At 35.5% G+C, this 241288-nt stretch overlaps 6 protein-coding genes across 19 annotated transcripts; 4 read left to right on the top strand and 2 right to left on the bottom strand.

The window, feature by feature from the left end:
- The first annotated feature begins 1470 nt into the window (after window positions 1-1470).
- LOC123529280 (endoplasmic reticulum membrane-associated RNA degradation protein-like) lies at window positions 1471-33731 on the top strand. Of its 6 annotated transcripts, none has more exons than XM_045309579.2 (19): window positions 1471-1530; window positions 2553-2750; window positions 3133-3287; window positions 5548-5649; window positions 6408-6500; window positions 6934-7031; window positions 7353-7471; window positions 9459-9573; window positions 10239-10341; window positions 13248-13277; window positions 13691-13759; window positions 15186-15353; window positions 16856-16942; window positions 20562-20632; window positions 21421-21546; window positions 23014-23107; window positions 23926-24107; window positions 30195-30302; window positions 33022-33723. In XM_045309579.2, exons 2-19 carry the CDS (start codon window positions 2555-2557, stop codon window positions 33182-33184), a joined length of 2079 nt encoding a protein of 692 aa, XP_045165514.2. In that variant the 5' UTR covers window positions 1471-1530; window positions 2553-2554; the 3' UTR covers window positions 33185-33723. The 6 variants fall into 6 exon arrangements, with proteins under 6 accessions (XP_045165514.2, XP_053374235.1, XP_045165524.2 ...); XM_045309589.2 differs by having other exon boundaries at window positions 1483-1861; window positions 15216-15353; XM_045309565.2 differs by having other exon boundaries at window positions 1483-1861; window positions 2525-2750.
- A 16432-nt stretch (window positions 33732-50163) lies between these two features.
- On the top strand, window positions 50164-104295 carry LOC123564080 (uncharacterized). The gene is made up of 17 exons (XM_045357377.2): window positions 50164-51429; window positions 62678-62763; window positions 64286-64470; window positions 71631-71768; window positions 78078-78219; window positions 78857-79005; window positions 81865-81946; window positions 82869-83011; window positions 92979-93220; window positions 94092-95156; window positions 97192-97277; window positions 97635-97807; window positions 100185-100322; window positions 101070-101211; window positions 101531-101670; window positions 102161-102242; window positions 103699-104295. Exons 1-17 carry the CDS (start codon window positions 50386-50388, stop codon window positions 104159-104161), a joined length of 4500 nt encoding a protein of 1499 aa, XP_045213312.2. The 5' UTR covers window positions 50164-50385; the 3' UTR covers window positions 104162-104295.
- Window positions 104296-104687: 392 nt separating this feature from the next.
- LOC123529320 (saccharopine dehydrogenase-like oxidoreductase) lies at window positions 104688-126657 on the bottom strand. The gene is made up of 11 exons (XM_053518188.1): window positions 126353-126657; window positions 123051-123157; window positions 122733-122813; window positions 119549-119678; window positions 118902-118951; window positions 118593-118723; window positions 115359-115473; window positions 112896-113015; window positions 110867-110923; window positions 109931-110136; window positions 104688-108492 (listed from the first exon to the last, which is right to left on the bottom strand). The coding sequence occupies exons 1-11, from the start codon at window positions 126528-126530 to the stop codon at window positions 108384-108386; spliced, it is 1284 nt and encodes a 427-aa protein (XP_053374163.1). The 5' UTR covers window positions 126531-126657; the 3' UTR covers window positions 104688-108383.
- A 154-nt stretch (window positions 126658-126811) lies between these two features.
- LOC123529325 (DNA-directed RNA polymerase II subunit RPB9-like) lies at window positions 126812-145959 on the top strand. The gene is made up of 5 exons (XM_045309621.2): window positions 126812-126969; window positions 131111-131165; window positions 131491-131564; window positions 135417-135543; window positions 145054-145959. Exons 1-5 carry the CDS (start codon window positions 126905-126907, stop codon window positions 145114-145116), a joined length of 384 nt encoding a protein of 127 aa, XP_045165556.1. The 5' UTR covers window positions 126812-126904; the 3' UTR covers window positions 145117-145959.
- A 1876-nt stretch (window positions 145960-147835) lies between these two features.
- LOC123564089 (ribosome-binding protein 1-like) lies at window positions 147836-207209 on the bottom strand. 9 transcript variants are annotated; one of them, XM_053518108.1, is made up of 27 exons: window positions 207050-207209; window positions 205969-206765; window positions 205277-205410; window positions 199871-199943; window positions 199353-199471; window positions 195738-195916; window positions 191604-191778; window positions 190886-191110; window positions 180467-180571; window positions 179844-179858; window positions 176600-176754; window positions 175783-175894; window positions 174118-174213; window positions 170923-171012; window positions 170248-170337; window positions 169376-169555; window positions 168971-169063; window positions 168419-168478; window positions 167577-167642; window positions 162248-162331; window positions 161647-161727; window positions 160568-160741; window positions 159553-159597; window positions 156674-156751; window positions 156397-156414; window positions 155529-155545; window positions 147836-154172 (listed from the first exon to the last, which is right to left on the bottom strand). In XM_053518108.1, exons 2-26 carry the CDS (start codon window positions 206615-206617, stop codon window positions 155531-155533), a joined length of 3111 nt encoding a protein of 1036 aa, XP_053374083.1. In that variant the 5' UTR covers window positions 206618-206765; window positions 207050-207209; the 3' UTR covers window positions 147836-154172; window positions 155529-155530. The 9 variants fall into 9 exon arrangements, with proteins under 9 accessions (XP_053374083.1, XP_045213325.2, XP_053374099.1 ...); XM_045357390.2 differs by lacking the exon at window positions 155529-155545; XM_053518124.1 differs by lacking the exons at window positions 155529-155545; window positions 156397-156414; window positions 156674-156751 and adding an exon at window positions 159381-159397.
- A 218-nt stretch (window positions 207210-207427) lies between these two features.
- LOC123529344 (enolase-phosphatase E1-like) lies at window positions 207428-223006 on the top strand. The gene is made up of 7 exons (XM_045309658.2): window positions 207428-207638; window positions 212544-212645; window positions 214080-214276; window positions 214765-214897; window positions 215381-215516; window positions 217686-217855; window positions 219739-223006. The coding sequence occupies exons 1-7, from the start codon at window positions 207528-207530 to the stop codon at window positions 219892-219894; spliced, it is 1005 nt and encodes a 334-aa protein (XP_045165593.1). The 5' UTR covers window positions 207428-207527; the 3' UTR covers window positions 219895-223006.
- Window positions 223007-241288: the final 18282 nt, after the last annotated feature.

Genomic DNA, 241288 nt, shown 5'->3' with positions numbered 1-241288 from the left:
CTACAGACAGTTTTAAAACTTGCCTTTTGGTGTAGATTGCTAAAACATCCCATTAAATATCAAATGCAAATGTAAAACTAAAAATCTTATTGAAACAATAAGAAACACTCCGTTTTTTCAATACTTTCATACTAAAGGGGGATATTTACAAATTTTGTAAAAACAATAAGATATACATTTCTATTAAGGAACTATGGTAACTCTATTTAAAACTTATAAATACTTTCAGCAGCATCAAAATCCAACAAAAGTGTACAAAGTCGTTTTTTTTTAAAAAAAAAAAGAAGCTATATGAACAGAAGAACTTATCCTGCCATATCAGAGGCAAATCTGCTAAATCTGTACTGTAGGCCTAGAGAACTAAATTTTATTAGGCAGTTTCAATCCATCTTTTAGCTATTGGCGTGGAATAAAAACATGCACAAATTTTAATAAGTCAGAAATCTGTGTTTTCAATTAAAACTGTAAAATTCAAATCTAGAAATGCGCAGTGAAAATTCTGACATTTTCTATACTGGGATTTGTCAACAAACAGACACATTTTCAAAAAAGTTAAAACACACAGAACTTCACTAGATGAGATATGTTGATAAAATAACAGATGTATTGAGAAAATTCTCATTAGATATTTTGTGATGTTAGTAAGGTAATGTGTGGTCAGTCCTACAAATTTCAGTGAACTCTTATGCACAGCATCTGTCATCCATACCTCACTACACCACAGGGATACAACAGTTAGGCACAAAATACATATGTTACTGATCAACATTAAGTACAAACGCATCCTATTACAAGGACAGCTTTAGGATGTTGCACTGCATTTCATATATCTATGATATAATATAATATATTTGATCAAGTCAAGTTAGTGACCACCTTAATCACTTGACCACGAAGGCCCACAGATACACTGCCAGAGCAAATAAACTGTAAACTTTGGGTAGTCAGTGCACCATTAATGGGAAATTCAAAATGACTGACTGTTTATGTTGAAGGGAACCTATTACATGTATGTGGAAAATAATGTTAAAGCTATGCATTAGATACAAAATACAAGAATCTTTATTTTTTTGTCGGATACAGTACAACAAAAAACATTAGCTCATGAGCTATTTCCTGACAAACAAAGAAAACAGAAATTAACAAAAATAAAGTGGCTGAAAAAGAAAGATAAGCGAAAGTTTAGGCATATTAAAACATAAATTACATTCCAGTGGTTAAGAATGGCATGGTTATATGATTAAAAAGAAACTTACATACATATCACACATAAGCACAAACCTATAAAAAAATATGTACATAAGTAAAAGGGAAATGACATACATATAATACACTACATAGTGAGTTTATTTAGTCTATTCATCTCTTTCTGGTCTTGAGAACACAATCAAAAACAAGGAAGCTTTTTGAGAACATTTATTACCTTTACACCTCGCAAAAAAACTGATCACTACAGAACACACATTCTCACAACAAAATTTGTGTTGGCGTTATTTACTTTTACACCGTAATGATGTAAACAGAAAGAAAGTAAAACCATGGTTCTCTCTCTCTCTCTCTGTTATCAGGCGTAGCTGTGATAAATTTATATTCTTGATCTACGACTTTGTTATGTAGCTAACATACAGCTAATTTTTAACCGTTGACATCGTCATCCTCGTTGAGAAGGTGTTATTTACTATAGTTAAAGAGGTTGTCGGACAGTACCAGTAAACGGACAACTTGTTTGGAATACAAACTGTCAAACAGCATACTATTGCATTGTTATTCATGTAGACAAGAATAAACATGATGGTACTCATGGTTGATAGAACATATTTAAAGAGCTGAAATTTGTAGTTTGAACATTAATCACATACAGGTATGGTCAGATTGTTTTATATTTTTGAGACAGGCAATCTTACTGTCAAAACTTCGAAGGACCAAAATAATGGAGAATAAATCACAGTACACAGTCATGTAAAGTTATAGGTTTTATGTCTTGCGCATATTGCCGTGTAGATGCGGTAAACGTTTATCGTGTACATTACATACATTGGTTTAAATCACCAGAAAATTCGTAATTTTGGAAAATATTTGATAATTTTTACATAAATCAATGAGAATTTGAATCTCCTTTTGACACATGTAAGTTTCATTTGAATTAATCTCGTATTTAAAATAAAGAAGTCGAAAACCACATAAACAAAAATGTTGCAGGCTTGGTTTGATTGAGCCTGTTCATGAGCAGTAGTGGAAGTGCAATTAAGCTACTGTCCACGCCCTCTAGCCCTGGGTTGAGCAGAACTCAACATTTACACGTAAGTACAAGAATGTAATTTAGAGACATCCACAGATGTATTCATACGGCAGTGCACATGGAACCTTCAATGGTGCACAGAGTGCACTTCCATGAAAATCAGCGTATTGTCAAATCGGCAGCGATGACAATTTCTTTGGAAATTTCCTCCACTGTTTTGGTCTTTCGAGTGTTTGACACAAGTGGAAATATTGCCCATAAGAAAAATAACTCAATATTTCCCAGGATCGTGTCAAATTTGTTGCACTAACAGGTATGGGAGCATGTGAAATTACCAGTGCCATGGACTTGTTACTACCATGTCAGTTGAAGCTCTCAAAACCACAAACATGTTTGTCACCATATGTCCATAAGCTGATTGTTGAAGACACATACAGTTATGAGAGGGATCCATATGTCTTGGACAAGAATAGACTGTTGGATTTTGAATACATCTGCAGCAAATTGCCAGGTGAAAATGAACTTGCAAAGTTGCTTTAGAGACTGTCCAGATATCTTAACTAAACTTTTCTCTTGCTCAATAATTTTCAACAGACAATAAGATATAGTAAAATTTTAAACAAAAGCTAACCTGCTCGGTTTTCAACAAGTAGATCTATGATATCCCTTTGCACCATTTTAGTGGTGTTCTGTTTACTTAAAGCATTAGATCAAAGAATGTTTATAAGAAAGGCATTTAAGTGTATGTATTCATGATTCATTGTTTTAAAGGCATTTAAGTGTAAGTAATCATGACACATTGTTTTAATTGAATCCCATATATATCTATAACATATTTGAAGATTTATTTATACTCAGAATGTAACATTCTTTTTCATCTTACACTTAAATAGATGAAGGGTCACAAGATGACCTTGCCAGTTATTTCCAGGGATGTGTTACTGCACTGGCACCAATGCTTCACAGTGCTGAAGACATCCTAGGAAATGAGAAGACAACTCTGGTACAGAAATATTGCCCACTACTGGACTGGACAGGCCAGACTGATGTGAGTGGCATTATAAACAGTTTATTCATAGAAATGGGAGGACTATGTATTGTTTGATGTCAAATTTTGTACAGATTATCATAGATACTTGAGACATTTTGGCGTTCCAGGTATTTCAGTTTTGAATATGAAAAACTGTACAAATGGTCTATTGAAATAATGTGTTATTCTCGTATGTACCAAAGACTTGATGAAAATACTTTTTGATAACTTGAAGGACCTGTTGATAAACTTCTTTGTTTACCTGGAATTCTCTTACTTTCTACATTTAACTTGATTGCAAGGAAAACTTTTTACAACATTTAACTTAAAAGCAAGGAAATGTGAGGATTCACCTGAAAATGACTACAGGTATCTAGGTACAATAGTGAAATTTTGATCTTTACATATTTATAAGATATGATATTTTTATTAAGGTTAAGTTCTATAAGTATTGAAGATTTATTTAATTTTAACAAACAGTGAAACCTACGGTCCTCCTTTATAAACCTGTCCATATTGACACAAAACATTAAATGCAAATGCATCTTTCATCTATTTTTATCTCACAAAACTAGCTTGTAATGTTCAATGTATTACACTTTATTCCATTGAATCATGCAAGACTAACATCCAATCATAGTTCATTTTGTTACAAAAATATTCAGTTCTGAACATTGACAAGCAGTTGTTTTGTACTGTTGCTAAGTGACATGAAAATCGATATTCCTTTTGCACTTCTATGATAGTAATTAAGCAAAAAAATCTCTTAGGCTTACGTAAGTTCAATTCCCTGTATCTTTTTGGGATCTGGGATGCGGCATCAGTGTTGATTTCCTAATTGTCTATTTTTCTCTTTGGAGTATTTAGAAATAAATAATGTGGATTAGTTTGAATACTTAATCTTATTTGTAAATAGGAGGGAATAAATAAAATCAACTTATACTGTAACACACAGTTCTTTTTAGCTCATCTGATTTTTTGAAAAAAAATGATGAGTTATTGTCATCACTTGAGCGGTTGTCGGCGTCGGCGTCGGCGTCTGCGTCGGCGTTGCCTGGTTAAGTTTTATGTTTAGGTCAGCTTTTCTCCTAAACTATCAAAGCTATTGCTTTGAAACTTGGAATACTTGTTCACTATCATAAGCTGACCCTGTATAGCAAGAAACGTAACTCCATCTTGCTTTTTGCAAGATTTATGGCCCCTTTTGTACTTAGAAAATATCAGATTTCTTGGTTAAGTTTTATGTTTAGGTCAACTTTTCTCCTAAACTATCAAAGCTTTTGCTTTGAAACTTGGAATACTTGTTCACCATCATAAGCTGACCCTGTACATCAAGAAACATAACTCCATCTTGCTTTTTGCAAGAATTATTGCCCCTTTTGGACTTAGAAAATCAGTTTTCTTGGTTAAGTTTTACGTTTAGGTCAGCTTTTATCCTAAACTATCAAAGCTATTCCTTTAAAACTTGCAACACTTGTTCACCATCATAAGCTGACCCTGTACAGCAAGAAACATAACTCCATCCTGCTTTTTGCAAGATTTATGGCCCCTTTTGGACTTAGAAAATATCAGATTTCTTGGTTAAGTTTTATGTTTAGGTCAACTTTTTCTCTTAAACTATCAAAGCTATTGCTTTAAAACTTGCAACTCTTGTTCACCATCATAAGCTGACCCTGTACAGCAAGCAACATAACTCCATCCTGCTTTTTGCAATAATTATTGCCCCTTTTGGACTTAGAAAAATCATTTTCTTGGTTGAATATTATGTTTAAGTCAACTTTTCTCATAAACTATCAAAGGTATTGCTTTAAAACTTGCAACAGTTTTTCACCATCATAAGTGGACACTACATCAAGAAACATAACTCTATCCTGCTTTTTGCAAGAGTGATGGCCCTTTTTAGACTTAGAAAATCATGGGTAGGACAATATTTCTATTATACAAAAAAAATCAGATGAGCGTCAGCACCCGCAAGGCGGTGCTCTTGTTTAGATGTTGTGTCCTTCAATGCTTAACTAAGCACACATCTGGCACGAGCAAGGATTCAATTATGACCAGATAGTCTGCCATCAGAAAAACCCTTGGACTAGGTTGATTGATTTTCTTCATTAAAAATCCTCGCCAGTTACTTCAAGTAAGATTGAAGTGAATTGAGAGCCAAAAAATGTAAAGAAAAAAAATACATGTAAAATATTTTCTTCAAACTTCATTTTTCATTAAAACATTTGATTGGTGTTTTACATACATTTAAGATATGTATAACTGTATGCTATTGCAGCAACTTCTGGAGCTGTGGGAGATGATGAAAGCCCAAGATGATACAGATGATGTTACAGTTATACTTGTAGCTACAACCATTCTAGAGAGATCTCTTGGTAATGTATGTACACCAAATAAATCATCTGACAAATGAGCCGTGCCATGGGAAAACCAACATAGTGGGTGTGCGACCAGCATGGATCCAGACCAGCCTGCGCATCCGCGCAGTCTGGTCAGGCTCCATGCTGTTCGCTTTTAAAGCCTATTGGAATTGGAGAAACTGTTAGCGAACAGCATGGATCCTGACCAGACTGCACGGATGCGCAGGCTGGTCTGGATCCATGCTGGTCGCACACCCACTATGTTGGTTTTCCCATGGCGCGGCTCATATTTTCTTTTTAGAGAGTCATTTGAGATAGTTTTCTCTTTATAATGTCAAATTGAGAGACAGGCACAGTTTCACGAATATTTTTGAGTGCTCTATATTGAGGCAATCTAAACATTAGATAATTAATCACTTTGGCTGGCTCATCAGGGCTGGAATTAGTTTGTTTTGGAAGCTATCCAGCTACTAGGTTGTATTAAGTTCTTGTTTCAAAGACATGCAACCTGTTTATGAACAAGTGAACAAGTGAAGTGATGGTTAAAACTCAAACATGAGATTATGCTTACATTTGTTTGTGCCAGCGAACTTTCTCTTTCTTGAGAGTTATATGTACATAAAACAAATTCATGTAATACATGTATAAATAAATCTTGAAAATTTTGAAATCTGTATACTGTAAGATACAAATTTTATGAATGAAAACAAAAAAACACACACAACACTTAACTTGGACGAATAGAAATTTTATTTATTATGTTTCTTTTGCTTTTTAGGTTTATCTTTTAGAAGGCCCTGAACCTTGTCCATCCATGTTGAAAGATTTGCTGGTCTCAACACATCTGAATAATATACTTGGCTGTCATGTGGTATGTTAAATTTTTTTGGTTTAAGATTCTAGTATATCTGTGTTGATTTGATAAATCCCATACATAAATAAATGAGCTGCGCCATGAGAAAACCAACATAGTGGCTTTGCGACCAGCATGGATCCAGACCAGCCTGCGCATCCGTGCAGTCTGGTCAGGATCAATGCTGTTGGCTAACAGTTTCTCTAATTGCAATAGACTTTGAAAGCGAACAGCATGAATCCTGACCAGACTGCGCGGATGTGCAGGCTGGTCTGGATCCATGCTGGTTGCAAAGCCACTATGTTGGTTTTCTCATGGCGCGGCTCAAATGCATTTTTTAGTGCTTCCAAATGTAATCAATGCTTCAAGTGTGTTCGTTCTTTCACTAGCCCTGTTTAGGTTTTGTAAAAAATGATTTCCCTCAAAACTGTTTTCTTACTTAACCTTTCAGATACAGGTGTTGCGTATTGTGATAGGTCCTCCAACATCATTGAACATCAGGAATGTGGTCTGGCATGGATTTCCATTTCCGGGTGAAATACCTAGAAGGTTTGATATATTAAATTATTTACAGCTTCATACATGTATTTAACATTTTAATGCTTCCTTAAAATGAATTGAGACACATGCTTGCTCCTATAATTTCACAGATTTTTTATTGCAGAGAATAAGCTGGACCTATTTTCAATATATTTTATCCAATTTTGCAGTAATATCATATCATTATGTTTGATGGTTAAATGCACGTACGACAGATTTTCTATCCCATTGTGTTGTAATTTTTCTACCAATTGAGCAGACATTTTCTGATTTAGAAAAAATAATTTAAAGGACCTCTATAATATACCTGTACTTAATTTTATTTATCAGATGTATATGGTTTATAATGCTGCTGGTACCAAGCATTGGTCAGATTCTGAAGAACAAGAAGGTTACGGGTTTAAAATGCAGGGAACCAGTGTCCTTTCCAAGTACAGCACTGATTTCAGGTACTGTGGGAGTATCTTTTTGAAAACTGTAGGATATCAATATGAAAGTTTAGAAGCAGAGGCTTTTGCATTTTTAGCTCGTCTGATTTTTGAGTCTTCACTTGATCATTGGTGTTGGTTAAAATTTTTGTTTTGGTCAACCTTTTCTTAAAAACTATAAGAGCTACAGCTTTGGAACTTTGCACACTTATTTATCATCATTCGATGACTATGTAGGTTAAAAACCATAGCTCTGATGAGAATTCTTTTAGAATTATGGCCCTTTTTGTACTTAGAAAAAATTTATTTTCTTGGTTGAAATTTTTGTTTAGGTCCACTTTTTCTCAAACACTAGAAGAGCTGCAGCTATGAAACTTTGCACACTTCTTAAGCTTCATTTTATTAGTAAATAGACCAAGAACCATAACTCTAACCTGCATTTTGTCAGAATTATGACCCATATTATACTTAGAAAATTTGAAGTTCATGGTTAAATTTTTTGTTTAGGTCCACTTTACTTGAATACTGTTAGAACACTAGCTTTAAAACTTTGCAGTCTTGTTTATCATTATAGGTGAGTACGTATGCTAAGAGCCGTAAGTCTATTGACTTATGCATTTATTTGTGAATAATGGCCTTTTATATACTTTTTATTTAGGTCCACTTTTTTTGAATTCTATAAGAGCTATCGCTTTGAAACTTTGTAAACTTATTTATTATCATTAGTTTAGTAAGTAGATTAAGAACCATAACTCTCTCTTGCATTTCATCAGAATTATGGGCCTTTTTTTAACATCTATAGAAAGTCAGTATTTTTTGGTTGTTTTTGTTTAAGTTCACTTTTCTTGATTACTTACTACAGTTTTGAAACTTCATATTTTTTTTTGCATCAATTAATATTAGTAAGAAGGCCAAGAACTAGAACTCTTGACTGGCATATTGTTCAGCAATGGCACTCAAAGGTGGTACTTTTGTTTTTAGTATACTGGTTGGGAACCATTTTCCGGACACATTTTCATATTTCGGCTCCATTATTCCCTAAAAAAGATATTTGACACAAATGAAGCCCATACTGCACATACTTCAGGTCCTTCCACATCCGATGTTGTAATCAGCATTGCGCTGTGACGTAAAATATGGGTTCCATGGGGCCTCAAATGGGGTCACTAAAATGAGTTATTTTTCCCGTCAAGTAAACCAGTTTCCGGACAAATATTTTGACGGTGTTTTGTTGTTAATTTGATATCAAAATAAGTAATTAAACTATTTCTACACACTTCTTTATCATTCAACTCTTCAAAATTACACATGAAACATAACCCGACTTTCAATAGCAGCTATGAAAGCAAACCGAGGTTGACCATAAAAAACTCGAATTTCGTCTTATACGAATTCTTGCTAATTCCAATAGATATAGAATAAAATTAGTGCAAAAATCGACAGCCCTGCATCTTGCGTAACTTTTAGCGTGAAATTAAAAGTAGAACATGTTATCAGCAGACAATCATTATGTAGTTTGAATATTCCTTCCCCACTTGATACCTCGGCATGTGTGAACTACTGTGCATGCGCAATGCTATCTTCATGCCCCGTTAAGACAGAAAGTTGTTTTGTAAACGCATATGAGTTATCATCAAAAATCCAAACATTACATAGCCTTATAAAATAGTGGTTTGTTGTAGACATAAAGACTAAACATCTATATGATCTAGAGGAAACAATTCCATGAATAACAACGAAATAAAGCGAATATTACACGTGTCCGGAAACTGGTCCTGTCCCGAAAATGGTTCCCAACCAGTACTATAATGTCAGTAAACTTGTGTTTTTATAATAATGGTCCTAGGTCTAGGATCTGTTAACAGGACTTTATGAAAACACATGTTTGTTGCTAAGAATTATATGGTACTTGTATACATACATCTGTTTTATAGTGAATGAAATAAATTACTTTTCTACAGCCATTAATTGACTGTTGTAGAGTCATTATTGCATTTCTCTCTTACAGATACAAAGTTGTTCATGGATGAGGATTGGCCAGAAGTTATTGTACAAACTGAGTTCGTCTCCTGGAAAACAGAATATTTCTGGAAAAAAGTGAAACAGTATTATTTAAAACAAAGGTAAAGAAAAGATCAGTTTTATTCCTGTATACTAGGTTTTCTTATAGCCCAGGCAAAGAAAAATCTAGGGAAAAAGACCACATTGCAACAAGGTCATACCTGTAAATGAAGCTAATTGGAATTTATTTAGGGTATTTCTCTGTTTGTAAATGATAATACATGTATCAGTTTTAAAATGGTTATTTCAAACAGTTTCAAAAGAGGGACAATAAACTGGATGGAAAAAGCAATTCTAACTTGTGGTTTACGAAGAATAAAAATTGTTTTGCTGTGTTTTCTGTAATTTGTTTCTTAATGCTTTGTTCATGGGCCATAGGCTAAAGGTCATTACAAATAAAGAATGTACATGTATACATACGCTACTGTATGGATGATATTTGTGTGAACTTAGTGTTTATATGTTTGCTGGTATTTGGTATACCTTTTTGGTGTTGTTAACCTTGAGCCTGCTGACAGCAAGTGATTCTGCCTTTGCAGCCAGTGCAGACCAAGATCAGCCTGCACATCTGTGCAGGCTGATCATGGTCTGCACTGTTCGTTATTCAGTCAGTAAATTTTTAGTGAACACCCCTTCAAATAATAAATGGTATTGCCCAAATTGAATAATGGACCAGTCCATTTTAGAAATTAAGCAGGTTAAGGGTTAAAACAAGGAATATTTCCAGGTATGGTTACTGTGCAGCTCTCCTGCTGTTTTACCTGGAACAAGGTTTGAGGCATGTGTTTGCTACAGTAAATAAATGTGAGAACAGAGTCCTTACTGCAGAGGTAACACAACTCTTCTAACAACATATAGTTTTTTGCATTAGCAGGTTTAAATATAATGTAATAAAGATAGTTTTGTTGTATGATTAAGGTAGTATCTAATTTTATTTATAGTTGTCACTGTATTTTCATATGGGTATCTGGTTCAGAAGAGTGCTGGTCATTCTAGGTGATGGAGGATAGTTGACATTGGTGTAGATGTTCTAATGTTCCTAAAGCCTTTGTTTGATTTGATTGTATAACACATGCAAAGTATTCAAGAGGGTCTCATTGCTAAGACATCTCATTGTAAAAGGTTCATTGATTTGTACCTTGGTCTTACCATTAGGCTAACATCCACTCACTTGGTGCATTCCACCCACTTAGTGCACTGCTGTGCTATTATACTGCTATTTGTTCCTTTGTGTGTCCGTATCTTTCTCGTGGTCTATATATTTTACTTTGTTCATGTATATAAGGTGTAAAGTTAATCATGTACACATCCATACAATCACTGATATGGGGGTTTTGTTTGAGGGGGTAGGTTCTTTCTTCAAACGTAGTTTTTCTTAATGAATATTTGTCCTTGCAAATTTGTTTTGTCTAGCCTTGTGCTTTGAAAATACTCACAAAAAGTAAAAATGCAACATCCATTCTTTAGGACAGTCTAAGCATGACTTGTGTTACATGAGCTGTGTTGTAATTCATTTCCCTAGCACCTTAGAAACTCATATTAATTACATTTCGATATACAGAAATTCGATCATCAGTAAGGAATGACATACCAAATATCCCCAAAAGTCTTGATACTGTTAAATGATTAAAATAAATTGACCAAGAGTTTAAGTTTGATAAGTTTGAAGTTTTTACCTTGCAAAACACTTTTATGTGATGTAGATGCGATTACAAACATTTACGTGTAATGTCACACGAGGTTTTCCATATTGAAGTATTATTATTACATCTGGTGACTCCACCATTTCATAACAACTGAATGTCAATTGGTCTTATGGCATACCACTGCTTCAGCAAAATATATTTGAAAAATGCCTGTTCTGGCCATGGATAAAGTCTGATAACGATTTTAATAACAAAAGCTGCCCAAAAGCCTTGCGCTCGACTATTCAACAACTTCTAAGTTTAACAAGGACCATGACTGGTCAAGACTTACAAAACCATATATATGTTACTTCCCGAGGTTTGATGACCGGAAGCACTATGTGAAATTTTAATCAAATGTATGTAGTTTCTGAAATAGTCTTGTTTTTTAGGTACATGCTAAACTTTTACCAAATACTCTAGGTTGAAATTAAATCACATTTTGTATTAAACTCAGTCAAGATTATTTTTATTTCAAAAGGTTAGATGACACAAAAGCCTTATGTAAAGTTTTAATCCAAAACATATATTGGTTGCTAAGATATGAACTTACATGCAAAACTTATCCAAGGTGAGGATGTCAACAAAGGCGACACCAACACCAGAGTGAACAGAATAGCTCTCACTATTCTTCAGATGCACTGGAATTTTGAAAAGTTTGGCAATTTATATGTATATATCAATGTACATCAAATATTTACACACTGTATTTTTCAAAAAAAAAATGAAATATTTGCCAGAAAGTGATATTGCGTGTTTACTTTTTTGAGTGTATATATCGATTCAGTATTCCATTTTTGGGCAATTTGACAATATGTGTCTCAAAAGTTAGTACAAATAAACCGATATTTTACGCACTCTTATTGTAGTAACAATAAAATGAAAATAAGGAAATGAAATGCAGCGAAGTATTATGTATATGTATTGGCTCTACAATTTCTTGAAATTCTCAGAGTTACTTATTCTATATGTATCAAAGTGTTTTGTGAAAGTCTCGGTTTTAGTGTTCTCAGACCTCAATAGAAAGTGATGCTGCAATAATAAAAACAAAAAAATTACTTTACACAATAAATTTTAGTACAGTTAATGTTTTAAGACTACGTGAGTATATCCACACACTTTACTGAATGTTACGTTGATGGCAAAAATGATATGCAGCATGTCCAGTTAAAATTGTTCATTTTGAGTGTAACTCCTTTTGGGGCCTCTTGAATTATATATGAAGTTTCAAAGAAAATGTTATATGCACTTGATACTATAGAGAATAAACAGTCATTTCTTAATTACATTTTAATACCAATGTACCGTAAATTTTAACATATTGGATACGTCTCATCATCATGTAAATGCCGTCTGACGGAGAACCCCCAATTTAGGGCCTCTTAGTCTTTAATTTCACTTGAAAATTACATTTATACCTCAAATTATATTATATAATTGAATCTTTCCACTCTATTATATATCTAAGTCAGATTTACCTTAACCTGTAATTTAAACAACATTTTACTTTCATTATTATTTATTATCACGTGCACCCCTTTTGGGGCCTCATGAAAACTTGAATAGGGATATTTGAGCCTGGTATCCACCCTGGCTGAATTTCATATGCCCCAACGAACATTTTGATGTATGAGACCATATTGTACTAAAAAATGCCTACGGATTTTTTTCTTGGGGCTTTCGCCAACTGTCTATATATGTATGCACTAAGTTTTGTACCTTAAACAGTTACTGTCTAGGGATTGTATAATTCATGGCAGCACCATATTCAGTATTACTTAAGTAATTTATGATAAATTTTGTCATAATTTCCTGAAAGTCCTGTCATATTTAGAGCTACAGGCATATATCAGTTTTGCATTTTATATATAGTTTATTACACAATTTGTGTTCAAGGATGATTCTGTTTCTGCTTACTGGGGATGAACATAATACTGGTAACCTTGCTATGTTTTGTTATTTCTCTTACAGAAATGTCAGATGATTGAAAACCTATCACATCTGGTATTTTGCAAAAATGTAAAATGATTGATATGTATTGTTTATTTCAGGCAACTACTTTGTATACCACATTTGATGAGGTTAGTAATTTAGTATGAAAATTTATTAATTTAGAGGTTAGTAATTTAGAAATGATTACCCTTGTTTCTGTGGAAAGAATTTTTCTTTTAAGCTTGTGCAGTAACATTTGTGTAATTTCAGAAATACTGACCACTTGTAAAGAAATGGTATTTTCAAGGTTTGAAGAATTGCAAAGACAAAGATATAGCATGTCATGAGTTTGACCATTTTTCATACCACATCCTTCACGTGTAGATTTGAGTCAAATGTTGTTGTGTTACAGGTTTCATGTTACATTTAGACACCTTGTATCTTTGTAGGGCTATGATTTTATCTATGAATAATTAGTAAAAGGCTAACCCCATTGTACATGTAAAGCTAGAAAATTGTCCTAAATTGTTCCAAGTCATCTGTGATTTATTTTCATTTTCAGATATTAAACAGCAGCCTGCCTGATAACTCTGAGAATAAACTGTGTCACTGTATATCTCCTCACATTATTGTAAGTTTTTGTCACACATATCTTGACAAGTTTTTTACCTAGAGTGATGAAACCTCATAGGAATAAAATTTTACCCTACCACTATGCATTTTTCAGGCCGATACCTGCTTACCTTGTAAACTTGGGGTTTATTCAATCATTAGATGTTTATATGGTCAATATAACTGACATACTACTTTTTCAAGTATTTGTTCTATAGACAGCATATATTGGGTCAAGAGCTAAAAGCTCAAACATTTTATGAGAACAGCCACAGTAAAAAAAAAAAAAAATAAAAAAAATAATTTACTGTATCCTAATACAGTCGATTCCACTTATTTGAATGCTGGTTATTGGAATATTCTGCTTATTTGGATACAAAGTTTAAGCACCAATCAATCCCTATATAATTTCAATTAAAGTTTTCCTGTATTTTGGATAGATTGAATCTGTGACTTGTTCCCTTTATATGAATAATCAATTTGCAGACTAATGCTTTCATTCCCCACACAGTGTAATAAACATGATCTGAGATGCCTTTTACAGTGATCCATTAGCTAATTATCTTTGCTCATTTGTATTCAAATATCCTAAATCCACTGTATACTTCAATATGGAATGGTATGGTGATGGTTTTTAAAGTCTTAATAGTGAATCAAACTTGACTTTGTGGCGTTTTCACATTTCTAGTTAGAAATTTAGACATATAACCATTTTAAAGCAGTTGTTTGTTGTAATTACTAGTATCAGATCTAAACCATTTGTTGTGGGAGGAATTTCATTTACCTCACATTATCTTGCATGGAAATGGAGTTAATTTGAGGTAGAGACTATGAGCATTTGAATTCATCTGAAGCATGGTTTTCCGAAAAGTTTATCCACCTCGGCAAACTCAGAGTGGATAAACTTTTCTCCAACTTTGCGGATAAACTTAAGAAAGACAGTAACCTAGTATTCTCAGTATGTGAATTATTTAGAAAGGAAATAAATATAGCTAGAGTCTGATATTTGCATGTTTGTTGAAACTTTTAAAATGACTCATTTTAAACATTTAAATATTTAAAAATGTTTGCTTACAGAAGCATGGAGAAAGGAAGTGTAGCTTTATAATTGTTCAGGCACAATTGTAGCAGAAGATGATACTTTTATATATTTGGTGAAAAATTACAAACCATTTAATGTAAAATCATTAAATTTCATGGGCATGAAATTTCGTGGTTTTGGTAAAAACAGCAATTTCATGGGGATATGAATTCGTGGATTTTAACTTTTGAACATAAAATGTATGGAAATTTTACTTTTTCGTTGGGATTAAATTTCGTAGATTGACTCAACCACGAAAATTAGTCCCCCATGAATATTAATAATTTCACAGTACATAGTCATAAATCTGAGTGGATGAAAGGAAGCTAGATATATGTTAATATAGAAAATGCATGATTTCAAGGAAATACTGTTAGATCATCTACAATATCAGAATGGTCCTCGAGTAAGAGATAGACTGAGTCATGGTGAAGCTTGCTGGAAGACATTTCCATGGCAACTAACAGAAAACCTAACAATGGTTGCTGTAGCTCTGTCTGCAAGGTTTACACCTGAAATCTCTTCCAATAAGGTAATTATAGTGTAGTGTTTGATTTATTTCCTAAATCATGTACAGTTATTATGAATGATTAATATTTGTATGTTGCTAGCTGGCTCATTTTTATATGCTTAGAAACATGAATGTATTTCCATTCATTAAAAGTACAGATTGTAAATTTAAAGTACACCGTACCTTGCTGTAACTCTGAGCCAGGACACTACTGCCTAACCTATTGAAGACATGTCGGCATAGTCACAATCTGTTTTGTGTTCTCTAACCACTTATAAGATGCACATTGTCCATGAACTTTGCATGACCACTATTCACAATAAAGTCATTGGACCAGAGGTTAAGGTCACTGAGGCTGTTGATACAAAAACAGTTTCCACTCTATATGTTGAGAATGCCTTGACCAGTGATTATCAAACTTGAAAGGCTCATTGCTCATGGGTATTGAATGATTTATGTTAATTTTAAGAGTATTGGTTAAAAGTCAAGTACAAAACCTTTTCCACTCAATACCTTGAGGACCCCTTTACATACGGTCCTGTTACTTGTTAGGCACATTGCCCATGGGCAGTGGATGACCCCAGTTGATTTTGAGGGGATATGGTCAATGGTCAGGGTCACACAGACTGTTGGGAATGACTTTATCTAAGACCCTCAAACATGCATATTTCTCATTGGTAGTAAATGACCCTTCAGATTTTGAAGTCAGTGGTTCTTACATGACTGTTATTTAAAAAAGACCAAGAATTTCAGACTGTTTTGACCTGTTGTATGCACTTTGCTTTGGGCATTTTTTACACCACACATTAGTACTTTAAGTACTTTACTTTTGTATAAAATGTTAATGTTTTTATGGCCCCGTCATCTACTGATGCGGGAGGCATATAGTGATTGTCCTGTCCGTCCGTTCGTTCGTCCGTACGAGGTTAACCAAATGGGACTGTTTCGTCTAGCATCAATACCCCTTACTAGAATGACTTGATACTAATGCAGATGTAACCTGTGACCATTCCTCATCTTCAGACATCACCTGACCTCAGTTTGACCTTGACCTTGACCTCATTTTGGACTTGGGTTGCTTTATATGGGCCATCTCTTGGTTAACCAAATGGGACCGTTTCGTCTAGCATCAATACCGCTTACAAGAATGAATTGATACTAATACAGATGTTACCTGTGACCATTCCTCATCTTCAAACATCACCTGACCTCAGTTTGACCTTGACCTTGACCTCATTTTGGACTTAGGTTGCTTTATAGTGGCCATCTCTTGGTTAACCAAATGGGACCGTTGTCTAGCATCAATACCGCTTACAAGAATGAATTGATACTAATACAGATGTAACCTGTGACCATTCCTCATCTTCAAACATCACCTGACCTCAGTTTGACCTTGACCTCGTTTTGGACTTAGGTTCATTTGTATCGACAAGGATGCCACCGGGGGCATCAATCGTTTATTGAACGCAACTCCTTGTTTTTTTTTTCTTCTTTTGATGAAAAATGCTTGTATAAATCCTCAGGTACTTAAAGGAACAGTGAGCAAAGTGTTGAGAGATATATCGGAATACACGGTACAGTTCCATAGGATTGCTGTACTGAAGAGAAATGTAAGTCACAGAAAGTTTTATGTCAGGTCAAAAGCTTATACCTACTGTAATTATGTTTTATTATCCCTTAGCCTGCTGGCAGCAAGTGATTCCGCCTTTGTGACCAGTGCAGACCAAGATCAGCCTGCACATCCGTGCAGTCTGATCATGGTCTGCGCAGTTCGCCATTCAGATAGTAAGCACTCCTTTTAACAGTTAATGGCACTGTACAGATTGAAAGATGGACAAGTTCATTATAGAAATTTAGCAGGGTAAGGGTTTATGCATAAATGTAACAGACTGAAAATATTTCAGCCATGAATTTTTAAAGTGAATTAAATTCGGGACCTCTCAGTCTGATCATGGTCTGCGCTGTTCGCCATTCAGATAGTAAGCACTCCTTTTAACAGTTAATGGCACTGTACAGATTGAAAGATGGACAAGTTCATTATAGAAATTTAGCAGGGTAAGGGTTTATGCATAAATGTAACAGACTGAAAATATTTCAGCCATGAATTTTTAAAGTGAATTAAATTCGGGACCTCTCAGACTTAAGGTGGACACTCTACCATGTCACTATAAACACTAGCTCAATATTAAGGAAGTATAAGTACATCCTTACACTCTACCTTACTACATACACCCCCTCCATTTTAGAATTCATCCTAGAAATGCAGGAGTTTGAACATCCGTGAGACGTTCCAAGGTATCCATTGATATGTACTCTTGAGTTATTTACGTTGGACGCCAATGTTACAGACTGAAAATGTTTCAGCCCTGATCGTGAATCAAACTCAGGACCTCTCGTCACTATAAAAGCTAGCTTAATAGCAAGGAAGAATGCACTCTTATACTCTACTCTACTACATAAATAACAACTGCTTTTGGGACCATTAGCATTGAAGTAATGGCCCCTTGGTATTTTTAGTATCTAACAGTGAGGTTATAATGGGGAGAGTGTGTGTGTGTGGGGGGGGGGGGTGTATTTCAAATTTAATGTTTGACATTGACAAAGACCATTTACTTACACTTACAGATAACATGCATTTTTTCCATGACAACAACATTTTTAGCTCGACTATACGAAGTATAAGGAGAGCTATCCTACTTGCCCCGGCTTCGGCGTCTTTCCGCGTCCCCACCTTGGTTAAAGTTTTGGTGCACTTTCTCTTTTTTCAACTTATCTCTGTAATTACTTGATGGATTTGATTCAAACTTGAAATACTTATTCCTCATCATCATCCACATCATCTGACATAAGGGCCATAACTCTGGCACCAATATTTCATGAATTATCCCCCCTTTTCACTTAGATTTTCAGGTTAAAGTTTTGATGCACTTTCACTCTATCTCTGTTATTACTGAATGGATTTGATTCAAACTTAAAATAGTTGTTCAACATCATCACCCACATCATATGACACAAGGTGCATAACTCTGGCACCATGAATTATTCCCCCTTTTTACTTAGAATTTCAGGTTAAAGTTTTGGTGCACTTTCACTCTACCTCTGTTATTACTGAATGGATTTGATTCAAACTTAAAATAGTTGTTCAGCATCATCACCCACATCATATGACACAAGATGCATAACTCTGGCACCATTTTTTCATGAATTATTCCCCCTTTTTACTTAGAATTTCAGGTTAAAGTTTTGGTGCACTTTCACTCTACCTCTGTTATTACTGAATGGATTTGATTCAAACTTAAAATAGTTGTTCAGCATCATTACCCACATCATATGACACAAGGTGCATAACTCTGGCACCATTTTTTCATGAATTATTCCCCCTTTTTACTTAGAATTTCAGGTTAAAGTTTTGGTGCACTTTCACTCTACCTCTGTTATTACTGAACGGATTTGATTCAAACTTAAAATAGTTGTTCAACATCATCACCCGCATCATATGACACAAGATGCATAACTCTGGCACAATTTTTCATGAATTATTCCCCTTTTTACTTAGAATTTCAGGTTAAAGTTTTGGTGCACTTTCACTCTATCTCTGTTATTACTGAATGGATCTGATTCAAACTTAAACAATTGTTCAACATCATTACCCTTATCATATGATGCAAGGTGCATAACTCTGGCACCAATCTTTTATTAATTATTCCCCCTTTTTACTTAGAATTTTAGGTTAAAGTTTTGATGCACTTTCACTCTGTCTTTGTTATAACTGAATGGATTTGATTCAAACTTAAAACAGTTGTTCAACATCATCACCCACACTATATGACACAAGCTGCATAACTCTGGCACCAATAATTAATGAATTATGCCCCTTTTTGCTTAGGATATACTTATATAGTGTTTTGATACATTTTATCTTTACTTCTCTTATTACTTTAAGTTGATATTTTTGACATAGACTCAGGCTATTGTGCAATATCTTCATCCACAATTGGAGTCATTAAACACTCCAGTGATAGCTCTAGTTTCCTCAGATATGCCCAGCTTCATTATCCAGCATCGAAATAGTCGAGCACGCTGTCTCCTGTGACAACTCTTGTTATCATGCTTATCAACTTTTCTAACTCCACACTTGTTTGTTTTGTTTTTTGTTATCTCTGCAATATACTGCCCATTGTCATTCTGTGAAAAGTGGACACAGTGTTTAATAATTAATATGTTTATAAGAAACATGATAAGAAAAACCTGTAACACACATATCCTAAAGTCACAAAACCAGTAAATCCCTAGTGACAGTAGTACACTTAGAATGTATGCATTTGATGTAATTTGTAGTATTGTATACTTATTTTTCATCTGTGTTTAGTTCCAGAGGAACATCTATCAATACTTTCCATGTTAACATGTAAACTTCTAACAGGTGTGTGTCATCCATAATGGCAGCATATTAATGGGTGTCATGGCGTTAGAAAGGATCTTAAGGATTAAAGTTGATAATTTTCAATTTTAGTCCCACACAAGCAAATTATATACCATTTTATATGTCAAAATGAATATGCAGCAAAACGGTTAATTGCTTTGCATGAAGGTATATGCACTTGTACTTTCTAGGGTTAATATTGCACCTCTTGAGTTACACAATATCTCACTTGTACAACTTTACATAATTATTTCTTAATAAAAATCTTACAACCAACTAATGAACAAAGTGGTTTAATCCTGCAAGCTAGCATGTCTTGCAGCATATCTGCATACATCTGTTTGCATAGTGGCATACACCTATTTGCATAGTGGCATAAACCTTTTTGCATAGTGGCATACACCTATTGAAGCACTTGCACTTCAGTGGTCCTAACTTTATTTTTAGATGAATATGTGACATGCACATTATAAACTTACGGGGACTGCTAAAGTGCATTCTACCCCACCTGTTTGCACTCATTTTGTGACTTATTCTTTCAGGGTTACCTTATTGTAACTGTTACAGTTAATTGCATTTATGTCAAATTGATATTGCTGTTAAACTCTATTTTTAAAAATTGTCATTTTATTCATTAATGTATGTCAATATTTGCCAGAGGTAACAACAAAAAACAAGTATGAAATTATAAAGGTTGTTTAGTATACTTTGGTATATTATATTGTTTGAAGTAAATCTTTATAGATAAAATACTGATCTGCTGTTTGAATAGTGGTGGTTTGTGAATTGATAAACATGTCTTTCAGTTAAGGAAGTGTTGTGTCAAGGCTGCTAAAATTGACAACTTAGTTGATTATACTCCTGATCTATCAGAAAGGTAAAGATGTCATTTCTCTCTAAGTTTTTCACCTTTTCTGGCTCTGTAACTGTAAAACTGCAAGAGACTTTCACCTGAAACCTGGTATATAGATATAGGGCATGGTAGAGAATATGCATGTCCTTTTATTGTTTTCAGAAAATATATTTCATGTTCCATATATGCAAAAATATTAAAGATATAACAAAAAGTAGTCCGGCAGTAACTGTAGCAGATTTTTTCATCGCATCTGGTAGTTGTAGATAGATGATGGACAGTATAAGCTTTCTGAAATAGAGGATATTACATGAGTATCTTTTCATATTGAATTTATTAAACAAGTTGAATAAAATAATAAAATGCGAGGCTCTGCTAGTTGGTTATAAGATCTGTATCATTGATAGCTATCCAATAAAAAATGTGAGGCTCTGCTGAGCATTTTATCAGTTTTATTCAACAAGTTTAATAAAGTCATTTTATCAATTTTATTCAACGAGTTTAATAAAGTCAGTGTGAAAAATCACAAATGTAATATTCTTTTTATCACATGTTACTGATGTTAGTATTTTTTTCTGTCGAAACATCAAAAATTCTACTTTCTTTAACTATATAAACAAGTCATTTTGACCAACGTCTCCTATACTATAAACGGCGTCGACGTCAAAGCTTTATTACACATTTATTCAATGTGTTTATTACACTCCCACGACGTCAAACATGTGATAAAGATATATTTTAAATGTTAACAAAGATTTGCTTAGAATGTACACACATTCTATCAAGAGCTTTGTGTTTTCACAATATTTCAGGGTTTACACGACAGATTATCCACTGCCCAGTATACATGATCAGCTCATTGATGACCTGCAGACAGTTTGTGGTGTAATGTCTGATCATTTGTCAGCCAATTCAGCCTTGCATAGTGTACAAGATTGGTAAATATAGTTACACCAAAAGTTGTTTTCGATGCATTTCTGTTTTATACATACATCAACATATTATGATCTTTCATAAAGATATTCAGACAAGACTTAGTTTAATTATTTTAACGTTATTTATATTATTATTATTTACCAGATTTTTATAGCACTCTTTTCAGCTATAAAAAAAATGTTCAAAAGCGCTGAAGGAGTGGTTGTATATTGTTTTACATTTGTTGGTTGCTTTGGTCAGTATATCTGTCACTTTGGTCTGTCAGTCAGTCCATAGAGTGAACAGTTTCCACCCAATAAATGAGAACCACCTGGCCTAGGACCTTCAGACTTTAGAACTTGATTAGGCTAATCAAGTAGACATTTCTTATAGTATTTTGGGTCAGTAAGTCAAAGGCAAAGGTCACAAGAGCTTAGACCTTGAAAACGGTTTCCACCCAATAACTTTAGAACCACTTGACCCAGGATCTTCAAATTCGATAGCATGAATGAACTCATCAAGTAAACAACCTCTATACTTTTTGGAGTTAATAGTTTAAAGGTCCAGATCACAGGGGCAGTAACCTTTAAATCGGTTTCTGCCTTATAACTTAAGAACCACTTGACCCAGAACCTTCAAAACCGGTAGGATGTTTGAGCTTACAAAGTAGATGACCTACATTGTGTTAGGGTTCAGTAGGTCAAAGGTCAAGGTCACAGGGGCATGAATCTTAAAAACAATTTCTGCCAAATAACTTGAGAACCACTTGACCTTGAACCTTCAAACTTGTTGGGGACCAAAGGTCAAGGTCACAGGGGCCTGTTTCTACTCAGTAACTTTTGACTTGGAACCTTTAAACTTAAAAGCATGATTGAGCATATGAAGATGACCCCCTGTTATGTAGGGGTCAATAGGTCAAACCGTCAAAGGTCACAGGGACCTGAACATCAAAAAAAAAAACCCACTTGATCTGGCACTTTCAAATTTGATAGTATGATTGGGCTTATGAAGTAGAAGACCCTATTATTTTTAGGGTCAGTAAGTCAAAGGTCAAGGTCACAAGGGCCTGAACCTTGAAAACAGTTTCCATTCAGTGACTTTAGAACCACTCCAAGTATCTTCAAACTTGATAGAATGATTGGTCTTATGAATTGTTTTTGTGGGTAGTAGGTCAAACCTATCATGGGACTGAAAATTGGACAAACCATCATATGTGGCATACATGTTTTACAAACAGCTCTTGTAGTTTTCTTGTCCTCATACCTCTCCCCCAACCTGTATGGCCTTTTTTAGTGGGTTTGTGTGGAATGGCAATAAGATTTACCTTTGTCCGAAAGTCTGTCAGGATGTCCATCAATCTGACAAAGTTTGTGTCACACATTTCTCAGAAAGCATTTGACCTAGAGTTTTGAAAACTTATAGGAATGTTATTCAACATAAGAACTTGTACATCCCTAATTTTGTAATATTCTGGCTACTTTCATTTTCAGTTTGACATACACAGCTTGCACAAGATTTAGTTCGTACATTGATGACTTGCTAAGAAGCAAAATCAACACCTTGTACAGAGAAAAGCAGTGTCAGGTAAGCAGATCAATGGATCCCTGGGCAGCGGGGTATGTTCTCTGTAATGATTTGATAAAAGACATTGTGTTTGAAATCATTTGTCCTCCATCTCTGATTCATGTGGGGTAGTTGGCAGTTACTTTTAGAGAACAGGTTTGTACTGGTACAGAATCCAGGAACACTGGTTAGGTTAACTGTCCACCATTACATAATTGAAATACTGTTGAAAAATGGCGTTAAACCCAAAAACAAACAAAGAAGTAACAGGTAATCTACTGTAATTTAATACAGATAATATAATACAAGTACAAAAATGTGTTCAGACACAATATTAGATCATTTGCTATTCCAACAGTCACAGTTAGTTGATGGTGTTTTTTGTATGTGTTTACGTTTGTTTATCCTTGCGTCCAGCAAACCAAATGAGTTAGCATGTTCTAAAGAATCTTTAAGATGAATTTGTTTTCTTATGTGTTTGTTGTATCTCACATTGTTATGTTATTTAAGTATTTTTATCACACATCATTATGCTGTTTTAATTATGTATTCTTCTTCCAAAATGACCTGGTCTGAAAGCCCACTGTCATTGTTCATCTCCCCCAGTAGATAAGTGATTGGTAGAGAGATTCTCCCACCAGACATATAGCTTGCAGTCTTATGTCCCAGTCTGGAATGTCCCAGTCTGGAATGCCCTGTATTTAAACTGGTCTAATTCCTTCTGATACAATATTGCTATGAAAATAGATGGTTTTGTAAAATTCTGTGTTGTAGAACAATATTTGCTTCAATTACCGCAATTAAGTTTCTAAATATACCTTTTCATATTGCTGTGTCAGGTGCCAGATACACAGTGTACAGACAGGGAAGGTGAGGTTCTTTCTGTACTGGAACACGTCACATCAGAATGTCATACTGTACTGAATAATCTACAAGACTTCGTAACTCTCAGGCAACAACAGCTACTTGATAAACAACTTAGATCACGGCAGAGGGAGAATTTTAAGAAATTTCTTACAAGGTAGGAAAATATTGATATATTGAAAACAAATGATTTGAGTTTCAAGGTACAGTATTTAGGCCATAATAAATTAATTCCTAGATTATTATCCAAGTTTTGTTTTAAAAAGGGGGCAGTTGTGGGGTGTGTGTAGAATTTTATTTTTTATTTTTAAAACAACTGTATGCAGGGGTTCCACTTGACCCGGGAGTAGGGATTTTGACTCTTGATATAAGCAAGAGTGCATGCAGACTCCTAGAATTTCAGCTGAAGGGTCCTTTTTATCAACATTAGATATATTACAGTTTAAGCTCACAAAATCAAGCCTTTTATTTTCAAAATGACAGATATTTACATATAAATTGAACCCCTCCCTTACAGAAGAAAAAGGCCTGCTGCGTACTCTTGCTGTGTACATACAGCGTATATGATGCGTACATGATGTGTACTAAAATCAAGGGCTTTAAATAGTACGCAGGATATACACCGCACATACACCGATAGTACGTTTGTAGTACACTTTTGACATGCAAATGAGCTCTGCCGCGTACTATTTGCTGCGTACATGCTGTGGACTACATAGTACACAGGATGTACGCTGGAGGAATTTAGTATGCGAGAAATAGTACACAGCATGTACGCGGCACATACACTTTTCACATGCAAATGAGCCTGCGGTGTACTACCCCTGCGGCGTACATGCTGTGTACTCTTGCGGTGTACATGCTGTGTACTACTGCGGCGTACATGCTGTGTACTCCTGCGGCGTACATGTGGTGTACTCCTGGCCAGAGTCCTGCGGCGTACATGCTGTGTACTCCTGCTGCATACATGCTGTGTACTCCTGTGGCGAAACTGCTGTGATAATGTAAATTCCTTACCCCACCAACTTTCGTATGGAAATGCTGATCATTTGGACAGAAAAAAAAACAGAAAAAAGATAAGTGACATGCATCAATAAGTATTTACCCTTACCAAAATAATGTAGATTGATGTTATCAAATAAATTAGTATGCTTTTCTTCATCCACTTTTCAATGAAATAAATCAATTTTTGTACCATGTAATTTGGTAAACATTTGAAGAAAATGGCGTAACTGCATCAAGGGGAAACAACTTTAATGCAACTAAATATAAGTGTTGTGATTTATTATAGACAATGTGTGCGTAGTATGTATTTATTTTGATTAAAATCCATCTGAGAACAATCTAGGACTGGAATTATATAAGCATTTATACACTTTTACGTCCGTAAAAAGTAGCGCACCAAAAAATTTTGGATTGATTTTTTCCAAAGGGGCGAGCGCAATTAGCCAAAAACATTATGAAAATATACGAGCGGCAAATCCGATGAACAACTTTTTAATTTGGTGAGGCCTTAATGAGTTAACATAATGAGCATTAAAGCCTTTATAAAACATGATAGAATGGTGTTTTGCTTAAGAGTATTCAAATAACAGTGAGAGCTATTAATTCTTCTCATTCGGGCACTGTTGAGGCATTATCTTGGTAATTATTTCATGTATTACAAAATGTAATGCAACAAAGTTCAAATAAGGCTTTTCAATTATCCAAGTTAGAAAGCTCCAGGATTAATTCAAAATGAAAAAGAATATATTTTTACACTGCTTGCAAGGTGCAGCTCAGAAATCACCAAGATGTAAGCTTCACAAATGAACATTGCAAATAGTTTGGCAAATTTTCATTGTTCAGAATACCAGTAATCTGAACTACTCTATGCTATTAAGATAAAAGTTACTCGGAAATCAAGTTCTTGCTTCCAAGAAAAAAAAAATGTACAAATCCTTCCTGCATGAAGTGTACTTCAGACTTTTACCTAAAAAAATTCAAAGTATAAACACCAAAAGAAAATGAACAAGTCCCTCCCGCGTATATGAAGTTTACTTCAGACTTTAACTTATAAAAAAAGACAAAGTATAAATGCCAAAAGAAATTGTACAAGTCTTTTCCGCGTATATGAAGTGTACTGCACAAATTTCAAAGTATCTGCGGTGTACATGCAGTGTACTATTTTCTTGTACAAGTCCCTCCTGCGTACATGCAGTGTACTCCTTAAATTTTCAGAGTCTGTGCTGCGTACTTGAAGTGTACTAGTGACCTCCTGCGTACATGCTGTGTACTCGTCGAAATAGTACGCGGCATGTACGCAGCATGCGGTGTATGTAAAATGTACTCCTCTGGCGTACTACTGTGTTCGCGGCATATACACAGCAAATACGCAGCATGTACGCCACAGAGGCTTGCTTCTGTAAGGGCTGAGTACAAGGCAAGGCAACCGACAGAATAAACTAAAAACAAACTTGTAGACTTTCTTTTTACTGTCATATTACAAGTAAGTTTTCAGTGATTCAACATTTAATTAGTAGCTGGATCGACCTGCATTTGTGATGAACCAACTATAGATCGACCAACAAACGGTTGCTTATAGTTGGTTTCGCCACGATCAATCGGCGCTTTATGATATAGACTGCCCGAAATAAAGTCATTGTGTAGGTCCAGTAATGAGTCAGCATAATTGCACACAAACCAGTCTTTGAAAAACCACTACGATTATATAAACCATAGTGAAAGTTGTTATTTTACAACTGTTACAATGCTCTTCAATTGGAGGAGCGCGAGTTTAATTTGCGACACGCTTTATCGTGTTTATTTTGCGGCTGCATTAAAACAAATAAACGGGACCCTTCCTCCACAGCTCGTACATTTTTGGTTCCTTTTTTTTTTTTTTGAGAGAGAGAAATAAAAAAGGTTGGGACGGCATAAAAAGGAGGGGGCGGACATCAAGAGCCAAAGTAGAGAAAACATAAGAAATATTTTGCTGCAAACAAGTGTATGTTCTGTAGCAGCTGTTGTGGCAATTTCGTTTTTGGAGAACTATGCTTTCTGCAGAGATAAAACAACAGAAAGTAGTTTTCCTTACAATTAATTATTATCAGGAAAATTGGTCCAGTTCTGTCCAGTATAAATCAATTTATAAGGCAATTGTAACACAACCCGATTCATTTTCCTTTTAAACAAAGAAGGCTGAAAATTGTGTGTTATTATACAACAATTCATTTTTCTGACGTCACAGTTATTACATCATAGCGTCAAATGGCATAGCGGCACGCTGGTAAAGCAACCAACATAAAACAGGCAATAATTTTATTACTCAAAATAAAAACCAATTATCTCATACAACACTCTTTATTCATCAAGAATATGCATTGATACTTACAACGATAGTTAAACATACGCATGATACATTTTGTAATAATTTAATTAAATTCAGTAAAAGTATATTGACAATATTGGGAGTTGATCGGCCGCTCATGACTCAACAAGGGTCTCACCGTGTAGAGTCTTTAAAAGCACTACAAAATCCGTCGACCGAGAGGAGAACAGACGCACCAACCCAAGGCTTGCAAAAACAACGCAACTGCGCAATCCATCGAACTTCGAATTGTGAATCCAACCCAGCCCGGGTGTCACCGGGATGCGGTCAAATGCACAACCCTAGCCAATGTAAAGCGAGGCAATATAACACAACGGACCACAAGGCAAAGCAATGCAAGACACTTTGTACTTTGTAACAGGTATCACTCAAACAACGCAAAGTAACGCAAGACACTTTGTACTTTGTAACAGGTGTCACTCAAAGGCAAAGCAACACAAGACACTTTGCACTTTATAACAGGTATCACTCAAATGCAAACACACAACAATTTCAATTGAACGTCGAGCTACCATTCCACCCATTTCGGGTTTCACCGAGAATGAGCGAAACCGCAACACAAGTCAATGAAAGGCAAGGCAAGGCAAGGCAAAGTGACACCACTGAGAGCAACGCAACATACGCAACACACGCAACACTAGGGATTGCCAAGTACTAGGGCAAAACCTTTTACTATCCAGTTAACACAAACTTGTAAACATATGATACCACAAAGTACGCAACTTGAATGCAAACATACAGACACCGTATCCGCTCACCTCACGGCCGACAGAATTTTACCGCTTACATATTATGAGCGACAATATCCATCAAGCCAGTATTATAAATAAACACCTTTTACTTATAGTATTATGACAAGATGAAGAAAAACTAATATTAAGGTCTATCAAATGTCACAGTTAAAAAGCCAGTGTCCTACATAATAATTGTTACCACAAATAATAGCAGAATTTTCTTAGTGATATCCAACTGTGAGCACAAAGTTTTTAAGTTCACATGAAATAATATTTACGACAGTCAATACTTCCTATAATTATTTTCCTGTCCTTGAATTCCATGTCAATACGACACATTTAACTTAAAAAGTGAAACTTATTCTAATAATTTTATTACTTCACTATTGTCTTCTTGTACATTTAGTTTATATATTTTAATACTAGAAATACGTATATTAATATCAATCAACTATCCCGTGCCTTTTTAAAGAAGTATAAAATCTTTCAAATTATACTGGAGAGTCTTATACAAATATAGTCACGCCCATGCTAAACCGTTTTCTTAAATAACAAAATTTATATATACTGCATCAAAATGTCTCAGTTTTTTCTTCATAACACGGTATGAACATCTCACATTTGGAAGTCCTTGGTCACGTAACAAGATGACATCTAGCCCCGTCATACATTTTGATGGCTGGATGTGTTATCTCCTGCAGTGTTATTGCTCTCCGGTATATCACCCTCATCAATTTACTTTGGCACAGTTTAACCCTGCAATTGTAAGTAAAAAGACGGCAGTACCTAACAACTCAGTCGTCAAGACCGGGTGGACAATAACAATTAACTTAAACTAGAACATCAACGTTAGCTATTGTTAAATAGATGGACTTTATGCAAATTTCCTTTACAACTTTGAACCAATTTCATAAAACATTCCACAGATGATGTAAGATCAACATAAATAGATCAGTAAAGTGTATATAAAATACTGACAAAGTATTCTAGCAAGTTGTTAAAACTACAATACTAGCCCGAAATTAAAGATGCAAAACTCTATGTTTCGAAAGTTTCCTATAAATACAGGGTGTGGCGGGCGGGTAGTTTTGACGTTACCGACGGTGTAGCTAGCAAAATGTGAGAGAACTGCACGAGATATTGGTATTTATATTATATCGACTGGGTACCAGTATCAATAGGAACCAGTTCAGATCAGCCAAGTGTAACAATATCGATGACACGTTTATCTACGAAAACAGACGACAATTTAATAAACTAGCAGACGGTAATTAACGAGCAACAATTTGAGAAAAAATAAATTAAATTATTTTAATTCTAAAATAATTTCCATTATTTAATAGTTGTCATCAAGGATGCTCTTTAAAATCCTTGGTAATGTGTTAGAATAGAAATAATACATCTCATTTAGTGGTTTGCTCTTGAATAAAATAATTGTTGTTCAGATGCGTATTATTATATCACTCGGGCTGTGCCCTCATGATATAATTCCTTCGCATCTGATCTCCAATGGTTTTATTCAGCGACAAATCACAATATGAAATATATTTTTTCTTAACTATTTATTAGTTTGCAGTAATATGTATGTAATAAATGGACGTCTGTTGCATTATCATTCTGATGCCACTTCAAAAGAAAGATATTTGAAATATTGATTATGTACATTTAACCTTTTGGAGACAAATTGATGTTAACCTTAATTTTTTATTGACATTGGGTATTTAAACATTCTCTGCTCTAGTTCTTTAACCACATCTAAGTAGGCAGCTGTCTGCTTGTGAAAAGCCTTTTCCAGGGCTGTAAGTAGGCGGCTGTCTGCTTGTGAAAAGCCTTTTCCAGGGCTGTAAGTAGGCGGCTGTCTGCTTGTGAAAAGCCTTTTCCAGGGCTGTAAGTAGGCAGCTGTCTGTAAGTAGGCGGCTGTCTGCTTGTGAAAAGCCTCTACCACGGCTGTAAATAGTAACTTTTCTCTATTCATAAAATGTAATGCTGAACAAAGCAAATTACAGGTACTGCAGTATACATATATTTCAAAAAAGAAATAATACCAAACATTTCAGTAAGTCTTTAAAAAGAAAGGGAAAACATTAAAACTGACATTTTTTCACACTTTATCTCTTCAGCTGACTAATTTTATTTTCAGTTTTCCAGCCTTTGTGACCATCACCAATATGTGCAACTATATGTGTTGTTGGCAGTTGTATCATCTTGACACATTAAATCATCAGAATTGTTACAATCAAAAGATAAGGTGACTGACATATTTTTTATATATTTAAACTAGTTCTGCATACTTGAAACATTTTTTTTCTCTATAATGTAGAATTTGATTAAACCTTGATTTTTTTAAACTTCAGAGGATATACTAAGAAAAAGATGGGGTTGTATGCTCATTGCTTGCTAGTCTGGTTTTAGAAATTTGGACTTCATGTACGTTTTTACCTCACATGTCACAAAGTGACAGTGTGAGCTTTTGTGATCGCGCAGCGTCCGTCGTGCGTGCGTCTGTCCGTGCGTGCGTCCGTGCATAAACTTTTGCTTGTGACCACTCTAGAAGTCACATTTTTCGTGGGATCTTTATGAAAATTGGTCAGAATGTTCAGCTTGATGATATCTAGGTCAAGTTCGAAACTGGGTCAACTGCGGTCAAAAACTAGGTCAGTAGGTCTAAAAATAGAAAAACCTTGTGACCTCTCTAGAGGCCATATTTTTCAATGGATCTTCATGAAAGTTAGAATGTTCACCTTGATGATATCTAGGTCAAGTTCGAAACTGGGTCACGTGCCATCAAAAACTAGGTCAGTAGGTCAAATAATAGAAAAACCTTGTGACCTCTCTAGAGGCCATATTTTTCATGGGATCTGTATGAAAGTTGGTCTGAATGTTCATCTTGATGATATCTAGGTCAAGTTCGAAGCTGGGTAACGTGCTGTCCAAAACTAGGTCAGTAGGTCTAAAAATAGAAAAACCTTGTGACCTCTCTAGAGGCCATATTTTTCAATGGATCTTCATGAAAATTTGTCAGAATGTTCATCTTGATGATATCTAGATCAAGTTCGAAACTGGGTCACATGCTTCGAAAACTAGGTTATTAGGTCTAAAAATAGAAAAACCTTGTGACCTCCCTAGAGGCCATATTTTTCAATGGATCTTCATGAAAATTGGTCAGAATGTTCATCTTGATGATATCTAGGCCATGTTCGAAAGTGGGTCACGTGAAGTCAAAAACTAGGTCAGTAGGTCTAAAAATAGAAAAACCTTGTGACCTCCCTAGAGGCCATATTTTTCAATGGATCTTCATGAAATGGGCCGAATGTTCATCTTGATGATATCTAGGCCATGTTCGAAAGTGGGTCACGTGCAGTCGAAAACTAGGTCAGTAGGTCTAAAAATAGAAAAACCTTGTGACCTCCCTAGAGGCCATATTTTTCAATGGATCTTCATGAAAATTGGTCAGAATGTTCATCTTGATGATATCTAGGCCATGTTTGAAAGTGGGTCATGTGTGGTCAAGAACTAGGTCAGTAGGTGTAAAAATAGAAAAACCTTGTGACCTCCCTAGAGGCCATATTTTTAAATGGATATTCATGAAAATTAGTCAGAATGTTCATCTTGATGATATCTAGGTCAAGTTTGAAACTGGGTCACGTGCTTTCAAAAACTAGGTCAGTAGGTCTAAAAATAGAAAAACTTTGTGACCTCTCTAGAGGCCATATTTTTCAATGGATCTTCATGAAAATTAGTCAGAATGTACACCTTGGTGATATCTAGGTCAGCTTTGAAAATGGGTCACGTGCGGTCCAAAACTAGGTCATTAGGTCTAAAAATAGAAAAACCTTGTGACCTCTCTAGAGGCCATATTTTTCCATGGATTTTCATGAAAGTTGGTCTGAATGTTCACTTTGATGATATCTAGGTCAAGTTCGAAAGTGGGTCACATGCAGTCAAAAACTAGGTCAGTAGGTCTAAAAATAGAAAAACCTTGTGACCTCTCTAGAGGCCTTATTTTTCAATGGATCTTCATGAAAAGTAGTCAGAATGTTCACCTTGATGATATCTTGGTCAAGTTCGAAAGTGGATGATGTGTGGTCAAAAACTAGGTCATTAGGTCTAAAAATAGAAAAACCTTGTGACCTCTCTAGAGGCCATATTTTTCAATGGATCTTCATGAAACGTGGTCAGAATTTTTATCTCGATATCTAGGTCAAGTTCAAAACTGGGTCACGTGAGCTCAGATACTAGGTCACTATGTCAAATAATAGAAAAAAGCGACGTCATACTCAGTTCAAAACTGGGTCATGTGGGGACAGGTGAGCGATTCAGGACCATCATGGTCCTCTTGTTATAATAAGAGTCCATTGTGATGACATTTTCATGAACAAGAAATTTTCTTCATTGTAGATGTTAACACTTACACTGCTAAATTTCTATAATGAACTTGTCAATCTTCCAATTTGGACAGTACCATTAACTGTTAAAGGTGGTGCTTACCAAAAAGATACTGACTGAATAGCAAACAGTGCAGATCTTCATTAGACAGCACAGATGTGCAGACTGATCATGACCTATATTGGTCGCAATGGCAGAATCAATCGTGTCCAGCATGATAAAGGGTTAACGCAACTTCTCACAATAAAAGGATTAGATATCATTCTTATAACAGTGACAATGACTTTGCATAGACACCTGCATTAGGATATCTTGAACAAATTTCTGTTTCTGGTACTGCTTCACTTTAAATTGGTAACAAACTCAACAGTACTGCTCATAATAATAATTTAACTAGTAGCAGAGCTTGTCCAAGTTTTTGCTAAATGCTTAATTATCATTCATAACTGACCTACATATTATCAATATTTGCAATGTCCTTACATGGGAAGTTTGTTGACTTTTTGTTGTAAAGTAGATGGAGTTTATGTCTAAGGACTTTCTTACATCTCTTTTAAGTCTGATATTTATTTCATTTTCAGGTTTTGGAAGAGGAGTTTACAGTTCTGTGAAAACCTGAGAACATGTTCCCAGCCAGACAAGAACAAGTGGACAGATGGATTGGACCTTATATCTCAGTACACAAAATCATTACACAGTAATGTTGTGACACAGTTAATGTGTACACATGAGAACAAGACATGATGAGTTTTTCTAGAGCCATTTACCAGAGGATTATTTTTTAGTTAACTTGAGTTTGTGCTCATAGTGAGCTTTTAGGGTCACTGGATGTCAGTTGACTGACCATCCATCATCCTCAGTTTAAAAAAACTACCTAGCCATTGTCATCCAGACTTCGCAGGAATGTATTATGGTAGTCCCTTTTCAGATTTTTATCAAAACTAGGTCATCCATGCAAAATTCTTCATGGCAACCAAATTATGACAACTTTAGAAATCTCAGGTACCACTGACCCTTGTCATAGTCAAAAGTGGTCAAATAGTTTATGTGTCATTGATTTCAAGTCACTTTCTCCGCACCAATGTGGGATTGAGGCTTGCACGGGCGATGACATGTTGCCCGTATGCATCTAAAAAAAAAAAAGAGGCAAATTGAAGTTTGCCATTATGCATGAACATTTTGACATCCAGACGTTGTGAGCAAAAGGTGAAAACAATTTGTAAAAACCATTAAAAAGACATGAAACAAAAATGTTTTTGTTTTATATGTAAAATCCAAATTGAATGTTGCATTATTATTCTGGTGCCACTTAATTAAGGCACATTTTTCAATGACTAAATTTTATAAAGTCAAGATCAAATATTATCAGTTTTACTTAAAATATCTGATAGACCAATTTGCACAAGAATAGTGTATTCGCTTAGAGCCATATTTTGGGTCCCGTGCGATTGGAAAAAAAATTAATGGTGACATATACCAGACTGTTCCATAAAGTCTGAAGTTCATTCTAAGCCATGTCGCCAGTCTGAATTCTGCGACTGGAGTTATGACGTCATCAAAATGGCGGCCATTTTGAAAATTAAATCTATCATTATCTTCAAATGAAGATAGTTGTTTGTTTCTGGTGCTGAAAGTGAAGTCTGTTGTAGTTTACATCGTACAGATACATAATTATTTAGCATTATGTAATTCTGAATAAAAGTTACGACATTTATACAATTTTAAAGACATACTTAAATAATATTATGCCTAAATTTCATTTTTGAATAAATGAACAATTTATATCTCATATCATTTATGGAATTATAAAATAAACATGTTTGCGAGTATAAAAGGTATTGTGTAAGGTTTAAATACATACTAATTAATGTGTAAGTAAACACAGTATGAATAATTATTACGCTACTAAAACTCTGGAAGTTTGTTTGAAACAAATAGTTGTTACTTTACTGACATATAATTGTAATTGCAGTTTACACAGTTAGTTTATATACTAAGTCAAGGTAAAGATGTTTAATGAGGATTTTCTAGATTTAGATCAATATGCAATGATGAAATATTTATGTAAAAGGTGAGCATAGTACATCTTTAAAGGGACGTGAAATAAAGGAAAAGCTTTATGCTGCAACGTAATTAAATGTAAATCGAAAATAGAAACCTGTTGATAATTATCTAATAGTAAATATCTTACATAACTGAAAAACTGTAATAATAGATTAGACAAACTTATAACAAAAACACCATCATGTCGCAGGGACTTGTACTCACGACCCTTCAAAAATTGTATATTTATAGTCTGTAATATAATGCTACATTTGGGCTTTTAACGTATCTTTCTGAATGAGTGAACTCTTCTTTCAAGTGACCTAATATTATGTCTTGCTATTTAACACAGCTGGACATAACTATAGAATAAAAGAGTATAACTATATATAATTCATCTTTCACATTTATAAGTTACTTTCAACTTTTCCTTTTCGTTGTTGCTGTTGTGACATTCATATATCTTGCTATTGACCCATTCAAATTGATGTGTCTACGCGAAACCCTTTAACCATGAAATATCACTGATCAGTAAAATATACACAGCATTCAGTGAAAACTGACATGATGTCTGTGGAGCATTTACAATCATTTTAGAAATGTTTAAGCTGCTGTATGAAACACATCAATAAATTTGTTTCTAACATTTTCTTGACAATGTTTTAACATCTGTTCGTTAATATCTTCTCTGTGTTGTCGTCTTGATGTGGTGAACATTTGTGTCAATTTTCTTCGAAATCCTTCAAGGGGTCCAAGAGTCACACAGCGGACACGAAATTGATTACGGATGGGCGGTCAGATGGACACCGGCGTCATAACATAATATGCCCCCTTCGGACAAATAAAAAGCCTGTTTGTTTTCTGTCAAGACAGGCAATTGCAAATATTAGTTGTTAAAACAGGCCAATGTTTTGTGGGTGAAAAATTACAAACAACAATCAAAAAGTCTTACAATATTTCAAATATGTCTAAATTTGGCAGTAGACTTAAAATATGCCAAGCTATTGTCGACGAAAACAAATAGTCATAACAATTCAGTTTTTGAACGGAAAGGTTAACAAACAAAAGCTTTCCTCTACAGCTAAATAATTTAGGGAAAAATGATACTCATCCCTCAGGTTGGTACTTACAGGACCAGTAACAGTTACTGCTGATAATCAAGATCTTATTGGTGAGTCCATACCTATTTCATTGCATGTTATCTACGTTGGTTGATTCTTGGTCCTCCCGCGGTAAGCAAGAATGCCAATTTGAACGTGTCAAGGACAGTCACATTCCCAACTCATCACAGAATCTTATGTGCTCGACCCTTACATGTACGCATACATCCACAAACCTACAGCAACTATTTGTGATGATAACTAATAACATTTACAGGAATCAGCCGGTGTATTATACATTAAACATCAAGAAGTATAGAACTAAAATACTTCTTACACGGGTTATGTATTTAAGTAGACTACTCTTAGCCCATTAGAATCAGATAGCTTATAATAATATAGGGCAACTGTTCTCTAATTAGGTTGCCTATATTCCAAGAAACTTTGTGAATAGTTGCCATATATTCTTTGCCATTGACAAAACGTGATTTCAAGAAAGACACTTTTGATAGCAAGAATTCTGTCTTAGAACTGTTAAGAAATTTCTCCAAAAATGTTATTAAATGTTTGCCAGCCCTTGCCAATTGATAAATTTATCACAGAACTTTCAAGAGTTCTCAGAATTCCAGACATTGGCAAACGTTTCATCATCCAGTCGTGATACACATCATGAAAAGTTTCCTTCTCGCAAATTATTTGCCACAAACTGGGCTAAAATGACTGACATGAAGGTAAAAATCCAAACTTAGTGGACTATGGAAAGTTTATTGTTTAAAGACTCCATTATAATTGTTCAATCAAATTTTGAGATCCTATGGAAACTATTAATCCTAACTTTTGAAAGGCTTCTATCAAAATAAAACATATCTATCGGGAAAGAAACGTTAGACGAAAGGTAGGAATTCTAATCATTGCATTTGATTAAGTGCGAATGCTTAAAGTCACTGTGGAGTTCAACGCGATACGGATGGTTGGCCAGCAAATTGGTACAGTGTTCATTTATAGCAGAGACATTAAGCACACATAAACAGCTACAACACTATTGGAATATGATGATATCAGTATATTTTGATGGTATAGCATATACCAAACAAACCTATCCAACAAGAAAATGATCTGTTGAAAAAATGCGGGTGGGGTAAGATATATTTTTATTATTTCACATTATTTGATTGTTTATATAGTTCAATATTGTTATTACATTGACAACAAATATTCTAGGATGGAAAACCAAAGATAATAAGATAAGTTTTGCTGTGTAACTTAAATAGATAATGAATTACGCAAAGTTATTTTTTCAAACCGCCATTTTGATGACGTCGTAGATCGGTCCAGTCGCGGAATTCGGACTGGCGACATGTCTTTTTGTGACCTTCAGACATGGTCTAACAGTTTGGTATTTGTTGCCATTAATCTTTTTTCTGATTGCACGGGATCCCCATTCTGAATACACTAAAGTAATGGAGTGGCTGAGTTTAGATACTTATATTATTGGAAAGGACTGAAATTACCCACATGATAGAGCTTTCCAGTTGAGTAGACAGTACCTAATTTTATATTATGTTTTAATACTTTTACTGGAATATGTCCAGTCGTTACATAGTGGACATAAGTGTGACCATGAGTAGTGAATAGTTTTGCAATCTTTTGTCTTTGCTACCTTAACTATAGTCACACTTATGTCCCTGTGTATTCTTTGACCCCATATGACTCAGTTTGAAAATTGGCATAGGAATCATCAAGATAAACATTCTGACCAAATTTCATAAAGATAGGGTCATAAATGTGGCATCTACAATATTAACAAGCTTTTCCTTTGATTTGAGTGGTGACCTAGTTTTTGAACCCACATGACCCAGTTTCGAACTTGGACTAGGAAACATCAAGATAAACATTCTGACCAAGTTTCATAAAAATAGGGTCATAAATTTGGCCTCAAAAATGTTAAACAAGCTTTTCCTTTGATTTGACTGGGTGACCTAGTTTTTGACCCCATATGACCCAGTTTAAAACCTGGTATAGGAATCATCAAGATAAACATTCTGACCAAGTTTCATGAAGATAGGGACATAAATGTTGCCTCTGGGTTGTTAACAAGCTTTTCCTTTGATTTGACCTGGTGAGCTAGATATTTACCCCACATGACTCATTTTCAAACTTGACCTAGAGATCATCAAGATAAACATTCTGTGCAAATTTATATCAATTCAAAGCATAAATGAAACCTCGATATGGCTGAAAGGGACAAAATAGAAAAATTTGCACCTTTCAGGGCAGTAACTCTAGATCCCATTGATTGAATCTAGCTGGGTTTTGAAAGGAACCAAGATGTTATTGACACTTAAGTTATTTGTAAGTGTGGTTAAAATCGAATTGAATAGCAAATTTTGGCTGTTTAAAGGGTCATAACTCCGGAACCTGCGATGGGATCTGGCCAGTTCTCGAAAGAAACCGAGATATTATGCCAATACAAGTTGTGTGCAAGTTTTATTAAAATTGATTGCAAAATGTGGTCTCTGTAGTGTTCACAAGAAATTACGGACAAAGGACGAAGGGTGATCACAAAAGCTGACCTTGTCATTTCGTGACAGGTGAGCTAAAAAGAGATATTATCTTTTTTTTACACCAAAAAATAAATTAATATTCTGGATTTCAAATTCGAAAAAAACAAATCTGACTTTCATAGAAGGCAAAAAAATTTTGGTTCCAATGCAAGAAGACTCCAAATCCGTCCTGGTCAGATTTAAATCCAGTCAGTAGTAATTCCACACATATTAAACTCAAACTGAATTTAGTATATCCAAAGAATATAATCCTCCCTTGAAAAATATTTTAAGTCCACAATCAACTATTGTTAAATGTCCAAACTAGTAATATTTTGTTATTAAAAAATACAGGAGAGTTTTTCATGATGGAATCTTCTTTAAAACCATAGAATATAATAACAGATTGACATTTTATGAAAACTTGGACAGGTTTTACAGTAAACAATTAGTCATCAATATATATATAAAAAAAAAAGTGAAGCATAATGGAGAATGACCTGTACATAACACTTTGGAACTGCCCACAAATCAGTCTATAATGGAGGTCTTAAAGACAGTTCTAGGAAGCATCAACACCTGTTAATAGTCTGTTTTATTAACCATGTGCAAAGAAAGACTTTTAGTCTTTCGTTGTTTCAGTTGTAAATAATTTTCCCATACAGCTGTGCCTGTACATTATTTTGCCGAAAGGGCAATGAATGCCTGAAAATAAGTTAATTAATCCCCCTCCATGACTGGTGGGCGGTATAGGAATGATCTTTGTCTGTCTGCAAGAATTTTGTCTGCTCCATATTACTTAAACCCCTTGAAGGATTTTCATCAAACTTGGGTCAAATGATCACCCCATCAACGATGTGCAGAACTCTTTGAGTTGGCCATGTCTGCTCAAGTTCAAGGTCACAACTCTAGGTCAAAGGTTTGAGCCTTCCATTTTGTGTGTGCTCTGTATCTCCTAAACCCCTTGAAGGATTTTCATGAAACTAGGGTCAAGTTATCACCTCATCAAGACGATGTGCAGAACTTATGAGTCAGTCATATTGGCTCAAGGTCATAGTTACAACTCGAGGTCAAAGGTTTGAGCCTTCTGTTTCATGTCCGTTCTGCATCTCCTAAACCCCTCGGGGATTTTTCATGAAATTTGGGTCAAATGATCACCTCATCAAGACATATCATATGGAGAGGCCTCTATTTTTCATTTTTGATATATTTAGGATGAAAACAGGGTTTTTTATCAGTCTGTATTTTTTATTTATTTATTTATTTTTATGCCCCGAAGGGAAGCATATTAGTTTTCAACTGTCCGTCCGTTCGTTAGTTTGTTCGTTAGTTAGTTCGTTCGTCCCAACGTTAACTTTTTGCATGAAGGCACTTTACTCGCGAACCACTGTACCCAGGACCTTCAAACTTCACATGCTGATAGTACTTATTGAGTACACCATCCCTACTGACTTTAGGGTCACCAGGTCAAAGGTCAAGGTCACAGGGACCAACGTTAACTTTTTGCATGAAGGCACTTTACTCGCGAACCACTTCACCCAGGACCTTCAAACTTCACATGCTGATAGTACTTATTGAGTACACCAACCCTACTGACTTTGGGGTTACCAAGTCAAAGGTCAAGGTCACAGGGGCCAACGTTAACTTTTTGCATGAAGGCACTTTACTTGCGAACCACTGCACCCAGGACCTTCAAACTTCACATGCTGATAGTACTTATTGAGTACACCACCCCTACTGACTTTGGGGTCACCAGGTCAAAGGTCAAGGTTACAGGAGCCAACGTTAACTTTTTGCATGAAGGCACTTTACTTGCGAACCACTTCACCCAGGACTTTCAAACTTTACATGCTGATAGTATTTTATGAGTACACCACCCCTACTGACTTTGGGGTCACCAGGTCAAAGGTCAAGGTCACAGGGGCCAATGTTAACTTTTTGCATGAAGGCACTTTACATGCGAACCTCCTCACCCAGGACCTTCAAACTTCACATGCTGATAGTACTTATTGAGTACACCGCCCCCACTGACTTTGGGGTCACCAGATCAAAGGTCAAGGTGCTGCAGGGGCATTTGTCACCATTAGTAACAGCTCTTATTTTTATTTACATTTAGGTCATAGCATAAAAGAACACATTACAATACATAAATATCAAAACTTCATAAAAAATATTTTCTAAAAAGAAATCATTCTTTACCATAAAATAGCACAGTATCACAATTAGCATACTTTTAATAAGATTATACCAAAATGTTATTACTAAAATATTTCATGTGTTATTAAAATGCTAGAGGCCTATGGATAACCCATTAAGCTTATTTCCAATGGGGTCCATTTTACACACACACAAAAATGACATGATTACTGGAGGGGTCAAGACTTGGGTGGAAAATGGAATTAATAAAAGTATGCTTAAATATAATATCACAGACGCATGTATTCCAACAGAGATTAGTAGTCCACAAAATCACTGTTACATCTGTTACTAGATTTTTAGCTTGACTATACAAAGTATAAGGAGAGCTATCCTACTTGACCCGGCGTCCGCGTCTTTCCATGTCCCCACCTTGGTTAAATTAAATGTAAAGAAATCAGAATAACATTTTAAAGAACTAATAAAGATACTGATATTGTAATTCATACATAAACAAGCATTTCTATAATAATTATAATTTGAAAATCTGATGTTTGAAATAAAACCTAAAATAAGCCAAAAGAATTTGACCTTAAAATTTACATTTTTTTTATACGCCCAAAGGGACGTATTATGTTATGGTGCCGGTGTCCATCTGTCCGTTAGCAATTTCGTGTCCGCTCTGTAACTCTTGAACCCCTTGAAGGATTTCAAAGAAACTTGACACAAATGTTCACTACACCAAGACGACTTGCAGAGCGCATGTTTTGGATGTGTCATTTTAAGGTCAAGGTCACACTTAAGGGTCAAAGGTCATATGAGTATGTTTCGTGTCCGCTCTGTAACTCTTGAACTGCGTGAAGGATTTCAAAGAAACTTGGCACAAATGTTCACCACACTGAGACGACATGCAGAGCACTTATTTCGGATGACTAGCTTCAAGGTCAAGGTCGCACTTAGGAGTGAAAGGTCATATGAGTGTGTTTCGTGTCCACTCTGTAACTTTTGAACTGCTTGAATGATTTAAAAGAAACTTGGCACAAATGTTCACCACACTGAGGCGACGTGCAGAGCGCATGTTTTGGATGACTCGCTTCAAGGTCAAGGTCATACTTAGGGGTCAAAGGTCATATATGACTTTGCTTTGTGTATATTGCTCTGCATTGCAGTGCTCTTGTTTTTATTTTGCAGATCCTTTTTTATTCTCTTACAATAATTTTTGTTTTTGAATTACTTCCCCTTTTTGTTACTATGAATAGCTTATTTTGAAACTATTTTATTATTGGCCATAGGGAAAAACCGAGACCACTTTTCTGTGGTACAACATGGATGGTACATCCAATTTTTAGATGTATTTTGACATAACTTTACCTGGTAAGAATTTTTTTGTGGGCTTAGAATTTTTTGTTTTTTGGAATTTCTTCTTTTTTTTGTTCCTGTCCTTTGGGCTTCAACAATCAAGTTCTTTAAATTTTGCTCCCATCCTCTGATGTAACCCTTTGGGCATATATTGCCCCGCTTGGCGGCACTCTTGTTTCAATTTATATCTGTAATTACTTGATGGATTTGATTCAAACTTGAAATAGTTATTCCTCATCATCACCCACATCATCTGACATAAGGGTCATAACTCTGGCACCAATATTTTATGATTTATCCCCCCTTTTCACTTAGATTTTAAGGTTAAAGTTTTGATGCACTTTCACTCTATCTCTGTTATTACTGAATGGATTTGATTCAAATTTAAAGTAGTTGTTTCTCATCATCACCCACATCATATGACAGAAGGTCCATAACTTTGGAACCAATTTTAAAATAGTTGTTCAACATCATCACTTACATCATATGACACAAGATGCATAACTCTGGCACAAATTTTTCATGAATTATTCCACCTTTTTTCTTAGAATTTGAGGTTAAAGTTTTGATGCACTTTCACTCTATCTCTGTTATTACTGAATGAATTTGATTCAAACTTAAAATAGTTGTTCAACATCATCACCCATACAATATGACACAAGGTGCATAACACTTGCAGGGTTTTTTTTCGGCCGTTTTTATAGCCGTTATTCGGCTATATTCCCAATGCCAAAAAGTATGTATTTTTCCCAAAATGAGTACAAAAATTTCCAATCTACATTCTGAAAAAAATTTCATCAAAATTGCACAAAAAATTGACCAAATTATGGACAATTTTGTAATGGAAGTATGTTAAAGAGGTTCTACAATGTGAAACAAGTGTATGAGAAAGTGCTTAAACACATCCTTACTATATCCTATGGGACTCAATATTTCCCAATTTGGAACATTTACACATCAAAATTCCCAATTTTAGGGGTATAGGCTATGTTCCCAAATTAGCCAGAAAAAAACCTGAGTCTTGCACCAATTTTTCATGAATTATTCCCCCCTTTTACTTAAAATTTCAGGTTAAAGTTTTGATGCACTTTGACTCTATCTCTGTTATTGCTGAATGGATTTGATTCAAACTTAAAATAATTGTTCAACATCATCACCCACATCATATGACACAAGGAGCATAAGTCTGGCACCAATTTTCATGAATTATGCCCCCTTTTACTTAGAATTAAAGGTTAATTTTGATGCATTTTCACTATATCTCAGTTATTATGAAATGCATTTGGTTCAAACTTGAAGTAGCTGTTCCACATCATCACCCACATCATATGACACAAGATGCATAATTCTTGCATCAATATTTAATGAATTATGCCCCCTTTTTGCTTAGACTATACTTATATAGTGTTTTGATACACTTTATCTTTATAGCTCTTGTAACTAAGCATTTTTGACACATTGGAGTTAAAATACACTCCAGTGACAGCTCCAGTTTCCTCAGATGTGCCCAGTTTCACTATCCAGCATCGATAGTCAAGTGCGCTGTTTCCTGAGACATCTCTTGTTAATTAGGTGCCCTTTGACCATAGATTAGGCCCCCATTTTTACTTAGAATCTTATGTTAATTTTGATGCATTTTCGCTATATCTCAGTTATTAGGAAATGGATTTAATTCAGACTTGAAGTAGTTGTTCCACATCATCACCCACATCGTATGACACAAGGTGCATAACTCCTGCACAAATATTGTATGAATTATGCCCCCTTTTTGCTTAGAATTATACTTACATGGTATTTTGATACACTTTATCTTTACCTCTCTTATTAATTAATATTTTTGACACAGACTCGAGCTATTGTGCAATATCTTCATCCACCATTGGAGTCATTAAACACTCCAGCGACAGCTCCAGTTTCCTCAGATGTGCCCAGTTTCACTATCCAGCATCGAAATAGTCGAGCGCGTTGTCTCCTGTGACAGCTCTTGTTAATTAGGTGCCCTTTGACCATAGGTTTGTACCTCTGAACATTTTTTATTACTTGATTTAATGTTACTAGGTAAGGAGTTCTAATCCTTTATACTGCTGCAATAAAATATCTGTTTATTTATACTATATAGTCTGGTGAATTTGGTCTCAGGTCCATTACTTGTGCCTGTGGCTCAAATGTGACTGATCACCTTTATCTGCTCAAAACCTTGGCAGTAGTGGAAATAGCAAGCATTTTAAATAAATAGCTATTCATAGCAATAGCTAGTACCGACTAACATAACTTAATTATCTGATGCTGTTTTATATTTTCTGATGGTGCCATCAATTCATCAGAGAACCGCGACGTTACATAAACATCTCTAAGCTGTTATTTTTAGCACAACTATATGAAGTATAGAGTTGTCCTACTCGACACGGCGTCCTACTGCGTTCACACTTAGCTTAAAGTTTTGATGCATTTTTTCTTAATCTCTGTAATTACTTGATGGATTTCTTTCAAACTTAAAATAGTTATTCCTCATCAACACCCACATCAAATGGCACAAGGGCCATAACTCTTGTGCCAATATTTCATGAATTATCCCCCCTTTTGACTTAGGATTTCAGGTTAAAGTTTTGGTGCACTTTCACTCTATCTCTGTTTTACTATATGGATTTGATTCAAATTTAAAGTAGTTGTTTCTCATCATCACCCACATCATATGACAGAAGGTCCATAACTTTGGAACCAATTTTCTATGAATTATGCCCCTTTTTACTTAGAATTTCAGTTTAAAGTTTTGGTGTACTTTCACTCTATCTCTTTTATTACTAAATGGATTTGATTCAAATTTAAAATAGTTGTTTCTCATCATAACTCACATCATATGACACAAGGTCCATAACTCTGGAATCAATTTTCCATGAGTTATGCCCCTTTTTACTTAGTATTTCAGGTTAAAGTTTTGTTGCACTTTCACTTTATATCTGTCATTACTAAATGGATTTTATTCACACTTAAAATAGTTGTTCCACATCACCAATCACATCATATGACACAAGGTCCATAACTGAGGCACCAATTTTTAGCTCACCTGAGCCAAAGGCTCATGGTGAGCTTTTGTGACCGCTCAATGTCTGTCGTGTGTCCTGTGTCCGTCAACATTTTCTAAAAAAATCTTCTTCTTCAAAACCACTGGGCAGATTTACACGGAACTTCACAGGAATGATCCTTGGGTGGTCCCCTTTCAAAATTGTTCAAAGAATTGAATTCCATACAGAACTCTTGTTGCTATGGCAACCGAAAGGAAAAAAAAAAATCTTCTTGTCCTTAACCACAAGGCGTAGAGCCTTGATATTTGGCATGTGACATCATATTATGGTCCTCTAGCCCCACCCCAGGGTCATAAGTTTTACTCTACCAAAATTGTTCAAATTATGCCCTTGGGGTGAGAGGAGGCCCTTCCCCAGGGGGGCTGAGGTCTCAATTTTTACATAGACCTACAGTCGACATCGTACTTGCGACCACCTCTATTAAACGATTTTTAGCTCACCTGTCACAAAGTGACAAGGTGAGCTTTTGTGATCGCGCGGTGTCCGTCGTCCGTCGTCCGTCCGTGCGTCCGTAAACTTTTGCTTGTGACCACTCTAGAGGTCACATTTTTCATGGGATCTTTATGAAAGTTGGTCAGAATGTTCATCTGATGATATCTAGGTCAAGTTCGAAACTGGGTCACGTGCCATCAAAAACTAGGTCAGTAGGTCTAAAAATAGAAAAACCTTGTGACCTCTCTAGAGGCCAATAATTTCATAAGATCTTCATGAAAATTGGTCAGAATGTTCACCTTGATGATATCTAGGTCAAGTTCGAAACTGGGTCACGTGGGTTCAAAAACTAGGTCAGTAGATCTAAAAATAGAAAAACCTTGTGACCTCTCTAGAGGCCATATTTTTCATGATATCTTTATGAATATTGGTCAGAATGTTTACCTTGATGATTACTAGGTCAAGTTCGAAACTGGGTCACGTAGGTCAAAAACTAGGTCATTAGGTCAAAAATAGAAAAACCTTGTGACCTCTCTAGAGGCCATATTTCTCAATGGATCTTCATGAAAATTGGTCAGAATGTTCACCTTGATGATATCTAGGTCAAGTTCGAAACTGGGTCACGTGGTTAAAAACTAGGTCAGTAGATCTAAAAATAGAAAAACCTTGTGACCCTCTCAGAGGCCATATTTTTCATGAGATCTTCATGAAAATTGGTCAGAATGTTCACCTTGATGATATCTAGGTCAAGTTCGAAACTGGTTCATGTGGGTCAAAAACTAGGCCAGTAGATCTAAAAATAGAAAAACCTTGTGACCTCTCTAGAGGCCATATTTCTCAATGGATCTTCATGAAAAATTGGTCAGAATGTTCACCTTGATGATATCTAGGTCAAGTTCGAAACTGGGTCACGTGGGCTTAAAAAACTAGGTCAGTAGATCTAAAAATAAAAAAACCTTGTGACCTCTCTAGAGGCCATATTTTTCATGAGATCTTCATGAATATTGGTCAGAATGTTCACCTTGATGATATCTAGGTCAAGTTCGAAACTGGTTCATGTGGGTCAAAAACTAGGTCAGTAGATCTAAAAATAGAAAACCTTGTGACCTCTCTAGAGGCCATATTTCTCAATGGATCTTCATGAAAATTGGTCAGAATGTTCATCTTGATGATGTCTAGGTCAAGTTCGAAACTGGGTCACGTGCGGTCAAAACTAGGTCAGTAGGTCTAAAAATAGGAAAACCTTGTGACCTCTCTAGAGGCGATATTTTTCAATGGATCTTCATGAAAATTGGTCAGGTGTTTACCTTGAAATATCTAAGTCAGTTCGAAACTGGGTCACGTGGTTAAAACTAGGTCAGTAGATCTAAAAATAGAAAAAACCTTTGACTCTCTTAGAGGCCATATTATTCATGAGATCTTCATGATTATTGGTCAGAAGTCACCTTGATAATATCTAAGTCAAGTTCGAAACTGGGTCACGTGGGGTTAAAACTAGGTCAGTAGGTCTAAAAATTAGAAAAAAACCTTGTGACCTCTCTAGAGCCATATTTCTCAACGGATCTTCATGAAATTGGTGAAATGTTCAGCTTGAATGATATCTAGATCAGGTTTGTAAACTGTTCATTGCGGTCAAAAACTAGGTCATAGGTCGAAAAATAGAAAAACCTTGTGACCTCTCTAAGGCCAATTTTTCAGGAGATCTTCATGAAAATTGGTGAGAATGTTCACCTTGATGATATCTAGGTCAGTTAAAAGGGTCACTGCCTTCAAAAACTAGGCCATTAGGTCAAATAATAGAAAAACCTTGTGACCTCTCTAGAGGCCATATTTTTCAATGGATCTCATGAAATTGATCAGATTGTTTATCTTGAGATATCTAGGTCACATGGCTCAAAACTAGGTCACTATGTCAAATAATAGAAATAATGACGTCATTACTCAGTTCAACACTGGGTCATGTGGGGATACGTGAGCGATTCAGGATCCATCATGGTCCTCTTGTTTGTTAACGACCAGTCAAAATCCCTTCGAACGTTTCAGTACATAAATCATTCCATTAAACGACTTTTAGTTCACCTGTCACAAAGTACAAGTGAGCTTTTGTGATCGACGGTGGTCCGTCATTCCGTCGTACGTGCCGTGCGTGCGTCCTCCGTAACTTTTGCTTGTGACACTCTAAGGTCACTTTTTCATGGGTACTTTATGAAGATTGGTCAGAATGTTCAACCTGATGAATCTAGGTTTAAGTTCAAAACTGGGTCATTGCCTTCAAAAACTAGGTCAAGTAGTCTAAAATAGATAACACCTTGTGACTTATCTAAAGGCCAAATATATTCACCAAGACTTCATGAAAATTGGTCAGAATGTTCACCTTGAGATATCAGGTCAAGTTCGAAACTGGGTCACGTGCCTTCAAATACTAGTCATAGGTCTTAAAATAAAAAACCCTTGTGACCCTCTCTAGAGGCGATATTTTCAATGGACTCATGAAAATTGGGCAAATGTTATTCTTGAAGATATCTAGTCAATGTCGAAACTGGTCATGTGCCTTCAAAAACTAGTCAGTAGGTCTAAAAATAGAAAAACCTGTGACCTTCTAAGGCCATATATTTCATGAATCTTCATGAAAATTGTCAGAATGTTCTTCTTGATGATAGCTAGGCCAGGTTCAAAAGTGGGTCACGTGCCTTCAAAAACTAGGTCAGTAGGTCAAATAATAGAAAAAAACCTTGTGACCTCTCTAGAGGCCATATTTTTTATGGGATCTGTATGAAATTTAGTCTGAATGTTCATCTTGATGATATCTAGGTCAAGTTTGAAAGTGGGTCACGTGCCTTCAAAAACTAGGTCAGTAGGTCAAATAATAGAAAAACCTTGTGACCTCTCTAACGGCCACATTTTTCATGGGATCTGTATGAAAATTGGTCTGAATGTTCATCTTGATGATATCTAGGTCAAGTTCGAAACAGGGTCATGTGCGGTCAAAAACTAGGTCAATAGATCTAAAAATAGAAAAACCTTGTGACCTCTCTAGAGGCCATACTTGTGAATGGATCTCCATAAAAATTGGTCAGAATGTTCACCTTGATGATATCTAGGTCAAGTTTGAAACTGGGTCACGTGCCTTAAAAAACTAGGTCAGTAGGTCAAATAATAAAAAAAGGTTGTGACCTCTCTAGAGGCCATACTTTTCATGGGATCTGTATGAAAGTTGGTCTGAATGTTCATCTTGATGATATCTAGGTCAAGTTTGAAACTTGGTCAACTGTGGTCAAAAACTAGGTCAGTAGGTCTAAAATTATTAAAATCTTTTGACCTCTCTAGAGGCCATATTTTTCAATGGATCTTCATGAAAATTGATCTGAATTTTCACCTTATGATATCTAGGTAAAGTTCAAAACAGGGTCACGTACTTTCGAAAACTAGGTCAGTAAGTCAAATAATAGAAAAACCTTGTGACCTCTCTTAGAGACCATATTTTTCAATGGATCTTCATGAAAATTGGTCAGAATTTTTATCTTGATAATATCTAGGTCAAGTTCAAAACTGGGTCACATGAGCTCTAAAACTAGTTCACTATGTCAAATAATAGAAAAAACGACGTCATGCTCAATACTGGGTCATGTGGGAAGAGGTGAGCGATTCAGGACCATCATGGTCCTCTTGTTTATTAAACGACTAGCGACCACATTAATGTAGTCCCGATAGGTAAATTATTCCACAAAAGTATCTATTAAGCGACCGGGTATCAAAATTCTACCGGGCATTTCTTCATCTATGTAATTAGCGAGTACGTTTTGCACGTGACTGAATGCAATTAACTTTTGTATCAGTTGAACTGACAAACAATGTAGCCATAAATTTCACGGTTTGTAGACTTGGAAAAGTGTTCGAGATGTTAAAACAGATTTTAAACCACACATATATGTTCATAATAAATACAGTTACATTAACAGTTAAAAATAACTTTTTTTTTCATCTGACTGAACTTCATTAAGAGACCACTTCTTAGCAGTCCCTTGTGTGGTCTCTTAATACAATGTTGACTGTACATAGGAAAAAAACTTTAAAAATCTTCTTGCCTGAAACTGCAAGGCCTAGGCTTTTGATATTAAGGGTGAAAAGAGGCCCTGCCCTGGGGCTACCAAGTTTAACATAGACTTATATAGGGAAAAAAATTAAAGATCTTCTTGTCTGAAAGTTCAAGGCCTAGGCCTTTGATATTTGGTATGTAGCATTGCCTGGTGGATCTCTAACAAGTTGTTTAAATTATGCCCCTGGGGTAAAAAGAGGCCCCGCCCTGGGGGTCACTTGTTATAATTATGAATTATATAGGAAAAATACTTCAAAAATTATCAGATCATATTTCCTGGACTGTTTAGTTATAATTACCTGATGACCCCAAGCGATTAGGTATCACTTTACTGTGACCTTGACCTACTTTCTTGTTTTTTAAGATACAGCCATGAAATTTGAATGACATGTACAGTTTGCACACCGATCTTAAAACTGACTTTCAGTTACGAATGTGACCTTCTGACCTACCTTATCAATATTTTAGCATCAGTTTGCCATATGAAACATGTGGCTCATATTACTCAGGTGAGTGATCCAGGGTCATCATGACCCTCTTGTTCATGAATAGTGCCATCTTTTACTTAAAATATTGGGTTAATTTTTATCAATGCATTTTCACTATATTTCTGTTATTACAGAAAGGATTTAATTCAAACTTAAAATAGTTGTCCAGCATCATCATTCACATCATATAACACAAGGACCATAACTGTAGCACCAGTACGTATTTCATGAACTATCTCCCCTTTTGACTTAGAATTTCAGGTTAAAATATCACTTTACTAACCCCCACGCATGGCCATTATATTATGTCAGGAATGTTTGCCATTACTATAAAAGAATAGAAAGAAAGTTATCACGCGGTCACAGAATGTCCTATTATTTGGACTATATTAAAGCACCACGGTGTCGATGATTCGGCGCACCGACTGGCGGTTTACGGCCGCAGTAGCAAAACACAATACAATTATTTCACTTTGCCACCGGTTATACTCCCGCCATATGTCAACTGGACCATAACAAAATATGATGATGGACTGTCAACAGTAGTTTCCCTCGAGTGGTTTCCTGTTTCATCCTGAATCATGAAGCGTAAATATTCACGAGTCTTTACTACGCACTAATACTACTTTCATCTCCACTTGTTGTATAACGATCGAGCTGGCAAGATGGCTGGCAATGTGTGCGGAATATCAATTATTTTTCTGATCACTTGGATAGTACTTGTACATGAGAGTGATGGACATCCGCAGTGCCTAGATTCTAGGCCTCCATTCAATGCCCATGCTAACTTGTTGTTCTGTAAAGATTATGAACAATTTGGCTGCTGCACACCACAGAACGATATGGAATTGAAGAACAAATTTCTGCGAATTGGGAATTTAATTCCTGCTAAAGAGAAGTCTTTGTGGAGAAAATGTTCGGATTATGCTAAAACATTCTTATGTCAGACATGTTCACCATACGCAGCTCACATTTTTGATTCCGAGAAGACTCAGACGAGTAATGCTTATAAGCCAAGAGCTTTTCCAGCATTGTGTGGGTCGTTCTGTTCGGAGTTTTATAAATCTTGTAAAGATTTAGTAAAATATTACATGGATGTTGCAGGAAGTGAATACATAGAAGAGAGGACCAGACTGAACATGAAAGTAAATCAAAATGAAACTGCATTTTGTTCAAATATATCAATAACTGACGTGGACTATTGTTTCCCAGAACTGTTATCAAATCCCATTCTTACTGGTAATATATCAATTGAAAAAGTGACAAAGGAAGGGTGTATTTGTGTGAAACCATATGACAAAGTTCAGTTCCGAAATCCAATATTTTTAAAGCACGTAAAAGATGGTTCAGACAGGTTATTTATAGGAGAACAACTTGGTCTTGTTCATATCATGTATATAAATGAAACTATTTTACCTGAACCCTTTCTAGATATACGAATGGACGTCAAAACAACCTCAAGAAAAGGTGATGAACGTGGAATGCTTGGAATGGAGTTTCATCCAGATTATACTTCTAATGGAAAATTATACATATATTATTCAACAGAACTGAATGGTACTGAAAAGTTGCAGGGAAAGGGAAATCACAAAATCAGGATTGAAGAGTTTATGGTAGATCCATTTAATCCAAACAAAGTGGATATATACGGATATAGCAGAGTTATTCTAGAAGTTTATCAACCATATTGGAATCATAATGGCGGAGAGGTAGGTTTTGTAGTGTGCACCGTGTAACTAAAAAAATTTCGAGGGGCTTTGCTGACAGATTGCGAAATGAATGATTAAAAAAATAATTTGTTAAAACAAAACAATTCATACGAAAAAAATCACAACATAGGCTGCATTTAAAAAGTCTTTGTTTGCTGTCTCCCGACACTACTTTTTAAAGTGGGGTTGGTAGGTAGACCCTACTTTTTAAAGTTGGGTAGGTAGGTAGGCAATTCTTTTTTTTTTTTTTTTTTTGGTGGTAGATTTTTACTTTTACCAGTAGATATATGATCGTTTCTTACAGAACATTTCTTCTGTAAAAATAAGGCAAATCTGTATAATGTATGTATAAAAGGATGAAATTAAATAATACAATTAAAACTTTCTTACTTATTATTTTGCTTACTTGAAATATATGTGGCACTTGTCATATCGCAGCTTAAAAAAAATAAATTGACCAGCATTGTCCAATAAAAACTTTTGGGGTGCAGCATTTTAAGCGGGTAGGTAGGGAGACGGCAAACAAACATGTTTTTAATTTTGGCCATACTCTTGTTTGTATGTACTTCATTCTGTATGTGTTTGTCCAGACTTTTGAATGCATTTTTAACATAACCTAGATTATGTTATATATTATTTCAATTTGCTCACAAGAAAAAACATAAATTTATTCACTTACCAAGTAATTCAGAAACAAGTAACAACAGTGATATAGGATTGGGCATAAATTTGTATTGCTGTCTAGTATTAAACAAAGAGCAGGGTTTCCTCTGGGTCATTTTCACTTTGTGCCAACAAATTCGCCAATCAGAAAAAGTTGCGCCTTTGGCTCCAAAGTTTGAGCCAATAGTCTATGAGAGGCAACATACCACTTTTGTTCGATATAATAATAATTACAGGCATTCATTAACAAACATGTATATAGTTATTAAAATTTATTTCAATCATATAGATACCAGTTAACTGCGTCAGCGATATCACAACATTTCATTGTTTTGAATCTGCTACAAACAGCATTAAGCAACGCATGCATAATTATCTAATCAGCTGGGTAATAAAACTTGTCAGTTCATCCAATAATATTATATTTTGACCACCTTAATGTCACTAGCTACTCAAAACACTCATCAGTCTTAAGTGTCATACAGGTTTCAGTTGCACAGTGTAAGAAATTTACGTCTGTGGGTAAGATTAGGTCGCTGATTTTTTTTTTCATTGTTTTTTTTTTTTTTGGACGCCATTGGCGACCGACAGCAGGAACCCTGAAAGAGGGATCATATTTCAAGAAAAAAATAAAGTAAATCTGTTACTGTTTCACATAATTATAATAAATTATTTTTATGCCCCCGAAGGGAGGCATATAGTTTTTGAACTGTCTGTCCGTCTGTCCGCAATTTTCGTGTCCGGTCCATATCTTTGTCATCCATGGATGGATTTTCAAATAACTTGGCATGAATGTGTACCACAGTAAGACGACGTGTCGCGCGCAAGACCCAGGTCCGTAGCTCAAAGGTCAAGGTCACACTTAGACGTTAAAGGTCATTTTTCATGATAGTGCATTCGTGTCCGGTCCATATCTTTGTCATCGATGGATCGATTTTCAAATAACTTGGCATGAATGTGTACCACAGTAAGACGACGTGTCGCACGCAAGACCCAGGTCCGTAGCTCAAAGGTCAAGGTCACACTTAGACGTTAAAGGTCATTTTTCATGATAGTGCATTCGTGTCCGGTCCATATCTTTGTCATCGATGGATGGATTTTCAAATAACTTGGCATGAATGTGTACCACAGTAAGACGACGTGTCATGCGCAAGACCCAGGTCCGTACCTCAAAGGTCAAGGTCCCACTTAGACGTTAAAGGTCATATTTCATGATAGTGCATTGATGGGCGTGTCCGGTCCATATCTTTGTCATTCATGCGTGGATTTTAAAATTATTTGGCATGAAGATGTACCACAGTAAGACGACGTGTCGCGCGCAAGACCCAGGTCCGTAGGTCAAAGGTCTTAAACTCAAACATCGGCCATAACTATCCATTCAAAGTGCCATCAGGGGCTTGTGTCATCCTATGGAGACAGCTCTTGTTTAATTATTAACTGTAATATTCTGAGGAAACTGCTATTAACAACTATACTATTTGTGTTTAGATAATATGATACTCGGTGCCAAAACTGTCATGGCAATTTATAAATCCTGTCTAGTGCTGATAGCGAAGATATTTGTTATGTATTTAAGATTAGAAATTAAAATCCAGTGAGTCAAGAAAACTGAACCGAAGCAGGCGGAATGAGATACCTCTGATTTAATATTGGCAAATCAGCAAAAATTTCTATTCAGTTCAGTCAATATGTCAATTTTAATACATATTTTGATAATACAAAAAAATCTGCATTTGCATCGTCCATATCCTAATATTTCTAGTCGCAAATTATTCATCTAGTTTACCGGATGTTTACAAATTGTATTGAAAGTAAACGACTTAAGAGTTAGGTCCATGTTTCGGAGAAAAAAGTTTGAACATCATCAAATCATAGAAAGAAAGCATTGTCATGATTGTTTTACATAAAAATTTAACAGCATATAAATTATTTATATTATTCTACAAAACCATTGTCAGTTTACTCATATATGTATTGAATTCCGGAAAGGGACTGCATGATTGGGCCACACTTCTGGACAGTTCAGCGCCCTTACAGAGGAAAAAGGCCTGCTGTGTACTCTTGCTGCGTACATGCTGTAGACTACATAGTACACAGGATGTACGCTGGAGGAATTTAGTAGGGGTGGGCGATATACCGCGGTAGACCGGTTATTGCGATTTTTTTTCCGACGATACGATATTGCAATATGATTTTCGAATACCGGTTATTTTATAAAATTAAGTAACACGAACGTAAACCAAGAAGATTCACAAAAAAAAATCCTTTTCTTGCCAGCACGATTCAACTTTGTTTTCATTTTTCTCCTTTCATTTCCGGTGCAGGTAGCAGACTGGTTTACAGCTATTTTACGGACCAAATTCCACATAATAAAACCAATAAGAAAATTTAGATAAATATAATTTCGTATTTGTCAGCGACTCATTAGTAATTTTTCTATCAACTAGAATTTATTATTCATACAACAGCTATACAACTTTCCTCGTTTATAATCGGTGAATTGAGCAACCTGTGTTATTTGATTGTATTCGTAAACTGAATGTAATGCCGCACAATAAACTAAATAATATTTTGACGCAGTCTACTTTCGCTTTTGAATATCCGGTAATCTAGTCAAAACTTTTATTTTTTTGTTTACTGGTATTTTTATTTATTGAGAACGTCGAGCAAACATTCGTGTTGTTGATACTAGTCATTTTACTCATTTTTAATTGAATAAATTAAAAAAAAACAGTATGATTCGTCATGTTTTTGTTCATTAAATAACTGGTACAATATATCGCAGTATATAGCAATATCCACATACAATATTTCAATATATCGCAATACCAATTTTCGTGGCAATACCCACCCCTAGAATTTAGTATGCGGAAAATAGTACGCAGCACATACACTTTTCACATGCAAATGAGCCTGCGGTGTACTACCCCTGCGGCATACATGCTGTGTACTCCTGGCCCGAGTCCTGCAGCGTACATGCTGTGTACTCCTGCTGCATACATGCTGTGTACTCTTGTGGCGAAACTGCTGTGATAATGTAAATTCCTTACCCCACCAACTTTCGTATGCAAATGCTGATCATTTGGACAGAAAAAAACAGAAAAAAGATAAGTGACATGCATCAATAAGTATTTACCCCTACCAAAATAATGTAGATTGATGTTATCAAATAAATTAGTATGCTTTTCTTCATCCACTTTTCAATGAAATAAATCAATTTTTGTAGCATGTAGTTTGGTAAACATTTGAAGAAAATGGCGTAGCTGCATCAAGGGGAAACAACTTTATTGCAACTAAATATAAGTGTAATGATTTATTATAGACGATGTGTGCGTAGTATGTATTTATTTTGATTAAAATCCATCTGAGAACAATCTATAGGACTGGAATTATATAAGCATTTATACACTTTACGTCCGTAAAAAGTAGCGCACCAAAAAATTTTGGATTGATTTTTTCCAATGGGGCGAGCGCAATTAGCCAAAAACGTTCTGAAAATATACGAGCGGCAAATCCGATGAACAACTTTTTAATTTGGTGAGGCCTTAATGAGTTAACATAATGAGCATTAAAGCCTTTATGAAACATGATAGAATGGTGTTTTGCTTAAGAGTATTCAAATAACAGTGAGAGCTATAATAATTCTTCTCATTGAGGCATTATCTTGGTAATTATTTCATGTATTACAAAATGTAATGCAACGAAGTTCAAATAAGGCTTTTCAATTATCCAAGTTAGAAAGCTCCAGGATTAATTCAGAATGAAAAAGAATATATTTTTACACTGTATGCAAGGTGCAGCTCAGAAATCACTAAGATGTAAGCTTCACAAATGAACATTGCAAATAGTTTGGCAAATTTTCATTGTTCAGAATACCGGTAATCTGAACTATTCTATGCTATTAAGATAAAAGTTACTCGAAAATCAAGTTCTTGCTTCCAAAAAAAAAAAAAAAATGTACAAATCCTTCCTGCATGAAGTGTACTTCAGACTTTTACCTAAAAAAATTCAAAGTATAAACACCAAAAGAAAATGAACAAGTCCCTCCCGCGTATATGAAGTTTACTTCAGACTTTAACTTATAAAAAAAAACACTAAGTATAAATGCCAGAAGAAATTGTATAAGTCTTTCCCGCGTATATGAAGTGTACTGCACAAATTTCAAAGTATCTGCGGTGTACATGCAGTGTACTATTTTCTTGTACAAGTCCCTCCTGCGTACATGCAGTGTACTCCTTAAATTTTCAGAGTCTGTGCTGCGTACTTGAAGTGTACTTAAGTGACCTCCTGCGTACATGCTGTGTACTCGTCGAAATAGTACGCGGCATGCGGTGTATGTAAAATGTACTCCTCTGGCATACTACTGTGTTTGCGGCATATACACAGCAAATACGCAGCATGTACGCCACACAGGCTTGCTTCTGTAAGGGCGTCTTTAAAAACTCACCATTTTTAAAGAGCTGTTACATGTCTTCGGTTTGATGCATTTGCAACAACGTACCAGTGTTTAAACTTACCAGAATTAAGTAAAACATCGTTTTTGACAATTGTTTACATTTATTTCTTTACAAATGGCATTCTTTTTTAAAGGGGGACAACTCCTTTAGAATATTTTAAGTATCCAACTCTATGGGACAGAACAATAAAAAATGTACTGGACAGATAAGTTGTTTGTCAAGATGCTGTTCGTTTACTAAAAACTTCTGTTGTTTTTTGATATACTGCTAAACATTAATTTTATCATCGGCTTCATCACAAGGTACATGTATGTAGTGCACTGCATGTTGTCTGCTGCGAGAAATGTTCTGCAGTGTTTGAATATGTTTCTCTTAAGAGATGTTGTTTATAAATTATATTACCGTTTTCAGATGCAGTTTTTGGATATGACATAATCTTCCATTTATTTTTTTGTCAACTGAAATTCGGGGATTTTTGCCTCTGTTTGGGGGAAAAAACATACTTTTTCAGCTGGGGACACTCCGTTTATCAGAGTCAGTTTATGAAGGAAAAAATCCCTGAATGACAGCTGCTGAATGAACCTAATTTTATCAACATGACATCCCTGTGGCCATCAGATCGTTAATCTCAATTCTTATTCTGTATCAAATATTAAAAAAACAAAGTGCTTTAAAAATTCAAGTAAGTAAATCAAGTTGAATGCAATAAAATTAACAAATGTACTGTATTTCCTCAACTTACATGTATCACCACCATCCCATAGGGGGGCTATTCTACTCGCCCCAGCGGCGGTGTCAGTGTGACCTTTCTTGGTTAAAGTTTTCCGGCAACCTTTATTTTTCTGTCATATCTTTGTTACTATTGCATATATCTTACTGTAACTTCACATAAACATTGTCCAGCATACAAACAAAGTATGTGCTGGGGCTGGGCCCATTATACATAAGGTCAAGGTCACCAAGGTGTTATACTTTGGTTATTTGTAAGGTTAAAGTTTTTCCGCAACCTTTGTTTTTCTGTCATATCTTTGTTACTATTGCTTATATCTTACTGTAAGTTCACATAAATATTGTCCAGCATACAAACAAAGTATGTGCAGGGGCTGGGCCCATTATACCCAAGGTCAAGGTCACCAAGGTGTTAGACTTTGGTTATTTAAGGTTAAAGTTTTTCGGCAACCTTTGTTTTTTGTCTAGACCGCTTGCGGATGCGAAGACATAGTTGTCCAAATGGCTGTTCGGTGTATGTGCGTCCGTCAGGATTTGTTTGTCCGGACCATAACTTTGACATGCATGGAGCAATCTTGTTTACATTTGGCGTAAATGTTAACCTCAGTGAGACGGAGTGTCTTGCGCAAACCCCAGGTCCCTATCTCAAAGGTCAAGGTCACAATTACAGGTCAAAGGTCAAATTCAAAAATGACTTTGTCCAGAGCATTTCTTCTTCATGCATGGAGGGATTTTGATGTAACTTGGCACAATTGTTTACCATCATGAGACAGAGTGTCATGCACAAGAACAAGGTCCCTAGATCTAAGGTCAAGGTCACACTTAGAGGTCAAAGGATACAAGAATGACAACTTTGTCCGGAGCATTTCTTCTTCATGCATGGAGGGATTTTGATGTCGCTTGGCACAAATGTTCACCACCATGAGGCGGAGTGTCCTGCCAAGAACCAGGTCCCTAGGTCTAAGATCACACATAGAGGTCAAAAGTCAGATATAAGAATGACTTTGTCTGGAGCATTTCTTTTTGATGCATAGAGGGATTTTGATGTAGTTTGGCACAGTTGTTTATCATCATGAGACAGAGTGTCATGCGCAAGATATTAGAATTACTTCCCTTTGTTGTTACTATAAATAGCTTATTATGTCTTCCCAAGGAGACATATTGTTTTTGCCCTGTCCGTCCTTCCGTCCGTCCGTCCGTACGTCACACTTCATTTCCGAGCAATAACTGGAGAACCATTTGACCTAGAACCTTCAAACTTCATAGGGTTGTAGGGCTGCCGGAGTAGACGACCCCTATTGTTTTTGGGGTCACTCCGTCAAAGGTCAAGGTCACAGGGGCCTGAACATTGAAAACCATTTCCGATCAATAACTAGAGAACCACTTGACCCAGAATGTTGAAACTTCATAGGATGATTGGTCATGAAGAGTAGATGACCCCTATTGATTTTGGGGTCACTCTGTCAAAGGTCAAGGTCACAGGGGCCTGAACATTGAAAACCATTTCCGATCAATAACTAGAGAACCACTTGACCCAGAATGTTGAAACTTCATAGGATGGTTGATCATGAAGAGTAGATGACCCCTATTGATTTTGGGGTATGGGCATCTAGTCTGTCATATCTTTGTTACTATTGCTTTTATCTTACTGTAACTTCACATAGACATTGTCCAGCATACAGACAAGGTATGTGCAGGGGCTGAGCCCATTATACCCAAAGTCAAGGTCACCAAGGTGTTATACTTGGGTAATCTTTTAAGGTTAAAGTTTTTGGGCAACCTTTGCTTTTCTGTCATATCTTTGTTACTATTGCTTGTATCTTACTGTAAGTTCACTTACACATTGTCCAGCATACAAACAAAGTATGTGCAGGGGCTGGGCCCATTATACCCAAGGTCAAGGACACAAAGTTGTTATACTTGGAATTATTTTCATGTTAAATTTTTTTGAAAGCTTTGTTTATACAGGGCTCCAGATAATTTTTTTGGCCTATGAGTATTTACTCATCATAATTCATGCGAATGAGTAAAATGGAAAAATCTGAAATTGACTACGAGTAATTTTACTCCTGAAAATTTTTAAATGAGAAAAAAACACAGAAATCAGTTTTATAACATATTTATTGGGTGTAACACCCGGGAACTTGTTTGCAGCTCAATTTCAATTCAGCAGTCAAGTTTTTGCTTCTTTTTCTCCGTTGGCTTGCTTTGGCTTCACACTCACTGCCAAATCCAATAGATTATTCAATATACAGTGAAACACCGCTCGCTCGAGCATCGATGACTCGAGCACCCGGGCTCGCTCGAGCAATTCATGTGGTCCCCGCCGATTTCCTTCTATTTTCTATGTGAAATTACCATGGCTGGGTCGAGCATCGATAACTCGATCGCTCGAGCATGACACCTGGTCCCTGTGTATTAATTTACTCTTTGTTGCTTATGGCAAACTCGAGCAGAGGTGTCAAATTTTTTCACACCTTCGGCGGTCAGAATGTATCGGTTAATTTAAAATTTTCGCTCGTCGTGAGAATTGCATGGTCTATTCCCCGACTATCTTAAATGTTTGTTTGTCGGTATATTTGATCTGATAATGAGATTAATTAATAATGAAAGGTTGAAGAAAAATTTTATTGATCAAAATTGTTATTAATTATTACTTTTTTCTGCGGGATCGAGAAGATAATTATGAGATTTTAATATTTTAATCAACAGTTGTTTGCATGCAAATAAAGGAAATAAGATAGCCTTTTCATAAAATTGAGATTGATAATTATCAGATCTTAATCTGGAGAAGAAAATTGCGAATTCGATTGCAGTATTTCAAATAAAAAAAAAAATTAGCTGTTTCTTCACATGTGCCATTTACGAGCTATCATAAATAACGTTTGTAATACGTTTTTTGAAAATGTCAAGAGTGTGTTATTATTACGCATCACCGTTTCCTCTGCAAATGGTATCGATGACAATTGGTAAATCAAACTTCAATTTTCTTCGTTTGGTCAATGTTTGGGTCGCTCGAAACCATGGATAACTCGAGCATTTTGCTCATCCCCTTGCGACCTCGAGTGAGCGGTGTTTCACTGTACCTTTAACAATGTTTTGGGAATCATTTTTTTTTGGTTTAAAGAATGCATAGCACGTTTGTTCACTTAATACATTCGTAGAAAGAGACATGTTGTTGTTTACTCCACACCAGAAGTTGATATTTTAAATCCACACCTTACCATCAATATTAATTCCCAACAATTTGATTTACCCACGCATTGAGTGTATAATATAGTTTAACCTTAGGTTTATAGAGTACCTTTCAATGCCTGTGTACGTTCAATGTGGCAGAATCGTGCTCTGTTATGTAAAGCATCCAGACGATTCAGATTTTGTTTACACTAATAAAGAGTAATTGCATGCGTTTTTGTATGTTTCATGTATGTTTTTTTACGCTAAAAAATTAGCAGACATGCGTATATGCATTATTTCAATGCGTAATTTATGTTAATACGCATCTTATATGGAGCCCTGTTTATAGACATATCTTTGGTACTTTAAAAAGTAATGACTTGAAATAAATATTTCTTTATAATCATCATCTGCATGTGTGGTTACAATCCCCATAACTCTTTAATTGTATTTTTGACAGAATTATGCCCCTTTCATACTTAATGTTTTTGGCAATCTTCGCTTTCGGCATATAACTTTAGTACAGTATAAGATAAAGACTTGAAACTGAAAATGTATCTTTATCATCATCATCTGCATGTGTGGTAACAATCCCCATAACTCTAATTTGTATTTTTGACCAAATTATGCCCCTTTCATACATGTACTTTAATTTTTTGACAAACTTCGTTTTCTGGACATAACTTTGGTACTATATAAGATAATGACTTGAAAGTAAAAATATATCTTTACCATCATCATCTGCATGTGTGGTAACAATCCCAATAACTCTAATTTGTGTTCTTGACAGAATTATGCCCCTTGGTGTATCTTCCTTTTAAAAGTACAGGTCTCTTATTGAGACAAATATTCATTTTACTGTCAAATCGCCTAATAGTGGAGCACACTGTCTTACGGACAGCTTTTGTTAATTAATTTGATTGCATGCGACCTTGTCAAAGTAACAAATGTGTTTATTAACTAGCAGCTGTGCTAATTCTCTGAAATTACTATTTGGGCTTGCTTTATGAAAAATTTAGTATTTCTGAAACATTTTGACACTAATCTTTACCTTTCACTCGGACTTTATCTTAAATTCTTTTTATATTATAATTCCCATGTATTAAATCTATTAAATGTTTAAATGAAAATTTAAGGTTTTGTAGTATCCTCAAGGACAACTGAATTATGTGATATTTACTTCTTAAGCCATAACATGACTTTATTTTAAAAATGTTTTGTTTAACCCAAGTTGGTTGAAGATGCAGCTGTCTAATTGAATTCCTGATGTCATGTTCAAATATGAATAAGAAAAATGAACAAATTATAGACAGCTACATAAACAATGAAAACCTTGTGTGCTATCTTCATATGCACTGCCTGTGTGAAAGCTTTTAAACACTACCATTGTATGAACAATGATACAACATCAAAAGCCATTAATTCTCTTTAGTGTGCTTAAATATCAAAGTGTAAAGATTTTTGCTCTCACAGAACTGTAGGTCAAACTGTTGTATTTAAAGACCAAAATGAAAACCTTTATATCTAATCATATATAAATGAAATATAATTTTACATTGAACAACATCCAACCTCATTGTTTCAGATTTTAGTATTATTAGATAGGAAATCCATTTTTCTGACAAGCCTTCAAATAGCGGAGTTTGCTGTCCTGGGACAGCTCTTGTATATCGTGTTAACTTTCAGATCCTGTTTAGAGATCTGATGTCATTTATATATGTCATGTTAATTGGAGATATTCATTATGTATGTCTGGTTAACTTTCAGATACTGTTTAGAGGTCTGATGTCATTTATATATGTCATGTTAATTGGAGATATTCATTATGTATGTCTGGTTAACTTTCAGATCCTGTTTAGAGGTCTGATGTCATTTGTATATGTCATGTTAATTGGAGATTTTCATTTATGTATGTCTGGTTAACTTTCAGATCCTGTTTAGATATGTCATTTATATATGTCTGGTTAACTTTCAAATCCTGTTTAGAGATGTCATTTATACATGTCCTGTTAACTGGAGATATTCATTTATGTATGTCTAGTTAACTTTCAGATCCTGTTTAGAGATGCCTGTTAACTGGAGATATTCATTTATGTATGTCTGGTTAACTTTCAGATCCTGTTTGGAGATGACACTTTTTTATGTCATGTTAACTGGCGATGATGTTGATGCATGTCATGTTAACTAGAGATAACTTGTATCTATATCTTGTTAACTTTTAGATCCTGTTTGGAGATGATGGGTATTTGTATCTTTTTGTTGGAGATGGAGGTTATTTAGGTGATCCACTGCAGTCTGGACAAGATCTGTAAGTTACATGTATTTTTTTTGTATTCTGAATACATTTGTATTATTATTCCCCCTTCATAGAAACAGGGACATATTGCTTTGCATGCATCTGTTATTGTATGTCTGTCTGTCAGTATAGCGAATGATTTCTGCTCAGCAACTAGAGAAACAGTTGACTCAGAATCCTCAAACTTGGTAGCATGATTGGGCTCATGAAGTAGATTCTTTTGGGGGTCAAAGTCAAGGTGATGGGCTTGTCAGCCTTTCAACCTTTGACCCAGAACCTTCAAACGTGATAGTGTGATTGGGCTTATGAAGTAGAAAACCCTTGCTTTTGGGGTTAGTATGTCAAAGGTCAAGGTCATGGGCCTGAACCTGAACCTTGAAGACTGTTTCTGCTCAGTAATTTGAGAACTATTTGACCCAGAACCTGCAAACTTGATATCTTGATGACCCATTTGTTTGGGGGTCAGTAAGTCTACTGTAAAAACTAGAATAATTTGTTTTTCGGCATATATTTTGGTATGGTGTCTGCTGTTCAAAATTTCAACAGAAAGTAGTGTAAGAATGATGCAAGTTGAATTTTTACATGCCATCTCTAAGAAGACCTGTTATAATGTTGGGATGTTCTGTTATGAATCAGGATTTTGAGATACATGATTTAATTGAGAATTTAGGTTCTGATGGAAAGTATGTAATTGTGTGCAGTCGACTCTCATGTATGTTTGGCTTGAAACTATAGATTTCAGCAATGATCGGAAAGTGGTAGATCATCTTTATCTGTTTTATCTTTTCTGATTAGTTTAGTTTATACTTATTAATTTTAGCTCGATTGTGATGAAAGCTTGGAGCTTAGGTGAATCACTCTACAGTTTGCCTCATGGAAAAACCAGCACTTGTGTCAAATTGAAAGGCTTGGTCCCGACCCTTTTGGGCCTAGGTTGAACGGTTGACACCTTAACCACTAGACCACTTCTCCCCTCTTCTTTACTTTTTGACTAGCCAGGCTACATGCACCACTGAAAATAAATGCAATGACCCTCATAGAGGCTACCACCCCTGAAGACTGTTACAGTCACTACCACCCCTGAAGACTGTTACAGTTACTACCACCCCTGAAGACTGTTACAGTGACCCATCTAGTCACTATCACCCCTGAAGATGGTTACACTGACCCATCTAGTCACTACTACCCCTGAAGACTCTTACAGTGATCCATCTAGTCACTATCACCCCTGAAGATGGTTACACTGACCCATCTAGTCACTACCACCCCTGCAGACTGTTACAGTGATCCTTCTAGTCACTGCCACTCCTGAAGATTGTTACTGTGATCCATCTAGTCACTTTCACCCCTGAAGACTGTTACAGTGATCCATCTAGTCACCACCTCCCCTGAAGACTGTTACAGTGATCCGACTGTGAAGACAGTAACAGTAATCTGTCTAATTACTACCACATCTGAAGACTGTAACAGTGATCAGTTTAGTTACTGTGACCACTGAAGACTGTTATAATAACTATGCTGAACTGTCTTACAGGTTTTCCATGTTAGGTAAGGTACTACGTATAGATGTAGATTACATAGATAAGAAAAGACAGAAGGAGTACAGTATACCCCAAGACAACCCGTTTGCAGATGGTGTGCATGGTCTGCCAGAAATTTATGCATATGGTGTGAGAAACATCTGGAGATGTGGCAAGGATCGGGGCGACCCTGTTACAAGTAAGGAAGTTGTTACTATGGCCTTTTAAAGAAGAGTGGGTATGCTATTTTGCTCATGCTGGTTTGCCACTGGGTCAGCTCATAGAAAAACATTGGAAACACCCTTTAATAAGGGTGTAACAATATATCGCAATTCACTGTATCGCGATACCTTAGCCTGGTGATACGCATATCGTATCATAGACCAGTTTCACTATACAAAAACGATACAGTGAAAAGTAAAAATATTGATTGAAAACTTTAATAAAATCAAAGTTGAAGGTAGTAACTAAACAAATGTATCATTTATAACAGTTTCTTTAACTTTAAAACAAAATTTCAAGTACTTTCCAAGTGTAGGAACTTTGTTTTTTCTTTTTCGTTTTGTCACATGAATGCTCAATGTGTATCACGATACCTACCATATCGTTGCATCTGTATCACAATATGTATTGTATCGTGTGACTAGTGTATTGTTACACCCCTACCCTTTAAGTTGTATTACTCACCTGATCATTATGAAATCTAATTGGCATGTTTGTCTTTATGAAATCTAGGACAAAGTAGAAAGTAGGTTGTCATTATATTTATTCAAGGTCAAACAGTGAAGATCAGGTAAGTGACCCTTGGCCCAATTATAACCCTCATATTTGTTATATTTTCATTATAATTTGCTGACACACAGTGAAGTTTAAAAAGGCATAGCATCGGTATAAAATAGACAGCTTGATTTTATTTAAACAGACAAATTGACAACTGTTTGTTCCTATTAATTTTAAGGCATGGGGACTGTCAAGAAAACAGTGATTGATTTTAGTGAGCGAATAGTGCAAGATACAGCATACTCTCAGATTGCAGAAACTTTACCAGTTCTTTAATTTAATTTAATTTTAACCATATTTTATTGCTTATATTTACATGCAAATAAGTACAAAAAATTACAACAAAACACAAGCAATTAAAAGGGTTGGGCAACAAGTTCTATCATCTTCCCAGCCTTTATTGTGCAAGATGTGCATCAGCCATGCACAGGATTCTTACCTGAATATTCTTTTAGTTGGAAGAGCAAGGGTAAAAACTCACAATCTGGTTTCATGGACGGATAGATTTACATTGGACCACTTTGTTCTCTGTAGGCTTATATTAATAAAGCTTCACCAATAGCCTTGTTCAAAAGAGCTGCCCTATTTTAGTTGTATGTTATTCTGTAGTGATCTGGGATAAAGAATGTACAAGCTACCACTTGACCTATGAAATGAGTACTTTCCTGGCAATAATGAGTTTTTCATACTGGGGTTAATTGCTAGATTCTTTGATCTCTGCCTCGCTTTCACTTTTGACTTTATTCCAGTAATGATTAAATATAATGATTTGTTTTACAGGTCAAACATTGCTGCCTTACCTTAAAGTGGTAATAGATATATTAATTGCTTTATTGCATTAACCCTTAGCCTGCTAAATTGCTAAAATGGACTGGTCCAGCATTCAATTTGGGCAACACCATTTATATTCGAAGGGGTGTTCACAGAAAATTTACTGACTGAATAGCGAACAGAGCAGACCATGATCAGCCTGCATGGATGTGCAGGCTGATCTTGGTCTGCACTGGTCACAAAGGCAGAATCACTTGCTGCCAGCAGGCTAAAGGTTAAGCCTTTGATATTCCTCTGTTGTAGAAGAATTAAACAGTAAAAATACTGTTTGTTTGATCAAAACTGAAATGCTGATTTTGCACCTAGCTGACTGTAGAGACAAGCCATTAGTGATATATAATCAGTGTAACCCTCAAAGACTGTGACCGGCAATTTTTTTAGGCTAGAGAACTCAACAGAGAACTATATACATGTTGTACTTAACAAAAAATTATGTCTTGATGAAAGATTTATCTGCACTTTTACACAATTATTTAACACTTAGGTCTGTTACTGTTAAGAGGGTTAGATTTTAAAAGATAAGTTGTATTACAGATGCGGATACTAAAATTATCGGAAATTAGAAGTTAATTGCCCAGCTGGCTGTTTCACTGGTATATCTAAATTAACCTCTACAGTACTTGTGTATGGTTCTGAAATACTGGGTAAATTGGTAAGAAATGGAATAAAAACTGTTCCAGAATTGTTATGAGTTTATATAGCCTATTTAATAAGTGACTTCATTGGTGGTATTTGAGCACATGAGATCTCAATACAAGCAAAGAGAAAGAAACACAGTCTCACTCCAAATTTTGTTTATCTTATAATATAGGGAAAAATGAATTGTAAAATGTATTGTATATAAGTTTATATTTTATTTTTAGCTCACCTGAACATAAGTGCTCAAGGTGAGGTATTGTGACCAGTCATTATCCAGCGTCCATCAACATTTGCCTTGTGAACACTCTAGAGGCCACAGTTTTGACCCAATCTTTATGAAATTTGGTCAGAATGTTTGTCTTGATGATCTCTAGGTTAAGTTCAAAACTGGGTCATGTGAGGTCAAAAACTAGGTCAAAGGAAAAGCTTGTAAATACTAGAGGCCACAGTTGTGACTCAACCTTTATGAAACTCAGTCAGAATGTTTGTCTTGATGATCTCTTGGTCAAGGTTGAATCTGGGTCATGTGGGGTCAAAAACTAGATCACTCGGTCAAATCAAAGGAAAAGCTTGTGAACACGCTAGAGGCCACAGTTGTGACTCAATCTTTATGAAACTTGGTCAGAATGTTTACCTTGTTGATCCCTAGGCTAATTTTGAAACTGTTTCATGTGGGGTCAAAAACTAGGTCAGTAGGTCAGTAGGCCAGATCAAAGGGAAATCTGGTTAACACTTGAGACCACAATTTAAGTTTGAAACTCATGAAAATTGGTCAGAATGTTTGTCTTGATGACCTCTAAGTCAGGTTCGAATCTGGGTCATGTGGGGTCAAAAACTAGGTCACTCTGTCAAATCAAAGGAACAGCTTGTGAACACTCTAGAGGCCACAGTTGTGACTCATCCTTTATAAAACTTGGTCAGAATGTTTGTCTTGACGACCTCTAGATCAAGTTTGAAACTGGGTCATGTGGGGTTAAAAACTAGGTCAGTAGGCCAGATCAAAGGAGTTTTGTTAACACTCTAGAGACCACAATTTAAGTTTGAAACTGATGAGAATTGATCAGAATATTTGTCTTGATGACCTCTAGGTCAAGTTCGAATCTGGGTCATGTTGGGTCAAAAACTATGTCACCCAGTCAAAGCAAAGGAAAAGCTTGTGAACACTCTCAAGGCCATAGTTTTGACTCAATCTTTACAAAACTTGGTCAGAATGTTTGTCTTGATGATTTCTAGGTCAAATTTGAAACAGGGTCATGTGGGGTTAAAAACTAGGCCGCTAGGCAAGATCAAAGGAAGATCATGTTAACACTCCAGAGTCCACAGTTTAAGTTTGAAACTCATGAGAATTGGTCAGAATGTTTGTCTTGATGACCTCTAGGTCAAGTTTGAATCTGGGTCTTGTTGGGTCAAAAACAAGGTCATCCAGTCAATTCAAGGAAAAGCTTGATAGCACTCTAGAGACCATGTTTATGACCATATCTTCATGAAATTAGGTCAAAATGTTTATCTTGATGATCTTTAGTCAAATTTTGAATCTGGGTTAAAAAAGCTAGGTTACCTGTTAAAATAGAAAAAAAAAACCTTGTGTATGCAATAGGGGCTGCATTTTTCATTTGAAATACATGGAATATTGTCAGAATGTTTGTCTGCATGAAATCTCAGATGAATTTTTATCTGGGTCACGTGGGGTTAAAAACTAGGTCACCAGGTCAAAGGAAAGAATAAGCTTGTTTACACTCTAGGGGCCACATTTTTATTCTATCTTCATAAAACTTGGTCAGAATATTTTTTATCACAAAGTCTTGGATGATTTTGAATGATGGGTCACGTGGGGCCAAAAACTAGGTCACTAGGTCAGATCAAAGGAAAAGCTTATATGCACTCTAGAGGCCACATTTTTTGCTCCAGTCTTCCCAAAACTTTGTCAGAATGTTTGTTTTTATGGAATCTTGGACAAGCACAACTCTGGATCATATTGGGTCAAAAACTAGGTCACTAGGTCAAATCAAAGAAAATACAGTCGAAACTCGGCATCTCAAACTCGCTTACCTCGAAATTCCGCTTAAGTCAAAGAAATTTTCAAGTCCCGTCGAATTTCCTTCTTATATATGTAATTCAACTCCGGTTAAGTCAAAATTAGACTTACCGAGACTCCGGATGTGTCGAAAGGGATTTTCAGTCCCGTCAGTAATATTCAAGTGCATTGTAAACTCGGTAAGTCGAAGTTAGAAAAATATGTAATAAAATTTCACACATGTCATTGTGAATGTGGTTGGTTTTTATGCCCCCGCAATTTTTGTGTCCGGTCCATATCTTTGTCATCGATGGATGGATTTTCAAATAACTTGGCATGAATGTGAACCCAAGTAAGACAACGTGCAGTGCGCAAGACCCAGGTCCGTAGCTCAAAGGTCAAGGTCACACATAGACGTTAAAGGATAGTGCATTGATGGGCGTGTCCGGTCCATGTCTTTGTCATCGATGGATGGATTTTCAAATAACTTGGCATGAATGTGTACCACAGTAAGACGACGTGCAGTGCGCAAGACCCAGGTTCGTAGCTCAAAGGTCAAGGTCACACTTAGACGTTAAAGGATAGTGCATTGATGGGCGTGTCCGGTCCATATCTTTGTCATCGATGGATGGATTTTCAAATAACTTGGCATGAATGTGTACCACAGTAAGACGACGTGTCATGCACAAGACCCAGGTTCGTAGCTCAAAGGTCAAGGTCACACTTAGACGTTAAAGATCATTTTTCATGATAGTACATTGATGGGCATGTCCGGTCCATATCTTTGTCATTCATGCATGGATTTTAAAATAACTATGCATGAATGTGTGACACAGTAAGACGATGTGTCGCGCGCAAGACCCAGCTCCGTAGGTCAAAGGTCCTAAGCTCTAACATCGGCCATAACTATTCATTCAAAGTGCCATCGGGGGCATGTGTCATCCTACAGAGACAGCTCTTGTTAACACATGTACATGTTTGTTGCCTAACCAGTAACGCGTGATGCCGACATTTCAAAGGCGCGGTGATTATCAAAGTGAGATGATGTCATACTTGTTTGCACGTGCCATTATGATTATTGTATGCTGTAAACATTAGATTTCATTTGTTTTTGAGACGTTCTGAAAATTACTTTTGATTTAAACTGATGAATTAATTAGTTTGAACAGTTGTGACTTTAATAAGGATTATTTATAGGTAATCGCGATTAGACTGTTTAAAAAATAACTTCTTGAGGGAAAGCATCATTCGTTCAAAATGTCAGATCGAAATGCTGTCAATCCTCCGGGAGAGGAACGTGGTACAGAAAGGAAACTTGACTCAAAAACATTTTTGTTCTTCGAAAAACTGATAAACACAAACTGTACGGAATCGTGCATGTACGCGTAAAGTACCAACAGTGCAGAGTATACACTGCATCAAGGAAACAGTTTTTATGTTATAAGGAACTTAAAAGTCCATTACAGGAAACAAGTGATTACAAGGAAGTTTCGCGCTTTGGATAGTAGGACTGATATATGTATCAATGACGTATACGTCCCTCCTCATAACTCGAATTTCGGTTATTTCAAAATAAAAAGCATTGTCCCTTGAAATTAGAGATACCGAGTTTCGACTGTACTTGTTTACACTCAAGAGGCCACATTTTTGGTCCAATCTTAATGAAAATTGGTCAGAATACTTGTCTCCATAAAATCACTAGGTCATGTTTACACTGTTATGGTGTGTTTCTCAGGTGAGTGACCTAGGACTATCTTGGCCCTCTTGCTTACAAATGTGTCTGTTGCATGATTTAGTCATTCATTCCAGTGTTGTGGATTGCTGCAAAAAAAGTGTCTTTCCTTTAAGTGTTCTAATCCTATTCCTAGTAAGTTGAAAGTGTTGATTTCTTCTAAATAAACAGATGACGATCTCTACGAATTTACTGCTTGTTTATTGTACCCCACACCCCACCCACCCACCCCGACAACAAAGTAACGGGGGGTATACTGGTTTCAGGTTGTCTGTCTGTCCGTAGACACAATCTTGTGTGCACCATCTCTCCTCATCCCCTTGACACAATTCAATGAAACTTCACACAAGTGATCAGTAACAAAGTGCTCAAGGTGAGCTGTTGTGATCACCTTATGTCCGTCTATATTGTATTGTCAATCATTTTACTGTTAATACACTAGAAGTCACAATTTTAGCCCAATCTTACTGAAACTTAGAATATTACTCTGAAGAAAATTTCAGGTGAGTTTGTTATTGGAATATCATGAGACAAAAATTAGGTCATAAGGTCAATCAATAGGAAAACTTTATTAACACTCGAGAGGCTACAGTTTCGACCCCATCTTTATGAAACTTTTTCAGAATATTTTTCACTACGAAATGTTGAGCAAGTTCAGAACTGGGTTACCTGAGGTCTTAAACTTGGTCACTAGGTCACATCATACAACAACCTTGTTAACACTCTAGAGGCAACATATTCTGTTTGACCTTCATAAAACTATGTCAGAATGTTTTTCTCTGTGAAGTCTTGGTCATATTTAAAACTGAATTTAAAAAACTAGTCTCTAGGTTAAATCATAAAAAAACTTTGTTAACACTAGAGGCCACATTTCCTTTTTGATCTTCGTAAAACTTTTTCAGATTAATTGTCTCTATGAAATCTAGAGTAAGTTTAAAATTGGGTAACATTAGGCCTGAAACTAGGCCACTAGGTCAAATCGTGAAAAGATATTTGCTTACACTCGGGAGAGGAGGCGATGTTTTCTATTTGAACGTCATAAATCTTTGTCAGAATATTTGTCATGTCAGGTTCAAAACCCTAGGTCTTAAACTAGGTTATTAGGTCAAATCATAAAAAACAGCTCACATTCTAGAGGCCATATTTTCCTCATAAGTGAAAGAGGTGTCAGAGTAGTTGAGAGTTAAATGCTATGTACTTGTATAAATACCGGATTGGAGGCAGGTTGAAGTCATTGGAAGTCTTATCCTGACATTTTGCAAGACAGAGAAATAGTTTATTTCACAATTTATACGCAATTTTCTCTTTAAATGGTCCTGAAATAACTGCCCAAGACTACAAGATATCCATGACATGATTTCAGAGCATGGTAAAGGTCGTATAGTGTGTGGTGATGTAGGTCAGGGAGCTGTAGAGGAGGTAGATCTCATTGAAAAGGGGGCCAATTATGGCTGGAATCTGAAAGAAGGGACAGCTGACTATTGTACAGATTGCAGAAGAGGTATGACACTTTGTAAAGAGTTCATTCTAGTGTAGTTTGATGTATCTCAGAACACAAAGATGTCCACATAGCACATTGTGTGGCAATACTTTACTTTGTCCCAGTACATAAATTCTACTGTTACACAAAGAGAGGAATTATTTAAAGATTTCTTTTGTTTCTTTGGTAATTGTGATTTTGTCTTTTTACATCACTGGAACCAAAGGTACAGGATGAGTTATAGTGATGGGGCTGTGTCTGTTTTCAGGCATTACCTTCTTACCTTCAAATGTCTTATCATGAGCCACTTAATTGATGATCACCAAACTTGGTCTGTAGCATCCTTGTAAGGTCCTAAGTTTTGTTCAAATGGTCCAACTTCACAATTTAAGTAGCTGCGAGAGCTAAATAAGAAAAACCCATTTAACACTACTTTCTGATGAATCGTTCAATGCAAATGATTACAGCTTGAGGAAAGGAACACTTTTTAGTGTTTGAATCTTCATGCTTACAGGCTATATATCCATTTGAATGAAAGGAGATAAAACATGAAACATCTTTATTTAAAAGAAAAATCATTATGCTCTGGCTTGTCAGTTTTTTGTATCGAAAGATTGCCAATGTTTTCAAATTTGAATAAGTGCATGTATGATGTCATTCTGAAGAGTACTGATCTGTGTCTCTGCTAATATGTTAAAATTTTGAACTTACGTTTTTGTGCTTTGATGCAAATATATTTTACCATTTGCAAAGAAAAAAACAACAGTGCGAATCCGTGAGAACCATGTTATAAAAATTACATGACCAAAATATTCAAAATAACTTGAATTCTCCATTATGTTAATTCAATACTGTCTCTTTTGTTAATGAACATAAATTATGTTACATTTTGAAATAGAAAATCATCCATTATAATGAAGTCTGCTGCAAACAAAGTGTCCATTGATTTGATATTTTTTTGTGATTTATAATTATTCAACCACAATCTACCTATTGCTTAATAAATGAGCTTCGTAAGGAGTGTCACTTCATTGCCAGTATTATAAAAGTTGGTTTTAAATTTTTATGTATACTAAAAGCAGTAGTAAGACATTATAGTGAATACACGGCAGCTACAATTTAATTCAGTTCCAGCCAGTGCTGACGATGTTGATTTTTTTTGTTTATTTATTTTTTTGTAAAAGTGAAGTCGTCCAAAATTTCAGTCATGTTAACTGAGCTTTCATAGATAAATGAATAAACATAAACTTAGATAAGAATGATACTTCTATAGTTCACTAAAGGGTGTTTCTATTTCATAATTATCTATTACATATTTGTAATTATTTTCCTATGAATCTACTTGTGCTGCATGTTGATTAAATATGATCAGTTAACATAAATATCGTAAAATGGACAAATGTTGATTCTGTCACGTCAGCAGTTGATGTTAGACACGTATAAGCTTGCATATTATCTGTCACATTTGTTAGTCAGTGTACAAGTTTGACATATAATGACAGGTGAAATGACATTAACTTAGTAGACCTTATAGTCATTTATGACATCTAGTTAATTACCTAATTAATAATTGTTGTATACACTGAATTTCAATAAGTAGGTCCATAAGCTCGGAAAAATATTGAAAAAATGCACAGTTTATGATGGTTGAAGGTAGGAGACATGGCTCTAGAAACTATCTCCAAAATTGTGTATGCATTTCAAGTTTGATTTTGTAGATATCAAGATTTTTGAAAGCATTGGTAAATATTAACTTTAAATTTTTAAGCCAAAATTTTCATTAAACTTGTTTACTGAAGTTCTTCTTTTTTGGAGATGATTTGATAATACGATGACTCATAACCACAAGTTCATTTAGCAATACATAGTTCTTTTGTGGAAGTCAGTCATAATAACGCATACTAAGAGCATAATAAAAAATTTTGAAATAAATTACATTTATTTGAACTTGGGCAATATTATGGCTCTGTTTTGTTATAATATATCAGAGGTGTGTCCAAATTTAAACAGTTTCAATAATTAGTATTATAAGATGTGTTGTACCCATTTCACTAACACTATGAAACTTTAACTTCTTCATAAGACAATTCAGATTTCCATATATACAACCAAAATGACTGTCGTATCCTGGAGTCATTAGTTTTTACGCCCTTAAGCAGTGTAACATGTATTTCATTAGTTATATAGATCAATTAAACAAATAAATAGTGTTGTGATAAATTATAGCATGTCTCCCTTTATTTTATTCCTATTTTGTGGGCAAAAACGTGTCAATATTTGTATTATTGCATACTGACCATTGAGGCATCCATATTTTTTAAGGCTCATGAGAAATGACACCTTTTGATTGGCTGGCTCTCTTAACCAAAACCACTTTTCTGGAGCCTGTATGGCCAAAATCATATTTGGCTGTTATAATTTATGTGAATGCAGTCGAGACCTGAAACTTAAAAGGACAATAAACAAGTTAATATTAATCTTTTTCAGTGACCTTTTTACTATTTCTTTGTAAAATGTGATTTTTTTATTCACTTTACATATTGTTAATAGCAGTGACTTCATTATCAAAACAGTGAGGACACAAAAATATATAACCCTTTCTCACAGCTCTAACTTTGGTACTTTCAGTGAAAACCTATTAGAAACATGACCTTCTTTATTTACAACAAGGTTTGACAAAAAGCAGCAAAACCATATTCAATTAAATTAATTTAATGTTTTCAAATGATACAAGGTGTATAGCCTACAGGAGAGTGAAAAATCTAAAATTTATTCAAAATTTCAGTCAAAGAACTGTCTTGTGACTTTGAAAAATAGCTGAGGGAAAGAGAAAACCAAGATCTGAATTCCTGACCAGTTGCTCCTGTAAGAATTAGGTTTTTAAAGGATTGGAGATTTTCGCATTATTAAAAAGACATAAAAATACACCAGAGTAAAAAGAAAAATAATATAATATTACTGTAAAACTGTTGAATGCATTAATGTTTTATTTGAGCAAAGTAAAATATTGTCTGCTTTGCAAACTAGTGTAATTTGGCATCATAAAAGGTCATTTATAACTATTTGACAGCAAAATAAATAAGGGCGTCAAAAACTGTGTCAAAACAGATGATGGAAGGATACCTAGTAATGAAAACTTGAGTGTACTGTAGTATTGTTACATAACATAACAGGGTTATTATGTCTCCCATGTGTTGTGAAAGAAACATATTGATTTAGTACTGTCAGTCTGTCTGTCCATCCATCTGTCACAAAGTTGTCCGTGCAGGGCCTCCTACACCACTAAATGGATTTTTTCCAGTCTTCACAAGAGTGATCATTGCCAGACATAGTTGTATAAATCATTGACATTTTCTGGTTTTTAGCTCACCTGTCACAAAGTGACAAGGTGAGCTTATGTGATCGCGCGGTGTTCGTCGTCCGTCCGTCCGTAAACTTTTGCTTGTGACCACTCTAGAGGTCACATTTTTTGTGGGATCTTTATGAAAATTGGTCAGAATGTTCATCTTGATGATATCTAAGTCAAATTCGAAACTGGGTCACGTGCCATCAAAAACTAGGTCAGTAGGTCTAAAAATAGAAAAACCTTGTGACCTCTCTAGAGGCCAAATATTTCACAAGACCTTCATGAATATTAGTCAGAATGTTCACCTTGATGATATCTAGGTCAAGTTCGAAACTGGGTCACATGCCATCAAAAACTAGGTCAGTAGGTCTAAAAATAGAAAAACCTTGTGACCTCTCTAGAGGCCATATATTTCACAAGATCTTCATGAAAATTGGTCAGAACGTTCACCTTGATGATATCTAGGTCAGGTTCGAAACTGGGTCACTTGCCTTCAAAAACTAGGTCAGTAGGTCAAATAATAGAAAAACCTTGTGACCTCTCTAAAGGCCATATTTTTCATGGGATCTGTATGAAAGTCGGTCTGAATGTTCATCTTGATGATATCTAGGTCAAGTTCGAAACTGGGTCACGTGCCTTAAAAAACTAGGTCAGTAGGTCTAAAAATAGAAAAACCTTGTGACCTCTCTAGAGGCCATATTTTTCATGAGATCTTCATAAAAAATTGGTCAGACTGTTCATCTTGATGATATCTAGGTCAGGTTCGAAAGTGGGTCGCGTGGCTTCAAAAACTAGGTCAGTAGGTCAAATAATAGAAAAACCTTGTGACCTCTCTAGAGGCCATATTTTTCATGGGATCTGTATGAAAGTTGATCTGAGTGTTCATCTTGATGATATCTAGGTCAAGTTCGAAACAGGGTCATGTGTGGTCAAAAACTAGGTCAGTAGGTCTAAAAATAGAAAAACGTGACCTCTCTAGAGGCCATACTTGTGAATGGATCTCCATAAAAATTGGTCAGAATGTTCATCTTGATGATATCTAGGTCAAGTTTGAAAGTAGGTCACGTGCCATCAAAAAGTGGGTCAGTAGGTCAAATTATGAAAAAACGTTGTGACCTCTTGAGAGGCCATATTTTTCATGTGATCTGTATGAAAGTCGGTCTGAATGTTGATCTTGATGATACATAGGTCAAGTTTGAAACTGGGTCAACTGCGATCAAAAACTAGGTCAGTAGGTCTTGAAATAGAAAAACCTTGTGACCTCTCTAGAGGCCATACCCTTGAATGGATCTTCATGAAAATTAGTCAGAATGTTCACCTTGATGATATCTAGGTCAAGTTTGAAATGGGTCACGTGCCTTAAAAACTAGGTCAGTAGGTCAAATAATAAAAAAACCTTGTGACCTCTCTAGAGGCCATACTTTTCATGGGATCTGTATGAAAGTTGGTCTGAATGTTCATCTTGATGATATCTAGGTCAAGTTTGAAATTGGGTCAACTGCGGTCAAAAACTAGGTCAGTAGGTCTAAAATAAGAAAAATCTTTTGACCTCTCTAGAGGCCATATTTTTCATGAGATCTTCATGAAAATTAGTGAGAATGTTCACCTTGATGATATCTAGGTAAAGTTCAAAACAGGGTCACGTACCTTCGAAAACTATGTCAATAGGTCAAATAATAGAAAAACCTTGTGACCTCTCTAGAGACCGTATTTTTCAATGGATCTTCATGAAAATTGGTCAGCATTTTTATCTTGATAATATCTATGTCAACGACGTCATACTCAAAACTGGGTCATGTGGGAAGAGGTGAGCGATTCAGGACCATCATGGTCCTCTTGTTTGGTTTTCAGTGGAGTTATGACCTTTGATTCATTATTTTTTTTGTGTGTTTTTGCTACTTCCCTTACATTGTGGGCAGATTATCACCAAACCTTACAGTAGTGATCAGTGCACCAGAGCTTAAATAGAAAAACCTTTAAGCAACTTCTTCTACAGTGTTACTCTACATAAAACAGTGATAAAACATGTAAAAATAATTTAGAACTGAGAATTTTCTTTGTTAACAAACAAATGTAATAAGTTAGTTTTAATTATACCCTAAGATACAAATATTTGGTCTGTAATGGAGTCATGTATGTCTGTCTATTGGTCAATTATGCATTTGTATCCACTCAGTACCTTCTTGACCACTGGGAAGATTTTCATAAAATTTTAATCAGGGACGTCATGCAGAGGGCACTAAGTCCAAGGTCAAGGTCACACTTGGAGATCAAATAGCTTAACTATGTGTCCACTCCATATCTTCTAAACCACTGGCACTTGGAAAATTTTCATTACACTATCATCAAATATTTATTACATCAATACTAGGTGCAGAGCACGCAACACAGGTCACTAGGTCTAAGGTGAAGGCCACTCTTCAAAGGTCAAAAAGCTGAATTGCATGTCTGCTCAGTATTTTTGAACTTGTTTGAAAACTTTCATAAAACTATTATCAAGTATTAACTGCATCAAGACGACTTGTAGAGTGCACAACCAAGGTCACTAGGTAAAAGATCAGGTTCACACTTGCAAGGCTTAAATTTGCGTACCCTTTGTCTTCTTAACTACTGGAAAGATTTTCATAAAACTAGCATGAATTATAAACCTCATCCAGAGGACATGCATAGTGCACAACTTGGGTCTCTAGATTTAAGGTAAAGGTCAAACTTAGAGGGCAAAGATTAAATAGCTCAAATTTGTGTCAGCTCCATATCTTCTCAACCATTGGAAGGATTTTTGTAAAATTAGCATCATTTGTTTACCGCATTAAGACGACATGCATGAGTGCACAACCCAGGTCACTGTGTCTAATGTCAATGTCACTCTTAAAATGCCAAATGTCATGGTCACAGCATTCTACTTGCCCTGTATCAGAGGGGACATCTGGGGGTATTGATTAACTTTAGTGATAACACTAGTTTTCTGTTGATATAAATTTCAGCCAATACCAAGGTGAATTTTACAGACCCAATAGCTGAGTACACACATAATGTGGGGAAGTCTGTGACTGGAGGACATTTTTACCGAGGCTGTGAGAGTCCAAACCTTAATGGTTTCTATATCTATGGAGACTTCATGTCAGGGTAATCTTTAATAATATATTTCAAAATATGGCTGATTTCTGTATTTACTGAATTTATGATTCAGTCATTGAGCGTTACATAACATTAATTACATTTTACATTGCACTGTTTTTGTATGGTAAACACAGATACATATATTGATATAACCAGCAGTTATTACTTCAACATACATGTAATTTGTTATATTTCTCTTACCAACATCAATCCCGGTAGTACACCTTCATCAAAGTGACAATATGTCAAAATATTGATTGCAGAAAATTTGTGTCTGTACTCCAACATAAATTCAATGAAATATGCAAAACCAGTGTAATGCTGCTGAGCAAACTTGTAAATTTGAGTAGATTTGGTGGTCAGTATCTCATTTATTTACCTGATAATTTCATCATTTTACCATTTTGTAAAATTATGTTAGCTTCATTAATTTTTATGAGAAAACATTCTGTTCTAAAATATATTATCTGGTCGTGCCTCACCCACCTTGGAATCATGGCAAGTTTTCCGTAATTTCTTTTATCAAACTGAAAAGTTGAACTATGGTGTTAAACCCAACAAAATCTGTAAAGGACATTTATATATCGCATTATATCTAAGCACTATTTGTTTCTGCAGTTCATTAGTACTGCCTTTATTTCAGGAAACTCTTCCGCCTCAAAGGACCTTCCAATCCTAAAAAGAAGAAATGGCACCACAAGGAACTGAACATGTGTGCCTCAGACTGGTGTGTACCGCCTCTGACTAATGATTACGCTACCAGTATCATCTCATTTGGAGAAGATGAATATGGTATGTACCTTAAAGAAGGGAAATAACCATGGTCTGCTAATTTGGCTTTAAATAATTGTGGATTATTTTTCATTTTAATAGATTTGTGTTTGAATGAAGATAAACTACATAATATAGTAGGTAAAGTAAATCAGTACAACATACAAATAGTCGATCTATGGACACAGTACTAGAAAGTGTCTTTGAAGGAGAAAGGTAACAGGAACAATACATCACTGTACATTTATGTAGTTGTGAGGTAAATATAACAAAAGTGATAGTAGATATACTTGCTTGACAGGAGTGCAGTAATTTGACAGTTGAAAATTGTTGTTTTTTTGCTTGTCAGAACCAAAGGTTCAAGGTCAGCTTTTGTGATGGAGCTGTGTCCGTCATCTGGCCTTAACTTTTTAGCTCACATAGTGCTTAATAAGGTGAGCTGATGTAGATGCACATTTTGTATCATCAACAATTTGACTTCTGACCCTTTAGAGGTTACAATTTTAGCCCAATCCTAATGAAACTTGGTCAGAGTATTACCCTCAATAAAATCTCCAACAAGTTTGTTACTGGGTCATCTGGGGGGTAAAAAATCTTGGTCTTTAGGTCACTTAATAGGAAAACCTTGTTGACACTCTAGAGGCCAGATTTTCTGCCTTATCTCCATAAAACCAGAATGTTTGGTTTTATGAAATCTAGGCCAAGTCCAAAACTGAGTTACCTGAGGTCAAAAACTAGGTCACTAGGTCAGATCATAGAAAACCGTGTTAACACTCCAGAAGCCATATCTTCCATTTGATCATAAATCTTTGTCAGAATTTTTGTCTGTAAAATCTAGGTCCATTTCAAAACTCTTTTACCGAAGGTCTTAAACTGAATCACTAGGTCAAATCATAGAAAAACATTGTTCACACACTTAGAGGCCACATTTACTACTTGTTGTTTTTTTTCATAAAACTTTGTCAGAATGTTTATCTCTTTGAAATTTATGTCAGGTTCAAAATTAGGTTACCTGAAATTTTAAACTAGGTCACCAGATTGAATCATAAAAATACCTTTTTAACACTAGATGCCACATTTTCTACTTGATCTTCATTAGAACTTTGCCAAAATGTTTGTTTCTATGAAATCTAGGTCAAGTTAGAAACTGAATTATCCAGGTGAAAAATCCTAGAAGAACATTGATAACACTCCAAAGGCCAAGTTTTCTAACTGATCTTTGTAAGACTTGAACATAATGTTTGTCTGTTCAAAATCTAGGACAAGTTTGTAACTATAGGGGGCCTTCGTGGCTGGGTGGTTAAAGTGGCTGACTTCCATTCACTTACCCCTCATTGATGTGGGTTCAGATTCACTGATTCTAGGGGCTCCCAGAGCTGAAAATGAAAAAAAAAAACATGGGACTATTTCTTTTCTTTTGAACTGCTTGATGGATCATCGTTAAATTTGGTCAGAAGCATGCTTGTAAGGTCCTCTATAAAGTTGTTCAAATGATTCCATTCTAAGGGCCACCAGAGCTGAAAATAGAAAAACCTTTAGATGATTTCTTATGAACTGCTTGATGGATCATCACCTAAATTGGACTTTAACATTCTTGTAAGGTCCTCCCAGTTTTATTCATACAGTTTTGCTTGATTGAATCTATTGACCACCAGGGCCGAAATAGAATAGCCCTTAAACAATCATCACTTCATTAAACTTAATATATAGCATTCTTGTAATGTCTTCTTGCTTTTTTTTTTTTTTTTTTTTTTTTTTTTTTCAAATTTTTCCACCAGGAACCACCAGAGCTAAAAACAGAATAATCTCTGAACAACTCCTTCTCATGAACCACTAGATGGATCACCATCAGACGTGGTCTGAAGCTCCCTTGTAGAGTCCTTTCGAAAATTTGTTGAAGTTGTTGGGACAGCATCCTTGAAAGATCCTCTCCAATGTTTTTCAAACAGTTCTCCTTAACTGAATTTAGTCGCTGCAAGAGCTGAAAATAGAAATAGAACTGAAAAACTTGTTCTCATAAACGTCTGCCTGGATCTTCTTCATACTTTGTCTGAAGCATCATTATAAGATTCTCCACCAAATTTGTTTAAGTGGGAGCAGTAAACTACTTTTAAGGACCATAAGAACTAAAAATACAAATACTTTTAAACAACTTCTTGTCATCAGACTTGATCTGTAGGATCTTTAATGGTCCGCGCCAAATTTTTTTTCAAATCGAGGGCCCTCGATCCCTTTCAGGGGCAACTAGAGCTAAAAATAAAAATACCTTTAAACAACTTCTACTCCTAAACCACTTGATGGATCTTATCCAACTTGGTCTGTAGCATCATCGTAAGGTTTTCTTCCAATTTTGCTAAAAGTTGGATGTTTGTTCCCTCTTAGGATCCACTAGATTTAAAATTACAAAAACATGTAAATGACTTCTTCCCATGAATCAATTGATGATTCTTTTTGTCTGTAAGGTCCTTCCCCAATTTTGTACAAAGTGGGGCACCAGGCCCTTTTTCAGGGCCACAAGAGCTAAAGATGAAAAATGATCGCAAATAACTTCTCAAAAACTGCTTGATGGAATCATCAGACCCAGTCTGTAGCACTGTTGACAGACTGATGGATGGACAGACAGACAGACAATCAGCCCCATCACATAATACATCTAGCTGACAATCATTAAGTTTCTTCCAATAATTATGCATTTTTTGGATGTAAAAGTAACATACAGAAAAGTCTTTAAACAACTTTTAATGAACTGCTGAAGGATGTTTGCCACTTGGTGAGAAGTAAAGTGAGATGGTCAAGGTCCTTTCAGGTTTTATTTTGGGCACTTGTGTTTTTGCTTAATGGTCAGAGATGAACTCCTGTTAACCTTGTTGTGTATTACAGGTGAAGTGTACATGTTATCAACCAGCTTTGCAAGCACAGCATCATTTGCCGGGACTGTTTACAAAATTGTTGATCCAATGAGGTAAGATATCAGATTAGAGAAAGATTGCTGAAAAGTCAAAACTATGTGTAGAAGGCATTAAACGTTTGTGGCACTAGTATCTCAAAAAATATTTACATAGAATCCTGAAACCTTTAGGAATATTAGTCAGCATGTGAAGTTTTTGTGTGGGATTTCACTCTGCAAGACCAGAGTTATTGTCCTTGACTTGGTAAAAGGTATGCGTAAAGGACTCAAGTTTGTGTTCCATGTACCTCTAAAAAGTATTTGACCTGAAGTCATGGAGCCATCAAGTAATATAATTATATAGAGCAGTGAACAACCCTTAATGATTTCCAGGTCACAGGTACTACTGGTACAAAAATGTTTCTTCTCAGTATGTTTAGAATGCTTTGACTATCTGCAAGCTTGGCAACACTGATTTGTGGATGATAACTTGATTTTGAGATCATTACAAAAAGTAGACCCTCTTGATTTTGATGCATCTTACTCAAAGATTATGGTTAATATCATGCTAAATGGTCAGCTGGATGTACATGTATTATGTGATGGTGCTGGTTGTCTGTCTGTCCGTCCATCCGTCCGTCTGTCTGTCAGTCACTTTAGTTACCTTTCGTGAAGTTCAAATTGCTTTGACCTGTGATCCTTGAACTTACTGTGAAATCATTAATATTCGTGGGGGACTAATTTTCATGGTTGAGTCAATCCACGATATTTTATCCCAACGAACAAGTATAATTCCCATTCATTTTATGTTCAAAAGTTGAAATCCACAAATTTATATCCCCACGAAATTGCTGTTTTGACCATGACCACGAAATTTAATGATTTTACAGTAATAGGCACATTGCTCTGGTGTATATTGCAATTATGTTTTCTGCATTTATTAAAGAGCTGTTTATTCATATTGAAAAACCTTAAAATCTTTCCATTTTATTCACAGGAGAGGACATCCAGAAGTTTGTAAATCTAAGAGGAATCCAACAAGTACTGGAACCAGTACAAAAACAAAGGGTACCACTACACCCACAGTAATAGCTGGTACCACTGTCAGTGATGCTGTGCCCCAGTATACTGGTTCCAGCGGTATGTTACTAACTTTACTGTTACTGGTGACAAAGTATGGAGGCATGCAGAGCTAGCTTGGCGTACAGGAATGTTGCATTGTAAAAATCCAGTTAATGTCTTGTTGTCATGGTGATAGTGTAAATAGTCACAGATGTTTGAACTAATAAGTTTACTAACAGTAGAATCTTTGTTCAAGTGTCCTGCAACACAAATGTGACAGTTTCTATGACATTTCAGTGTTCATTTACAGAATATTCTGTTATTATATAGTATTTCTATGGAGAGTAGGTCAGGAAAAGAACAGTTACTTTAAAATTTAACAAATGTGACACACTTAAACATAAAACAGGAAACTTAAATCAGCCTGAACTATTACCATCTTACAAAAATATTGTGGATGTTACCTAGTAACTGTTGCTTGTAATTATGCTTCCCTAACTAATTGGGTACATATAGCTGTTTGTCCAGTCATCTGTCCAACAGTCTGTTTGTAAATCTCTCACAAATATTTTCAGTTAAATTACCATAAATGTAAGAATGAAACAGTGTGCATAACACACCTTTTGTTCACATTGGTCCAAAGTCTTTCAGTGAGATCAAAGGCAGATGGGGATTATTTTAATTCTGCATTGTATCTTTTAAACTCCTAGAAAGATTTTTCCAATGACTCGCTACAACTGTTAACAATAAGGAATGAATGCAACTTTCAGTCATATCAGTTCATGGACTTACTGCGAGGTCAAAAGTTGAATAGGGATTATTTTATGTCTTCCATGTACATGTATCTGTTAACTCTGGAATGACTTTCAGATAACATGTCACAAATGTTGTTATCTGTAATGAAATGACATGCAAAACGTAACTTTCTTTTCTGTACTTCCAATTTCGGAATCACAAAATGCAATCTATAATATTTTTTGTCTGCTCTTTATCTCTTTACCCAATGGAATTTTTATTACTATATTTGCTTTAAGTTTGTAAATGCTTTATATAGTGGCAAGGGCAATTCTTACAATTGTTAGATGCATTAAAGAAGGCATGTACATGTTTTGCTTATTGTTAATTTATGTTTTATAGGCCAGTATATTGAACATGATAGTTGTTTCACAATAGAACATGTATATAGTATGTAGGTTCTTGCAGAAAACAGGACAGATCAACATTGAATACTGTGTATATTTTCATGTAAACTTGGACACAAGTTTGTAAACTTGAACACAAGTCAAGGTGCAGTTTAAATTGATTCAGATTTTGATTGGTGCCTAGGCTTTTCCTCAGTGAGCCCAGTTTTCTAGAGAACAGTTCAAGTATATATTTTCAGATTTAAAGGTGAATTGTAGTACAGTTTATATGCATGTGAAGGGTGTTTATATATATATATGTTTATATATATATGTATATATATATATTTTTTTTTTTTATTGTCAACAGGGAAAAAATGTATTTTCTACATATTTGTTGCTGTATGATTAAATTGGTGCAATTTATGATTTATCATATATTCCAGTGTTTTAAGTGCCATTAGACTACAGAATGTGGTTATGCTGTTAGCAGACAGTAATAGTTTTGTAGCACTTCCGTTTTACTTCAAAGAGTTATTTTTATACGCCCAAAGGGACGTATTATGTTATAACCCTGGTGTCTGTCCCTCCTTTCGTTAGCAATTTCGTGTCCGCTTTGTAACTCTTGAACCCCTTGAAGGATTTCAAAGAAACTTGACACAAATTGTCACCACACCAAGACAACATGCAGAGCACATGTTTTGGATGTCTCACTTCAAGGTCAAGGTCACACTTTGGGTCAAAGGTCATATCAGTTTGTTTTGTGTCTGCTCTGTAACTCTTGGACTGCTTGAAGGATTTCAAAGAAACTTGGCAGAAATGTTCACCACACCGAGATGACATGCAGAGCACTTGTTTTGGATGACTCGCTTCAAGGTCAAGGTCACACATAGGGGTCAAAGGTCATATATGACTGCTTTGTGTATATTGCTCTGCATTGCAGTGTTTTTGTTTTTATTTGGCAGATCCCTTTTTTGTTCACTTACAATAAAAAAAAAATTGAATTACTTCCCTTTTATGTTACTATAAATAGCTTATTTTGAAACTTTTTTATTATTGGCCGTAGGGAAAAACTGAGACCACTATTCTGTGGTACAACATGGATGGTACCTCCAATTGTAAAGTGTATTTTGACATACCTGTACCTGGTAAGGATTTTTTTTGTTGACTTAGAATATTTTTTTGTGGACTTAGGAGTTTCTTCCCTTTGTTGTTTCTGTCCTTTGGGCTTCAGCAGTCAAGTTCTTTAAATTTTGCTGCCATCCTCTGATGTAACCCTTCGGGCATATATTGCCACGCTTGGCGGAGCTCTTGTTAACTCTTATATTTGAAACATAACTTAAAAACTCCTGTTTTACGTGTTTTTCATTTGAATTGTAATACTGATTTCACTTTTCACACATCTGATGGAGTGTTTCATTTCATGTGTTTAAATAGTTTTATTTAGATATTTTAGGAGAGTGTAAAATGCTGTGGTATTGGAGAATATTACATTAACTTGCACATGTGTTCCTGCTATCCACAAGAAACTAGTATGCTTATGGTATGAGAGGGCTAGGCTTATGTTATTATATGATTTGGTGATTTACAGTGGTTATAACTAACATGTACTAAATTGATCTACTTATTCAAATAGTTTTGTCACAAATAATGCCTACAGTTTTCAGGTATGCTCTTGAGTCTTGAATAAGGAATCTGTGATCAATTGTATTACACCAGGTGGGCAATTCATGGTTCTGGCTTATGAACTACTTGATCGGTTTTTACAAACCTGTAGTAGTTTTGCATGAAACCCTGAAATATTTGTTTAATGATTCTACTCTGCCAGGCAAATAATTTCATCAAATCCAAAAATAAAAAAAAATCTTTAGTTAAACTACTTACTATTACTGAAAACTACCTTTGGTTACTTCTTTGGTCTAATTATTTGAAAAACGCTTGATTTATTTGCAGAATCATTTGCCTTTTTTGTTTTCCAGAATTCTCTTTATTTTTCTGTTTACAGAATACTTTCTATGATTAATGTGTGTTCCTTTTCCTGACTCACAGATTTGTTAATATTTTACATAATCATTATGATATTGTGCAAGTACAGGATTCTAACAAAATGTTCTATATTCTATAATTTTTTTTTTTACTTCCGTTTGGTAACCTGATGCTATTATAGCAGTTTCTATACTACCATTACAGCATCCCAAGAGACCACGACCAAGGGCCCGTCCACATCTCTCTCTCCTAGCATCCTTGATATTATCCAGCGCTGGCTTCGTTACTCAGCCATGTAAATAGGAGGGTTTCTTCTGACAGGACTTTCCTTATTAATCTTTGGATCTTTTCCTTTATAGCAATTTTTTTTTTCTTATAGTATTTTTTTAAAACTGAATTCTTTTTTTGCAAAATTTTAACATAAATGTGAAGTAATAGTGAGAAAAATTTCAGATTGGTTTTTCTTACTTAATACAACAGTAACAAAGTGTAAAATCTTTATTCACAGTAACCAGTTGTTTCTTTTTCACTTACCAAAGCATGTCATATTGTTGAACAAAATTGCTGCTTGCTTTTCTTTTGTGCATGAATATTGTTGTTACTTTTTAAGACTCTACAGTCTTAGTTTACTTTTATTGCTTCCTGGATGATATAGATTCTTTTAAATATTCTGTAAGATATGTATCAAACGTTTTTTGTTACTTTTGTATTTTTGATTTGTCCAAGTAACCTAAAAATAGCAAAGATAAAATTTGGCTTTAAATTTTGCTGTATTCAGCACATCGATAGCAAATACATAAAAAAGTCATTCTAATCACTTTTATCAGCTTTTTTTGTTAACAAATTTTCACCCTCCAATTTATATTACACTGTATATTTTTGCAGTTTTATAAGGTCAATTTTTCGTTATACTTTTATAGATTTAATTTATTTTTATCAAGAATACTCATTGTTGCAGTATATTAATGTATTTCCATCAAAGTGTGTGATCGCATGCACGTGTAGATTAGCATGACTGTGTACATGCATGTTTCTGCATTGTCAGCACTATGGTAACCAGTGCCATGTTTTTCTATATGAGCTTTTACAAGGTATGATGTGAAATCATCAGTAGAAGAAGAAAAATTTATTTTTGTAGTTTACATGTCAGGGTATAGAACTGCATTATAAAATACTACTCGGTTGTTCTGGGTCTAATCTGGCAGCATAATTTCTTCCGATTTTATGTTAATGAAGTTCTGTATGGTAAAACACAGTAACTCCTCTGAGTGATCTTAACTTTAAGAATCTTGTCAGTGACAGGTTTCCTGGAAAAACCTTCACATACTTAATTGATAATGAGTAATATTGAATTAAGAAGAGTTCTTGACATTGCACCACATTATTGAATGTTTTTTACTTGAGATTTCGGATTTGTGTGTTGTAATACATGTATAAGACATTTATAACTATATAAGTGTCTATGCTAATGAGAACAGCTGATGGCAAAACTACACTTCATTCTTATTACTGCTTTATACATAAATACATTAATTTTACATTAAAAAAAAACATTTATAACAATTTTACATTTATCCTCACATCTTACAAGTGATTTTAAAAGAACACATTAAGTTGGGAAAGTGTTTGTATTATCTAAGTGCCTTATATTTATGCAACTTGAATTTACTTGTTAAAGGCATTTTAAACATCTTTTCAATCTGATAGTTATTGGCTTGAGAACATTTACTGATAAGCTTTTGGCAAGTGGTTTTTCACATGTGAAACATACTTTGTCATTATGTATTGGCCTAAGTATTAGTATATACAATATATTTTTGTGGTATTAATTCTTTTCTTAATTTGCACTTTACACTTATAAAATCAAACTGTTCAGAATCTTTTTACTGTTCATATGAGTTGTAAATGCAGTGGTATATTTTATATTTCTTGAATTTATGTGTTCTCAATCCCAGACATACTTTAAATCAAAATGACTATTGTTTACAAAAACAGAAGTGTCTTTCTGATAAGTTGTTTTCAAAAGAAAGATGAAGTGAAATGTTTATCATCTGTAGGATGATACATCACATGCTGGCCTGAACCAGCTGTAACCTGTTATTTTGCTGAACTCGTGTATTATGTTGTTTTGAAGGTTATTTTGATACAGGTGGTTTTCATTATAATAATTGTTTCATTAAAAAAAGACATGGTTTGTTAAGATGAAAAATAAAACAATTTACAACATGTGCTCGTCTGTGTTATGTTGGCATGTTAAGTGCAATCCAGGTTAATACTGTATGATCTAATGAACCAGTTTCATCAATGTGTGCAGTATTCACACAGACTAGAGACATTAAAATGTGAAGTTTTCGACAATATGTTAGATGTTTCAGTTGAAATCTGCAAATATTATTAAAATAGTGCGATTTACACACCTGAAACGTGAAACTCAGAAAACAAAGTCCATTGTTCCACGGCTGAGGTTATAGAGATGTACTGGAGGTAAAGTCTCGAAGTTCAAACATCTGACTTGTTGCCTCTCAAGTCGAAGACTCGTGGCAAATTTATTTCGTTTGATCAGTGGTTTCTGAGTTTAAAATTTACCAACGGTAGGATTACTTGTTTTGGGAGACCAGTACAAACATGGGTTCTCATATGCAATGTCTGAAGCAAATAAAATTCAGATCGTCAACACCTAGTTGATGGCTGATTTCTTGTTGCAAAATTGGCCATGGATTCTCATTTACAGAAACAAACGTATAAGTACTAAATACCGTTAAAATTAATGTGTTCTCTGCTGATCGTTTACCCGAATGCCCAACCTTTATTCTTACCGCCAAGTTAGGCTAATGGTGAAGCGCCTGCTTGGAGTGCGCCGGGGAGATCGTGGGTTCGCTCCCTGGCCGCCTTGTACCAAAGAAGTGAAAAATGGTACAAGTAGACTGGTCAGCCCAATGTTAGTATAATTTGACTGGTTAAGGTATCCTGTCACTTGTCTACGGCGTGATATTCCAATAAGGCAACACTATACAGTTGGACATAGTGCTCACTGCTACAAGTAGACGACTGAAAAATTGTTGGAAAACACGTTAAATATGTAAATGATATATTAGTATTCATGAAGTGTAAGTAGTTTGACCTGTTTTTAGCTGCATTGAAAAAGTAGGGAAATGAAGTAAAAACTTCCGCACTTAAATACCGTAATACCGTAGTCAGTCGCTACCCTCCCTATATGTTGCTCATGTATCACAATGCAACATTGCGATATCATTCTGGCTGGCACGTTGCACGTAAACAAAAAAAAACTGAACTACCAGACCTTGCATGCATCTTGTTTGAACAGTTTTACGTTTAACATTGTTACATTCTCGAGCTGCTGCATATTGCGCAATATATATTAACGCATTACTAACGACAGTTAACTGGATAAGTGATGCACTTGTTGAAACCTCTGCTGCCAAGCCGAGAAAGAAACTTTACAGATAGAAATATGCGTATTGCTAATCTTCTGACCAAACCTCCGAGTGGTCAGATTCGAACACTTTAAAAAAACTAAGTAAGTATTTTTAATGGCCCATAGCAGTATTGACAATACTTGTCTGTCTACCGACTAGATAATCTTTATTTTCATACGAAAGAGCGAGGCATATGTGAACACCCGGGCGGCACCTACTTGAAAAGCAGGTCCGCTCTCTAAGTCAAAAAGTTTTCATCCGATCTACACCAAACTTGCTGACAATGTTTGTGGGCATGATATCTCGGCCAAGTTCGATAACCACCTAAACCGCCCCAAGCACTCTTGGATTATGGCCTTTGAATTACTCGAAAAACTGCGAATTTAGCCTTGTCTGTACTCTTAAGTCGAACAGTTTTCATCCGATCTTCACCAAACTTGGTGACAATGTTTTTTTGGCATAATACATACCTCGGCCAAGTTCGATTACCACCAATATTGCCCACCCAAGGCACTCTTGGATTATGGCCCTTGAATTACTCGAAATCTGCGAAATTAGCCTTGTCCATTCAAACAGTTTTGATCCAATTGTCAATTTCATCCCACATGGAACCTCACAAATACCTTGATTACTCTTTTTTTAGCCCACCATCATCAGATGGTGGGCTATTCAAATCACTTTGCGTCCGTGGTCCGTGTCCGTCCATCCGTCCGTCCATTAACAATTTCTCGTTATCGCATCTCCTCAGAAACTACTGGGGGGATTTTGACCAAACTTTGTCAGAATGATGTATTGGTACCCTAGTTGTGTCCCCCTGAAAATAAGACTGGTTTAACTATTTGTGAGTGAGTTATGGCCCTTTGTTTTTTTTTCTAATTTACATAGATTTATATAGGGAAAAACTTTGAAAATCTTCTTGTCCAAAACCACAGAGCTTAGAGCTTTGCTATTTGGTATGTAGCATTATCTAGTGGTCCTCTACCAAGATGATTCAAATTATTTCCCTGGGGTCAAATATGGCCCCGCCCCGGGGGTCACATGGTTTATATAGACTTATATAGGGAAAAATTTTGAAAAACCTCTTGTCCAAAACCACAGGGCCTAGGGCTTTGATATTTTGTATGTGACATCATCTAGTGGCCGTCTACTAAGATTGTTCAAATTATTCCCCTAGGGCCAAATATGGCAAAACCACAAAGCCTAGGGCTTTGATATTTGTAATGTAGCATCACTTAGCGGTTCTCTACCAAGTTTATTCAAATCATCCCCCTAGGGTCAAATATGGCCCCGCCCTGGGGGTCACATGGTTCATATAGACTTATATAGGGAAAAGCTTTTAAAATCTTCTTGTCAATAACCTACAACATTCAAATTTGGACCACATGTATAGTTTCGAGTGGCAATATAAACCTTGACATGAGTTGACCTTGATTTTGACCTAGTGACCTACTTTCACATTTCTGTAGCTACAGCCATCAAATTTGGACCACATGCATAGTTTTGTGTACCGAAAAAAACTTTGACCTTGACATTGACCTAGTGACCTACTTTCACATGTTTGAAGGTACAGGCTTCAAATTTGGAACACATGCATAGTTTTGTGCTCAGAAATGAAATTTGACCTTGATTTTGACCTAGTGACCTACTTTCACATTTCTCAAGCTACAGCCTTCGAATTTGGAACACATGCATAGTTTTGTGCACCGAAAAAAAAAACTTCGACCTTGACATTGACCTAGTAACCTACTTCCACATTTTTGAAGGTACAGGCTTCAAATTTGGACCACATGCATAGTTTTGTGTTCTGAAATGAAATTGGACCTTGATTTTGACCTAGTGACCTACTTTCATATTTCTCAAGCTACAGCTTCAAATTTGGACCACATGCATAGTTTTGTGTACCGAAATGAACTTTGATCTTGAGATTGACCTAGTGACCCACTTCCACATTTCTGAAGCTACAGGCTTCAAATTTGGACCACATGCCTATTTTTGTGTTCTAAATTGAAATTTGACATTGATTTTTACCTAGTACCTAGTTTTCACATTTCTCAAGCTACAGCCTCCAAATTTGAAGCATATGCATAGTTTATTATACCGAAATGAACTTTGACCTTGAAACTACTTTCACATTTCTCAAGCTACAGCTTTCAAATTTGGACCACATGCATGGACCACATGCACAGTGTTGTGTACCGAAATGAAATTTGACCTTGATTTTGACCTTGAGCTAGTCTTGGAATTGGAACATTAAAAAATGGCTCAATGGTGGGCGCCAAGATCACTCTGTGATCTCTTGATTTGGTTAACAAGGCATACAACATCAACATTATTACCTTTATAATACGTAACTGAATATTTAGAAGCCCGTTTGAATGGACAAGGCTAATTTCGCAGATTTCGAATAATTCAAGGGCCATAATCCAAGAGTGCCTGGGGCAATTTTGGTGGTTATCGAACTTGGCCGTGGTATTTTGTTTTATACTTATTTCTGTCATATAAGTGTCAGTCACACTACACCGTATAGCGTTAACGGACGCCAAACGTATAGAAAAATTGCGGCAGAAAGTTATCCGGTGACGAAAAGCATCCTCCGCTGCGATCGCGATCGGGGCGCATAAAACGCACAATGACCGCAAGATTAACGCACCGTTCAACGAATATCACCGTACTAGGAACGGACTTGTATCGCGTAAAACGTAAACGCAACGCACGAGAAACTGACAAAACGTTCTTGTTAGTTATCGTCCGTTGAACATACGTTACATCCGTTGCATGTCCGGTAGTAGTCCGGCCGTGAATCAGGTGCACCGGACAAGATGGGATGCGAACCGGACAAGTACAGAATAGGGAACGCACGAGTAACGAACAAAACGCATATCAGCGCATTGCTACCGTACATTTAACGGACAACTTTGTCCGGCGGTGAACGTTTAAATTTTGACAAGCTCAAAACCTTCCACCAGATGGAACGAACATCGCCGGACAAGGAGCGCAGGCGCCGCATGAGAAACGGAAAAGACACGCATACGAACGGACACGAACGGATAGAAAATTTTGTTATACGTTGGACGTCCGTTAACGCTATACGGTGTAGTGTAACTGAGACTATATTCTGGCCGACCAGTGTTTTGGGAAGAGAAGGGACATAATTATACAAAATTAGCCTCAGGAGTTATTTTCTTTGAACAAAGCACATGGTCTGAACATAGGTTATGGCAATACTTATACTAGAAAATGCCACAGAAACTTTCCAGCTGGTCGGCCATGCTCCAATCCGTGTTGGTTTTTCCACCCGGGGTAAGTTATATTACCTAGACACCAGCACGTGTCGGTTGTTTCAAACAGGGATGAAGCCGTGTCGGTTGTTCCACCCAGTGGCCTGCCCGTTCCTGAGATATTGACCGGGGATACCTTTGTTCATCACTTAACAAGGAAATTTATATGTTCTGATCTTTCAAACATCTCAGTTATTTCATACTCAAAGAGTTTTCTCTGCAGGTGATGGGAGGATGATGAACTACTTAGACTACTTCAAAAGACAAGAGCTTCGAAACAGACGGCGAAAAATGCAGAAACAGTTCAAGAAAGAACGAGAGGAGAAGAAGAAAAATCTGTCAGTATATCGGGGTACCCCGCCACCTCAGATTCAACCTGGACTCATTTTTCATGGAATTAATATTCACAGATGTACAAATACACCGACGTTTTGGTGTTCCTTAAGCAGACTGATTCCATCACCATGAACTTTTCAAAGACAATTCGTATCCGTTTCCTTGCGTAGTCTTAGAGTGAGTGTGATGCTCGTGTTTACATGTATAATCATTATCTGTAAATAAAATTGAGAACTACTTATTATACTGTCAGTTGTTTCATGGTATATAATGCAATATTTTGTCAAAAAGCGATTATCATTACTCCCGTTATCAGTTTATTCGGTTTGGTTTTCGGTCCATGGCGTAACTAAATCAAAGAACTACTTGACCTGTCGCAAAAGTCACACCAACGTTCAAGACTTTGATTTCGTATCCATACGGTGCATGTTTTTCTACACCCCCCCCCCCCCCCACACACACACACACACACCCACCCCACACTCCTTGGTAAATTTTACGGAACACGGGCCAAGGAAAAGCCAGTCTACATAACGGGGTAACGGTTTTCGAATTTATAGAGTGTTCCTTAGTCAGTGAATTATCCTGATAGACAAGCAATGTAAAAGGCGGAGACGGTGAGATATATTGGCAAAGTGATTTTTTTGTATATTTTGTAAGATTAAATACAATTTTAAAGATAACACAAACTGCACGTTTGAAACAAGGGAACATACAGCATCTTTTCAAATATTCCAGTTTGTCCTCTTTAAATCGATAAAGTAAACTAAAAAGATGTTGGTTCATTTGTCCATTGACGTTTTTAAGTCAATAAAGTAAATTAAAAGGATGTAGGTTTGTATTTTATTTAAGATATTTATATGAAAAGTCTGTCATAGACCACAGGGTCGCTACATTTCAGATAAATGTTGCGGTTGTTATATATTGCCGACGTGCTTCCTCATCATTCATACTTCAGGTGTTTTATATACATAATTAAAGTTTGCAGTTGCTTTTATAGCGCTCAAAAATTGAAAGTCAATATAGTCAATATAGTTTAACAACGAAGATGAATTTTTTGTTGTTGTTGTGTTTGAAGCTATTGATTTTATACGTTAGTAAAGTAACTGGACAACAATGTTTGGATTTAATGCCTCCATTCACACCCGCAGCTCCATTGAGGTTTTGTGAACAGTACTCCAAGTATGGTTGCTGTACGTCACATGATGACGAGCGACTTGGGGAGATAAATGAAGATATCAGATACATGGTTCGACAGGGTGAAGACAGACAAATTAACCCTAGCTGCTTACAGTACGCGAAAGCATTCCTGTGCGCAAGGTGCTCGCCGTTCTCCGCTGAGATTTTCAGAAACAAAGTGACTTATAACTTACAAATGCCACGTATCTTTCCCGGGTTATGCAATAATTTTTGTACGCGTTTTTATGACAACTGTAACAATATTCTTCCAGAATTCCTTGTCGTACTTGGAAATACTGAAGAAAAGAGGGAAAGAGCAAAGTTTTTAGATTCATTGACTATAACATCAAATCCCGCCGAGTTCTGCGAGGAAGTTGGTCTTCCTCCTCATAGAACACAGTATTGCCACCCCGTCGTGGACTCTACCTTCGGAGAAAGTTCCAGGCTAACCACAGACAAGGTGACCACGGCCGAGTGTGTCTGTCTTCAATCCTATGACATATCTCTTAGAAACCCAGTTGCCATTGCAAACGCTAATGATGGTACTGGCCGACTTTTTATCGCTGAACAAACTGGTGTCGTGAAAATCATGTTTTCTGACGGTCGTATTTCTCGACATCACTTCCTTGATATTCAATCTAAAGTGTACCAAAACAACGATGGATTTTCACAGCTAGGGCTCCTTGGGTTGACCTTCCATCCAGAGTTCAAAAACAACCACAAACTATACGTGTTCTACACTTTCAAGAAAAACAACACTTCCGATCTGCATATACGTGTGGAAGAATATCGAGTGAAGGACACAGATGATGATAGAGTTGACTCAAGCTCAAACAGAGTGATTATAGAAGTACAAAAGGACACCATAAATCATGCAGGAGGCTCGGTAACAATATATTTCAGTTGTACTTTGCTAATGTTTCACCCACTGTCAGTTTATAAAGCATTATCTAGCTTAAAGCCCTGCTCCGCGGTTATTCAAATTCTATTGTGTGTATGCAACCCATGATTACAATAGGTAACAGTTAACGGTCACGCGCCACACTTTATTTCATAGTTCATATATAGTCAGGATTTTCATGCTTTTTCAGTGACAATTTAAGGTTAAAAGGTAGGACTGGAGCAGGTCTTTGAAAGCTCATACGCATGGCATGTCAAACGTTGCTAAATTATATATGTATGTTATTATTATTGTATGTTTGTTATTGTTATTCAATGTCTTGTCATTCATATTCTAAAAGTCATTATTGTTATTCTATATTTCGTTATTCTTATTGTATCTTTGATATTGTTATTCAATGTCGTGTCATTCATATTCTAAGTCTTACCATTGTTATTCTATTTGTCGCTATTCCTATTGTATGTTCGATATTCTTATGTATGGCATGTCAAACGTTGCTAAATTATATATGTATGTTATTATTATTGTATGTTTGTTATTGGTATTCAATGTCTTGTCATTCATATTCTAAAAGTCATTATTGTTATTCTATATTTCGTTATTCTTATTGTATCTTTGATATTGTTATTCAATGTCGTGTCATTCATATATTCTAAGTTTTTCCATTGTTATTCTGTATGTCGTTATTCTTATTGTATTGGCAATAAGAATAACGAAATATAGAATAACAATAATGACTTTTACCATAAGAATATCGAACATACAATAAGAATAACGACATATACAATAACAATGGTAAGATTTAGAATATGAATGACACGACATTGAATAACAATATCAAAAATACAATAACAATAACGAAACATAGAATAACAATAATGACTTTTACCATAAGAATATCGAACATACCATAAGAATAACGACATATACAATAACAATAGCAAATTTTAGAATATGAATGACACGACATTGAATAACAATAACAAACATACAATAATAATAACATACATATATTTAATTTAGCAACGTTTGACATGCCATATCCTTAATTATTTCAATACAATTTCTAGTTTTACAATTACATGTGATAGATAATCGGGATATTTCAACAATCTGGACGAAAATGAAGGTGCTTTAGAATAGTTACTAGTTTCTTAATTAATTCATTTCCATTCTTTATCATATATCTGACGTCGTGGGAATGAAATAAAGTGATAATACACTAGTGTAATAAAGCTTTAACATTGACGTCGTTTTAAGTATAGGAGACGTTGGTCTAATTTACTAAGTCTACTAACAATAGGTGAAGAAAGAAGACAGTTTGATGTTTCAGCAGGAAAAACTTACATGCGATCAAAAGAATATTACATTTGTGCCTTTCAGCATTGAATTTATGAAACTCGTTGAAGAAAATTGAAAAAAGAAATGCTCGATAGAGCCACGCATTTTATTATTTTATTCAACCCGATTAATAAATTCAATATGAAAAGACACTCAAGTAACATCCTCTGTTAAAATAAATCTGGGCAAACAGATAATTAAGAAAATAAGCTCACAAAGAAAATCAGGAAAGTGAACACAAATACGTGTAATTCATCAGCTATTAAAGACACCGCATGCTCGTCGTTCATCTTAAGATACTTACTTCGAATATAGAAATTTCAACTTTACTGAATAAGTAAATTACTTGTGTATGCGGGCTACATTCCTATTCAAGTGCCATGCAGTAACCAACTGTCCATTGTTAAAAAAAGCTTCCAGTCTTTTAATGGTAGTATATATTTATACCTTGTTAAACCATAGATGTACAAAAATGTGAACTATTGATATATAATACTGCCAGTACATATAAACTTGTTAATTTTATATTTAGTATCTGTCTACATCTCAAAATATGAAATTTTAAACTGGTATATCTTTAAAGTTTCGAACACTGTTACTTGACAACATTTTGATACAGCAACCACTTGAAACTCGTCAGATTAAGGATGTTCACGTGTACTTTTCCTCCCTTTTCCAGTTGCTATTCGGTAAAGATGGCTACTTATACATCTTCATTGGGGACGACGGGGGAGACGGTGATGCTATGGAATTCTCGCAGGATCTGTATATAATCTTGTTTTTCCTTCAAACATTCGTTTCAATCTTCATTTTACTTTATATAGCTGGTTCGCGAAGAGTAAAAGTAAAATCTGACAATCGAAGAAGAATACAAATACAAACTATTGAATGCACAGACCTGTTGCATTAGAAAATCTGCCAGCCTGTTAAGGTATAGAAAGATAATGGAGTCATTTTCAGACTTTTCAGCTTACAGCATACACAGGTCTTTCCCTAAAAACAGCTTTATAAGTTAAAATAAAGGGAAAATAACAAAAAAAATGTCTTCAAACTCTAAAAAGGCTTAAAATTACCATTTAATACCAATGAAATTGTGATACTGTAAATTCCTTGTTCATGCAGGTTCATGTTTCATGGGAAAGTTCTGCGAGTAAATGTAGATGTGACAGATTTTGTAGCAGGAAAAGAGTACAGTATCCCCAATGACAATCCGTTTGCTGGAAAAGAAGAGTTGGGACTTCCTGAGATTTATGCATGGGGTCTGCGTAATCCATGGAAATGTAGTGTAGACAGAGGTAAGCTGTATGTCTGGGGTCTGGTAATCCATGGAAAGGTAGTGTAGACAGAGGTAAGCTGTATGTCTGGGGTCTGGTAATTCATGGAAAGGTAGTGTAGACAGAGGTAAGCTGTATGTTTAGGGTCTTCTTAATCCATGGAGATGTAGTGTAGACAGAGGTAAGCTGTATGTCTGGGGTCTGCATAATCCACGGAAATGTAGCGTAGACAGAGTTAAGCTGTATGTCTAGGGTCTGCGTAATCCACGGAAATGTAGTGTAGACAAAGGTAAGCTGTATGTCTGGGGTCTGCATAATCCACGGAAATGTAGTGTAGACAGAGGTAAGCTGTATGTCTGGGGTCTGTGTAATCCACGGAAATGTAGTGTAGAAAGAGGTAAGCTGTATGTCTGGGGTCTGCGTAATCCACGGAAATGTAGTGTAGACAGAGGCAAGTTTGGACTGTCTGAGATATACGTCTGGGGCCGGTTTAATCTATGGAGGTTTTGTGAAGACAGAGTGATGTTTGGACTGTCTTAGATATATATATTTGGGGTCTACTTTATCCATGAATGTGTAGTGAGGACAGAGGTAAGTTTGGACTGCCTGAAATATATGTTTGAGGTCTGCGTTATCCATGAAGGTTTTAGTGTGGACAGAGGTAAGTTTGGACTGCCTGAGATATGATTCATATCGTACCATTTTGATGATAAACGTCTTCAAAGGCAGCGTGTCAGGGTGCAAAGTTTCATCCTTTGCCAGTACAGACACAGAACGACAGAGCATGGGAAAGACAAAAAAACAGAGAGATTTTTTTAATAGATGCAGGCTTACTCGGCTAACGTAGCCTAACTCTTTGCGAACATGTGCCTTAAGTTTGTGTAATCCGAGGATAGAAGTGTCGAAAGAGGTAAGGTCAAAGTAAGACATGCTGGTTAAAGAAACTCTTAGACTTTCAGGTAGTTACACTATAAAATTTGAAATGAGTTTTTCATGCTGCGAAGATCGGTTCAAGGTCTTATGTCCTAAAGGTACGTTAATACAAGGATGTGGTTAAAATAATTGTTTTTGCAGCAAATTGCTTGAAGCAATAGAAAGTACAGTATACAATATACATAGTCATATTGGTAAACTGTTTGAGCTGTATATCACCTCACAGATACTTAGGAGTAGTGTCGAAACGTTGAAGTGATTTGTTAAGATTGAAACATGTTGAAAATCTAATTATTGAGGGTTTGCCCTATATTACTCTATGTAATTAATACAGCTGGTTGTTTTCACGCAAAAAAAAATACATAAAACCATAAAACTGTGTACTGTAGAAATCTGCATCTTTCTATAGGGTCACCACTTAAAGATGTGTTCTGTATATTGTCTCATCTTTTTGCCATGTTGTGCCCGTCAGTATATTCCTAACCATACATTCTTGACCGTGAATCAGCATGGTCGGTAATAGTTTTCTTATAATCCTTTGAGAGAGTAAAAGGATTGGAGCCGACACAGGGAACATTCACAAACACGAGAAAAATGTGCAATGGCTATAAAGATATGGAGGGAACATAATATCATATTATTGCCAGTCTGTCTTTTGACCTCGTCGTTCAACCATAATTGGCACAGAGTTAATTAATATATGAAACTGACACAAAAAGCTTTACATCACCGTTAATTGATACCCCTGATAATTGCATTAATTATATGAATTCCTTCAAAAGGTTTAAAAGGTATGAGCGAGCACGAAACACTATCTTTTGATCTTTTATTTCACCATACGACATTGATAGTCAAGTCTTGACCCGACATGGCTAGAAGTTGTGTGCTGCAAGTCGTCAGTTATGAAAATCCTGCTATAAAAGTGGTAAAAAGTGTGATGGCTGATTTCTGCCATTTCGTTCTGGCATGTTGGCTTTAAACGTGCAAACACACCAGAAGGAAATGGCAGAAATCAGCCACCATAAAGAGTTTCTGAGTGAACATAATTCTACTTGGTAGTGAATGAAATGGATCCAGAACTAAGGGGATTGTGTCGGGTTTGGGGGGGGGGGGGGGGGGGATCACGAGTAATTTAAGACAACTTTCATCTGATAACTTTAAAGTGCAGCTTAAATGCATATACGTTTTCATTGTTTGCTGTGGTGTTAATTTGCTTGTGTCATATTTTGTGAGATTACACAATGTTTGGTTGTGCTCTTCAAACAGTGCTGAGTTCAGTTTCGGTCATATTTGTTTATTTCAGCTGAACTATTGAAAAAACATACATCTGTCAACAAGTGCAAGCTGGTAATGATGAAACGACCATTTTCTTTTATGAATCACCTGCCTTGTGATTATTTTCAAACATACATATTTGTAATATTTACCTTTACCAATTATGGTAAGAGTACGATTTTTTTTTCAGCGAAGTTTTCAGAGCGTATATTCTGTGGAGATGTAGGCGTGGAGACGTATGAGGAAGTAAATATCGTAAAAAAGAAAGCAAACTACGGATGGAATATAAAAGAAGGAACGTCAAATTTCTGTCCAGACTGTTTGCGAGGTACTGGTATATAACATTTGGTGTTATTGTATATCCTGCAATAAGACATTGACTGAATTAGTGTTTAAAGCATAAAATAATTCAGGTTTAAGCATGTAAGAAAATATGAAAATATCACAAAATCCATGTAATATCCGTGTTAGTTTTGTCACGTGCTAATTTGACGTCATAATGCTCTCTTACCGGTCCGCGCGTAAACCGTTGTTTATCGCAGAATATACATAGCTTGATTTTCTTCTTTGTTTAACTGGAAATCGAAGTGAGCCATGTCATTTAAAAATTGTCTTCGTCAAGTCTGATTCATCAAATTAGTAACTGTTTTGCGGTTTTATCGCGCAAGAATCATTTAAAAGTTATACACTACAGTAACTGTTAAATTCGCTTTGGGTGGTTGTAAAATCTTTTTGAACTGTTGAGTTTAAATGTATTTTCCCCTTTGGCCAATCTTCTTTTTATATATTTTACACATGGAAATGTTGCTTTTATGCTAGCACAAGATACTTTGACAGTTTCATAACAACCAATTACCAATTTAAGTCAAAATAAAAATTTTAAAACTGATGTTTTCCATCATGTCTGAAAATATCCGATCAAAATTGATAAATTCAAAATGTTCCTTTTACCACCGTTTGAGTTCTTTAAAAATGACGAATCGTGTTTCTGTTACATTAAAGAAGGGACATTAAGGAAAACATGTTGATTCGTAAAAGGAGGATAGACTCGTAATATGGTTATTTACATTTTTAGGATTGCCTGAAGTGAACATTACAGATCCGATATTTCAATACCGCCATACTATCGGGGTAGCTGTGGTTGGTGGAAATATATACAGAGGCTGCTTGAACCCAAACCTGCACGGCCAGTACATCTTTGGAGATTTCCAAAATGGGTAAATTTATGATTTGATCGACAATGTCATTGACATCATCATGAAAATTATTCATCTTGCTAAGACACAGACACTGTCTGACACAAAATTGCAACATTATCTGTAACAGTTTAAAGTACTTTCTTGGTACTGCTATGTGGCTGGCAGTTTGAAGTCTCGCGCTTACATCAACAGCAATGTTGCAGTATGCTTTGTAAGCAGGACAATATTTGTGTTCTTACAAAAACTTGGCCGTGTAGAAAGAAGCAGCAAATTTATAAGTTCTAAACTGCTCCAAATCCAGTCAAAATAACTTGTTTTTTTTTGTTTACTTTTACAGGTTGTTCCGGCTGGAAGAGAACACCAGGAAGCAGATGTGGAGCGGTGAACGTCTGGAGATCTGTCCTGCCTCTCGGTGTTTAGGTTCACTGGGCAGTCAGATTCAGCAAAATATCCTTGCATTCGGAGAAGATGAAGATGGTAGGTTTCAAGCTTTTAAATATTTCACGTAATTTCAATAATATACTGGAGAAATGATACAGAACGTTAAACTTCCTTTCGACAGTTCTGTACAAATTTGCAGTCTGCTTTTTTATACAGAAGTAAACACGGATCATTCAGTGTCGCAAGGAGACGGCGGAGCTGCTCGGGTTTTCCAGGGTTTCTGGCGACCCATAGAGAATATATGGGACCACATGATTGCTTGACAGAGCCCCGAGTACTCAACTCAATGATGTATGTTGTAGCTGCTACATTTGTTTTGTTTTGGGTTTTACGCCGTTTTTCAGCAGTATTTCGGTCATGTAACGGCGGGCAGTTATCCTAACCAGTGTTCCTGGATTCTGTACCAGTAGTACAAACCTGTTCTTCGCAAGTAACTGCCAACTTCCCCACATGAATTATCAGAGGTGGAGGACTACAAGCTCATTACTAGTGTATATTGTACTATGCAGAATAAACTCTATTTCAGGTGAAATATATGTGTTAACTACGTCTTCGCCAAGCTTCAGCTCACCAACCGGTCGTGTATATAAAATTGTGGATCCAATCAGGTAAAAACTACATTAAGGAAAATCTAGCTGGTACTACACAGCACTACATGAACAGTGGATGCATGACAACAATTCTAGTCATTCATTTCATTAAATGAACGAATCAAATAAGTTCTCATAAAATTCTTAACAGAAGAAAGAGATGACTACACAAGAGGGTCATTTATTATATCCCCGAAGGCGATCACCTGACCATGACCTTTTGTCCCTAAATACAAATCTGAGACCGGCCATAAAAGTTGACCAAGTTTGGTCAATATCCATCAAATGTGTTGTAAAAACACGATTGGAAGATTTTTTCCAGTGCAACCATTTGAACAAACTTGAGAGAGGTCCTTTGAAGTTTTTTTCTATTTGTATGCATCTCTGATGGCCCCTACAAAGGCATCAAGTGGAATTGTTTGAACTTAACTTCGAAAAGGTTCATACAATAATGTTTCAGACAAAATTTGGTTAAAAATCTATCAAGTCATTCGCGATAAATCGGTTTGTTTTTTCTATGTTTAAGTCTTAAAGCGGTAAAGTGGATCTAACTGAAAACAACTGAGAGACGTCCATGATGCTTAACCAATATTGTGAAATGTCATCAAGCTGTCTACAAGAAATTCTTCAGTTTTGTTTTCAACTTTTAGCCACAACAGCCCATAAAAGTGGCCCCTGTATCATGATTAGTCTAGATGTGGAGCATTCATGACACACAATGGCCGATGCAGACACATTAGTGCAAGTAGTAGTACGTGCTTTGCTGACCTGTAAGCTGAAAGTATTAGAGTAACACAACATTCATTCTAAAAACAATATATTTGGTAGTAAACCACAGGCGCTTGAAGCTCTAGCATTATATATATATATATATATATATATATATATATATATATATATATATATGCATTAACCATATCCCACACACCTAATACTCTACAGAGACATCTAATCTGCACATATATTTCACTGACAGAGCTTCAAACACCTGTAAGTAAATATATGATATTGTATAAACATACCCAATGACTTGCAAGTCAATAACTAATGTCCAAGGTCCAAAGTTTAAGGGCTAACAGTTTTTACTGTTCGCAGAAAAGCCATTCAAGTGTTTCATAATATGACAACTTTTCTTTTTCAATATTTGACTTCAGCGTTAATTATAGACCATATATATCAATGGCACAAACTATAATTTATGTTTGGAGTCGTGTAAATATATCAACTCTTTCCATGCTGGACACAATTTGGTTTTGCCTTTGCGGCCAGTGTAGATCATGAAAAACCTGCACATCTGTGCAGTCTGATCATTGTCTGTTCTTTTTGCTATTCAGCCTGTATCTTTTTGATAAAGACCTTTTTAATAGTTAATGGTACTGTCCAAATTGGGAGATGGGCATGTTCATTGTAGATTTTTAGCATGGTAAGGGTTAACTATCATACAATATTCATAATGAATATTATATTTTTCCAGGAGAGGTAATCCAAAACACTGTAAAGCATCAAGATCAGCTGATGGTAAATCTGCTGTAACAGGAGACGTCTTACCACCTGTGATACCAGACCCAAATAAGGAAGAAACACCGCCAACTACAACTCAAGCACCCACAACCACAACACCAAGAAGGCAGCAGAGACCAGTACCTGAAACGCCAAGGAGGAACAGAGCACCACAGAATACTGGCACACAAAGGAGAGGTAATCAAAGACCAAGATCAAGGTTTAATTTTCTTCGACGTTTGTTTAGTAGAAGACGTGGCAATACTGAAAATGAAGAAAACAGAAATGGAGCCGTCAATCAATCACCAGCAAGAAATTCTGTCGCAAATAACCGAAGGACTGGCACTAGAAGAAATTCTGGTTCAAGAAACACACAACAAAACAGTGGGGTTAGGGTACTGGGTGGTACAGCAAGAGTTATTACCTTGAGAAAATGAAAATTCAACAGTGCTTTGGTCGATTTGGCAACAACAAGTTCTAAAGACAGCATATTTTTCAATTATTTGAAAAATCGCATCTCTTTCAGTGTGCTTCAGTAATAGGCAAATAAAAATTAAAAGAATAAATATTATTTCTACTTGTCTGGTACAATATTACTATCAGTCTTGAGCTAGAGGTGACTCCATGGTACACTGCCATGGAATTTTGTTATTAAATATTTTCAGTGAATTTATGAAATATTACAGGGAAAATAGTATAGGAAAAAATATTTGATACTTTCACAGTGAAAAATATAAACCTTGGTTGGAACCACTGAAAATCATGAAATAAATGCAATTTGTTTTACAAGATCAAGTACCTTTCACTTGTGAACACCAGCTATTAACATTTTCATTAGCTGCAATGACATGTATGAAAATATTGTAACTTTGGTTAAGATATATTGATCTTACACTGAAACACACAACTATCCTCTATGTACCTGCAGGTAAGAATTCTAATAGTAACAAGATTTGACTGCAGTTCAGTTTCATCATTTTATTATCATAATAATGTATACAACTAAAGCCTTAAAAAGTAATAAAAAATGCAAAGGTAACATTAAATAAATTGAATGCAACAAAATAAAACATAATAGTTATGCAAAAATAATAGAAGTAATTTCCTAAACAAATACTTGTAAAATTTGCAGACATGGTGAAATAAATAATACAATTCAGTAAAAATAACATTAAGGTCGCCAAAATGTTCGAATATTTTTGCTGCTTCTCAGGGTTGACTACTGACTTACAAGCTGAACATGTGTTTTTTTTTCCTTATCTTCTACATATTTGATAACTTATTCCATAGCCATGACAAACAGTATACATAGTTTTCTTGACAACATTTTCTCATGACCTACACTGTACACTGTTATGATATTTTATAGCCATGATATACAGTATACATAGTTCTTATGATAACTTAATTCCTTGTCATAGCCTTAAATTTTGTCAGTTTTATTCACTCGACTACACAGTAAAAGTATACATAGCTAGCATAAATAAAGCAAAATGTGGCAATGCTCATGCTTATATACATTGGTTATTTTATGCATAAATAAGTTACTTCCAATAAAATCACAGCTGTAAGAAAGTCAGTATAACATTTTGAATCCAACATTTCATAAGACTCTCACATACAAATATTTCAAAACTGATATGTCCCAAGGTCAAAGACGTAATCAAATACTGGTCTTATCATAAACTAGAACTGTAACAGGAGTGGCGAATAATAGCCGAACAATACGGCCTTGTCACAGAAGTATGGCAAATTTTAAGTTGGAAAGAAGCCATAACTATGTAAAAAATCGGTGGTTTGTAGGCAAAGGCGAACTTGACCTGTATTTTATTATGTTACACCTGTGTACCAAAATTTCTTAAAATCTGCCAAGCCTTTCAGGAGTTATTGTCTGGAAATCATGAGCCAACTGACTGACCGACAAGCTCACTCCTTTATTTCCCCCAAAAACTTTGTGGAGGTATATTGAAACAGGAAAATAACTTATGAATACAGTCTGTTTGCTAGCTTAACACTGTTAGTTGTATTCTGCTAAGGATTTCATTTAATACTTGGATTTAATCCTAGTTTAAATTGCTACTCTACTTTGACCAAAAATATTAAATACCCACACATTTCAAAAGAAACAGAAAATAAAGCAATCCCTACAAAATTGAGCCTCCTTTCTTTTATTTTTACCACAGACCTGTAAAATTAATTCAATCCTTAACAACTATACTGTAACAATCTCTTGTTAATAGAATAAACTGAATAAAACACAAACTTTTCAAACTCATTTTGTGCATCAGTTTTTGATCACCAAACATTCCAATATGCAAGACTCTCTCATCTTTTCTATTAAAAATCACAGAAAAATGTAGATTGAACTTTTTTTCCTTTTTTTGTATATTTATACACAAACAAAAGTAAGTAGTAACATTGTGGTCAATAAATAAGATATAAGATTTGGATACAAAAATACATTTTTCACTATGTACAAAACTTTGAAAGCACAAGTTGACAAGAAGAACAAGGATGCACCAATGAAATAAGAGGGCCTTGACGGCCAAGATCGCTCACCTGACATTCACAGCTAGATTAAATACTTCTGGAACAAAGAAAAATACTGTGAAATTATCTTAAAAACAGGCCAGCGGTTTCAGATGAATAGATTTTCAAAGTTTTACAATAGCCATACAGGGAAAACTTGCCTCACCCCCTTGAGACAATGTTTTTACATAAAACAAAGCCATATGAAGGAATTTAGCAGAGGTTCGCCCAAAGAACACTGCTGTGAAACTATTTTGAAATCAAACCTGCAGTTTCAAAAGAGAAAAAAAAGCAAAATAGGGAAAACAAGCCTTGCCAGGAGGCTACGTTTTTTTTTAAATGAAAGAGAATTATTTGAAGGAATTTGGCAGAGGTCATCCAAGAAAAATTTCTGTCAATTTGAAATCAGCCCAGCCATATAACCATATGGGAAAACTAGTCCCGTCCCTGTTGTCCATGTTTTTTAACGAAATAATGCTTTGGAGGAATTTGCTAGAGGGTTACCCAAGGAACTTTCTGTAAAATTATTTTGAAACAGAGTCAACAGTTTCTGAGAAGAAGACTTTCAAAGTTATCCATATTACAGGGAAAACAAGAGCACCGCAATGTGGAGCAATATACGCCTGAAGGTATGACCTTTGACCACTAAGTGTAACCTTGACCTTGCAGCTAGCCATCCAAAACATGAGCTCTGCATACCATGTCGATGTGGTGAACATTTATGTCAAGTTTCTTCGAAATCCTTCATGGGGTTCATGAGTTACAGAGCTATGACCTTTGACCCCTAAGTGTGACCTTGACTTCAAAGCATGCCAGAACATGCACTCTGCATGTCGTCATTATGTGGTGAACATATGTGCCAAGTTTCTTTACAATCCTTCAAGAGTTACACAGGGACATGAAACACACTCATATGACTATTGACCCCCAAGTGTGACCTTGACCTTGAAGCGAACCATCAAGAACATGCGCTCTGAATGTCATCTCGATGTGGTGAACATTTGTGTCATATTTCTTTGAAATCATTGAAGGGGGTTAAGAGTTACAAAGTGGACACGAAACACACTCATATGACCTTTGATTCCCAAGAGTAACCTTGAAATTGAAGCGAGCCATCCAGAACATGCGCTCTGCACGTCTTCCTGATACGGTGAACATTTGTGTCAAGTTTCTCTGAAATCCTTCCAAGGATTCAATAGTTAAGAGCAGACCGGAAATTGCTAATGGACAGATGGGACACTGGGGGTATAACATAATACATCCCTTCAGGCGTATAACAAGTCCTGCCCCCTTGCGGCCATGTTTTTAAATGAAACAGAATGATCTGAAGGAATTTTATAGAGGGTTACCAAAAAATATTCCTCTGAAAATAATTCAAATATTCCTGCGAAAATAATTCATGATTAGGCCGGTGGTTTCTGGGGAGAAGAATTTCATGTTTTTCCTTTTGGTTTCAATGCTGCATTGAAGACCTAGATTTGAAGGAATCTTCAAGAAGGAATATTCCTGTAAAGTTTGGTTCAAACTGGCATAGCAAGAGATGTTCCTAAAGAAATTGTTGACGAGGGACGTATAACAGATGGACGATGAACAGCCAATGATCTGTAAAACTCAACATGAGCACTTTGTGCTCAGGTGAGCTAAAAAGAGTAAACAATGAAAAATGCTGTTTGCTTAAAGCTCAATAAACAGAAAAACCAGGCTAATCCATGTGTATATCATTGAAAATTTAAACTATGTAGGTTAAAATAAAATAAAATTCTGAAAAATCTCTGAAAATCAGTACTTCAAAAATTTTTTTTGAATGATTCTTGACCACTTGTCTGAAACCAGAATTTTAATATTTTGCTCAGAGAAAAGCCTGATTTTCCAAATGGTCCAAATTCTTATTTTACATGTAGATTAGTATAATCTCACTTATTACAAATAGACGCTACAGTTTATACAGCGTTATGTACCTTGCTGCAACTAAAGCGCTGACAATACTAAATAATCACCAAAGTCTATGTAAAACACCCTCTTGTCTCGGTATGTACCCCAAACAGAAAATCATGCCACATTTTATAAACCCCCGATTCTGTCTATTCTCTTGACATGTTTGCAATGCTGGGCCTTGTTTTTGACTGGTTCCTAAATTGGTCCTTGTTCAGTGACGACCTCGTACTTGAGGTTGTGTTTGGTAAGCCTGTCAATCAGACTGGTACCCCGAAATAAAGCAGCTGTTGTATAAACTCCTCCGCTGTAATGCATATCAAAACATATTAATACATGGATGAACATATTAAATATTGTTTACAAAAGGTTTTGATTTTTCTTTTCTTGGAAACTTAACAACAATTAGTTTATCAGAGTAAATGGACTTCAATGGACATTCTAAGAGCGTCAGTTCACAGTTGAAGTTGGCTGTATCAATGTGAACTACAGATCTAACTAGAAGATGCTTTTGTAGACAAGCCCATGTCTCCCCCAAAGCATAGTAGTAACAGGCAAGAAGTCAGAGACCGGAGCAAAAATAAAAGAGACACTGATGGTTGGCTTAGTGGCTGAAATGCAATAGTGATCATCTGCTCAGCATGTCTAATCATCCTTTGAAGTTATAATGTTCTGGGTCGAGTGGATCTCAAATTTTAGATTGAAAACAGTTTTCCATATTCTGGCCCCTGTGTCCTTGTCCTTGTAGTGAGGGAGACATCTTTAGTGCTGTCTGTCCATCCATCCATTTGTCACAAAGTTTGTCCATGCAACTCCTTTGACACCATTGGATGGATTTACACCAAACTTCACAACAGTGATCACTGCCAAGCCTAGCTGTGCATATTTTGGCATTTTCTGGTTTGATTATTTTCAGCAGAACTATGGCCCTTGATTCATTAAATTTATATACCTGGGTGGGTTTCAATCAAACCTTACAGAAGTTATTAGTGCCAAGCATAGTTATACATATCATCAAAATGTTCTGGTTCAGTGATTTTCAGCGGAGAGTTATGGCCCTTCATTTGTGGTATTTTACCTTGTCTGGGTAACTGCTATACACCAAACTTTATAAAAGTGATCAGTGCCAAGCCTAGGTGTGCATATCATGGGCATGTTCCGGTTTGGTGTTTTTCGGCAGAGTTGTGACTGAATTCCTGAACAAAACTAGATGCACAACTTCACTGGCTCAATAACAATCCACTCTAAGCACTCTAGGTTAAACACTTTTTGAGAAATTTTTGATACAAACACAAATGGATGTCTGGACTGATAAATGGATAGGCAATTGTATAGATAAAGGCAAATCTATGTAACCACCGGCCCCCCCCCCAACCCCCACCACCCGAAATCTGTCTCGTTGAGTGAATTCTCAAACAAACTGCTGCGTGCAAAACATCACATGTTGAATAATACTGTCAAATACTTTCTGAATTATATATTCTATGCAAACTTCCAGGCCCTTTATGCATATTAGTAAAGGGACATAATTCGGGTCTGGCCTAGTGAAATCTCAAACAAAAGCTAAAGACAACTTCACATGCTGAATAGTATGAATAATATACCTATGTTTCATGACCCTAGGTCATACTTCTTGAGATACATGCCACACCAACTTTTAGGCCCATAATGAATATTTCTGACAAAGTCAAGGGCCATAACTCTGGTCTGGGTCAAAAATGTATAAAACTGAAATAAATATTTACCTCATCTTGTCCTTGGAAACTTCCTTTAGGAGGGTAAGAGCACACTGAACCATTGCGATAGGTGTTGTGACATAGCCAGCCTCTGGGCCTGAAACTCGCACAGTAATCTTGCTGTCTGGTGGGGTGTCATGCTGGCTATCAACATCAGTCAGCTTGTCCTTCCATCCCTTACCTATCAAAGTGATACTGAAACCAGAGGACTCTATCTGTAAAGGTAAAATATACATGTAGAAAATGCTCATGAATGAGTAATACAATATTTAAGCTTTGATCTGTTTTTTTTTTAAACATAGACAACACTTTGGTCCCTTAACTGAAATGTATCCTGCCAATCAATAACATTGGAAATCTACTTAGCTACTGTAAGTAAAAGCTCAATGTAACATTTTTTCATTCAGCATAACCGACTATAATACATTAACAAGCGCACCACAATGCAGAGCAATATACGTCCGAATGTATGACCTTTGACCCCTAAGTGTGACCTTTGACCTTGTAGCTAGCCATCCAGAACATGCGCTCTGCACATGGTGTCGATGTGGTGAACATTTGTGTCAAGTTTCTTCGTAATCCTTCAAGGAGTTCAAGAGTTACACAGCGATGACCTTTGACCCCTAGCTAAGTGTGACCTTGACCTTGACCATGCGCTCTGCATGTCGTCTCGACGTGGTAAATATTTGTGTCAAGTTTCTTTACAATCCTTTAAGCAGTTCAAAAGTTACAGAGTGGACACGAAACACTGACCCCTAAGTGTGACCTTGAAGTGAGCCATCCAGAACATGTGCTCTCCGTCGTCTTGATGTGGTGAAAATTTGTGCCAAGTTTCTTTACAATCCTTCAAGGGGTTCAAGAGTTACAGAGCCAACACGAAATTGCTAATGGACAGATGGACACAGGGGGTATAACAAAAACAGAATTATAACTTAAAAAGCTGACCTGTTTCTTTGATGGTCCTCCATGTTTGAACACACCAAATGTAAATATCTGTGGATACTGGAATAAAAAGAACAAATGTATATATCAGTGGAAACTGTCAGAGGAGACAGCATGTAGGAATATTTCAATGTTTTATAGTGAGACATTGCATATATGGACAAGAGGGCCATGATGGCCCTATATCGCTCTACTGAGTTTAGTTGCTTGCTTGAACAAATATCTTTACTGAAGCTTCAAAAACAAAAATCTAGGCGAGTAGGTCATGGTAAAGATTATTCAAGATAACTACTGAAATCTGTTAAAATTTTTTACAGGTGGTCTTTGCTGTAACTTCAGAAACCAGAAAGTAGATCAGTAGGTCAGGGTTAAGAATACTGAAGACGAGCATTGAAATCTGTATAAACAAGAGCACCGCCTTGCGGGTGCTGACGCTCATCTGATTTTTTTTGTGTAATAGAAATATTGTCCTACCCATGATTTTCTAAGTCTAAAAAGGGCCATCATTCTTGCAAAAAGCAGGATAGAGTTATGTTTCTTGATGTACAGTGTCCACTTATGATGGTGAAAAACTGTTGCAAGTTTTAAAGCAATAGCTTTGATAGTTTATGAGAAAAGTTGACTTAAACATAATACTCAACCAAGAAAATGATTTTCTAAGTCCAAAAGGGGCAATAATTATTGCAAAAATCAGGATGGAGTTACGCTGCTTGCTGTACAGGGTCAGCTTATGATGGTGAACAAGTGTTGCAAGTTTCAAAGCAATAGCTTTGATAGTTTTTGAAAAAAAGTTGACCTAAACATAAAACTTAACCAAGAAATCTGATATTTTCTAAGTCCAAAAGGGGCCATAAATCTTGCAAAAAGCAGGATGGAGTTATGTTTCTTGCTGTACAGGGTCAACTTATGATGGTGAACAAGTGTTGCAAGTTTTAAAGCAATAGCTTTGATAGTTTAGGATAAAAGCTGACCTAACTATAAACCTTAACCATGAAACTGATTTTCTAGTCCAAAAGGGTCAATTAAATCTTGCATAAAAGTACAGAGTGGACGTTGACTGTGTGCTATGCATGTAACAGGTCAGCTTTGATGTGGTGAAAAGTATTTCCAAGTTTCAAACTCAAGTAGCTTTGACCAGATTGTGGAAGATAAAGTATGACTAAAACATTAAACTTAACAAGCTATCTGATTATTTTTCTAAGTTGAAAAGGGCCAATAAAATCTTGGACAAAAAAGCAAGATGGTTATATTTCTTGCTGTAAGACAGGTGAATATTCATGATAGTGAACATGTATTCAAGTGCAAAGCATAGCTTTGATAGTTGCTTGGAAAATACTACTGAACTCAAAAACAAAACTTAGGCCAGGCATCGCGAAGACAAGACACCGACGAATCGTAAATTACGTGCGCGTAACAAAACCGTCAAGTGATGACATAGCTCATTAATTTTCAAAAAATTGAATTGAGCTAAAAAACTAGAAGATGCTTTTGTAGAAAAGCGCATGTCTCCTCCAATGCATAGTAGTAATAGGCAAGAAGTCAATAGGGGACAGGAGCAAAAGTCCTAGAGATACCGATGGTTGGCTGCAATACGGATCATCAGCGAAGCAGAAGGTGCCGGTGATATGCACAATTAGGCTTGGTACTGATCACTCCTGTGAAGTTTCATCGAAATCCGGCCAGCAGTTTGACCTCGGAAAGCGGACAAGCTCAATGTGGATGGACAGATGGATGAACGGACGGCAAAGGCAAAAACAATATGTCTTCCCCATGTATGGAGCAGACATAATGTATGTTGAGAAGTTGGAATCTAATTCAGGAGAACAGGTTAGTACTGGTACAGAATCCAGGAACACTGGTTAAGTTAACTGCTTGCCATTACATAACTGAAATACTGTTGAAAGCTTCATTAAACCAAAAACAAACAAACATATAAATGTTCCAGGTTTAGCACAACGCTGAAGGAAAAACAGTCAAAGGAAAACCAACCCAAACCAGTTTAGAGCAGTCAAGAAAATATAATTACTCATACCTTCAGAACAAGAGATCTACCAATGCTGAATTTTGCCATCAGTCCAATGATAAAACCAAAAATAACTGTCAGCACCATGTAGAAAAAACTGGGCAGCTGAATGTATGCACCAACTTGAAACTGGAATAAACAATATATTTAGCTGCAAAAGTAGCCATTATCTCCTATACAAAGCGTAATGTATATAAGTTTTGGAAGGCATGCACTATATTAAACATGAAAGACATAAATTTATTGGAAGAAATAAAGTACACTCACTAAGTTCTTGGCTAAATTCAGCTATATTTTAGATATAATATATGAAGGTTATTTAAATCATTTCCATTTTTGCATATCAGAAATATTCCTTTCATCTTAAAAAAATTAATATGAACATGTGACTCCATTCGGAAGTTTTAAGCTATTCATGAATGCCAACTGCTCACAATACCAATAACAGCAAGTTACTTTTGACCTTTAAAATACTCAACATATTGTGCAGAGGAGTTGTAACTTTTCTCAATTTAGACCAATCAAAGGCTGAGTTCTGAGATAGTTACCAAACTGACTAATAATCAAACTGGATCTAGATTTTATTGAGATACATAGTTTACACAAGTATAGTTGTGATTTAAGAAAACAGTCTCTCAGTAAGCCAGTCTTACTAGTTATCAAACCTGCCTATTTTTCACAGAGATGGTAACTCTGTTTTACGCTGGTTCAGTACAAAGGAAAAACACTATGGAAATTGACTGGACATTGAATTTTCTCAACTTTGAGTAATTAAAGGGTGATAACACCAGAGCAACAGACTATATCACTGGTTATTGGTCTTGGCCAAGATATTATGTTCCGAAACACACAAGACTAAATTTGGTGAACACTGGATACAAATTGCTTAAGTTCTTCACAACTCACGAGTGACTGGAACTATCCAGCTGATTACTAAACTCCGCCAGGTATTATGCCCATAAAATTCAAACCTGGCTTGGTAAACATCGGATAAAGACTGCTTAAGTTAGGGACTTGACCCTGTCAATTTTTGCTGTATGAAGTAATTTAAGGTCTATTACTCAAGAGCGACAGAGACAAGCCAGCTAGTTATCAAACTTGGCTTCTCAAGACATTATGCCCATACACATTCTAAGTCTGGGGCAGAACTACTCAAGTTAGAGAGCTGGCATTGTCAAATTTTGCAATTTAGAGAAATTCAAGGGCAATAACTCCAGAGCTACAGAAATGAGTCAGCTGGTCATTGAACTTTGCTGATATATTATGTCCATAAACATTCTGACCAAGTCTAGTAACATTTCCTAAGAACTGCTCAAGTGAGAAAGCAGACCACTTTTATGGAGGCTGCATTCTGCTCTCCAACCATCCAAAGGTGATTCAATAATATGTCATATTTAACAGGCATATGTTTCCTTATTTATTTATTTTGTTGGGTTTAACATCACACCAACACAAATTAGGTAATATGGTGACTTTTCCCGCATTTTATGGAGGAGGAAGACCCCAGACGCCTCTCCAGGTATTATTTCATCAAGGGCGGGCACCTGGATAGAAGTACTGACCTTCTGTAGGCCATCCGGAGGACTTCCTCACATGAAGAATTCTACACTAAAAGCGAGACTTTAAAACCAACATCAGTGAGGGTAAAGTAATTTTAAGTAAAAACAAGGAGCTGCATTCAATAAACGCTTGATGCCCCCAGTGGCATCCTTGATACAAAACAACCTAAGTCCAAAATGAGGTCAAGGTCAAACTGAGGTCAGGTGATGTTTGAAGATGAGGAATGGTCACAGGTTACATCTGTATTAGTATCAATTCATTCTTGTAAGCGATATTGATGCTAGAAGAAACGGTCACATTTGGTTAACCAAGAGATGGCCCATATAAAGCAACCTAAGTCCAAAATGAGGTCAAGGTCAAACTGAGGTCAGGTGATGTTTGAAGATGAGGAATGGTCACAGGTTACATCTGTATTAGTATCAATTCATTCTTGTAAGTGGTATTGATGCTAGACGAAATGGTCCCATGTTTAACCAAGGGATGGCCCAAAGAAAGCAACCTAAGTCCAAAATGAGGTCAAGAAGGTCAAGTTCAAACTGAGGTCAGATGATGTCTGAAGATGAGGAATGGTCACAGTTTACATCTGCATTAGTATCAAGTCATTCTAGTAAGGGGTATTCATGCTAGACGAAACCGTCCCATTTGGTAAACCTCGTACGTACGGACTAACGGACAGGACAATCACTATATGCCTCCCGCATCAGTAGATGCCGGGGGCATAAAAACGGTCACAGAGGCCTCATGCACACGCTTATGAAAAACTGATTATATACAGCAAAAAATGCCTTTAAAGAAATAACAATATAACTTTGTACCAAGAAAAGAAATTCAAAACACTGGATAGAATCAAATATCAAATGTATTTTCAAAACAAAATTAATTAACTTCTATATATGTACTGCATATACATACAGGTCTTTTTTGGTTGACCTCATAATCAAATCTGACACTTCTGTTAACTATGGCTCTATCACTGCCGGGGAAGTTCAAGCACCAATGACCAATGTCCTTGTTGAAACCAGCAGATCTGAAATAGGACAAATATCAGAATACTACTTCATCATCTACAGGTACATACATTGCCTACTTCACTAAGTGACATAAATGGTCGAAAACCAACTGAATAATGTAAATTTTAAAATCTGTCAATATGCTGTGAACTTTGAGCATGTTCTTCGTCGTTTTTTCTATTATTTGACATAGTGACCTAGTTCTTGAGCTCATGTGACCCAGTTTTGAACTTGACCTAGACATTATCAAGATAAAAATTCTGACCAATTTTCATGAAGATCCATTGAAAAATATGGTCTCTAGAGAGGTCACAAGGTTTTTCTATTATTTGACCTATTGACCTAGTTTTCGAAGGTACGTGACCCTGTTTTGAACTTTACCTAGATATCATCAAGGTGAATATTCTCACTAATTTTCATGAAGATCTCATGAAAAATATGGCCTCTAGAGAGATCACAAGGTTTTTCTATTTCTATACCTACTGGCCTAGTTTTTGACCACACGTGACCCACTTTCGAACCTGATTTAGATATCATCAAGGTGAACATTCAGATAAATTTTCATGAAGATCCATTGAAAAATATGGCCTCTAGAGAGGTCAAAATATTTTAATAATTTTAGACCTACTGACCTAGTTTTTGATAGCAGCTGACCCAGTTTCAAACCTGACCTAGATATCATCAAGATGAACATTCAGACCAATTTTCATACAGATCCCATGAAAAATATGGCCTTTAGAGAGGTCACAAGGTTTTTCTATTATTTGACCTACTGACCTAGTTTTTGATGGCAAGTGACCCACTTTCAAACTTGACCTAGATATCATCAAGGTGAACATTCAGACCAACTTTCATACAGATCCCATGAAAAATATGGCCTCTAGAGAGGTCACAAGGTTTTTCTATTATTTGACCTACTGACCTAGTTTTTGAAGGCACATGACCCACTTTCGAACTTGACCTAGATATCATCAAGGTGAACACTCTGACCAATTTTCATGAAGATCTCATGAAATATATGGCCTCTAGAGAGGTCACAAGGTTTTTCTATTTTTAGACCTACTGACCTAGTTTTTGACCGCACGTGACCCAGTTTCGAACTTGACCTAGATATCATCAAGATGAACATTTAAACCAACTTTCATACAGATCCCATGAAAAATATGGCCTTTAGAGAGGTCACAAGGTTTTCTATTATTTGACCTACTGACCTAGTTTTTGATGGCACGTCACCCAGTTTCGAACTTGACTTAGATATCATCAAGGTGAATGTTCTGACCAATTTTCATGAAGATCTTGTGAAATATATGGCCTCCAGAGAGGTCACAAGGTTTTTCTATTTTTAGATCTACTGACCTAGTTTTTGACGGCACGTGACCCAGTTTCAAACTTGACCTAGATATCATCAAGGTGAACATTCTGACCAATTTTCATGATGATCTTGTGAAATATATGGCCTCTAGAGAGGTCACAAGGTTTTTTTTATTATTTGACCTACTGACCTAGTTTTTTAAGGCACGTGACCCAGTTTCAAATCTGACCTAGATATCATCAAGGTGAACATTCTGACCAACTTTTATGGAGATCCATTCACAAGTATGGCCTCTAGAGAGGTCACAATGTTTTTCTATTTTTAAACCTACTGACCTAGTTTTAGATGGCACGTGACCCAGTTTCGAACTTGACCTAGATATCATCAAGATGAACATTCTGACCAACTTTCATAAAGATCCCATGAAAAATGTGACCTCAAGAGTGGTCACAAGCAAAAGTTTACGGACGGACGGACGACGGACACCGCGCACCTTGTCAATTTGTGACAGGTGAGCTAAAAATGCCTGAATCCCATAGTGTCCTGTTTTCACACACTGCCCCTGATTTTTTCACACTGGCCCTAATATTCTTGTATTGCATCCTTGCTCAACCTGTTTTATATGACATATGGATATCATGCAGAATTTATCTAACATTGTGTAAAATGTTGCACTGTTGAATAACAGACAAAAAAACATGATTCACACTAAAGAATAAAATAATAAAAGTCAATAGATATTAAACTATGCACCAGAAAACCATAGCATGCTCCCAATACAAGAGATAACACAATAAAGAGCAAACACTTATTTTCATTGAGGTTCTAACAATACAATGTGGTTCAAATAACCTTGAAGCTTTGATTACAATCGAGCTGAAACAAATTGTTCTAGAGATTGTTTTTCACAAAAAAAAAACAACATACATCTTCCACCAATTATCATGCAACAATTGCAAAATGCCACAAATTAAGGGCCATAACTCCAAGGAAAATCAGTGAACCATAACATTCCAATGATTTACACAACTAGGCTTGGCAGTGGTAACTCCTGTGAAGTTTGGAATTCTAATTAGTGGTATAGGAGAAGCACAGAGCAAAGAATTTAATCAGAACACGACAATAATATGCACAACTAGGCTTTATACTAATCACTCATGAGGTTTGGTGAAATTCAGCCTAATTGTATGCAGCAAGTAGTGCAAGCACTGGAAAATATGACAAATTAAGGGCTATAACTCTGCTGAAAATCACTGAACCTGAACATGTCGATGATATGTATAACTAGGCTTGGTACTGATAACTCCTGTAAGGTTTGGTGGAAATCTGCCCAACTGTGCTAGAGAAGTTATCAAAATATCATAACCTTTGACAAATAAAGAGCCATAACTCCCCTAAACATCACTGAACCAGAACACACCAATGATATGCATAATCACTCCTGAAAGGTTTGGTGGAAATCTGCACATTAATATAAGAGAAGTGGCCGAAACATCATAAAATTTGACAAATCAAGAGCAATAACACTGCTGAAAATCACTGACCCGAAAAATGCCAAAAATATGCACAATGAGGCTTGGCACTGATAACTCCTGTAAAGTTTTGTGGAAATCCACCCAATAATATAAGACAAGTGGCCAAAACATCATAAAATTTGAACAAGATGGGCCATAACTCCACTGAAAATCATCTAAGCATAAGGAATTGCATAGGCAAACTTTATGACAGACAGATTGACACACAGACAGCACTAAATCACTATGACTCCCCCACTACATGTGGGCAACCTAATAAACTACTAACTCATGCTGATAAAGCACTTACTTAGGCTGAAGTTTGTACTGACTCTGTGGAAGGGGAGTTGGGAAAAGTGTTTTTCTCAAAGGTTTTAGTTCTCCTGCATGAGCAATTCCATGTAGTGCACTCTCCAATGTTGTGATGTTCCCAGACAGACCCTGAAACCATAACCTAAATAAGTTAAGATGCTGGGATAATAAACAAAAGTCAAATACTAAATGAATCGTTCATTTGTATTTTCTAAAGTGAATAACAAATATTCCACATTTACATAAACAGAATGGAATGACTGACTAAAAATATCTTAAGATATACAAGACAACACGGATAACTTACATCAGGTCCTGGATGTAGGGTGACAAAAAATTCTACCGAATTCAGATCACCTGAAATAGATGATCATTTGATAAAAATAAAAGACTCAGAGTATAAGTCAAGTTTAGACTCAACTTGAAAAAGGAAACAATTTTATAAATATCTATGTCAGGCATAATGTTATAGTCCAATAAAAAAAATGACCTCTTGAAGACAAATGTTAGTTAACCCTGTTACAATATCAAAACAAAATGGTGCCTAAAGATATTTAATGCATGATGTTTTTATAATGTCAATCTTACATGTACATAGTACCGGTATATGCCAGCTGCAATATCTACTTGTCCCATTTTAATTTCTTCAAAGGAAACATTATTAAGTATTGCCAAAATATTAACAGGTGCTCCTTGTCTAGCATGTAAATAACTATACAGCATATACAACATCTAAACAATTCATATCTAGCTTCATTTAGAATACAAATCATTGTCTAGACATGTTGTATTGATGCAGAACAGACATCTTGTAACTAGTTGGCACATTAAACTACAGGAAAGAACATTCATTGTCTGGCAACAGCTACTGAAATGTAAACAGACTCTGACACTTCAACAGACAAATTATCTTTCCAACATCAAGCATGGATACCTCAACAGCTTGTTACATACCGTCAAATTTTTCTGTAAGAAAGGCCACACCCATGTCGCTGGGTACACTGTCAAAGCCACAGGCACCAACAACATATATATCCTCCTCTCTCGCCTTACCACTGTACAGTAACTGCATACGTTCTAGATACTGAAATAAAGAGTAATAACATTATTACAGATGTGCAAAAATACATTACAATATTTACCATCTGAAGGTAAGTACAACAGATCTAGGATATGAAAATACAGTGCCATTGTGAAAACACATGTTCACTGACAATTCTGTTACGTTGTCACTTTAAAATATTTTAAATTAAATACTTGTCAACAAAATAATTCCATTACCTGAAAAATAGTCCTACTCAACATTTGAATTCTTACAGACATTGGGTGGCACAGCTATAGAAATCAAGGTAGTAGACCCAAAATGAGAAATTTCAGTTTGGTTACGTTTTCTCTGTATGATTTTTCAGAATTCTAAGGTTGAAATGGAAACCATTAATCATACAAGCTACATTTACAACCACAGAATGCAGATAACAGATGAGAATATGAAATTACACAGAAATAGTCAACTGTCATTATGGCTCCACTAGCTTGAACATGGCTACACTGACCTTGCAATATGCCTGAAATCCAGATGATAAAAGTGTTCGTTACAGACCTTACTGCCAAACAACATGCATGCTGGTATCATTTTATAGATTAACTAGAATGACCATATTAAGCCTTTTCATTGTAATCATGTAATAAATATCTATGTGACCTACACTGACCTGTGGTTCTCAGCAAGTATCTATGTGAATGACACTGACCTGTGGTTCTCAGCAAGTATCTATGTGACCGACACTGACCTGTGGTTCTCAGCAAGTATCTATGTGACCCACACTGACCTGTGGTTCTCAGCAAGTATCTATGTGACCCACACTGACCTGTGGTTCTCAGCAAGTATCTATGTGACCCACACTGACCTGTGGTTCTCAGCAAGTATCTATATGACCCACACTGACCTGTGGTTCTCAGCAAGTATCTATGTGACCTGCACTGACCTGTGGTTCTCAGCAAGTATCTATGTGACCTGCACTGACCTGTGGTTCTCAGCAAGTATCTATGTGACCTACACATGACCTGTGGTTCTCAGTAAGTATCTATGTGACCTGCACTGACCTGTGGTTCTCAGCAAATATCTATGTGACCTACACATGACCTGTGGTTCTCAGCAAATATCTATATGACCTACACATGACCTGTGGTTCTCAGTAAGTATCTATATGACCTACACTGACCTGTGGTTCTCAGCAAGTATCTATGTGACCCACACTGACCTGTGGTTCTCAGCAAGTATCTATGTGACCTGCACTGACCTGTGGTTCTCAGCAAATATCTATATGACCTACACATGACCTGTGGTTCTCAGTAAGTATCTATATGACCTACACTGACCTGTGGTTCTCAGCAAATATCTATGTGACCTGCACTGACCTGTGGTTCTCAGCAAGTATCTATGTGACCTGCACATGACCTGTGGTTCTCAGCAAGTATCTATGTGACCTGCACTGACCTGTGGTTCTCAGCAAGTATCTATGTGACCTGCACTGACCTGTGGTTCTCAGCAAGTATCTATGTGACCTACACATGACCTGTGGTTCTCAGCATGTATCTATGTGACCTACACTGACCTGTGGTTCTCAGTAAGTATCTATGTGACCTACACATGACCTGTGGTTCTCAGCAAGTATCTATGTGACCTGCACATGACCTGTGGTTCTCAGTAAGTATCTATGTGACCTGCACATGACCTGTGGTTCTCAGCAAGTATCTATGTGACCTACACTGACCTGTGGTTCTCAGCAAGTATCTATGTGACCTACACTGACCTGTGGTTCTCAGCAAGTATCTATGTGATCTGCACATGACCTGTGGTTCTCAGCAAGTATCTATGTGACCTACACTGACCTGTGGTTCTCAGCAAGTATCTATGTGACCTACACTGACCTGTGGTTCTCAGCAAGTATCTATGTGACCTACACTGACCTGTGGTTCTCAGCAAGTGTCTATGTGACCTGCACTGACCTGTGGTTCTCAGCAAGTGTCTATGTGACCTACACTGACCTGTGGTTCTCAGCAAGTGTCTATGTGACCTACACTGACCTGTGGTTCTCAGCAAGTGTCTATGTGACCAACACTGACCTGTGGTTCTCAGCAAGTGTCTACGTGACCTGCACTGACCTGTGGTTCTCAGCAAGTGTCTATGTGACCAACACTGACCTGTGGTTCTCAGCAAGATTTATATGACCTGCACTGACCTGTGGTTCTCAGCAAGTATCTATATGACCTGCACTGACCTGTGGTTCTCAGCAAGTATCTATGTGACCCACACTGACCTGTGGTTCTCAGCAAGTATCTATGTGACCTGCACTGACCTGTGGTTCTCAGCAAGTATCTATGTGACCTACACTGACCTGTGGTTCTCAGCAAGTATCTATGTGACCTGCACATGACCTGTGGTTCTCAGCAAGTATCTATGTGACCTGCACTGACCTGTGGTTCTCAGCAAGTATCTATGTGACCTACACTGACCTGTGGTTCTCAGCAAGTATCTGTGACCCGCACTGACTTGTGGTTCTCAGCAAGTATCTATGTGACCCACACTGACCTTAGGTTCTCAGCAAGTATCTATCTGACCCGCACTGACCTGTGGTTCTCAGCAAGCATCTATGTGACCCGCACTGACCTGTGGTTCTCAGCAAGTATCTATGTGACCTGCACTGACCTGTGGTTCTCAGCAAGTATCTATGTGACCTCCACCGACCTGTGGTTCTCAACAAGTATCTATGTGACCCACACTGACCTGTGGTTCTCAGCAAGTATCTATGTGACCCACACTGACCTGTGGTTCTCAGCAAGTATCTATGTGACCCACACTGACCTGTGGTTCTCAGCAAGTATCTATGTGACCTACACTGACCTGTGGTTCTCAGCAAGTATCTATGTGACCTCCACCGACCTGTGGTTCTCAGCAATTATTTATGTGACCCACACTGACCTGTGGTTCTCAGCAAGTATCTATGTGACCTGCACTGACCTGTGGTTCTCAGCAAGTATCTATGTGACTTGCACTGACCTATGGTTCTCAGCAAGTATCTATGTGACCTACACTGACCTGTGGTTCTCAACAAATATCTATATGAACTATACTGACCTGTGGTTCCCCACTAATATCTAAATGATGGGCACCATTCTCAATGCAGGCTTTTACAACTTGTTCACCATAAAACCGATACTGAAAACAAAACACACTCAGTATACTGCTTTTATTTCTAGACTGGTAATTTCTGTGATGAAAGTGCATAAAGTAAAGTATGAGCAATAAATAAACTAATAGGATTAAATGTAAAGAAGATCACATTCAACTGTGTAATTCTATGAAATGCCTCAAAGCCTGTGAATTGTCATATAGAACATCTACGTAATGCAAATTGCAGTCTAATATTATGTTAAAATCTTGCTCAATACTTACAGGGCCAACACAGTTGAGAACAACTTTGGCTTGCTTACTCATCTCTGCTAATGACTCTTCACTGGTCACATCACAAATAATGATAGGCTTCTCTTCTAGATTTAAACCTACAAATATAAATCAAATAATAATACAAGTATACTGCTTAAAGCTCTATTAAAAGTTGAATTATAATTTATTTTCTAAATCACTGCCTAAATTAATGTAAATGCTAAAGTGTATGTATTTATATCTAATTCTTTCATGTAAATTTACTCAGAACAAAAGTAGGATACAGGAATAAATTAAAACTAAGGCACAACACTACTTTTTCTGCTATATACAATTTACATTCTTTGAATACTTTTAATAATAATCTTATAAATCTTTACTCTGGTTTTAGAATAAATAACATAATCAAACCAGAATGTTTTACACCCTCCAGCATAAACCTTAAGGGAAAAGATTTAGCAATATTTGCTCATTTATTAATCTAAAAAGTCTGGCAGTGCCAGACATATTTTCCATACTTTTTTTCTGAAAAATAATCAGCCAGATATCACAATAAAAAAATAATTGAAAGAAGTATCTAAACAATCATACATAAATAAGTCACAGATACATGTAAATTTTATATTACAGCTTAAACGCCGGGTCCTACCTGGCTGATATTGCGGTGGTAAAGCCATTAAGCATATTTAGAGAGTAGGCTGGGCTTATCTGACAGATGATGGGTGATAACACTGAAACTTTATCTCTAGTAAACAGAGCCACGTGTGCTTTTGTATATTTTTCAGATCTGAATAAATTGTAGTAAATACCCATCTACAAATTAAAAAGCCTATGTATCTACAAGGGTATCTACAAATATTTTCCATTGTTGAAATACTAATAATTTACATGACTGGATGAAGTTAAGAAGTTTAAACTTAACTTCGCTTTTGTATCAGTATCAGAGCAATGGTACACAGGAATTAGCATTTCATGTAATAAATATTAAAATGTGGAAATATTTTTGCTTACTTACACAATTCTTTGAAACATATTCCATAGAATTTTTGAATCTCTCCGAGTTATAACAATATATGTCAGTATGTGTATTGCATAATGAATGTTTGAATATTTGTTTTTACATCTCCCAGAAATTGAATTTTGAAACTACTGGCTCTGATATCCATATTTAATATGCATGTAAATACTAACAAACTGCACTAAAAACATACACCTGGTGACTAAATATCCTAGGAATGTTTTAGTTCAGCTTATCACAGTGACCAGAATACCCCCATTTTATAAAGTAGGGTACTCAGAGCAATCGGACCTGCTAATTTTACTAGTACTTATTTCAGTATACCAAAAATACTCATCTGGTTGTAAGAGCTATATATTTTAACTGTAACAGTTTCAAATTATACAGTTACTGTTCATTTGTTTGAAGTAGGTCAACACTGAAGGAAGTCAAATTACCTTCTAACCTAATGGGTCAACCAATGTTTTGGGAACTAGATATAAATCACTTTTATCTACAGCTTTCAGGTGGCGTAGCTAATTACTGTAATGTGTGCAATACAGGGATGCTGGGGATTATAACTCTTGATAATTGAATGGAACAAATGTAGAATATGTGAACAATGTGATATAATATGTGCTCAACATTTTGAAGGTTAAATCAGAAAGTGAATTATCATTTATGGAATAATCTAGCTTGTTTATAGAAAAAGCAGAAGATTTTATTTCTTTTCTTTATCTAAATGCTAAATGGAGTTATTTTTTCATCTCCCGCCATCTGTCAGATAAAGATGTTACTCATGTAAACTTCCCTATTCTGTTATTGGCTGAAAGGGAGGTCATAACCTTTATGTGGGCTGGCTATAGCAAGTAGAGGTAAATTTGAATTTCTAGCAGACAACAAAAAACTTTTTTTCAGAAAGGCAGTAATTACTTGATAAAAATTTACAAAATTTTACACACTGAATTCTGTCATACTAGAGAACATATGTTCCAAATTTCAAAAAATAAAGTTCAATAAAAGTAGAGATATTTAGAAAAAATGTATCAGTTTTCTGTTGTTCACAGCACTGTGTTCAGCTGAAAAGTAGACATTTTCTGAGCTTGTCTGCCTTTTATACTTTTACCCTGGTGTTTAAAATGTATGTTTACCAAACTGATAAGATAATTTAATTATCTCATTTGTGTCGCAAAAAGTCTAAAGTGTTGAACAATCATTTCAGCTTATTCTGAGCATCAGAAAATTCTGCGAAGCTAATTTACAGAACACACGTCAGCTAATTTTGAACAAAACACTTTACTGTTTATGGTGGTATTGCAAAATAAGATCAGATATATCACAGTCATTATTTCAGAAATTAAAAAACAATGGACAATAAATAGAAATTAAAACATCAAAAGAATGGGCAACACTGCACATACATGTACTCGTTTTTCAATTTAACTTATTATTTAAGAAATAATTTATAGAAAGAGTGCTTTAACACTATTTATGCACGATGGGTGGTTATACGTCGGGCATAATAATTTCACGAGGGCACAGCCCGAGTGAAAATATTTGAACGACGTATTACCGCCCGAGTGTATAAATAGTGTTAAAACACACTTACGCTATAAATTATTTCGATTCTAATATGCCCTTAATCTAAAACAGTATATAAAATATAGAAGAGAAAATTTCACTGTCGGCCATAATGACTAATCATACAATGTAGATGCTCGACATACCTACTGTTTGCTTTGTAAGCGCGCATGCAAATGCCTGAATGATTTGGAACCAATCTTTTAACAAGTAACTGAAAGCCCTGAAAGAGTAAACAGCGCAATGGAGCATAAAATTTTTGCGGATCCCTGGACACAATGTATGTTACAAGAGCGAGAACCTGGCCCTAAAATTGCGTATGATGACTGTGCAAGTAAGGAACATTATTGGCATGACCGTTGTGCGAATATTAAAAATTAGCAGTAGTACCGTTCATAGGCTAGGGAACCGGAATTTTATTTCTATGCATAAAGCTGCTGAAATTTACTTTGTTTCTTTTGGTAAGTATCATGCACATTATTATCTTAATACTTACCAAAAGGAACAAATTGAATTTCGGCAGCTTTATGCATAGAAATAAAATTCCAGTTCCCTAGCCTATGCACGGTACTTTTTACTAGAGAACTGGTTCTGGACGAGTAAGTTCGCTGTCTAGGGAACCGATTCCGGTTCTCTAACCACTGCCTTCAGTTTACCGACATGCCTTTATTGAAAATAGTTAGCATGCTGCTTGCAAGACCTATGCATGCATACTACCAAGTGCAATGTATACCTGTCCTCTGTGATGACTCTGAAAGAACTTTCTGCAGTTTTTCCATCGACCTGCCTGCAACAGCCATTTTGAGATTTCCTCCTTCCTCTTCTATCACTCTGGCAACTTCATCCACTACAAACTGTCCAGTAAATCCACTGGCACCAAGTACAACGAAGTCTATTCTTTCTTCCGACATCTCTTCTTTTTAAATTCAACGTGGATAATGATAGAAAATTGTGCATAAATTAACCTGGACTACCTATAACTAATGAGTCAGATGCAGAGACGTGTAATCTGCTGAGACGTCTGACAGATGTGTAGCTCAAAGCAACGAAAAATATAGAAATAATATTGGATATCAAAATGTTGTCCTAAAATAAAAATTCCCATGTTTTTTCATTGCTACTTGTTTAAGTCAATCATTGAAATCTTTTACGTATATATGAGTAGGTATATGTCAGAAATAAAGATAATATTAATTTATATATTTTTATGTCATAAACGGTACTGACCTAGTTGTGAAATCGGCAAGAAAATATTGACGACTTTTTTGTTTAAAAAATTAAGAAAATGGAACTTTATGATCAACATGACGATGGCCCTGGATTTGTTGGGATTAAATTTTGCAAAGAATGGTGATTGTTTGTTTTTTTAACCAAACACTTGGATATGATTTCATAAAATGTGTAAATGTCATGATATTTCGCGACCGTGTTAGAAAATTTTTGTAGCTAAATGCACCATTTCATTAAATTCGTAAATAAGCAGCTTTTGTATAAGAAACTTATGTCAAAATTTATCATTTTGACATCTGATTTGCTGACAATTATACACACAAGTATGTATAGTAATAGTCCAAATAATAGGACGACTTTTGACTGTTGCTGTCTGTGTCAGGTCCAAACTTATTCTGCATATTTCTATTCGGAAATCCCTGGTGAAATCCTTTGGAAACGTTTTCTGGTAAATGTACAAAGTATTTGTAATGATTCTGATAGTGAATTTATGTTGACATTAAAGCATAAAGTTACCTCGCTGACATTTTGTGAATGTATATTTTGTGTTTTGTTTCTGCGCGCACGCAGTTTAGTGTCATCGGCAGTCTGCTGTTTATTGAAATCGGTGTCAGGGTAGATATCTCCTCACACCTGTCACATCAAATTAACTCCTGGCTTAAAACTACTACTCAGAAACAACAATACCAAAGATATTAATAAATTTAATGATCTTAAGATGTGTCACAATTCAAAATATATTTGATCAAATGATTCAATAAACAAAGACAGATTATAAATAAGCTACAACTGCTTACTTAGTAATAATCACAAGTTCAACTTATGGAAATGGAATCCATTTGTAAGGTAAAGTTCAAGTGTTTAACTAAACTGTCCAAATTCCATTAACACCCGCCAAATGTCATTATATACAGTTCTAATCACAAATGCATCTGCGAATGTTTAACTACTGATCACTACACATTATCATAAATGTCATTATATACAGTCCTTATCACACATGTATCTTTGGAGTTAGAATGTTTAACTATATATATATATATATATATATATATATATATATATATATATAATATATATATATATATATATATATATATATATGGATCACTTCACATTATCACACGCGGTAATCACTAATTAGCTGTCATAGACAGTCCAACCTCACTATTGTATCCGAGAACGTTTTATTGAAGGTCCACTTCACAATATAACATTTGATAATCATTAATTTGCAAAGTCATACAACACAGTGGTAATGTAATATCTCCTAAAACTTTTCTGCTTGTGACACTTCTGACAAAGAAACTACTAATTGGCGCGAAAACCCCGGCGGGCCTCTTAAATACGTAATGATGACCAATGAAATTGACCGTATTATACATGAAGCTTGACCAATGAACCTCGATGAAAGAAATAAATTAGAAGGTATGGACGAACTAAATACAAGGCGCTGTCGTCATTAATTAAATATTTTAATATACTATTAAAATAGTCCTATTTTCAAAGATTTAAGTGTATTATTTAAAATTATGAATTAAATTCAACCCATTTGAAGTTTTTACATGAATATTAATGTTTAATTTATTAAAGCAAGTAAGTCTGACCAGTATATTATGACTTTTTTGGATTTTTTATGTCTTTGTTTTCCAAACAGTAAAATGCAGTAAAGCTAAGAGGGATGACAACTATAAAATATCAGGTCATAAAATAAGCCATCTCCATAAGCCAAATGAGTAAGGCTAGTATAGTGAAAGGAAGTGTCTAGCTGTCTGGTAACTGGAAGCCTAGCCTGCGTTCTAGCCGTCTGGTAGCCGGATGCCAAGCCTGTCTGTTAGGGTTTTTCTAGCCATCCAGTAATCAATTTTTTTATGAATTATATTTTTTTCTGTTAAAATTTTTTGTACTTGTAGAATTTCCACGTTTCTTGTTCTAATGTAGGCCCCACAATACTGAAAACTGTTTCAAATTAATTAGTAGAAGGATGTGACTTTAAGTCTGTCAGAATTACACTCTGGCATGAAGTCACTTCAGGCACGTCATGATGTTGGGGAAAGGGAGCAACTATAATCATGATAATACAAATAACTCTGTTGGTCCTGTATTTCAGTCAGGGGTCTCGCGAATGGGCGACTTGGCTGAAATAATTAATAGTCACTTTGGCAGCTGCGCTTTGGAGCTTCAAACTTCGCTCAAATCACAGGGGTACATCACATAAAGGTTTTGGGGTGGTCTCGGGTATAGTAACCCCTACTTATAGAAAAGGGGTTACTATACCCAAGACCACCCCAAAACCTCTATGTGATGTACACCTGTGCTCAAATCTAACCTCAAAATGAAATTCAAGTTGACCGATTTTTTAAGATACACACTCGCTTATTGCCTCTACTCGGACAGTTGACAATTTGCACATTGTCAACAAGAGTGTTGAATATACATACACACACGCCGATGGCTTAATTTAAGCTCCGCCTGCTTCAGGTACTTGAGAGATTTTCGTGAGAAATATGAAAGCGAATCAAACTATCCGTTACACCCGAGGTGATTGTATTCTACCAATTAGTGCTGCGGTTAAGTCTTTGACACTTAACGTTTAATTGTCAATTGTCAATTAAACATGTGCGACTGCAAAAAACAACGTTTTGTAAAGAAATTGTTGATTAACCATGCAATTAATTGGAATTGTAGACACAATTATTTGGTATCCATGGTAAAAGAACAACACAACGTAAAATTGACTTTCATTGATGAATTCATTTGAATATGAATTTCTAGGTTTCACACAGTTTACTTTCAGTTTTAACTTTTATTCAAGTAAGACCTACTGTTGACTCGGTGTTGATAATAAACCCTTTCATCCTACATTCATATATTGCAAGATATTTCACCAAAACTCGGCGGGTTAGATTTACAGCATCAGCTTGAATTTCTGAAAACACTTTTTTCAGAATTTTTTTATGAAACAGTAATCACTGTATGGGAAATGATGTATCTAAGAAAATGAATGGTCACATCAAAGTTTTTTTTTATTATTGAGGTAAAAATAAAAAATTGATGCTGTCTTCCCACTAAATCTCCCTTAATCAGCTTGAGGGAGAAACTTCTCACAAAAAATTGGACCTAGCGAGATCCCGGTCAGTGTTTTTTGGTTTTTTTCAAAACAACCTGTGGCTTTCTGAAGGAGAAAATATAGCGTGATAAAGGCTGAAAAGGAGAAAATCAAATTTGAAACCTGGTCATTAGATTTTCATGATAACAGGCACAGTAACAATTTGCAAGAACTTGCCAATGTCTTTATATGAATTTGGCGTGAGACAATCAAAATCCCCTTGATCAAAATCCCCTACACTGAAAAATGACAGGGTGTTACAAAACCCCCTTCATACTTTTGCAGGGGGTATCATAATCCCCTCTGTGATTTTTACTTATTTCATCAAATTCAAACTTAAAAGTCTGTTGCATAAAACACGTAAATACAATGCCTTTAGCAAACATAATATAATTTGGAGCACTGATATCTATATATCTATAATGTTAATCACAGAGGGGATTATGATACCCCCTGCAAATGTGTGAAGGGGATTTTGTAACACCCAGTCATTTTTCAGTGGAGGGGATTTTGATATACACTCGAATTTGGCACCTGATGAGAGGTGTTACATTTAGTGTGGCATAATTATCAGTTAATTACAGCTGCACTAGGTGTAAATTGGGTAGAAAAATATATAAACGCAGACTAAAATTATTCACTATATATATCATGGAACATTTCCTTAAATTCCTTCTGTAAGGGATAATATAACAGTTTAAGGGAAAATATAGCTAATTTTGGCTAAGGGATACAGCTTGTATTTGGCTGTAAAAAGTAGCAAAAGAAATCACTGTATTTAGATATGACAGTGTTCTGTTCAGGGAAGGGTGCTGTATGTTATATTGTACATGTATATTGTGAATTGTAGTGGCAAAGTCATCTATTAAAGCACAGTTTTGTAGCTGTGTTAAAAGATAATATGAGAGGCATTCAAATTATTCAAAATATTCACAAGTATTCAAATATGTAACAGTAATTTATCATTTAGGACTTCGCTTCTACTGAATTAGACATTTGGATCTTATGATACCACACACTGACCCAGCACTCAAAGTCTGTGCTGAAGAAGACTTAGCAATACAGTCAAATATTCAGTAAGTCAAAGGATTTGTTTCAATGCGTGAAATACTCATGTTTAAAGTATTCAAATAGAGTTCTGCTTTATTTCAGCAACAATATGCTGTATCCAAAAGAAGACAAGGAGAGCAGAAATCTTTTGTATGCAGTAAGTTTCATTTCTTTAGTTTTCTGTGCTGAAAGCTTACCAGTAGTTTTAGAAAACGTTTTATAGTTCAAGGTTAAATTATGTCAAACATAATACACTTTGAGCTTAAAAAGTGTTTTTTCTCTGAGTGAACTTATTTTATAGCTAGTTCTCATATATAATATATTATTGTTTTCTCCTAGCTGAGTGAACTTTCTGCCGAAGTTCTTTTCTGGTGACTGTCAGAGATCCTTTTCCACGCTAACTGATTTATAAATTCATGAAATCACACTCGTACTTAAAACAATTGTCCTGAATTGTACATTTCTCTGTTGCTAATTTTCAGTGTAGGAATTGTGACTACCAGCAGATAGCAGACAACCCTTGTATATATGTAAACAAAATCACCCATGAAGTTGAGTAAGTCATACAGTAATATTATAAATCAAGCATTACCGATAGTTATACCGTTCACTTTTTAGCTCCACTATTCAGAGAATAGGGGTGCTATTTTACTCGCCCCAGCATCTGGGTGCCCTTTCTTGGTTAAAGTTTTTCGGCAACCTTTGTTTTTCTGTCATGTCTTTGTTACTATTGCTTATATCTTACCGTAACTTCACATAAACATTGTCCAGCATACAAACAAAGTATGTGCAGGGGCTGGGCCCATTATACCCAAGGTCAAGGTCACTAACGTGTTATACATAGGTTATTTTTAAGGTTAAAGTTTTTCGGCAACCTTTGTTTTTCTGTCATGTCTTTGTTACTATTGCTTATATCTTATTGTAAGTTCACATAAACATTGTCCAGCATACAAACAAAGTATGTGCAGGGGCTGGGCCCATTATACCCAAGGTCAAGGTCACCAAGTTATTATGCCCCCCTTTGAAGAAGGAGGGGTATATTGTTTTGCAGATGTCGGAAGGAGGGGTATATTGTTTTGCAGATGTCGGTCGGTGTGTCAGTCGGTCGGAATGTAGACCAATCCGTTTCCGGATGATAACTCAAGAACGCTTGGGCCTAGGATCATGAAAGTTGATAGGGAGGTTGGTCATCACCAGCAGATGACCCCTAATGATTTTGAGGTCTGTATGTCAAAGGTCAAGGTCACAGTGACCCTGAATAGTAAAACAGTTTCCAGATGATACCTCAAGAACACTTGGGCCTAGGATCATGAAAGTTGATAGGGAGGTTGGTAATGACCAGCAGATGACCCCTATTGATTTTGAGGTCAGTATGTTAAAGGTCAAGGTCACAGTGACCCTGAACAGTAAAACGGTTTCCGGATGATAACTCAAGAACGCCTGACCCTGAACAGTAAAACGGTTTCCGGATGATAACTCAAGAACGCTTAGGCCTAGGGTCACGAAAGTTGATAGGGAGGTTGGTCATGACCAGCAGATGACCCCTATTGATTTTGAGGTCAGTATGTCAAAGGTCAAGGTCACAGTGACCAGGAACAGTAAAATGGTTTCCAGGCAATAACTCTAAGACGCTTGAGCCTAGTGTCAGGAAAATTGATAGTTAGGTTGGCCATGACCAGCAGATGACCCCTACTGATTTTGAGGTCATTAGGTCAAAGGTCAAGGTCACATTGGCCAGGAACAGTTAAAATGGTTTCTGATCTTCTTATCCAAAACCATAGTGCCTAGGGCTTTGATATTTGGTATGTAGCAAAATCTAGTGGTCCTCTACCAAGATTGTTCAGATTATTTCCCTGGGGTCAAATATGGCCCCACCCCGGGGGTCACATGGTTTATATAGACTTATATAGGAAAAAACTTTGAAAAACCTCTTGTCCAAAACCACAGGGCCTAGAGCTTTGATATTTTGTATATGACATCATCTAGTGGTCCTCTACTAAGATTATTCAAATTATTCCCCTAGGGTCCAATATGGCTCCGCCCCGGGGGTCACATGGTTTACATAGACTTATATAGGGAAACACTTAGAACCTTCATGTCCATAACTTACATCATTCAAATTTGGACCACATGTATAGTTTTGAGTGGCAAGATGAACCTTGACATGAGTTGACCTTGATCTTGACCTAGTGACCTACTTTCACATTTCTGTAGCTACAGCCTTCAGATTTGGACCACATGCATAGTTTTGTGTACTGAAATGAACTTTGATCTTGAGATTGACCTAGTGACCTACTTTCACATTTCTGAAGGTACAGGCTTCAAATTTGGACCACTTGCATAGTTTTGTGTTCTGAAATAAAATTTGACCTTGATTTTGACCTAGTGACCTACTTTCACATTTCTCAAGCTACAGCCTTCAAATTTGAGCCACATGCATAGTTTTGTGTACCGAAATGAACTTTGATCTTGAGATTGACATAGTGACCTACTTTCACATTTCTGAAGCTACAGGCTTCAAATTTGGACCGCATGCATATTTTTGTGTTCTGAATTGAAATTTGACATTGATTTTTACCTATTACCTACTTTCACATTTCTCAAGCTACAGCCTTCAGATTTGAAGCACATGCATAGTTCTGTCTACCGAAATGAACTTTGACCTTGAAATTGATCTAGTGACCTGCTTTCACATTTCTCAAGTCACAGCTTTCAAATTTGGACCACATACACATTGTTTTGTACCGAAATGAAATTTGACATTGATTTTGACCTTGAGCTAGTCTTGAAATTTGACACATTCAAAAAAGGCTCGGTAGATGGCCCCAAGATCACTCTGTAATCTCTTGTTAGGTTAATAGGTTAAAGGTCAAGGTCAGATTAAACCAGAATGGTAGAACTTTTGTTGACAGTGAGCATATAATTTCTGTTCCTTGTGCAATTACTGAATGCATCAAGGGGGGAATTTCGTGTTCGACGAGCTCTTGTTATACTTGGAATTAAAGTTTTTTGGCAATCTTCACTTTCTGGATATAACTTTAGTACAATATAAGAAAATGACTTGAAACTTAAAATGTACCTTTATCATCATCATCTACATGTGTGGTAACAACCCCCACAACTCTGATTTGTATTTTTGACCAAATTATGCCCCTTTCATACTTAAATTTTTTGATAAACTTCGTTTTCTGGACGTAAGTTGGGTACTATATAAGATAATGGTTTGAAACTCAAAATGTATCATTACCATCATCATCTTGGTGTATCTTCCTTTTAAAGTAGAGGTCTCTTATTGAGACATAAATTCATTTTACTGTCAAATTGCCGAATAGTGGAGTGCGCTGTCTTACGGACAGCTCTTGTTAAACATTTCAGTTAGAGCTTATTATAAATCTGTTTATTGTAATAACATTTTTCAAGAGATTTGTTTGTCATTAACTTGTTTGGAAGTTTATTTTTAGCTCGACTATTCGAAGAATAGGGGAGCTATCCTACTCGCCCCGGCGTTAGGGTGAGCGTCACACAAATGTTAAAGTTTGCGTACCACCCCAAATATTTTCAAAGTCTATTGAGATATCGCTTTCATATTTTGCATACTTGTTTACCATCATGACCCCAGTCTGTAAAAAGGAGGAGGCAACTCTATCAAGCATTTTGACTGAATTATGGCCCCTTTTCGACTTAGAATAAATGTTAAAGTTTGCGTACCACCCCAAACATTTTCAAAGTCCATTGAGATATTGCTTTCATATTTTGCATACTTGTTAACCATCATGACCCCAGGCTGTAAAAAGGAGGAGGCTACTCTATCAAGCATTTTGACTGAATTATGGCCCCTTTTCAACTTAGAATAAATATTTAAGTTTGCGTACCACCTCAAATATTTTCAAAGTCCATTGAGATATTGCTTTCATATTTTGCATACTTGTTTACCATCATGACCCCAGTCTGTAAAAAGGAGGAGGCTACTCTATCAAGCATTTTGACTGAATTATGGCCCCTTTTTGACTTAGAATAAATGTTAAAGTTTGCGTACCACCCCAAATATTTGCAAAGTCCATTGAGATATTGCTTTCATATTTTGCATACTTGTTTACCATCATGACCCCAGTCTGTAAAAAGGAGGAGGCAACTCTATCAAGCATTTGACTGAATTATGGCCCCGTTTCGACTTAGAATATGCTTATTGTAATGTTAAAGTTTTACTCATTGCTTATATTATACTATAAAGCACTGAGAATAGTCGAGCGCCCTGTCCACTGACAGCTCTTGTTGTAAATGTTACATGGTTTCATTATGGTCTAGCATTGTCTGAATAAGACATTTGTATCACAGTATGTAGGTTCTTCTATTGTAATTTTAAAGTCATTTTATACAAGTTTGGTGTTCAGATCTTTGATATTTGCAGTGAGTTGACCCAGATAATTGGAGATGTGATAGCAGACCCAACTCTCCCACGCACAGAACAACATCCTTGTCCAAGATGTAGTCACAAAGAATCTGTCTTCTTTCAGTCTCATAGTACAAGAGCAGAGGTCAGTCTTAGTATTTATATGTAATGCATGTTTTTATCTTCTTTTTGTGTTAAGCTAATGGATTTTTTGTGTGTAAAAAGGTTGGAAGCAATGGTTGTGCTTTCAATACAAATGGTGGTGTTGTATTACTTCGAGTTTTAGAATTGCTAAAGGTAATCAGTATACCGGTATATCATATATGATTGAAATTACTTCTAAACTGGTTTCAGATACTTGATAATTCTGCCAAAACCTTTTGGGTGATGGCCTTTAAGTGCAAGAAGACACTCGACCTACAATTTAAGATTTAATTACTATGTTTAGGTGACCTGTCTGTTTTTGTGCTTCTGTTAAAACTTTTTCGAGGGGACGGGGTTGGGTAATAGTTGCAGTGTTGTCCTTCCTTTTGTCCATCCATCTGTAATGCTTAAAATGACATAGGGGCTATATTAGTAGCTCTACAAGATGCAGAGAGCCATGACTCAAGATTTAGCCAAAAAGTCAGGACATGAATATACCATGCATGATTTAGGAGTTGTCACACTTTAAAAGTTTACTACATGCTGCATATTGCACAGTACTACTTAATGCCTTGTTTGGGTAACTCCTAGAGTTTAAAGGAATCTAGCCCAAACTTACAGAAATATACGGTTATGAAGTTAGATAATGCATATTGTCAGAACATAAATGTGCTTCTACGGTTTCTTCCAATTCAAATGAAAGGTGACAACCTTCAATATGAAGTAGACATGCTAATATTTTTGGGACTCCCATGTCTGAATACCTTTTAATGCCCCCACCACTTTGGGGGGGGCATATAGATTTGCTCTTGTCCGTCCGTCCATCCGTCCGTCCGTCCTTCCGAAAATGTTGTGTCGCGTGTAGCTCTGAAAGTATTTGACGTAGAGTCACAAAACTTTACAGGAATGTTGGTCAGCATGTGTAGTTGTGCACCTGGGGTTTCTCAACCGGAATTATTCAGTCATGTAGAAGTTATGGCCCCTGACTTTGTAAAAATTGGTCATTTTAATGTTCTGTCGCGCCTAGCTCCAAAGTATATGACCTAGAGTCACAAACTTTACAGGCATGTGGTCAGCATGTGTAGTTGTGCACCTGGGGTTTCACGTCGGATCATCAGTCATGTAGAGTATGGCCCTGACTTAGTAAAAATGGTCATTTAATGTGTGTCGGCAAGTGCTCATCACAAGTTAGGATTGTTAGCATGTGCAGTTGTGCACCTGGGGTTTCGCGTCCGGATTCATCCAGTCATGTAGGAGTTATGGCCCCTGACTTAGTAAAAAATTGGTAATTTTAATGTTGTGTGCGTAGCTCCAAGTATTGACTAGAATCACAAGTTACAGATGTGTCACATTAGCAGTTGTGCACTGGGTTTTGCGCCAGATTCATTAGCGGAGGAGTTTAGCGCTGACATAGTTAAAAATCGGTCATTTTAATGTTGTGTCGTGTGTAGCTCCAAAAGTATTTGACCTAGAGTCACCAAAGTTTACAGGAATGTTGGTCAGCATGTGCAGTTGTGCACCAGGGGTTTCGCACCCGGATTCATTCAGTATTGTAGGAGTTCTGGCCCCTGACCTGGGAAAAAATTGTCATTTTTGGCCCCTGACCTGGGAAAAAATTATCATTTTAATGTCATGTAGTGGGGGCATCTGTGTCCCATGGACACATTTCTAGTTTTAAGTTATGCTCCTTTTTGTACTTAGCAATATTATGACTACATCTGTGCCATATGTATTCAATTAACAGTTTCCATCAAATTCAAAGGAACTTGGTATCCATCATCAGCATGAAGTAGACATGCACTTATTATCAGAATTTTTATTTCTGATATTTTTAGTTATGTTTACAATATTACAACTACATCTGTAGCTTGTGTACGTAGATCCTCCTACAGTTTTTATCCCTTTCAACTTGAACTTCGCTTGCAAACGTTAATTGGCACCCTCAGGCGGTGTTCTTATTATAACATTGTAACTACTAAGAGAATTTTATTAAACTGAATATGCAAGAAACATAACTGCTTTACAGATATTAAATATATATTTTTCTACCCTTTTCACATTTTTGTCGAGCCCGCTTGCAGATGCGAAGACATAGTTGTCCAAATGTCTGTTCGGGGTATGTGTGTGCGTGCGTCAGTCCGGATTTGTTTGTCCGGACCATATCTTTGACATGCATGGAGCAATCTTGTTTATATTTGGTATGAATGTTAACCTCAGTGAGACAGAGTGTCTTGCGCAAACCCCAGGTTCCTATCTCAAAGGTCAAGGTCACACTTACAGGTCAAAGGTCAAATTCAAAAATGACTTTCTTCTTCATTTTGATGTAACTTGGCACAAATGTTCACCACCATGAGACAGAGTGTCTTGCGCAAGAACCAGGTCCCTAGGTCTAAGGTCAAGGTCACACTTAGAGGTCAAAAGTCAGATACAAGAATGACTTTGTCTGGAGCATTTCTTTTTGATGCATAGAGGGATTTTGATGTAACTTGGCACAATTGTTCATCATCATGCGACGGAGTGTCATGCGCAAGATCCTAGAATTACTTCCCTTTGTTGTTACTATAAATAGCTTATATTTGTAACTTTTTTATTACTGATTTGTAGGGAAAAATCAAGACCACTTTTCTGTAATACAACATGCATGTTACATCCAATTTTCAGGTGTATTTTGACCTATCTCTACTGGTGCGAATTTTTATGTGGACTTAGAATTTTTTAAAAAATTTTTAAATTTTTTTTTTATATTTTTAGCTCACCTGAGCAATGCTCAGGTGAGTTTTTCTGATCGCTCGATGTCCGGCGTCTGTCTGTCTGTCAACATTTAGCTTGTGTATGCAATAGAGACTGTATTTTTCAACTGATCTTCATGAAAATTGGTCAGAATGATTACCTTGATGAAATCTAGGCTGAGTTTGAAAATGGGTCATTTGGGTCAAAAACTAGGTCACTAGGTCAAATCAAAGAAAAACCTTGTGTATGCGAAAGAGGCTGTATTTTTCAATTAATCTTCATGAATTTTGGTCAGAATGATAACCTTGATGAAATCTAGGCCGAGTTTGAAAATTGGTCATCTGGGGTTAAAAACTAGGTCACTAGGTCAAATCAAAGAAAAACCTTGTGTATGCGATAGAGGCTGTATTTTTAGCTCATCTGAGCAATGCTCAGGTGAGTTTTTCTGATCGCTCGATGTCCGGCGTCTGTCTGTCGTCTGTCGTCTGTCTGTCCGTCAACATTTAGCTTGTGTATGCGATAGAGGCTGTATTTTTCAACTGATCTTCATGAAAATTGGTCAGAATGATAACCTTGATGAAATCTAGGCCGAGTTCGAAAATGGGTCATCTCGGGTCAAAAACTAGGTCACTAGGTCAAATCAAAGAAAAACCTTGTGTATGCGATAGAGGCTGTATTTTTCAATTAATCTTCATGAATATTGGTCAGAATGATAACCTTGATGAAATCTAGGCCGAGTTCGAAAATGGGTCATCTTGGGTCAAAAACTAGGTCACTAGGTCAAATCAAAGAAAAACCTGGTGTCTGTGATAGAGGCTGTATTTTTCAGTTGATCTTCATGAATATTGGTCAGAATATTTGCCTTGATAAAATCTAGGCCGAGTTTGAAAATGGGTCATCTGGGTTCAAAAACTAGGTCACTAGGTCAAATCAAGGAAAAACCTTGTGTATGCGATAGAGGCTGTATTTTTCAATTGATCTTCATGAAATTTTGTCAGATTAATTACCTTGATGAAATCTAGGCCGAGTTCGAAAATGGGTCACCCGGGGTCAAAAACTAGGTCACTAGGTCAAATCAAGGAAAAACCTTGTGTATGCGATAGAGGCTGTATTTTTCATTTTATCTTCATGAATATTGGTCAGAATGATTACCTTGATGAAATCTAGGCCAAGTTTGAAAGTGGGTTATCTGGGGTTAAAAAATAGGTCACTAGGTCAAATCAAAGAAAACCCTTGTGCATGCGATAGAGGCTGTATTTTTCAACTGATCTTCATGAAATTTTGTCAGAATGATAGCCTTGATGAAATCTAGACCAGTTTTGAAAATGGATCATCTTGGGTCGAAAACTAGGTCAAATCAAAGAAAAACGTTTTGTATGCGATAGAGGCTGTATATTTTAATCGAGGTTGATGAAATTTAGTCAGAATGATTGCCTTGATCAAATCTAGGTCAAATTTGAATATAGGTCATCTTAGCTCAAAAACTAGGTCATTAGGTCAAATTGAAGAAAATGCTTGTTAACACTTAAGAGACCACATTTTTGATCCAATCTTAATGAAAATTGGTCAGAATATTTGTTTCCATGAAATCACTATGTCAAACATGTTAACACTGTTATGGTGTTTTTATCAGGTGAGCGACCTAGGGCCATCTTGGCCCTCTTGTTTCAATTGAGGTTCATGAATTTTGGTCAGAGTGATTATCTTGATAAAATCTAGGCTGAGTTCGAAAATGGGTCATCTGGGGTCAAAAACTAGGTCACTAGGTCAAATCAAAGAAAAATCTTGTGTATGCGATAGAGGCTTTTTTTTTCAATTGATATTCATGAAATTATGTCAGAATAATTACCTTGATGAAATCTAGGTCGAGATTGAAAATGGGTCATCTGGAGTCAAAAACTAGGTCACTAGGTCAAATCAAAGAAAAACCATGTGTATGCAATAGGGGCTGCATTTTACACCGGATCTTCATGAAATTCGGTCAAATTAAAGAAAAACCTTGTGTGTGCAATAGGAGCTGCATTTTACACTGGATATACATAAAATTTAGTCAGAATGATTGCCTTAATGAAATCTAGGTCAAGTTAGAGTATGGGTCATCTGGGGTCAAAAACTAGGTCACTCGGTCAAATCAAAGAAAAACCATGTGTATGCAATAGGGGCTGCATTTTACACAGGATCTTCATGAAATTCGGTCAAATTAAAGAAAAACCTTGTGTATGCAATAGGAGCTGCATTTTACACTGGATATACATAAAATTTAGTCAGAATGATTGCCTTAATGAAATCTAGGTCAAGTTAGAATATGGGTCATCTGGGGTTAAAAACTAGGTCACTAGGTCAAATCAAAGAAAACCCTTCTGTATGCAATAGAGGCTGTATTTTTCAATTGATCTTCATGAAATTTGGTCAGAATGATTGCCTTGATGAAATCTAGGTCAAGTAAGAATATGGGTTATCTGGGTCTAAAAGTAGGTCACTAGGTTAAATCAAAGAAAAACCTTGTGTATGCGACAGAGGCTTTTTTCAACTGATCTTCATGAAATTTTGTCAGAATGATAGCCTTGATGAAATCTAGGTCAAGTTTGAATATGGGTCATCTGGGGTCAAAAACTAGGTCACTAGGTCAAATCAAGGAAAAACCTTGTGCATGCAATAGGGACTGCATTTTACTCTGGATTTTCATAAAATCTGGTCAGAATGGTTGCCTTGATGAAATCTAGGTTAAGTTCGAATATGGGTAGTCTGGGGTCAAAAATTAGGTCACTAGGTCAAATCAAAGAAAAACCTTGTGTATGCAATAGAGTCTGCATTTTTCAATTGATCTTCATGAAATTTGGTCAGAATGACAGCCTTGTTGAAATCTAGGTCAGGTTTGAATATGGGGCATCTGGGGTCAAAACCTAGGTCACTAGGTCAAATCAAAGAAAATACTTACTTATACTCTAGATTTTTGCTCCAATTTTAATGATAATTGATCAGAATATTTTTTTCCATGAAATCATTAGGTCAAACATGTTTACACTGTTATGTTGTGTTATAGTGTGTTTCTCAGGTGAGCGACCTAGGGCCATCTTGGCCCTCTTGTTTAATTAATCTTCATGAATTTTGGTCAGAATGATAACCTTGATGAAATCTAGGCCGAGTTCAAAAATGGGTCATCTGGGGTCAAAAACTAGGTCACTAGGTCAAATCAAAGAAAAACCTTGTGTATGCGATAGAGGCTGTATTTTTCAATTAATCTTCATGAATTTTGGTCAGAATGATAACCTTGATGAAATCTAGGCTGAGTTCGAAAATGGGTCATCTTGGGTCAAAAACTAGGTCACTAGGTCAAATCAAAGAAAAACCTTGTGTATGCGATAGAGGCTGTATTTTTCAATTAATCTTCATGAATTTTGGTCAGAATGATTGCCTTTCTGAAATCTAGGTCAAGTTCGAATATGGGTCATCTGGGGTCAAAAAGTAGGTCACTAGGTCAATTCAAAGTAAAAGGTTGTATATGCGATAGAGGCTGTATTTTTCAATTGATCTTCCTGAAATTAAGTCCAAAATGATAACCTTAATGAAATCTAGGCAGAGTTTGAAAATGGGTCATCTTGGGTCAAAAAGTAGGTCACTAGGTCAAATCATAGAAAAACCTTGTGTATGCGATAGAGGCTGTATTTTTCAATTGATCTTCATGAAATTTTGTCAGAGTGATAGTCTTGATGAAATCTAGGTCAGGTTCGAATATGGGTCTCGTACTCTGGGGTCAAAAATTAGGTCACAGGTCGAATCAAAGATAATACTTATTTATACTCAAGATTTTTGCTCCAATTTTAATGATAATTTGTCAGAATATTTTTTTCCATGAAATCACTAGGTCAAACATATTTACACTGTTATGGTGTGTTATGGTGTGTTTCTCAGGTGAGCGACCTAGGGCCATCTTGGCCCTCTTGTTTTTTAGCTCACCTGAGCACGAAGTGCTCAAAGGTGAGCTTTTGTGATCGCCCTGTGTCTGTCGTCGTCCGTTGTCCGTCATCGTCGTCAACAATTTGTCTGTTAACACTCTAGAGGTCACAAATTTGAGCCAATCTTAATGAAACTTAATCAGAATGTTACCCTCAATAAAATCTTGGACGAGTTCGATATTGGGTCATCTGGGGTCAAAAACTAGGTCACCAGGTCAAATCAAAGGAAAAGCTTGTTAACACTCTAGAGGTCACAATTTTGGCCCAATCTTAATGAAAATTGATCAGAATGTTACCCTCAATAAAATCTTGGACGAGTTTGATATTGGGTCATCTGGGGTCAGGAACTAGGTCACCAGGTCAAATCAAAGAAAAAGCTTGTTAACACTCTAGAGGTCACAATTTGGGCCCAATCTTAATGAAACTTGGTCAGAATGTTACCCTTAAGAAAGTCTTGGACGAGTTTGATATTGGATCACCTGGGGTCAAAAACTAGGTCACCAGGTCAAATCAAAGGAAAAACTTGTTAACACTGTAGAGGCCACATTTATGACTGTATCTTCATGAAACTTGGTCAGAATGTTAGTCTTGATGATCTCAAGGTTCAATTTGAATCTGGGTCATGTAGGTTCAAAATGTAGGTCACCAGGTCAAATCAAAGGAAAAGCTAGTTTACACTGTAGAGACCACATTTGTGACCATATCTTAATGAAACTTGGTGAGAATGTTAATCTTGAGGCTTTATAGGTCGAGTTTGAATCTGGGTCAGGTGGGGTCAAAAACTAGGTCACTAGGTCAAATTAAAGGAAAAGCTTGTTAACAGTCTAAAGGCCACATTTATGACTGTATCTTCATGAAACTTAGTCAGAATGTTAATCTTGATGATCTTTAGATCAGGTTTAAACCTGGGTTATGTCAGGTCAAAAACTAGGTCACCAGGTCAAATCAAAGGAAAAGCTAGTTTACACTGTAGAGACCACATTAATGATCATATCTTAATGAAACTTAGTCAGAATGTTAATCTTGATGATCTTTAGGCCAAGTTTAAATCTGGGTCAGGTAGGGTCAAAAACTAGGTCACTAGGTCAAATCAAAGAAAAAGCTTGTTTACACTCTAGATGCCACATGTATGACCATATCTTAATGAAACTTGGTCAGAATGTTAATCTTGGTGAACTTTAGGTCAGTAGGTCAGGTGAGCGATACAGGGCCTTCATGGCCCTCTTGTTTAGATTTACGTTCCTTTGTTGTTACTTTAAATAACTTATATTGTAACTTTTTGCAATCTCTTTGCTATTGTCTGTTATTACACCATGACATACTTAAAACTAAAACTGAAGACTTATGAACATGTTTTCCTTTAATAACTTATCTAGGGCATGCTGTTGTTTACAACAAACAACATGTAGCCACAATACTTCAGTATTCAAGGTCATAGCCAGATGTTTATCTAAATTGAATAAGTGTTGCATGAATCATTTAAAGTGCATGTTTATGTTGTGCATTCTAATTAAGCCTCGATTTTTTCTTCAGTTTTATAGAATACAAACACTGTAAAATGGGAAAATTCAGTGGAAAGGTATTTTCAGTATATGACTGTAAAGGGGGCACTTGCGGTCTTCCCCCACCATCAAAGCTGGAAATTAGCCATATGACCCATAATTGTGTTGGATCGAGGTTTAACCAAACAAAATAAATATTAAATAAATTGAAATATTTTAAGAGTAATATCACCTCAGACTTTACAGGCACATCAACTGTTAGCAGTAGATTAATCCTTTAGTGGTCAGCGGATCAAATGCCAAGGTCTCAGTGACTGTTGGCACAAAAGCACTTCCTACTCAGTATTTTGAGATTAGTTTGATCTGTGACACTCAAACTAGGCAAGAACATTGCTCATGGGCAGTGAATGATCCTACTGTTTGTTTAAATAGAAAATTCCTCATGGACCCCTTTTGATGTAGAGGTTTTTTAGTGAAAGATGCTCACTGTCACTCCAAGCGTTCAGATGGATTTATTGTGTGATAATGCTGGTCAGCCATTAGTCTGTTTGCAGTTCATTTTCGGTCAAGAACTTCAGATTGCTTTTACCTGTGATTCACAAACTTGATAGGCACATTGCTTCAGATGTATTTTGCTACGTCAAGCAGTGCTCTTAGTTGTAAATATATTTTCAAATTGGCTATATAGACTGAAGTCCTGAATTAAGGCAGGTGGATCCATATTTGAGACTTGAAGTAGCAGATAATAGACTTTTACAGGTGGCTGGGATAGCCACTGTCAATCTAAAAATCTAAAAGATTTTCTTTCAGTGGGATATACTGGTAGCAGCTATAAAAGAAGATGGCCTTTTTTTGCACCATTTTGATTATAATTTGAATAAGAATGGTTTAAAATTAGGTGGAAGGAAATGTGAAACTCCTCTTAGGGCAGGGTGACGTGCTGAGAACTTATGTCTCCCGCCATAATCTGAATGTGTTATTCTAGGGCAGATAAACAGTACAAACATTGACTTTAAGATTGGGCATTTTAGCAAATCTGCTTTGCACTTCGGTAGCATCAAAAACAGTCTTATTATTTGAAACTCGATATTTTAACCCCAGGAAATTTTCTGAATTTACATTACTTGGAGTGTGTATTTTCAATGGTATTTAACCATTAGCCTGCTGCCAGTACGTGATTCTGCTGTATTGCTTAAATTTAAGGATGGACCAGTTCATTTTAGAAATTAAGCAGGCCAAAGGTTAATGGAAAAGCTATTCTTTGTAAGGAATGAGGTAAAATCAGTTCCCTTTTACCTGATTCGTTGTTCTGTATATTTTCAGGAGGGAATGAGACTTTACTATGTGTGTACCAACCCACAATGTGTACATAGGTGGACTGAATAAGTGGAAGAAAACAGGTGTTTGATTAATCTACAGATCTTTTGGAGCTGAAGAGTATAAATAACACAGGGACTCTTAAAATTGTGAAATTTGTTCAGCTGATGTAGAAACAGGAACATGCTGTGTAACTGCATTAGTTTATTACACCAGTGAACAGCCTCTGCTGTATTTATCAGGATACTGATTTCAATGCACAACAGACTTTTGCTACATTGCAGTACAATTTTAGATATTTGAGAGACCAGTATGTGAAGGGTCATATTTTTAGTATTCCTATTTTGAAAAATCTGTTCATTAAAATTCATTCATGTACTGATTTTTTCATGTTCCAGCCAGTGGCTAGGGATGAAGTTATAGCAGTTAGGAACTGCAATTTCTTTTTCAGGAACATTTTCCATTTTATTTCTTGTAAATTCTTAACTTTATTATCTCTTACATGATATACATTTTGTATGTACTGGAGATCCAGTATGGCTTTTTACAGAATAAGCTTCATGTTCAGTACTAAAAATCCTTTATTATTTATTTTTCCAGCAAAAGTAAAAGTATTTTTAATAATATTTGAATACAGTACTAACGGTATATGAAAAAGTTACTACATTTATCAACCAGCCATTGCATGAAAAATCATAACAAACAGACTTCCTATCAGTTAACTTGTTTATAGTGTAAATGTGTAATTTATAAATGAAGCTTCACAGTGTGCATTTGGCTAATTTGAACACCTTATTGCAACACAATTTTGTAAGGTACAATTGTATTTTCTCCATTTTGAATGTTAAAATAGTTCCAGTAATTAATATGTACATTTATTTCAACATTGTTCAATAAAGCGTTCAACAACAATAGCGCTAGTTTTTTCTCAGCCCAGTAACAGTTTGAAACTGGTCAAAACTGTAGGTTTGCACTATGTCTGTTCATGATGTATTCTTTTTGGATCAGGTGTATTAGCAGCAGGATTTTTTTGTACCATTTTTTCAACTCTTATATAACGGTATATACCGGTACATGGATCAACTGGAGACTGCAAAGACCAGTCCTTGGACACATCTTTTGGTAGTAGTACTTTTTCTACAGAAATTTCAAGCGACTGACTTTCCCCGATGATGTACGACATTGTGCAACAAAACCCCTAGAGCTTAATAAAAAGGATAGGAGTATAAAACCTTTTATACAATATTTTTAGCTCAAGGAGCACAAAGTGCTCAACGTGAGCTTTTGTGATCGCCCTGTGTCCGTCGTTAGTCGTCAGTCCGTCCGTCATCAACAATTTGACTGTTAACACTTAGAGGTCACAGTTTTGGCCTAATCTTAATGAAACTTGGTCAGAATGTTACCCTCAATAAAATCTTGGACAAGGTCGATATTTGGTCATCTGGGGTCAAAAACTAGGTCACCAGGTCAAATCAAAGGAAAAGCTTGTTAACACTCTAGAGGTCACAATTTTGGCCCAATCTAAATGAAACTTAGTCAGAATGTTACTCTCAATAAAATCTTGAGTTTGATAATTGGTCATCTGGGGTCAAAAACTAGGTCACCAGGTCAGATCAAAGGAAAAACTTGTAAACACTGTAGAGGCCACATTTATGACTGTGTCTTCATGAAAATTGTTAATCTTGATGATCTCAAGGTCCAGTTTGAATCTGTGTCATGTAGGATCAAAAACTAGGTCACCAGGTCAAATCAAAAGAAAAGCTTGTTAACACTCTAGATGCCACATTTATGACCATATCTTAATGAAACTTGATCAGAATGTTAATCTTGATGATCTATAGGTCAAGTTCAAATCTGGGTCAGGTGGTGTCAAAAACGAGGTCGCTAGGTCAATCAGTGGAAAGCTTGTTAACACTATAGAGGCCACATTTATGACTGTATCTTCATGAAACTTAGAATGTTGACGATCTTTAGGTCAAGCTGAATCTGGGTCATGTGTGGTCAAAAACTAGGTCACCAGGTCAAATAAAAGGAAAAGCTAGTTAACGCTTTAGAGGCCACATTTATAACCATATCTTAATGAAACTTGGTCAGAATATTAATCTTGATGATCTCTAGGTCAAAAGGTCAGGTGAGCGATACAGGGCCTTCATGGTCCTCTTGTTTTATTTACTGGTCCTTTATTACCTTTTCGCAGCTGACACTGTATCTCATAAAAAGTATATCTAGGTTCATCTATTGAGAGCCGTGATATTGTGTGATCATCTAAATTGAGAACTTTTACAGCATTTCTTTCAGGACATTTGACCCTATTGGCCTTTTGCTCCAGTCAAAACTAAATATCTCATAAATTGACAATTTTCAGTAAAACTTTGCAGTATTACAAAGGACTCATTTATGTATCATCCATGTAAAACAAAAGTTTCTTGCTTGTCAAACTTCTTCGGAAGCGCGCGCTTGTTATTCTTTTTAGAATGGCCCTTCCATTTGCACTACACAAAAAAGACCCCATTAAAATTTCAGGGACACTTGATTGTACCAGCCTGGTCATCATCTTTAATACTTAGGTTTGCATTTTCACTGAACTTGGATAGAAACCATTTGATACTGCGATACACTTAATGGCCTTCAGTCATGGAAAATCTTCACAATAAGCTGTCTTGCGACTTGTAAAGGTTTTCCCATATTAAATCCTAACTGCAATCATTTTACCAGCAGGAAAAGTTGTTGTCATCTTTACATGTATCTGGCAATGGGAAACTTTTAAAATATAAAAGCAAAGTGAATGTATGAGAGATTATTGTTTAATTGTCAATAAAGAAGCAAAGAAATGGTACATACAGATGAAGAAGCTGAGCTCAATGAAACTTCATATAACCAATCTGTTCCTCAGATACCAGACTTAGTAAGATACAATTACATATTTGCTGTTAAAAACAGTTGCAATATTAAAATGATTTAAAATGTTCTTACAATCAGTAAGAGAAAAACAAAGTCGTGACCATAGGTGTATTAACTAGTGCTGTTTTACTTGTAAACACACTCACAAGTTGTAAACTGTAAATTCAGACATACCGTTATTGTATTTCTGAAGCTGCTACAATCCGGTATGAAATATTCTGGCATCAATATTTGTATGGAACCGGTAAATTTATTAATGTTGACATTGTTTGCATTTATTACATTTGAATATCTAACTAAGCACTAGAAATGGTACCCATGTCATTGTCTTTGTAAAGTCTAGCTCTAAAAACACATCATCATAACTTGGGCAGGTCATTACACTGTACAATTAAAACTTGCACAGTAAATATATTTGATTCAGAAAAGCAAAATTTACAAATGGCTTTCTTTCCATTACATCTATTTGTGACTTCAACCAATTTATGTTGAACATAACCCACAACCTTAAACACAGCTATAAGCCCCATCCTTTCATTTCCCATAATGAATCCCCATCTAAATTAAGTAAACTACCATGAAATAATCACAGCTCTATATATATATATGGGACATTCAAAGTAAAATATTGTTGTATATACAACACAGACTTAAATTGTAAATATCTCTGTCATTGTCTTATAAACTCATTTGATATCATTATTAATAAATATGAATCAATATTAATAAATATTAAATTAGGTAACCTAGGGTTGACCATCTATTAATTTCAACAATATCATTGGGTATAATTCATTTCAATTACATTTTAACATTATATGCTAAAGTTTTGAGAAATTGATTTCAATGTAAAATAGATGAGAACAAAAGCAACAATGTTCAAGATGAAATATACAGCTGAATTGTGCATAGTCTAGGCACCAGTACATATGCAGTCTAGGCACCAGTAGACTATAATAAAAAAAAAATGTTGGTGTTTGATGGTTCACTACATGAAAGAATAATCCATATCCCAGGACACGGAGGTATATCACAATGTTCCCTCACTTGTCATGGTTTCTTGTTTTGCAAGGATTTGTGTGCATCTTAGTAACAAATTAAAATCAGATGGGAAACAGACAGAAAAAGGGTCTGTAGTAGTACTCGTACATATTTTATTTGGAGGCAATTATAAAGGCATAAAATAAAAAGTTACTACCAGTATGTACAGTTTCTTTTAAATTCTTAGATTTGTGACACTGAACTTTTTGCTGCTTTTTCAATTTCCTGTGGTTCTTTTTTCTATAAAGAATATAAAAATTCAAGTAGGACAAACGTAAATAGGGACAAAAAGCTGTATTTTCTAGATATACTGTAGAATATGGAGACAATGCAAAAACATCCTTGGTTACTGTTGTTGTTAGAAACTGAGATACACCCCAAAATTGCCTGGACAACCATTTATGAACTGAATCTAGTTTCCAGATACATGTAATATTACCATAAATCTAGGTGTTACTTGAAAAGAAAAAAAAACAAAAAAAACGTAGTAAGCTGAACAAAAACTTGACTTATTGCACAAATGGCTATAGTAACTAGCCAACTTTTAAACAAGGAACACATCTCCAGGGTAAATCAGTAGCTTTATCATGAAAAATACTTAGATATTTTTTCTCCATGAATCAATTTCTGTTTACTTTGAACTTTATTCTAAACATAAATGGAGTACAAAATGAGGCAGACATTAAAGCTCAGTAAACCCATACCGAATGTTACTGGGGATACGTATACCATCTATTTCCTGTAAAAATCAGATACAAAATGAACTGTGCTTTATAGTGGATCTAGTAGAACTTTTGACTGAAAAAAGGTATAGAGAATATATACGTTAGAAACAAGAGCACCGCCTTGCGGGTGCTGACGCTCATCTGATTTTTTTTGTGTAATAGAAATATTGTCCTACCCATGATTTTCTAAGTCTAAAAAGGGCCATCATTCTTGCAAAAAGCAGGTTAGAGTTATGTTTCTTGATGTTCAGTGTCCACTTATGATGGTGAAAAACTGTTGCAAGTTTAAAAGCAATAGCTTTGATAGTTTATGAGAAAAGTTGACTTAAACATAATACTCAACCAAGAAAATTATTTTCTAAGTCCAAAAAGGGCAATAATTATTGCAAAAAGCAGGATGTAGTTATGTTGCTTGCTGTACAGGGTCAGCTTATGATGGTCAACAAGTGTTGCAAGTTTCAAAGCAATAGCTTTGATAGTTTAAGAGAAAAAGTTGACCTAAACATAAAACTTAACCAAGAAATCTGATATTTTCTAAGTCCAAAAGGGGCCATAAATCTTGCAAAAAGCAGGATGGAGTTATGTTTCTTGCTGTACAGGGTCAACTTATGATGGTGAACAAGTGTTGCAAGTTTTAAAGCAATAGCTTTGATAGTTTAGAATAAAAGCTGACCTAAACATAAAACTTAACCAAGAAAACTGATTTTCTAAGTCCAAAAGGGGCAATAAATCTTGCAAAAAGCAAGATGGAGTTATGTTTCTTGATGTACAGGGTCTGCTTATGATGGTGAACAAGTATTCCAAGTTTCAAAGCAATAGCTTTGATAGTTTAGGAGAAAAGTTGACCTAAACATAAAACTTAACCAAGAAATCTGATATTTTCTAAGTACAAAAGGGGCCATAAATCTTGCAAAAAGCAAGATGGAGTTATGTTTCTTGCTATACAGGGTCAGCTTATGATGGTGAACAAGTATTCCAAGTTTCAAAGCAATAGCTTTGATAGTTTAGGAGAAAAGGTGACCTAAACATAAAACTTAACCAGGCAACGCCGACGCCGACGCCGACAACCGCTCAAGTGATGACAATAACTCATCATTTTTTTTCAAAAAATCAGATGAGCTAAAAAATGTCAGAACAACATCCTGATTTACCCTACAACACTAATTCTTAACAAAAGATACATGCTGGTCTACTTAAAATGTTTATATAATTGAGCCGTGCCATGGGAAAACCAACATAGTGGCTTTGCGACCAGCATGGATCCAGACCAGCCTGCGCATCTGCGCAGTCTGGTCAGGATCTATACTGTTCGCTAACGGTTTCTCTAACTGCAATAGGCTTTGAAAGCGAACAGCATGGATCCTGACCAGACTGCGCGGATGCGCAGGCTGGTCTGGATCCATGCTGGTCGCAAACCCACTATGTTGGTTTTCTCATGGCGCAGCTCATATGTACTAACCTGTAAATATAAACGTCTTGAATAGCATATACAGTAAACAAGAAATCAATATCAGCCCGTACAGAAAACATGAACAGTTTTATATTCCAATTTCTGGTAAATAGTGATGGCGTAAACTTGACATATTGACACCATCACCAGACTCTGGCAAAAATCTACAAACATAACCAAGCTCTCGACATACAAAACGAAACATAAAACAGAACAAATGATAATGGCACAAATACACTAACAGTTTAACGAGAAACAACAATTTATAAAACTCAGATATACAACTTCTGGCCGGATAAAATATGACTGTCATTAATAAATCGAGCATTCAGATTCTGTTAAAACAAATTTTCTTGAGGACACAAATCCCAGAGCACAGACAAAACACAAAAAAGATGTTAAAAAATGTACTGTTTATCAGTAGGTTAGTGGGAATTTCATGGACTCGGAACAGAAAGCTGTTGTTCCTCAATATTAAATCATATAATAACTCATTGTGTTTTTTAAATATTTTACCAAAATAAATGGAGAAACCAGGAAACTCTATTTTCTTACAGACCTATGTAACATTCTTTCTGTGAAGTACTAGTAATGAATTTACAATATAAGCAGAATTACACTATGCACCAGGTATAATGATTCTATGTGCATATTTACATCATGTCAGAGTAATTTGTTTTCAACAACATTGCCAGTTAAGCTTTTACATTTTTTTAAAGTCAAGCATGTTAATTCATCTTCTAACAGGATGTCCAACAACAAATGAGAATCTCCATTTATTAAACAAAGCAAGAAGAAAGCATATGTATGGTGATTTTACAGCAATGAGCAAGTTAAACAATACATATATGTGAAATATCATAGACTGACGATCAATGGTGTATAACAGATTTATAACTCATTATATTTTTCTAACAGTAAGTAGGCAAGATCTAGTTAGTGTATTACATATACGAACCATTTTATCACAGTTTGCTGCTTAAATATTGCTAGCCCAGAAAACACTTATCACCATTTCAACTTTTACAATGAACAGAATTTCCCTTTCTAAAATCTAGTCTATTCCTTTTATTTCATTCTAAACTTGCAAAATAGAAAGACAGTGCAAATATCTTCCTAGTAACTACAGCCCCAGAGTTTTATAATTGACAATGCAATCTATAGAAAATTTCCTCCTACACCCAGTAAAGCTATTACAATGGAACACTATCATAATTTAAAACTAGAATATGGACAAAAATCCACCTTGCTAGATGAGATCAAGGCAGTTTTATATACCTTAATTTTTAATTTATTTTGTCCTACATTTGTAAAAGAATGGCAACAAAGTTCTAGGCTAGAACAATTATGACTATCAATTATTTTCCAACTTGCACCATTAACAATCATACCCTGTCAACATCTGACCACTAACACCAGTTTTATAAATAATCACCCTTCACTTTTTAGATTTCATAAAATACATTAAAAATTCTAAATTGATTTCTAGGACAGTTAAATTTTGTGATTTAATCACAACCAATTTACAATGCCACAATGAAAAACAGAACACTACATATGAGCCGCGCCATGAGAAAACCAACATAGTGGCTTTGCGACCAGCATGGATCCAGACCAGCCTGTGCATCCACGCAGTCTGGTCAGGAACCATGCTGTTCGCTTTCAAAGCCTATTGGAATTAGAGAAGCTGTTAGCGAACAACATGGATCTTGACCAGACTGCGCGGATGCGCAGGCTGGTCTGGATCCATGCTGGTCGCAAATGCACTATGTTGGTTTTCTCATGGCGTGGCTCATATTATGCACATGTTAAGGTGATACACAGTAGTTCTCATCTGTATAAGCTAAGCCATATGATTATGCAAGTTGAAACTCTGTTCTCTTCATTACATAAGTGCTTTGCAAAACACTGGTACAGAGAACTAAGTTTTTGCATTAACAACCTGACTGACAGAAAACATGGCTTCAGTATATCTCCCTATACAAATACTTCTCTTACTGAACTGTACAAAGCTTTACAGGAAATGTCAGTTTTACTTTAAGCTCAATACCACAGTAACATCTTGTAACTGCATGTCAATCCACAGAACGAAATACTGACCCTATAAAGAAAGAGAAGCTAAAAGGATAAATCTGCTTACATTTCATCATATCATACACCATATCAGTACTCAGTGGTGTTCTGATAACACATATGGTTGATCAGTTTTTCTATGTAAAATTACACACATTGACCGAAATATCAGAAGGACATATGAAAGCATTAGAAGTCATGATAACTTCATGTTTCACATCTTACTTCCGTGTATCTACTGATACAGTTGTCATGTCCTTCAAACTGTACATACCAGTATATGAAGGCAAAAAAAAATCTTCCACTAGACCATAATACATCAAGTAACAAATATACAAATACTTTGTAAAAAGCAGTGCCGCTATCTAGGCTAGAATATCTATTCCTTATAATGCTACCTAGCTACAACTTTAATTTAAAATCATTTACATCTAAAGAAAACAAAAAGAAAATTACTTCCCCTAGGCTTAAAATGTATTTTCTATAAAACACGTCCAAGCTTTATAACCAACATAGGGAGCATTTAATCTAGCTGGAAGAAATTCTTACCCTATGAACAATTTAAAACTGAAAAACTGTTAGTACACCATTTTTTTCCAAAATAAAACAAAAGGAAACTAAGGTATAAAATAAGATAACTAAAATCAACAAAAATAAAAACTTAGAAGGCTTTCTCTTGGTCCCAAATTTCTGTTTGAGGTTTCAATGTCAATTGAATAAAATGTAACACATTTGCAGAAATTGATTGCATAGCATAAATCCAATGTCTACAGATTTTGAAGAATCCATCAATGTGCACGAATGGTGTCAGCTGACACTAGAATGAACATTAAGTGGCTGAGACTAGCTTCTTCTGATGTAACCATAGTGATGAAGTCACCTTAGTGATGTCACACAGATGTTCCCGCTTCATTTAAACTGCTTTGTGAACTAGCCTGAAAAAAGAAGATAATATAACATGTAGACTGTGCAACAAGTTTATAAATATTTCATATGATATCATTCTTGCATATAATAAGTGCAATATAAAATCGAGAAGGAATCAATTATTGTGTTTATATAATGAAAACATTGGCATCAAAACTGAAATAGAGGGACAACATTGTGTTGTTTTTCAATAAGAGCAACATTATAACACAATCTGTTTCTTGTCCATTGAGACTATCCCAGTGTGTCCGAAAAATAAACTCCCAAGTAGGACAAACAATTAGGTTGAATATTTTACTACATTATTATTAATTTGCAATTAAGCACCTGAAAATCTGTCTTTAAATAGAAGAATGGTATAAATGGGAAAGTAACTCCTGAGAAAACATATGCATCACATACTGGTACCATTTTTTACTTCTCTATGTTTCGTATGTAATAAACAATGCTAATGTACTTATATAATGTACCTGTGAAATAATTTTGAATCACTAAAATGTCAACTGTAAAATAATCATATACATTTTTCTTGTTAAATACAAGTTTCTTGATCAATTAAGCATACAGACACAATTATCTTTGAGACTTAGTCATGCAAAATACTTGGAACCCCATCTGAAACAAAGTTACATATTTGGATTTAGTTTATTACGTATCTTCTGAATGTTTTCAAAAACATTTAAGTACACTTACAGACCACACCATTTTAAAGATATAAAAAGCAAATTGATTTTTACAAAATCTGCAAATATTTCAGATATATCTTATATATTTAAAGTATTTCGACTGTCTGCGTGTCTGTTTTTCATTTTCTTTCACAAGTTTTCATTGTACTTGCTTAAATAAACTTTGCAAATGGAATTCTGTAAGATTTGTGACTACTTAAGATATGATTTGAAAGTGCACTAACTGTTCTTTAAGACAGTGACAACAAGTAACTAACAACAGAATTACATCACCAAACACTTTCTGACACATCTCTTGTGTAATACAACATTAATATCCAGGGGAGAAATTCCTGTACCAATTTTCATTCCATTAAATGACAAAACTGTTAAAGTCGAAGTCAAGAAACCAGTTACGTATTAATTCATTTTGTACCAATTATGCATTCTGATAAGAAAGAGGTTTTGAACAGAGACAAAACTATTCCCGCTATATCATGCACTTTCACCATGTATCTGTTTTATAAGTAATAACATCTTCCTGTTTATATAATGACTCTGTCTGTATTGCTAACTCTTTCGAAGCTTCTAGTAAAGTATGTTTAGTTACTGCCAATTCTTTAAAAGCGTAAGAAGACTGCAATCAGAAGGCAAGTGCATGAAAGCATTAAGTGACCAGGGGACATAACTCAGTTTTACCTTCATCTCATTACTGTCTACAATAATATAAGGATAACCTTATGAACCTGTTTCTTCCTTTTTTTCATGCATTCCTAATCAATGTAACTGCTATTAACCATGACAATATTCATTGGCTTTGATTAAGGAAACATTTGAAAGAGTTTGTCAACTTTTCGTTTTTGAAAACAAAGATTAACAGATAACTAGATCTCATACATTTATATCAACTAAACTCTATAAATTTCTAGTATGTTGTTTACACTTTATTTCTTTCTACACTGATAGCGTTCTCTGTAATAACTTTGAAATGCAGGAATAACAAAAAAAAATATATCAAAAATTATGTAAAACATATTTATAAATCACTACCTTTATCAAAGTGCATTAGAACTGATTACAGCTGTGCTATACGACTGTGTTTGAAGTGTAAAATAAATTAAGAAAATGTAAATTAGAGCAAAAGTTCTGAGTTGACATATTTATGAATACTTTTTCTAACCAACTAAAAGAAATTCTGTTTGGATGTGGTAATTTAAAGGGATTTCTTGGTAATGTGCATATATGTGGGCTTTCAACAAGTGCTCTCATAAATATTTGTGTACAAAGTCTATAATAAGGATCCTGTCTCCTTTTTAGTAAGGGATATTTCAGTTAGGGATGTTCCAAATTCTCTGACAGTTTAATAGTATCAGTAAATATTACGATCTGCCAAGTTACACCAAGCTTAACATATCTACACTATTTAATGTGACCTAAAAGCTCAAAATAATGTAATAAATATACTATGTTATCAATTATACAATTGTTGTACAACTTTTTGTTTTGCTAAAACAGCAATATGGTACAAAGAAGCATCCCCTGACAATAGATTACCAGTTTTACTCACCATAACACCTAATTGGGCCTGACCAAAGATAAAACAGTACAAATATCAATTTACATGCTGTTTTCCTGTGTGTGTTTTTTTTTAATAAGCAAAATGATGTATTTTTATTTTGTATGCTACAATATCAATTTTCTTATCAAGACAATTAAAATTCATAAGAAAATCTATTTAAATTACTTAAAAAAGCAAATAATTTGCTGTTAAGTTGTGATGCAATAACAATTTAAGTGGAGAAAAACTTGACAAAGATAAGGGTCAGTTTGAAAATTTCACCTACCAATCGCTGACTAAGGAGTTTATTAGCACTAATTTCTTTTTCTAGCTGTTTTTCCTTATCATGTAATTTTGTTCTCAGCTGTAAAGGTCAGTAAATAGTACATCTATTAGTTGATATAATATAAAACAAACGTGAAGCAGGATGTATAACAGCAAACAGAAATTTATTTTACAACACTCGAAATAAAATGTACTACACTTCCCACCAAAGGTATGTTTACACAGTAATTTAATCTAGAACTCAACAAAATACAGTTCAACCCAAATAACTGTTTAAAATTGTGAAAAAAGATGTGAAAATAGTCCCAAATTCAAGATTATTTGTTATCCTTCTAGCCATCTTGGATGGCATCCAAAATTTAATTTTGTTACAGATTTGGACAAGATGACAAACTTACAAAACTTTCAGGAGAAACAAATTAATATTTTCTCAAAACGTTGTATAAGGTTGTAGTTATAAAAATATAATCGTAATTTAGCCTCTGACTTTGCTTATTACAGTTTATATGAAAGATGCAAATTTTTTGTAAGTTCCATATTTTACTTTTTGTTATTTTCCCCAATCAAAACATTCTATAAAATTAACAAATTAAACTTTCCTAAATGGATTAGCAGTGAATCATTTTTCAAGCATATGCTACATCCATTTCAGCTTTTAAGAAAAAAGAACAAATGATATCGCAAAAATTTAGTTTCAAATTTCCATCTTGAATGGTGACTAATGATAAACATATATTCTGGCTGCTTTTATTTCTGCAGCTCTTGTAAGTTATGGTTAAGCTGTTTCAGACAGCTCGGGCCTCCTATACTGCGAAATCATTGATATTCGTGGGGGACTAATTTTCGTGGATTTCGTGGTTGAGTCAATCCACGAAATTTAATCCCAACGAACAAGTAAAATTCCCATTCATTTTATGTTCAAAAGATGAAATCCACAAATTCATATCCCCACGAAATTGCCGTTCTGACCAAAACCACGAAATTTCATGCCCACGAAATCAAATGATTTTACAGTATTCAAATATCCCTTTGAAGTAATATCCCATCATTTATAATGACATATGAAAGAACTTTTTTCTTCTTCATGTGGTTCACTTGACAAAATTAATAATTTTAAGCAAAGCACTGTTTTCATTTCATGTTAGCACATCAAATCTACATCTATTTGAAAGCAAAAAAGCACATTCAGCTTAACTAGAAGAATGTAAATTTTCGTGAAGTGGGACCTTGTAAGTCAGGAAAGTAAACATATAAAACCCTCAAGTAAAAGGTTAAGCACATTATATCTCACATATCAAGTGAAACTGCTTACTTTATAACACAACATGAAACTTCTTCAGGAACAAAACTAAGATTCCTAGAAGTTAAATCAGGTAGATATGTCCATAAAATATTCTGTTTAAAGACATTAAAAGTAAGAAGTATGTGATTGTTGTTTTTAAGTAAAATCTTTTAAGAGCTACAGCTTTCATTCCTAAACATATATCCTTTATTCTTTGCCTTCTGCTAGTTACTATTAACCTATGAGAAATAATTTCTCTCCTGTTTGCAGTGTCTTTTTTTGTGTGCTGCAAATACAATTGTATATTGTAGCATTTCTTCATATTTCTCATGTACATTACTAAATATGCCTAACCTTTTACGGTATGTAATATATGTATGTCAAATATTGACACTGTCCACAGCAGTAGCCAATCAAAGCACAAAAAACCACACAAATCAAACAAGATATTTTGTGTACAATCCATTCAGGTTTGTTACTTCAAACTGTATACTTACATCTGGTGGAAAGTGTAGAAATAAAATAACATTTAATTGGAATGAGCTTACACAGATGCTCAGCACTTTGTCAATACTTTAAACAGAACCAGTCAAAGCAGCTTCATGTACACCTTCTTATTTTCAATATAACTTTATTGTTTCAGGCTAACACTTTCTACTCTACAGTAACTACAATTACATTTAAAGATCTATTCAGCAACTTTCTGCTGTCTCAAACTTCAGACTTATTCTTCAATGTTGTACTAATTCTTTCTTTTTTTTAACAAAAACATTTTATCTAAAGTTAAGAATGACTCAAATTTTACAATTTTTATTTACATTTTGAAAGAAAACATTAGGGACGAGCAGTATTCATCCATGCACAGGTTTTATCGTGTTAACTGACAGCCAAAAATCTTGTTCTTTATAGGTTGTCAAAAGTAATACAAAATGTAACACAGCCTAAAAGGGAAATTGTTCATTCGACTGTTAACCAAAATTGTCTCATCTGAATTTGCATACATGTACAATGCAATTCTGTCAGCTTAATACCATGTTTGTACAATAACATTTTTATTATAGGAGCCTCTCTGCTTTACTAGGTAAACCTGGCATTTAAGGTGAAGTATAAAATATTATTATGGATTGCATACACAGTGCGCATGTTTTTTTTTATAGTTTTTTTTTTTTTTACAAAGTTTTCATTATTTATATATAAATCATATAGCAAGTTTGTTAAAGAGTAAATAATAAATCTGAAATTTTCAACACACTCGTAAATGTTGCTGAAATTTCAATTTTGAACAGCATTTTTTTTTAGTGTGCAAGACATGCAAATGTTGAACAGGATCAAATGGGCAGATGGAGCATGCACTTAGTACAGCTGCTAGTTTTTAGTGTACATGAACAGAGTATAACTGTTACTGAGGAACTTATAGCACACTCACCAGTCAAAGTTACCTCTCTAAAACAACCAATTTATAATCGGATCATTAATGATAAATGACAACATTTGTTAATTTGTACATCTACATGTTGAAGAAAATGCATACATATCTAAAGTTGTCTTTAATATCCCATTTATCTATATTATACACAAACACTTCAAACCATTCTTACCTGTTCCATTTCTGTATTTGAGTCATTTGGTACTGTTGTTGAATTCTGAAATATACAAGAAAACAACTCTGAAAATATTAACACACTTTGTCAAATGTTGTAAAGTTTTTTTTAGGGTTCAGGCCACACTAACAGAAAAAGTCTTTCCACAACATTTATAGTGAAACTGGACATGTGCCTGGTTCAAGAAACACAATATATCAGTAACTGAACAAGAAAAAGAAATATTTTTATGACAGGGGAAGGAGGTAGGAGGGTTAAATCCCAAATAAAACCCAAGGTGCACAACTTAGCAACATTCCTAACTAGTTTCATTACTTCAAGTAAAATATTTTTGTCGTATGTATTTTTTTGGAGGGGGGGGGGGAAGGGTGGAAGGGTGGAAGGGCCAAAAGAAAATCCCGAAGGTACCTAGCTGAGAGAACACATCTAACATTCAAGCAGCTAGCAGGATAGTGTTCTTACATAAAAGAATTAAGACATCTATTGAAACATTACTGAAAATACATCACAACAGCTCAATAAAAATTCTACCACACATTTTTTGTCTTGTTTATACAATGTACTGATTAACATGTACTGCTTTTAATAATCATTCTAGATTTTCAAAGAAACAAATACATGAATTTTAAATTAAAACTGCCTTTATATATAATATTGACAATAAGATTCTAATTTCAAACATCAATCTTATTTGGCTAAATTATTTGTTACCTTTGGGTTTAGCACTGTTTTTCAACAGTATTTCAGTTATGCAAATGTGGAAACTTTACCAGTTTTCCTGTATTCTGCACCAGTACTAACTTATTCTCTGCAGCTTACTGCCAATATCCCCACATGAATCAGAGGAGGAGGACAAATGACTTCAGACACAATGCTTTTCATCAACTGTCAAAACATATGCCTCATCTGGGTATCAAAGTCATGACCCTCAATCCACAGATCTCCAATCTCCTTACTGAGGTAAGCATGTGGACTTTGACTTAACCAAGTTTCTAGATTACTTTGCCCTTACCTGGTGTCCATTTCCGGTTTGCATTTGCTCTTGTAATTTCTTAACGAGGTTCTGTTCCTGGGTTAGTGCATCATGTCCTGTCTTTATGATGCCATTCAGTTTCACAATCTGTGAAGCCAAATCTTTATTTTTCTTCTGTTCTTTCTCTAATTGTGTCCGCAAATCTTCTAAATCCTAAAATAGTGTGCATTCTTTTTTTAAAACAAAATTTCATTAAGGGCTCAGTCATTAGATTAGCAGTTGACTTATTTCTTACTTTGTGTATCATTACATCTTCAGTCATATAACCATTTAAGATTAACAAACATTGCTCAAAGCAGACAATAAGAACTAAATAATGTGTAATACAGTTTTTATAACACTGAAGGCTAATTTTTGGCGCATCATTAAATTAGTTGACTTATTTCTAACTTTTTTTTTTTTAGATTTAAAGTGTTAGCAACACAATTATAGGTCATATAGTGATTTTCCAGCTTTTGATGATGGAGGAACACCCCAGGTGTCCCTCTGTGCATTATTTCATCACAGGCGGGCACCTGGATAGAACCACAGACAATCCCTAAGCCAACTGAAAGGCTTCCTCACATGAAGAATTCAATGACCAGAGCAAGGCTCGAAACCATATTGGTGAGTGGCAAGTAATTGGAAGTCAGCAACCTTAACCACTTGGCCGTAGAAGCCCCTTATACACAGAAGTATAAAGGGCCATAAGTCTCGTCTTCTTCAAGCAATATGCTTGAAACTTGCAGGTCCATTTTCCTAAAGCAAATAAACTTTCTACCAAATATTATCAAAATCCTTCACATCATATAGACTCTGGATGGAGAAAACTACAAACATAATATATAAACATAATATATAATATAAATAAAATTCAAAGGGCCATCAGTCTTGTCTTCTGGCTAAAACATGCCAGGCAGCATTTCCCTATAGCAGATAACCTTTCTACAAAGTTTTAATACTCCTAACCATGTCTTAGATATGAATCTTAACAGACTGACAACAAATGGATGTATACACAAATAATATCCCTTTGTCATAGATAATGAGTATCTAAATGTATAAAACAATGTACTTACATTAGTTATAACAGTAATATTGGCACTAGATTTTTTCAATTCTACTATCTGGATATTGTACTCTGATAATTTATTCTCTGCCTGAAAAAGATCGAAATATTTTAAAATTTACAATATAAAATTACTTTAAATGTTTCTCTCTTTTCCTGCATTTCATGACAAGGTATTCTATACATAAGATTATATGAGCCGTGCCATGAGAAAACCAACATAGTGGGTTTGCGACCAGCATGGATCCAGACCAGCCTGCGCATCCGCGCAGTCTGGTCAGGATCCATGCTGTTCGCTTTTAAAGCCTATTGCCATTAGAGAAACTGTTAGCGAACAGCATGGATTCTGACCAGACTGCGTGGATGCGCAGGTTGGTCTGGATCCATGCTGGTCGCAAACCCACTATGTTGGTTTTCCCATGGCGCAGCTCATATATCTCATGAGACATTTGGAACTGAAATTATTGTATATAGTGCAATGTCACTCAAAAGTTAAAGTCTTTTAAATAGAATTACTTGAACTTCAATATTTTTACTAATTTTATCTGTAGTATGTCCAATAATGTATGTAAAATGTGCATTGTGATTACACAAGTAAATTTTGTTAATACCTGCTTCACTTGTGACTCTAACTGTGAACATTTTTCTTGTGATGAACTCAGTTCTGTTTCCAGCTCTGCTACTCTCTCTTTCATCTGTGTAAACAATAAACATATTTCACTCTTGTTTTTTTTCCACTGAACAAGATGAGGCAAAAAAAGCCTTCAACTGCACCTGAATGCATGATGTAAAACAACACTAGTTTGAAGACCTCATTCTAAGACATAGTTTGAAAGAAATCATGAAGTTATTTCATGGAACACAACATTCAAGGGTTTTGGCATTGAAGGCCCTTACTCCAAGAGGAAATCGAACATTCACATATAATTAAGAGCGATTATATATAACACAATAGGCAAATAAATATTACCGGACACAGTAATAGGCATAATCATTAAAGGACTATAACACAGGAATAGAAAGATTAGCTGCTGTTGTTACAACATACATTGTTTGAATTCCCACCCCCCCCCCCACCCCCCCACCCAAAGTTTTGTTTTCTTAGTTGGGTTTAACATTGCACCAACACAATTCTAGGTCATATGGCGACTTCCAGGGTTTTGTAGTTGTGCCTTATCCTCTGGTGTGTAACCCTCCTAGGAAAGGTGAATCCTACTACACTGTACTTTATATATTGCATGTGTTTACCTTACTTGTTTCCTATTGTATTAATATATAGACACACTGTAAATGTCATGGAAAAAATAAAAGTAAAAACAACTAAATAGCTATTACTGAAGCTGACTAACCTCCATCCCCTCCCCCACCGATTCAGGAAAAGTAAAACATTATGATAATGTCCTTTGATCTTCAAGTGAAACCTTGACCTCAGACCTAGTGACATGGGTTGTGTCTTCTATACATCCTCTTGATGAGATAAACAATTGTACTAGTATTATGAAAATCTTTCAAGCAAACAAGACAATATGGAGTGGACAGAAATTCAAGATATTTTATGTTTGACTTTAATGTAGGACTAAGTGATCCCTGTTATGTGCTCTGCACTTTGTCTTGATGACGCAAGCAACTGATGCTAGTTTTATGAAAATCTTCCAAGAGGTTTAGACTATATGAAGCAGACATGAGGATAAGCTAAATGATCTTGACCTCCAAATGTGTCACTGACCATAAGACTTTGTCACCTTGGTCAAAAGATATGCATGTAATCTTAATGAGATAATTAAATGAAGCTTGTTTTATAAAAAATCTTCCCAACAGCTAAGAAGAACTGATACAAATTATAGACAGACAGATATGTACGACTACAATATAGCCCCAACATGCTTTGTATCTGAAGCTATAACAATATCATATTTCATCTACAGGGAAAAGCTAATATTAAGTAGAGTATCGAGCAAATCAGAGCTGTTTCACTGAACAAAACAAGAGGACCATGATGGTCCTGAATCGCTCACCTCTTCCCACATGAGCCAGTTTTGAGTATGACATCGTTTTTTCTATTATTTGACATAGTGACCTAGTTTTTGAGCTCATGTGACCCAGTTTTATACTTGACCTAGATATTATCAAGATAAAAATTCTGACCAATTTGCAAGAAGATCCATTGAAAAATATGGTCTCTAGAGAGGTCACAAGGTTTTTCTATTATTTGACCTATTGACCTAGTTTTCGAAGGTAGGTGACCCTGTTTTGAATTTTACCTAGATATCATCAATGTGAACATTCTCACTAATTTTCATGAAGATCTCATGAAAAATATGGCCTGTAGAGAGGTCACAAGGTTTTTCTATTTTTATACCTACTGGCCTAGTTTTTTAAGGCACGTGACCCAGTTTCAAATTTGACCTAGATATCATCAAGGTGAACATTCTGACCAATTTTTATGGAGATCCATTCACAAGTATGGCCTCTAGAGAGGTCACAAGGTTTTTCTATTTTTAGACCTACTGACCTAGTTTTTGACCGCACATGACCCTGTTTCGAACTTGACCTAGATAACATCAAGATGAACATTCAGACCAACTTTCATACAGATCCCATGAAAAGTATGGCCTCTAGAGAGGTCACAAGGTTTTTTTATTATTTGATCTACTGACCTAGTTTTTTTAAGGCATGTGACCCAGTTTCAAATTTGACCTAGATATCATCAAGGTGAACATTCTGACCAATTTTTATGGAGATCCATTCACAAGTATGGCCTCTAGAGAGGTCAGAAGGTTTTTCTATTTTTAGACCTACTGACCTAGTTTTTGACCGCACATGACCCTGTTTCGAACTTGACCTAGCTATCATCAAGATGAACATTCAGACCAACTTTCATACAGATCCCATGAAAAATATGGCCTCTAGAGAGGTCACAAGGTTTTTCTATTATTTGGCCTACTGACCTAGTTTTTGACGGCATGTGACCCCCTTTCGAACTTGACCTAGATATCATCAAGGTGAACATTCTGACCAATTTTCATGAAGATCTCATGAAATATATGGCCTCTAGAGAGGTCACAAGGTTTTTCTATTTTTAGACCTACAGACTTAGTTTTTGATGGCACGTGACCCAGTTTCAAACTTGACCTAGATATCATCAAGATGAACATTCAGACCAACTTTCATACAGATTCCATGAAAAATGTGGCCTTTAAAGAGGTCACAAGGTTATTCTATTATTTGACCTACTGACCTAGTTTTTGATGGCACGTGACCCAGTTTCGAACTTGACCTAGATATCATCAAGATGAACGTTCTGACCAATTTTCATGAAGATCTTGTGAAATATATGGCCTCTAGAAAGGTCACAAGGTTTTTCTATTTTTAGACCTACTGACCTAGTTTTTGAAGGCACGTGACCCAGTTTCGAACTTGACCTAGATATCATCAAGGTGAACATTCTGACCAATTTTCATGAAGATCTTGTGAAATATATGGCCTCTAGAGAGGTCACAAGGTTTTTCTATTTTTAGACCTACTGATCTAGTTTTTGAAGGCACGTGACCCAGTTTCAAACTTGACCTCGATATCATCAAAATGAACATTCTGACCAACTTTCATAAAGATCCCATGAAAAATGTGACCTCTAGAGTGGTCACAAGCAAAAGTTTACGGACGCACGGACGGACAACGGACACTGCGCGATCACAAAAGCTCACCTTGTCACTTTGTGACAGGTGAGCTAAAAAATGGGATTGGGCAGGCAATGAGAAACACTGAAAGAGTAAGTAATTTTCTCCTACTTCTAACAGAACTACATAAATATTCCTGAACACTATTGATATATATTACCAATCATTTCTAGTGTTATTTCTACAGCGACACATTTGGACTTCCCCCCACCCTGTCCTTTTTAGTTGCTGCTATGCTGCCCTTAAAATGTGCCTTACTGCATTGATCTTCTGCTAAATAACATCCTTTACCTGTCCTATCCTGCAGACATACCTAGCTGATTTCAGATCAGCAGAATACTTCATGGCGTGAGCACACAGGTAACAGATATCGAAGAAGTGTTACATTTAATTGATAAGATCCAGGGCACCAAATAACAAATTGTCCACAAGCAGCCAACTGATTATGGAACACAGACCCCAAAGCACAGAGAAGTGCCACACAAAAGCTTTAAATGAAATTGAAATCAAGATAAAAAGACCGTTTTTTAGTATATATCACTGCAACCTGATCCTATGTAGTTTCGACTAAAAACTTGCTAATTTTAAATGAATTTTGAAAGCAAAAATGAATTTGTTCGTATCTAAATAAAATTTTGTATCTTGTATCTTTCAGACAAAAGTACCAAAAGTGTACCAGTAGCCAGAAATTACATTTTGGATAAAAGAAAAGATATTTTACAGAATCATAAAGCACTTATATGTTAATAAAATATGTTTGAAAGACAATCTTTCTGTATGGCTGGATTACATTTACTTCTGTAACCAATTAAAATTCTGTCTTATCAATCACAGGGATTTTGATAAATATTAGTTTATAATGTTTGCTGTATCAGATCATTTTTTATGTTGTACATTATCTTGATTGAGTTTAAACATACAGGGGTCCTCTATTTTCTTTTCATATGAACTTGATATACATTTCTTATGAAAAATGCATACAGAAAATGAAAGGTCTGACCGAAAAAGATAAAGTAAAAACACTTTGTAGGCTCTGTTACTGTGTTTGGAAAGAAACTGTTTAACACTTAATTCTGTGGCAAGTGTACAACCATAAATGGAATGAAACACATAAAGTATATAAACATCGGAAAATTTAACTGATTACCACTGCTATGGTACCTTTTCCATTAAAAACTGCACCATACCCCCTTTTAGACAGCACTTTGCCCTATTTGAGCTCTAGAAATAACACTAATATGTCTGCTGAAAACCTGCGAGATACAATATCATAAAACGATGTAAACGGTAAACCTGTGAGATATAATATCATACAAAGATGTGTAAGTGAAGAATGTACAATACAATGCTTATATACAAGTCTTAAAGCATGCTTTACAATGCAAACATTTAGCTCCTGGTTAGTAATGTCACTTCAAACAGTTACAGTATATCTAATTCCTATTTGAATGTACCATTCTATATCCCTATACCTGAACACAAGACAATGTGTGTTATACACAGCAAACCAGAGTCATGCTAAGTGGGGACGGGTTTACTCATTCCATAACAAGCTCGAATTAATAAAATCTACTCAACTCTATCAAAATCATGCTTAAAAAAAGTATAATATACCATAGAATATTTTACAATGGAAATGAGTTTAATTTCATACTAAACAGGTTTAATTTAATACTAAACAGCAAACCATTTCTGTGTGATATTTACATAAAGCTTTAGGGAGAAAAGCCCACAATTCATACAAACATAAATAACCTATAACTCAGTATAGTAATGTTAGCCATCCGTCACTCCGAGTTTGGTTAGATTACACAAAAGAGAATCTTCCTTCCACATGTACATCTTGATTCAAACATTTACTGCATAACCTATACAGGAACATGCCACTGTAAATGCTAACATGCAAACTCCATTAATTCATCTTACTTTCCTTGGAGAAATAACTTCAAAGTATGAGAAAGTTCATCTATAGCATGTACTGTCAATTTGACAGTACAATACATGTACACATTAGTATTGGAAATTACAGCAGAAAGCTGGTCTCCTTAAGTAACCAAAGTTTGTTCCTTAGCAAAACTATAAAAGACTTTATCAAATATTTCAAAACCAAGTTGTAAGCTCATCTAAATTTATGCATGAAAACATACCAATCAGTTTATATTAATTGCCATATATAACTTGGATCAAGAATGGTACATGTGAAGATACAGACTGCAGAAAAGAGTGACTGTTCCCTATAAATCAAGGTTTAAGTGAAGCATACCTCGTCTACTATAGATGTCAAACTTTTCTCTACACATCGATATGCAAAACCAATATCACTTATATCCTAGAAAAATTGAGTGCAAAAAGAATAAGAATATTCAACTCAACAAAGTATGAAAAAAAAAAATCAAAGTTAGATCTGATCAATTGTAGAATAGAGAAATTATACATTGAAGTGCGATTATAATTAGACAGACAAACTGCAGTACTTTGGTAACACTGAATGAACCAGTTTTCTGAATATACGGGCTGCATTCCTCTTAACAGGAAGTGGAATATACATGATACAGAATATGTAATAATGCCTCAACATATCATGTTTCACTTAAATAGTATTTAAGAACTTTATAAAAGGAAAATAAAACAACAACGAACACCATGCAAACTCCAAAACACATATTTTCTCTAATGCTCACTTCAGAAAATATTCCATGTTTGACACCTGTCTTTCATTTTTTTAAATGACACTTTATGCAACATGTGATTTTTTATAAAGACTATTTCTTGTGTGTGTACAAGATATAGTGATTTCCTGTATCTTATCTGACTGAATATTTTAGGAGAGTTCTATGTATACAACTAAAGAATGCCTTCAGGTGAGCAAATATAATTAAAATTAATTTTACAAATAAAACTTAGAAAGAAACACACAACAGTGTTAAAATGCCTAACAGAAAAAATTGCAAAGACAATTTTAAACGCATTAAAGAGAATGAAAAACATTAATGCTGTCAGTTTTTCAATGTATTAATGTAAATAAATGTATTAATGAAAACAAAACTCCAACACCTTAAGGCAGTGAGCTAAGCAGGCACAATAAAGAATTGTACTTTAATTTACCTCCTGACTTCCGGCAGCCTTGCGAGCTTCCTCTTTACTGTTTGCTATTTCTTGTTGAGCCTGAAATTTTTTCATCATTTATTTACATGCTAAATTCTCAGTTTCAACTTACAGTAGATTATTTTCAACAAAATTTCTTCCTGTGCCAACTTTAGATTTCAACTTTATGTGTCTGGATAGTAATATAATGTCAGTTTATTAATTTTAATTTCCATTTTTTTGCCTCTATTCAGAAAAGCCTGCTATCATTATTAAAGTTTGCTGAATAAAATACTTTCTTGTGAATGATTACATGAAAACTATTCAAGTGGTTTTAAAGAAATGTAACCTTCAATATAACTTTTCACAATCAGCATAAGTTTTCTTTTCTGCAGAGAAGATAGTCTACAAATATATGTGTTTCATACAAATTACTGCCTTTGATAAAAAAATTTATGTACAGTCACATCAGCTGCAGAGGTCCAACTGCTTCAACCCGAGTAGCTTTCACCTATTTATAAATCTACTACATAAAACTGCGAGATGGTCATTTTCAAATAAAACTGTACTTACTTGTTGTAATTCTAATTCTTTGGCTTGCAATCTTTCTTGCCATTTCTTCTCTTCAGCTTCCACACTATTTTCAAGCTGTGTCAATTTGTTTTCCTTAAAATAACATGTTTTGCCTTATACACTGTACATACAATATAAACGCCAAATACAAATATGTTCTTCTTTTCCTATTAAATCATTTAAAGGGCAAAAAATTCATGAAACATTCTTTAAGCTATCATTTGACTATTGATTAGCAAAGCATTTATTATTCTAACAGTAACATTTGGTATAAACCTGATTAATGGCAAAACTGTAGAACTTACTACTAGTGATAACATTTTAACAATAAATCTTAACATTTTCTACCACTTACTGTTTCCCCTAAAACATTTCTATATTGTGTAACTTGTGTCTACCACTTACTGTTTCTCCTAATACATTTCTATATTGTGTAACTTGTGTCTGTAATCTGGAGCATGATGTTTCTGACTCCTGTAAGCTGGATGCAAGGCTGTCTCTTTTCATCTCCGCCTCCCTGACTCTATTCTCAAGCTCACTGGTCTGTGACTCGAGCTCTTTCATTCTACTCTCATTTTTGGCACTCTGTTTTAAGATAAATATGTAGAAAATGATGAACCATGTGTTTCAAGAAATGCTTTTACCAAAAGATGGAGTTGTTTGTAGACATCAACAGCTGTTTCATAATAATCAACTAGTAAATGATTGAACATAACAACTAGAGATGTTTTTTTCTCTTTTCATCTCCGCCTCCCTGACTCTATTCTCAAGCTCACTGGTCTGTGACTCGAGCTCTTTCATTCTACTCTCATTTTTGGCACTCTGTTTTAAGATAAATAGGTAGAAAATGATGAACCATGTGTTTCAAGAAATGCTTTTACCAAAAGATGGAGTTGTTTGTAGACATCAACTGCTGTTTCATAATAATCAACTAGTAAATGACTGAACATAACAACTAGAGATGTTTTCTTCCCATTAGATTAGGCAAATATGTTAAGAAAATTCTTTGTTTTGTTGGGTATAAAGTCACACTGACAGAATTTAAGACAATATGACTTCACGCCTTTACATTGTAGAGGTGGACCCCAGATCTCCTCTGATCAGTATCTCAGGCATGGGCCGGAATCTAAGTAAATCCTTTGACTGCTAGCTCACATGACAAACCAGGCCAGCCTGGAATTAACACAGGCAAAAAGCAAGTGATTCAAAGATGGTGACCTTCATCGCTCGCCCACAGAGGCCCCTGATTTACGAGGACAGTGTGAGGAAAAACTTACACTATTATCACTGGATGCTGATTGCTGTTTCAAGGTATTCAGGTGAGTGGTGACTTGCTTCTCAAACTCTGTCATCCAATTTTTGTGACTCTATGAAACACAAATACATTAAACTCTTATTTAATATGAATTCTACCATGCAATAAGGCAGCTTACTAAAGTACAATATTTTCTCCAGATCAACTTCTAAAATTTCAACCATTCACGACTGGAACAACAGAAAAGCTAAAGTCAAACAGCGTTCTTCAATCAGTGTCCATATACAAAAGTCTCACTTGGCTTAAAAATGTAAACAGTTGAAATAGCTTTTACCATGAAATCATGATTTTTTGTAGGAGACTAACTTCTTGGATTTCATTGTATTAACAAGCAGCTAAATTAAATCCCAAATAAACAAATGAAATTCCCATATATTCTCTCTTTACACTTGGAAATCCACAATTTTAAACCCCAATGCCAACAAAATGAAATGATTTTACAGTATCTTACATATATTGAAACTTGGCAAGGCAGAAAATCTTACAAGTTTTAATTTACCCTCTGCAACAAAAAACTTCAAGTTTAAGATACTGAGATATTGAAACATTATAAAGTTAAGGTCAATGCAACATAGTTCGATGTTTTTATGTCCAGATTTTATTAATGTCAACTATGTTATAATAAACATATACAAACCTTTTGTTTGACAGAAATATCAGGAAACATCCGTTGCATCACAGATTGATCAAAAGTTTCCACTTCAGAAAGACTAGCTGTTAACTCATCCTGAAATATGGCAAAACATACATTACTATAAAGTATACAGACTAGTTATTCTGAGGGAAAGTCAGAACATCATGTATAACAACAGTAATGATTAATCTCTGATATCTGAACAACTTTTCAACAAAAACTTAACAAGTAAGAACAGAAACAAACAACAATTAACAGACAAACATTATCACAAATGGAAACATTGTGGAAGCTGTCAGGTTAGTATTTCAAGGTTTACCACAATAAGTTACTATTAAAACAACAGCTCTCAATCTATCACTTCAAATTCATACACACTTCAGTAGTTAAAGAAGTAATATACATGTTGTAAATACTTATACTAGAAATTCAAAATATACCCTAACTTGAAAAAAAAAAAGCAGCTTACATTAAAAAATCTTCAACTATAAATCGTAACAAAGATGCTGACAAAGACAGTGCTATACCTGTTTCATCTGAAAGCTTTCAAAAAATCAGCCAACGGCAAAAAAACAACAACAAGAGGGCCATGAAGGCCCTGTATCGCTCACCTGACCTATTGACCTAAAGATCATCAAGATTAACATTCTGACCAAGTTTCATCAAGATATGTTCATAAATGTGGCCTCTACAGTGTTAACTAGCTTTTCTTTTGATTTGACCCCATGACCTAATTTTTGACCCAACATGACCCAGATTCAAACTTGACCTAAAGATCATCAAGTTTAACATTCTGACTAAGTTTCATGAAGATACAGTCATAAATGTGGCCTCTAGAGTGTTAACAAGCTTTTCCTTTGATTTGCCCCCATGACCTAATTCTTGACCCAACTTGACCCAGATTCGAACTTGACCTAAAGATCATCAAGTTTAATATTCTGACTAAGTTTCATGAAGATATAGTCATAAACGTGGCCTCTAGAGTGTTAACAAGCTTTTCCTTTGATTTAAGCTAGTGACCTAGTTTTTGACCCAAGCTGACCCAGATTTAAACTTGACCTAAAGAGCATCAAGATAAACATTCTGACCAAGTTTCATTAAGATATGGTCATAAATGTGGCCTCTACAGTGTTAACTAGCTTTTCCTTTGATTTGACCAGGTGACCTAGTTTTTAATCCTACATGACCCAGATTCAAACTGGACCGTAAGATCATCAATATTAACATTCTGACCAAGTTTCATGAAGATATAGTCATAAATGCGGCCTCTACAGTGTTACCAAGCTTTTCCTTTGATCTGACCTGGTGACCTAGTTTTTGACCCCAGATGACCCTATATCAAACTCGTCCAAGACTTTTTTAAGGATAACATTCTGAGTAAGTTTCATTAAGACTGGGCCAAAATTGTGACCTCTAGAGTGTTAACAAGCTTTTCCTTTGATTTGACCTGTTGACCTAGTTTTTGACCTCAGGTGACCCAATATCGAACTCGTCCAAGATTTTATTAAGGGTAACATTCTGACTCAGTTTCATTAAAATTGGGCCAAAAATGTGAACTCTAGAGTGTTAACAAGCTTTTCCTTTGATCTGACCTGGTGACCTAGTTTTTGACCCTAGATGACCCAATATCTAACTCGTCCAAGACTTTATAGAGGGTAACATTCTGACCAAGTTTCATTCAGATTGGGTCAAAATTGTGACCTCTAGAGTGTTAACAAGCTTTTCCTTTGATTTGACCTGGTGACCTAGTTTTTGACCCCAGTTGATCCTATATCGAACTCGTCCAAGATTTTATGGAGGGTAACATTCTGACCAAGTTTCATTAAGATTGGGCCAAAAATGTGACCTCTAGAGTGTTAACAGTCAAATTGTTGACAACGGACGGACGACGGATGACGACGGACACAGGGTGATCACTAAAGCTCACCTTAGAGCACTTCGTGCTCAGGTGAGCTAAAAACACACAAAACAACAACAACAAAATCTTAATAAACTAATTATTTAATTCTGAAATGGGGCTGGAAAGTATTTCTACAGTCAGCCAAGTACCGTCTAGTTTGACATCAGGTAAATATGCATGCAGCTTTCACATATATCAAAATTCAATAACAACATGTAGTTTACAGATGATGTACATAAACTAATGTCAAGCATATGAAAATCTGAACTATGAAGCTTGAAGCAATATGATCAGCTAAGACAATTACTAGGTAAGAATATTAACAGGAAATTCAGGTTAATCATACACCTTATACACAGTTCAACCTGGGCTACTTTCCAAAACTTTGGGCATCTGTTTCAGTAAGATATTCACTAATTCTATTGAAAAAAATATGAAAACAGATCTTCTACAATATTAAATTTCCAAAAGCAGCAAATGAAAATCCCATAAGACCAGCTTCATTCCTGTAATCTCCCCCACACACAGAAAGTGATTCCAGGATGTGGTCACAAGGTTAGTGCAGGATAGAAAGTGCAAGCTTTAGTACTATTTTATTGTACACTTATTATCATTTGCTATATAGACACCAAGTCCAAGGTATCTCCTTCAAAAATGTACAAGTAAAGAAGTCAATGTTTCGAACATATGTGCACATGTCTAACTTTATTTGCCAAGCTTCCTATATAATTGCATTGCATACATTAACTCAAGAGCATGTGCTTATTTTCCAGCTATTAGCTTAGGTCATATTTTTTGTAAATTGCTAGATAGTCGTCTAAAGTCTGACTGACATTTTGAGATTTCCAATGTACTGAATATCAATCTTATCTGGATGCTGATTAATGCTAGCTGAATCACAGAATGTATTCTATATATAGCTACAATAACATGTATAGTATAATCTACATGATCTATAGATTAACAAATATGAGAGCTGCTTGGTGGTATTGAGCAATCAATATTTCTGGAAAAACTATTTTCAAATCAATTAAACTGTGTGGGAGGTAAAATAAAAACTGCAGTCAGATGAAGAAGACAGTCTAGCAATTGATTTACACAGGCATTTCATAACGTACACAAGCAGGGTTACTTCAGATGTGATATGATGACAAAATATGTATTTACTGATGACAAACTGATGTTAATACTTTTGAAAAAAAAAAAAAAAGGAATTTTTTAAATGAACTTAATAATGGAAGACTCGAGCGACAGAATGCAGTATGAAGCACAATATCAAAAGTGATTTTGATAATTACCCCTTTTTCTTTAATTGCACTTTGAACTTTTTCTGAGACAGATTTTTCAGATTTTTCTAATGCATCCATAGCCTTCCAATTCTTTTCTCGTAACTCCTAAAACCAAAAATATAGCCTCTGTAATTTTTTTCCGATAAAACTGTGCTTTTTATTCCTTTAATAGGTTAATAAAGGGGAGTTTTCATGCACAACCTAAAACCATGCCAAGTTACAATCACACAGTGACCCTCTGCATCAATTTTTTAAATTCATGGGCATAAAGTCGTTTCTGTCTCCATTACGTTTATCACAACTGCAAATTTGCCCTCCATTACAGCAGTATAGTGTATTAAGCATATGCTGCTACATACAGTGAAAATTTGCCAACCCCCTCCCCCCACCCCCCCTAAACTCCAACTTGAATCTACTGACTTTGTACTCAGTCCTACAAACACTAAGGGCATACCATCTCATTAATGATGCTTTATCAAGGTCTGAACATTTTTCTTTATGACAAGAGAATTAACAAAATGGCCATCCTGCAGAACAGAAACTTTATAATACTGGTTGTTAGATGTGACAAACTTTAAATCTTGTATTAAAGTCAGTATATTTAAAAATGTTCAGCGTTCCTCATTATATTTATACTTCTTACAGTTTAAAATGCACTTGCATCTAAATGCCTCACATATATCAACCTGTGCAAACTGCTTGTCTTTTTTTCGTATAAATTGGAGTCAACCAGGATTTGTTAACTGGTTGGGAACCATTTTCCGGACAGGACCGTTTCCGGACACATGTAATATCCGCTTTATTTCGTTGTGATCCAAGTAACTGTTATATCTAGATAATTTAGAAGTTTGTTCTTCATGTCTACAACAAACTACTATATTACAAGGCTGTATAATGTTTAGGTTTTTGATGATAACTCACCTGCGTTTACAAAATAACTTTCGGTCTTAACTGGGCATGCAGATAGCATTGCGCATGCGCAGTAATTCACATTTGCCGAGGTATCAAGTGGGGAAGAAATAATTAAACTACATAATGATTGTCTGCTGATATGCTCTACTTTTAATTTTACGGTAAAAGTTACATAAGATGCCGGGCTGTCGATTTTTGCACTAATTTTATTCTATATCTATTGGAATTATCAAGAATTCATGTTAGACGAAATTCGAGTTATTTATAGTCAATCTCAGTTTGCTTTCGTTGCTGCTATTGAATTTTCGGTTATGTTTCAGGTGCAATTTTGAAAAGATGAATGATAAAGAAATGTGTAGAAATAGTTTAATTACTTATTTTGAAATCAACTTAACAGCAAAACACCATCAAAATATTTGTCCGGCAACTGGTTTACCTGACGGTGAAAATGACTTCTTTTAGTGACCCCATGGAACACCTATTTTATGTCACAACACGATGCTGATTACATCAGATGCGGAAGGAGCTGAACTTTGTGCAGTGTGGGGTTAATTTATGTCAATTTTTTTTTTTTATGGAATAATGGGAGTTGAAAAATGAAAATGTGTCCGGAAAATGGTTCCAAACCAGTATGTAAAGTCTGGCCCAAATGTGATTTTTCTTTTCATCTAATCTAACTCTTAACTGAAGCAAACCTTTATACACTGCATTTATATCCATATAATATTGTTATAAAATTACATGTATAGATACTTTACTCACATTATTTTTCTTTTTCTGTTTTTCTAACTCTTCTTTTAAGGTGTTTAATTCTGAATTTCTACATTCTATATCCTTTGACAGTGCAGTTAATTCTGTCACTTTAGCAGCTAACCTGTAAAAAAAAAAAAAACAGTATTATTTTTTGAAAACCTGTAGGAACCCAGATAACATTCTAAAAATGCTATGAAAGGTATATTTTTGTATACAACATATATCCCTAAAGAATGACTTCTAGAAGGATGATAATTATGTAATAATCCTATTATGTTAACCTTATAGTGACTATCCACATTTCGATATTTGATTATCTGAAATTCTATCTTCGTAACTCATCAATTTAACCAGATATGCTCTTCAATTGAAAAACACATTTAGCATGCAAGTCTTAGACCTTGCTTTTCCTTTTCCTGTACAATTTATAAAATATATATATTAGAAGAATGAAATTTAACAAAAATAGCACACTAAATAGTAATGATTACAAACTGAGATTTACATCTCAAAAGCTTTTCAGTAAAAGAGACTGCTAAATTCTGTATAGAAATAGTTTTCTTTTTAATTTAATACTGTAAAAGCATACATTTTCGCTGGGTCAAAATTTCGTAAATTTAAATTTTTTAGTATGTTCTCGAGGTTTAATTGTTAAAATGGTATCCTGCTTTAATTTGGATTATACTAATGGTAAATATTTACGCAAGGATTAATTTTAGCAAGATGTGGGGCCTCGCAAATATAGCGAAAATTAAACCCTAGCAGGAAATTCTGCTTTTACAGTATTGCATGTTTACAATGGTTAAATTCAGTATTTCCAACTTACTGTTTTTCATGATCTTCTATCGAGATCATATTAGAGAGTTCTGCATGGAGGTCTCCATTCTGTTGTTTCTTCACTGTATCTTGAGCTTCTGTCTGATTTCTTTCTTTTGCTGTCTTTAATTCTGTTGCGAGGTTTCTGTTCTCTTGCTTCAGACCCTTAAAGGCAGGAAACGAACTGATGTTTTAACCTTTACCCTGCTAATTTTTTAAAATGGACTGGTCCATCAGTGAATTAGGGCAGTACCATTTATTATTTGAAGGGGTGTCCACTAAAAATTTACTGACTGAATAGCGAACAGTGCAGACCATGATTAGCCTGCACAGATGTGCAGGCTGATCTTGGTCTGCACTGGTTGCAAAGGCAGAATCCCTTGCCGCCAGCAAGCTAAATGTTAATCACAATTTAAAGCATATTTCAGCAGCCTTTTGTAACCAATCTTGACATCTTGCAGCCTAGTAGTATTTCATTTATACTGCATATGTGTATTTTGTAATTTATGGTTTCAAGACAGAAAATAAGGTAGAGTAATTCATGTACTGGTAAGTTAAAACAGTATCAGTAATTGTTTTTATTGTCCAGAATCTTTACAGTAAATTTTACACTTTCCAAATTGTAACCAAAATAGTGCTCAAATGTCAACTGGAAAGTTTTTGCTAAACCGGCCAAGAGGTATTACTATAAGTACTTTGTTTAACCTTACCTGGGCTCAACATAAAATTTAACAGAATTCAAATTATTCATATCAAAAAAGACTAACCTTCCAAAAATAACTAATTACTGTATCAAACAAGAGGACCATGATGGTCCTGAATCGCTCACCTATTCCCACATGATCCAGTTTTGAGTATGACGTCGTTTTTTTTCTATTATTTGACATAGTGACCTAGTTTTTGAGCTCATGTGACCCAGTTTTGAACTTGACCTACATATTATCAAGATAAAAATTCTGACCAATTTTCATGAAGATCCATTGAAAAATATGGTCTCTAGAGAGATCACAAGGTTTTTCTATTATTTGACCTATTGACCCAGTTTCAAACTTGACCTAGATATCATCAAGGTGAACATTCTGACCAATTTTCATGAAGATCCATTCAAGGGTATGGCCTCTACAGAGGTCACAAGGCTTTTCTATTTCAAGACCTACTGACCTAGTTTTCGATCGCAGTTGACCCAGTTTCAAATCTGACCTAGATATCATCAAGATAAACATCCAGACCAACTTTCATACAGATCCCATGAAAAATATGGCCTCTAGAGAGGTCACAAGGTTTTTTCATTATTTGACCTACTGACCTACTTTTTGATGGCACGTGACCCACTTTCGAACTTGACCTAGATATCATCAAGATGAACATTCCGACCAATTTTTATGGAGATCCATTCACAAGTATGGCCTCTAGAGAGGTCACAAGGTTTTTCTATTTTTAGACCTACTGACCTAGTTTTTGACCGCACATGACCCTGTTTCGAACTTGATCTAGACATCATCAAGATGAACATTCAGATCAACTTTCATGAAGATCCATTGAAAAATATGGCCTTTAGAGAGGTCACAAGGCTTTTCTATTATTTGACCTACTGACTTAGTTTTTGATGGCACGTGACCCACTTTCAAACCTGACCTAGATATCATCAAGATGAACTTTCAGACCAATTTTCATACAGATCCCATGGAAAGTATGGCCTCTAGAGAGGTCACAAGGTTTTTCTATTATTTGACCTACTGACCTAGTTTTTGACGGCACGTGACCCACTTTCGAACTTGACTTAGATATAATCAAGGTGAACATTCTGACCAATTTTCATGAAGATCTCATGAAATATATGGCCTCTAGAGAGGTCACAAGGTTTTTCTATTTTTATATCTACTGACCTAGTTTATGACCGCAAGTGACCCAGTTTTGAACTTGACCTAGATATCATCAACGTGAACATTCAGACCAACTTTCATACAGATCCCATGAAAAATATGGCCTTTAGAGAGGTCACAAGGTTTTTCTATTATTTGACCTACTGGCCTAGTTTTTGATGGCATGTGACCCAGTTTCGAACTTGACCTAGATATCATCAAGGTGAACGTTATGACCAATTTTCATGAAGATCTTGTGAAATATATGGCCTCTAGAAAGGTCACAAGATTTTTCTATTTTTAGACCTACTGACCTAGTTTTTGACCGCACTTGACCCAGTTTCGAACTTGACCTAGATATCATCAAAATGAATATTCAGACCAACTTTCATACAGATCCCATGAAAAATATGGCCTCTAGAGAGGTCACAAGGTTTTCTATTATTTGACCTACTGACCTAGTTTTTGAAGGCACGTGACCCAGTTTCAACCTTGACCTAGATATCATCAAGGTTAACATTCTGACCAATTTTCATGAAGATCCATTGAAAATTATGGCCTCTAGAGAGGTCACAAAGTTTTTCTATTTTTAGACCTACTGACCTAGTTTTTGAAGGCAAGTGACCCAGTTTCAAACTTGACCTAGATATCATCAAGGTGAACATTCTGACCAATTTTCATGAAGATCCATTGAAAATTATGGCCTCTAGAGAGGTCACAAGGTTTTTCTATTTTTAGACCTACTGACCTAGTTTTTGATGGCACATGACCCAGTTTCGAACTTGACCTAGAATTTACCAAGATGAACATTCTGACCCATTTTCATAAAGATCCCATGAAAAATGTGACCTCTAGAGATGTCACAAGGAAAAGTTTACGCACGCACGAACGGACGACGGACGCTGCGCGATCACAAAAGCTCACCTTGTCACCTTGTGACAGGTGAGCTAATAAACTGTCAGAGACAAAACATCCTAGTATCAAACATAAAACCTACTTCAAGACTGGTTATATAATATTGTCACTATTGGAGTAGCACAGTAAGAAACTGGCTGAAAGAGTGAATGATCTCCCATATAGCTAGCAAGGTAGGTAAACATTGTGTGAGGATGAAATTCTGACCATAATAAAATAAAGATTATAATAATGAAGAGATGAAGTCATCATTTAGTACTGGGAGACAGATAGAAAATCAGTTCACATACTTTAATCAAACACTTACAGTGGCTGAAATGTGCATGTTTTATTCTTAAATAATCTATATTTATTAAATAAACAGATAATTTAGAACACAATCAACATTTTAAAGAACAATGCAATTTAAAGTGTATGAAAACAATAGTGGCATTGCCTCTAAAATAACTTGAAACTTTTAACATATCAACTTTTTACCTTTGCACCTGAGAACTAAGTAAATTATGAAAAGATGTCATTATAATAATACATACTGTAAGAGCTGTCTAATGGCAGCATGCTCAACTATCTGAGACCCTTCCATATAATACTAGCATTTGGCCTAGCTGTTTTTTTTTTTTTTTTTGAAACCTGCTTACATACAAAAATTCAACAAAAAATTCAAAGTTAAAGTTTAGGAAAGATCACAACTCATTAAAGTAGAAATAAACATTAACATTCATGAGATAACAAAAGCCTTTTTTTTTCAAAACAGAATCTAGATCTGTCAAGCATGAAGCCAGATAGAAGCCGAGGCCTCAACATGGACTCGACTAGCAACTTTTTTCTTTTTGTATGAAAATTTAACTGGTTTCATATTCTTTTTTCTACTTCCAATATTGCCAAAAAATGTAGAAAACAGTGACCAGACAGCATGTCTCACTGAACCATTAGCTTCAATAGACTTCAGTATCATCTGAAGCCTAGCTAGGCACCTGAAGATTATTTTCCATGAAGCATATAGCAACATGGAAGGTTGCTCTATATAAAGTCCTGCAGCAGGTTCACTACAACTTCATTACTCACAGGTTTTCAGTATCAATGCATCAGCTTTACATTACCTGTATTTCGGTTAAATATGATGATTTCTCCTGATCTAAACCTTCAATCCTCTTTTGTAGATTCTTTAAATTTCCCTCTATGTCGATTTTTTGTCTGTCAGAAACCTACGAAAAAATATAAATGTCCAAAATGAAACAACAAGGTCACTGTGAACTTGACTTTGACCTACGGAAAGTAAAAAGGAACACTGACAATCATAAGGGTTTTGACAGCTGGACCCCGAGTGTTCTTCATTTATTGACTCGAAACTGATGGACATGCAGACATTAAAAAACAAGAGCTGTCTCCATAGGATCACACATGCCCCTGATGGCACTTTGCATGAATAGTTATGGCCGATGTTGAGAGTTTAGGACCTTTGACCTACGGAGCTGGGTCTTGTGCGCGACACGTCGTCTTACTGTGTCACACATTCATGCATAGTTATTTTAAAATCCATGCATGAATGACAAAGATATGGACCGGACATGCCCATCAATGCACTATCATGAAAAATGACCTTAAACATCTAAGTGTGACCTTGATCTTTGAGCTACGGACCTGGGTCTTGCGTGTGACAGGTCGTCTTACTGTGGTACACATTCATGCCAAGTTATTTGAAAATCCATCCATCGATGACAAAGATATGGACCGGACACGCCCATCAATGTACTATCCTTTAACATCTAAGTGTGACCTTGACCTTTGAGCTACGAACCTGGGTCTTGCGCACGACACGTTGTCTTACTGTGGTACACATTCATGCCAAGTAATTTGAAAATCCATCCATGGATGACAAAGATATGGGCCGGACAGGCCCATCAATGCACTATCCTTTAACGTCTAAGTGTGACCTTGACCTTTGAGCTACGGACCTGGGTCTTGCGCGCGACACGTCGTCTTACTGTGGTACACATTCATGCCAAGTTATTTGAAAATCCATCCATCAATGACAAAGATATGGGCTGGACAGGCCCATCAATGCACCATCCTTTAACGTCTAAGTGTGACCTTGACCTTTGAGCTATGGACCTGGGTCTTGCGCGCGACACGTCGTCTTACTGTGGTACACATTCATGCCAAGTTATTTGAAAATCCATCCATCGATGACAAAGATATGGACCGGACACGAAAATTGCTGACAGACCGACAGACAGACAGATGGTTAAAAAACTATATGCCTCCCTTCGGGGGCATAAAAACAAATTTCTCCTCCACTTTGAAAGCAAGGTGCATAGTAATACAAATGCAAAAGGTTAATATGATTCAGTCAATTTCATTGTAAATATCTGATTTTGAAAATACTGTTAATGACAAATAAAATTTGTTCCACCCCCGAGTAATTTAGGAAGGAGTTGAACAACTGAATCAAATATTCTTGTATTTCTTTCCAGGACTGAAATTTCTAGCCCTTCAATCTATACACAGTATAACCTTAAAGCAGCTTGCTTATAGATCTAGGTCAACTATTTTGGAACTGAGAAAGGAAAAAGAAAATATTTCCATTTGTTCTCAACCTCAAATTACAAGTAAAAACTTGGTGATTCTGGGAGTTCAGCATTTTATATTTGTTAAATGTTCACCAAAGCTATACTAAGTCCTAAAATCTTGATGTAAAATAGCAAGAAAGTTGCTTGTACTATCAAATCATTAACATATATGTCAACAAGTAAAATTCTGATTCATTCTATATTAAAAAGTTGAAACAATTCACATTCCCATGAAATAGCTATTTTATACAAAGCCATAAAATTTCACTCCATAAAAAATACAAACTTTATTACATGTTTTTCAGTGAACTATTGAGATATCAGAGTGAAATATGTGGGGTTTTTTTTTCACTGTGAAAAATATCAAATATACTTTCACTGGTTAGGTAAAACTAGAACTGTCACAGGAGTGACTCATACCCCCACCATACAGTCTTGTCACAGAATGGCAACCATAAGAAATCTTAAAAATACTTAGTCTTTGGAGTACTTCATCCTGGGCTTCCACATATAAGTAATACTAGTATAATACTAGTATAGTAATACTAGTAAATACAAAAAATCTCTAATATTAGAGATACACTAAAAGTGAATACAAAAAAAATGTCTTACCGACACATGTTACCACAGAAAAATGTATTTACTTTTTACATAGGACTTATAATAAAAAAGTTAGAAAAATACCTAAAATATTGAAAATCTAAAAATAGGATTTCTAAAAATAGACTAATTCCTGGAATTTAAGGGGAAACAAGAGCTGTCTCCATAGGATGACACATGCCCCCGATGGCACTTTGAATGAATATATAGTTATGGCCGATGTTAGAGTGTAGGACCTTTGACCTACGGAACTGGGTCTTGTGCGCGACACGTCGTCTTAATGTGTCACACATTCATGCGTAGATATTTTAAAATCCATGCATGAATGACAAAGATATGGACTGGACACGCCTATCAATGCACTATCATGAACAAGAGGACCATGATGGTCCTGAATCGCTCACCTCTTCCCACATGACCCAGTTTTGAGTATGACGTCGTTTTTTCTATTATTTGACATAGTGACCTAGTTTTTGAGCTCATGTGACCCAGTTTTGAACCTGACCTAGATATTATCAAGATAAAAATTCTGACCAATTTTCATGAAGATCCATTGAAAAATATGGTCTCTAGAGAGGTCACAAGGTTTTTCTATTATTTGACCTATTGACCTAGTTTTCAAAGGTACGTGACCCTGTTTTGAACTTTACCTAGATATCAAGGTGAACATTATCACTAATTTTCATGAAGATCTCATGAAAAATATGGCCTCTAGAGAGGTCACAAGGTTTTTCTATTTTTATACCTACTGGCCTAGTTTTTGACCGCACGTGACCCAGTTTCGAAACTGACCTAGATATCATCAAGGTGAACATTCAGATCAATTTTCATGAAGATCCATTGAAAAATATGGCCTCTAGAGAGGTCAAAAGATTTTTCTAATTTTAGACCTACTGACCTACTTTTGACCGCAGTTGACCCAGTTTCAAACCTGACCTAGATATCATCAAGATGAACATTCAGACCAACTTTCATACAGATCCCATGAAAGGTATGGCCTCTAGAGAGGTCACAAGGTTTTTTTATTATTTGACCTACTGACCTAGTTTTTTATGGCACGTGACCCAGTTTCAAACTTGACCTAGATATCATCAAGGTGAACATTCTGACCAATTTTCATGAAGATCCATTCAAGGGTATGGCCTCTAGAGAGGTCACAAGGTTTTTCTATTTCAAGACCTACTGACCTAGTTTTTGATCGCAGTTGACCCAGTTTCAAACTGACCTATATATCATCAAGATAAACATTCAGACCAACTTTCATACAGATCCCATGAAAAATATGGCCTCTAGAGAGGTCACAACGTTTTTTCATTATTTGACCTACTGACCTACTTTTTGATGGCACGTGACCCACTTTTGAACTTGACTTAGATATCATCAAGATGAACATTCTGACCAATTTTTATGGAGATCCATTCACAAGTATGGCCTCTAGAGAGGTCACAAGGTTTTTCTATTTTTAGACCTACTGACCTAGTTTTTGACCGCACATGACCCTGTTTCGAACTTGACCTAGATATCATCAAGATGAACATTCAGACCAACTTTCATATAGATCCCATGAAAAATATGGCCTTTAGAGAGGTCACAAGGTTTTTCTATTATTTGACCTACTGACCTAGTTTTTGATGGCATGTGACCCACTTTCGAACTTGACCTAGATGTCATCAAGATGAACATTCAGACCAACTTTCATACAGATCCCATGAAAATATGGGCTTTAGAGAGGTCACAAGGTTTTTCTATTATTTGACCTACTGACCTAGTTTTTGATGGCACGTGACCCACTTTCAAACTTGACCTAGATATCATCAAGGTGAACATTCTGACCAATTTTCATGAAGATCTCATGATATATATGGCCTCTAGAGAGGTCACAAGGTTTTTTCTATTTTTAGACCTACTGACCTAGTTTTTGACCGCACGTGACCCAGTTTCAAACTTGAACTAGATATCATCAAGATGAACATTCAGACCAACTTTCATACAGATCCCATGAAAAATATGGCCTTTAGAGAGGTCACAAGGTTTTTCTATTATTTGACCTACTGACCTAGTTTTTGACGGCATGTGACCCACTTTCGAACTTGACCTAGATATCATCAAGATGAACATTCAGACCAACTTTCATACAGATCCCATGAAAAATATGGCCTCTAGAGAGGTCACAAGGTTTTTCTATTATTTGACCTACTGACCTAGTTTTTGATGGCACGTGACCCACTTTCGAACTTGACCTAGATATCATCAAGGTGAACATTCTGACCAATTTTCATGAAGATCTCATGAAATATATGGCCTCTAGAGAGGTCACAAGGTTTTTCTATTTTTAGACCTACTGACCTAGTTTTTGACCGCACGTAACCCAGTTTCGAACTTGACCTAGATATCATCAAGGTGAACGTTCTGACTAATTTTCATGAAGATCTTGTGAAATATATGGCCTCTAGAGAGGTCACAAGGTTTTTCTATTTTTAGACCTACTGACCTAGTTTTTGTCGGCACGTGACCCAGTTTCAAACTTGACCTAGATATCATCAAGTTGAACATTCTGACCAACTTTCATAAAGATCCCATGAAAAATGTGACCTCTAGAGTGGTCACAAGCAAAAGTTTACGGACTGACGCACGCACGCACGCACGGACGGACGACGGACACCGCGCGATCACAAAAGCTCACCTTGTCACTTTGTGACAGGTGAGCTAAAAATGACCTTTAACGTCTAAGTGTGACCTTGACCTTTCAGCTACGGACCTGGGTCTTGCGCGCGACACGTCGTCTTACTGTGGTACACATTCATGCCAAGTTATTTGAAAATCCATCCATCGATGACAAAGATATGGACCGGACACGCTCATCAATGCACTATCCTTTAACGTCTTAGTGTGACCTTGACCTTTGAGCTACGGACCTGGGTCTTGCGCGCGACACGTCGTCTTACTGTGGTACACATTCATGCCAAAATATTTGAAAATCCATCCATCGATGACAAAGATATGGACCGGACACACCCATCAATGCACTATCCTTTAATGTCTAAGTGTGACCTTGATCTTTGAGCTACGGACCTGGGTCTTGCGCGCGACACGTCGTCTTACTGTGGTACACATTCATGCCAAGTTATTTGAAAATCCATCCATCGATGACAAAGATATGGACCGGACACGAAAATTGCGGACAGACTGACAGACCGACAGACAGACTGACAGACCGACAGACGGTTCAAAAACTATATGCCTCCCTTCGGGGGCATAAAAACTCAGTACAAAAGTTAAATCAAAGGCCTGAAGGGCGTGAGTAGGCTAATGATTGATGTACTGACAGTATAGTCTACCAGTTTCAGTTTGTTTTTAGTTTTTTTCTTAAAAGTTCATTACACAGCTCGATATTTACCCAAAATATTATATCCGGATACGATTACACTTTTCTCCAGTTTCAACAATATATTTTACAAATTGTGATGATACGAAGACATTTAGCAGCAATTGGCAGTATCTGACATTGAAGTTTACGGTTAAATTACCTCTTATTTAAATCTTTTCATAAAAAAGTTTCGTTTCGTGAAAGCATATCATATTTCATATCTGTAAGGAAAATGTGGCAGCCGTATTACTTTTCTCTATATTAAATATTTTAGCAAATACACGTGATTTAAAGTATGATTTTAAAAGTAATTTTAACAACTTCAAGCGATTTCGGTCGCACATTAAATCGGAATACATTTTCCATAACCGGAATACACCTGTATTTTGTAAGGTAAAGGATTTTTGAAGGTTTTTTTGAAATAATTCAATCATATATATATATCATAAATGAATAATATACGAAAGGAAAATAAAATGGTATTTTTGTAGGGTTTATTGCAGAAAATTTGCGTACTCGAGGATGAATCACAATCGCCATAATTTTGTTAGCTTTTGAATTAAATAAAAGCTTATCATATTTAACTGCACCTACCTTGTCTACACTATTTGTCACATGTCATTTGTGTGTGCTTACAAATATACTGATTAACTGATATAATCAATAGGTGTGATAATCCAATCAAACTACATCAGGACTAATCAGAGGCACGTGTTTGTTATGCCGCATAAATTCAAAGGACATTATTTGTGCTTTGGCAATAAACGTTTTTATATTCATATATAAATATGATATAATTCTTTTAAAAACTAATTTTTCATAATATATTTTCTTCTTAAATTATCAAATTAAACATGAAGAAATAATTCAATTAGTTCCAATAATAAACATACGGCCGGTCCTTTCCGGTCAGCGCGGTTTATTCACTGACATGTATTTTGTGTATGATTCACTTAAAAATAGAACATATTCATACTTTCTAAAATATGCATAATGGAAGGAATATAAAATGAAAACATACAACAATTTCTGAGGGGTCGAAATGTCTTTGGGGTCGAATTGTCCAAGAAAATTAAATTTTGGGGTTGAAATGTCTTGGGGTCGAAACGTCCAAGATTCCCCAAACATAGACGATCTACTATCGATTTCAAAAACTACAAGAAAATACAATTTAATGTTTCGCCGATTTGTTTATTTCTCGAAAAATAAGAATTAAAATCATTTTTAATATCAGTAGTAACTAAACAAACCAGTAAGAGCTTCTTCTTCCGATAATTTATCCGTTTACTGACTGCAAAATTCAACCCACGCAAAGTTTATAGAAATCATATGATGCGTGTTTACGTTCAATGTGGGAGAATTAAGGCTGATCGGCTATGTTACCTAACGCATCCAGACGATTCAGATTTTGTTTTTAAAAAAGCATTGTGTGCGTTTCTGTAATTTTATATACGTTTTTATACGCTTAGAAATTATTAGACATGCGTATTTGCATTATTTCTATATGTAATTTACGCTAATACGCATCTTATCTTGAGCCCTGTGGAACTATTTTTTGTCTTTCGCTGGATGTTACCCAAGCTTTGTAAGCCTGCGCAATTCTTAAAATGCACATTTATGCTTAATGAGTTACATTCGAGTATTGCACAATTACAAGTCATAAATATGACAGATTACATCGTATATTGGTCATAGCAAAGGGAATTTACACAACTTAACTTCATTCATGCAGTGAACTGTTTAAAGTTTGAGAAATCTAATGGAACTACATCCCTTCACGTGTTATTCGGTTATTTAGAGAATCGCTGAGCAGCAAGGACTCGTCAAAAGGCTTTCAGCCTTTAGCCGACTCAAAAAAGGTCACTTCCCTTTGGCTCTAAGCCAATCAGAATGAGATATAGTGAAAATACAAAATTAATCTTAAATTCTAGGTAAAAGGGGACACAATTCAAGAAAAATTGGTGTCAGAGTTATGCACCTTGTGTCACATGATGTGGGTGATGAGGCGGAATATCTATTTTAAGTCTGAATGAAATCCATTCAGTAGTAACTGAGATATAGTGAAAATACATCAAAATTAACCTTAAATTCTAGGTAAAAAGGGGCATAATTCATGAAAAATTGGTGTCAGAGTTATGATCCTTGTGTCACATGATGTGGGTGATGAGGTGGAACATCTATTTTAAGTTTGAATCAAATCCATTTTGTAATAACTGAGATATAGTGAAAATACATCAAAATCAACCTTAAATTTAAAGTAAAACGGGACATAATTCATAAAAAATTTATGTCAGAGTTAAGCACCTTATGTCACATGATCTGGGTGATGAGGTGGAACAACTATTTTAAGTTTGAATCAAATCCATTTAGTAATAACTGAGATATAGTGAAAATACAACAAAATTAACCTTAAATTCTAAGTAAAATGGGACATAATTCATAAAAACTTGGTGTCAGTTATGCACCTTGTGTCACATGATGTGGACACATGATGTGGGTGATGAGGTGGAACATCTATTTTAAGTCTGAATCAAATCCATTCAGTAGTAACTGAGATATAGTGAAAATACATCAAAATCAACCTTAAATTCTAAGTAAAAAGGGCATAATTCATAAAAAATTGGTGTCAGAGTTATGCACCTTGTGTCACATGATGTGGGTGATGAGGCGGAACATGTATTTTAAGTTTGAATCAAATCCATTTAGTAATAATTGAGATATAGTGAAAATACAACAAAATTTACCTTAAATTCTAAGTAAAAGGGGACATAATTCATGAAAACTTGGTGTCAGAGTTATGCACCTTGTGTCACATGATGTGGGTGATAAGGTGGAACATGTATTTTAAGTTTGAATCAAATCCATTTGGTAATAACTGAGATAATAGATTTCGGGACGGGACGGGACGCGACGTGACAAAACTGACTCCTATATACCCCCCTCAAACATGTTTGGTGGGGGTATAATTAGTCAAAACATAAAATAAAAGGTAAAATAGAATTCTGTTTGTTTTATATGCTCTCACTCATAAACACGTGATCTTACATTTTCACTTGTGGCTATGCCACTCTTGAAAATATTGCATCTGGTGTTCCCTCGTGAAAGATGTTTCAATCTTACACTAAAACAAACAAATATCATTATTACTTAGTACTTATTTTTGAATTTCACATTTGTTTTCAAAAAACAAGAGGACCATGATGGTCCTGAATCGCTCACCTCTTCCCACATGACCCAGTTTTGAGTATGACGTCGTTTTTTCTATTATTTGACATAGTGACCTAGTTTTTGAGCTCATGTGACCCAGTTTTGAACCTGACCTAGATATTATCAAGATAAAAATTCTGACCAATTTTCATGAAGATCCATTGAAAAATATGGTCTCTAGAGAGGTCACAAGGTTTTTCTATTATTTGACCTATTGACCTAGTTTTCGAAGGTACGTGACCCTGATCTGAACTTGACCTAGATATCATCAAGGTGAAAATTCTCACTAATTTTCATGAAGATCTCATGAAAAATATGGCCTCTAGAGAGGTCACAAGGTTTTTCTATTTTTATACCTACTGGCCTAGTTTTTGACCGCATGTGACCCAGTTTCGAAACTGACCTAGATATCATCAAGGTGAACATTCAGATCAATTTTCATGAAGATCCATTGAAAAAAATGGCCTCTAGAGAGGTCAAAAGATTTAAATAATTTTAGACCTACTGACCTAGTTTTTGACCGCAGTTGACCCAGTTTCAAACTTGACCTTGATATCATCAAGATGAACATTCAGACCAACTTTCATACAGATCCCATGAAAAGTATGGCCTCTAGAGAGGTCACAAGGTTTTTTTTATTATTTGACCTACTGACCTAGTTTTTTACGGAGCGTGACCCAGTTTCAAACTTGACCTAGATATCATCAAGGTGAACATTCTGACCAATTTTTATGGAGATCCATACACAAGTATGGCCTCTAGAGAGGTCACAAAGTTTTTCTATTTTTAGACCTACTGACCTAGTTTTTGAGGGTACGTGACCCACTTTCAAACTTGACCTAGATATCATCAAGATGAACATTCAGACCAACTTTCATACAGATCCCATGAAAAATATGGCCTCTAGAGAGGTCACAAAGTTTTTCTATTATTTGACCTACTGACCTAGATTTTGAAGGCACGTGACCCACTTTCGAACCTGACCTAGATATCATCAAGGTGAACGTTCTGACCAATTTTCATGAAGATCTTGTGAAATATATGGCCTCTAGAGAGGTCACAAGGTTTTTCTATTTTTAGACCTACTGACCTAGATTTTGACCGCACTTGACCCAGTTTCGAACTTGACCTAGATATCATCAAGATGAACACTGACCAACTTTCATACAGATCCCATGAAAAATATGGCCTCTAGAGAGGTCACAAGGTTTTTCTATTATTTGACCTACTGACCTAGTTTTTGATGGCACGTGACCCAGTTTCGAACTTGACCTAGATATCATTAAGGTGAACGTTCTGACCAATTTTCATGAAGATCTTGTTAAATATATGGCCTCTAGAGAGGTCACAAGGTTTTTCTATTTTTAGACCTACTGACCTAGTTTTTGACGGACTGTGACCCAGTTTCGAACTTGATCTAGATAACATCAAGGTGAACATTCTGACCAATTTTCATGAAGATCTTGTGAAATATATGGCCTCTAGAGAGGTCACAAGGTTTTTCTACTTTTAGACCTACTGACCTAGTTTTTGAAGGCACGTGACCCAGTTTCGAACTTGACCTAGATATCATCAAGATGAACATTCTGACCAACTTTCATAAAGATCCCATAAAAAATGTGACCTCTAGAGATGTCACAAGCAAAACTTTATGCACACACGGACGGACGGACGACGGATGCTGTGCGATCACAAAAGATCACCTTGTCACTATGTGACAGGTGAGCTAATAAGATGTTTATAATGAGGTAAACAGATTGAAAGCAAGTAGTAACCTTCAATTTTTCCTCCATCTGCCTAGATGACTGGTCACTCTCTGTAAGTGATTTCTCTAATTCTTGTAGTTTACTCTTCAAATATTTACATTCCTTTTGAGCTGTCTCAACTGCTTGCTCTTTCGTATGTAGATCTTTGTTTAATGCTGAAACTTTAGCTTCAGACTTTCTAAGTTCCTGGCCAATTTCTTCAACTCTCTTCTCCATCACATTCTCATTGCTTGACTGAATGTAGTAATGAGCATTATATCTACATCATTATAAGATTAACTTGAAAAAGTACAAGTATATTTTACTGAAGCTGAAATATCAATAGCAAATACACTGTGATCTGTGAAAAGATCCTCCGGAAGCATAGAACACAACCAAGCAGAATAATAGACTAAGTCTGACCGAGTCTGTTCATGATAGGTATTAAAGAAATGTGCAACACCTCTCACATATCCTTTTTCAAATTTCATTTAGATTTTGTAAGATTTGTTAATCTGCTGATTAAATTTACAAATACTGACAACTTTGTGTGATTAATTATTATGTCAAATAATATTCATGAACTGACACAGAAAACCAACATAAATTAGACTTGAAACTGACTATGTAAGTAATACCATCAATCTGCACCATTTGCTGTTATTTTGCAGTTGTATTAAGTTAATAAATATTTCCTTTGTCCATGAATTTCTATTTAAAGCCATTGTCTAATTATCTGGTTTAATACCTGCTGTGACTCGTATTTTTGTAATTCTGATTCTCTCTTTGCTAACTTCTGTTCAAGTGTCTTCTTTGTATTTTCACTTGCATTCAGTTTCAACGCATTACTTGACAGTTCTTTCTCCAATATCGAAACTTTCTGCTTCAGATTATTTGCCTCAGCTGGTGAGAGTGACTCTGTCCTGAAATATAGACACAAGTTTTACTTTTCGAGTATTAATATTTACATTCACTATAAGTTAGGTATAGAAGGGAAAAAAAAACATTAATTTTTGCAAAAACAAAATTGGGGCAATTATATAAAGGGTTACCTTTCATCAAGATTGCATGTGCAATGTCATTCACAAAAAAAATATGAAAACTGCATCATTCCAAATTATCTTTCAAAAGTGAATGCCAACATTTCAAACAGAACATTAAACTAGAGCTGCTTTTGAGAAAAGTGCATGTCTCCCACAACTGCCTTAGCAGACTTTCAGTGCTTTGATTATCAAAAACAAGTTTTAAGGGCCATAATTCCAAAGTGTCTGGGTCGATTTGTAATAGTTATAGTATGTGTGAGAGTGTGTTACCAGGATATATCAGAGCTAGGGGTACATCGAGGGTATTTTTCTCTGCACATATCGTCGAGGCCGGTAGGCCGAGACAGATATGTGAAGAGAAAAATAACGAGATGTACCCCTAGCTCTGATATATCCTGGTAACACACGAGCACTACATATTATAACTGTTTTATCGCATAGTTTATCATTAAAATTTATATATTATTTTCATTTAAATTTGTTTATTATTATTTTTACTATTTTGATTCCCTTTCTGCGCCTCGCTGACTGAAACACTAAAACTTCTGTTTTAGAAAATGTATTCCCCAGATAAAAGTACCCAACAAATTTCTGCACTGGTTTTAAATCTTTGCATTTCATTGGCCAGACATATTGTAAAACTTGTTGTTTTGTTTGTAAAAAAAATCAAAGAAAAAGAAACATTTGAGAAATCTCAGAATTTCATATATTTCATGTATTTCTGAATTTGGCAATAACTATCAAGTTTTTGAAATATTCTAGTTTATTTATTCTTTTACTTTATAAATGTAGGTGTTTGTGACAATTCTTTCTCTGTGAACTGTAAGTTGGAGCTAAAATCATCTTTTCTTTGAAAGGAAAAAATTATACTCCCTTGATAGGACCTCAATAGAGAAAAAGTGTTCCGATATATATCGGAACAGTTTTACTGTGCTGATATATATCGGAACACTTTTTTCTTATGAAACTCCATAGAGATTTCCGTGTTGATATATATCGCAACAGTTTTGTAAGATATCAGCACAGTTTTGTAGTAATAATGTGTGTTACTATGTATAACATGCTGCAAAGATCAAAGGAAAATTGCCGCACTATGCGATAAGGCTAGTTATCGAACTTGGCCGAGGACTTATTGGCAAACACATCTTGTTCAAGATCAGATGAGAAATGTTCGACTTAAGAGTGCGGACAAAATTTGTGACAGACACACACACACATTCAGGAGTAAATCAATATGTCTCCCACACCACTGTGTATTGGGAGACATAATTACTACTAAAACTTATTTTTCTGAGAGTAAGATCAAACTTGGATAGACACAACTATTAACATTTTTTCCTGAATTTAAGGCTATTTAGATAAAACTCAGGAACTATACTTTTATTGGTAGCGGATTACTATTTAACACAGGTGTGTGTTTTTGGCTATACTATTTACATGTTGAAAAAATTGATATCTTGACATTTATTTTGATTTTCTAATAGTCATTGAAAGCAAATCTATTATTTTGCTAGTAAGCTACTTAAGAATGTACATATAAGGATTGATACTTTCTGCATTAAGACAGGTATATACCATACTGGGACTTCCTGCGAATCATCCAAGAATCATTAGCATAATTCATGAATTTGCACAGAGTCCCAATGTGGTTAACACCCATCTAAATCCGCAAAATGTAGCATTTAACTCTTAACATAACACTAACATTCCTACATAATGCCACTTTAATAAGTTTATTTAAAATGGTATCCCGAAATTAAAGTGGAGTTACGTGCATTTTTCAAGTAAAAATCCAGCTGAAATAGATGTGTGTGTAAAAAGGGTGGAGGAAGTTATAGCTTTTAACCCAATATACCAAACTCTTCCTGTTACCAGTACGAAATAGTAAGTTCCTAAATATGACTTTTCTTATTTTGAGTCACTGGGGCAGTCTTTTTAAGGAAAGCCAAACTGCACACAGGAGTTGCTTCCCTTCAACTTCAGAGATCACTGCGTAGAGAAGTGAAGAAAATAATTATTATTTTATTAGTCTGATTTCTTTATTCCTAAAGCATCTATTTCAAATACTTATGAGGCTTTATCTTTAAATGCACAGCAACCAAAAATTGCTTTTATAAAACATTCACCAAAAACACACTAAGTGCAGTAAGATACGCATAATGGCACTTTAATCAATGTATGCTTTATGTTCATTTTTAGCATTTTTTATTTCAGTAAAACGCATCAACAATGAAAATCTTATTCAGACACTACAATCATCATACCATCATAGTTCTGCATTGCTTCTGGTAATTAAAAAACTTCACATTGATGAGGGAATAAAGATCAAACTTTCACACTGATGAGGTTTCACGTAAATGAGCAGGAAAGATCAAACCTTTAGACTGTAAAGGTGAAGATCAGACCTTCACACTGATGAGGGGAGTAGATCATACCTTCAAAATGATGAGGAGAGAAGACCAATCCTTCACAATGATGAATGAAGAGGATCAAACATTCACAATGATGAGGGGAGATGATCAAACAATCACTTGCCTAACATGTTCAAAACAGATCACTATGACAAATAGATCTGGATATTTCCTGGCATTATTCATACAGACTATGACATCCAATCTGTGCCAGTATTGTGTTTTGTCACTGAATTGCATGCTATTTCAGCCAAGGTTTTTGCTCTAGGGAAAGACAGGAGTATCTAGTCCTGGCATGTGATCAGGCAAATGTGTACTTTCCCTGTTAGGTAGGCAAGAACCCACCTTTACATTGTTGAGAGCAAGATTAAACCATCACACTGATGAAGTGAAAAGACCAAACCTTCATAATGATGCAAAGAAAAGATCAAACATTTTGAACCAATTATTTATTGAATATCAACCAAGGATCGAAAGTATTTTTAAGGAAGACATATAGAGATGGTACCTAAAAATTCAAATTGCATCTGAATTTACTTTCTGTTGAAAACTTAATACCATTGTACCTCAATTTATAATGGTTTAACTTTCATACCTCATTTTTCATGCTGAAAGGCAATATTTAATCCGAAAAATTTAGTCCTACTTAGACAAGTGAAGCCAGTGACAGATAACTCTTCTAGAACTTTTTAGTTATCTAAACAAAGTATGCATAGATTTGGATGTGTTTTCCCAAAATATAGTTTACTTCAAGATCTATGAACAATCATTCAAACAAAAATGTTGTTTATCTTTCATTTTCAAACAAACTAATTCAAAGACATTTTACAGGTATGTTATGATCATAGGAAAGAAAACATTGTCCGTGAGAAAAAATGTAAATAGACTATATGAATTTTACATCGAATCCCTCAACATTTTACAAAATTCGTTTGCCAAGAATAATCAAGACCTCAAAATGTTTGAGTTAAAACAAGAGCGATATTAAAATGTACATTCTATCTGATGGTCACACCAAAACCATACCAAAAACTGTGCCAAAAGAAGTTATTTCACTTTTTATGACACACACCATGTGTTTACAAATGTACCTAATTTGCATATTGACCGAGGCATGCGGAATCGCATTTACCTTGGCGAATCTGCCGTTGCAGAAACTTCTATTATTATAATGCAGACGTTCTTTAGTATGAATAAAACGGTTGTGTTAGTTAAAAAGATACAACAATCACCTTTCTTTAGCCAATCCACCAAAACAACGAAGCCGCTATTGCTGTCAAAAGTTCCTGTATTTACTGCACGATGCTATGTTAAAATGTTACTAGTGTGAGATAAGCGATATGCACTTCAGTTTTGCATTTGATTTGTTGTTGTTGTCGCTGAATATGTAACCTTAGGTACCATCTCTAAGACATTGCATATACTTACTGTGTTTTAGACAATAACTCTTTCAATCCGTTGTTTTCCTCGATCAGCCTCTGAACCCTGGTCTGGTCACCAACTTGTGCCTCAAGTTTCTGGATCATGGTCCTCATCTGGTTGGTTTCTCCCATATGTTGGTCATGTGTGTGTTGGATACGAGAGTGTAGAGCTTGTACTTCTCGACCCTTGGTAGGAGAACAAAATATGTAAAGATTTTAGTTGTTCACCTTCTGTTTAAAATATTACAAAACTACTAATTTATTTTGTTGGGTTTAACGTCGCACTGACACAATTGTAGGTCATATGGCGACTTTCCAGCTTTGATGGAGGAGGAAGACCCCAGGTGCCCTTCCGTGCATTGTTTCATCACAAGCCGGCGCCTAGGTACAGCCACCGACCTTCTGTATGCCAGCTGGATGGCTTCTTCACATGAAGAATTCAACGCCCCGAGTGAGGATCGAACCCACATCGATGAGGGGCAAGTGATTTGAAGTCAGCGACCTTAACCACTCGGCCACGGAGGCCCCTACAAAACTATTAAGGTAATTCTGCATGTCTGATAAACCCAACATGATGCCGTAACGTCATTTATCCGGAAAACATAGAAGAAAGCCAGGATTCGGCATAAGGAAATGAAAATCAGTTTATGAATCAATGACAACCTGTGAGTAAATTTATAATAATGGCACTGTTACTATCTTTCTAAAGTTGAAATATGATACTAAAACATCTGACACTTTAAATAATTCAAAATAATATATTGGAATTAGCTCGAAATGTGCAGTTCACTTTAATCATGGTCTAACATCCCAAAAACAAGAGGGCCATGATGGCCCTGTATCGCTCACCTGAGTTTAGTTGCTTATTTTCACCAATTTTATCAGTATTGAAATCTTTATAATTCATGAAATATTGATGCAAGAGTTATGGCCCTTGTGCAATTTGATGTTTGTGATGATGAGGAATACTTATTTATAAGTTTGAAACAAATCTATCAATTAATGAGGTCACAAGGTTTTTCTATTATTTGACTTACTGACCTAGTTTTTGATCGCAGGTGACCATGTTTCGAACTTGACCTAGATATCATCAAGATGAACATTCTGACAAATTTTCATGAAGATCCATTGAAAAATATGGCCTCTAGAGAGGTCACAAGGTTTTTCTATTTTTAGACCTACTGACCTAGTTTTTGGCCGAATGTGACCCAGTTTCGAAATTAACCTAGATATCATCAAGGTGAACACTCTAGACCTACTGACCTAGTTATTCGCCGCACGTGACCCAGATTCGAACTTGACCTAGATATCATCAAGGTGAACATTCTGACCAACTTTCATGAACATCCATTGAAAATTATGGCCTCTAGAGTGGTCACAAGGTTTTTCTATTTTTAGACCTACTGACCTAGTTATTTGCCGCACGTGACCCAGATTGGAACTTGACCTAGATATCATCAAGGTGAACATTCTGACCAACTTTCATGACGATCCATTGAAAATTATGGCCTCTAGACTGGTCACAAGGTTTTTCTATTTTTAGACCTACTGACCTAGTTATTGGCTGCACGTGACCCAGATTCAAACTTGACCTAGATATCATCAAGGTGAACATTCTGACCAAATTTCATGAAGATTCATTGAAAATTATGGCCTCTAGAGTGATCACAAGGTTTTTCTATTTTTAGACCTACTGACCTAGTTATTGGCCGCATGTGACCCAGTTTCAAAATTGACCTAGATATCATCAAGGTAAACATTCTGACTAACTTTCATGAAGATCAATTGAAAATTATGGCCTCTAAAGTGGTCACAAGGTTTTTCTATTTTTAGACCTACTGACCTAGTTATTGACCGCACGTGACCCAGATTCGAATTTGACCTAGATATCATCAATGTGAACAATCTGACCAACTTTCATGAAAATCCATTGAAAATTATTGCCTCTAGAGTGGTCACAAGGTTTTTCTATTTTTAGACCTACTGACCTAGTTATTGGCCGCACCTGACCCTGATTTGAACTTGACCTAGATATCATCAAGGTGAACATTCTGACCAACTTTCATGAAGATCCATTGAAAATTATGGCCTCTAGACTGGTCACAAGGTTTTTCTATTTTTAGACCTACTGACCTAGTTAATGGCCCCACGTGTCCCAGTTTCGAACTTGCCCTAGAAATCATCAAGGTGAACATTCTGACCAACTTTCATGAAGATCCATTGATCTGGTTATTGGCTGCACCTGACCCTGATTTGAACTTGACCTAGATATCATCAAGGTGAACATTCTGACCAACTTTCATGAAGATCCATTGAAAATTATGGCCTCTAGAGTGGTCACAAGGTTTTTCTATTTTTAGACCTACTGACCTAGTTTTTGGCTGCACGTGACCCAGTTTCAAACTTGACCTAGAATTTACCAAGATGAACATTCTGACCCATTTTCATAAAGATCCCATGAAAACTGTGACCTCTAGAGATGTCACAAGGAAAAGTTTACAGACGCACGGACGGACGCTGCGCGATCACAAAAGCTCACCTTGTCACTTCGTGACAGGTGAACTAATAAGCACAGGGACCTATACATTTCATTTCACCACATTATAGGCCATATGTTTACTTACGAATGTCTGAAGTTTCATTAAAATCTACACTGTAGAAAAATTTCTATTTGTGAAAATGTTATGAAAGTTGACATTTTCCTATTGACTCCCATTATTAACAAGAGCTGTCTGTAAGACAGCGCACTCGACTTTTCTCAGTGCTTGACCCTGCATTAGAGCTTTGCCAGTAAAAAAAAAATCTAAGTTAAAATGGGACACAACTCTGTCAAAATTTAAATCAGAGTTATGGGAATTGTGTCTCCTGGTGTAGACTTTGATAGTAAATATTTATTTTGAGTTTCAAGTCAAAAGCTTTAACAGTAACAGAGATATTCTGTCAAAATTCAAATCAGAGTTATGGATATTGTTTCTCCTGGTGTAGACTTTGATGGTAAATAAGTATTTTAAGTTTCAAGACAAAAGCTTTGATAGTAACAGAGATATTTGACTTTATCAAAAACTTTAACCAAAAATTCTAAGTTAAAAAGGGGCATAATTCTGTCAAAATTCAAATCAGAGTTATGGGGATTGTTTCTCCTGGAGTAGACTTTGATAGTAAATACCTATTTAAAGTTTCAAGTCAATAGCTTTGATATTAACAGAGATATTTGACTTTATCAAAAACTTTAACCAACGCAGACGCTGGGGCGAGTGCAATAGCTCTACTTTTTCTTTGAAAAGTCGAGCTAAAAATCGTGTGAGGTCCAAATTTTTCAAATCAGTCCACACAACCCTTTTCTTTTTATTCGTTGAATTTTTTAAGTATATTCTGAAGTTTTGAAAAATCAGAGTTTAATCAAATTCTACATTGTAGAAAAACTTTTGATCAGAACATGCAGAACTACCTTAACTAAAGTATTTCTTGAAAAGGTAAGAAAATCCTTTATCTATTATCCTACTATGCAACAACTTTAAATCACTTAGACTTTAAAAATGAAAATACTGTACTGATTTTTTAAAGACATGACTAAAATATAATTCATGATTGGTCTATTGTACTAGGTCATATAGTTAAGTACCTGATATTCCATTTTGTCTTTAAAATTTTTTTCCATTGATTGGTATTTCATTTTCTCCTGGTTCAATTCTTGTCGGATCTCCTTTAGTTTTGTATTGCCGGCCATCACCATTTGTTGTTCTAAACAAATATAATCATTCTCAGTGATCATTATTAATATCAATCAAACTTAAAAACACAATACATCTGTACCACTTTCAAGCCTTTGAACTGGGAGAACCAGAAGCTTGATTCCACTACAATATTTATGAATTTAACTCTAGTTTTACCTTTCCCTTCTTACATAAATTTTCTTTTATGGCATTTTCAGACCTTTTAAGATTTGTTTTTTTGTTGGATTTAATGTCACACTGACACAATTACAGGTCATATTGCGACTTTCCAGCGTTGATGGTAGAGAAAGACCCCAGGATCAAACCAACATCTGTGACATGCAAGTAATTTAAAATCAGCAACCTTTAACCACGGAGCCCCATAAATCTTCTAAGAAGCTTTTCACTTTTACTTGTATGGTATTACCTTCTTGTAAAGCTCTCTCCTTTTCTTCCAACTGTTTCCTCAGTAATGCTACTGGGTCACCTTTTTGTGATTTCTGGAAAAAAAAGTCTCTGCTTTAAAAGTTGTTAAGATTAGCTCTCATTTTAAAGCCGTTTGAAAATTGTTTCACTAACTTGAATGATTTAAGAACACGTAGCAGCCAAAATTAACATCTGAACAAGGCTGCTTTTCCATGTAAATAGAGCTGTTGTAGGACTATTCAACAGCCTTGTCAACTCAATGAATTATGGAAGTTAAACAAGAGGGCCATGAAGGCCCTGTATCGCTCACCTGACCTACTGACCTAAAGATCATCAAGATTAACATTCTGACCAAGTTTCATCAAGATATGTTCATAAATGTGGCCTCTACAGTGTTAACTAGCTTTTCTTTTGATTTGACCCCGTGACCTAGTTTTTGACCCAACATGACCCAGATTCGAACCTGACCTAAAGATCATCAAGTTTAACATTCTGACTAAGTTTCATGAAGATAAAGTCAAAAATGTGGCCTCTAGAGTGTTAACAAGCTTTTCCTTTGATTTGCCCCCATGACCTAATTCTTGACCAAACATGACCCAGATTCGAACTTGACCTAAAGATCATCAAGTTTAATATTCTGACTCAGTTTCATGAAGATATAGTCATAAATGTGGCCTCTAGAGTGTTAACAAGCTTTTCCTTTGATTTAACCTAGTGCCCTAGTTTTTGACCCCAGCTGACCCAGATTTAAACTTGACCTAAAGAGCATCAAGATAAACATTCTGACCAAGTTTCATTAAGATATGGTCATAAATGTGGCCTCTACAGTGTTAACAAGCTTTTCCTTTGATTTGACCAGGTGACCTAGTTTTTAATCCTACATGACCCAGATTCAAACTGGACCTTAAGATCATCAATATTAACATTCTGACCAAGTTTCATGAAGATATAGTCATAAATGCGGCCTCTACAGTGTTAACAAGCTTTTCCTTTGATTTGACCTGGTGACCTAGTTTTTGACCCCAGATGACCCAATATCAAACTCGTCCAAGACTTTTTTAAGGATAACATTCTGACTAAGTTTCATTAAGATTGGGCCAAAATTGTGACCTCTAGATTGTTAACAAGCTTTTCCTTTGATTTGACCTGTTGACCTTGTTTTTGACCCCAGGTGACCCAATATCGAACTCATCCAAGAATTTATTAAGGGTAACATTCTGACTAAGTTTCATTAAGATTGGGCCAAAAATGTGACCTCTACAGTGTTAACAAGCTTTTCCTTTGATTTGACCTGGTGACCTAGTTTTTGACCCCAGATGACCCAATATCGAACTCGTCCAAGACTTTATGGAGGGTAACATTCTGACCAAGTTTCATTAAGATTGGGTCAAAATTGTGACCTCTAGAGTGTTAACAAGCTTTTCCTTTGATTTGACTTGGTGACCTAGTTTTTGACCCCAGATGATCCAATATCGAACTCGTCCAAGATTTTATGGAGAGTAACATTCTGACCAAGTTTCATTAAGATTTGGCCAAAAATGTGACCTCTAGAGTGTTAACAGTCAAATTGTTGACGACGGACGGACGGACGGACGGACGGACGGACGCCGGACACAGGGTGATCACTAAAGCTCACCTTTGAGCACTTCGTGCTCAGGTGAGCTAAAAAGGGGCACAAGTTTGTAAAACTGCAAAACAGTGTTATAGAACCTGTACATTGAATGCCAGCTCATCACAGTGGACAAGTGTGAAGAGTTTCAATCCATTCCCATTAGTGGGTAATGAGCTACCATCTTACATACAAAACTAAACAAAAAATTGCTAAGTTGAAAATAGGGCATACTTTTGTAAAAATGCAAACCGTGAATGAAATGCCTATCAGACCACCACAGTAAACAAGTGTGTGAAGTTTCAATCTATTCCCTTCAGTGGGTACTGAGATACCACCTTACAAACAAAAACTTAACAGCTTAACTGCTTAGTCATTTACGTATTGTAAAAATAGAAAGTAGAGTTATGGAAACTGTGCAATGTAAGTCAGATCATCACAGTGAACAAGTTTGTGAAGTTTTAATCCATTCCCATTAGTGGGTACTGACAGATCAGCTTACATAAAAAACAAGAGCTGTCACTGATGGTGACACATGCCCCTGCAGCGCCTTGACCTTTGACCTGGTGACTCTAAAGTCAATAGAGGTCGTGTACTCAATAAAAACTATCAGCATGTGAAGTTTGAAGGTCCCGGGTGCAGTGGTTCGCAAGTAAAGTGCCTTCATGCAAAAAGTTAACATTAGCCCCTGTGATGCTGACTTTGACCTGGTGACCCCAAAGTCAGTAGGGGTCGTGTACTCAATAAGTACTATCAGCATGTGAAGTTTGGAGGTCCTGGGTGCAGTGGTTCACAAGTAAAGTGCCTTCATGCAAAAAGTTAACGTTGTGACGAACGAACGTAGACCTGGTGACCCCAAAGTCAGTAGGGGTCGTGTACTCAATAAGTACTATCAGCATGTGAAGTTTGAAGGTCCTGGGTGCAGTGGTTCGCGAGTAAAGTGTTTATTTATTGATTTGGGTTTTACGGTGCACCAACACAGTATAGGTTATATGGCGCCATGCAGGACTACAAATTTTGGTTCCACATCTCATTTACATCGAAATAACAAAAGAGTTAACATTGGCCCCTGTGACTTTGACCTGGTGACCCCAAAGTCAGTAGGGGTCGTGTACTCAATAAGTACTATCAGCATGTGAAGTTTGAAGGTCATGGGTGCAGTGGTTCGTGAGTAAAGAGCCTTCATGCAAAAAGTCCTGGGTACACTGCCTTCATGCAAAACGTTACCATTGGCCCCTGTGACCTTGACCTTTGACCTGGTGACCCCAAAGTCAGTAGGGGCGTGTACTCAATAAGTACTATCAGCATGTGAAGTTTGAAGGTCCTGTGTGCAGTGGTTCGCGAGTAAAGAGCCTTCATGCAAAAAGTTAACAGTGGCCCCTGTAACCTTGACCTTTTACCTGGTGACCCCAAAGTCTGTAGGGGTCATGTACTCAATAAGTACTAACAGCATGTGAAGTTTGAAGGTCCTGGGTGCAGTGGTTCGCGAGTAAAGTGCATTCATGCAAAAAGTTAACATTGGCCCCTGTGACCTTGACCTTTGACCTGGTGACCCCAAAGTCAGTAGGGGTCGTGTACTCAAAAGTACTATCAGCATGTGAAGTTTGGTCCTGGGTGCAGTGGTTCGCGAGTAAAGTGCCTTCATGCAAAAAGTTAACACTGGCCCCTGTGACTTTGACCTGGTGACCCCAAAGTCAGTAGGGGTCATGTACCCAATAAGTACTAACAGCATGTGAATTTGAAGGTCCTAGTTGCAGTGGTTCGTGAGTAAAGTGCCTTCATGCAAAAAGTTAACGTTGTAAGTTAACGTTGTGACGAACTAACGGACCGACAGTTGAAAACTAATATGCCTCCCTTCGGGGGCATAACAAACAAAAAAGTACTAAGTCTTAAAGTAGCATAATTTTATGAAAAAGCAAAATAGAGTTAAGGAACCTGTGCAGTGTAAGTCAGTTTATCACAGTGAGTAAGTATGTGAAGTTTCAATCCATGCCCTTAAGTGGTACTGAGATATCAACTTACATACAAAAACTCAACAAAGTTTGGATTCCCATGCATACTCAGATGCATGGATGTGTCCAATAGCTCTACCTATTCTTCAAATAGTCAAGCTAATGATACAGAGAACACATACATATTGTACCAGCGCAATAGTTTGTGTTGTTAAATTCTTTTAAGACATTCTTTAATTCACACTTATTCCTTTAAACAAGAGCTGTCACAGGAGACGGCGCGCTCGACTATTTCAATGCTGGATAGTGAAATTGGGCACATCTGAGAAAGCTGGAGCTGTCACTGGAGAGTTTAATGACTCAAATGTGGATGAAGATATTGTACAATACCTTAAGTCTCAAAACATTAGATCAGTATAAAAGGAACATAATTCATGGAAAACTTCTGCAAAAGTAATGCACCATGTGTCATATCATGCGGCTAATAATTTCGGACCAACTATTTTAAATTTGAATCAAATCATTTAGTAATACTACAGATACAGCAAAAGTGCACCACAACTTGAACCGGAAATTCTTAGTAAAAAGAGGGCATAACTTAGAACGTACTGGTGCCAGCATTTGTGTTGTATCATGTGAGCGATGACGTGGAACAACCATTTTAAGTTTGATTTAATCAATTTAGTAACAACAGAGATATAAAAAGCATCAAAACTGAAATTCTATGTAAAAAGGGGATATAACTCATAAAATATTTGTGCCAGAGTGACTGAGGATAATGATCTGGAAAAACTAATTTAAGTTTTAATCAAATTCATTAAGTAAAGACAAAGATATAGTGGAAGTGCACCACAATTAACCTGAAATTCCAAGTGAAAAGGGGACAGAATTCATGAAATGTTTGTGCAAGAGTTACCACCCTTGTATCATATGATGTGGGTGATGATGTAGTACAACTATTCTAAGTTTGAATCAAATCCATTTGGTAATAACAGAGATAAAGCGAAATTGCATCAAAATTTTAACCTGAAATTTTAAGCAAAAAGGGGGATAATTAAAAAATATTGTAAGAGTTATTGTCCTTGTGTCAAATGATGTGGATGATGACGTGGTACAACTGTTTAAAGTCTGAATTAAGTCTGTTTGGTAATAACATAGATAGAGTGAAAGTGCATAAAATCTTTAACCTGAAATTTTAAGTAAAAAGGGGGATAACTCATAAAATACAGGTGTCACAGTCATGGCCCTTGTGTCGAATGATGTAGGTGATGATGATGAACAATTATTTTAAGTCTGAATCAAATCCTTTCTGAAATAACAGAGACAGAGTGAAAATGCATCAAAATTAACATAAAATTCTAAGTAAAAGGGGGCATAATTCATGAAAAATTAGGCCAGAGTAATGGACCTTGTGTCATATGATGTGGGTGATGATGTGGAACAACTATTTTAAGTTTGAATCAAATCCATGTAGTAATAACTGAGATAAAGTGAAAGTGCACCAAAACTTTAACCTGAAATTCTAAGTAAAAAGCGGGGATAATTCATAAAATTTTGGTGCCAGAGTTATGAATAATGACCCTTGTGCCATATGATGTGGGTGATGATAAGGAACAACTATTTTAAGTCTGAAGCAAGTCCATCAAGTAATAACAAAGATAAAGAGAAAGTGCATCAAAACTTTAACCAAAGTGTGGAAGCGGAAGGACGCCGGGTTGAGTACGATAGCTCTCCATACTACGTATAGTCAAGCTAAAAAGGCAGAATGTGTCATTTAACATAAAATATCATCTTTCTTATATTTTTTTTTGCCCATAAGAAGTCAGATTGTACATAATTTACTTACCTTATTCCAGTCAGTTGACAGTGCAGCTGGGACTCCTCCTTGTTTTGTCAGTAATATATCAATGAGTGTCTGGGCATCATTCTCACTTAATGATGCTGCCTTAACTGATGCAATCAATTTGCTATTGCCAGCTTCTATATTAAAACAACATGAAATATCAACAGCATGCAGAGTTAATGAATCAAAACATTTACCAAAACATTTCAGTATAAAATTTAAGAGTCAAAATTCATGGATATTTCTGCCAGACAAGGAAACTTGTGTGATGATATGCAGTATGAACCTTAAACTGATAATGATATATATATGACATCTATTTTAACTTTAATATACTGAATCCATTTAGATTAGAAGTAATAGGGCAGAGTGAAACTGCAAAAAAATGTAAGTTCTGAATTTATCATCAAAAAAAGCTTTTAGAAGGGTAGATCTATTTAATTTTCCATTGCAAATTTCAGTCATTTTTGACACCAGATTTTTTATGCAATTTCAAATTTATTTTGAATTGTCTGTTATGAAACACTCAGGGAACCTTGGTTAATGTAAAAGCCATAGAGCTCCTTTCCCATTCAAACTTACTTTTGCAATTTCTAAATTTTCAAACTTGAATTGTGATTTTGCCAGTTTCTTTACAGATAGCACTCCATAATATTATACTTTTAAAATATTACAGTCTATTAATAACAACTTACCTTTATAGTTCACTCTCCCATCACCCATAGGAGGTGCAGCTGCCTGTACTCTGTTCTCTGTAGCTGTCATGATTTCTTCAACAACAGGCTTTATTTCCTCATGTTTCTTTTTCTCCTTCAACTCTTTCTTTGATTTTTCTTTCTTGGAATCTTGAATATGCTTTAGTTCAACATCATCCTTGGGAGCAGGTCCCCTATGAATAATTTCCTCCATAAATTCTTCAGAGACCACAGGGGTCTTTTCATCTTTGTTGTGGAGAATTGGTTTGGCTGGTTTCTCTTTCTTTTTACTCATTTTCAAAGGCCTTTCTGCCTCCACAGGTTCAATAATTACTGGATCCAGTTCAATGTTGACCATCTTGGGCTCCTTGTCTAGCTCAGAAAAGGAAATCTTTGGTGATTTATCTCTTGATACTTGTGGTGACTGGTCACCTTTAACTTTCCCTTTAGGTTTAAACCTTTTTCTGGCATCTTTTTCTGCCTTTTTCTCCTGTTTAACTTTTAGCAGCTTTTCTTCTTGCTCTCTTTTCTGTTCTGCTATAACTTCTTCAAATGTTTTTTCTTTCATAGTGAAGGCTGATATCAAATAAATCAGCACTGCTGAGATAACAAATACAACAGCACCAATCAAAACCACTTGCAACTCCATGATTGTTTGTCTATGATTTTTGTCACAGATATATCTAGCCGACCAACCCAGAGCTAAAGTGCAATTTGTTTACTTCTTGGTGGATTGCACGTGCAAGTTTGTATCACGCCCCTCCCCAAACCTCACCGCTGAAAAATCCCAGCGTCTGCTGCAAAATGTAAAACAAGATGTCAAATAATATACATTTATTTCATCATTAAAAATGATTTAAATTTCCCTATTATTTGGCGGAATAATCTCGAGGAAATTGCTTCTTTCATGGTGAAATAACAATGAAAAACCGTCCACGTCAACAGGTTTCTGACAGGATGAAACTGACAGTTGCAAAACATCAATAGAAAATAAGCAGTTTCTGGTTCTTATCAAATTGCAAAAGTAAATATTATGAATAATGAAAAAATCTACAACGAAAACCTGACAATTAGCACTTACTTGAGCTGATAATCAACTTATTCAGATTTTACAACAGTTTACACCTATGACCGGCTGTCCACTCAGCAATGGAGGATCCTTTAATTTGCCGACACCAGATGTAACAAGGACTTTCATTGGTCGCAATCTGATAGACAAATTCTACAATTCTCACTTACTCCCCATAGGTAACATTTTCCATCCACAATTTTAATGTAAGGGAGAGAAAAATGTACATTTTGTCAATGATGCAAGGTCAAAATTATATTATCCCCATTTCTAGAGCTAATATTTATATGACAATCACTGACAATTAAAATACGGACAAAGGCTGCCTAATTAAACGAAATTCTACTCAGTAGATAAAACAGCAGACACAAAATGGAAAGAGCGCCATCTGCTGTTCAAATTTTACGCACCTGTCAGAAGCCATTCTTTTGTTAGTGGAGCAAGCCTCTTCGAAGTTTACTGGCAAATACTACACAACCAGGCACAGAAAATGGCACCGCAGACGAAAAGAACGTTAGAAGAGGGAGAATCGCTCTTAGAAGGTGCTAAAGCACTCGTTCTTGATATTGAGGGCACGATCGCACCAATATCATTCGTAAAGGTAAGTAAATTTTATGCGGAGTGTTGGCATCAATTTGCTGCACATGTGACCAGATTCCGCGTTGGGACTGTTTGTGACTGCGACGTAAATATGTTTTTCTTGACTGATCGTGAGTTATACAGTAGTGTAATGCTATTCTGCTTTGCTGACCAGAAAACAAATTCCGTTCGTTATGTCGATCATTGTTTTTGTTTAAATTTTTTGACAGCTTCCTGGGGATCTTCTCAAAAGTGTTTTTTTATAGTGCTGTAGGAATATCTGATCACTTCCAAGTGAAGTCGGTGACATTTAACTCCAAATTTTATCATCGTCTATAAAGTAGGAATTACTGTATATTTGAAAATATATGGAAAGTCAATGGGCCTAGCTAGAATCACAAAACATTATAGGGGGGGGGGGGGGGGGATCGTGACCAGCACATTGTTCGCATTTACGACGTAGAATATCTTAATATGCAATAAAACTGGTTTGTATGCAAATTTTTCAAGGCCATTGCATACATGGGAAGCAAAGTAAAAACAGAATTGAATGTTACGAGTTTAAAGTCAACAAATACTAATCACAATTTCATTTTCAGCAGCATTATTTTCTCAAAATAGCACAGAAGGTCGTAGTGACGTATTCAGACTGGTTTAGCGTGTTGATCAAAATCGCTAGTAGCTTCAAAAGTAAATCGCGCGTAGCTCCAAAAGTATTTGACCTAGAGTCACCAAAGTTTACAGGAATGTTGGTCAGCATGTGCAGTTGTTCACCTGGGGTTTTCGCGACCAGATTCATTCCGTCATGTAGGAGTTATGGCTCCTGACTTGGTTAAAAATTGGTCATTTTAATGTTGTGTCATGCGTAGCTCCAAAAGTATTTGACCTAGAGTCATCAAAGTTTTCAGGAATGTTGGTCAGCATGTGCAGTTGTGCACCTGGGGTTTCACGTCCGGATTCATTCAGTATTGTAGGAGTTATGGCCCCTGACCTGGAAAAAAATTCATTTTAATGTTTTTTCGCGCGAAGCTCCGGAAATATTTTACCTACAGTCATTATTTCACTACACAAGACCCGACTTCCTGTCCAGACTTACTCAAAAAAAAAAGTTTGTGAAACATGTTTTTTAAAATGTACTTGACCTAGAATCATAATCAGGATTGTTTTATAGCCTATGAAATGTTCTCTTTAGGATTTTACTCAGCTAGGCCAGAGTTATGGCCAACTCAGTGAAAAATTCACATAAGGTTCTTAAAAGTTAGTGTTGCAAACATCTTAAAAATTGTTTAACCTGAGTCATTGAACCATGTTACAGTGGCAAGAGTGGGGGCACCTATGGACACACATCTAGTTCTAGATCAATTACCAACCTCACTGGGTCAAGTCTCATAACTTTGACATGTATTTTGGGCAAATTATGCCCCATTTTGGACTTAGAAAATTCTGGTTAAAGTTTTATGTGCAAATTACTATCTGCAAAACAAATGCAGATGATAAATCGAAACTTCACATGTGTCTTTGGGGTTATAAAACTAGTTGATTGCATCAAGTCCCATAACTCTGACATGCATTTTGACCAAATCATGTCCTCTTTTGAACTTAAAACTTCTGGTTAAAGTTTTGCATGCAAGTTACTATCTCAATAACTAATGCAGATATTGGATTGAAACTCTATAGATATTCTAACATTTAGGGTAATATTCCTGCTTCTGGGACAACAATTTGAATAGTCAAGCACTGGCTGTCTTACGGACAGCTCTTGTTTGTGAAATAAATAGAGAATTCTTTGGTCTTAGATCACATTTTGATACGGAGGTCGCTTATGACTGGTAAATGACCCGAAACTATTGATTTGAGGTCAGTATGTCAAACATCCAGTGCACAGTGATCAAATAATTTCTGTTCCTTTTGCATTAATTGAATGCATGAAGGGGGCATTTTGTGTTCTACAAGCTCTTGTTGTCATAAGATTAGGAATTTTTGCCTCACAATTCATCAGGGTTACCGCTGTCGGCGCCAAATGGGACAAAATGTATATTCTGGCGCTAAAAATTTTCAATTTGCTAATTTGGTTGAGAAGATTAAAAACTATTTTTGATTCAGTGTGATATTAGTCTAGACTGGTTCAAGAGCAAATTGCATGGTTAAAGTATGAAATGAAAAAGAGATTAAGAAAAAAATGTTATGTCGCCCATCACAGAGTATTGGCTCCAACTTCAGAGCCACTGGCACAAACTTTTTCTGATTGGCGAATTTGTTGGTGCAAAGTGTAATTGACCCAGAGGAAACCCTGATTCATTATTGGGAAAAATGTAGCCTTAATTGGCATTGGGAATGGGGCCAATAATCGGACCACTGGAAAAAGCCCTGTCATTTTTATAAAACTTTGTTTGAATGTTTGTCTAAATGAAATTTATGTTGAGTTAAAAACAGGGTTATCTGACATATAGCCTTACTTATTTGGCTTATCAAGATGACTTACTTTATGATCTGATCAGCGTTCTCAGAAACGCTTAATTCTGCGTATTTGGGAAAGGATGCCAGAATAGTCCAACCGCGAATCCCCGGGACGCGTAAAAAATCTGTTGCACGCATAGCGTACCAATTACACAAAAGAACTAGTCAACTACTTTGTCCTAAGTTCGCAGACGGAGTTTGCGGCGGCTGCTTTATGCTCTGGACCAATCAGAGATCGTTGTTTTTCAATAACCGCATAACCGATTAGGTAGTAATGTTTACGTAAAACGCGACAAACATGCCCCTTTGATTTATGTGCTAAGAATGTTGACTAATTTATTTCCATAACATGCGGCTCACTTATGCTTTTTACTTCACCGCAAATTTAGATAATTGGATTAAATGATGACTGAAAGTAGCAGTGTTTGCACAGTAACTGGACTTAATTTAGCCATACTCGACTTTATTGTGAAGTTCTTCGCAGCTGTTCTTGAATTAATGTGACAATAATTGACTTGCTTTGTTTCCACAATGGACAAAATATATTTCAAACACCAACATTGTTTGGTCATTTGAAGTATGAAATTTGGGGAATAAAAATTATTCAAACCAATCCAAAATTTTGACATTCTGATGTGATTATGTCACAGTTAAAATTAGAAAATCTTCGCGTAAGAATCTAGTGCAAATATTGAAACTATTGAAAGTGAAACCGAAAGTGAATCTTGCGTAAAAAATAAATAAAAAAGGATTATAACTGTATGGATTGATTCCTGATTCAGGACATTTCCCGGGCTTAAAAAAGTGACTGAAAATGACAATTTTCAAAAAGAATGTTGCAAACATGTAGTTGATGCCATTGATGATTATGATAATGAGTGTGTGTTTGTTTTTTTTTTCACTTGAATAAAATGGACTTTGTTTTGAAATGTTGTTCCTTCATCTTTTTACCATAAATACAGTTACATTAATGGAATTTTACAGTTATATTAAGCAAGAGTTTTTAATTAGTTGTTTCTTGGAAGGAGTAAATATGATATACTGAAATTCAAAGAGAAAATAAAAGTAAGGCATTTTTGTAACTTAATCATATTACATTATAAGAAACAAACAATTAAAGAAGCTGGCATTAAGAGTTTTTTTTCTGGTCTAGCTTGAATTATTATTTTTTTATGCCCCCACTTTTGGGGGGGGGGGATATAGATTTGCTCTTGTCCATCCTTCCGAGAATGTTGAGTCGCGCCTAGCTCCAAAACTATTTGACGTAGAGTCACAAAACTTTACAGGAATGTTGGTCAGCATGTGTAGTTGTGCACCTGGGGTTTCATGTCCGGTTTCATTCAGTTATGTAGGAGTTATGGCCTCTGACTTTGTAAGAATTGGTCATTTTAGTGTTGTGTCGCGCCTAGCTCCAAAAGTATATGACGTAGAGTCACAAAACTTTACAGGAATGTTGGTCAGCATGTGTAGTTGTGCACCTGGGGTTTCGCAACCGGATTCATTCAGTTGTGGAGGAGTTATGGCCCCTGACTTCGTAAAAAATTGGTCATTTTAATGTTGTGTCGCGCGTAGCTTCCAAAGTATTTGACCTTTAGTCACCAAAGATTACAGGAATGTTGGTCAGCATGTGCAGTTGTGCACCTGGGGTTTCGCGTCCGGATTCATTCAGTTGTGTAGGAGTTATGGCCCCTGACTTAGCTAAAAATTGGTCATTTTAATGTTGTGTCGCACTCAATGCGTGCGTAAATCAAATAGTTGGGAATTAATATTGACGGTACAGTAGTGTATTTTTAAAGTATTTGACCTAGAGTCACAAAAGTTTACAGGAATGTTGGTCAGCATGTGCAGTTGATCTGTGTCCTTTGTCATGTAGTGGGGGCATCTGTGTCCCATGGACACATTTCTAGTTTGACATACTTTCTTCAGACTATCGTAAGTTCTGATATGGTATTTTTTTAACATAATTATTATGACATTTAGTTAAGCAGTCCGAAAAAATCTCTTTTAAGAAATTTAAGATGAGTATCCACCGAAGGTCTCGTCCACCCAGGATCTTTAGAAATTTAAACTTCTCTGAGACCAGTCTGAAATATGCAGCTACTGATTCATCACTTCGGAATCTGGCTTTAATCTATCATATATGCATCATATTTAAGACCATTCTCAGATGTAAGATTTATAAACTATGGCCTTGGCAAAAGGAAGTGCTTCAGAAGGCCATGACTTACCTAGCGACCGGCAAAAATTTCCAGGAAGGGAATCCAGGAATCCTTCTTCGAAAATTCTAGTGAGAACACTGTCTGATATTTTATAGTTGTCATCCCTCTAAGCCTTAAACTGTTAGGAAAACGAAGACAATAAAAAGTCCAAAAAAGTCATATTTATACCAGTTGTCGGTTGATTTGTAAATAATTAATACCAGTATGACTGAAATCAATGCAAGATAACATATATTTTTATTTTTCTTTAGGAAAAGCTGTTTCCTTATGTGAGAGAGAATTTGGAATCCTACCTCTCTACCAGATATGACGAAGAAGAAACTCAAGCAGATATTTCAGCATTAAGAGCACTGGTAACATAAAAATTAATGAAACACCCTCTTTCAAAGAAGAAGAGCTACATGTACTTTATTGTTTTGCTCGTATGTCAGTTAGTCTGGCCATAAACTTTGACTTCTGGTCAATATCTGAAGGTCTTCCTGGTCTACTGTCATAAAACATGGTACATTGGTTGTCTGGCCAGTAGGTAACCTTTGATTTGTTTGCTCAAAGGTTGTGGTCAGTGACTTTGATACTGAAAGCAGATTCACACCCCCCTCCCCACCACTTCTTTCCAAAAACAAAAGCAAATTTTTTTAGTTTCTTATGCTGTCATATCGCATCACTTCCACTGCAGAAAATCATCCAACCTCGAAGCGCCACCACATCACCCCCACTTACAGTCCTACAGCAAACAATGCCCCCAAAATATTTCTTTAAATTGTACTTCCTCCTTCATTGATCAGATCCCACCTGCTTAGCTCGGTAGGGATAGTGCAGATCTACGGATCACAGGGTTGTGAGTTTGATCCCCGAGAGAGGCATATGTTCTCCGAGACGGTTTGATAAAAGACGTTGCGTCTTAAATCCTTCGTCCTCCAGCTCTGATTCATGTGGGGAAGTTGGCAGTTACTTGTGGAGAACAGGTTTGTACTGGTACTGAATCCAGTAACTCTGGTTAGGTTAACTGCCCGCCACTACATAACTGAATTACTGTGGAAACAGCGTTAAACACAAAACAATCAAACAGACAAATTCATTGATTGGATGTTTATTATGCTTTGCAGAGCCTTGTTATCACAATGTGAGTACTGAATAGAATTATGCAAGAAACATCACTCTTTTTAAATGTTTTTTTTATACTCCGGTGTTTGGAAAATGGACGTATTATATTGCATGGATCTGGCCAGCTGTCCATCCACTATATTTTAAGTAACAGAGCATCCGCAGTACAAATTCAAGGTATTGACTTTAATAGCATATAGGTAGGTGACAATGACAATCTGTCCTTCATAATCATATTTAGTGACCTTAACATAACTTTATAACCATTAAAGGTATTGACTTTGTACTTAGCATACAGGTAGACTGCAATGAGATGTGAAATGTGCATGAACAAGGTCAAGGTCACTAATCAAATTTAATATGTCAGCATTGTCCTGCATATATTGTGTCCGGAATACACCTTTAAAGGTATTCTAGGTATTAAATCTTACAGGTTGGTGGTGATGAGATGTTTTACAGTGTGCAACAATCCACATTACCCTTCCCATCACCACCCACCCACCTAAAAAAAGTCAATTTAAGTTTCTTATACTTAATACAAATGTATCTTGAATAAGCAGTATTTAAAAATAAAACTTAATGTTTTCATTGTAAGATATTCATTTGTGTAGAGTCCAAAGTGATTTAATACCCTGTTTTATATTAAATTATCTTATGTACATACAAGCATTTTTGTATATTAGGCTGCAAAAGATAAAGAAGAAGGCAAAGATGTTGTTCAGTTGCCGGAGAAAGAGGATGGCAACAAAGATGATGTCATTAAAGCAGTTGTTAGTAATGTCAATGCACAGATGGATGCTGACAGAAAAACAAAAGAATTAAAAGATTTACAAGGTCATGTGTGGAGGGATGCCTATAAACAAAAAAGGATTGAAGGAGAGTAAGTTATGGTTAAATGTATGCTTGTTTTGTTCTATATCTCACAGTTTTATAGACTTTGTCTACAACTTGTATCTGCTGTAAGTGATTGCTGCCCTCTTTCACTGCAGCATTTGAACCATTACCTGGATGATAATTTGCAGATTGTTATGGGTACATTACCCATTTTCAAAACCAAAAAAGGGAGGCAAATATTGTCATATTATGCTAACATTAATGTTTTTTACTAGTAAATTCATCAAGATATAGAAAAAACTGCACACAAGAGATGCAGAACTATTATGAATAGTGGGAAATTATTCAGTTCTATTGTGACATAAAATTATGGGGTTTTAACCTAAATGTTGTTTTTCCATTGGTCTTAAATTCACAGATTCTAAGTTTATTATACTATTAAATTTATAGGAATTATATCTGTAGGAATTCTGTAAGTATTTGGATTTACTAGTTTTGAAGAATTGTACTGTATAGTAAGATATTTTATTTCAGATTATTTGAAGATGTAGCGCCAGTATTACAGCAGATAGCAGAGGAGGACTTTATGTTGTTTATATACTCGTCAGGAAGTGTTGAAGCTCAAAAATTACTGCTAGCAAACACAGCAGATGGTGATATTACAGATGTAGGTTGCATTCAGTTTTCACAGTAACCTTACAAGAACTTTTAACATGATTGCTTCACACCTTTAATAGTATGTTAAATATTCCATTAGGGTCTAGACTCGTACATCTTGACTATAAAATACATAGCGAGGTCTGAGCACAAAACTATTGTACCTTGTTCTTTATTTATATACAGTTACAATAGTTTCATACTCAGACCATTCGAAATTTATTATTTAATTTATTATTTTATTAAGTAAAATATAACTGGTATTTTCACAGTGTCTGTGTGTTTTCCTCTGGAATTAAGCTTGAATGAGGAAAAGATCAAAAATGTATTTCAGTATTTGAAGGGCAAATTATTGGACAAATAGAAAAATATACATGCCTTCATTTCAAAAGGTACAATAAAACTAGTCTATAAGAACATTTAAGCAAAGTAGCTATAAATGTTACTTACAAATGATAGTACATAAATAAAATTCTTCCCTTCTGTTTTACAGATGTTTATGGGTTTCTTTGATTCAACACAAGGACCAAAGACAGAAAGTGAGAGCTATAAGAATATACAGAAACGAATATCAGAGGAGCAGGAAGTTAATGCTGAGGAGATCTTATTTCTAACAGATTCTCCTGCAGGTTAGTTGCTTTGGTTACGAAATTTGAATCAACAGTACAGATTTTACTTTTCAGTGAGCCTGTATCATACAGTGCTGACAACATTCCTTGTTGGAGGTGGGGCGATGGTTGTTGGCGTTTTTGTTGACATATATCTAACACCGACACGTAATTTGACACAAATGCATGCAGGGGTTCCACTAGACCTGAAAACCCAAGAGTCCCAGGACCCTTGGGTCCAAATTTTGAAGGGTCCTTTTCCAAAATACAGGAGTCCTGTCCCAACACGTCCATATAATTGACTATATTTTTTTATTCAGTAACACATAGATCTTTCGCTAAGAAAACAATAAACCCAAGATCATGTTAATTAATTACAACATAATTAAAATGTCAGTTTCATGTCATATAGTCTCATATTGTAAACTAATATTTATCAAAATTCATGTTATTTTGATTAGGTTTTTCTTCAATATTTCATTTATTTTTTAATAACAGAAAAGTGCTATAACCCTCTATAAAAATGTATCCAAAATGTACTATCCGGATACTTATAAACTTTCGGAATGTCATCGGAAAGTAGTTTTTGCTCAGTTTACTTGGCCAACTAAGCTAAATCAGAGATAGTTCCACAAATAATGATGCTACTTAACATTAAAAATTGCATTGAGTCAGTTTTTTTAAGGAATTTTGGAAAAATTGCATGACATCGGGTGTAATTAGACTCGTGAACGGACATTCTAAACTTATTTTTGCTTTCGAAATTCGTTAAACTTTGTGAATTTTCTTGTTGAAATTACGGTATGATAACTAAACAATGGACTAATTTAAAGATTGCATGAAAAAATCTTGCAGGGCATTTTCACATGCTCGGTAATCAGCTGGTCACTTATGATAATTTAATAATTGGCGCCTTTTTGGACAGTACACAGGATCAGTACGCTTTATCAATTAATTTTATTACTTCATTGATTCTTTTTACCTATGTGCACTCGCCGTGACGTAACTTGATGATAAAAAAAATCAGCGAGGCATGTCTACAGGATAAAGGGCGGGATTTTGCAGAAGATCAAAGGCAGGAGGGCATGACCGCGAGTGTATATTTTGAATACAAGTGTTTATCATGGACATATTTTTAGCTCGACTATTCAAAGAATAGTCGAGCTATTCTACTCACGTCAGTGTCGGCGTCGGCGTCACACCTTGGTTAAGTTTTTGCATGCAAGTACATACAGCTATCATTTAAAGGCATATAGCTTTGAAACTTATTTATTCTTTTTCTAGGTCAATTACCAACTTCACTGGGTCAAGTTCCATAACTCTAACATGTATTTTGAGCAAATTATGCCCCCTTTTGGACTTAGAAAATTCTGGTTAAAGTTTTACATGCAAGTAACTATCTGCAAAACTACTACAGATATTAAATTGAAACTTCACATGTGTCTTTGGGGTTATAAAGCTAGTTGATAGCGCCAAGTCCCATAACTCTGACATGTATTTTGGGCAAATTATGCCCCCTTTTGGACTTGGAAAATCCTGGTTAAAGTTTTGCGTGCAAGTACATACAGCTATTACCAAAAGGCATGTAGCTTTGAAACTTATTTATTCTTTTTCTAGGTCAATTACCTACCTCACTGGGTCAAGTTCCATAACTCTTAACATGTATTTTGAGCAAATTATGCCCCTTTTTGGACTTAGAAAATTCTGGTTAAAGTTTTACAAGCAAGTTACTATCCCCAAAACTAATGCAGATATTGAATTGAAACTTAACATGTTTCTTCGGGGTTATAAAACTAGTTGATAACGTCAAGTCCCATAACTCTGATATATATTTTGGTAAAATTATGTCCCCTTTCGAACTTAAAACTCTTTTGATATTTAACATTTTGGGTAATAATTTCCTGCTTCTGTGACAATATTTCGAATAGTCGAGCTTGGCTGTCTTACGGACAGCTCTTGTTGCTAAAGGAAATGAATAATAAGAGAAAGGATTATCAATGGAAAATGCCCCCGGGTCCCGAAGGACGCACAGGCAAGTATCATGCCGGGTCCTTTGAGCATCTTTTGAAAATCTCCCGGGTCAAATGGAACCCCTAATGCCTGACTGTAATATTTTATACTAATGATATGGTTTTGAAGCATTATAAATGTTGATGAGTTTTTATGTTGATATACATACTATGATTACAGAGGCAAAGGCAGCATGTGGGGCAGGTTGGCAAGCAGTATTGGTGGATAGATCGATGGAACAGGAAGGTGGTATAGAACTCACAGAGGAAGATAAACAAAACTTTATGGTGATAGAAAACCTCAATGATCTGTTTGGTGAAGATGATGATGAAGATGAAGCATATGGCGGGGTAACAATAAACTTTAGTAAATTTAATGCCTGTTGAAATCAGTGTGCGAAATATTCATAGGTGAATATTTCAATTGATTTAGTTTAAATGGCAGGGATTATTTTGGCCAGTATTTTCAATGAGAGAAATGCTCCCATTTGGCAAATTTTAGTGAGATTTAATTTTTTCGCGAGAGATAATATACCATGTACAATTAAATTTGAATAAACATTTCATATTTTTCTAACTACATTTAATAATTAAGAAATAATTTATATTAAAAGAGTGTTTTAACACCATTTAAGCACGATGGGCGGTTATATGTTGGGTGTAATAATTTCATGAGGGCATAGCCCGAGTGAAATTTTTTGTCCAATATATTACTGTCCAAGTGTACGAATAGTGTTAAAACATGGTTTGCTATAAATTATTTCGATTCTAATATGCTCTTAATCTAAAACAGTACATAAAATATAAAAGCACTCTTTCTTGGTCGCAACAAAAACATTGACGTCATCGCACATTAACATGACGTCATTCTAGCGTAAGCGTGTTTTAACAGAAACAAGCATATTAGAATTGAAGTTTCAGATATCCTGAGACTTTCCTCTACCCTTAACCACTTTTTCAGTGAAGCTGGCTCTTTCAAAAATATCTGTGAAAACCCCTAGTGGGCAGGCCTGGGCCTTACAATAATGCCATTTTAAAGTCCCCAGTATCAGTTTATATCACAAAGTACTGTCATCGTTATGCGTATAAATGATATTTTTCGGGGGAAAATACCTTTAAGTCCATGTAATAAGCGATGCATAGAATCACCGTAATAAGCATGGTGCTATCTGGATGACAGTTACCGTAAACACAGCCGTACTTACATACTGCATATCACTGACAATTGTCCATTTTCCCAGGAAAGCACTATGTTGCAACTTTGAATGGTGTTGAATTTTCATCAATTTGAAAACTTCTAAACTTTGGAAATAATACAGGCCAGAATCTTTCATGGGCGCAGCCATTAGAGGTTTCGTAAATTGTGTATCAAGTCGAACAATTTCCCGCTGGTGATGAAATAATGCACAGAGGGGCACCTGGGGTCTTCCTCCACCATCAATGCTGGAAAGTCGCCATATGACCTATAATTGTCGGTGCGATGTTAAACCCAACAAAATTAAATAAATAAATTGTATGAAATCTAGAGCAGTGGTATTTTTATAACTTAAAAAGAACAATAGATTAACTGTGGTAAAGTAATTTATTATACCTCACTTTTGTCTACAATGATAAAATCCCATTACCCGAGAAAGAAATATTTTGACTGTCAAAAACATTTTCAACCTTTTTGACACGTGACCAAGCGAAAGTGACTGAGGTCATGTGACTGCGCTGATATTTTGAATGTCATATAAGGGCAAATAACTGCTTCAATTTTTTAGCCAAATCATGAAATGATTACCTCCCTTGTATACATATAGTAGTGACGTCACTATTCAATGGGTACACAGGCAACTCAGACGACAATATGCTAACTGTCAGAAAGAAAAACAGCAACTTTTTTATGTACTTAATTTTGTTTGGTATAATAAAATAAATATCAAATGGCAGCGTGTGTGACAATGATATTGTCGACCCTCGAAACAGAATGTCACCACTTGGCTTTTGCCTCTGGTGACATTTTGCCCTCGGTTTGACAATATCAATGTCACACACGCTGCCTTATGATATTTATATAATGTCTGCCAGCATGTCGATCACCCGACTAGGGACAGTTATGAATTTATATTATATGAATGATAGGGAAAAGGATCAATTGATAATAAGGGATTCATAAAACAGCTATATTACACATGTCTAATGTTTGACAAATAGTAAGAACACTTGATGAATGTTTAATTTGTTTCTTGTAGGTAAAACGACCACGGTTGGAGGGTAATGGAGAGTGTGATGGTGAGGAAGATGAGGATGATGATGAGGAGGGTTTGGAGGGAGAAGATGATGAGGCTGCAGCAGATTTTGGTGAGGAGGAGGAGGGGGCTGAAGATGACGAAGAAGAGGAGGCATGAAATGGCAACTAAAATTTGCCGGAAATTAAATGGCATATTTATCATTGAAAAGGCGTGGGAAAACAAGCTATAGGTGTGCTATTCAAGATTTTACTGAAGATACTTTAAATGAAGTGTTTATATACAATTTTTAAAGTCTTTTCAAAGATGGGAAAGATAAAAAGCATACTAGAACTTTACGCAGATTTACATTGTTTATACATATTACTTACGCAATCATTTAAAAACCATTTACATTACAACAGTTTACATGTGTCATAATTCATGCCTTATCGTAACAACATCATGTGATCTCATTTACACTTCTATTGACAGATGCAGTTGTTTTATAATGACAACTGTGATTAATTAATTAATTGTGCCCATATACCACATACTTAAAAAAAAATTAAAATAGGTAATCAGGGTGAAAACATGTATGAGTCTATTAAATCGATCATTTCAATTTAAAACTTTTTAATTGTAATGTTTATTTCTGTATATTAATGGCTGATAAAAAAGACATAATTGATAAAAGTTGGGGCTGTATTATTGAGAGTGGACAGTGTTTCTCCCAACAATCCTGGTGGTTGTGTCCAGTGATTTATCACTTGTTAGGAAGCCTGTCAAAAGTCATATCATTGTACTGTGTTTGTCAAGGATAAATTGTTCTTATCCAGAATATCAGGGATATTGTCATAGCTGCACATTCAATACACCTTTGTTCAAGGTATTTATCACAACTTTGTTACGAACCATTTGTAAATACGGCCAAATGTATGTCACATGCTTCACAGGTTTTGATCAGTAAAGTAGATTACGCTGTTTGGGCCAAATGTATTTCAGCTGCTTCTCAGACTTATTTTTGATCAGTGTAGTAGATTGCGCTAGTCATATATATACTCTTGATTGATTTAATAACTGCAAATTGCATTCATCGGTATTTATATTAATTTAAGTGAAACAAAAATGCCACTTTATGAAAAAGTGTGTGTTAAGTTTGCTTTCCCCAATATACAGATCAAAACATCAAAAATATTTTTTTATTTAAAGAAAACTTAACATTTGACTTATTTTTTTCCATTTTTTATGTGTTAGGTATTTAGTTAAGGTTGTGTTACAAATACATACAAAACCTTTGTTTTTTTGCAAAGGGTGTTAAGCATGTTAAACTTTCTACCATTGTTGATGTTTTCTTTTTAAAGGTACTTCTTTCTAGTATTCTATAATATATTTGTAACATACAGGATGGTTTTATTCTTGTCTTTGTCCCTTTCTAAAAATGTTATTTATTTACAGTGGTTTCTTATTCATAAGCACTTTAAACGGTTTTCTTAGAATTTAACATACCTGTAAATATAGGTAACTTCTGTGTAGACATTTGTGTAATGAAGTTTGTTGTAATGATATCACTTTAACACCGCAACAGTTAAATATGTGATTTATGATTATTACATCTGTGTTTTTGTACATTTTTATATTGTATTTTATTTTGTATGTTTTCAAGTTATCTTGGTGTAAAACTTACTTTAAATGAAATTAGTGTATTTGACAGACTTCCTTTATACTTACAATGTAGAGTTATCTCAAGTTGTTCTACCTATAAAAGGATGTTTAGTGTACAGTTTCAAAAATAAAATGACGTATCTGTACATGCAAAGGTAAATGCTAAAACTAGGACAAATCCAAATATAATCCAAGATCAGTATTAAAGCATCTCGGTCTAAAGCAATCTTAAAGTTCTGAAACTTCATCTGAATGTATACTTAAAACAGTTGCTATATAAACATTGTTGCCTACTAGGTTAACCAGAGTAGGTAGAACACTTGACTGATGGTCTAGGGATGGAAGACTAGGCAATTGTTCTCTCTTATTGTTTCACAGAAGACAAATTTGTCCTAAGTCAATCGTGTTTCACCTCTAATGTGTGTAAAGAAGTTGTTAGCCAAGCAGGTTTACAGGTAGAGTAGGATTACTGTTGATCATTATGTGTTAAAGCTAATGAACAAATGCATGTTGAGAAGGTTTTACGCCAAGATGGCATAAATTGTATATTGACGAGCCAAGCACATAAAGTACCAATATCTTCATGTCGAGTCGTGTTTCTTACTGCTAATGTGGTGGCACCTCGCATGTAAGATTCTGTAAATAGATTATTGTCGGATCTGAATGTTTAGTGTGAGAGTTATGAAATACATGTATATATTTTGGAGGTGTGTCTCATTTTTAGATAGCAAAACCTTTTATAGAAGTGTTTTATATTGGCCATGCATTCTATTTAATTGTACTGGAAAATAGAAAAAAAATTGTTTGCCAAGAAAAACATTTGTTCATGTAACTGTAATGTTTGTAAAAGTAAAACATGTTATTCAGTGTATGAGATGGTTTGAACAAATTTAATGGAATGTCCACAATAGGACCTTTGTTTGTATTACAAGTTAACAACACATTTTAATAGTAACCTTTTCACTGTTCAAATATTATTTAACATGTTTCTTATGATATACTTTCTTACAGTGTTCATTTGATCTCTGTGTTCATACTTTATTGCATAAAATGGTCCTCTACAGAATTATTTTTAGTCCTTTTTAAAGGAAAATTTGTATTTATTAACAATATTTAAGAATGGGTAATTGAATTACTCTATTTTAAGTAATATTTTTTACTTTATTTTAAAGTCCTAAAACTTCACTAGTTGAGTCTTGGCACATATAATTTTCACTTTATTTTTTAGAAGTGAAATGAAATCATGGCAGCAAATGATATGTAATGAATACATAATTCTGTATACATTTTATACTGTAACATACTATTGGGTTGTCTGTAACATATTAATTTCTAACAATTACAATTACTGAATGTTTCAAAAATTGAATTTTGCTAAAGATTGTTCAGTTCCTTATAAGAACATGATAATAACTATGTTATGTATGTGGAAACTCGTTGAGAAGAAAATCAGAAATGGACCTGAAGGCAAATGGTTGCTTCGGAATGTGGGACATGTTTGTTGTTTATTATTATATGTACTGTTCATGAAACTTGCCCATGTCATTACTAGACTGTGTTCAAACCTGGGATATGTGTAATTAGCCATGTGACAAAGGAGTGTCAAATAAAGTGTAGATCTTTTCTATATATTTGTTGTAGTTTTTATTTTGCATGCTTGCGATCAACTTTCAAGGATATTATGTTAGTTTACCTTCTAGCTGGTGAACTTTCATTTTGAAATTTTATACTTAACTTTTACTCATCAGAATATTTGTTGTAGTTTTTATTTTGCATGCTTGCGATCAACTTTCAAGGATATTATGTTAGTTTACCTTCTAGCTGGTGAACTTTCATTTTGAAATTTTATACTTTTACTCATCAGAATACATACTTAAAAATCTTGTATATGTTTGGAATGGCAGTGGTCTACAAAGTGTAAAACTTTAAAATGAAAATAAACCTGAGGAAGGTAATGCAATGAATAGCATGACCCTTTACTGTGGTAACATTACTCAACATTGATGCCTACCCTATTTGTCACCATATTGACATCTCGAGACCTGTTTCTGTTCCTTTAAAAAAAAGGTAGTAATTGCATGCAGTTGTAGGCAAAATAATTCGGTAGTCTCAGTGAGCAAGACGCGAGTTCCTGAGAAACACTGGTTTATCATGACATAACTGATCTACTGATTCAGATTAGTGGGAAGAGTCCAATTCACTCAAGGCATTGCTATCCATACTGGACATCTTTGGTTTAATGTAAAGAAAACATACTGGCTTTAACCAAAATTTGGCTCCCTGTAAGCACCTGTATCAACTTGCCTCCATACATGAAGAAAACTGCTCAAGTACTTTGTGCATGTAACTTGAGGTTCTACCAAGAGGTGAAACTGAACAGAGGTTGAGGTTTTTGAGTCGGCTAAACGCTGAAAGCGTTTGACGAGTCCTTGCTATCGCCTGATTTCTCATTCTCATTAAATGGCCTCACAACACAGCGAATAGATGTAGTTCCATTAGATTGTCTCTAATTTCAAAGAGTTCATTGATTGGATGAAGTTCAGTTATGTCAATCCCATTTGCTATGACCAATATACGCTGTAATCTGTCAAATTTATGAAGTGTAATAGTGCAATACTCGAATAAAGCCACGTATTTTCTTCCGCCGTAACTCATTAAGCATAAACACGCATAATGATTCTGCGGGATTTGGTAATACATTTGCGCATATAATTATGGTGACTAATTTTATGCTCTTTTGTCACAAAATGGCAATTATGATATTCACAAATTCAAATAAAAACTGCATATCAACTTATTAGCCAAATTATCCATTTGTTACCATGTCCATTTCAAAAAATAATCTTTAAAATCATTAATCTTAAATCTTTAATGCTCATTATGTTAACCCATTAAGGCCTCACCAGATTAAAAAGTTGTTCATCGGATTTGCTGCTCGTATATTTTCAGAACGGTTTTGGCTAATTGCGCTCGCCCCATTGGAAAAAATCAATCCAAAATTTTTTGGTGCGCTACTTTTTACGGATGTAAAAGTGTATAAATGCTTATATAATTCCAGTCCTAGAATATTGTTCTCAGACGGATTTTAATCAAAATAAATACATACTACGCACACATCGTCTATAATAAATCATAACACTTAATATATTTAGTTGCATTAAAGTTGTTTCCCCTTGATGCAGTTTCGCCATTTTCTTCAAATGTTTACCAAATTACATGCTACAAAAATTGATTTATTTCATTGAAAAGTGGATGAAGAAAAGCATACTAATTTATTTGATAACATCAATCTACATTATTAGCTCACCTGAGCAATGCTCAGGTGAGTTTTTCTGATCGCTCGATGTCCGGCGTCCGTCGTCCGTCGTCTGTCGTCTGTCGTCTGTCGTCCGTCGTCTGTCAACATTTAGCTTGTGTATGCGATAGAGGCTGTATTTTTCAATTAATCTTCATGAATAATGGTCACAATGATAACCTTGATGAAATCTAGGCCGAGTTCGAAAATGGGTCATCTCGGGTCAAAAACTAGGTCACTAGGTCAAATCAAAGAAAAACCTTGTGTATGCGATAGAGGCTGTATTTTTCATTTAATCTTCATGAATGTTGGTCAGAATGATAACTTTGATGAAATCTAGGCCGAGTTCGAAAATGGGTCATCTCGGGTCAAAAACTAGGTCACTAGGTCAAATCAAAGAAAAACCTTGTGTATGCGATAGAGGTGGTATTTTTCAATTAATCTTCATGAATATTGGTCAGAATGATAACCTTGATGAAATCTAAGCCGAGTTCGAAAATGGGTCATCTCGGGTCAAAAACTAGGTCACTAGGTTAAATTAAAGAAAAACCTTGTGTATGCGATAGAGGCTGTATTTTTCAATTCTTCTTCATGAATATTGGTCAGAATGATAACTTTGATGAAATCTAGGCCGAGTTCGAAAATGGGTCATCTCGGGTCAAAAACTAGGTCACTAGGTCAAATCAAAGAAAAACCTTGTGTATGCGATAGAGGCAGTATTTTTCATTTAATCTTCATGAATATTGGTCAGAATGATAACTTTGATGAAATCTAGGCCGAGTTCGAAAATGGGTCATCTCGGGTCAAAAACTAGGTCACTAGGTCAAATCAAGAAAAACCTTGTGTATGCGATAGAGGTGGTATTTTTCAATTAATCTTCAAGAATATTGGTCAGAATGATAACCTTGATGAAATCTAAGCCGAGTTCGAAAATGGGTCATCTGGGTCAAAAACTAGGTCACTAGGTCAAATCAAAGAAAAACCTTGTGTATGCGATAGAGGCTGTATTTTTCAATTCTTCTTCATGAATATTGGTCAGAATGATAGCCTTGATGAAATCTAGGCCGAGTTCGAAAATGGGTCATCTCGGGTCAAAAACTAGGTCACTAGGTCAAATCAAAGAAAAACCTTGTGTATGCGATAGAGGCTGTATTTTTCAATTCTTCTTCATGAATATTGGTCAGAATGATAACCTTGATGAAATCTAGGCCGAATTCGAAAATGGGTCATCTCGGGTCAAAAACTAGGTCACTAGGTCAAATCAAAGAAAAACCTTGTGTATGCGATAGAGGCTGTATTTTTCAATTGATCTTCATGAATTTTGGTCAGAATGATTGCCTTGATGAAATCTAGGCCGAGTTCGAAAATGGGTCATCTCGGGTCAAAAACTAGGTCACTAGGTCAAATCAAAGAAAAACCTTGTGTATGCGATAGAGGCGGTATTTTTCAGTTGATATTCATGAATTTTGGTCAGAATGATTACTTTGATGAAATCTAGGCCAAGTTCGAAAATGGGTCATCTCGGGTCAAAAACTAGGTCACTAGGTCATATCACGTAAAAACCTTGTGTATGCGATAGAGGCTGTATTTTTCAATTGAACTTCATGAATTTTGGTCAGAATGATTGCCTTGATGAAATTTAGACTAAGTTTGAAAATGGGTCATCTGAGGTCAAAAACTAGGTCACTAGGTCAAATCCAAGAAAAACCTTGTGTATGCAATAGAGGCTGTATTTTTTAACTGATCTTCATGAAATTTAGCCAGAATGATTACCTTGATAAAATCTTGGCTGATTTCGAAAATGGGTCATCTGGGGTCCAAAACTAGGTCACTAGGTCAAATCGAAGAAAAACATTGTGTATGCAATAGAGGATGTATTTTTCAATTGATCTTCATGAAATTTGGTCAGAGTGATTGCCTTGATGAAAACTAGGTCGGTTTTGAATATGGGTTATCTGAGGTCAAAAACTAGGTCACTAGGTCAAATTAAAGAAAAATCTTGTGTATGCGATAGAGACTGTTTTTTTCAGTTGATATTTATGAAATTTGGTCAGGTTGATTGCCTTAATGAAATCTATGTCGAATTTGAATATGGGTCATCTGAGGTCAAAAACTAGGTCACTTGGTCAAATCAAAGAAAAAACTTCTGTATGTGATAGAGGCTGTATTTTTCAGTTGATCTTCATTAATTTTGGTCAGAATGATTGCCTTGATAAAATCTAGGTCGAGTTTGAACATGGGTCATCTAGAGTCAAAAACTAGGTCATATCTAAGAAAATACTTGTTTTATTGCAAGAGACCAATTTTTTGGTCCAGTCTTAATGAAAATTGGTCAGAATATTTGTTTCCATGAAATCACTAGGTCAAACATGTTTTACACTGTTATGGAGTGTTTCTTAGGTGAGCGACCTAGGGCCATCTTGGCCCTCTTGTTTTGGTAAGGGTAAATACTTATTGATGCATGTCACTTATCTTTTTTCTGTTTTTTTTTCTGTCCAAATGATCAGCATTTGCATACAAAAGTTGGTGGGGTAAGGAATTTACATTATCACAGCAGTTTTGCCACAAGAGTACACAGCATGTATGCAGCAGGAGTACACAGCATGTAAGCCGCAGGACTCGGGGCCAGGAGTACACAGCATGTACGCCGCACGAGTACACAGCATGTACGCCGCAGGCTCATTTGCATGTGAAAAGTGTATGTGCCGCGTACATGCTGCATACTATTTCCCGCATACTAAATTCCTCCAGTGTACATCCTGTGTACTATGTAGTCCACAGCATGTACGCAGCAAGTAGTACGCGGCAGAGCTCATTTGCATGTCAAAAGTGTACTACAAATGTACTATCGGTGTATGTGCGGTGTATATCCTGCATACTATTTAAAGCCCTTGATTTCAGTACACATCATGTACGCATCATATACGCTGTATGTACACAGCAAGAGTACGCAGCAGGCCTTTTTCTTCTGTAAGGGTACATGAATCAAAATGGATAATTGAAAGTGCATGGACTTTGGGACTACTGACATGGTTTTGAAGGGGTTAACAGGTCTGAAATAGAATAAATGATGGTTTTAACTAAAAAGAACAGCATTTATTAATATCAGTTATCTTTTCCGAAATTGGTAGCTAGTCCGAGTAACTTCCCTTAGTTTTCGAATGCGCGATTTTCCTGTCAGTGTAAACTTTCATGACACTATAATTATATTGATACTCGGCAACATTTACATATCTTTAAACGCAAAAGTAAGTATACTTTAAATTCACATCACTTATAATATGATTGAACAATACCTAGCATGTGACACGGTTATCGCCAGGCCAGTTATCTGTAAAATATCTGAACAGTTCTTTCGTCCATCCGTTACAAATTGTATATGACAATCCACGCTATAACTTATGAATTTCAATATATAAATTGTCATATTCAAATTTTATCATGTGCGAATATATACCAGCCTATAATTGCCTGTTTTGGTAATGCTGGAGGCAAATGTTTACTGGAAAAATATATATAGTCATGGGCAGTATCTTAGTATCAGCTGTAAAATTGTAGTTTGTACTTTCAACATCTTTATTTTTGCGAACCACTCTTCAATTTTAGAGAAATATATTGGGTTTAAATACTTGTATAATGTCAATCAAAGTTTTACTAGGCATCGATTGAATGTCAATTTCATCTATTGTAACAAAATCTCTGTTCATTTGAGGGGATAAAAACTAAAAACAAACTGAAACTGGTAGACTATACTACCAGTACATCAATCATTAGCCGACTCACAGGCCCTTCAGGCCTTTGATTATAGGTATGTAGATCTTTATGCATCGGCAAATTTCAAATGGGGAAGTTGGGCATACAGTGAAATCTTCCCTGACTGATAACTTTGTTGTGCATTGTTGGATTTTGAAATAACATTGCATAAACAACCGCTATGATAAAATGAATTGTCATGTACCGCATCTAGATTACTTGCTCAAAGGTCAAGGTCACAGTTTGAGTGTCTGTGTGTGCACATAATGTCACGAGGTAAAAGGTCATTTTTCTCGGTGAGTAATTTTGATCGCTCAATGTCTGCTGTCTGTTCACGCTTAGCTTGTGTATGCCTTTTTACTTGATCTTCATGAAACTTGGTAAGAATAATTGCATTGATGAAATCTAGGTCAGGTTCGAATATTGATCATCTGGGGTCAAAAACTAGGTCAAATCAAAGAAAACCCTTGTGTATGCAATAGGGGCTGCATTTTACACTGCAATAGGCACTGGATCTTCATGAAATTTGATCAAAATGTTTGTCTTGATGAAATCTAGGTCAAGTTCGAATATGGGTCATCTGGGGAAAGAAAAACTAGGTCACCTGGTCAAATCAAAGAAAAACCTAGTGTATGCAATAGGGGCTACATTTTTCACTGGATCTTCATTTATTTCCTTTTTAGCTCCCCTGTCACGTAGTGACAGGGTGAGCTTTTGTGATCGTCCGTCCGATAGAGACCACATTTTGTATTTGATTTTAATCAAACTTGCCAGATCCAATCATGGGTTCTAGAGTTATGGCCCCTTAAAGGGCCAAAATTTGCCATTTTTGGCTTGTGAACATGATAGAGACCACATTTTGCAATCAACTTTAATAAAACTTGCACACAACTTGAATTGGCATATCATGGTTCCTTTCGAAAACTGGCCAGATTCCATCATGGGTTCCGAAGTTATGGCCCCTTAAAGGGCCAAAATTTGCTATTTTTGGCTTGTGAACACGATAGATACAACATTTTGCAATCAACTTTAATCAAACTTGCACACAACTTGTATTGGCATATCTCTGTTCCTTTCGAAAACTGGCCAGATTCCATCAAGGGTTCCAGAGTTGTGGCCTCTTAAAGGGTCAAAATTTGCTATTTTTGGCTTTGGATAGTGACATTTTGCAATCAACTTTTAATCAAACTTGCACACAACTTGTTTTGGCATAATATCTGGGTTCCTTTCCAAAACTGGCCAGATCCCGTCATGGGTTGCAGAGTTATGGCCCCTTAAAGGTCCAAACTTTGCTATTTTGGCTTTTGCAGCCATATAGAGACTTCATTTATGGTTTGATTTGATACAAACTTGCAAAATATCTTCAACAACAATAAATCTTGGATTCCATGATGAATCTGTCAGAACCAACAAAGGTTCTGGAGTTATTTTATATCTAATTACCTCCCCTGATTTTAATCAAAATGGATTTATATCAATAGGTACTTATAGGACTCATTTGAAATTTCATTATTGTCATTAGTTGGACTGAGACAATCAGGATAGATAACTATGAACTGATTTTATGTCAAATTACCTCCCTTTATTTTAAATTAAAATGGGTATATCTCCGTAACTAATGAAGATACTGATCTGAAATTTCATTTATGCCATCAGATTGACTTGGACAATTAGTGAAGATACATATTTACTGAATTTATGACAAATTTTTTTTATGTAAATGAATATACCTAGCAGCTTCTAATGAGATTGGTTTGAAACTTTATTTATGTCTTCCATGGTAAGAAATAGTCATATTAGATAACTCTTGATTGAACGTATATCAGTATGAATACTTTTCTAATATATTGTTGTAAAGGCTTGTGTTATGCCCCAAAATTTGTGCAAATTCCTTATAATTATTTTTATTCATAAAAGTAAGAATTTGCATTTAAAAGAAGAGCTGTCTCCATAGGATGACATATGCCCCCGATGGCACTTTGAATGAGTAGTTATGGCCGATGTTAGAGTTTAGGACCTTTGACCTATGGAGCTGGGTCTTGCGCGCGACACGTCGTCTTATTGTGTCACACATTCATGCGTAGTTATTTTAAAATCCATGCATGAATGACAAAGATATGGACCGGACACGCCCATCAATGCACTATCATGAAAAATGACCTTTAACGTCTAAGTGTGACCTTGACCTTTGAGCTACGGACCTGGGTCTTGCGCGCGACACGTCGTCTTACTGTGGTACACAATCATGCCAAGTTATTTGAAAATCCATCCATCGATGACAAAGATATGGACCGGACACGCCCATCAATGCACTGTCCTTTAATGTCTAAGTGTGACCTTGACCTTTGAGCTACGGACCTGGGTCTTGCGCGTGACACGTCGTCTTACTGTTGTACACATTCATGCCAAGTTATTTGAAAATCCATCCATCGATGACAAAGATATGGACCGGACACGCCCATCAATGCACTAAATTTTAATGTCTAAGTGTGACCTTGACCTTTGACGGACCTGGACACGCCCATCAATGCACTGTCCTTTAATGTCTTAGTGTGACCTTGACCTTTGACAGACCTGGGTCTTGTGCGCGACACATCGTCTTACTGTGGTACACATTCATGCCAAGTTATTTGAAAATCCATCCATCGATGACAAAGATATGGACCGGACACGAAAATTGCGGACAGACCGACAGACTGACAGACGGACAGACGGTTCAAAAACTATATGCCTCCCTTCGGGGGCATAAAAAATTATTTTTGTCTCATATGACTCTTATTTGTTAAGATACTTAACATATTTTGTAGATATTTGTTTTCTTAGTAATTTTGCATTCTTTTGTAAGACAATTTTTTCCCCCAAACTTTACCATGTTTACTTATTAAGATCACATACTTAGGAAAAAGTTACAGGTGCTAAAACATATTTGCCACTTTAAAAGAAAAACCTTTTTTTCATATTATGTCACAAATTACTTGATTATACCAACATGTCTGAGAACTTTGCTGTTGGCTTCTACAGTGTTTGTTAAACAATCACTTTTGATGTGAACCTAAGCTTAGCACTTAGCTCTAGGTGATAACTTATCAAATTTTAATTACTTTTAGTCAGTTTTGAAAGAAAAACTGTGATTGTTTCATTTCCTGGAGTATGTTCTCTGTTTACTCAATTTTGTCACCTGGAAATCAAGTTGCTAATAAAAACCAAGAGCCAGTTGTAGAAGTCACAGATGACTTCTCAATTTTGTCACCTGGAAATCAAGTTGCTAATAAAAACCAAGAGCCAGTTGTAGAAGTCACAGATGACTTCTACCTAATAAAGTAATTACGTCAATTTTTAAAACTGTGTTCTTGGATATTTTCCAGGTATGTGACATTTTCTTATTTTATATTGAACTTTCTCATGTTTTTTCTGTAACTGTAACAAGTATAGAATTGTTGTCTTCACTTCTATTACTTTAGTCATTTATTCATTGTTTCAGCTTTAATAAAGGTTTCCAAAATATTTCTGTATTATCATCAAACTTGGTACATTAATTTAAAACAATTATTGCTGAATGAATATGATATTTGATGTATCCTTATTTTTGTTAAAGTAAATAAACATTTGGTAAATTTCTAAGTAGCTGAAATCTTTATAGCTGATTGTTAAATTTGGCACTATGTTGCATTTTCTCATTGTATATATATATATATATATATATATATATAATGTGTAAATATGTTCTGTTCATGAAAATATACAAAAAAAACAGAAAAAAAACAGAAGACTTTTGAAAAGAAATAGCACTAACTGATACTTATAATTTAATATCTTAATAATATGTACCATGCATAGAATGCATTTTAATACTTTGGCGCCGACTCTCATAAAAGCGAGTTGTCGAAATAATCTCTACTTAATTCTTTGAGCATTTCCCCAAATGATTTTATATGTTAATTTCTGTTAAATTCCCGAAACAAATTTAATTGTTTGAATTCTTTCATATTGATTTTATGTAGTGTATGTTTTACACAGATGACTTCTACCTAATATAGTAATTACGTCAATTTTTAAAACTGTGTTCTTGGATATTTTTCAGCTACATCTCTCCTCTTAAAGACAACTAACCCTCGTCGTCTTATAGTGAGGTGTTTACCAACGCCAACGCTCACGCCCGCGAACCGCATATCACTTGTACTCTGTATCTTCTACATGCATATGCCAATGCATGATTACCTCCCCTGATTTTATGAAAATGGATTTATCTCAGTAAGTATTTATAGAACTCATTTGAAATTTCATTATTGTCATTAGTTGGACTGAGACAATCAGGGTAGATAATTAGGGACTGATTTTATGTCAAATTACCTCCCTTTGTTTCAAATTAAAATGGGTGTATCTCAGTAACCAATGAAGATACTGATTTGAAATGTCATTTATACCATCAGATGGACTCGGACAATCAGTGTAAATAACTTTTGACTGAATTTATGACAAATTACCTCCTTTTATTATATGTAAATGAATATACCTCGGCAGCATCTAATAAGATTGGTTTTGAATATTATTTAAGTCTTCCAGGGTAAGGAATAGTCATGCTAGTACAAAATGCAGCATTTGAGCCTAGGACCCTCAAACTTGGTATGGAGATTGGCCCTGACTAGTATGTGACCCGAAGTCAAAAGGGACTGTTACAAGAAAATATTTATGCTGATGATATTTGGTGTGTATGCCTATGTGATCTTTGTCAAACCTTGATCTTATCATTAAGAGCAATGGTACTTTGGTGAGCGATATAGGGCCATCATGGCCCTCTTGTTTTTTAAACTTGAGTCAATAAATATTCATGTGCAGCTATTATTTTATCCAAGCTGTCACTGGACTGTTTAATGACTCAAATTTGGATGAAGATATTGGACAATAGCTTAAGTCTCAAATCATTAAATCAGTATAGAAGGAACATAATTCATGGAAAACTTCTGCAAAAGTAATGTACCATGTGTCATATCATGCGGCTGGTGCCAGCATTATCAAACTTGTATTATATGATGTGAGTGATGATGTGGAACAACCATTTTAAGTTTGATTAAATCCATTTAGTAACAACAGATATATAAAAAGCATAAAAATTAAACTGAAATTCTAAGTAAAAAGGGGATATAACTCATAAAATATTTGCACCAGAGTTACTGACCTTGTGTCATATGATGAAGATGATGATCTGGAAAAACTAATTAAGTTTTAATCAAATTCATTAAGTAATTCCAAAGATATGGTGAAAGTGCACCACAATTAACCTGAAATTTTAAGTAAAAAGGGGGACATAATTCATTAAAATACTGATGAAAGAGTTATGGCCCTTGTATCATATGATGTGGGTGATGTTGTGGTACAACTATTTTAAGATTGAATCAAATCCATTTGGTAATAACAGAGATAAAGCGGAAGTGCATCAAAACGTTAACCTGAAATTTTAAGCAAAAAAGGGGGATAATTAAAAAAAGTATTGTGCAAGAGTTATTGTCCTTGTGTCATATGATGTGGATGATGATGTGATACAACTGTTTAAAGTTTGAATCAAATCTGTTTGGTAATAACAGAGATAGAGTGAATGAGCATAAAAACTATAACCTGAAATTTTAAGTAAAAATGGGGATAGCTCATAAAATACAGGTGTCACAGTTATGGTCCTTGTGTCAAATGATGTAGGCGATGATGATGAACAATTATTTTAAGTTTGAATCAAATCCCTTCTGAAATAACAGATATAGTGAAAATGCATCAAAATTAAGAAAAAATTCTAAGTAAAAAGGGGGCATAATTTACGAAAATTTGGTGCCAGAGTTAAGGACCTTGTGTCATATGATGTGGGTGATGATGTTGAACAACTATTTTAAGTTTGAATCAAATCCATTCAGTAATAACTGAGATAAAGTGGAAGTGCACCAAAACCTTAACCTGAAATTCTAAGTAAAAAGGGGGGATAATTCATGAAATAGTGGTGCTTGTATAGTCAAGCTAAAAACTGGTCAATCATAAAACTGTTTTACTTACGAAATGAAATAAAAAAATTTACGGTGTTCATGCGAAATGAAGGACAGAATAGGATCAGCAAATTAAACATGAATTGCACTTAATTTAGTAGGTTTGTATGAAGTAAAAACAGGCCATAATTTGCATTAAATTCAACCAAGAGTTATCTAACTTGGTTATTTTGGTAGCTTTGATGACTAGGAAGCCTTACGTGAATTTCAATCCAATATATGCAATGATTACTGCATGCAAAACTTTTAACCAAGGTGCGAATATGACGAGGTCAAGGAGATTGCTCTAACTATTCTTCGAATCGTCAAGTTTAAAATCCTGTTGGGTAGGGAATATAAAATCATTGAATTTGCTTGTTATTTCTTAATATAACTGAGGCACATTTTTTATCTGTCTGTATAAATAAGCAAAACATGTATTGAGGAAGACAAAGGCATTCAGCTGTGACAACTATAATTTATGCTGCTGCACTGGTTCAGTAATTACTATAATCAACAAGAGCTGTCACAGGAGATGGTGTGCTTGATTATTTCGATGCTGGGTAGTGAAATAGGGTACATCTGAGGAAGCTGGAGCTATCACTAAAGCATTGAATGACTCCAATGTGGATGATGATATTGAACAATTGTAAATCCAAGTCAAATGTACTTTGTAACAGAGACACAGTGAAAGTGTATAAAAATACAAGAGGCCCAAATGGGCCTAAGATGCTCACCTGAAGAAAACCATAACCATCTGACTTTGCTTCTAACTAGGTTTGGTGAAAATCCTTTAAGCTGTTCATTAAAACAAAAGTTATTTAAAGGCTTTTTTTCTATATTCTGCTGTCATAAAAACGCATAACCATCAGAAGAAATCATTTAAAGATATTTCTATTTTAACTCTAGAGACCCCTAAAAATGTCAAAGAGCGCTCCCCCACCCCCAACACCCCATTTGAACAAATCTGGGAGAAAAACAAAATGTTATTGATCAAATATGATGAAGATCCATCAAGTGGTTCATGAGAAGAAATACTTCTAAGGTATTTCTATATTAAGCTCTAGCGGTCCCTAAAAAGGGGCCAAGCGCCCCCAATTGAACAAACATGGTAAATGACCTTATAAAGATGCTCCAGACAAGGTTTGATGAAGACCAATGAAGCAGTTCATGAGAAAAAGTTATTTAAAAGTATTTCTTTTTTTAACTCTAGCAGCCCCTTAAATGGGCCAAGTGTCTCCATCTGAACAAATTTGTTTAAGGACCTTATAATGATGCTACAAATCAAGTTTGATGAAGATCCATAGCATGGTACATGAGAAGAAGTCATTTAAAGGCATTTCTATTTTTAACTCTAGCTGCCCCTAATAGGGGCCAAGCACCCCCAACTGAACAAATTTTGGAGAGGAACTTATAATGATGCTACAGACCAAGTTTGATGAAGATCCATAGAGTGGTTCATGATAAGTAATCGTTAAACAGTATTTTCATTTTTAGCCCTGGCGGCTTCTAAACGGTGACAGCCGCCCCCATCTGAATAAATTTCAGAGAGGACTTTATAATGATCCTACAGTCCAAATCTGATAAAGATACATCTAGTTGTTCCCGAGAAGAAGTTGTTTAAAGGTACTTCTAAATTCAGCTCTAGAAGCCCCTTAAAGGGGCCAAGTGCCATCCGTTCAAATAAAATTGGGAGAGGACCTTATAATGATGCTACTATTTTAAGTTTGAAGAAGATCTATCAAGCGGTTCATAAGAAAAAAAACTATGCTTGGCAATGATTACTCTTGTCAAATTTGGTGTAAATCTGTTCAGTGGTGTTGGAGGAGATGTGTTGACAAACTTTTGGACATACTGACAGATGGACAAAACAGTATGTCTCCTCCACTACATGTCACGGGGGAGGAACTGTTACACGAGACTCGGTTGTGGAGGATATCATGTTACAGATTTAGGATGCTACTGTTACAGTATTCCTGGATAACGTTACAGCATTCGGAGGATAAAAATCACTGTCGGTGTTTTGTTTGCCAAAAAATAGTAAATATTTATCTCTTTTTTGCAAAAGTAAAAATTGTTTCTCTAGATCAGTGGTATGTACGTCTGCTGAGACATTGTTTAACACGTGAAACACAGTATATTGATGTCTATCAAGCATTTAATGACAAAATCCGAAATTTTGATAGAAAATTATCTAAAAGAAGTTGATTAAAATATGTTTCAACCATATTTTATGCTCATTTGCATCGATAAAGACCCTCTTTAGGCATGCAGTTATAATACGAGGTAGAAAAAACAATGTGGGTCTAATTTTTTGTGGTTTTATAGAATGTTACAGTTGTGGGGTGCTTCTTCTGGATGTGTTACAGATTTAGGATGATACTTTTTGGAATATATTTTGACAATATACAATGCCAGGATAGCTAATAAAATTTAGATACCATGAATTATGCGGGATTTTTTGTAAGATGTAACAAATATATTATACCAAGTGCATTTTTTTCTAATTTCGAAATTCTAAATCTGATTCAACAGCTATATATAATAAAATGATATATAAACATTTTAAATGGAAAGCTAGTGTTCTATATCTAATGTATATGATACCATAATCACAAATTCGCATTGAATCGTCGTTTGCACTTTAATAAGCTGTTCTTTCATAAAAAGTACCTGTTTATGCTACATGTATTAAGCTAGCAAACGATGTGCCCTAGCTTCAGAAGAGCTTGGCAATGCGTGTCTTTATCAACGATTTCAATTACTAATAAGCTTAAAAGAAAATATCTTCTCGGAATCGGTAATGGAGAACTTAAGAAATTAATTGGCTTTTCTCACAACAACTCGCACATGTGCAATAAAACTTCATTTCAAATAACAAAAGATTCTTTTTTGTTAAACATGTATATGTGTTTACTGTTGGAACAACCATCGAATCATATTCTGCCTGCAGAGATGTAGCTGCCTACAAGCAGATATGCATCTGCGCAATGAAGATTTGGCAAGCATGCACAATCAAATAGGCTAATCTGAAGCACTGAATCTGTCTGGTCACAGCTAGGAGCCTAAATCATTTAACAGAGGATTTTATACGCAGTTCATAGTTAAAATGGATAATGTTTCAGGATTTTCATCTAGAAGTATATGCGTCTTTGTCTTTGTGTGTATGACGGTGGCAAGGGCTTTTCAGGACTGTGCGCCATTAGAAGGCATGTCTCAGGACTGTAGGCATTGCGTAAACGCGAGCATGAGCACATTAAATTCGGGTTGTTTAAAAATTAGGAGTTACCTTATAAACATAGTAACTCACTCCCTTTTTAGCTTTGAATGATAGTAACTAATCTATGTGAATATAAATAAATACACACTTGAAACATTTTTCGATTTCGCTCCGCGATATCTTTGGTGATTTATTTAGAGGTTATGGAAAAACATTTAACAACCGATGTATTTAGAGATTGTTCAAACGATCGGTCAATTTGCATGAAAAAGGGAAGGGAGATTTGCTCTGCATAACTTGTATCATCAACTGTTCATCATATGTGATTCTTGACATATCACAACCAACATCTTCTCCTGTTAGGTGGACTTTCCTGTGTTTTTAAACGTCGTTACAGCAACACCACTCTAGTACATGTCTGACTGCCTCAAATGACAAAATAAATGTTGTTTAGCAGTATTTACATCTAACAACAGAATCCTGAGGAAGGAAAAAGTATCATCCTAAATCTGTAACACATTCAAAAGCAGCACCCCACAACTGTAACATATCCGGCTAAACTGCAACATTCTATAAAACCACGAAATATTAGATCAACAGTAATTTTTCTACCTCGTTTTATAAGTCAATGCCTGAAGAGGGTTTTAATCAATGCAAATTTGCATGAAATACGGTTGGAATATCTTTTTAATAATCAATTTCTTTTAGATATTTTTCTATCAAAATTTCGAATTTTTTCATAAAACGCTTGATTGGCATCAATATACTGGGTTTCGCAGGTTAAGCCATGTCTCAACAGCCGTGCATATCACTGATCTAGAAAAACAACTTTTATTTTTGGAAAAAGAGATAAATCTTTACCACATTTTTGGCAAACAAAATACCAACAGCTATTATTATCCTCCGAATGCTGTAACGTTATCCAGGAATACTGTAACATAAGCATCCTAAATCTGTAACATGATATCCTCCACAACCAAGTCTCGTGTAACAGTTCCTCCCCCGTGCATGTGGGAGATATAATTCTAAGTAAAAAGTAGGATAATAAATGAAAAATAGATGTAAGAGTTATGGATCTTGTGTCATATAATGTTGGTGATGATGTGGAACTGCTATTTTAAGTTTGAATCAAATCCATAAAGTAATAATACAGAGTGAAAACATCAAAATTTTAACCTGAAAGTAAAAAGGGGGATAATTAATAACATATTCATGCAAGCTTTATGGTCCTTTTGTCAAATGATGTGACTGATAATGAGGAAAAACTATTTCAAGTTTGAAGGAAATCCATCTAGTAAGGACTGAGATCAAGTGAAATTGCATCAAAACGTTAACCAAGGGGTGGATGCAGAAAGGACGCCAAATCAAACACCAATTTCTGGCCGAGTAGGCTAGCTCTCTATATATTTCGCATAGTCAAGCTAAAAACAAAGAAAAAACATTACTTGTGTATTTAGATGAAAAATCCAAGCACAAGTGGCAACACTTGCTGTCTTTTTTATTTTCAGCATTCACAACATTAGGATACTTTTAATAAGGTTTTACAAACAGTTTAGACATACTAATATACTGCTCTGAATGCAGTATAGCCTACAAGTCCTTGGCACATATTGATCTACAAATCAAGTCTGAACTGAAGTCTGAATCAATTTATGTTTTCACATGGGCAATGGAAATATTATTGTCTTCATCCATTTAACACATATAATCGTGTTTTATTGAAACCATCACTGTCATAACACATCACTAAAATGGAATATCAAGAAGAAGATAGCTAGCAATATTCCATCACTTCTGCATACAACTTTAACAAATCCTTTCAAGCACTTATTCTACTGCATAGTTCACTAAAGTCAATGTTCTGTTTTGGTATCTGACATCCTGCAATGTTTGTGTCATGTTTTTTGCTGTTTCGTTGGTGGTTCATCCATATCCTCATCATCCTCATCTTCTTCCTCCTCTGAAAAAAGAAAGCAAAATTAACCAGAACTGTCACAGGAGTGACTCATACCCCCACCATACGGTCTTGTCACAGAAGAATGGCAACCATAAGAAATCTTAAAAATACTTTGGAGTACTTCATCCTGGGCTTCCACATATAAGTAATACTAGTATAATACTAGTATAGTAATACTAGTAAATATATTAAATCTCTAATATTAGAGATACACTAAAATTGAATACAAAAAAGTGTCTTACCGGCCCATGTTACCACAGAAAAATGTTTTTACTTTTTTCATAGGACTTATAATAAAAAGTTAGAAAAATACCTAAAATATTGAAAATCTAAAAATAGGATTTCTAAAAATAGACTAATTCCTGGAATTTAAGGGGAAGAAACTCAGTACAAAAGTTAAAAAAGGTTACTTCCCTTTGGCTCTAAGCCAATCAGAATGAGATATAGTGAAAATACATCAAAATTAACCTTAAATTCTAGGTAAAAGGGGACACAATTCAAGAAAAATTAGTGTCAGAGTTATGCACCTTGTGTCACATGATGTGGGTGATGAGGTGGAACATCTATTTTAAGTCTGAATCAAATCCATTTAGTAGTAACTGAGATATAGTGAAAATACATCAAAATTAACCTTAAATTCTAAGTAAAAAGGGGCATAATTCATGAAAAATTGGTGTCAGAGGTATGCACCTTGTGTCACATGATGTGGGTGATGAGGTGGAACATCAATTTTAAGTTTGAATCAAATCCATTTTGTAATAATTGAGATATAGTGAAAATACATCAAAATCAACCTTAAATTTGAAGTAAAAGGGGACATAATTCATAAAAAATTTATGTCAGAGTTATGCACCTTGTGTCACATGATGTGGGCACATGATGTGGGTGATAAGGTGGAACATCTATTTTAAGTTTGAATCAAATCCATTCAGTAGTAACTGAGATATAGTGAAAATACATCAAAATCAACCTTAAATTCTAAGTAAAAAGGGGCATAATTCATAAAAAAATGGTGTCAGAGTTATGCACCTTGTGTCACATGATGTGGGTGATGAGGGGGAACATCTATTTTAAGTTTGAATCAAATCCATTTAGTAATAACTGAGATATAGTGAAAATACAACAAAATTAACCTTAAATTCTAAGTAAAAGGGGACATAATTCATGAAAACTTGGTGTCAAGAGTTATGCACCTTGTGTCACATGATGTGGGTGATAAGGTGGAACATGCATTTTAAGTTTGAATCAAATTCATTTGGTAATAACTGAGATAATAGATTTCGGGACGCGACGGGACGGGACGCGACGGGACGCGACAAAACTGACTCCTATATACCCCCCTCAAACATGTTTGGTGGGGGTATAATTATCTAATAATTGTGTGAATAGGTAAGACAACTGAAATCATTGCACTTAAAAAGGATATATAGCTTTTTGAATTTCTCTGGAACTAAGTTACTTAACTTTAGACTTAAATGACTGCCTTATAGTCATTTTAAAAGAATTTTTGGTTTGTAAATTGCTTGTCAAAACAAGCATTTAACAGTTATCGAGAGCATTATGCAAGAAACAGACATGACCCATAAACATTTTTCTTGCAAGTTTGCCCTTGACATTGAAGCTTTCGGCCTTTGTAACATACATGATCATGGGAAACATTTGTGTCAAGTAATAAACTC

The sequence above is a fragment of the Mercenaria mercenaria genome, chromosome 1 (assembly GCF_021730395.1).
Source record: "Mercenaria mercenaria strain notata chromosome 1, MADL_Memer_1, whole genome shotgun sequence".
NCBI lineage: Eukaryota > Metazoa > Mollusca > Bivalvia > Venerida > Veneridae > Mercenaria > Mercenaria mercenaria.
This window is presented reverse-complemented; position numbering and strand designations above follow the sequence as displayed.

Excerpts from the sequence above, each read along its gene's own strand:
- LOC123529280 (XM_045309579.2), top strand. The coding sequence starts at position 2,555 with ATGGGAGCATGTGAAATTACCAGTGCCATGGACTTGTTACTACCATGT. Across the intron at positions 7,032-7,352 it reads CCGGGTGAAATACCTAGAAG|ATGTATATGGTTTATAATGC; the intron begins GTTTGATATATT and ends TTTATTTATCAG. Across the intron at positions 10,342-13,247 it reads ACAGAGTCCTTACTGCAGAG|GCAACTACTTTGTATACCAC; the intron begins GTAACACAACTC and ends TGTTTATTTCAG.
- LOC123564080 (XM_045357377.2), top strand. The coding sequence starts at position 50,386 with ATGGCTGGCAATGTGTGCGGAATATCAATTATTTTTCTGATCACTTGG. Across the intron at positions 64,471-71,630 it reads TCGGGGCGACCCTGTTACAA|AGCATGGTAAAGGTCGTATA; the intron begins GTAAGGAAGTTG and ends ACATGATTTCAG. Across the intron at positions 97,808-100,184 it reads GAAATGTAGTGTAGACAGAG|CGAAGTTTTCAGAGCGTATA; the intron begins GTAAGCTGTATG and ends TTTTTTTTTCAG.
- LOC123529320 (XM_053518188.1), bottom strand. The coding sequence starts at position 126,530 with ATGTCGGAAGAAAGAATAGACTTCGTTGTACTTGGTGCCAGTGGATTT. Across the intron at positions 119,679-122,732 it reads ATATTAGTGGGGAACCACAG|TATCTAGAACGTATGCAGTT; the intron begins GTCAGTATAGTT and ends TCTTTATTTCAG. Across the intron at positions 115,474-118,592 it reads CAGTACAAACTTCAGCCTAA|ATCTGCTGGTTTCAACAAGG; the intron begins GTAAGTGCTTTA and ends GTCCTATTTCAG.
- LOC123529325 (XM_045309621.2), top strand. The coding sequence starts at position 126,905 with ATGGAACTTTATGATCAACATGACGATGGCCCTGGATTTGTTGGGATT. Across the intron at positions 126,970-131,110 it reads ATTAAATTTTGCAAAGAATG|CAACAATATGCTGTATCCAA; the intron begins GTGATTGTTTGT and ends GCTTTATTTCAG. Across the intron at positions 135,544-145,053 it reads CTCATAGTACAAGAGCAGAG|GAGGGAATGAGACTTTACTA; the intron begins GTCAGTCTTAGT and ends GTATATTTTCAG.
- LOC123564089 (XM_045357390.2), bottom strand. The coding sequence starts at position 206,617 with ATGGAGTTGCAAGTGGTTTTGATTGGTGCTGTTGTATTTGTTATCTCA. Across the intron at positions 161,728-162,247 it reads TAGAGTCACAAGTGAAGCAG|GCAGAGAATAAATTATCAGA; the intron begins GTATTAACAAAA and ends GATCTTTTTCAG. Across the intron at positions 160,742-161,646 it reads ATATTACTGTTATAACTAAT|GATTTAGAAGATTTGCGGAC; the intron begins GTAAGTACATTG and ends ACACTATTTTAG.
- LOC123529344 (XM_045309658.2), top strand. The coding sequence starts at position 207,528 with ATGGCACCGCAGACGAAAAGAACGTTAGAAGAGGGAGAATCGCTCTTA. Across the intron at positions 214,277-214,764 it reads CAAAAAAGGATTGAAGGAGA|ATTATTTGAAGATGTAGCGC; the intron begins GTAAGTTATGGT and ends ATTTTATTTCAG. Across the intron at positions 214,898-215,380 it reads CAGATGGTGATATTACAGAT|ATGTTTATGGGTTTCTTTGA; the intron begins GTAGGTTGCATT and ends TCTGTTTTACAG.